At 47.7% G+C, this 233071-nt stretch overlaps 7 protein-coding genes, 1 long non-coding RNA gene and 6 other non-coding genes across 23 annotated transcripts; 10 read left to right on the forward strand and 4 right to left on the reverse strand.

Annotated features, from left to right (window-relative positions):
• Positions 1-34009: 34009 nt before the first annotated feature.
• On the reverse strand, positions 34010-83288 carry LOC135904222 (thyrotropin-releasing hormone-degrading ectoenzyme-like). Its single transcript, XM_065434859.2, has 13 exons — positions 83158-83288; positions 81483-81671; positions 76891-77006; positions 72713-72855; positions 70215-70313; positions 67675-67839; positions 66602-66694; positions 62734-63003; positions 58104-58310; positions 56451-56646; positions 41141-41277; positions 35445-35676; positions 34010-34331 (listed from the first exon to the last, which is right to left on the reverse strand). The coding sequence occupies exons 1-13, from the start codon at positions 83195-83197 to the stop codon at positions 34104-34106; spliced, it is 2115 nt and encodes a 704-aa protein (XP_065290931.1). The 5' UTR covers positions 83198-83288; the 3' UTR covers positions 34010-34103.
• A 5283-nt stretch (positions 83289-88571) lies between these two features.
• On the reverse strand, positions 88572-151241 carry LOC135904182 (telomerase reverse transcriptase-like). Of its 3 annotated transcripts, none has more exons than XM_065434812.1 (4): positions 151086-151241; positions 105543-107070; positions 103104-103424; positions 88572-90598 (listed from the first exon to the last, which is right to left on the reverse strand). In XM_065434812.1, the coding sequence occupies exons 1-4, from the start codon at positions 151157-151159 to the stop codon at positions 89435-89437; spliced, it is 3087 nt and encodes a 1028-aa protein (XP_065290884.1). In that variant the 5' UTR covers positions 151160-151241; the 3' UTR covers positions 88572-89434. The 3 variants fall into 3 exon arrangements, with proteins under 3 accessions (XP_065290884.1, XP_065290882.1, XP_065290883.1); XM_065434810.1 differs by lacking the exon at positions 151086-151241 and adding an exon at positions 122111-122309; XM_065434811.2 differs by lacking the exon at positions 151086-151241 and adding an exon at positions 109933-110263.
• On the forward strand, positions 99737-99809 carry TRNAR-CCU (transfer RNA arginine (anticodon CCU)). The gene has a single exon. It is a non-coding gene; the product is annotated as a tRNA-Arg (tRNA).
• On the forward strand, positions 110398-110470 carry TRNAR-CCU (transfer RNA arginine (anticodon CCU)). Its single transcript has one exon. It is a non-coding gene; the product is annotated as a tRNA-Arg (tRNA).
• On the forward strand, positions 115111-117805 carry LOC139051038 (neprilysin-2-like). Its single transcript, XM_070528070.1, has one exon. It carries the CDS (start codon positions 115192-115194, stop codon positions 117661-117663), a length of 2472 nt encoding a protein of 823 aa, XP_070384171.1. The 5' UTR covers positions 115111-115191; the 3' UTR covers positions 117664-117805.
• On the forward strand, positions 122576-122648 carry TRNAR-CCU (transfer RNA arginine (anticodon CCU)). Its single transcript has one exon. It is a non-coding gene; the product is annotated as a tRNA-Arg (tRNA).
• On the reverse strand, positions 131564-135267 carry LOC135904221 (uncharacterized). Its single transcript, XR_010565043.1, has 2 exons — positions 134746-135267; positions 131564-131734 (listed from the first exon to the last, which is right to left on the reverse strand). It is a non-coding gene; the product is annotated as an uncharacterized lncRNA (long non-coding RNA).
• TRNAR-CCU (transfer RNA arginine (anticodon CCU)) lies at positions 139803-139875 on the forward strand. Its single transcript has one exon. It is a non-coding gene; the product is annotated as a tRNA-Arg (tRNA).
• Positions 151242-151550: 309 nt separating the features above from the next.
• TRNAR-CCU (transfer RNA arginine (anticodon CCU)) lies at positions 151551-151623 on the forward strand. Its single transcript has one exon. It is a non-coding gene; the product is annotated as a tRNA-Arg (tRNA).
• A 1778-nt stretch (positions 151624-153401) lies between these two features.
• Positions 153402-155873, forward strand: LOC135904207 (neprilysin-2-like). The gene has a single exon (XM_065434847.1). It carries the CDS (start codon positions 153402-153404, stop codon positions 155871-155873), a length of 2472 nt encoding a protein of 823 aa, XP_065290919.1.
• A 3875-nt stretch (positions 155874-159748) lies between these two features.
• On the forward strand, positions 159749-173766 carry LOC135904181 (peroxynitrite isomerase THAP4-like). Of its 7 annotated transcripts, none has more exons than XM_065434805.2 (7): positions 159749-160268; positions 160435-160470; positions 168695-168817; positions 169525-169602; positions 169747-169810; positions 169956-170133; positions 173449-173766. In XM_065434805.2, the coding sequence occupies exons 1-7, from the start codon at positions 159936-159938 to the stop codon at positions 173495-173497; spliced, it is 861 nt and encodes a 286-aa protein (XP_065290877.1). In that variant the 5' UTR covers positions 159749-159935; the 3' UTR covers positions 173498-173766. The 7 variants fall into 7 exon arrangements, with proteins under 7 accessions (XP_065290877.1, XP_065290875.1, XP_065290876.1 ...); XM_065434803.2 differs by having other exon boundaries at positions 168695-168811; positions 169917-170133; XM_065434802.2 differs by having other exon boundaries at positions 159753-160268; positions 169917-170133.
• A 2960-nt stretch (positions 173767-176726) lies between these two features.
• Positions 176727-183586, reverse strand: LOC135904180 (NADH-cytochrome b5 reductase 3). The gene is made up of 2 exons (XM_065434801.2): positions 182541-183586; positions 176727-180971 (listed from the first exon to the last, which is right to left on the reverse strand). Exons 1-2 carry the CDS (start codon positions 183120-183122, stop codon positions 180633-180635), a joined length of 921 nt encoding a protein of 306 aa, XP_065290873.1. The 5' UTR covers positions 183123-183586; the 3' UTR covers positions 176727-180632.
• Positions 183587-184147: 561 nt separating this feature from the next.
• Positions 184148-212021, forward strand: LOC135904179 (F-box only protein 3-like). 2 transcript variants are annotated; one of them, XM_065434798.2, is made up of 11 exons: positions 184148-184318; positions 191357-191446; positions 196899-197059; positions 197562-197676; positions 199626-199707; positions 201147-201318; positions 205973-206057; positions 206886-207008; positions 208141-208256; positions 209203-209316; positions 211619-212021. In XM_065434798.2, the coding sequence occupies exons 1-11, from the start codon at positions 184209-184211 to the stop codon at positions 211732-211734; spliced, it is 1284 nt and encodes a 427-aa protein (XP_065290870.1). In that variant the 5' UTR covers positions 184148-184208; the 3' UTR covers positions 211735-212021. The 2 variants fall into 2 exon arrangements, with proteins under 2 accessions (XP_065290870.1, XP_065290872.1); XM_065434800.2 differs by having other exon boundaries at positions 184149-184318; positions 196899-197053.
• A 9912-nt stretch (positions 212022-221933) lies between these two features.
• On the forward strand, positions 221934-222017 carry TRNAL-CAG (transfer RNA leucine (anticodon CAG)). Its single transcript has one exon. It is a non-coding gene; the product is annotated as a tRNA-Leu (tRNA).
• The last annotated feature ends 11054 nt before the right edge of the window (positions 222018-233071 follow it).

A 233071-nucleotide genomic window follows, 5' to 3' on the forward strand; every position in this document is an offset into this window, starting at 1 on the left:
ATTCTGCTGCCCTAATATACTGGCCTAAATATCCTGAACCAAGTCAACCACTTCGACATTCTCGTGTCTACAAGTATCTTTAGGCCAAGCCTTGTCGAAATCCTGTAGTTTGAGTCAGATGACTGGTCACTACACCTATACATTGAACATATCTTTCCCGTACTTACGATGGGAAAGTTCTTATTTTCCTAACATTCTGTATCTAGCTTTCTCGTACTTCTGAACCCATGTCATTCCACTATTAAAAATGTGCCCACTGTCAAGACTTTATTGTGGCCGTCCAGCTATAAAGGCTTTCCTTTCCCTTCGTTCGGAAGCACTGGTAGCAGAAACAGATATGCCAGTTCTAGAAAATACCTTATTGGCTCCCGGTTGTCTTCCAGGAACGGTATAAAACCTAGCGCGACATTAATTTCGTAAACATATCAAAACGTGCAGCTGAGACACATGTACGCACACATTTCTTTGAGTTGTAATTGTAATACTCGTGTATGGAATGTTCCACAGATGGTTCCAAGTCTCTCGCTTGTGTGGCTTAAGCAGCACAAAGGCCCCACTGCTTTGGTGGGCTAAAGAAATCTTCTGTTTTATGCTCAACTAAAGCAAGAAAGAGAAATAAATAAAGAAAGAAAAACAAGGAAGCAAGCAAATTATCATAACTGTCATGATAAACCCACTATGGTGGCCCACCGGCTATGGTGTTCTGCTGATGAGCAAGGCCAGATGACACACCTACTTTGTAGATATGGTCTGAACGCGATGATACATAGACGGAACCTAAAAAAAATAAGAACGCCTTTTACAATCGGATTATAACGATAGATATTGTTTCAGTATATGTCCATAATTTTTAACCCTTTCCATCAAACTTACTATCTTTTTTTCTCTCACCTTCCTTTTGATGACTCCTCATTGTGTATTTAAACCTTCAATTACCCTATACTTGGCTTCCAACGTTCTCGGCGTCTTCCTCTACGTCGTTTCACGGCACCACCTGCGGAGCACCAGGATAAACGATGAGCTGTCTTAGTGGTTAGGAATGTCGCAGTCCTTACAGGCTTTCCGAGGCTCTTCATAATCTATCGCTAATATTTACCAAATCCTAGGCACTCTTTTGCTGCCCTACAAGTGACTCATTAATGGAATACGAGTACAAGAGACGAGTCGGAGTGCCGTTGCTTATGATCGAAAGTCAGCTGCACGTTACTTTGAGCTTTGTGCCGTTATTTCGTAGATTGTACAAAACTCAGTTACTGTCTCCATTTTCACCCTCTGTTAGAATTATAGTGTCAAAAAGGCGAGCACTAGTGGTAACCGCAAGATAGAACACCTCAGAATTTGACACATTGTCCTTCCTATATATACGCGCGTTCTGCAAAAAGAAACTTTAAGGTAGAGGTGCGCGAATATAAACTTTTTCCAATACGCATCGAATACGAATAGTAAGTATCTAATATGTAGTAGTGAATTACAGTCATGTATAGTTAAAGAATCAGTATTTACTTCCCTAAAAGTAGCTCTCGCGCTTGTACTCTTATATAAGGGACAAAGGCTTAGTTTTAAACACATGACTCATTTCCATTAAAAACTGCACAAATAGCCTCTCCAAATCTTTACAGCCTGGTTGCAAACAAGATTTCTAAGAAAAACTGTCTCCTATACAGAACTGAGCTTCACAAAAACATTAAATAAATGGTTGCCAAAAGAAGGTAAGACGTAGTGGAAAAAAAAAATGACTGTCATTCGACTCTGTGAAGATGGAATTGCAGCGAAAGCTGACGACAATCAGACCTCTCAAACGAAAGGCAACAGTGTTTTCGCTGCCATTCTATCTTCACAGAGTGGAATGGCTGTCATTTTTTGCGTTGCGAGTCTGGTGTCGTTGCTCGTTCGGAGGTGCCCGAGCTTGCGATTGTCGTTTTCGTTCAGCATCGCGGGAACGTTCTTCGTCGGTGGTCCTTTCGCACAGGCACCGTTTACATTCTCGTTGCTGTTCCCTACGGCGCTCCTCCTACGTATGTTGTTCTTCGAGTGTACGACCTATACGTGTCCGCCCCATCGATAAAGCAGCTGTTTCTAGCGCCGATACCTCTCCTGCTTATATACTGTGATAACGTTGACGTCACGCTATTGTTTACGGCGAGCGTTCTAATTTGTTCCGCATTTTGACACCTGCGCCGCAGCATCGCACCCGTATGGGTTTCTTCAAAATGACTAAGTCCGTTTCTGTTGCCGGACGCCGAAAAAACTACGGAAGGTTCGTCATAGACAGCTTTCGCTGTAAAAAAAAGTTGCTGGATGACTTTAGTGCCATGAACAAATACAAAAATGCCCGTTCTAAGAAAAACATCACTGGCTGCAAGATAAATGGTAGAAATGTTACGCCACTACGTTGCCAAAAACTCTCAATTACAAAATTCAACCAAATACAGATGTTGTCATGTTGGCTCCTGCCACGAAACCAAACTGGAAACGTGTATAATCTGTTTTGTTTCTGCATTGCTCCGAAAACATTTGGCAATGTTTTGTTTGCAGTGCTCTGTTCAGCAGACAGAGAATAGTGATACCAGCGTCATTCAATGCTCTTCATGAAAAGTATTGAATGACCCTGGTAATGCTTTAGCTGTCAGTTGTTGCGTGATATTTGGTTAGTTTCAATATTCTAAAATACCGAATAGTTCATTTTTAAAAACCAAATACGAATACTTAGTGCGTAATATTCGATTCCTAGTCGAAACATAATATTCGCCCAGCCCTATTTCAAAGCGAAAACAACGTAACATTAAAGCAAGCAAGTGGAGCACTGACTTTCGACGAGGAAATCTAGAAAAGCATGCCAATGTCAAAGCATTTAATTATGTTATTGTTTTATTTTTCTTGTATCTGTGTCTTGTATACAAAACACCATCATTTCCTGCTTTTCATGGTGCTGCTCGTAAAGGAAGTTTTTACATATTAATCTGCGGCGAGACGAGCGAAGCGTAGCCAATGGTTTGGATTAGAACGGGCACAACTTTCCGCGAAAGAAAAAAAGTAACACTCAAAGCTCAATGATGGATGCGCGGAAAGTAGTGCTTCCTCTGGATCTGATCTACGGATGAAGGCATCGGTTCGTCAGATTGGAACGCTCGTACATTGCAGCGCAATCTCGGGCCTTCAAATGGGATCGACAATGCACGCCAGTATTCGCTTCACGCGCGCAATATGATTAGATAATGCTCTTTTGCTATTCAACTCATGACAACGTTCTGGATATGAGAAATACATTCAGGCGCATCTTGAGCTAACTGATAACTATGGAACAGCGGTTAGATGCTAAGAAATCTCAATCAAAAAAGAAAAATTTTGTATAGTTGCTTTAACTATTAGCTGAAACACGGTACTCCTCGTAGAAAGGGCGCCCAAGACTGCACAGCGGCACCGACGTACCAAAAATTAAAAAGTTAGAACACTTTCCGTTCACTGGCATTTATCAAACCAGCAATTTTTGCGTCAATGTAGCCGTGTAGTCCAGCGGCCATTTCCACCACGGGCACTGTGTCATAGCTCATATCTCACGTGACTCTACGTATGTCAACATTAACTGTCACAAATCCCAGTATTTTCTTCTTTAGATCTTAACATTAGACAGCCAAAACATCTGCCGCAAATCACTCATCCTAATGCTTCAGTAGTTTTAGTTCTAACACAAATGTCCGCCCTGCTCAATATGTTATCACGTACTGAAAATGTATCCAGTGATTTCCCCCAGGCGCCTGTTTTTATTCTTAATGACGCCAGGAAACCGAGCCTGATGCCAGCAACGCTCAGAAATCTAATCGCGAGCGCAGACAATGTTCTCGCACACCTTGTACGATGTACCTAGCACTGAGGTACTTCTTGTATGCTGCAGGAAATTCGGCGGCAAAGGCAGAAGTGCACGATCGGGCGCATGCGTTTAAGTTCCTGAACTTGATTTGTGCCAAAAATACCTGTCCAAGCTTTCACACTTGTTTTAGGAGAAGCTTGTTGCACCATCAATATGCCGGCTGCTTTTATCTGCGCTAAATAAAACTATTAAACCAATACGAATCATGGTGACATCATCTTATCATTCGATTCTTCACATTGATAACCTCTAGATACGATGTTTAGAATTTTTGTGCACAATTAGCGGAGCTACGTTAATTAACTTGTCAATAAGTGATCTTGGGCGGCTAAAGCAAATGAGTACTTTGCAGCCCGTCCTCGAAATTATCATGCCTAGCCAACAAATTTTGATTAAACATGCTTCTGTAAGCGCTATGCGAAGAAATATTTTGCATTTAAACACTCTCTAAAAGCGTAACTGACGCACAAAAAAAACGTCTGTAAAGTCAACCTGACCGCACTTAGCCTTTTGTGATATTGCCATAAATAGTGCGGCTCCGTGAGCATGTAGTCTGCTTTTCGTTTTTATTCACGTTGTTTTTTGTGAAGGCAAGCAGTTCAAAAATTTAATGTCAACATAGCAGTGAACTTGTGCCGCCGAAAGCTTGCTCTGTCCCAGAAGCGATAAATGACGCAATGACGGTGCATATTTAGCGCGTCTCTCGCATTAAGAATATACACCGCCACCGAGACAAAGAAGATAACGAAGGTCACCAGCTATGTAGTTGCTCTTCGAGCCGTGCCAATGGCAACGGTGCCATCGTGAAGAAATTTGGGGCGGCCATATAGACGGCTCAGGCGCTTGTTTATTTGGCGAATTCGCTTTCAGAAGGAGATTATGCTGTAAATGGAGTGTCATTCGTTCTTTTCTCGTACACTTAAATTTCGGTTTAAATAAACTCTATATCCTATTCGTTCCCGAGAGTAGGTGTAAGCAGGGAAATTCTCGCCCGCTCGCTCGCTCCCTCACAGACACATACGCACACACAAACACACAGCGAGATACGACACATGATCGCCCCCGCATACACATTCACATGCGCCCCCGCATGCGCACAAGAACGAAAATGTAGGCGTGCACGCACACATAAATGCGCGTACGCTTGCACACTATACACGCAGTCACGCGTACGCAGATTCAAATACGGAGACACAAACACGCGCGAATGCGCAAATTCAAGTACACACGCACGCACGTACACTGCCTCTCCTCCCATGCTGCCTCGTAAAAGTATGCGCGTGCAAACAGACTGGACGACACTCACTCTGCAATTACCGTTCATGCTCGAGCTGTAATAAATTGCTTTACGGTTTAAATTTGGCGCTTCTTCAAGTCAATATGCCCTCTGGCGAGAGGGTACAAGACCGCTCCAGTCATGTGGCGTAACCGCAGATCCCTGACCAAACACTGCTTTAACGTGCCACCAATGTTTCGCATAAGTGCCATAAATGCATATGCTGTTAGAAGGGACTACCCTCTAGGTGCAGTCAGATGAAACTTGTTAAACATGGCCGACATATTGGCATAAAATTTTCTAAAATTTCGCCCATTCAGTTACGCACGTGCATTGCACGAAGTTCCACATAATGGTGAAAGCGCAATCTTCAGATTTCGTGAGTATGTCTATGCTACAAGGCTGGATAATTTTTTCAAGCGAAGCATGTATTGCCGCAATCGTGTCGGCGTCGGTGTTGCCGAACGAAGGCACTTAAGCCGCAAAAGAATATAAATTTCTTGTGGAGCTGCGGATTTGAACCACTCCCCTCCAGGTTGCGAGACCACCACTCTAACCGATTACGCCACACCTGCACGCCACACCTGCCCTTTAAGGTGGGCTTTTATATGCACGATAAAGGTAGACGCAGTGCAAGGCGCAAGCCAATCACAGGCGTCCCTTCCTTCCGGAGGAGCGAAGGGGTGTGATTGCGCGTTCTCTTGCCTCGCGCCCGCCGTTTCCCGCCAGTTCAGGCCCGGCAGTCTGATCGGGAGGCTGCGTTTGGTTCGTGCTGCCGAAGAGCAGGCTGCGTTGAAGGAACGGCAGCGGGAGCGGTCCGCGCGCCGTGCGTTCAGCAGGAAGAGTAGGCGATGTTTCGTGAACGCCACCGGGAACTCGCTCGACATAGGACTCGTCGTCGACGTGCCTACCTCCATTTGAGGGTGCGCGAAGCCGAGGCATTACGACAACGAAGAGCCGCGGATATCGAGCTTCGCTTACACCTCTCTTTACAGTAGTGGAAGGACGGTCAATTTTTTTTATTTTTTTAACATAGCACAAAGACATGCGCATGCTTGTTGTTATGTTGTCCAAGGAATAAGGCCTGATTTTAAAAGAGATGTCTTCACAAATGAGCAACGCAAGGTCACCTGTTCAGAAGGAAAATTTTGAAATATAGTACTTGAAGAGCACCACTGAAAAACCAAAACCAAAACCAAATCTTGAGTTTTGTAAAAGGATAGAAAGTTGGGTGTGTTGGTACGGTAACATGATCTTTGATTGTAGCGCGAAGTGACACGGACAGAGGCTGTCTGCTTCTAGTCTCTTTCCGTGTCACTTCGCACTACAATCTCAGATCTTGAGTTTTGTGTTGCTGCCATCAAGTGGGAGAATGTATAACTAAGTCCTATGTGCCTCTGGAAAAAATATCACCGAACACGGTACTGAACCACTGCCAGCATGACGCGGGACAACAGATGCGTTCGATTAAACCACTCGGCCATGGCTTCCAATGTTTCTGAAATGATACCCTTGGGTTTGGCAAGATGCCACGTAAATTTTTATCACAGCTACCATTTGCCTCTGAAAAATTGAGTACAAATTTTCGTTTACATAGGCTTCCAATGCTGAATATTTAACCACTCTGGGAACGAAATTAAAGCTTTCCCCAGCATGAGCACTGCACTTGTCTTTTCTGCCACATTTCCGTCACCTGCCTTTTTCAATAATCGACCTGCACTTTCAATTATACGCGGAAAACACGCTCGTTCCATCGACCCCGCAGGGGCGTCTGTGTCAGCAGGCGTTTGGTGTGTTGCGACACCACGGACCCGAGCACACGAGGGTTGGACCCTCCCGCGTGTAGTCGTGCGCGGCTTAGCCGTGTCCGGGGAAAGGGGGATCCTGGAGGTTGAGCCGATGCTGGGTGATCGGACCTTTAAGGCCCCCCGGCGGAGGCAACACACCTCTTTGGCCTCTGCTTCACGTAGACGGCACCCCCGGACTGACCCACCCGGGGGAAATCGACAGTCGCCTCTTCCTGTCTCTCTCTACTCAAATCTTCGTCTTTGTCTCTCACTTTTTACCTTTCCTGTCTCCTATTTTCTTCATCTCATTTCCAAGATTCCGGGCGGCGAGGGTTAACCATGTGGGCGTGGCCTTCCTTGGTCATGGTTATATGGTTATAGCAGTTATGTATGGCTAGTGGTTTTAATACACTCCCATGTTGGGCTCCATGGTGGGCGGCCAGCCTAGCTGCCGAAAGTATGTACAATTCCATGGATAGAACCCCCTCTTCTTCAAAACCTGATCGGAGGCCGAAAAGGCACCGGACCGAGGTAATGAACTTAAGTAAACCTACTGATAGCTTCACAAAATTTTTTGTCATTACGTCTGAAACTGAACGAAAAATTCAAGACATGTCCCCTTTTCTAATCGCCAAGGCACTTAACGAGTGTATTGGTGAGACCTACAAAGCAAAGAAAATGAATTCTGGAGACCTCTTGCTCGAAGTTATGACGGCTGAGCATAGCAGACAGATCAAGAAACTTGAGAAGATCGGTGAGAACAGTGTGTCTGTCTCCCCACATCGTACACTGAACTACGCGAAGGGCGTGATTTCAGATGCAGAACTCCTAAAGTGCACAGACGAGGAAATCGAAGAAGCCTTGAGAGATCAGGGTGTTCTATGTGCAAAACGAATTAAATTTAGAAAAAATAACATTGAAAATCCGACAAAACACATTGTGCTGACCTTCAACTCCTTAACGCTTCCGAGTGCCGTTAAGGCCGCTTACTTGTACCTTAGAGTAAGACCATATTTGCCCAATCCCCGCCGGTGCTTTCGGTGTCAGAAATATGGCCACGGATCCCAGTCATGTCGCGGAAGAGCAACCTGTGCTAAATGCGGTCAACCAGACCATGGTGATGAAACGTGCACAAGCGAGCTGTACTGTGCAAACTGCGCGGGTCAGCACGCGGCGTTTTCCAGATCTTGTCCTGAGTGGAAAAAAGAAAAAGAAGTGATTGCTTTGAAAGTACGGGAGAACATATCATACATTGAAGCCAAAAAGAGAGTCGCGTTTGCCGATAGAGGTACTTACGCGCAGGCTGTGCATAGAGGGCGTGCGCCGCCGATGGTGTCAGTTGGAACACAAGTGGAGCTGCAGGACAAAGTGTCAGCACTCCGGCCCTCCCCACCCAGTGAAAATACAGACGCTCGTAGCAAGCCTCTCCCAAGAGGCCCAGAGGCTTCTGCTGGGGCTGACGTCAGCCAGCACGCGGTAGAGGTCACGAAGGTCTCACCATTGGTGCCGAAGGACCGCTTTCTTTCGAAGAAGTCGGCACCTTCCTCAAGCACCATCAACGATGAACGCCCAAAGGGCGATGATATCATGGAAGTGTGTCCGCCGGACACGAATCAAACAAAAGAGCCTACATCTGGTAGGCAAACCAAAAAGTCGGGTATTCCCCCTGGAAAGCACAAAGGGGGTAGACTTCCGGTCATTCCCCCTGCCAAGGAGACGTGACCTAAAAAGCATTTTAGCAAGTTTCTTGCTCATTTACATATGTCATCTTTGTGACCTTTTACATAGAATCTCTTCGCTAAGTACTTGATAGTCCACATCATCAAATATGGCTACTATTGTGCAGTGGAACTGCCGTGGTTTGAGAACTAACATAGATGACATTTACGATCTTTTCGAGGACGCTGAGGCTTCTATTGTGTGTTTGCAAGGAACTCATTTGAAAGGTTGCCATAAACAACCTCTGCGTCGATATGGCATCTTTCGAAAAGATAGGGAACAGTCTTCAGTCGCATCCGGAGGAGTCGCTATAGTGGTTGCTCAAGGAGTCCCAGTACGAGAAGTGAAGCTTAACACCAACCTAGAAGCTGTTGCAGTAAAGGTTCAGATAGAAAAAACAATAACAGTATGCTCCCTGTACTTACCACCAGGTAAGAATATCACAAGAAAAGAACTAGAAAATCTCGTGGACGAACTTCCAGAACCTTTCCTTTTATTGGGTGATTTTAATGCTCATAATAACATCTGGGGCAGTAGCCACACTGACGCAAGGGGCAAAATGGTAGAAGAATTTTTAGACAACTGCAATTTCTACCTTTTTAATGATGGAAAGCCAACATATTTTATTGCTAAATCACAATCTACTTCAAGCATTGACCTCTCCTGTGGCACGCCGTCACTTGCTGGGTTTTTTACTTGGGACGTGAGGGAAAACCCACGTGGCAGCGACCACTACCCTATTATACTCAAGCCGATCGACGCACCTCCAACAATGCCAGCACGAAGACAGAGATGGAAGCTGGGTAAAGCAGATTGGTCTCTTTTTTTGGAAAGCTCCGAAATAAGGATCGATGATGTCATCGCACTCAATATTGATGACATATGTGATGCGATAACGAAGCAAATTTTAGATGCAGCTGAAAACTCCATACCACTTTCACAAGGGAAGCTTCCACGTAGACCAAAACCGTGGTGGAATGATGCGTGTGATAAAGCTCGTAGGAAACAAAACTGTGCATGGTCTCGGCTAAACAGGTACCCAACGTTCGAAAATTTATTGTTTTTTAAACAAAAGCGCAGTGAAGCTAGAAGGGAAAGACGGATAGCGAAAAGAACATCATGGGTGAAGTATGTGAGCTCTATAAACAGTAACACAACAAGTAAATTAGTCTGGGAGAAAGTGAGAAAAATTGACGGTATTCATACAGAATACACGCTCCCTATATTTGACGAGGAAACGGATCTTAAAGGTCAAGCAAATGTACTTGGCGAGCACTTTGCTGCGATTTCGAGTGACGCTCACTACACACCCGAGTTTCTTAAGATAAAGGCCACTGCAGAAAAGAAAGATCTTCGGATATCACTGAATAGTACTGAGCCATATAACTGTCCTTTCACAAAAACTGAACTCTTCGATGCGATATATTTAGGGAAGAGCCATTCAGCAGGTCCGGACAACATACACTACGAAATGCTGCGACACCTACACATGAACACGTACGACACAATCCTTCACCTCTTCAACAGGTTGTGGGCGGAAGGCTATTTTCCAAAAGCATGGAAGAAGGCTTTTGTTCTACCATTTCTAAAACCTGGAAAGCCACGTTCTGACCCTAACAGTTATCGCCCCATTGCCTTAACCAGTTGTTTACGAAAAACTTTCGAAAGAATGGTTAACAAGCGGCTTGTGCACCTTTTGGAAAGTAACGGGTTACTTGATCAGTACCAGTGTGGCTTTAGAGTCAATCGCAGTACAATCGACCAATTAATCCGTTTAGAAACAAAAATTCGTGAATCTTTCGTCCAAGGGCAACATTGCGTCTCCGTTTTCTTTGACTTATCAAAAGCATATGATACGACGTGGAGACATGGGATTTTATTTGACTTGAACAGATACGGTATAAAAGGGCACATGCTTGGTATAATCAAAAGCTATCTGGAGGACAGAACTTTTCAGGTGATGTTTGGCCCAACTTTCTCCAACTGTTTTGTACAGAAGAATGGAGTGCCGCAAGGTGGAGTATTGAGCGTTACACTATTTTTAGTGAAGCTCAATTCGATAAGTACAGTTATTCCTTCTTCCCTAATGTATTCTTTGTATGTCGATGACATTCAACTTTGTTTCTCCTCTTGTAGTATGGCTACTTGCGAACGCCAACTGCAGTTAGGTGTAAACTCTATAGTGCGATGGGCAAACGAAAATGGTTTTAAATTTTGCGCAGAAAAAACAATATGCGTACCTTTCAGTCAATACCGAAGGCTCACACCGGACCCAACATTACATATTAAAGGACAGCAAATCACAGTAAAGAATGAATACAAATTTCTTGGTATAATCTTTGACAAGAAACTCAACTTCAAAGCACACATCGCTTATGCAAAACAGAAATCTCTGAAATCTATAAATTTACTAAAGCTCCTATCCCATCGATCATAGGGTTCAGATAGAATATGTCTGCTTCGCATATACAATGCAGTTGTCCGGACACAATTAGACTATGGATGTTTTGTGTACGGCTCCGCTCGAAAGTCCGCATTAGAGGTTCTTGATCCCGTGCATCATCTTGGACTACGTCTGTGTTCCGGTGCGTTTCGTACGTCTCCCATACAAAGCTTGTATGCAGAAACCAACCAGTTGTCTTTGGAACACAGAAGACTATTTCTTGGAAACATATACATAATGAGAGTACTGTCCTGTTCAACGCATCCTTGTAGACTACTATTTACAAGGCCGCGCTTTGAAATGCATTTTAGCAACAAACCAGCAATCATTCCTTCCTTTTTTATCAGGTACCAAAAGCTGAATGCGGACCTATGTTACAACGTAAGAAATACATTCTTGCAAGATGAACCTTCTTTTGCTCCTTGGGAGATGAAACATGCGAAATGCGACTTTCGGTTAACAAAAAACAGAAAACAATTTTCACCAAGAGAGGCGTTACTAAGCGAATATTTAGAAATCGAATCAGAGTATAATTTTTGCATGAAATACTTTACAGATGGATCAAAAAGTAATGGCAATGTGGGCGCTGCAGTGACATCAAATCAATTTGAAAAACAAATCAGACTTCCAAGTCAGGCTACGGTCTTTACTGCAGAACTTCATGCCATTTCGTTAGCTCTTGAAGACATCCTGAAAAGAGAAAATAATCAATCTGTTATATTTAGCGACTCCTTAAGCTCTCTTCAAGCTCTCGCATCTAAGTTACCATGTAGAAATAATCTGCTGAAGAAAATACAAAATCAATACACAAAATGCCACATGAGAGCTTTAAATGTCGCTTTCTGCTGGATTCCTAGTCATGTAGGAATTCCCGGGAATGAACGAGCAGATATTATGGCAGTCCGCACCAAAGATTTGGAGCTACATAATGTTGGCCTACCTTGGCAAGATTATAAAGCTACTTTAAGAATAGCAGTTGCGAAACAATGGCAGAAAGTGTGGGATAAAGAAAAACTTAACAAGCTTCACTGCATTAAACCTATTTTACGAGAATGGCGCAGTTGTCGCCACAGACAAAGATTTTATGAGGTTATATTAGGTCGCTTGAGAATTAGTCACTCAAGGCTGACACATAGTTACTTAATGAATAACAAACAACAACCAACATGCCAACATTGCGGTGAAATTTTAACCGTGCTACACTTTTTAATAACATGTCCTGGCTTAGAAAAATGGAGGCAAATATATTTTAAGATCTTTTACGAGAAAAGAATCCCTATGCATCCCATGTTTTTATTGAGTGATGAACCACTCGTGCCATATGAAGATACTTTTAACTTTTTAAAAGCCACGGGAATTCTACAAGAACTATAGCACATTTCAGGTTTTATATTTTTACTTGGCCATTTACGCAATTTTGCAGCATTTGAAGAAATAAGCTAATCCGAAAAACATGTGTTTGGCGCATTATAGTCTGCACGGCTGCTGCGCCATAAAAATCCCAAATCATCATCATCATCATCATCGTTCCATCGAAAACGCGCTAGCTTCGTGCCGCGGCCGCTCGGAGCGCTAGTTGGTGCGCGTACAGAAAAGTTAGATATGCCGCTTAAGGCCGAACTTCACGTACGCTTGCCGGCACGCGATGGCATGCGCCCTACCGTCGTGCTTTTGCCGTGCCTCGCGAGGAATGGCAGCTTGAACCCACAAGGCGCGCGTCAGCGTGCGCGTCTTGGCTCATTATTTTTGACTTGGTAGACATCGTTCCGAATCTTTTTTAGGCAGCCAGAGCACCGATATTTCTGTGGAGATGTCTAAGCTCGTGCCGGACCCTCACGCTTAGATTTGCCCTGCACCACCTGCGCATGCCTGAGACGCGCGGGTTGCGAGCTGTCGCGCGCCAGCAAGCGTGCGTGTAGTTTGGCCTTTCCGCAGAAGTAACCAATTTATTCGATATTACAACGAACGGCAAGCATCCGAACATCTCGCAAATCGACGCATATCCTAACAGCCGAAGTCAAAAGCACATTTTCGAGTCTTCTTTGACGACGAAGAAAAAATTGTAGCCGAATTGGTGGTGCGAAATTGCGCGTAAGTTCGACTTGCATTCACTTTTACATTAAATAGTAAGCCATTCAAAATAGGACGTCGAGTACTACAGAATTTGTATTGCCTTAGTCGAGATTCAGGACACTGCATTTGTAGTGGCGAATCGCGCCGATCAAGGAGAAATACCACCTCCTGTGGTGTTCGTGGTGCGCCTTTCGAGTCTTACCCCGGCAGCTGCTTTTTACCAAATAATCATTAGTTCAGAAACAGTGCACATCATACCTTCTCTTATGTGGTCGACGGGGTGGAACACGGGGCGGCGGAGTAAATGGTGGCCTTATGGTGGCGACGGGACGTCTAAAAGGATTATGCGAAGGGTTTCCCGCAAATGCGCATGTAGTATTCTCATTTACACTGAGCAGGAGCAAAAGAAAAGCCAAAGCAAGCAAGATGTTCAAACACGAAAAGCTGCTCATACTCCGCAGCCACACGAGTCTGAAAATACCAGCTTGCATGTCTACCCTCTTATTATTCATTCCTGAACAACGCATTGAGAAAATAACATATTTTGCTTTAGTTTTTCGTAACTCCGTCGCCCTTTCTCATTTCGTGTCTTGCGCCTATTTCTCGTGAAAAAATTCAATGCATCGTATCTTCAGTATGAGACACACGTTGCACATCTAAGACTACGTAGGGTCCCGTTATTCTGCTGCATACAAGTAAGATCGGGAAAGTGATTTTTCGACGGAACAATTGTCATAGCGCTAAGCTTGTGATCTTGAATCACGGCGATTTAAACGCACAGTTTAACTTACAAGCATCCATTTTGAGCCACTGCATTGTTCGTTGGCCATCTGCAGCCAGCGTTCCATACGTACGGGGCACTTCAGCTAACACTAACAAACATTTTCAAGATTTGCCCGTGGCATATAGCACAGTTCTAGTCCACAAGTTTCTTTGCTCTAAGAGGCGGACATTACATGCACAAAAACTTCAAAAGTATAATCCAGTAATTACAAAAAATTTACTAGTATATTTTAGCTAATCGTGTTATGGTACTTATTGCGATGTACTAATTCTAGAGAGTGAGACTGCACTGCATATAACACGTGAGTATAACTGCGGATGACACCATTTACTAGTTATGAGCGTCAAACTTGCGGTAAAAATGCACTTACTTTCTAAACAAATCGTCGTTTGTTGCACTGAAGCACAAAAGTAGCTTAAACGCCAGTGGATTTCTCCGCAAAGTTCGGGGAATTATCTCAGAACTGGTGTCATCCAGAGAATTCGTTCTAAGGTGATCCGCCTTGCGAGATCCCCGGCTAGAATTTGTCAATTGCAACATGTGCCATAATGTAATTAGTAAAAAAACCCAATTATTAATTTTTATTAGCCGACTCTGCATTCTAATTTTTTTATGCAAGTAATGTCAGTTTCTGCGAGCAGACCAGCTCACGTCCTAGAATTGTGCTATTGGCAACAGGCAAATTTTTTTTAATTTTTGAGACTGTTCGCTGAAACACCACGTATATCTGTAAGCCAACGCAAGGTGCGAGATATGGGTCCAGCAGTTTCACAATTATCTTTGTTCCAGTGGCACCTGCGCGCGATTGATACTCACAGCAGCAGCACAATTTGAATACCCCTACACTGTATTACGTCAGTTTCTATAAACGCTGCGCAACGCAATGCATATATTCTGCCATGAAAAGTCACGAAAGCCTTCCATTGTAATCTGTGCCTTCTTTTGTACCCACAGTGCTTCATATTGTTAGGCTCTTAGGTGTGTAGTGGATTCACGAATGTGACGCTCTTAGGAGCATAGTGGGTTCACGCCTCAACAAACAGTATGCGGGGCCACCGGAGGGTGGTGAACGAAGAAGACGACGTGTGTCCAATTTTTTGGAGTCAGATGGCCACGGTTTCACACGCCACAAGTCATTGTATCGCAATCATTATTGAATCCGTTAGACGTAAATATAAATGATATAATCACGGAAAACAGCATCTCAAATTCACTAGTTATTACTTATGATGACCTATACCCAAATAATGCAAAGCAGCTTCCCTCGCATATTCTTAACGGCTTACTCCAGGATCACTTGAATCAACTCCACACTAACGTAATTATAGCAACGGATGCTTCGCAGATTGATGAAAAGGCAGGAGTTGGAATCTTCTCATCATCATTGGACTGGTCTTTTTCTATTCGGCTTCCCGACTTCACTCCAATATACCTAGCGGAATTCCTAGCTGTTGTTCTAGCTTTACGAAAGCTACAGTCTTCCAGGTCAACGGCGGTAATAATCACAGATTCTTTGTCGCTGTGCACCTCACTTACTGCTCCCGGCGAGACACACATATTGAAAACTTTGAACTCACTGGCTCCAAGTCATTTGACAAGTTTACGATTAATATGGGTACCTGGCCACAAAGGCATATTTATGAATGAGGTGGCAGACAGCTTGGCCAAGGCTTCTATCAGCGGCCCAGTGCTTCCCCTTCTTCCAACAACGGGCTTTATCACGTCCGCCAGGTTCAGAAGATACATCCTTTTAACATCTCAATCGAACCTCAAATCATCATTGGAACTACGCCACTTACAATTCCCTTGGAGCAGGAAGTTTTGCAAAACAAGACAAACGGAGGTTACATTAACGAGACTACGTTGTCGAGTCCCATCTCTAAATTTTTACATGCACCGATCTGGTCTGGCAATATCCCCATTGTGCCATTTTTGCAAAGCATTAGAGACGATTGAGCACTACCTACTGGAATGCCGGCGTTTCTCCTCCATGAGGAAAATGACATTAGAAATTACAGTGCGACAGCTTGGTCTGCCATTGAACACTCCGGTACTGCTGTCTTTCGGAGCGTCTGTGCTTGGGCACTCACACAGGAATGTGTGCTTCGCCTTAGAAAAATTTCTTATTGAATCAAACCGATTTCATTGATGACCATATTATTCTATTCATTCCTCCTCTATTGCCTCATTGATATATTAAAGATAATTATTTTTTTACTCCTCTACGTAGCATGACAATCTACTGAACCGTTTTGATTTTCCCTCGCCTAAATCCATGTAACAAAATTTTAGATTTTTACCTCCTTTTCTGAACACATAAAGTCTGCCCGACTCTTGGCCAATCCCCGCGAGTGGGTAAGCGCCAAACTCATCCAGGACATCATCATCATCATCATCGCCAGGCGCTCAGCTGATCCAGGCCATCGCTGCTAACTCTACCCGGCTTCAAAGTAACGCCTTTTGTGGGTGCAACAGAGTGGTGGAGGTGCTGGGTACGACAGGACGTACCACGGAGTCGCAACATCCAGAACTTCGCCGGAGCCGTCGTCTTGCCGGTCTCTTGCCAACGACCTTCCCTATGGCTCAGGACGGTGATGGACAAATGTCAGCTCTCGTTTCACCTTCTCAAAGGTCAACGCAAGTTGGACCTTTGCGGCACTACATGGAGCCACGCTCGTTCGCGGGAAAAGTGGGCGAGGACGTCGACGAGTGGCTGATGCACTACGCAAGGGTGAGCCGCTACAACCGTTGGGATTCTGTCACTCAGCTTGAATATGTCGCGCTCTTTCTGAGTGAGACAGCGCTGATGTGGTATGAAAACCACGAAGACTCCCTAACAACATGGGAGCACTTTGTCGAGGAAATAAAGAAGTGTTTTGGCGACACCCACGCCAAACAGAAACGCGCCGAGAGAACACTTGCTCAAAGAGCTCAAGCTCCTGGAGAAACATGCACTATATACATCGAGGAAATCCTCAAGCTGTGCAAAATCGTAAATCCGCAGATGTCCGAGGAAGACCGAGTCGGACATCTCCTCAAAGGAATTGCAGAAGATGTATACAATTTCCTCATAAGTCGGGAACACGTTGATTCCGTCTCAGATGTCGTGCGTCATTGCCGTACGTTTGAGACGTTGAAAACACGTCGCATTGTGCCAAAGTTTGGACGCCTGGCGAATGTGACAACCATTGCCAGCGTCGATAAGAGCCCGTCTGCCGATCTTTCGTCTACTATACGGCAGATCGTGCGTGAGGAACTGCTGCGGCACCAGGAACTTGCGCGCGACGTCATACGACAACCTGACGGTTATTACCCGCAACACATGGCGCCTGCCGCACCCTGCGCTTCCTGGCAACCGGCGGTATGTGTCACAGACGTCAACCGCAGAGATGCTCCATGGCCACGTGAGGACACATTTACGACCGAACACCGACCTGCAGAACACCCTCGCTCCAGCAGGTTTGCACGCAGACCGACCGTTCCTCCTGTGCAGCAGGCTCAGCCGCTTCGCTCTGCTACACGACCCCCCACGGCTGAGCGCTTCGAAGGGCAGTTCATCGATCGTCGTTTGCCTGGGTGTTATAGCTGTGGCGACTTGGGTCACATTGCCAGGTACTGCAATCGCCGCCAACCACCGAGGTTCGACCGATCGACGATGTCTAGGCGGTACCGCGCTCCTCTGGGCGAAACATACTCGCCTTCGCACACATACTTAGGACGCTTGCCTCACCAGCACCCGGAGCCGCTGCGGAACCGTTCTCCAGCATCCGATCGCAGCTTGACACCACCACCCGCTCCTCGTGTAAGCCGATCGCCCTCTCCGCGGCGTCGATACCCGTCGGCATGGTGTTAGAATAGGTTAGGTTAACCTATTCTAACACCATGCCCGTCGCCACCTCCGGAAAACTAGCCAGCGCGGCCGTTGGAGGTGAGGTCGCTGGACAATCTTCGCTGTCGACAGAGATACCTCCAACCATTTGTATGTTTAAGAATACGGTGTTTGTATTAATTGACGGGGTTTCATCCATGGCCTTAGTGGACACGGGAGCAACCGTTTCAGTGATGAGTCTGGCGTTTAAAAGCCTCCTAGGACGAAAGGTGATGTTTCGCTGGGACCGTGCCGATACGTTTCGCGGAGTGAGTGGGGAGTTGTTGTATCCTGTGGGCGTGTGTAATGTAGACGTAACCTTGGGTGGCCAAATATTTAACGCGGAGTTCGCTGTTCTACCGCATTCTACGCATGACGTAATCCTGGGCCTTGATTTTTTGAAACTGTGTGGTGCCACTGTCGACTGCAAAACGGGTGAAATCAGTGTAGGTACGAGCTTTTCTGCTGCGTTTATGGAAGGCCCACCGAATCGTGAAAGTGTGCTTTGTGTATCCCGAGACACCGTTGTGCCTCCGTTATCCGCAATGTACGTTTCGGTCGCCTGTTTTCCAACCACCGACGGAACGTTTGACGCTACCGTGGAGCCCGTTCACCTGAGTTGCATCAAGAGGAATGTACTGATACCATATTGCACGCTGTCAGTTGTTCAGGGACGCACCAACTTATGGGCCGTAAACTGTTCCAGTGAACCTGCAATACTACCACAGGGTCTGAAACTTGCCGCCTACCATGAAGATCACGTGCTATCGCTCGCCATTCTTACAGAGGCCCTTGATTCTGCGGATGAGCGCCATTTCGCTAATGTCTGCCCTGCGGCGCACTCCTCATTTCTGACTATGGTAAACAAGTCGCTCAGCACTAAGCAGCGTCACGAAGTGGCGATTATTCTGCTAAAGCATGCCCGACTGTTTGACTTCTCCCAGCAAGAGGGGCCACCATTGTTTCCTCCTTCTCGTATACACCATCGCATAGATACGGGATCTGCCCAACCACTGCGACAGAAACCATACAGAGTCTCACCATCAGAAAGCAAGGTGATCAATGACCAAGTCCACGAAATGCTAAATAAGAATGTAATCCAAGAATCCTGTAGTCCGTGGGCAGCGCAAGTGATCCTGGTTAGAAAGAAAGATGGTTCATGGCGATTTTGTGTTGACTACCGCCGCCTCAACACCATCACTAAAAAGGACGTATATCCTCTTCCGCGTATTGATGATGCTATCGACTGCCTCTCATCAGCGTCTTATTTTTCGTCTGTTGACTTGAGGTCGGGGTACTGGCAGATTCCGATGCACGAGGCAGACAAGGAGAAAACGGCATTTGTAACACCAGATGGACTTTTTGAATTTAATGTGATGCCGTTCGGGCTCTGTAATGCGCCTGCAACTTTCGAGCGCTTCATGGACAACATCCTGCGTGGTTTGAAGTGGGAAGTATGCATGTGCTATCTAGATGATGTAGTGATTTTCGGGCGCACGTTCAGTGAGCACAACGCACGTCTCGATCTTGTGCTAGACTGCTTGGACAAAGCGGGTTTGGTCCTCAACTCGAAGAAGTGCCATTTTGGAGAGCGCCAAACACTCGTTCTGGGACACCTAGTGGATAAGGACGGTATACGACCTGATCCAGCGAAGACTGCTACGGTGGAAGCCTTCAAGCAACCTCGCCATGTAAAAGAGCTACGCAGTTTCCTAGGGCTTTGCTCGTACTTCCGCCGGTTTATTCGTGGATTTGCCAACATCGCGTATCCGCTGACATGCCTCCTCCAGAAGGGCGTTCCCTTTGAATGGACTCCTGAATGTGAAGCTAGTTTTCGTGAGCTTAAGTCTCGTCTGACGTATCACCCCATTCTCCGACACTTCGACCATGCGGCTCCCACAGAAGTTCATACGGACGCTAGCGGTATTGGCATCGGCGCTGTCCTTATCCAACGCGTCGACACCAAAGAACACGTCGTCGCCTATGCGAGTCGTTCTTTAAGTAAGTCCGAGCGTAACTACACCGTTACAGAGCAAGAATGTCTTGCAGTTATTTTCGCAGTACAGCGCTTCCGGTCGTACCTGTACGGGCGCCCCTTCACTGTCGTGACAGACCATCATTCTCTCTGCTGGCTGGTTAATCTCCGTGATCCGTCGGGCCGGCTTGCGCGTTGGACACTCCGTTTACAGGAATATAACTTTACCGTTTCTTATAAAAGGGGCCGCCGACACGCCGACGCTGACTGCCTCTCGCGCATGCCGCTTCCAACGACGGACTGCGACGCGGACAACTTCGACTGCTATATTGCATCATTGGAGCCGGGATTTCCTGATATAAATACCTTCAAGGTCGAGCAACAAAAAGACAGAACTTTAGAACCACTGTTCATTACGGCAAGGCAATCAGCACCATCAACTCGTTTCTGTGTTCGTGATGGGGTTCTTTACAAAAAGAACTATTCTACTACAGGCCCACGATATCTTCTGGTGGTCCCGGAGAGTCTCCGTGTCTCCGTCTTGCGCGCTATGCATGACGATCCAACATCTGGACATTTGGGTTCTGCGCGAACTCTCTACCGCCTTCAAGAAAGGTTCTACTGGCCCAAAATGCGCCAGACGACCGCCCAGTATGTGTCCAGCTGCAACGAGTGTCAACGTTATAAGCGTCCGACGAGTGCTCCTCCTGGTCAACTCCATCCAGTGCCACCCCCCAGCACTCCCTTTGAGCAAGTTGGCATCGACCTCCTCGGTCCTTTCCCGCGTTCATCCGATGGGAACCGCTGGATTATCGTGTGTGCCGATCACTTGACACGCTACTGTGAGACAGCTGCAATACCATCGGCTACTGCAACCGAAGTGTGTATTTTTCTGCTGCGTTTTGTCATTCTCCGACATGGACCTCCCAGAGTCATCATCAGCGATCGTGGGCGGCAGTTCACTGCAGACGTGGTCGAAGAGATGCTTCGTCTATGTGCTTCAAGGTTTCGACATTCCACCCCGTATCATCCTCAAACAAATGGCCTTACGGAACGCACGAACAGAACTCTCACTAACATGCTGTCCATGTATGTCGAGTCAGATCATAAGAACTGGGACAGCGTGCTACCTTTCATTACGTACGCATTTAACACCTCAAAGCATGAAGTTACGGGTTACAGTCCCTTCTTTCTTCTTTACGCTCGTCCGCCTCGTTATACACTAGACACTATCTTCCCGTTCTCCAGCCACGATAATCTTTGTATATCAGAGACAGTCTGTCTTGCTGAAGAAGCCCGACGACTTGCTTCTTTACGCACTCTTCTTTCACAAGACCGCTCGAAGGCACGCTACGACCGCCGACGCCGACACGTGATATATGACCCTGGTGTTTTAGTGTTGCTCTGGAAACCAACCAGGAAACGTGGACTATGTGAAAAACTGCTGGCCCACTATGTTGGCCCCTATGTTATTACGGAGCGCATCAGCGAATTAACCTACCGCATAGCACGTCTCACATCAAATGGCCGACGGTCAGCAAAGACTGAACTTTCGCATGTCGCCCGTTTAAAGCCCTTTATTTCTCGATAGCCTGTTAGACTTGCCCGGCGGGCTTCGTCTGCGCGGAGGGAAATGTTAGGCTCTTAGGTGTGTAGTGGATTCACGAATGTGACGCTCTTAGGAGCATAGTGGGTTCACGCCTCAACAAACAGTATGCGGGGCCACCGGAGGGTGGTGAACGAAGAAGACGACGTGTGGCTGGCTGGCTGAATCTCGCCAGGCGCTCAGCTGATCCAGGCCATCGCTGCTAACTCTACCCGGCTTCAAAGTAACGCCTTTTGTGGGCGCAACAATATGTGCAACTGCGAAGATACGGAGCTGAATAATTAGTTAACGTAGAGGGCACCGTATTTTTGGGGTGTAACACTTATGCCTTTAGTATCGTTACTGTTGCAGTATTTTCTTGTTGCGCTGCAAACCATGCCGTTTTATAGTATAGAAAAGCGATGAAAATAGCTATTTGGGAAATATTGTAAGAAATTTTAATGCAGACATCTCCGTCTTTGTCGTTCGTATTGCACACATATCTCGAAATTAACTGCTAGGAAACTTGTCAGCTCGATGCGATGGAAGCTCTCCCACCACCTATAACACGAAGTCCTTATGTTTACCTGGGAATTATCAGGGCTAATTTTTATGACGACAGAAAGCTGAGCTGGTTGGTAAGGATTCATTATGCAAAAAAGAGGTGAGACGTGCAGACAGGACACAAGAGTAGAGAAGTGGACAATACGTGTTGTCCACTTCTCTACTCTTGTGTCCTGTCTGCTCGCCTCACCTCTTTTTTTTTGCGCTATGACTCATTTTTATCAACTCATTTTTCAAATCAGTTTTCTGAGGCACGGTTGCTGCATTTCACTCTTTAGTAGCGTTCACTGAACCTATTTAACACAATTTTCAGCATATCTCAATGATTGGCTTCGAAAAAGCTCCACCTTAGGAACTTTTCCGCCCTTCTTTGCTTGTACATCCTATCTTATGGTGGAAACTGAGCTCCGGTAGAACAGAGCTCATATCTGATACCAAGATACGGCTAAAGAGGCGATCTCTTATCAGGAGATGCCACACTGCCGTATTGTTTTGATTATTAAATAATATTTCTTTCTCGATGAACGTTCAGGCAACTGGTGCTGACCTGACCGAAAAATTTTTATTTTCGGGAAATTCAGTGTTCACCATATTCTTGGAGGTTTTTTACTTCCGTGGAAACGTTTGTGGGTCTGATCTTCTAGCATTACTTTTATTTCACGTATTTGACTAATCAAATTTACTTTCCTGATCATTATTCTTCCGAGCCAGGCCTTACTTCTTGCTTTGTCCCATTTTCTTGATCCTGCCCTGTTATCACATGTGGCACAGTGACCACTGAGCTATAATTTCTAAGCCTGTGGGACTGTTCATTTCAACAGATATGCATTTTCTCACTTCTGTTCCTCAGAGCGATTTCCGTCGTTTCTGGTAATCAGCTATAGCTAGCCGAGTGAAGAGCTAATCCCATGATTGTTCGTGCCTCTTGAAGAAGGCTACTGATTCGTGATCCCATTACGCTGAACGTGATAATTTTTATTTAAAGTCAAGGTGAAAAGCTGCCCTTCTGAGGCTGGAGTGTTGAATATTGCTTCCTAGTCAAAGAAAACTTGCATCTCATATTAGCCCTAAACTTATTGTCCCACTCAGCATGTGTTCAACTGCCTGCTCTTCCAAGTCGCTCTCGAATTCTGAGAGCGCAAATACTTTTAAATACGTATGCAATCAGAAGATATGTTTTTTTTTAATATTTGTATATCTCCATAGAGGATGTGGCAACATGTGTTCCTTCTCCAGCCGACCGCATTTTCGAACCAACGGCGACCTCGGTAGCGCTTCCCTTAAGTTGCTTTCGTACAGGAGCTTTAGGTCTTTTTACAGATCCACCTACGCAAGGCGTCGTTATCGGTTTATTGAGTCAAGATAACGTCAAACATTCGTTTTGATTATATCTTTGCGAACAATACCAAGTACCTTTCAGGGGCCACTTGTGATGTAGACACTGCTTTTTAAAAGCGCTTGTTACGCCTAAGCCGCCATGTCGGTCTGTAAAAAAGAATGTGCATAAAGATAAAGGTGAATCACCGCCCTCGTTTCCAACGGCCCGACACCCCGGGATACTCCTTGCTTATGTTCTCTTGTTGCGCCCAGCCGCTTTGCTAAATCAGCCTGTTCGTTACCGGAGGTGACCCATCGAATGAAATGCTCCGGCGTCCGAGTCGAGTTAGTGAGCACTGTCGAAAAAGCATAGGCACACGACCTTTTATTCCTGCGAATAGCATTCCTCGGATACTCCGCGCACTTTCCAACGCCTATCTTTCTGTCTGCCCCTATAAGCCTCGAACCGTGTTCCCGCCAACTTGGCTCGCTGGGTAGAACATGCTATAATGAATTGTTGTGCAGAGGGAACCCTGTTCGAAACCAACCGTAGGGAAAACTTGGGTCACTGGGAATGTGACGCTGGATATGCGCCACCGAGTACGTGCCACTCCTTAAATTGCAAGAAAAAAAAATCGTTTCACATTTCTCGTGTGCTGAGCGCAATGGAACCCTGCGTCGTATGTGTTCAGATAATGAGCGCGTTAAGTTCAGGAAGCCAGGGCACGCTCCAAATGAGCTTAACGGCCGAAAGCAACTTCCGGTGCGCGATGAGGGAGCTCACTGTACGTGCTCGAGCCTGAGGGATGGTGCGCTGTAGCATGTGCCTGCTACGACTTCCGGCAAGGTCACGTGCTTCCGCCCTCCTTGCACTTTTACCCGTTCAGGTTGCAGTTGGCCCGTTGCACGCACTGTTTGGCTTTGCATTCGTACTCTGGGTTTCGCGGAAAACTGCTGCATTTCTGCTGGTGAGACGCACTGGTACGCAGACATTCGTTGGTTGGCCACATAATTAGTTGACCACAAAATGCTGAATTCCTCGAATCATGAGGCTCTCCATCCTCCTGCTATCTGCAATGGATCACTACAGTCGGCATACTGCGGAGCGGAAGCCATTGCTGTGGTGCGGTGCCTCTGATAGGCCGCGCGAACAACTTGCCTCACAGACGTAAACCGCCACTGCTGCCTGCGTCGCCGGGAGTAGATTTTCTCGAGCTCGACATCGTAGATTGGGAACTGCAGCGTCTTGTCAACGGTACCACGTTCACAAAGCGTGCGATGTGTGACGGCAGATTTGGAACCGCCATGACGTGTTGGTGTTACCGGGCACAGTCGCTTAATTGGAGCGTATAAGGTATACGCTCTAATGGCGTACAAAGCCACTCGCTCGTGCACACTCGATTGAGTGGCTTTTGAGTTCGCGGAGCGCGGTAACTTTCATTTCATTTTATTTCACCATTCCTTTTTTAGAACAGAAGAAGAACACTAGGGCAAGAACGAGAAGCTTGCAAAACAGCAGCTTGACTACGTCCTTGCCCATTTTCTTGGCGACAGGCACAGGTTCATACATACATTCAGATACATACATAATATACACACACACATACCAGAATATTTCCTGCTATAGGTTGTCAATGAGAGAAAAAATTACAAGTACGCACATACACACTGATGGAAAGAAAAAGATTGGTGCATATATAGCATTTTCTTGAAACATTGCTTCTGAAACATTCTTACAACATTCAGATTTCTGAAACTTGCCATTCTAACTCATACAGTCACTCACACAAGGGTATAATTTAGTACAATAACACTCTTTCGTACAAAGCATTTTCATGGAGATATATAAGCAAAATACTGTCATACAGAAAGCATATCAATCAAATTGCACAACCATTAATGTCACCTGTTCCACGCAAATGCACCGTATTCTGAAAGTTGTGCTGTCAAGCTTCGCTTAGAAATATGATTTAGGGTTGCATCAACATTCTGTAAGGAGTTTAGTAACTGCGGTACAAGATATTCTAATCTACTGAATCCGTAATTTCTAATTGAAAATGGCAGTAGCCAAGCATACTTTTGCCTCATATTGCACGGACATGTATGGGAAAAAGCATAAATCGAAGAAAACTATGTTGTTGTACAGAAGACTGTTCTTGCACTTTAAAACAAGGTTTGTTTCGTACGCGTGTTGTACGAAAATCACATTAAGGGAGCGAAATGATGCAGTTATGTTGGCATCATAAGAGACATTCGTAATATTGCGATCGGCTTTTTTTCTGCAGGACTAGTAGTTTATGAACATTCGTTTGGGAAGTGGTTCCCCATACGAGGTTGCAATATGTAGCGTCGTTGGACGGAAATACGGGCGGGAAGAAACGGAGTGACTTGTTGCGAGTAGCATCAAAAGAAATGAAGGTGACGATGCTATACCGAGTGAATAAAGGGCAACCAAATCGGAGGAAGCTTACGACGTTTGCACGGTCGAAGCCTACATTGACCCTTCAATCAATAGTCCTCCATAACTGCTACTGCATGGACTAATAAACACGCGCCTGACTTTTAACACCTCGTGCACGAATATACACGGGCTTAAATAAATGCTATTAGTTATATCATATTATAGGAGGGGAAAGAGTTTCGAACAAAGGATCAAACAAAAGTGCACATTCCGATCAATTCGGCCATAATGGTGCGAACGAATAGCACGAAGCCTGTCAAGTTCCCGCTGATGAAGAGAGGCTTTGTTCTTTCACCGCCCGTAGCAGCAGCTCTCAACTGAACATCGGCTCTCCTGTTATGTCTTCAAACAATGTGATTCTCTTAGCCGCAGGCAAGCCACAGCGACAATGCCATGCACACTGTGTCATTGAGAGGCGCAGCTTGGCCTTAGTCCAGTTACAATGCGTGAGTCTCAAAAGAAAGGCTGCACCACTCACCTCCTTTATCGCACCTGCTTCCACATTTAACATTAGCCATGCAAGTAAAACGAGTTAACCTTTGAAAAATTTGAAACATTACCCGTATCTTCTGACGCAACTTCACTCGGCGTTTTCACTCGGAGTTTTGCGCAAAATCATGTGTTTCGCGTGGATCAATGATCCCAGCAAATAACAATGGTGTTCCATGTCTCGAGCCGAATCAGCACCAGAAATATACCGCGAGTTGCAGCTGACGTTAGCCAAGCCCTTCAACGAAAAAACAAATATTTTATGAGGACGGTGCAAGATATAGCTATAAGACCTATACGACATTCAGTCATGAAATCTCGGAACACCAAACACTGCAGGTCGTAAAACCGTACCTTGCACCATGTTTTTTTTTTCTTTGAAAGGCTTGGTTAATGTTACCTTGGATACCCTATACAGGGTAGACGCCGCGTTCTATGCCAGGAGTCTTGTAGCCTTGTAAATGCCACATAGATGAATCCCACATGTAGCGTGAGTCCCATTTATACCTAAAAACCACGTGTTTCTAGTAAATCCTCCTTCAACTCGTAACTGCTGCTGTTGTGGGCAATACGGAAAAAAAAGGCCATAGTAAACACTTTAAGTTTTCAATCTTTCTTTACGCTTTTCCTGTGCCACTGTGCCTGTGTTTTGTTAGTGTGAGGTGTTCTATTCCATGTACATGCATGCGTCACTACACGTTGTAGCGTGAGAAGTCACGAAATCCTGCATGAATTCTCTTTATTTTCTTTACCTCTGTTATTGCCTCGTTGTTTCTTGTTGTTTGAACACACCGACCGCTTACTCTGTTGTGTGAATATGCAATAGTCTGAGACTGAACATCATCACTAGCATAACCTACAGCGGACGTTCTCACTCTGTTGTCCGCCTGCCTTGAAGCAAGGCCTACAATAGCCAATTGGCAACGAACCTATGGACTAACCTACCTTACTGACGGGTTTCGAACGCCCCTGCGGGCTTGAATCGCTTCAGTATGACTTTTTGTCATGTACTTAAGTATACGTAGCGTCTCCCGTAGAGGTAAAAACGTTATGCTAGCGATGATGTTCAGTCCCAGACTATTGCCTCTTCCCACAACAAAGCATAGGCCATGAAGCGGTCCGTACGTTAAAAATACAAGAAACAAAGAGGAAATGACAAAGGTAAAGAAAATAAAGCGAATTCATGCAGAATTTCATGACTTCGCATTTCATTATTTCGTGACTCACGCTACAATAGTGACAGATGCACCACTGAGCAATGAGAAGGCAGGTGCAGAACTTCTTTGTCGTTCTTTAGATCGCTTCTGTGCAGTTGGGCTTCCTGATTTTATTGCTCTCTATTTATATTGATTGTAGCTTTAGCACTATTGAACCTCTCTTTTTTATCATTGGCTTTTATTCCTGACTCTCATAGCGTGAAGGGACTCGAAAATTTCCGCCCCGTTTGTATTATCTCCGTTTAATGCGGGTGCCTGGGCACAAACGTTCCCCAATGAATGAGTCTGCCAACTAACTGGCAAAGGCTTCTGTAGGTGGGCGAGTATTTCCTGTCCTTCCTTGGCCACCTAAATGATGTCTGCTAGGTTTCGGAGATTAACAGTGTTGAACGAACAATATCTGAATCTAGCCTGGCCTCGCTTTCTGACTATCCCCGCTTAGTGCCCAAATTCTGCCCAACAAGCTCCTTAGAGAATCCGTTACGCAGACTGCGTTGCCGCGTCCTGGCAATAAATTTCAATCTTAGGAGTTTTCGTTTGCAGCTATCTCTTTCGTGCAAAAAGCGCGGTCAACCAGGAACGATTTGCTGCTTTCCCCTAGCGTGTCGGATATTTTTCTCAGCAAACAAGCTTTCTCTGTGTCCCTGTAAACAAGCTTGGTCCAAGCATAAATGTATGCCGCCTGCTCTCCTCACGAGCGTTCACGCTGGGGTTGCAGCCCCCGGAATGTTTGGAATGTGAAAAAAAACGCTTTATTCTTGATTCTTCTCGAATGTCGTCCCAAATAAGTAATTTAATTATTATTCTTTTCTTACTAGTGATTGACTCGAATATGATGAGCCTTCCGCTATGAGCAACGCAATATAATGCGTCTTTCCCCAGCAACAACTTTATTGCGTAAGCATTAGGAATGACAAAGTGGAAAAGGTGCGTATATACATTCGACAGTGGTCTGCTTCGGGCCACCGTGAGCAGCACTTCACTTCTCTAAGAAGCAGGACGTGTGTCGAGTGAGCTTCTGTAAACTTGCAAGTTTACACGTGCAGTTCAATGCATTGAATTGTGCGCTCTCACGTACACCTCACCGCCTTAGCTGTTAACGACGCACTACTTGCACAGCGGTGCGCAGCTCTAAGTCGGCACGTCGAATTTCAGTAAAGGAACGCCGGCGAATAGAACACAAAACCTAAATGCAGATGGTGGAGCAAGCACCCACCCGTTATAAGCAGCCCTTGCCTATGCCCCACAATGGATTTCGCAAACCAGCTTCACCTGGATAAAGCACAGGGTTGTCGGCCTTACGCAGGTCTCCAATTTGTTTCCACGGGCTTTGTCCTAGACAGTAGACATGACGTTCTGCAACACGTTTTACTGAGCTGCTTGCACTCATTCCACCGCGAGTGTCATTTTTGTCTGGTGACATTAAACGTGCCCTTGTAGCAGCAAAATAACGGCGATAAATGCAAATATCATTCGACACAATTGAATATGTTCGCGCGACAGATGTGGTGGTCATTACAATTTTCTGTGCAACTTCAAGATATTTGCGTACATGCACACATGCTGCGAGGTTTTAGCTGTCGTGTACTTTTGCGTGACACGAGTTTATATATGTCTGTTTTGCTCGGGCCGCCATAGCATTCGGTACCTCTATTGCTCACGATGCACAAAGAGCCGGTGCTCTCACGCGTGAAACCAAATTCCAAGCGGTAACACCTCAGCGCAGCCTGTTTCGCTGTGACGTACAGTCGCGGACAGAATAAAATGGACCACGGTATCTCCAAAAACGTTCAATGCCCGAGCAGCCTGTAGCAGTAACCAGTAAAACTGCACACGACAACGTTGTTAGCATATTCTAGTCGAGGTCCAAAACGCAAATACCAGATTGCGTTGTGAGGTTGCGGAGATATTCAGCTTTTTCTTAGATTTCATGGTCCATATTATTCTGTCCGCGACTGTACCTGTACTGTGATTGTGCAGTGTTTTCACGTTCGCAACATTTTTTGTGGTCTGTACACGCCATGCCGGCGCAGCGGGCATAGTTCATCAGCGACGTTGCGAAGCAATTGTGCCGACTAGTTGTCTTGCAACAACATTTTGCTGATCCGGTGGGCTGACATTGTAGATGCCGTATTTTAGCGGAGCATTTTTGGCCAGTTTAGGTTTGCGTCAGATCTTGGCTTCCATAGCGTGGAAAACCCCGATGCAGACAGCAGGCTCCTGTAAATATTTTTTTTTATTTCATGCTCACAGCCTCTATTGGCATTACAGTGGCGGCAGGAAGAGGGGGTGGATTAGAGACGTACACGACATGGGTTGGGGATACATAACTATTCAGGGGCCAACACAGAGCAACCCGCCAAAAATATGAACGCAAACAGATTTACTCGTTCAGCCCATTTTGCGTGAGATCAAATAATAAACAACAACGACGTAAGCACGCTGTAAACATAGCCTAAAAGAGAAAGTTTCGCGGTTACAACTTGTGGCGTAAAAATGGCAGTCGTGTGTTATCACGAGAATAGAAAAAAAAATGAAAGTGCAGCAAAAGAATACAAAATGGCACAGGTGTGAAGCACCTGAAAAAATTTCGCGTGCCTAGTATCGTGTCACGGGGGAACATGGAGGGCATTTGAAGAAGTAAAATACGATTCTTGAGAAGTGACCATAACCACGTCTCAAGGTAATTTATTCCTCTGCCATATTGTTCGCAGGGAAAATGTGCCAGCAGAGGCAGTTGTCCTACATTTCAATTTTCCCATTTTATGTTGGCGATGAAGTAGCTCAGAAATATAACAAGGACGGAAAAAGTATTGTGCGTTTTGGATGCCAGTTTGTGAGGTATAAATAGAATACATATATTTTAGACGCTACTTAGCCCTTCTATGTTCGAGTGGTTCCCACTTTAATAATTCCTTTAGATATGGCGTGCTCAGTTTCTTTCCACTGGTTGTATTACCTAGCACATACCAGACAGACACGTTTTCAACTTTTTCGAGTTTATTTTTATTGAAGGCAAGTGCACGGTCCCATACTGTGGATGCATATTCAATATTCAATATTCAATATGGCTGGCCGTACGATTTGTACATGAGTTCACGAGCCTGCTACGTATGGTTACGTGTGTTTCAGCACAAGAATCCTTGCAATCTGGAAGCCCTTGAGACAGTATAATGAACATGCCTTGCCAAAGACAATGAAGGTGTAAAATAAACTCCCAGGTATTTGTACTCAGTAGCTGTTTGTGATATTGCACTAGATACTGCATCAGATGAATTAGTTCGTAATAATTTCCTACAAAACTTCATACATGCTCCTTTTTTAAGATTTAATTTTATACCCCATATTATGCACCATGAGTATATGGCATTCAGGTAATCTTGAAGAATACGGCAGTCATGATCATTGGTTGGTTGAATGAAAGTAGGGGAACGACAGAAAACGGAGACGTACAAAAACAAACTTCGTAATAGGTGGTCAGAAAGTTTGGTTGTTGGAGTTCATATTGGTTTTTCCTTCATCCCTTTTTTAACCTAGGTAGGACATTAGGCAGTAAATAGCAAGACCTTGGTGGCGCAACCGACCACCCCGTTCCAAAGGGCACGCTCAAAGCATCCATCCGTCCATCCATCGCAGCCCCTGCAAGAGGCCGCGGTTCGACTAGAAAGCCCGCCGCAAGCGTTTCCCGCTTTACATTACCGTTACATAAGCTGCACTTGCAGGGAAGCGTGAGAAGCAGGCAGGGATCTTTCAATGCTATCGCGTTCCACTCATATTTCTATCCCTTCTATAATAGATAAAGCCGTCGGAAAAGACTCATTTGCAACCTAATAATCTAACCATGAATCTATACCAATAACAAGTTATAAATGCATGTAGTGCCGTTGGTTGCTAGTATATTTCCTTGCAAGTAACATCATAGACTCAACATGATGAACGTACACGTACTGCTAGTACGGCGGATTTCTAATCTAACTAGTTTCGGTACCGATGCTACGCCAGACCTTCCCATAGCCTGTTCCAGACTTTCGCCACGTTTCTTATGGTAACTTCGACTAGTGTCTTTAGTAGCTTCAGCAGATTGGTAGTTGCAATAAAGATGACGTAAGAAACGTAATCTAAAATACAGGATAAGTATTGCTGCGACAGCAGGTTGCGTTCAATGGTGATAACGGTGCTTTATTATAGCTGTTAAATTCACTTTCTGTTATCATAAGATAACAATATAGGTGCGTTACATGACAACTGTAACACTGCAGCTACAACCTAAATCAACCACTTGAAGCTTCCATTATTGTTACATTGAAAACTGTTCTTACCAGAGCCCTGTCAGCACCAGACGCCAGGCCTTCTCTGCCTGTAGGAATCTCGAGTAGTCATACACCACCTCAATACCGCAGCGAATGATATCAACGACAGCTTGTCGTTCGACTGTATTCGCGATGTCGCTGTGGCTTAACGAGCTCCGCATCAAGATTGGGGTGTGAAAGCAGAAAATTCATTGCCGACATGTTCACCGATGATGATGAAGCAACATTTACTGGGCCCGAAATAAATCTGTGGTGCACGCAGGCACCAGACGGGGTGGTTCCCTAGTTACGGGACCCATATGTTCCCAGCAGCTCCTTGCCCCTGTCCGTCAGTGCGAGCTGAATCGGGAGGGCGGGGCTGGATAACAAGGTCTCCCATCGCTCAAAGGGTTGGGGATCGGGGGTGTTGGTGGGAAGGGGAGGAGGGGATTCACCAAAGTGAAGCCAAATTTCATAATCGTGACCCCGCGAGCAGTCCAGACTTTCACGGAGCGAAATTTCGTGCATTGGCAGCTACAAACAAGTAAGCGCGAGTCAAGGCCAGAGCACAAGTGATTTCTCTTCTTGGTTGGTTAGGGGGCAGACAAGGAACATAAGATTACGGGTTTCAAGAAGCTAGTATTATTGAGCTGCGTGTCGTATGCGCTAACATACCACCGAAGAAAGTGTGGCATAAAGGTTATAAACAGGGATAAGGTGCCTCAGAAAGGCTAGCCAACGTTTCGATAGGAGGACTTCATTACTGTTTATAACCATTGTGCCACAGTGTCTCTATTCCCTCTGTCAGCCCCTTTCTTGATTTTCGATCCCCGGAGAAAATGCAATTTACGTGATGATGCTACAAGCCTGCATCGTAATTGCCGTTAACTGCTAGGTAGCCAGCCGGAGTCAGAGTCAAGTACAAGCCATTACACTGCAAGCTCAGCTCACTTCGGATCGAGGCATGCGCCATAGTGTGCGCGGGCGCCAGAAGCCTAATAATGGGCATTAAATAATGGCTGCCTTTTTTTTACCTCAGCTTCAACCTTATACAGTTGTATTATGCGGTAAGGTATACTTAAGAGTGGAATGGGGTCACTGTGACAGGACAAGTACATGTTCCTCAAATAAAGATGCACCGTTTCCCGTCACACTGTGAGCGCCGAGACGTCTATAGGGGCTCTACTGTCAGCCATATTAATAGCTGCTCCCGACATGGTTTTGTCGGTTTCAAACATTCATTTCGGTCACCTCGCGTTCCCCCTATATGAAGTCTAGTAGGCGTTCCTTATTCTACGCCAACAACTAGAGGCGCGCAGGTGGCACCTGCAATCTCAGTTCGAGTACCGAGACGTCTGATAACTGTACCGGCAGCCATTCACAGTTGTTTTTGAGGTTGCTGTCACCCACAAGAACATGAGGTGTTTTTTTTTTCCATCGCCCTCTTCGGCGAATTTCCAGATTTGCGAGGTCCCCAAATCGGTAGGTACGTTGCTAATGTTTAACCATGGCTGAAATGTAATTTTTCCCAAATTCATAATTATTTTTTACAGCCACTGTGGAATATCGAGGTAATAATAAACATTTCAGCAGACATTGCGCGTTAGGAACATTTCTATAGAAGGAGTGTCAACGTTGTCTTATACAGGAAAAAAACGGGGGAATGCGGGAGATGGAATTTCAAGGTGATGAGGAAACGTTGAGAACCCTTAAAAACCTTAAGAAAGAGAAGTTCACTTAACGAAACGTTGGCCCCCGCTTTTTCTGTGTTCTCGTTTTGCTCGCTGTGTTACGCAAACAATCGGGAATAATTTCTCGAAACAGTTACAAATTCATAATAGTTAACTTCGCAGTTAAGAAAGAAAAATGAACACAGTATTCTTCGAATTCGCTTTCAATCAGTGTTGTCCAATTTACAAAAAACTCGCGAGAAATGTGCGAAACTCACAAATTGCTTCAATGTCTTTGTCATGCATGGTATCGCGCCACTTAGCGGAGCGCAAATGCCTTCACATGTCAAACAACTAAACGGCCCCTCCGATGTTAGCTAAACCCGAGTTGCTTAAACCATCTAAGATTCTCCTGCGCGGACTCAAGGCGGGCTATACCAAAGCGTTCGCATACTGCTTCCGTTAGAATGCCGCATAACATATCAAAAATTCATTCACCTGCCAATCTATTAATTTCATATCACCAGAACCACAAAAAGAAACACACAAGTGCACTTAATCACAAGGAGAAACGTCAGGAACTGCAGATTAGTTCGAAAGAACTCCAAAACAGCTGGAAACAAAAAATTTGAAAATCGCGTTATAATTTCAGCTTACGCAGTTGACATACATCGCATTTGAAAAAAGAAAAAAAAATAGAAAAGTAACAATCTAGCGCCTATTTAGGCGCAGTGGTGTGGGGCGTAGTGCACGAGATGAAATTGCAGCACGTCTTCCGACGCATCACTTCAAGGCACCCGCCGATGGCGGGCTCCAGCTGCAAGAGGATGCAGACTTCCTGGTTCCTCAGGTAGAAGGGCCTGTACTCGGTTCTACCGGAGAAGTGCTCCAAGGCCTTCAGGGCAGTCTTAGAGTACAACTGCCACACCGCGCAGCTCTCCTCCTTCTGCAACCAAATCCAGAGTAACTTTTTTAAACAAACCTTGAAAACATGCCTCATCAAAGCAGCCAGGTGTTATGTCCACGCAGTTCACCGCACGGCTTCGAAGTTTCATTTGTGAGTGCATCGAGCGCAGCGTTGATATTTTTTTCCCCTAGTTGCTCAAGTACAAGCTGTCCAGTTCAACAAGTTCAACAAGTTGCTCAAGTACGAGTTGTCCAGTTCAACAAGTTTCTAAACTTGCCTGCCCTCGCTGAGGGAAAAGTTTGTTTAAAGGAATTCTGGGGTTTACCTTACAGTCCTAAGGCACGATCTTATTAAGAGGCATGCCGTAGAAAGTGACTGCGGGTTAATTTTGAACACCTCGGGTATTTTTACCTACATCTACTACGTACACGGACATTTTTTTTTCCGTTTGGCCCCTATCCAAGTGGGCTGCCGTGACCGGGGGTCGGACCTGCGACCTCGAGCTCGGCATTGCGACGCCATGGCTATACTAAAACCGCGCAGGTGCGCCGAGTGAAATAAAGCAAGTGTTTTAGCACCTAAGTTCTCTATATGTAGAAGAGTTTCATCACTCAAAGCAGGATGCACATGTGAGCTAGTTAAATAGCAGGGATGACGAGGGTAAAACGAAAATGGGATAGCGCTACAGCATGCTTTCTTATCCGGTTTTCAAGTTTCAAGCTGTGTGGAGGATTCAACGAAGGTGAGAGTGTGTGTGTGTGTGTGTGTGTGTGTGTGTGTGTGTGTGTGTGTGTGTGTGTGTGCGTGCGTGCGTGTGTGCGTGCGTGCGTGCGTGTGTTTGTGTGTGCGTGTGTTTGTGTGTGCGTGTGCGTGTGCGTGTGCGTGTGCGTGTGTGTGTGTGTGTGTGTGTGTGTGTGTGTGTGTGTGTGTGCGCGCGCGCGCGCGCGCGCGTTCGTGCATGCGTGTTTCAAGTATGTCCTTTGTATATATAGCTCTGTTTCCGCGATATATTATTCCTGAAATGGCCAATATCGGCACTTTCTGATCCTGCTTGATTCTGTTCAGAATTCCTCTTTTTTTTTTCGTTCACCTCTAAGGTGTACACCAGAAGTGCCTAAAGTTGACACTACAGCTGCGGAGAACACGACGCACCTGCAGATACGTGAGCAGTCCCACGAGGGCATCGACTGACACCATCCGCCTGACGGTCAGCGCGACCATGTCATCGAGGAAGAGGGCCCTGGCGGTGTCGGTCAGGACCGTGTGATCTGTCAGCAGCTGGCGCGTCAGGAGGGCCACGTTGTTCGCGTCGTACTGGACGCGGAAGTAGGACACCGTGGCGGTGTTCACGAGGAACCACGACGAGCTCAGGTCCCGCGCCACGCTGGAATGCGCAAATCCACGGCCAGCTTAATGTAACCGTTGAATTTACAGCCTGCCGTCGAACGACGGGACGTAGCAGGCCGTCTGTTTATCAGTGTTTCGACATACACTTGGGGAAGTGACACGGGATTGTTGGCACGTCGTCTTGCGAGGCTATCGTAGCGCAAACAAAACAAAAAACGCAGACAGGGACACAGGAGAATGGAATGAGGATGGTTGTGCAACTGTGTTCGCTTCCTCTCTGAACAAAAACAACGACTAGCATCAAAGGGTTGCCTACTGTACCGCCAAGTACAGAGCTGAAGGCCATAATTGCCGCAAATGGGAGACGCACGCAAAGCACACGCATCCGGCTATTTTAAGATAACGGCCCCCAAAGACCCCTTCCTATTAGCGCCTTGCCGCAGCGCGTGCGCCAATCCCAAACGATCTCTTTGGGTTTGCGCACGCCCCTAGCGCTACATTCGAAAAAACTCGGTGCCATTCCACTCTGTGAAGAAGGATGACCAGCGAAGCTGTGCATGTGGGCCCCTTAATGGCGAATCGCACCTCCGCCGTGCGGTGGCCCGGCATTGCACTATCTTCGGTATTTACCCACGTATGGGGGGTGCTTAACGCCTGCTTCACCTCCGCCGCGGGTCGGGCCGGTATTGCACTACCTTCGGGATCGGCCCATGTATGGGGAGTGATTAACGCGTGCTTTACCTCCGCCGCGGGTCGGGCCGGTATTACACTATCTTCGGGATCGGCCCACGTATGGGGAGTGATTAACACCTGCTTCACCTCCGTCGCCGGTCTGGCTGGTATTGCACTATCTTCGGCACTATCGTTGGGATCGGCCATTGTACAGGGAGTTCTTATTTAGCTTGCCACGCCAACGACACGAAAATTTGCTTGGATGGTAGCGGTATACAGCTTCGCTGTATACCGCTACCTAAGAAGCCTTAATATAACAGCCTGCGGCCTACTTAATTTAGGATGTGGCAGCGGGAATGCCCTGCGCCCTAATTAATAGTGCTTGGTGATTTCGTTGTAGGTTAACAGTTGGTCCCTGTACTCAGGAGCGGGAGATCCAGCCTACATTCTTTTTTTCGCCTGTCTGATTTGCGCCAATTACGTCTTCCAGCAAATGCCAAATAGGCCAAGAAGCGGTTCTGTTGAAGTACAGAGTGCGCTGATCACGTGATATGTCTTTCTGCGAGCAGGGTCCGCACGCACCGATCGATGTAGTGAAAGCCCCCAAGAAATATTTGAAGCGTAGTGGTGTGTAGCTGTATTTTCATTTTCATGAGTAGATGATGGTTCCTTCTTCTTTAGTGTGCTCTGTAGACTGTAAACGTATGCAAAATCTGTCCACTACACTGAGGCCTCATGATCTACCCTGCTCAGTGCAACACGTTAATTTTTCATTGTCTGTAACAAAAGCACACAGCAGGAGAGGAAATGCTAACTGCGTTCTCAAACCGTTGCTGCCTTCTGGCTGCATAATGAACTGCATTATGTGGCCATGAGCGCAGCTGTTGAAATCCACACTAAGGAATGTCCAATATATTTTAATAACACACTTGAGAGCTGCACCTGTTTTATCCCCACTTTCTCAAGGGCAACTGGAAATAGTACCCAGAATTTGTTTAATCCGCAAGCATTCTTTGGCGAGCTCCCCAGCCGTGTCACGCAAAAAGTGTAAGGCCTTGTATTTGCACAAAAAGGCGTCATTTGCAAAGTACAGACATTTAATCGTTATGATAGTGTAAATGTAGATGATTGGAAGCTTTTAAGAGACAATGAACAATTTAAAGCTAAACAATAAAGTACATATACGAAGTCTGTTAGAAAAGTATCCGACCTTGGGCCGAAGAAAAAAAAACTTGCATAACTGAAGCGTTGGAAACCTAATCCCCCTCAAGGTAATGGCCTTGGGACTCCACACACTTCTCCCAGCGGTGCTGTCATTGTTGGAAGCATTCCGAGAAGGCCTCTTTCGGAATGGAGTTTAGCTCAGCTGTCGTTGCAGCGATAATGTCCACTCTTGTCTGAAATCGCGCTCCTCTCAGTGGCCTCTTGATTTTGCGAAACAGCCAGATGTCGCAGGGGGCCATATCAGGAGAGTAAGGAGCCTGTTGAACTACAGAAGTCTGGTTTTTCGCCAAAAAAGTCTGAATCAAGTGTGAGGAATGCGCAGGAGCATTGTCGTGATGGATGCGCCAATTTCCTGTTGACCACAACTCTGGCCTCGTGCGCCGCACAGCATACCGTAGGCAACGGAGGACATCCCTGTAGTACTCTTTGGTGATTGCTTGACCCTGTGGTGCGTACTCGTGGTGTACCACACCGCGGGAGTCAAAGAAAGCAGTCAGCATCACTTTTACGTTGTTGCGCACTTGGCGGGCCTTCTTTAGTCTTGGTGACTTGGAATGCTTCCACTGTGACGACTAGGATTTGCTTTCCGGGTCGTACTCGTACACTCGAAACTCGTCACCAGTGATTATGGTGTTCATGAAGTTGGGCTCACTGTTTGTGGAATCCAGCATCGTCCTGAGAGACTTCAACACGAAGTTGCTTTTGCTCCACCGTGAGCAGCTTCGGCACGAATTTCGCCGGAGGTCTCTTCATGGCCAAACCTTTGGTCATATTGGATTGTGCAGAAAAAGTGCTGATGCCCATCTCTTCCGCAATTTCCCGGATAGTCACATGACGGTCCCGCATCACCACCGCATTCGCTTCGGCAACGACCTGGTTATTTCGGCATGTTGATGGCCGACCGTAGCGTGGCTCGCTCTCTGCCGGTGTGCGGCCGTATTTAAACCGGTTGTACCACTCCTTAATCTGTGTGCTGCTCATAGCATCGTCACCGAAAGCCGTCTGAATCTTCGAAATGGTTTCCACTTGGCTGTCGCCCAGTTTATGACAAAATTAGATGCAGTAGCGCTGCTCCAGTCGCTCCGCCATTTTTCTTGCAATGAAAAACCGACGAGAGCACTGCGCACTACATTACTCAAATGCTGCGTCCCAGATACTGACGCTATCGGCAGGCGGGAAAAAATTCGCGCATGCGCACGAACGTTCATGTTCGACTGATGCAAGCGGGCTTGTTTCACATCCATCATCATCATCATCAGCCTGGTTACGCCCACTGCAGGGCAAAAACCTCTTCCATACTTCTCCAATTACCCCGGTCATGTGCTAATTGTGGCCGTGTTGTCCCTGCAAACTTCTTAATCTCATTTGTCCAACTAACTTTCTGCCATCCCCCGCTACGCTTCCATTCTCTTTGAATCCAGTGCGTAACCCTTACATACCACCGGTTATTTTCCCTCCTCATTACATGTCCTGCCCATGCCCATTTCTTTTTCTTGATTTCAACTGAGATGCCATTAACTCGCGTTTGTTCCCTCCCCAATCGGCTCTCTTCTTATCCCTTAACGTTACACCCATCATTCTTCTTTCCATAGCTCGTTGCATCGTGATCCAATTTACGTAGAACCCTTTTCGTAAGCCTCCACGTTTCCGCCCCGTAGGTGAGTACTGGTACGACACAGCTGTTATACACTTTCCTTTTAGGTGATAATGGCAACCTGCTTTTAATGATCTGAGAATACCTGCCAAACGTACCCCAGCCCATTCTTATTCTTCTGATAATTTCATCCTCATGATTCAGATCCGCGGTCACTACCTCCCCTAAGTAGATACATTCCCTTACCACTTCCGGTGCCTCGCTAACTATCGTAAACTGCTGTTCTTTTCGAGACTGTTAAACGTTACTATAGTTTTCTGCAGATTAATTTTTAGACCCACCCTTCTGCTTTGCCTCTCCAGGTCAGTGAGCATGCATTGCAATTGATCCCCTGAGTTACTAAGCAAGGCAATATCTTCAGCGAATCGCAATTTACTAAGGTATTCTCCATAAACTCGTATCCCCAATTCTTCCCATTACAGGTCTCTGAATACCTCCTGCAAACACGCTGTAAATAACATTGGAGAGATCGTATCTCCCTGCCTCACGCCCTTCTTTATTGGGATTTTGTTGCTTTCTTGATGGAGGACTACGGTGGCTCTTGAGCCGCTATAGATATCTTTCACTATATTTACATACGGCTGGTCTACACCCCGATACTGTAATGCCTGTATGACTGCTGAGGTTTCGACTGAATCAAACGTTTTCTCGTAATCAATGAGAGCTATATATAAGGGTTGCTTATATTCCGCACATTTCTCTATCACCTGATTGATAGTGTGAATATGCTCTATTGTTGAGCGCCTTTACGAAATCCTACCCGGTCCTTTGGTTGACAGAAGTCTAAGGTGTTCCTTATTCTATTTGCGATTACCTTAGTAAATACTTTGCAGGCAATGGGCAGTAAGCTGATCGGTCTCTAATTTTTCAAGTATTGAGCGTCCCCTTTTTTAGGATTGAGATTATGTTGGCGTTATTCCAAGATTCCGGTACGCTCGAGGTCCTGAGGCATTGCGTATACAGGGTGGCCAGCTTCCCCTATAACTATCTGCCCACCATCCTTCAACAAATCTGCTGTCCTCTGATCCTCCCCAGCTGCCTTCCCCCTTCGCATAGCTCCCAAGGCTTCCTTTACTTTTTCCGGCGTTACTTGTGGGATGTCAAATTCCTTTAGACTATTCCCTCTTCCATTATCTTCGTGGGTGCCGCTGGTACTGTATAAATCTCTATGGAACTCCTCAGCCACTTGAACTGAGGAGTTCCATACCCATCAGATGTTCGCAAAAATATAAGGTCGGATACTTTTCTAACAGACCTCGTCAATACCCGCAGAGATACATAAGGCTCCTTAGAATATGCATGAGGTATCCTGTAGTAGTCGTGGGCCAACTCGAATTTGGGTGTGGGTCAACTTGAAATTTGGAGGTGGGCCAACTCAAATTTCGGTGTGGGCCATCATGAAATTTCGGGGTGGGACAACCTCGAATTTGGCTCTGGCCCAACTTGAAATTCGCAGGTGGGCAAACTGAAATTTCAGTGTGGCCCATCATAAAATTTGGGAGTACGCAAACTTAAATTTGGGGGCGGGCCAACTCAAGTTTGAGGGTGGACCAACTTGAAGTTTGGTAGCGGGTCAGTTTAATTTGCGGTCAGGCCCACTAAAATTTGGTGGTATGCCTAGGCATGCTTGACAACTCCAGTGGACTTTCCGCATCCTTGTTATTCTTCAGGGAGAGTTCGCTGCTAGGTTAGTTGATGCGTGATAATCTAAAACGAAAACAGTGCACTGTCTTCGTCGAACTTATCCTTCGCCTTAGTTAGGACCTGCGTTAGGCCTTTTCCGCACAGCTAGAACTTTTGAGGCTTCCTGTGACAGTCATAAAACCTGATGTTCAGCGTTGCTTACTTGTACAGCATTGAGACCTCGACACTCTGCCGACACTGTGCTATTGAACCCAGTCAGACATGTAATCAAAAGCATGACACCGTGTGATGCTCCTGCCATGCTCACTTGTAGCGCTGGATGTTTCCTCTGAACCAGAGGGCGCCCTTTTCTGGCACTCGGACGCCTCCCTGCACGTCCAGCACGAACGGCACCGCCCACACGAGCGTCTCGTTGCATTTCAAGTCGTCGAAGCAGTGCCAACCCTGCAGGCGCCATTTTTGCATCTCAGCGTAGCCTCAGCACTAATTCCTCCTTCTTGGCACTAATCTCTAAGTAGGAAATGCACATCTCTATACTAAACGTTTGCCTACACAATGACATCACCGACCACGTTTGAAATGAAGACGAAGTGCTGAGGTGCTCAACGAAAGAAAGTGCTCACATGGAGAGGAAGCCGACAAAAATAATTTGCGGGCGTCACGCACTCAGCAGTTTGGAGCTTATCGCAACCCCCGCCCCTCCCCCAGTCTTCTGTTTCTTCTTCTTTTTTTTTTCTTCCGTTACTCATTCATTCCTAGTTGCGCTACTGTGAAGGATATGAAGTGCCAGCTGCACATGCTGATGCTCGTCTCTTACGCATGACTTTATCACGAGAGTAACGTGAACATTTTGCGTGTTGTCAGATAAACATACTTGTGCACGCTGACTGCCGCGACGTCTGTGCCGCCATTATAGCTTCCCGTGCGGCAAATTGCCGCACGGGAAGGTTAGCGTGCGAATTATTAAAGAAAGGTGGTTACACGCCAGATCGTCGGTGGGAAAGCTAGTAAGAGAATTATGGTACACAAGAGCTTTCGCGATCTGACCCCTTTCAAAGCCGAAGGCGGCAATCGAACCCTCAACCTCGTGCTCGAAAGAGGAACGCTATTGCTGGAGAGCTATCATGGCGGCTCGGACATATAGATTTTATCATTCGGTTTTCTTTTTGTTTTGTTTTTTCTATATTCTACGCAAAACGCGCAGTTATACAGCGAGCTTCCTATTTTACAAGCCGCAGCTTCTCTACGGAATCATGACGCTATTACGACGTGTCTGCACGGGCGTAACCAATCACACTCGCAACCCTGGGCTCTTCACAGTAAGAAGTCGGGGGCCAGACAGTCATCTGAACCGATTTTACTGCGCCGCTCTTAAGCGCCCCGTTCCTGCAGCGAGCGTAGGCGTCTTACTCGTGACCAAGCGAACGAGCACGGCGAAAGATGAGAGTGAACGCGGATCGCAGTGGGATATGAAAGACCGCGAGAGCGAGGGTGGAGGAGCGAGCGGAGGTGGAGGATGCAGCGGAACCATGTGGCGGAAAGCGGAGGAGGGTTTAGCGAAAGGGTGAAGAGGAAAGCGGAGTCCTGCAAGACGGGCTATGCCGACAATGGCTACGAGATGGCGCCATAGTAGAGAATGTCGTTGCGCTCGAGATCGATGCGCTCGCCCGCCTCCACTGCGTTCTCGGGGGCGTGCGCATCGAGGCACTCTACGCGTCGTCTGCTCACTAAAGCGCAGCATGAGCGGAGGTCTGTCTGCGGCGGCTGCTGCGAATCGCGACTACGCGTAAGCCACGCGCTGCCTCTCGCGAAATGCCAATTAGCGAGGCTGTCACGTCACACTTCACTCTGTTTCGGACGTGCTGCACGAGACAGGTTGTCCGCACCAGTCAATATATCGCGAAATGAAAACACGTATAGAGCTGCGCTCAAGTTTTGCCTTAGGCAGTATCGTAATCTTCCGTGAATTTTTGCACCTTTACACAGGTAGTGTCCCGCATGAATACTTCAAGATTTTGTATGCGCGTCTGAGTGCGTCGTCTTAGCCACATATGCAACCAATAAAAACAGCTCCCCAAAGCATGGCACATCAGCTTCTATCGAATCTGGTCCATCAGCTGTGCTACAGAGACATTTCCGCGTAGAAAGAGCACTTAACAACAAAACGCTCAATCGGGCTAGTTGGTTGATTTGCATCTTGAACACTTTTTTTAATGTAATGATAAACAGTACACGAATTAAAAACAGAAGGTGCTTACTCACATCTGAAAAATTTAATAAAAGGGAGCAGAGCTATATAAGCACAAAAACGACGTGACAGCACATGCGCAACAATCCAGGGGTGCAAAAAAGTTTCCAAGACCATTCAACGCTCATGGTGACCAGAGGCCGATCTCACAAAGCGATTTCTTCATGACTGTCTTTTGGCACAGGCCCGCTGCTTTCGCCAATATTGTCACGTAGTAGTGACCATGAGGAAGGCAGCAAAACTGTGATTAACGAAACTAGCATTTTATTGGGTGAACTTGTGACATAGAGAAAAAAAATTCTACAAGAGGGGGCACTCGACAAAGAACTTGACATTTTTGCCTTCTGAGCGACTGAAAACAGGCTTTGAACCCACGAATCGGTCTTGAGTGCGACTAGAAGGCATTCTGCGATCGTGTAACATGGTCTGGCTGAGAGCCTGTGTTGTAGCCACCTCTGTGTACTTGGCGTACCATCCCGTCGACTGAGGCCAAGTTGTTTTGGAAACGCACAGTCACCCGTGTATTTGTGCTCTCAAAGTGCAGGAATTAATGCCCGGGAAGATAGGCATGCTTAAATATCGGACGTTTTCTTCAGATTTTATGGCGTTGTTTGGGAGGAGTCTATTTGTTACGAAATGTACGAAAAAGTGAATTTATCTGTAATGCCGCTCATTCACCAATTACGCACGTTTCGCGTCTACACTCAATATTCCTGTTAGGTGAATATACCAAAATGATACATGCTTGTAATTTACTTTTTTTTTTCAGCTGATGTCGTCCGGTGGAGCTTCGTACGGCAACGACAGCCCCTTACTTGGTGCCACAACTTTGGATTAATGCACAAGAAACCCGGAACGAGGAAAATAAACATTTCATCATTTCAGAAGACGTCTGGCGTTTTCTTTATAAAATTGCACGTGACCCAGATTCGGTGGAGGCTTGTAGAGATCGTTCGTAATCATTTTTACTAAATAATAAAACGATTCCGCGCCAAGGCCGCGTGTGGCTCAGCAGCAGAAGCGAAAAAAAAAAATGCCGCGCCGATCAGCGGAGCCGGCGTGGCGTGTACCAACTGGAGTTCAAAACGCGCGCGCCCGGAACCGAAACCGGAAGGTGCTGATACCATCCGCTTGGTCCGCTACAGTAAATTCGGCCGCTGGTCTGTATGGGAGTTTCTGCTCCTGTTGAAATTTCGTTATCTATGCGTGTGCCCTCAGAAGCAGGCTACACTCAAAGAACAACCATAGCGGCGAACACACTCGGTGATCGTCGAAAATCTGATCAGCGGGTCAAGGGCTTCGGCTTTTATCCATCAGTCGTCGAATCTTCCAGAGTAACCACTGGGACCCGCGTGTTTTCCACAAAGTTCTACATTATTCGCGTCGCGCACACATGCAATCAGATTGCACAAGGTTCGGTGACAGACAGCGGATGGAACCATCCATAACATTCCAAAAACTTCCGATACATGCAGGTGCGTCCTGCGCTGTGCGATAACACTTGTTAGGCGGTGACAAGCGGTCACCCGGAAAGGATAAACAAGTACACGTGTCAATATTGCGTCCAGCATTAGCATTGGCTGGCGTTCACTCTTACGAACAATTATGTCGTAACATGCTTTTAAGGTGATTGGAGTCATTTGGGAACATTACCCGCTCAGTCCTAATCTATTGGGTAGAGCATTAGGGCTGCTGCGCTGAGGGAGCCTAGTTCAAAAGCAACCGTCAGGCCATCATGTGTCGCTGGGTACGCGCCGTCCCTCAATGAAACCGCTTTCACGTTAACATGGGTTGCTGGGTATGCGCCCTTCTTGGAAGTTTCTTTCGCGCTAATTTGTTTCAACAAACAAGCACGTGCAACTGGGCATGTGGCACCACTTCAATAGCAACAATATCTCCATTAAAATTAATCCGCTTCAGAGCAGAATTGAACATGCGTATGCGTGTGTATATATATATATTGTAAGGAAGAAGAAGTGCGCCGTGCAGAGCTCCGCAGCCGGATCGCCAATGCCTCTGAAGTGGGGCTTGGGCTAGACGCTGTTCCTGGTTTTGTACCGGCTAAGCCTACGCTGTTGCGTCTTCTTGTCCACGCCCTTCGTGTCGTCCACAGCCGTGTCGGACTTCTTTGCCATAATTGGTGGAGGTTTGCTGGGTCTCCTGCAATCCTGGAATTGCGCAGCCGGACTCTCCCTGCCATCATGACCACCGAAAGCGCCACGAGCTTACCACCACCTGCTCCCCAGTCTACCGTGTGCCCCGGCACGTTCCGCCAGCGGGACCCTCCTGTCTTTAGCGGCACTGACGACCATGACGTTGATGACTGGCTCTCATCATACGAACGCGTCAGTCGGAACAACAAATGGGATGACATCACGAAATTGACCACCGTCCCTTTCTACCACACCGGAATTGCCCACTTGTGGTTTCGGAACCACGAAAGCGAAGTTCCAAGCTGGACGGTGTTCAAGAGAAAGTTCAGCGAGGTCTTCGGCTGCCCTGCTGTTCAAAAGCTTCGTGCCGAACAGCGCCTGCAGTCGCGCTCTCAGCAGCCTGGTGAGAACTTTACCAGCTACATCGAAGATGTCATCGATCTCTGTAAACGCGTCGATGCATGCATGACTGAGGGCAATAAAATCAAGCATATCATGAAGGGTATCGACGAGGACGCGTTTCAGATGCTCATTTCAAAGAGCCCATCTACTGTTGCACAAGTTATTGAACTGTGCCAAAGCTATGACGAGCTCCGCCGTCAACGCCTCCTCACTCGCCGTCCTGTTCCCCATCAGGAATCGTTGTCCGGCTTGACCTCTCCTTTTCCAGATGCCACCCTCCTCTCGCAAATCAAGGCTTTCGTCCGGGAAGAAGTTGCTCGCCAGCTCTCCCTGATCTCCAACCCACCCGAGTCAAGTTCGTCCCTTAGCCCAACCCTACGACACGTTATAGAAGAACAAGTGTCCGAGGTCTTTCCTCTGGAACGGGCGCCTCAACTCACCGCCCCATTGACTTACGCCGACGCCGTCGCACGACCACGACCACGACCACCGACCTTCTGGGCTTCGCCTCCGATGCCTAGCCCTGTTTTTACGCCCACGCCGCCACGACCTCCAGCCCATCGAGTGATTAATCCCTGGCGCACACCGGACAATCGGCCCATCTGCTATTCGTGTGGTATTCCCGGGCACGTCGCACGCCTGTGCCGCCGCCGTCCACTTCATCCACGTGATGACCCACGCACAGCCGCGTACGACTATCCGTCGTCTTACGCTCCAGACCGCGATTTACCCCTTCCCCGCCCAAGCCTTCGCCCAGTTTCCGACCGCCGTTCTTCTTCTCCTCGTCGTCGCTCGCTCTCCCCGATGCGTCGACGTCCCTCTACCGCTGACACGGAAAACTAAGTGGCGCAGTTCCCGAGGCAAGAACTGCGTCATCGTCACAACGCTCAAGCCCTCTTCTTTCGCCGCCCAACGTTATTGATGTCGCTGTTGAAGGAGTCTCTGTGCTTGCCCTCATTGACACAGGTGCCGCCATATCTGTAATTGCCGAAAAACTATGCCGCTCAATACGAAAAGTCACCACGCCTTTCTTCGGTCCTTTACTCCGCACAGCCACAGCAGAGCACGTCCAGCCGGTGGCTGCGTGCACCGCCAGACTTGAACTTCAAGGAGTGGTCTACACAGTCGAGTTCGTCGTTCTTCCCCACTGTTCCCACGATATTATTTTAGGTTGGGACTTTCTCTCCCGTCACCAAGCTGTTATTGACTGCTCCCGTGCAGAAGTCGCCTTCTCTTCGCTTGGCAATGCCATATCTGATGCCGTTTCGCTTTCCTGCACCAAGTTGTCCCTCACTGACGACATCCATATACCTCCGCACGCATTCGTTCTGGCACCTGTATCCTGTTCCGTTGCCTCCGACTCTACCGTACTCTTCACGCCTTCGACTGCTTTGGTTCACCGCCACCTCTCACCACTCCCAACTGCGCTGCTTAGCCTTCAAGCTGGTGCTACTCACCTTCCTATACGCAACCACTTCCCATTCTCGATTGCGTTGCTTCGTGGTGAATCTCTCGGCACTGTGGAGCCTTATGAAACCATTACCACGTCGGAACTTCCTGATGGATCGTCAGAGGTCACCACCCTCTACTGTAGTCCCGCACCTGCCGCATCGCCTGAAGACGTTTTCAGCCATGTCATCGACAACGGCTTAAGCCCCACGCAACGCCATGACCTTCTCCGTCTCCTCGAGAAATTCCGCCCTGCTTTTGACAGTCATAGCACTTCTCTGGGCCGAACGACGACTGTATGTCACCGTATTGACACCGGTTCTCACTCACCGCTACGGCAGCGACCCTACCGCGTCTCGTCGACAGAACGACGCGTCATTGATGAGCAAGTAGGCGACATGCTAAAGCGTGGTGTCATTGAACCGTCCGACAGCCCATGGGCATCGCCAGTTGTTTTAGTTAAAAAGAAGGATGGCTCGATCCGCTTCTGCGTGGATTACCGCCGCTTTAACAAAATAACCCGAAAGGATGTTTATCCATTGCCGCGGATCGACGACGCCCTCGACAGCTTACAAGCTGCAGAGTTCTTTTCCTCCCTCGATCTACGCTCTGGTTATTGGCAGGTGCCTATGGCTGCAGAAGATAAGCCTAAAACTGCTTTCATCACACCAGATGGCTTATACGAATTTCGTGTAATGCCATTCGGACTTTGCAACGCGCCCGCGACTTTTGAGCGGATGATGGACACTATTCTTCGAGGCCTCAAATGGAACACCTGCTTGTGTTACTTGGATGATGTAGTAGTGTTCGCACCAGACTTTCCTACTCACCTTCATCGCTTGGAGCAGGTTTTACGCTGTCTCAGTGACGCTGGCCTCCAACTAAATCTGAAAAAATGTCACTTTGGGGCACGCAAGCTGACGATTCTCGGACATGTCGTGTCGAAGGACGGCGTTCTCCCTGATGCCGCTAAGCTCCGTGCTGTTAAAGAATTCCCGAGGCCAACGTCTCTAAAAGACTTGCGCAGTTTCATTGGTCTCTGCTCGTACTTCCGCCGCTTTATTCGAAATTTCGCTTCGATTATGGCACCTCTGACAGAGCTTCTTCGGGGAGACCCCCATCTTTCCGCGTGGTCCCCGACTTGCGATGATGCCTTCGCAACGCTACGTCGCCTGCTCACAACACCACCGATACTGCGCCATTTCGATCCAACTGCTCCCACGGAAATCCATACGGATGCTAGCGGTGTTGGTCTTGGCGCTGTGCTCGCCCAGCGAAAGCCCGGCTGCCAAGAATATGTTGTTGCTTACGCAAGCCGTACTCTGACGAAAGCTGAAGCGAACTATTCCGTCACGGAAAAAGAATGTCTCGCGATCATCTGGGCCGTCACAAAATTTCGCCCATACCTGTACGGCCGGTCCTTCGATGTCGTCACCGATCACCACGCACTTTGCTGGTTGTCGTCTCTCAAGGATCCCTGCGGCCGCCTAGCCCGGTGGGCACTGAGGCTCCAAGAGTACGATATCCGGGTTGTCTACCGCTCAGGCGAGAAGCACGCCGATGCCGATGCTCTTTCGCGCTCGCCTGTCCACGCCGACATTGTCAGTGTGTCTGTCCTAGACGACCCACTTCTCCCATTCGCTTCTGTCGACATGGCTTTGGAGCAGCGCAAGGACTCCTGGATTTCGTCTTTGATAGATTACATCTCTAATTCACCTGCACGCCCACCATCCCGAGCGTTACGCCGACAAGCTTCGCACTTCACCATCCGCGACGGAATTGTCTATCGCCGTAACTACAGTTCCGACGGCCGCAAATGGCTGCTTGTAATACCTCGGCAGCTCCGCACTGATGTATGCGCCGCTTTCCACGCCGACCCTCAGTGCGCGCACGCTGGTCTCTTCAAGACCTACACCAGACTACGTCATAGGTTTTATTGGCGTGGTATGTACACATTTGTGCACAAGTACATTCGCTCTTGCACAGAATGTCAACGCCGCAAGCCTGATCCTTGCCGCCCTTCTGGACCTATGCAACCTTTGCCATGCCCTTCGCGGCCCTTTGACCGGGTTGGGATAGACCTCTACGGGCCTCTGCCATACACAGCTGCTGGCAATCGCTGGGTCATTGTAGCTGTAGACCACCTCACGAGGTATGCAGAAACGGCCGCTCTACCAGCCGCGACGGCTCGTGACGTTGCTTCCTTCCTGCTTCACCGCTTCGTTCTACGTCACGGCGCTCCCCGCGAACTCCTGAGTGACCGAGGTCGCGTCTTTCTCGCCGACGTCATTCAAGAACTTCTCGCTGAATGCCGCATCATTCATCGCTGTACCAGTGCATATCACCCGCAATCAAACGGATTGACAGAGCGCTTTAACCGAACTCTTAGCGACATGCTTTCAATGTATGTCGCCTCCAACCACACCAACTGGGACCTCATCCTTCCCTATGTCACGTACGCCTACAACACGGCACCCCAGTCAACGACGGGCTTTTCTCCCTTCTTTCTTCTATATGGCCGGGAACCATCCTTTCCCATTGATACTATTCTCCCTTACCGTCCCGACTTATCAGAGGGTACACCGGCTTCCGAAGCCGCCCGGTATGCAGAAGAATGTCGGCAACTAGCTCGCTCCCTTACAACGCAAGAACAAGCGCTACAGAAATTTCGTCATGACGACGGGCGCCCCCACCACCAGTTTTCGCCTGACGCTCTTGTTTGGTTGTGGTTGCCTCCTACTTCGACACAAGGTGTCTCCTCCAAGTTCGTATCCCGATACCATGGACCTTACCGGGTTCTACGCCAAACTTCTCCTGTGAACTACGCTATCGAACCTCTGACGCCCCCTACGGACCTGCGACGCCGAGGCCGCGAAATTGTGCACGTAGATCGGCTCAGGCCGTATCACGAGCCCTTCGTCCTCACCACGCCTTAGGCCTCCTGTGCGGCTCCGTCTTCAGCGAGGGGGGAAGTTGTAAGGAAGAAGAAGTGCGCCGTGCAGAGCTCCGCAGCCGGATCGCCAATGCCTCTGAAGTGGGGCTTGGGCTAGACGCTGTTCCTGGTTTTGTACCGGCTAAGCCTACGCTGTTGCGTCTTCTTGTCCACGCCCTTCGTGTCGTCCACAGCCGTGGCGGACTTCTTTGCCATAATATATATATATATATACTGAAAACTGTGTCTGGGTATATTTGGTCATGCGCCACTCGCGCACTTTGCTGCGGTGGCGCACGGTGGCGGAGCGTGCCCAGAGGGACGCACGAGAGAGGAGCCTGGCTCCTTAAACGCCCGTACTTGACTCCTTCATGCGTTGACACAACGCTATGTCACTACGTTGTTTCAATGCTAATCGCATTAACGACGACACTCATCATACTCTCCCGAGTAGTAGTAGTAGTAGAAAACTTTTAATGAGATCGTTTAAGAGATTCGCGGATTCGAAGCCTCCGTCGTCTTTCTTGGCGCCGGCGACTTGAGGCTTCTCTTCAGCAAGGTTGGGCCCCTAGTCCAGGGCTCCACTGAGTCGCGCTGCATCAGCAGCGTGCCGCACTAAGGCCCTTTGGGCCGCGAGCTCGCTGCTGGTGAGCCGGCTCTCCCATTGCTCCGCACTCGGGAATTCGTGTTGGTGGAATGCTTTATTTCGTTCGCACTCCCATGTGATGTGGTATAGTGTGGGTGTGTCGCCGCACCAGGGGCAGGTTGCTCTGTATTGTGTTGGTGACATCTTGTTATAGATGTACAAGTTGGGGAAGGAGTTTGTTTGTAGCCTACGCCAGCCGACTGCTTCCTCCCTCGTGAGGGCTTTGTGTGGCGGTGGGTACTTGAATCTAGTCCCCCTGTATAGTTGTAATGTCTCTGTGTATCCCCCCTCGCATGCTAGTAGCTGAAGCTCCAGAACATCTGACATGCCTGCTCGGTATGTAAGCCCTCGAGCTAGGCTGTCTGCTCTTTCGTTCCCCGCTACGCCTGCGTGGCCTGGGACCCAGATTATGTGTTGTATGGGTGTCTGCTCAGCAGAGGCTGCTGCCCCACTGATTATCCTGAGGGCCATGCCGCTAATTCTGCCCTTCGTATAGTTTTTACACGTGTCTTTCGAGTCTGTTAAGATGTTTAGGGATCGGCCTTTCCTATAGCCTTCTGCTACCGCCAGCGCGACGGCAATTTCCTCGGCCTCCGTTATGCCCACGACCTCCACTGAGGCGCATGTGGCCATGTCTCCTGTGCTATTAGCTACCACCGTAGCGGCTAAGCGCTTCCCTGCATGTACGTACATGGAGGCGTCCGTATAGACTGTGTTCTCTGACCGGCCTAGCCTCCTTTCTAGCTGCTCGGCCCTTGCTGTTCGTCTGTCCTCGTGTAGGTTAGGGTCCATGTTTTTAGGCAGGGGTCCTACATTAAAGGTCTTTCTAAGGTCGTCCGGTACGTCCGCGTATCTGTCTACCAGTCCGCACGTGTTCCGACCTAACCTTCTCAGGAGCGCCCTTCCCGTAGAGGAGCCTCTGAGTCTGATGAGTTGTGCCCCCAATTGAGCCTCGGCAAGCTCATCGAAGGTATTGCTGATTCCGAGTTGGAGTAGCTTCTCGTTTGATGCGTTTCTGGGCAGGTGTAGAGCAATCTTGTACGCCTTCCTGAGAATACAGTCGGCTTGCTCTCGCTCCGCCTTTGTTGTTGCGTGGTAGGGCAAGGAGTACATAACTCTGCTAACGATTAGGCTGTTGACGAGTTTGAGGGTATCTTCTTCTTTCATCCCGTACCTTCTCTGAGAGACTCTACTGATCATTCTGCCAACCTGCTCCGCGGCTCTTCTCAGCAGGCTGATGGTATGGCTGCATTTTCGGCTGCTCTGCAGCCACATGCCTAGGATTCGTACCATGTTCTGCTCTGGGATCAATTGCCCCTCTAGAACTACTTCCAGCGAGGCTTTGGTAGGATTTCTTCCGATCCTGATGATTTCCGACTTCTCCGTCGAACATCTGAGGCCTCTCTCCCTGACGTAGGTCTCAACGCAGGTCGCAGCTTCTTGTAGTCTGTCCTGCTTCTCCCCTAACGATCCTTGGGTGACCCACACCGTGATGTCGTCGGCATACATCGCGTGTTGGATGCCCGGGATTTCCTTGAGGCGTCTTGCTAGCCCGATCATCGCCATATTGAACAGGACGGGCGATATCACGGAGCCTTGGGGTGTTCCTTTGCAAGGCGTGGTGAAGACGTCGCTTCTCAGCTCGCCTAGTCCCACGGTCGCTGTTCTGTCGCTCAGGAAGGCCCTGATGTAGTCGTGGGTTCTTCCCCCGCAGTTGGTGTTGTTGATGCCTTCCATGATGGCGGCGTGGCTCACGTTGTCGAAGGCTCCCTTTATGTCGAGGGCCATGACAACGTTTTCGCCACTTCTCGGCATTTTCTCGAGTACTTCCTCCTTGAGTTGTAGTAGTACGTCCTGCGTAGACAGGTGGGCTCTGAACCCGTACATGCTGTCTGGGTACAGTTGGTTCCTCTCTAGGTGCGACTGGATCCTTTTTGTGATTACTTTCTCGTACATCTTGCCCAGGCACGACGTGAGGGAGATCGGCCTGAGGTTCTCGACCTGGAGTTTCTTGCCTGGCTTCGGGATCATTACCACTACCGCGTGTTTCCACTCGGCCGGCACTTTTCCTTCGTGCCAGAGCTTGTTGAAGTAGGCTGTGAGCTGATCTATGGCGCCATCGCTGAGGTTTCTTATGAGCGAGTTCTTGATTCTGTCCGCCCCCGCTGCTGTGTTTTTTGTTGCCGACCTGATCGCCTCGACGACTTCCTCTCTCGTTATGGGCCGATCCATGGTGGGATTCTCTTCGCCCTGGTACTCTTCTTGGTAGCTTTCGACCTGGTCTCTGCCGTAGCATTTGACCCGGACTTCCTCGAGTAGCTGTTCGTCCGTGCCCGTGTACTGGTGCACCAGCCTCTGAATCGATTTGCCGCTTTCTGATTTGTTCTTGCTCGGGTCCATGAGGGACTTGAGGATCTGCCACGTCCTGGCCGTGCTGAGGGTGCCGTTCAGCGCGTTGCTGAATTGCTGCCATCCTTGCCTAGCCAGCTGCGTTGCATACTCCTCCGCTTGTTTAGTTATTTCGGCTATTTTAATCTTTAGCTTCCTATTGAACTTCTGTCTTTTCCAATGCTTGGTGAGGCCGCGTCTCGCCTCCCATAGCTTGAGGAGCCGCTTGTCCACCTCCGGAGTTTGTTCGGTTCTATCCACCTCTTTAGTATAGAGTTCTTGGATCTGTCTGAGTTGCTGGCTCCACTCCTCCGCAGATACAATGTCGCCCTTGATCTGCTTGCAGTGTGCTCTGAAGGCGTCCCAGTCCGTTAGGCGGACCTTGCCTATTTTCCGCTTGATATTGTTTGCGGTTGTGCTGATCCTTATTATGTGGTGGTCGCTTCCAAGGTTCTCGAGCAGGTTCTCCCATTCTGCTTGTCTGGCGCCCCTTACGAAGGTTAAGTCAGGGCACGTGTCTGAACTGACGCTGTTCCCCTGTCTAGTTGGGTGGTGTTCGTCGGTTAGCAATTCGCACTCTGCCTGTTCTGCTGCAGCGCAAATGCCACGTCCCTTCTTGTCGTCTTTATTGTAGCCCCACCTCGGGCTCTTGGCGTTGAAATCACCTGCTATTACTAGGGTGTTGTTCCCCGCGAACTTTTTCGCCTCCGTAAAGAGCCTAATAAAGTCCCCATCTTTCTGTCTGGGCGGGCTGTATAGGTTTATAATATAAGTGCTTTTAGATCGTGCTTTATTTTTGGGGATTATCTCCGTGATCACGTGTTCGATCCGGGTGTCCTTTATTTCGTTATGTGCTATGGCTACTACTTGTTTGCTAATGAGAGTTGCCGTACGGCCATTTTCCTGACACGTGTAGCCCCTAAGCGTAGGGGTGCAGTTTGTTTCCTGTAGCATAATTACGTCTGGTGGGGTTCCTCTGGCATAGATGAATTGCTGCAGGAGGCCTTGTTTTTGCCTGTACCCCCTGCAGTTCCACTGCCACATCTCTAATTGTTGGAGGCGTTCTGCCATGATGGGTTACCATTATTTGCGTTGGGGGTTTCTGTGCCGAACCTGCGTTCGTTAAGTAATCTGTCTCTAGCATCATTGGTTATTCTCTGTGTGTTTTGGCTCTTGATGTGCGTCCTGACATTCTGTTCTAACAGGGCAAACTTTTGTTGTCCCTGCTGCATTTCGCTTTTTAACTGCTGCATCTGCTCTTGCATCTGCCTCTGCATGTTCATCATGAAGGTTTTAAGGTCATCGTTGGAGGTCCCTCCCTCGTGGTGTTGTTGCCCCGTCTCCATCGCCCTAGGCGGTGGGGTCAGAGTCCTAGGCGGGGTATAGCCTGTCCTCGATTCACGTAGTTCTCTGATAACCTCGCTTAGCTGCTTCCTAAGCTGCTCAAGTTCACGTTTAAGTGTCGTATTTTCCTCCGCTAGCTGTTTCTCGCGTGCGGTTTGTGTGTTGTTTGTGTTCGAGTGCGGAGCAAAGAGTGATTTGGGAGGGCCGTCTCCCCAGCTCACCTTAACGCCGCCGCTCTTCTTCTTTTGCTGTCTCTGCCCTTGCGTCTGCTTCTGCTGTTGCTTGCCGTTGCCGCCCAGGGGTGGGAAGGACTCGTCCCTTTCGGATCCCCGGCTCTGGCTCCGGTTCCGGCTGCCCCCGCGGCTGCTCCGGCCCGACTCCTGACTCTCGTCACGGAACCATCTTGGTGTTCTTCCCCGGCTGCGGCCCCGGCTACGGCGTTGCTGCTGCAGGGGGCCCCACCGCAGCTCGCTCGCCGACTTGAGTCGCTGTTTGCAGTCTCTCGTGCCCGCCACGTGGTCGCCGCCACACAGCAGGCATTTGGGTGTGCATGGGTGGTCTGCCGCCGGGTTCTGGAGACCGCACTGTCTGCAGGCCCTAGTCTCCGGATTCGGGCAGACGTCCATTCGGTGCCCCTGTTGGCCGCAGGTGTAGCATACCTGCCTCGTGGGCCGGTACGGGTAGCACCAAAATTCTCCGCTGTGGTAGAGAACTTGCTTCGGGAGGGTGGGGCCGTCGAAGGTGATGATGGCCGTGCTGGATCTCCCGAGCATTCTGGCTGTTAGGATCTTCACGCCTTGCGTGCGAACTCTGAGGCTTGCCTTGAGTTCCTCGGGCGAAGTCTCCGGATCCACTCCGTGGATCACCCCGCGTAGCGTGCCGTCCGGCGCCGCCACGTGTGCGTTTACGGCGTAGTTCTTGCCTCCGAAGCTCAGCTGCTTGATGCGCATAATCTTCTTGGCCGCTTCTTCGTTGCTGGTGCTCACAATTATGATGTTCGATCCAGTGCGCAGCCGGATGATCAAGTCTTCTTCCTTACATCCCCGCTCGGTAGCCGCGACTACCGCCCGCGCCACGTGGTGTTGGTGCAAGTCTCTGACTGCGAGTCCTCTCGGCCGGAGGACGATTTTAAAGTCGTCTCTGGGGAGCGGAGGCAGGCGTCGCCTCGGCGCTCCCTCCCTCTCCTTCTTCTCCGCCGCGGCTGGCGCGCCAGCTGCGTTCTTCGTCGCCCCTGAAAAAGGCGCGCAATCTAGGCCGTTTCCCGCCAAGACTTGCTGCTTGCCGCCGCCGTCTTGGCGTTTCCGTTGTTTCTTCGACATGGCGACTATCCAGTCGTCTTCTTTTTCTCTGTCGATTCCGCTTACTTGTGAGCGTTGGATCGTTGAGGTGCTGCTTCCCGGGGCTTGGATCCCTGCTGCAGCGAGGCCGTCTCGGTCTTGCTGCATGTGGGCCACTTCGGTGGTGTCGTGGAAGTCTTCTTCCATGTTTTCCTGGGATTCAGCCGAAAATCTTGTCGGTCTTAAGGTCACGGGTTGGTCGTAGCTCGGATTGCTCGTTCGGGACATCGCTCCGATGCGTCTTCACCGCGGGCCGAAGCCGGGAAGGCCGCGGAGCCCCGTACGTAACGCCCTGCCGACCACGTGGGAACTTCAAATGCCGATAAAATCCGAAAAAAGGGACCCACCGGCTTGAAATTGGTATCCTCGTGGTCCTCTTCACTTCCGACGTCGATTCCGACCAAAATTTCGGTAGTCCGATGGGATTAACCGGGTCAAAGGACCCCAAAATCACGGAGCGCATGTGAGGCACGTCCGCACTCTTCGGCGAACGCAGCGTTCCCCTACTCTCCCGAAATATTGTGGCGAATATGGGCTCAAGTCTGCTTATTACATGCACGTATCACACGGAGGCTTCTATAAAGCGTACTGAATCTCTTGTCAAGGTTTTGCAAGCTTGTGGAAAGCTTGTGGAATAATACATCAAACTCTATACACATACAGTCGCACCCATCGGGCCTATCACGTAATGTAAACCACCACTTAGCCCTATACTGGCCTGCTTCAGGATAAGCCCGGGTCCGCGGGCGTCGTCTACCCGGAGCACGCTAAGCACGGGGTAACCTCCGTAGTCGGTCCACGTGTCCATGTGGCGAGACAGCAGTCCCGACAGGTCCAGAGTCCGCCAGAGGATCGCGCCGTCGGCCACTCCGTACTCGTTCTCCTTCATGTAGCGCTTGATGCCAGAGTCTATCCTGCACAACCACCAAGGATTTGTGTGTGCGCCGATGTCAAACTTTTGACGCTTTGACGTTTGAGATCATTGACTTCCGGGGGAGCAGAAACGCCCACCCCCACCCCCCTCACCTGCTCGTCATCCAGGCTCCTTACACGAAAACAGGAACCTACAGTGCCACGTCAACCGGCTGACCCACGGCGCTTTGTCACATTTCTCCATCGATCTTCAATGGCACACCATTCTTTTCAATTCTACACCCTCGCCGCTAATAAATCCTCGGTCATTGCCTCGCCCGCCCCCTTACCCTCTCCCCCCGTTAGAAGAACCGAACCTATATATATTGCGCCGATGAGAGCACATGACGCCTTGAAAAAGACAAGTCCACTTGCCCAAACGGTGGCTCATGCTCTCACCTTGTTCCCGTTTTGTTCAGAATTGCTTTTGCGGGCACAGGTTCACCCAATAAAAAGTTGGGTTCGGTATTCACAGTGTTGCCACTGTGTTCCTCGCCGTCACTACAACAGGACAGTAAGATATTTTTGAAAATGTTTCTTTGGCCGAACAATGCACTTTAAGAGCAATCCACATTGTCCATCGGGTTAGAAAATGAGAACACTAAATTCCCGCTCCAAATGTGTGATATAATTCATTGTTATAAGAAAAACTAAATCAGTACAGTCAGACACCGTTTGTTACCTCTTGGACGATGTTTTTTTTCTGCAGTTGTCTTTACATATTGCGTCATTTTGGTCAAACAGCCCTTTATTATTGTCACACTAAAATGGCGTAGTGCTGCTTCTTGCTTTCGTTATGAAAATATTCGGAGGTGTTTGAGTCGATATTAGAAGCAAAGCTGTATAGAGTAATCGCAGAACTTCTACCTAATATCTATTTAACCCAACAAATGCCAACATATTTTTGCTACACCGAGTGTCATATCTGAAAGTTCTAATTTAAACGCGAGAAGCTTATCGCCAGCCGCATAATAGTGTTTTTAATACGATAAGGCGAGTTCTCACATGTTGATAGTATACTGCCAAACAAATACTAATTTAGTTTTTTTCAGTAATTATGGGGTTTTAGGTGAGAAAAGCACGATCTGATCACGCCATAGTGGAGGATTCCGGATTAATTTCGATCACCTGCAATTCTTTTATGTGCCCCTAAATTTAAGCAAACGAATCAGCCTTGCATTAAGCGCCTAGGTTACCTACGTTAAGCCCCATCCGAATGCGGATGCCATGGCTGGGATTAAATCAGCGGCCTCGAGCGCAAGTGCGCGACGCCTTAGCAACAGTATTGTAGCGGCGGGTCAAACCAGTTACTAGTTACTTGTTATTCTAATTAGCTTGGGTACGAATGCCCTCGCGAGGACCAGAAATAAATGTGATCAAAGTGTTCTCGTTTCTCTGACTGCGTAGTGGCGTTTGGTCTTTGCGGGACTAATTGATCATTTCTACAGTAGCAACATACGTCACGGGGCACAGGTCGGCAAGCATCGAGAAGATCAGCATGGTGCGCTTAGAGCTGCAATTCAGGCCGTTGTCTTCGTTGTGCATGGCCCGGCTGCGTTCCAGAAGCCGCCACTGGTCCAGGTACTCGCCGAGGCCCACGTGTTGAAGAATCTGGCGCTGGAACGGGTACGCCAGGGACGCGGCAACCCATATGTCCTTCAGGACACTGCAATTCATGGTTGCGACTCCGCTGAATGGTGTTAATTCTGGGCTAATTCCTACAATATTATGACAGTACATGTTTCCTCCGGAAGGCGAATCATTCATAAAGATAGCAAAGTACAGCACGACTACGCGAAGTAAGCTTCGTAGCTTACTCTGCCGCATAAAGTGGGGTAAGTACTCGCTTCTAAATTAAATTCGCAAGCATGGCACCACGCGTGCGCCGACAAACGTGGACAGATCTCACTAGATGAACGTGAACACTTGCCATCACAACGCTGGCGTGGTAGAAAGGACGGACCTGGCGAAGCGAACATCTCTGGCTACGTACTGCTTCAAAGTGTCTACGAAACTTGAGATTATGCGACCTGCGATACTGGCAATGCGTTAAAAAAGCGCACGTGAAGCAGCCAGCCATCCCGGCTCGCCCAGACTTTGCACTCGCCGAAGATTACCTCCGAGATAAAACGGGAGGGCTGCGTATGCATTCAGCCCTCGTTGACAGCCATGCACAACCATGGCTTGGATAAAAGAGGAGACCCAGGCGCACTCACCTGCCCCGTTGCATGCACATGATTAATTTCAATACTGCCGGCCTATCACACAAGGCATTATGCAGGAGTGGATTATAGATTAAAAAAATGCAGATATGGTAATACAACAGTAAAACTTGTGCAAGGCAAGTCCGCAAATGCACGTGTTACAAAGAACTTGAATCATCACCGAATACAGTGCATCAAACTTAACATTTTGTATATTTAGAACTAAAACGCTAGTACCTATACGTTTCATAATCATTTCTCGCATTCACACAGAATAAAAAGAAAAGAAAGTGAACATAGATAACAAACATCTCTTACAGGAGCAAGATGAGTAACCTTTCAAAATACAAAGCCTTGTATATACGCGATAATGCTGAGAGACGCCAATGAAATCTTTGAAGCGTACAGAAAAGCACAAGAAAGTGAAACATATTGGAACGTAGTACGCGTGTGTTGTATGAGCTGAAATGATGAAAGGAAAATAATAAAAGACAGAGGGAAATTAAGTGCATTTTTGCTGTCGCAGTTTTGTCATGAACGATTGAACAGTTGTACTGTTTACCAGTTCCGCAGACAGAGAATTCCAATCAGTGACGGTACGCGGAAAAAAAATATATTTTTAAAAGTTTCTGTCTTGCAGGAATACTCCCTCAGTTTCTTTTTTTTCCAGCGGTAAAATAATTCTAGGCACGCGTTCTTATTTATGCGGAGCTTCTCATAGTACAGCAAGAACATAAATTTCATCGATTGAGCTGTCCTCTTGTCTGCAATGTATCCAAGTCAACATTTTTTTCTAGATAATCACTGGTTGATGTAAGGAAACTGTAGCGATTATAAACAAATCGTATTGCGTTTAGTTGAATCATTTTGAGTTTCTTATCGTTTGCTTGGCTGTGGAGATCCCATACCACCGATGAGTACTCGAGGATTGGACGGATGAAAGTTTTGTACGCCTCAACTTCAATATTGGGGTTGATCTACGTAAGGACCTTAAGAATCCTTATTTCTGCATAGCTCTCTTTTCAATGTAGGCAACATGATCCTTCCCCTTAAAATCTGCGCCGAGCACAGCACCGAAGTATTTATAGATATCACCAAACGATAGTTTTTTGGCCCCTGATTGAGTATTCATACCGTAAAGGGAGTCGGTTAAGTGTTGTAGTCATAGCCACCTTTTTTTTTTCGTTATTACCCGCCATGTTTGGCTATGGTGATGGACTGCTAAGCACGATGTCGCGGGATCGAATCCAGGCCATGGCGGCCGCATTTTGATGGGGGCAAAATGGGAAAACACCCGTGTACTTAGATTTAGGTGCACGTTAAAGAACCCCACGTGGCCGAAATTTCTGGAGTCCTCCACTACGGCGTGCCTCATAATCAGAAAGTTTTGGCACGCGAAACCCCATAATTTAATTTTTTCAGACCGGGCCTCTCCACACAGGCCGTAATGTTACTACTCAAAAAGCATATAATCAACGTCATGACCAGACACACCAGGAACATTCTGGCCTTGAACCTAACGAAAGCTTTCGACACGGTTAAACACAAATTTCTAATGGAAACGATCTCGGTGATGGGGCTGGGCCAGAAATTACACTCTTACATAGGCTCCTTCCTCAAAGACAGGAAAGCCACAATCAAAATAGGACAGGCCACGTCCGATTGGTACGCGCTGAGCGCGAGGGGCGCCCCACAAGGGGCGGTTCTCTCCCCACTATTATTCAATCTAGCAATGAAAGGGCTCTCAGACCAGCTGACGAGAGTAACCAAAGTCAATCATGCCCTGTACGCAGACTACATTACGGTGTGGTGCCCGGGAGGGTCCGACGCAGAAGTCGAGCGGGCTCTTCAAGAGGCGCTGGACATAACGGAAGAGTACCTGAAGGAAACGGGACTCCGTCTGTCACCCAGCAAATCGGAAATGTTGCTGTACAGGCCCTCGAAACAAGGCATGCGGAATTTGACGCCGATCGATCAAATACCTGTCTAATTAAACACGAGTGCCGGCCAGCCGGTCCGCAGAGTGGACACTATAACAATCCTGGGGCTGCTAATTGAGGCTAAATGCTGTAACATCCAAACGATCATGAAACTCACGTCCAAAACGGAAAACATGCTCCGGCTGATCCTCTGGGTGACGAACCACTGGGGAGGGCTCAGCGAGAGCAACCTCATCAGACTTTACCACGCCTTCCTCATGAGTCACGTAAATTGCGCAGCCTCGGTGCTAAAATGGACCAAGAGAAACACGGCTAAGATAGAGACACTGATGCGCAAGAGCATCAAAAGGGTGCTAGGTCTTCCGATCACTGCAAGCACGGAGCGGCTCGATCGGTTGGGGGTCCACAATTCACTAGCAGAAACCATCGAAGCATACACCAAGGCACAGTTCGTGCGGCTGTCGACCACCAGGGCCGGCAGACGCATCCTAGAAGGAGCAGGGATAAATGCAGACGCAGAGTGCAGCGCATGCAACGTCGCACTCAGGGCGGCGGTCAGGGGCACTTTCAAGGTAGAACCACTTTTCAGAAACGTCCACCCGCAATTCAACGAGGGGCGCCGAAAGGCGAGGGCCCTAGCACTGCTGAAATCGACGGCCAGCTGCCCGGGACAGGCGGCATTTGTAGACGCGGCCCAGTACGGGCGCAGCGACTGGTACGCGGCCGTCTGGATACGCTGGGATGGTACGATCATTAACGCAGCATCGGGCAAGGGGGTAACGTCAGAGATGGCCGAACAGGTGGCAAAAGCCATGGCAATGAGGGACCCCGAACGTCCTTACGTGTATACAGATTCGCAATCGGCGTCCAGAGCATTCGCCTCGGGCTCGATATCGCGGGAAGCGGCGGCCGTCCTCGGCAGCGAGGGAGCCGCAGGTCATCACATCGTCAAATGGTTTCCAGCTCACATGGGGGCCGACGTGCACCCCGAATTTCCCAACGCCAACGAGCTGGCGCACGGACGCGCGCGAGGCCTCGCGATCCGCGGCGATCGTGGTGAGCGAAGTGGCCGGGAGGGAGGGGAGCACCGATACCCGCTGCTTACCTTCAACGAAATAACAACGCACTATCAGCTGTCGCGGAGGACCCTCCCGCTCCCCCACGCTAAACTCACTAGACCACAGCAATCTATGTTCAGAATGCTTCAGACAGGGTCGTTCCCCTCGAGAGGCAAACTGAGCCTTTATTCACCAGAAGTAGAGCCGCAATGTCCGAATTGTGGCGAATCGTACTTCTCGCTAGCACACATGCTCTGGAAATGCTCCGCGTTAAGCGGCACCGTGTTCAGTAAAGAAGACTGGGTGGACGCCCTGCGAAGCGACGACCACCAGACCCAGCTCCGGGACGTCCAGAGGGCTCACGAAAGGGCGGAGGCTTACGGGCTTCCCGTCCAAACGTGGGTGCGGCCCGCGACCCCTGCCGACCACTAAACCAAGAGTGGGTGAGGAGGGGTTCCTGAGGACGCAATAAAGTTATTTCCTCCTCCTCAGGTTTTACATACCCAAACCACGATCCGATTACCAGGCATGCCGTTACGGGTGTTTGCAGATTGACCTTGAGCACCTGGAGTTCGCTCTAAAGAACTGTTCCACGATGCCAAGCTGATGAAATCAGTGACGACCTAAGAGCGCAGTTGTAAATGCGCTGCTGTCTAACAAGAAAAGAAAATGCGGCAGCCAATGACCTTCACTCAATTATATAAAGGGGACGGAAATAATTCAATATCGGCGTCTCTCAGAAACTATATTTTGCCGTGTGGAGGCACCGACGGGAGTTGCTGTGTGACTCCGTGGCCGGAGCTGGTACTGGACTCGCAGCTTGTCCCCGACTACTGCGTTTCCCTCTAGTGGGGCTTGCAACGGCGGTGACCATAAAGACCGCTCACCGAGGCGTGGCATACGAGACGAAAAACTGAAGGACGATGTGTAGGATGACCGGTACGACCCACTTGCTGCGCTGATAGACGGGCAAGCGGGAGAGCTCTCCTTGCCGGATGCCGATGAAACCGGCTCCGGACAGGGCCGCTTTTGGCAAGTTGGGCACCACCACCAGGTCGAGCACCTGCGACGTGTTGCTCCACGCGCCCACAAGCTCCTCGAGCAGGTCCATTGCCTGCCCGATGATCCTCAGCATGGTGGACCGGTAAGGCACCAAGCTGGAAGAGAAAGCGGTTTACTTCGATGTGCATGTTCCACTTTTGGCATGGTGGTGTCCTTCGGAGCCTGCATGGATCCCTGTAGGTCCAGTTGCGCACACTTGCCAAACTTACGAATTTCGGGCGTTGCCCGTTAAGCCATCTGACAAACTTCATCGTAATACATCAACGTACTTCTCTTGGCAGCATTTTAGAAAAAAAGAAATATTTCAACAGATTGGCCGAGTTTCAACAATTTCATTTACCACCGTCGAAACGCTACTTCCTTGCAATAACATGCGAATTTTCAGCATTAGTCGTAACCTCCCTACTATTTATGGTAGTGTCTTGGTCAGGATTAAAAAATCCTATAACACAGGAGAAAGTTACAACAAATTGCCGGAAATGCCTATGTTAATCGGTCTGAATCAGACGGCTGTCATCCACCCGTCATGTCACCGGCACGGCTTACCTCATGAGACAGCGCTTCCTCGTCATGTTTCTCCTCAAAACGGGACACCAGCGACCTTGGTGGGTGCTGCTAACATCCCCATCATCCCGTTTTCTAGAGGTAACGCCCTTTGCAGACGGATGCCGTTGCCATGGTGGCGACGCCAAGGGCCGAATATGGCGGCCGCGTGAATTAGTCTTGCAAAGGCAGTATTTTCTCGATGCCACTAACTGAAAGCTGTTGAAATTCGGCCATCCTTTTCAAATACAATTTCCTTTTTGTATGCTGGCCATCGGCTGACGCTGGGGTATTGCGGGTGAAGGTCGATAAATGGCCGAAAGGCCTATGCCCAAATTTATGGGTATAGTACTCCACTTTTCTTTTTGTTGGTTCTGTCCGGTGAAGGCAAGTAAAGAAGCCACGGACATTATGCTGCGGTTCAATTTAACCTTCTGCTTAGCGAATTTGGCTTCGCTGCACTTCATTTTGCATTGCATCGCTATGCATGGCAACATCACCGAAGCCAATCCCACGTTTCACAGAATTTTCTGTTGGCAGTGATTGAAAAATGGTCTTTTTCTTTGTCGTAATGCATGAAATCAGAAACTGAGCTATGCATGTTCTTTGAGCCGAATTGTGAAGGCAAGTAAAAAAGCCACGGGCATTATGCTGCGGTTCAATGTAAATTTGCACATTTTTGCAGATGAAAAAATTTGCAATGAACATGCACGTGCAAACGCTAAAAATATTCCATGAAAGAACGATACAAGTAAACGATAAAAACATTGCAATCCATGTGCACATAAAGAGATTGCCCCAGGTATTTAAGCCTGCTGTTACCGTTTGCATCTTCTAAAGGATGTGATACACAATAAAATGACTCACCCTTCTGACTATCTGGTGCTTAGTAGTCTTCCCAACAATTATGATTGTGATTCATGTTGTGCGCATTTTCCTATCCGACACCTTCTTGTATGCTAGATGCCTATCATGTTCAAGACAAGATCGCTCTGGATGACCAATGTGCATACGTGAAATTCACGGAAAAGTGATAAGGAACCTAGCTTTGAGAAAAAGAAATACCGCGCCACTGTGCGGGTTCGCTGACAATCTTAACAAGAACACTGAAAACCATGCCAGAATACACATGTAGATCGCATCAAAACCATATGGCATTCATTTCGAATCCAAAATTGTTGATATCCTCCATCAAACTGAATAGGATGGGACGCAATGCGCTGTAAAAGCCTCATTCCACAGTTTATGGTTCCACATACCGAATCTGCGTTCAGAAATGTGAACGGGGCGCTGAACCGAAAGAAAATCCAAATTTTTACGCCATGTGCGTCCGAGCGACAAATACACGTCGGCATGCCACCAACTCTGACTCGAAAAGCAATGCTCTCCACATGGAGTTTTCAGCGAGAGTGAACACCCTGTAAGAAAGTCAGGGAGCTGCGCCCATTCACAGTCATTCTTGCAATATTGACTGTTTTGCAGGCTGCCATAAGATGCAAAGCGGTTAGCCTGCCAATTCAGTTTGCACAGCGCGGAAATGTGTGGATATAACGATATTATCTCGTGCGTGACGCCCATTTCAGTTCTTTCCAAATAAGCCCGAGCACAAATTTCTTCCAGAGGTAGAAAATGCCGTGAATGTAATATATCCCGTTTTAGCTCCGCCTGCCTAAAATTATTTCGAACTGCAATTGAAATGTTTTTCTTCATCTAACATTTCTTTCCAACATGCTGTTAACGGCCAACGACTTCTGTACACATCGTAGTGCTGCGTTGGTTAGTGCTTACTGTTGTTCCCCGCTATGTAATTCCTGCCCAGGCCTTTGGAGTATTTCAATAAATTAAATAAATAAATATGCAAGAGATTAACAAGCATCGGTGATAGCAAGTACCTGCGGGCTGCGCCGTAGGTCACCTGCGTCACGAACCACTCTCCTTAAGAGGAAGCTCTAGCTCAGGTGCTCCTATATTTAAATGCATGTAAAAGGAGAATTGTTTCTTCTCGGCAACCATTGCAGTAAGTTTGACGAGCTTTGTTGCATTTAAAGGAAGAACTTAAAATCTAGTGACTGTTGGTTTCTAATTTTTGATTTAGGTCGTCAATTTCTTACCAATAATTGGCAAAAATCGCGATTTTTCAGAACACGATAAACTCAGTAATTCAGCAATGAAAAACGATATCGCAATTCTCTGAATTGCATCTCATATTACATCTAAAGCGGACAAAATTTATTTGTTACAGGTGAATTTTGAAAATTTAGTAATGTCAAAATACAGCTTTTGCAGAACCCTTGTACGCAACGTAACAAATTCACGTAATATATAAATTGACATGTCACATTTGTCCACTTTGAATAATATAATGTATGCCGCTTACAGAACCGTGAGATCTGTTTGTGATGCAGAGCTATGAATTTGTAGACTTCGTGCTTCTACATTTTTCAAACTTTCGAATTTTTAAGAATGTTTTCAACGAAATTCAGGCCCTAACTTGAAGTTCCGCTTCCTACAGTCACTAGAATTTAACTTTCCCTCTCAAATACAAGCAATTTCATTAAAATTGGTCTAGGGGTTATCTCAGAGAAACGTTTTTGCGTTTTACAAGTATTTGAATAGGCGCCATCGGAATTCGGCCCCAGTTCAAGCTTCCTCTTAAGCATTGATATTTAGGAGCAGTATATTTGTGCTCTGCGACGAACACTGCCAAACACGGATTTCCGATGGGCGTGTTAGTAGAGACATTTAGCGTGTCCGGTATTCGGGCAAGCGCAGGCGGTTTTCCGGTTTAGCGGGGGCGTCAACGTGAGCGGCCAGATTGGTGGCGCCAGCTGGTGGCGCAAAGCTCAACCACACAATCACAGAGCTAATTACTGTATTCTGCTTAGCTGCTGGCGTAAATTTTCGACAGTGGCGTAATCGTGTTCACAATAACGCCGCTGCCAAAAATTTGCACGAGTGGCGAAGCAGGATATGGTGAGTTACTGCAGTTTTTAGCTATGCGTTTGTCTGGTTGAGCTCTACAACACCAGGCGGCTCCGGCCGCTCACGTTTACGCCCCGACCATCCGGTAATCCGCCCAAACCGCTCCCGTTTACCGGAATAGCGTAAGCTAAAAAAGCGAAAAGCTAAAGGTCTCTAATATATACTCACGCAGCGGTCGTCCAAAAGTTGAACCTCTCGTGGGAGACCATGGTGAAATTCGTGAAGATGGCGGTCAGCTGGTAAGCCGACATGGGCTCCGTTCTGCGATTTGCCAAGCGCGGCGTTTCACAAAGGCAGTCATGCTCGCACCTATATAGCGGCCGAGTGAAACGACAACACCCCCACACCCGCACACACACAAGGTCAAATAACAGCTAACCAAAACTAAAGAGAGGTGAGGATGCCACCATTCAGCAAGACCGCCACAGAAGGAAACGTTAGCGATAATACAACAGCGTAAGGCTAGCGCATAAAGGCTACGCGAAACAACCTTTGCAGTAGTTACAAAGAAAAATCAGCAAAATTATTTACAAAAAAATTCTGCCGTTTTGTAAGCACACCCACGATGTGAGGCTCGCCGTAGTGGGTGACTCGGAAATAATTTCGGCAGCCTGCGTTTCCTTAAGGCGCGCCTAAATCTAAGTGCGCTAGCGCTTTGTCGTTCCGCCCTCGAAATGCGGCTGGGGGATCGAACCTACGACATCGGAGCTCGGCAGCGCAACGCCATAGCCACTGGGCTACCCCGATGCGTGAAGTCAATAGCTACACACACAAAATGCACGCCGTTTTTTTTTACAACGTCAAAAAAGGGGAGAGGGGGATTCTAAGCGAAAGAACAAAAATGGCCAGGCTTAGCATGGTTAAGCCAAGAATGCGTTGCATATTGCGCGGCCGCGCCAGTTGGGGCCCAGCTTTTCCTCCGTGACGTCACGCGCCGGCGCATGGCCCCTAGCGGGAGGAGCGGGAGTCAGGTGGTGGCTGCGGCCGCGCGCGACCGCGCGAGTTGGGGCCCAGCTTTTCCTCCGGCTGTCGTCACGTCACGTCACGTGGTTGCGCTCAAGGTCAATGGTGGCTGCCCGGCCGCGCCCAAGGGCTGAACTGAGTGATTGCAATATGCAACGCATAAAAATAATGAAGCTCGCCTGTACTCTAGGCACAGTCGCGACACGAGATCCCAGCTAATCATAATACTCGACCTAAGTTAGACGGCCCACCGTCCCGTCCTGTCGCCCCTGGTGTACCTGTGGAAGACGTGCACTACGGTGCCGTTGCTTTGCGTCGAGACGTTCATTACGCGGGCCGTTGAGGAGGTGCGTAAGTGTTCGTCCGTTAGGAGGCGCACGTCGAAGGTCGTCTTCCATCCGGGATCTTTGAAGCACGGGAAGCTCACGTGAGCGTCCAGCTTCCTGCAGAGTCATGGGAGATGCATGGGGCAGGGGATTGGCTATGATTCAGATACACTGCAGAATATCGCTGTAACGGCGGCTAATTCCTTTGTACGCGATTCCGAAATTGGAAAATTCATTTCTCGAGAATGACGGGGCGCTTGAAGAATCGGCTGTTTCACAAATCGAGGAACGTTCATTTTTTGTTTTCCTTGGTGCTTGATTATACTTCACCTTAAGGTGCGTTGAATTGGAAAGACGTTATTTTTCTGGTTGCAGGCACATGATTTCTTTCGCGTTATTACAAGCGAACGCTGAAATCATTTCTGTTGCATTTGTTTCTGATGTGATAGTCGGCTAATTTTATTCGAGTTTACACAGTCCACTGTTACTGTGTGCCGCCCTGTGTTTGTTAAAATTGTTCTATTACTGTACCTACTATGCCTAACCACATGCTTTTGCGAAGACTTTTAGAATTTTTTTTTATCGCCTGTGACAGATTGCGCAATTCCAATCGTTAAGCTACATTGATCGCACAGGCGTACATTATTTGCACGCGAGCATATTCGACTAAGTAAAAAAAATCACTCGTTACGTTTTTAATTAGTTACCTTACGAAACATACTGCAATGTAAAACTCTTGCCGGGAAATTCGCAAAGCGGATCCACTTGGAACGAATTCTCAGGCTGACACCAGTTTCCAAATATTATTTCGTAAATCTTGCGATGAAATGCTTTGGCGGTCAAGTTGTTTCGCAAATCTTGCGATGATATGCTTTGGCGGTCAAGTTACTTTAGCGCTTCAATGCGTGAATCGGCGTTTGGTTTTAAAAGATCGCCGCCCAAGCACTCCGTACAGATGGTTAACCAGCGAAGCCCAAACGTGTGGCCCCGGTGTTTATCACTGGGTTAATCCCGACGGTTCATTAAACGACGGCTTGGTAAGCTGCCGGATCCTCGGTACGCAGTTGCGGCTTGCGCTCGGCTGCGCGAGACGTTTCTTGTGCCCGGGCTGCAGCATCGGCACGGCGTTGAGGAGTTCGTTCCTGGTTCTGCTCGCGGCGTTGCTGATCGAAAGCTGCGTGCTCCTCAGGAGTACGTATGACGCGTGGCCTACCTATGAAATGCTTTGGCGGTCAAGTTGTTTCGCAAATCTTGCGATGAAATGCTTTGGCGGTCAAGTTACTTTAGCGCTTCAATGCGTGAATCGGCGTTTGGTTTTAAAAAATCGGCATCCAAGCACTCCGTACAGATGGTTAACCAGCGAAGCCCAAACGTGTGGCCCCGGTGTTTATCACTGGGTTAATCCCGACGGTTCATTAAACGACGGCACGGCTTGGTAAGCTGCCGGATCCCCGGTACGCAGTTGCTGCTTGCGCTCGGCAGCACGAGACGTTTCTTGTGCCCGGGCTGCAGCATCGGCACGGCATTGACGAGCTCGTTCCTGGTTCTCCTCGCGGCGTTGCTGATCGAAAGCTGCGTGCTCCTCAGGAGTACGTATGACGCGTGGCCCACCCATTTCGGAGCCGGAGAGCAACTGCTGCACGCCCGCTCAGCTGTTCCAGAGAGCAACGATGTCACTACTGGCAGCTGCTAATCGCGCGGCTCTTTCTCTCTTTTGGGGGGGGGAGGGCATACGCACGCGGTTTCGACGGAGGAGTTTTCGGCGCACAGGCGACCGATAGACAGACGGAGGAATCGACTAGCCACATATATATAGCTTCGCTGTAGAAAGTAAGTGGAACGACAGTGAATTTTCACCCTCAAATTTGATGGCCTGGAATCCTCTATATTTCAATAAAGAGATTTCTCTCAATCTCTCTCGAGGCCTCATAACGTGCAATGTAATGACAGAAACTTGCTAACGCTATGAATGCTTGCATGTGAACAACACTTTCAAATGATTGTGAAAACAGCCTGTTCATTATTCCAAAGTTATTCCGTGTTGAATTCGATTCGATTCTGGCACTGTCCGTTTCGTATTCGATTCGGCATCAAAAATTACAATTCCCACACCCCTATTGAAATGCGACCACTACACAACGTACGTATCAGCTGTGCCACTGTAAGTAGATTCATTTATGCAAAGACGTCACTGCCGTTTGGTGCTAGCTTTAAATGAAATTGAATATTTTCGACATTATCAAGACAATAAACTCCTGTCACTTAATAATAATATAACAATTAATTTACCAATATGGACAATTGAGACAGTGAAACGAAAATCCCCGCGAACTGTCTGATTGGTTGGCCCCTCCGCTAACTTCAAACTATTATAGCCGAAAGCTTGTGGGAAAAAGAACTAGCTACGAGTACATAGCGAATTCTCGTGGACCTTTTCTTCACTCATGAAACTAACCCTTCCTCGGGGATGAGATACCTAGCGACAAACTCACCAGGGTAACATGAGCAAAACAACTTCATTGCCATCTCGCTTCATGACCAGACCGGATTCCCGGCCGAATCGGCCCTGGAACTGCACGGTGAGGTTGTACCTGCATTGAGAATGTGAACACATTGAGAATGTTGAGAAAATTGAGACAACACATTGAATGAGAAACACATTGAGAATGCATTGAGAATGTAAATATGACATGTAAACTTCTTGAGGTACATCTTATGTCAATCGTACACGCGCGCTCACTTCCCCTTGACAGGGCTCTTCCCAAATTTCACTTGTGGTGCCGCGGTTTTCTGCTACGAACTCTTCTTGAAGAAAAAAAAGGACACTAAGGACAAACAAGCGCGCATATAAGGCCCCACTAAGCACTTTCCTCGCAAATTGTACTTGGGCATTGATTTTTTTTTCTCAACTGCGTCACGGTCCGCCGGTTGAGAGGAGCGCTGCCACCTGCTGCTGCTCTTTCTGCCTTACCCCCCCCCCTTTCCCTGACATGGCGTCTCCATACGCGCTTAGTAATTATGTGTGTGGCTGCGTCGTTGCTGAAGATGCATGTGTCCGTATGTGCGCGGCATCTTAAAGTGCAGTATTTTAATGTGCAGTATTATAATGCGTCGAATTGCAAACATTGGTGGGCCCAGATGTGCCGGGCCTATTATACGACGGAGGGAAAGAGGTGCAAGCGCTTTATTTTCCCAAGGAATGAATCATACAGCACAAGTAGATACACGCGGTCCCAAGGAGCGATTTTACGCCAAGTACACGAAGGTGTGGCATGTGCTACGGCTATTTCTATTCATTCTTCACTGCCACGTGTGAGCTTTGCTTTTATAACATGGAACCAGAGGTTCACGAGAATGCTCCTAGCACCACTTGTTAGTCGCGACCGTGTCACACCTGGGCGGCAGGCACATGCTTCCTTTCTCAAGGAGCAAAGCACGCGCTTCACCGGCATCGCATCGCGAAAGCTATGTGGGATTTATCTTGCATTGGGCAAAGTCTTAGCCGAGCGTACGGCGTCATTTGCACGATGCAATGAACACCATTGCATTGGATGGGCGCGCTGCTCCTTCGTCCAGCCAGGAACTCAGAAGTCCGACGCTACGCTCCATCATGCCCGGCGGCGCCGGACAGACCGTACCAGCTTCGACCACGTTTCTTGTTACCAGTGCGCCACCCCCTTCAAAAGGACCCCACCATCTTCAGTGGCACGGGTCACAACGATCTGGAGACTGGCTGTCGTACTACGAACGCTTGGGCGTGAGCAATAAATGGCCCGATGCCACGAAACTTAACGCCATCTTTTAGCCCACCCACGTGGTTAACATATCCTACCGCAACCACGAGGCAGACCTTGACAGCAAGTCGGCCGCGAGTCTTGACAAAACTGCCGCGAGTCTTCGGGCGCCCGGCTAGGGGGTTGTGCGGGCACAAATAATTTTAGTGGCCGCCACCATGGCTATGACGTCACACCAAGAGCCGCCATCTTGAATTTGGGAAACCGCAACTATGGCGCCATTTCGTCCCATGACGTCATAATCACGTGGGTTCACGTCTATCCGCCATATTGGGCCATTACGTCGTAGTTGGCACCCGAATTTGGCTAGAGTTTAGATTCCGAAACGATGCCACCATTTTTATTATGACGTCATAATCACGTGGGTTCACTTCTATCCGCTATAATGGATTACGATGCCATCATTGGCACCATAATTTGGCCGTCATCGTGGATTATGACGTCAGTCACGTGACGTCATCAATCACTAATTGGGTTGCTATTGATTAACTATGAAGGCCGCCATCTTGGATTTATTGGTGGCGTCTTCAATTGGCGTCTATATTGGATATATCAGTGACATCACCAATTCTATATACTAATGACGTCACCAATCAATCACCAATTCGATTGCTATATCAATTTACTATGGGGGCCGCCATCTTGAATTCCTCTGACTGAAAATTTCACGCCGAAGGGAGGTGGTAGCAGACCCCAAGAAATCGAGAAACGTGATGAGTAAGACCTAAAGAACTTAAAACAGCGAAGCTGTGGTTCTCACGCACTTCGGATATTTTTGGGGGTCTGTTTTGTTACTGCCCGGAATGTATTCAACCAAGCCGCTTTAAGTACTTCGCTATACCCGGGCATAGTGCTTCTACACTCTCCTTTACGACCGCGGCCCATTCGTGCACATTCTACCAGCTCTACAGACGCCGACGTCTAGCACCGCGTTCACATGGCCCAGACTTCGCTGCTAGCAGTTCTCAGTGATGATTCGCGGCCGACGACGGCATCCGGGTGCGCGTTCTGGCTCGTGCCCTGGTCATACGGCCGCTTCGGGACTTCGACGCAAGCCGAGTTGCTGTCTCGTCTCTGGCTGACATTTGACAAAGACACCGCGCGGGCGCACACCCCAGTAGCCTTCCAGCTTCGCACACACGAAAACCGTTGTGGAACACCGCTTTCGACAGCATCGATGCAAACGATCTGCTTACGTGCGACCCTTCCTGAGAAGGTGAGTCGTGTCGATGACGATCTTGCTGCCGTCACGGAGAACGCGTGTGACGCGCACGGGAAACGACTGCCAGCGGAGCACTGTCGTCATGATTTCCAGCTTCCGGCTGCAGTCGAGCACGATCTGAGCAGTAGTAGAAAACGTGAAGTGAGTGACGTCGAGTGAAAGAGAATGAAGACGCTGTAAAACACACACACACACACACACACACACACACACACACACACACACACACACACACACACACACATATATATATATATATATATATATATATATAGTCCATATCATAAGATATGCTAACATTCTTATGATATGACTAATACAAATCGGGCCCCTCGGTCAACCCCCTTTCTTCTCGTATATATATATATATATGTATATATATATATATATATATATATATATATATATATATATATATATATATATATATATATATATATATATATATATATATATATATATATATATATATATATATATGTTGTTATTTCGACTATGGCTAATTCGATCTTTCGGTTAAATCAATACTGACCGAAGGTTCCGGCCTGCGCTCGTGCATTTCTGTACGACCACGGGAATAATTTCACTTGGCTGGCCCTCACGTGCGCGCCCGACTCAAATGGCGACGGCAATAGTGACTCTAACGGCGGTAAAATCCGTCTCGGAGGCGCTTTGGGTGCAGCGAATGCGTCGAACACTCGTCATCTCCCGTCAAAAACGCCTACTTTAGGCCGGCCGTAGGGACGTATTCAATCGACAGCAGTAGCTAACAATGAACTATTAAAGTACTTAGACACACACAGACACTTGCGTACGTGCGTGCTTGCGTGCAAGCGTGTGAAAGGGGAGAGTGGGTGCACGGAACAAAACATAAACATTTGATACTTGTTCCTGTGAGCTAAACTACTCTGCGTGTTGGTGCTGCGTTATGCCCTACTGCTAGTCTCTTGAGCGTCTCTTGAAAAATGTCTTGAACACGTACACCAATGTTTGGTTACTTACAATGCATAGCTCACCCACCATGCACACAACTTGCGTATTCAAAGAATGTATCACAAGTAAACCGTAGATATCAGCCAGTATGTGGAAAAAGGCGCAAAACTCGTGCAAATATATCTCTTTTAACTTTTACAAATCTATAATGTCTCCCACATAACAGAGACAGTGATCGTTCATGTATTCCACCAGAATTTTCTTTTTTTTCGTTTTGAAATATCGCAGCAACTCTCTTCTTTATCACTCTTTTTATTCGCCTCGGCTTTCGCGCGCAACAAGCATGCTTTCACTGTTGCGCAATACGTTGAATTGAATTATGGGCTTTTACGTGCCAAAACCACTTTCTTATTATGAGGCACGCAGTAGTGGAGGACTCCAGAAATTTCGACCACCCGGGCTTCTTTAACGTGCACATAAATCTGAGAACACGGGTGTTTTCGCATTTCTCCCTCATCGAAATGCGGCCGCCGTGGCCGGGATTTGATCCCGCGACCTCGTGCTCAGCAGCCTAACACCATAGCCACTGAGCAACCGCGGCGGATGATTGCGCAATACGTTGATCACAAGTATGCACACAGTGCCACAGTGTGTACACCATATTCTCTTTCTTTTTCTTGACAATACGTCTTTTCTCTTCGTTTGCAAAAAAAAATAAGATAAGAACAGCTCATTTGTGAAACCGAGTTCCATTGAAAAAAAGTGTTATTCTTCACGAAAGTAGACTGTTATTTGGGGTGCATCCGTGCATATTTACTACAACCGAAACAAGTCTGAACAGGGTAAAACTTACTGCGTGTAATTTTGCGCCAGAAATCGACTTCACTACTTCGCATCACGGGCAAACTTCAACTTTTTGCATAAGTACTCCACGAATTCGCCCTGTAGCATGTCACTATCTTTCCATATTCAAAATGAAGGTTTGTTGAAATAACCACTGGGGCGTTAAACTACATCGTTCGTGTCTTCCGCATCAGACCATATATATCAAACCTCTATGTATTATCCACACTCGCACATTTCAAAGAAGAGAGAAAAAAAACTGATGTCTCTGCACAGTGCAACATGGCTTCCTTGAAAAATCCGGGAACACCTAAGCTCTTCTTATAAGTGGCGAATCCGAAAGCATTAGTGTCCAATTGGACGCCGCTGAGCAGTCTTTCGAGTTTTGCGCTACGAGGCAATGTACCATGGTGGTACGTGCTGCCCAAGCCAACAAGCAATACCATCTTGAAGGGGCAGCGCAATATCACGAAGACAGAGGGAAGGAACACACACCGCTGTCCCGTGTCTTCCTGCCTTCTGTCTTCGTCACATTGCGCTGCCCCTTCAAAATGTTCATCATCATCATCAGCAGCAGCAGCAGCAGCAGCAGCAGCCTGGTTACACCCACTGCAGGGCAAAGGCCTCTCCCATACTTCTCCAACAACCCCGGTCATGTACTAATTGTGACCATGCCGTCCCTGCAAACGTCTTAATTTCATCCGCCCACCTAACTTTCTGCCGCCCCCTGCTACGCTTCCCTTCCCTTGGAATCCAGTCCGTACCCTTAATGACCATCGCTTATCTTCCCTCCTCATTACATGTCCTGCTCAAGCCCATTTCTTTTTCTTGATTTCAACTAAGATGTCATTAACTCGCGTTTGTTCCCTCACCCAATGTGCTCTTTTCTTATCCCTTAACGTTACACCTATCATTCTTCTTTCCACAGCTCGTTGCGTCGTCCTCAATTTGAGTAGAACCCTTTTTGTAAGCCTCCAGGTTTCTGCCCCGTAGGCGAGTACTGGTAAGACACAGCTATTATATACTTTTCTCTTGAGGTTTCAAGATGTTCAACCAGTACCAACTCGCCAACCAAATGTCAATCCTTCTAAAGCAGCAGCAGCCTGCGGTGCCAACGCCGCGTGGCACCGACATCCTGCGCGACGAGAGACCGAGGCAGCAGCAGCGGCCACCAAGTCCGGCAGGCGCGCTTTGCAGATAAGCCCAGTGTGGGTGAGACATGCGAGATACGGACCGCGCGCCGGCTTCCAACAGGGAGAGCGAGAGTGGCGTGGCGTCGTCGCAGCCAATGGGAATTTAGATACCTTTTCGCTGCTACAGACTACAACCACCGGCTTTTTCGCTCAATGGGCCATTCGGTGCCTTCGGATCAGAACTGTTGTTACTTTATTTTTTTAAGTTGGAACTTCTTATGACTTCGTACTATGCGAAAACGAAAGCACAGGAATGAGCCTGGTCTTAAATCAGACATGACTTTTCTGTTGACTGGCTTCATTTTTTTCGTGTAGGGAAAGACTTAGGCATTTCTTATAGGCTTACGTAGAGACAGCTAAGAAATTTTGCGAGACATTCTTTATGAGGCCGGGGCTCGACCCCTATGAAAATGAACGATGAGTTTTTGATAAGAACGTTATGCATTCCTAATGTGACATCAGACAGGCATCAGAAATACATTGTCTAATGCTGTTTAGAATCACAAGTACAAGATACTCAAAGGGCAATGGATCGTAATATCTCTGATGAGAGGAGTAGATAGCTTTTTTGTTGTTGTTGCAAATGGCAAAGCACATCATATGATAATGTGTATGACGCCAAGTCGTGAAAAATTTTTTTTATACGAAAGCATTAATTGGCTCATGAGGCGGAAAACGCGGCATTGTCGACATGACCACACGATGGTATAAAAAAGCTACGAAGCCTCAACCTTTGGCGTTAAGACTACAAACGAACGACCTTTGGTGTTAATGAAGGCAATGTTAATTAAGGCACAATCAATTACTATGTGATTAATGAAAGCACTCGGACCGACGACCTTTGGTGAGAGTCGAATCCACGACTTTTGGTGTTAGTGAAGGCGGGCTTGATTAAGGCACAGTTAATTATGATATAGTTAATTATAGCACTCGAACCCAGGACCTCGGGTGCGAGTGCAACCCAAGACCTTTGGGGTTAATGAAGGCGATGTTAATTGCTGCAAGGGCACAACAAACGATATATGGAACTGCTTTTGTGAACGCGTGTTTCTATTTCAGTGACCGCAAATTACCGTCACATTACCACGCGAAGCATGACATATCGTGAAAAAGTCAAATGGCTGTAATGTCACAACTAATGAGCCTTTCATGTGAAACTCTTGTCATATTTTCTTAAGATCACCTTTCGTGCGTTGTGCTGGATCTCGAAGACGGCGTGGACGTACCCGTCGTACGTCCGGTTCTCCATTCGCGGGTGCAGCAGCAGGTCGTAGTGGATTGGTCGCCATGGAGACGCAGCTGCAATTAGCAAGACCCGATAGGTCTCCGATTACCACTAGTAACGCATAACAATAGCGCTCACGAGGCGTGTCAACCGGAAAAGGCTTAACAAGTTCTTCAGGCACAACCACAGCCTCCACTTCTGGGAAGATAGCTTCGCAGGAACAGAGCAGGTAAAAGCACCCGTTAGCTGTTATCACCTATTTACAACATATGTGCATGTACGACCTATATTATAAATTTTTTATTTAGTTCAAGTCAAGGAAAAACAAACGGAGCGAAGGTAACCTAAAGAGGAACGACTAAATCGGTCTATGTAAAGGTGCAGTTTTATTGCAAAGCTACTTTTCATTGTTATGACGCTTCAATGACGCAGAAATGTTGATCGCTAGAGGAGAAAGAGAAGGCCAAACCTCACTTTCTTGAATTTAGCACAGGAACGCGCCAGTATACGTCAGTGTGACGTGACAAATTTTACTTTTTTTGTGCTTGGGGGCCGTTCTAGAGCGTAAACGTTTTGTTAAATTTCTACCTTAAACAAACGGGTAATGTCTGCAACATGGGGGCCGTGACTTGTTTCCAGCTTCGAATCACTGCCGGTGCATGCAGCCCGCAAAAGCATAGCCTTCGAGACGCGTTTCATTTGATCGGAGGCGACCTCTACTGAAGCGTGGATTTGGACACAGCCTCTTGTTCCTTTGTGATGCACCTGGTCCACTTTTGCCGAAAGCGATTCACAAAACCCTAGGAGCCGTTGTAAAAATCTGTGACGTTACGGAAGCTGGAGCTGGAACTGCGAGAGGGCGCGCCCACTCTTGTTTTTCTTCGTTTTCATTTTTTGCGTATTTGCCGGTTTGTCCACCCTCCTCTCGCCATAAGGCTGAGCTTTTGAGCATTTTAGATCGGTAGTTTATTAACACAGATTAAGTTATTATTATTCTTCAGCATCCCTTAATCTTCTGAATCTATTGAAAAACAAAGAAAGCACACGTTATTGTGCCACAGAGCAGTTCCCCGAAGCATCGCAAAAAAAAATGGAATGTTGGCGTTGAAGAGACTGCTGCCGTTTCAGCTGAAACAATTGCCCTAAGAATGGTCACGGAAGACCGCCCCAGCTTTCTCTCTCTCTCTCTCTCTCTCTCTCTCTCTCTCTCTCTCTCTCTCTGGCTGCGGCGTCGCGTCCTCCAAACGTACGTGGTTCGGAGCGAGTGCTGTTCACTGGAAGAAAGTCGGGATCTGTTCAATGAGTCCGTTCAAAACGGATCCCTGTTCACTCGAACAGGAATTCGTTCTGGGCCCCCTTTTCTTTTTGTTATACATAAAGGATATTGTCACTAAACTGTCTGTTAAAATCAGGCTGTATACGCTGACGACTGCGTTCTTTACCATGAAGTAACAACGGAAGAAGACCAACTCAGCTTAAACAGGGAATTTAATAAAGTAGTTCAGTGGTGTAAACAATGGATGTGCAATAATTTTGAAAAGACAGTATATATACGGATAACTTTAAAAAAGAAGCCACCGCTATATCACTATGGCACAGAAAACGCTTTTTTGTCAGAGGTAACACAATATAATTGCCTTGGCTTGTAAATAACAAAGGATCTTTCCTGGTCAAAGCATGTTGACACAGTAATAGCAAACTGTCGCTGCAAGTTGTTTTTTCTAAGGCACGTATTAAAATTCTTCACACCAACAGTACGTCTATTGGCATAAAAAAACACTCCTCCGTCCCGTTTTCGAATATTCTGTAGTTATATGGAACCCGTTCACTAAAAGCGATATTGGAAAGCTAGAAAGCTTACAGCAAAATGCATTCTACAATACACATGGGCGTAGTTCTATTACTAACCCTTTATCTAGGAGCCTTCTATAAGTGATAGAAATCGTGTATGTCGATTAAAATTCTTTTTCAAAGTAATAAATAGTCACTAGAAAATCGACACGTCTCACATTATCACCTATACAACAGGTTACGCTACCAGACAGTGACACTGACTAACTGTAGCCCCATTTACAACACGTGTCAACTGCTTCAAATATTCCTTTCTTCCTAGAACTATAGAAAACTGGAATAAGCTGGCCACTAAAACTGTAGCAGAGAACTCATTATCATTTTTGCACTTGCTGAGATTGTTAGTGATAGTACAGTTTGACTGTATGATTGGAAAAATCGCTGAAGTAACGTTGAAGTGCTTGTTTTGCGCCTGTTTTTTGCGATTGTGTGAAGCGCTTGTGTGCAGAATTTTTTAGAGCGCAGCTCTTTGGCGTCCGTTCCTGGGTTTCGCGTCGTCGTCGGCGTTGTCGGCCTCGTAACCAGCTCCGCCCCCCTTCGCTGGAGTGGGAGACGAAGGACGCGAGCCGCGAATGGCGGAGACCAATGAGAGCGGCCCCTTCAGTGACGTGCGCGCGCGATGCTGGTGTCATGCGGACCCTCCTTACGGCTCGATGCGCACTCGTGTCTGGTCTCAGCCGATCCGCTCGTTTCGTACTATCGTCTGCTCGCGCCACAGCTCTCGCCCGCGCCTGTTTGGTTCTGTTGGGTCGGTCTCGTTCGCGCTTGTTTTGGTTGTTATTTCGACAACAAACGGTTATAAATATCCCTCGAGGCCAGGGCACCTTCCACAACTTAATGCGGTGAGTGTAAGACTCGTACCAAGTCGAACATATATCAGTCTATTTCTCCGACCACAAAGCTTCCTTCATGACTGTCAAGAACTGTTAGTGGAGTCTTTGTTAAAGGAATACGTGTGAAAAATAAAAAAAAAAGTCTGTGATAACGCATACATGTGTTGCTCGATTTCTTTGCCTCAATCTATCGAAAAGGTGAAACAGCTTATTTGCTGCGCTCAAATTTCGCATTAGGAAGTAACGTAATCGTCGGTAATTTTTTAGTGCAGTTCCCCATTTTTATATTTATTTTGTTCTGTAAGCTTACTCGTGTACCACGCGGCTAAGATCTTGTTTAAGATCGCCAGTATTTATAAATAAATAAATACAGCGCTTTGTGGGCACAGGTTACTGATTGTTTTGCGTCTACGTACCATGCATATTTAGCATCAGCATACCGGAGCCAATGAAAGAACTCGTGCAGCAACATGCCATTTCAATGCTCCGAGCCTGCAACTATTTTTTTAAAGGCTACACAAACCTAAGTGATAAGATGCGAGGCTCAAGGGGACTAATTATTAGCTTGCACAAATTCAAGACGTAAAATTAGCTTCGGGAAGGTTGACCTAAAATCCAAGGAGGTCGTTCAGAGACAAAGAGAAAAAACTCAGTGCCCTTCCATCTGTGAAAAATGATGACCAGCAAAGCTGTGTATGTGATCCCCTTAATGGTTACCTTGCCCTCCGACAAGGTTCGGCCCGGCATTGCACTATCTTTGGGAGCGGACCACGTATGGGGAGTGCTTAACGCCTGCTTCACCTCCGCCACGTATCGGCCCAGTATTAGTAGTACTATCTTTTGGGTCGCCCACGTATGGGGAGTTCTTAACGCCTGAGTGACTTCTGCCACGGGTCGACCCAGCATTGGACACTATCTTCGGGATTTTTTCTACATGCGGTCACGAAAGCGGGAAAAGCAGCCCTTATCAGCTTCGCTGTAAAAAGCGACATTAATTCTGGAGCTTCATGTGCCGAAATCGCGGTCTTGTTATGATGTACACCATAGTGGCGCGCCTGGCAATTAAGTCTGACCACCTATGGGTTTTTAACGTACACCCAGCGAACGGTACATGAGCGTTCTTGCATTCCGCCTCCATCAGAATGGCCGAGTTCAAGCCAGAAGGGCGAAATTTCGCCGAATTCATTTACTTTCCCAACATTCCCGCACCGTTTCAACATCCATACTAACTGGGGTACGCGGACCGTAGCGCCAAATTTCCCTCTATCAATTCTTGTACGCGTCTTGAAGGCCTAGCACGGCCTAGCACTTTGCATTGGAGCAGCAATTGTTGCTCCAGAAATACACATCCGGATCGGCAACAGCTATTCGCTGCATTCTTTTTATCTGACTACTCGCGACTAGTAGGTGTGATTTCAAATCTTGATTCCAGTCCAATGTTGATGCGCCAAACCTGTCACATAGCATAAGGCTTTGCCGTCTCTCTCTCTATTTCATAAAATTCATCATTACAACATTAGGCGACACTTCTTTGTTACCACCATCGTACATTTCTTCCAGCAACGATCGTCAGTTTGAGGCTGACGTGCCATGCTGGCGCACTGACCTTCATTTCAATTCTTCGATTCCCACGACAAGTGCCGACTCGAACCACCTTCCCCTTTCCATTGTTTCGATTGGTCAATACCAAAGAAATCAAGAAAGCCCTCGTTAACGACTTGTACTAACGCTACTGCGCTGTTCAATACGTTGTTGTTGTTTTTTCACACCGGCCACTCGTCTCCGTAATGCCAGACCCTACGAGGAAAATAAACCAAATAAAAATAAGCCGCGTCAACATTAAGTGAAAGATGGCCTCGAACTTACCAGCCGCCACGCTCCAGTCGGACGCGTCCGCGGTGTCATTCGCCTCCAGCGGCAGCGTGTGACCACCCGGCCGCCGCACTTCGAGCTTCAGCAGCTGCGCCACTCCCATCACGGTGGCGCTGATCAGAGACACGGCCGTGAACAGGGCCACGAACAAGATCAGCCGCTCCTGGAATACGTCTATGGGCTCTGGACGCATTGCCGGGCGAGAACAGACCCGTTTAGTGGCATCGCTGCAAAGGCACCTCGCATTTTGTCGAGGAGAGGGGAGCTGGGGGCTTGTTTAGCTAATTGGCCGCACGCTTAGAACTCTAGCTTAAGTCCATTAGAATATGTCACCATTAGAACACCTGTGTAAATTTCTACTCCAACCATAGGCCAGGAAGCCCACTCCTTTCACCTCTTGACCAGACTTGCGCAAGCGTCATGCGAACAAGTCATTGGCGTAGTGTAGCTGTGTCGACCAAGAAAGGACAGGATTAAATTTACCGTGCCGAACCAGTTCGAGAAAACGTTATAAAATTTTAATTCTCCGAACTGAAACTGGACCGGAACGAAATCAGAGTGCGTTGAACCCAAAACCCGAAACGAAGCGGTATTTTCTTTCCGTTCGACACAGCTGGCCCGAAGGTCAGGTGTACCGGTCGACATCTTCCATCTTCTTCGAGGCAGACGCATGATGCCACTGAAGGTAGACTGATGCTATGGCTGCGAAGGCGACGTCATTAGGGAAAGAGGGAAATTTTTTTTAAATAAGATATGCGCAGCTAGACATAAGTGTAAGCCAGCGTCGCTTGCTGTTTAGATCCTGGAAACACACTTTTTTCTACGCTACGTGCATACAGTATCCCGAGTGTATTCCATTGTTCGTTTTCATTCGCTAGTTTATGGGTGTGTGTGTGTGTATGTGTGTACAGTGTATATGTATCTCATAAAATCATCACTACGTGGCTTTACCATACGAACAATTTGTTACCTTCTTGGGGAGTAACCGCGCGATTCGCAAACGTAGCATTTGTGCCCTCGTTCTGCGTACCACCAGCGGGGAAAAGTTTCAGCAGTATCCAGTTCAGCGTCCACTTTAAAAAAAAGCTCACAACCCCCTATTTCTTGACCCGGGGAGGAAAATAAATTCTCTCACGTAGGGCCCGCTCGTGGCAATTCACAAAACCCTTTATTCGTGGACGGATATAGGAAAAAGCATAACTTCCCGCGCGACTACGCGACACTTATCACCGTTGTTAAAAATCACTGACACGCCTGCTCTTCGGCCATTCCAGAAACGGTACTACTATGAAGCGCCATTCGGCGGCTCCCTCACTTCTCAACTGCTGGAACTGCTCATCGGGACGGAGGAGGATGAAAAGGAAGGAAGGAAAGGTAGGGGAGGTCAACCAAACGCACGACCGGTTCGCTACCTTAAACAGGGGAAGGGGTTTAAGGGAACAAAGGAGAGGGAGGGAAGAAGGCACTATCGGTGTGAGTACATGCGGATGTCCAGAACTTCACGCCTATAATCGGTCACTAAGGCCAGTCGCTAATCGGGATAACCGCTATCCTTCTATACAGATGTGCCGGCAATCAGCTTTCGCAACAACACTAAGCTGCAGATTCACAGCTCGCCCCCCAGATACGTCGTCTCTGACGAAACAGGTTCTTTTTTTTTTCCACGTACCTTCCTCAGTGGTCTCCTCTTCTATTTCTGCGTGCACCATGACGGATCTCGATCCTCTGTGGGTTCAGAAACGAGGCCTCCGACCTGCGCTCTTCTTTTCCTTCTTCTTCTTCTTCTTCTTCTTCTTCTTCTTCTTATACTTCTGTCACAACACATAGCCGCGGTGGTTGATTTGTCAAGAGAGAACGCTGACGTCAGCGTCAGTTTTAGCTCCTTCTGTTGTCCCTCGTGCACGTGGAGCACGCTATTTTAACGCACCCGTCGCCATCAACCGAGGAGGTTGCAGTAGCGCTCGCTTGTGCGGGAACAAAAGCGGGAGTAATATTATGCGATAACAAATTAGCTATCCGAAATTTTAACAAAGGGAGAATCTCGGAAGAAGCCCTCCACATTCCACTCAAAAACCCTCCCAGGAGGGACATAACATTTATTTGGGTACCAGCCCATGAAGAAGTCCCAGGCAACGAAGCCGCTCATGAGCTCGCCCGAGCACTCTACCACCGGGCAACTCTAGAGCAGCCAGTTCCAGGGATAAAAGATAGCATGATCACGTACAGGGAAATTGTCGATCACTACAAAGCCGAAAGAAGAATCTTTCCGCCTCCGCATCGGTCTCTCTCTCTGGAGGACGCTCGCATTTGGCGACGCCTCCAGGGAAACAATTACACATCACCACATTGGATCTACTTAACACAGACGAGGGACTATAACGACGCCCTCTGCAAAATTTGTAAGCAAAAAGGTACGCTAGACCATATAATATGGGAGTGTGCTGGCTCCCCAGGGGCCAAGGAAAACATTGTCAGTAGAGAAGCCTGGGAGGCCTTGCTCCAGAGCGAGGCTGAAGACGACCAGCGTCGAGCAATCCGCCTGGCCGTTGAGGCCGTGAAGACTCACCGTCCTCAACGCGCGGGGACTGCTTCGTCCTCCTCCCCTACCTACGTGTAGGTTAAGAGGCGGGCACCCCAGCTCGGTGGAACAATAAAGTTTTCAATCAATCAATCAATCAATCAATAGCTCCTTCTGACAAATGGACGGCATCATGCCATACTCCAGGGGAACAGAAGTCAGAATAAATCATTCAAAAACGATCGAATTTCCCCAAAAAAGTGGCACCTTCACCCGAAGGACGACGAGATCCAAGCGAAACATCCCGTTAAATTGTATCTTTTCCTCGTTATATGTGCTTTTTTAAATCAAACGATTGCTGATTCTTCATAGTATTCTTGCTTTTACACTTAACATGCAATTTCACCTTTTCAACAGCCATTACTCCAAGCAGTCCCGAAAGGTTATCTCTGCCTACAACCTGGAATAATCCACCCGTTCCGTGGCCGATCCCCCCATAGTGGGTGTGAACCACGAGTACGATGAGCAGCAACAACTCAGACGGTGCTCAGAAGTATACGCGGGTGCGACATTAATACGACGCAGCACGGATGGCGACTCTTGTTTATATATATATATAGCGAGTCCCACTCCTCCTTGATGAACTTGGGGTATATCGACCCGCACTCCCAAAGCGTGTGAGCTAGAGTGAAGGTCTGGCCGCAGGACAGGCAGGCGTCGTCGCGATACACGATGTTGATGCGCCATAATGGGGACGAGTTCAGAAAGAAATGACTGGTTGTAGGCACAGTTTATTGACTTCAGAAAAAAGTACTGCGAATAAGTGAGTAGCGTTATAATTGAGCAGCACGAACAGGCGACGGTGGTGATTATATTTCAAGAGAAATACCTCTCAACGATTTCTAAAGGAAGGAATGAAGATAATTTACACACGGAATTACTAAGGAAAGTGAAAATGCAAGTCTTTCTTTTCTTTTTTTGTTTGAATTAAACCATATCCAGGGTCAGACACGCCACCGTGGCTAAGGCCCGGTTCCGAAGTCCCAAAATAATCTAATACTCCCGCATTTAATTCAAGCCCTGTTTAGGAAGCGGCGCTTCAAGATACCTTTTTTATTATTCGTTGCATTATAAACAGGCAACAGGTCAAAGTGTTAGTGTGCCCCATTTCTTTTATTTCATTGCCGTATCCTATCACGTACACGAATACATCGAATTACATGAGTGAGTGAGTGAGTGAGTGAGTGAGTGAGTGAGTGAGTGAGTGAGTGAGTGAGTGAGTGAGTGAGTGAGTGAGTGAGTGAGTGAGTGAGTGAGTGAGTGAGTGAGTGAGTGAGTGAGTGAGTGAGTGAGTGAGTGAGTGAGTGAGTGAGTGAGTGAGTGAGTGAGTGAGTGAGTGAGTGAGTGAGTGAGTGAGTGAGTGAGTGAGTGAGTGAGTGAGTGAGTGAGTGAGTGAGTGAGTGAGTGAGTGAGTGAGTGAGTGAGTGAGTGAGTGAGTGAGTGAGTGAGTGAGTGAGTGAGTGAGTGAGTGAGTGAGTGAGTGAGTGAGTGAGTGAGTGAGTGAGTGAGTGAGTGAGTGAGTGAGTGAGTGAGTGAGTGAGTGAGTGAGTGAGTGAGTGAGTGAGTGAGTGAGTGAGTGAGTGAGTGAGTGAGTGAGTGAGTGAGTGAGTGAGTGAGTGAGTGAGTGAGTGAGTGAGAACTTTTATTGGGTCCAGTAAAACGCGATAAAACCCTCACCTGGCTAAACCCACGACGGGACTGACAGATCTAGTCTGCCGGCCCGATCGCGGGCGCGCTGGACTGCCAAGATTTGGTCCTCAAAGACAGGACTTCGCAGGAGCACGTCCCACTCTTCCTTGGTGTACTTCGGGCCCAGCGATCCGCACTCCCAGGGTATCTGAGGCAACGTTTCAACCTCACCACAGGGCACGCAAGAACGATTCGGATAAAACTCGGGTATATGCTGTTAAGGGACGAAGGATTTGGGTAGGAGTTCGTTTGCAAGAGTCTGAGCGTGACCACCTGCGGCCTGCTTAGCTTGGAGCGAGGCGGCGAGAAAACTCTTCTCTCTAAGTAAAAGAATTTACTAAGTTCATTGTGTACTAAGTTCATTGTGCGTGATAAGAGCGTCTCTGTGTCCTGCGAGAGAGTCGCCTGATCTGAGGGCAGCGCGGTCGGTAAAACTACTAGCATCCTCGTGGGCAGATTCGTTGAGGTTCAGAGGAACCCCCTCAATCGCCTCGACGTGGACAGGGAACCAAACGATGGAGCGTATGGAGGTGACGCCATGCTTGGCACCTTTCAGGATGTGAATTGCCTGCCGCGCTACCCAGCCTTTCTGGAATGCCCTGACGGCCACTTTCGAATCCCCACACACCCTTTCCCTCCCACCGGCCACTTGCTCGGCCACCTCGGGGTTCGTCGTCCGGACGGAAGCACAGTGGATGGCTTTGCCCAGCTTGTCCACGACGGAAACCGCAAAAGCCTTGCCGTCTCGGTACGCAGCTGCGTCCACGAAGCTTGCTTCGATCTTGTCCTTGTTTATTTGCCTCAGTATATTCAATGATCTTGCCTTGCGACGGCCTGCGTTGTGAACGGGATGGACGTTACATGAACCTTTTAAAGAATACCCACCGCATGTACGTGCCTCCGCCATCGGGAGTGTGCGCGCCACCTCACCGTGACGTCAGATTTTGAGAGCGTCTGCTCGGGGATCTTCAATTTTTTTATAGGTAAGCAAGTCCTGTGCTACTTTCTAAAGGAACCAAATACTGGACTTAGCAAGCTTCCAGATAACTTTCCCGTGCCAAAACTTGTCAAGCAGGCGAAAAGTTTTTTGGAATTCGTCGCTTCACAAGCGAGTACGAGCCCGAGGTTTCGACCCTACATTCCTCTTTCCGCAGTACTAATCAGTCTTCTACTGCCGAGTGGGAACAGACTTTTGAAAGTGTACTTTAACAGGTTCAGCTGACATAATGTTGGTCTTCGGCGTCCTTTTAAGCGCAAGTCTGAATACTCACTCCCGAGTATAGACGACTCATTTTCGCTCCCCACTGATTTCACAGACGAGGAATGGAGCGTGAGTGAGTGAATAACGGCGTGGGTGGACCTGAGAGTGAACGAGGGTGAGTGCAGGTTAAGGTGAGTACGAATGGGAGGGAGTCAGTGACGGTGGTTTTTAGTGCACCCGAATACGAACGTTACAGTCGGTGAGTGGACGAGTTTCGGGGAGTGGTCGAGTGAGTACCAGTGTTAGTGGGTGCCAGTACGTGTGAATAAAAAGTGAATATGAACGCGAGTGAGTGTTGGCGAGTAGAGCACAACCTTCAGCCCCACTCGTGAATGCCGACGACTGTGAATGCACGCGAATGTGAGTAGACAGTCTGCGAAAGTATTTCTGGGTCAGTATTAGTGAGCAGAGGCAGGTTCTGTCGGCTTTCATTTGTCAGCATGTATTGTCGGCGTTCATGCTAGGTCAAAGCCTTGCAGGACAGAGGCCTGGCAGATGCAGGAATAGCGCCGATTCCCAGATGCTTTATTCTACAGCTTGTGTAGCCAACCCATCACAGGTTCACGTCATTCGAAAAACAAAAAACACCTCGGCAAAGATAAATTGTACTTTTGCTTCCGACATGACGCTGACGCCGGCATTCTTAACGTGGCCACTCCTCACCAATGACAGCACAAACGAGACAGAAGTTCATAGGAGAATGGAAGTGACCAACACTGGTTGAAGTAGTGCCTCAGGCCGGACCCAACGTTTTGACACAGACACCGTGGCGCAGAAAAGTCCCCTTGCAAACGTCGACTACATTATAAGACATCCCTTGTTCGAGCACAGCTGATCCCAAAGACTAACTCAAATAAAAGAGACGCCTGCCTCCTTCCCTGCGCATGCACAGAAATTTTGAACATTGCTCCTTTGGCAATCTGTTAATTAAACCTCATCGCAATGCACCAACGTAATTATTATGCAGCATTTTCAAAACTAAAAAGATCAGTGAAAGATCAGCCGAGTTTCAACAAGTTCCAAAAATACCGTTGAGAGCGTACTTATAATAGCATGCGCATTTATGGCATTAAGTAGGAACTTAGTACTGGGTTACAGGAGTGTCCTCGTCCTGACCGAAACACTGCTATAACGCAGTGCCAAGTGTCGACGAAGAGCATGTGGAAATGTAATAGGAGCTGCCCTCTCGACATTTCTAACAAATACCTGCGGAAACTCAGCATATGTTCTGAGATATAATTTTTGAAAGAGCTGCCCGCTGATTTAGAGTGGTGATTCGCTGTTAAGTTCAACAAATTGTGTAGGGGGCAATGTCCAAAATTTTTGAACAAACCCAAGCAACCTACCGTGAGGAGTTTGTAATTGTCCGGATCCGGCTTGTCCACAGGCCAAATATGCTCATTCACAGACCCTACGGGTCAACCAATGACCCTACTATCCTTGGAACACAGCGGCATGAGCTAATCCTACGGTTACTGCTGTGCCCCCAGCTCAGCGACAAATCTGCACAACCAGCAAACAATATGCGCTCACACAAACACAGCTGGACAACAAAAAAGAAAGAAAACAATTTATTGAATTATTAAATGTAAGAAATGCACCTGAGAACGAAGTCACGGTGAGACAGTTCGCGGTCAAGCACTGGTGAGCCCGCGTCAGTAATTCGAATTGCTGATTCTGAACAAGGCTAGAAAATGTCAACGCGCAACGAAGCGCCAAAGCAAACTCGACGGGAAAATATTGAGTGGTTACAATTTAAAAGAAAACATGAACAGCAAAACCTGAACAAGAAAGCTAGGGCTAAGCGGGGTAAAAAAAGACGAATGTACAACGGCCAAAAGTTCCCATTGTGTCTGTCAGTAGAACTCGCTAGTTCTTGGCGAAAGCCCAGCCGGTAAACGTACCACCACCCAGAAATTGCCGCGACACAAACCCTACATACCGAAGGTGGCATGGCATAAAGTCATGCGCCGTCATACGCCCCCCATCCCGCGGTCGCAGAAAAAACACTGAATTAAGCATTGTGCGGTTTCTGTTTTGGTCTATGATGCTGATAGGTCTGCTGCCTGTACGCAGTCACATATCAATTTTCAAATGCGGTAGCGCCCCGCTACGACTGTGCGCGAAACAGTGAAGCACTTGGCGTTTCAGATTACGGTATTCCGAGTAGTTCGTCTCAGCCGCTGTGAGTCTGACACCACAATATATATTGCCAAAGCAGCATTTGTTTGAGCACCGATAGTTAACGTTCGCAGAAGTATGCCAGCGAAGTATTTAGTGCTAACTTTACGTAGCTTATCCACAACCTAAAATCTTTATCTATGCCTTACATCACTTCGTGCAAGTTTGCCCATAAACTGGACATGTATAAGCCATGAAATTGTATAATTGACGTACATCTTAAGAAATCAAGTGTGATCAAGACAAAGCCAATTCAACGCATGCAGTCAAGTGTTCCAGATCGCAGATCGGCGCCAGTTCCTTGCCAACACGGCGAACCACTTCTGCGAGACGCTTCCCCACTGAACTGGCTTTGCGGTCAGCCTTCCTTGCGAACACCAACAGGAAGAGGTACCGCAACTCTTCGTCGCGAAGCGAGAGCTCCATGCCCTCGCCAGACGCCCACCGAAGAGCTCTGACCAAAAAGTTGTCCAGGATTCCAAGAACCACCTCGGTCACGTAGCCTTCGTCAACGTAGCGCATCGCGTTGACCGACCAGAAGAAGCGATTGGCCAGCGCGACGAACGAGTCCAGGACGCCAGCTATCACGCATTCCCGCGAGTTGATCACGGGATCCATCGCCAGGGGAGAGACGGGGAGGTGCCAGGGCTGCAGGTACTTCTTTAGAGCTTCTCCCGCTCGACGCTCTGGTTTCTCTACCACCCACTCCACCGGAAACGAAGACATGGGTTCCCGGAACACTTCCAGCGTAGTCATGTCGAATACGTAGCCACAGAAATCAGCTCTTTGTCTAATAGGAGCCGGCGTGCGGACGTCGTATTCGTCGCCATCCACCGCATCCTCGATATTCGTTTGCACCTTGGAAGCGTTGGAGAAGAGCCCGAAGTCCGGAAAACCGCGCGAGAACGTATCTCGAAAGCGGCGGGCGCGTTCCTCGTCGGAAGTGACGTAGAGGAAGTCGTCGGTGGCGCGTACGAGGAGCTCTCCGCTCGCGCCGCCGAACTCTTGCAGGTGTCGCCTCTGCATCGCCGTTATGTAGACGTCTGCAAGGTCTGCGGATAGGTGGCCGCCCTGTAGCACGCCTTTCCTCAGGCTGTAGGTCTTGCCGTGCAACCGGAAATGGAACTTCGTCAGGTAGTCCCGCAGCAGCTGTTTCAGCTCTTTCGTGTTCGGCAGGAGACACGTCTTCGCCACGAGAATTTTCGCCTTGGTAGCGAAGCGGCGGCGATGAGGGGACGAGTTCTCCCGATCGTACGTCATGGTTGTGACGTCATTGGCGAACAGCTGCCTCCAGCGCTTGACCACCCGACCATAGGCGTTCAGCGTGACCACAGTGCAGGCCACAACCCTGGCCTCGCGCTCAGTGCGCTCAAACGCTCGGCCCACCACTTCTAGCGCCACCTGGTGGGAGAGGTACAAGAATATGGGGTGTTATCACTCACTTGGGAAAACTGCAAATGTTGCATTCACTACAGTCTACCCTTCGCCCTCATTCACCACTATATTTGCCCTTTCCTTCTCTGCTTATTAGTGCAGAGTAGCAGACTAGAACAACCGCTCAGGTTGACCTTTCTGCCTTTCTTTATCTATCTATCTATCTATCTATCTATCTATCTATCTATCTATCTATCTATCTATCTATCTATCTATCTATCTATCTATCTATCTGACTGTCCATTTTAATCTCAAAATGCATGCAGTGTGTTTGAGAAAAGTCCACGCTTAACAGCGCGTTTATTTTGTCCGTGAATACTGCGGTTAACAGTCTATGACACCATTTTCATTTTTGTGGAAGTCTGGATAGTAGGTCTGTGCCTAATTTTTGTAAAGGCAATCTTAGCAGTCGTCTGAACAATCCAGTGCAAATTTCAAGCCAGGAAGGCCATCGTATACCATTCTTGTCACGGTAGCAGTACAATGGCTTGTTCTGTGCCTCCGATGCAACTTTCCACATGGTCCCGCCCTGACACTTTGTATTCCATCCCTCTCTGATGAGACAAAAGTCCCGACTAGACACGTCTATTGAAAAGAATAACAAATGCCCCAACTAACAAAATATTATTGTTGATCACTACTTCAAGAACACTGTGTACGTGTCATGAAACACCAAGTATTGCAATCAAATGCGCTTTGTGAATAGTATCATTGACACAGTCACCTACCTTGCCATAATCGCGTGCAATCTAATCGCAAGAACTGCGGTGGCATACAGAGAGAGATAAAAAGAGAGAGGCTACCCTGTGTAGACCGGCTGGCTACCCTGCGCTGGTGTAAGGGAGTAGCATGTTACACTGCTAACCACGTCAATTCAGTAGTTAACAACTGACATGGAAAACTTGCCCCTTTCCAAACTACAGAAACTTACGGACGTGTCCATCTGAGCATCCACGGTAAGCAACTAGTATAGTATAACAGGCGCAACCACTACTCGTCCACTTAGAGCAAGATGTCTACGCTCCAATAGAACGTGCATTAAAGCAATGGTAAAAAATATTATACGCATCCCACACACTGTTGGACTCGATGTAAGCGAAGTTCTCCGTGCATTTTGCTTTGATTTGTGATAATTAGCGGTGATGTTCACAGCTAATGTTTAATTTTTTCAGCGTTTAGTCCAACACAAGAGTGGTGGGTTGCCACTGTCAATGACACACGTTACCTTGCATGCACCACGGCTGTTTGTCTGCGCATTACACAGAACACAATCAGCGAGATGTGTTGGCTTGAGGCGTCGTTGTGCGCCACTGTTCATGGCGCAAGAGAATGTTAGCATTGTCATTGTCTCGCACGCCACATCGCATCGTGGCAGAAGTGTTAAACTGTAATTGAATTATGGGGCTGTACGTGCCAAGAATCACAATCGGATCATGAGGCACGCCGTAATAGCGGACTCCGGATTAATTTTCTTCGCCTGGGATTCTTTAACGTGCACCTAAATCTAAGAATAACGAGTGTTTTTTTTTTCTTATTTCGCCCCTGCCAAATGCGGCTGCCGCGGTCAGAATCGAATCCGCGACCTCGAGCAATGTAACACCCGCAAATCTACCGCAGCCTGCACATGATTGATTGATTGATTGATTGATTGATTGATTGATTGATTGATTGATTGATTGATTGATTGATTGATTGATTGATTGATTGATTGATTGATTGATTGATTGAAAATTTTATTATTCCACCGAGCTCGGGTGCCTGCCTCTTAACCTACACGCAGGTAGGGGGGGGGGGGACGAAGCAGTCTCCGCGCATTGAGGACGGTGAGTCTTCATGGCCTCAACGGCCAGGCAGATTGCGCGACACTGGTTTTCTTCAGCCTCGCTCTGGAGCAAGGCCTCCCAGGCTTCTCTACTGTCAATGTTTTCCTTGGCCCCTGGGGAGCCAGCACACTCCCATATTAAATGGTCTAGCATACCGTTCTCCTCACAAATTTTGCAGCAGGCGTCGTTATAGTCCCTCGTCTGAGTTAAATAGATCCAATATGGTGATGTGTAACCGTTTCCCTGGAAGCGCCGCGAAATGCGAGCGTCCTCCAGAGAGAGAGACCGATGCGGAGGCGGAAAGATATTTCTTTCGGCATTGTAATGATCTACAATTTCCCTGTACGTGATGATGCTATCTTTGATCCTTGGAACCGGCTGCTCTAGAGTTGCCCGGTGGTAGAGTGCTCGGGCGAGCTCGTGAGCGGCTTCGTTACCTGGGACTTCTTCATGGGCTGGAACCCAAATAAAAGTTGTGTCCCTCCTAGGAGGGTTTTTGAGTAGAATTTGGACTTCTCCCTTTTCTAAAATTTCGGACAGCTAATCTGCTATCGCCTAATATGACTCCCGCTTTCGTACCCGCACAAGCGAGCGCTACTGCAACCTCCTCGGCTGTACAGGCGCCCCTCGTGCACGTGGAGCACGCTATCTTAACGCACCCGTCGTCATCAACCACCCTCGATACCGCAGCCCTGTCTCTGCCGCAAGCCGCGTCTACGCACGCTACTTTATGCGCCGGTGTGTTTTTATGTTTATTTACTAGAGCCTTAGCTCTTTGAGCTCTCCTCTCTTTGTTGTAGATATGATGCATATTTTTAGGTAGGAGGCAATTCTGAAGCGTTTACACAGGTTCAACGGAATGTCCTTCTTGCCAGTCGGGGCACCCGTCACATTCGATTCCTACACATCCCATGATTTTTCTTCCTGTTTTGGACTGGCCTAATCTTTCCAACTGAGACACTCGTACTGCCTCAGTGAGCTCAACCAGCGTGTTGTGAACCCCTATCTTGAGAAGGAGGTCTGTCGAGGTCGAGTCTGAGAGCCCTAGGGCTCTCTTAACGCTCTTCCTAACGATCGCATCTATTTTCTATTTTTCTTCTTGTTTAAACAGAAGATACGGTGTGGCATACGCTGTTCAGCTGGTAATAAAGGCTTGCATGAGTCGGAGGAGGCCATTCTCTTTGAGGCCCCTGCCTTTGAGTGCAGCTCTCCTAAAGATCCCCATGACCTGCGCCGCGTATCCTTCTTACGTTTTGATTGTCGTGAGGTTGTATCCATTTCTCTGGATATACATGCCCAGAATTTTGATTTACTCCACCTTGGGAATCTCCTTTCCATTTACGAAAACATTGATGGGTCTGCTGCTCCCAGCGTGTCCCTTTGATGTTTTGGCTCAATGATTAATAGCTCCGATTTCTGTGGCGAGCACGCCAGGCCTCTGCTGGCTGCATACTCTTCCACCTTATTCGCCGCCATCTGTAGTTTAAGTCCGATGGCTGTGTCACTCCCACTGTTAACCTAGATGTATGTATATGTCATCCGCGTACATGCTAAATTCTATCGATTTAATCTTATTGAGTTCCGCCGGGAGACCCTTCATCGACATGTTGAATAGGAAGGGTGATAGCACCGACCCTTGCTAGGTCCCTTTGCCCTCAAGTGTGATGGGAGGGAACTTTACACCCAGAAATATTATATTCGCATCCCTCTGTGACAAAGTCTTTGACGTATGCATATGCCTTATGTCCCACACCCACCTCTTAAAGGCCTGCCAAGACAGCCTTGTGGCTAACGTTGTCAAATGCCTCGGTGAGGTCGAGGCCTAGGATCGCCCTGGTGTCACTTGAGTCGTATCGGTCTAGGATATCATGCTTAAGTCTGAGCATGGCATATGTACTGAGCCCTGGCCGGAATCCAACCATTTCATGCGGCCAGAGATCATTCTCCTCCGCGTACCTGGTCAGTCTCATTTGAACATGCTCCATCAATTTCCCTACACACGAGGTGAAGGAGATTGGAACGACAGAAAGCTCAGCTAGTTGGTAAGGATTCATTATGCAAAAAAGAGAGGTGAGGCGCACAGACAGGACACAAGAGTAGAGAAGTAGACAACACGAACACGAAGGGAGATTCGTCGCATGTTGTTCAAGCGGGTACTTTGCCTGGCTTTGGAATAAAGGCTACGTCCGCCTGTTTCCATGTCTTTCGGAGTTTTCCTTTTTTCCACACCTGGTTTCATGCATTTGGTTAGTGCGATCATGGACTCATCGTCTAAATTCCTGAGAGCTGTGTTCGTTATCCCGTCCAGACCGGGGGCCAATCTCTTTCTGAAGTTATTAAGCTCTGCTCTAACCTCTGTTGTGGTGATGGGGACATCGAGATCTGGGTTGGTAGGTCCCTCGTAGTCCTTAAACATCTCGCTCTCTGCTTTTCCAAGATATGTCTCTTAGAGCTCGCCACCCGCCGTGGTTGCTCAGTGGCTATGGTGTTAGGCTGCTGAGCACGAGGTCGCGGGATCGAATCCCGGCCATGGCGGCTGCATTTCGATGGGGGCGAAATGCGAAAACACCCGTGTACTTAGATTTAGGTGCACGTTAAAGAACCCCAGGTGGTCGGAATGTCCGGAGTCCCCCACTACGGCGTGCCTCATAATCAGAAAGTGGTTTTGGCACGTAAAACCCCATAATTATTATTTGGAGCTCGCTAATGAGCTCGTATTCCTCGCTCTCACCTGGTTTGTACTAGCTTTCATTTTTGATTTACTAGGGTCCATGAGATTTCTGAGAAGGCTCCAGGTTTTGGAGAGACATATTGGCTTCCATCTCATCACACTTGCCCTACCAATTCTGCTCGTTGAGCTTAATCGAATATGTTTCGATTTCTTCGTTGAGTCTGGCTAGTTCTCGTCTAATATTCCTGTTCCATCTTTGTGTCTTGAGCCTTTTCTCCAGGATACTCTTTCTGCTCCACATGTTCAGCAGTTTGCTGTCTAGCGCTGGGAGTGCGTCCTCATCCTCTACAGTTGCAGTCACTTGCCCTATGTACGTTTTAAGGAGGTGTGCCCATTTGTCGATATTGTAGATATCATCCAGCAGTGAGGCCTCCTTCCTTATCTCTCTGAATTTATCCCACTCCATTAATTTCGGCTGTTTGATGAGGCGTGCCCTGACGCCTATTCCTAGCATGAGCGAAATAATAAAGTGGTCGCTGCCTAATTTTGTCCTGTGCTTCTCCACGTTACTGTTCCCGCCATATGACTTATCGTTAGGTCGGGTTCAGTGTCCCTGGTTATACTACTGCCTATGCGCGTAGGGACGCATGGGTCAGTATGTAGAGCAAACCCCAGCGTGTGTATATCCTCCCGAATTCGTCTACCTTTGGGGTCTCTGCATGTATATCCCCATTCCTCGTGGGCCACGTTGAAGTCTCCCATAATGATGAGTGGTCTCCCATCTGTGGCTTTGAGGAATAAAGTAATGAGTTTAATTTTCTTTTTCCTGGGTTGGCTGTACACATTCAGGAGAAATATGCTATCTCTATTTCTCTTTCCTGTGGTAATCTCAACGAGAACAGCCTCTGCCTCGCTTTGGGAGACATCATGGACTATGGTTGCAATATGTTTCGCTTTACGAAGGTGGCGACTAGGCATTTATCCCCCTTGGCGCTGTCAAAGCTCTGGTAACCCGATAATCTAACAGGGGCCTTACACGTTTCCTGCATTACCGTGCCTACGGGTGCTTCCTGTTGTAGCTCGAGGTGTTGTTGCAGCAACGCTCCACTGCCAGAATGTGGAGCCATTTTTCTTACCCGAACGTTTATCCATTTCTATTAATAATCGCTTCTATTGCTCCAATTTTCTCGCACAGCCCAGCTATTGTCGTGCCTAAGGTATCCATCGGCGTGCTTAGGGCGTCTATTTTGCAACACTGTTGGTTCACTTGTGCCTGTAATAGCGCAATTGCTCCTCCATTCTGTAGCTGTCCTGCTTTCATGGTTCCGTTCTCCTTGTCCATTTTCATCAGCCACGTTTCAATTTTCTTTTGCCAGCTCGCCAGCGGGTCGGTCTCCCCAGCCTTGCGTTTGGAAGGGGGTTGTCTCGTAAAATCAACATTGACATCCTCTTCCTCCTGTCGTAGCTGTAGCTGGCACAGGAGCAGGAGGAGTGATGTGGGTGTTGCATATTTCGGGAGCCTCGACGGGGCCCTTCTGTTTTTAGTGCGATCAACTGATTTTGGGTTTCCCTCAGCAATCGTTCTAACCTCATGTTTGCCTTCTTCTGCTCCTCTATTTCTTTCTTAAGTAAGCTAATCTCATCTCTCTCAGCCTCGGAGCCCTTGCTACCAAAGCTTACCAAGCGCGTATTTTCTTCCCCACGGGTCCTTGGGGTCCCTGGGCGGCAGGCCGGGTCCCTGGCCCTGGTCACCAGGCCCCTTGGCTGGGGTCTGCTGGCGGCCCCCTCCGGACCACAAACTGGACCTCCTTCCGGGTGTCAAACTAGACCTCGCTCTCGACTGCTGCCCCACCTGGTCTCTGGTAGCATCACTTGCTCTGACTCGATGCTCCTCTCTAGGTGCCGGGGTGGTGGCCTGGGGCTTGCCTTGAGTCGAGGCTTGCGCCTGGAGCTTCTCTTGTTCCATCTTCTTCTCCCATATCTTTTTCTTGATGATGTACGGCATGCGATATATCTCCCGGCATTTGTTGTCGCCTAGGAGGTGGGCTTTCTTGCATAGCAAGCATCGAGGCTCGCAGCTCTGATTTGGTTCCGGGTTCTCGGTTCCTCAGCCCCGACATCTGACGTCGTCGGGGTTCGGGCAAACGTCCGCCCGGTGTCCAAGTTTTCCGCTGGTGACGCGCACTTCATATTTTTTCTTGCATAGGTAGGAGCGTGTGGGGAAGCATCGGAGGTAAACTTCCACCGGCACTTTGCAGTCTTCAAACAGGATCAATACATATTTGGATTTCGCCCAAATCTTCCGACTCCAATGATCGACGGGTTTTTCTTATTTCTTCTAAGTGCATCGAGGATTTCCTCGTGAGTTGCATCCAGCGGGACGTCGTAGATCACTCCTTTCCCTCCGTTTTCCGGCATGGCAATATACGCCTTCGTCTCGACCATAGATCCACTGACCCGAAGAGCCCTGATCGCAGCGTACTTGCTTACTCGTGCCGCGTCTAGCGTAGCTATCATGATCGGCTGCTGCGTCAGGTTTGATGATGCTACGTCTTCGTCTGCAGCCTCCGGGTCGACCCCGGCTGCCTGGGCCAGGTACACGTGAATGCGCAGTCTTCCAACTTCCTCCAGGGTGCGATTAATACCTCCTTTCGGGCGAACAATAATTTTCTCAGCACCTTCTGGAACCTCCGCGAGCTGCTTCTCGACCGATCTTGCAGCCAGCTTATTCGCCAGCCAGGCGGGGTTAGGATTCCCCATCGGCTCGCGCACGGCGGATGCCTCGCCGTGCGCGCGCGTGAAACGGCCTTTTCTCCGAATAAACCCCGTTGCCCCGCTTGACAGCTCGTCCGGGGGAGTGGCATCGTCCACGGTCTCCATTTCCAGGCTCATGTTAGCTTGCGAGCGCCGCACGGCCGCCTCGCCTAGGCCTCGGCTCGGCCCCTTCAGGTGTGGAGCTCGGTTAGGCCTAGCGCTCAGCTGGCCCAGCTCGAACTTCAAAAATGGAAAAAATGGGCCCACCGCCAGAAATTCGGTATCCCCATGCTTCTTGTAGGTTCCATCGATCGCTGGTAAGAAGAATTTCCGCGAAAAGTTCGACAATCCGCCAAAGCATAGGAAAGTAGCGCAGCCGATAGGAAGCACGTCCGCACTTGCGACAGTTACCGCAGTGTCGCCTAGAAGCTGCGGTGCTTTAATGCGGCTTTGCGTCTGCACGCCGTACGTCATTTGTCCGCTTGACAAATTTGTACGGTGTTTATTTTTCAGAAACAGCAGAAACGTGCCGTATTGCACCTTGAACTTCAATTTATCCACTTTGTACGCAACCACTGTTGTGTCCAGTGGCAGCGTTTCCTCGTTTTCTCGCGTCACCTTTTCCCTCTCCCGCCCTTCACCCATGAATAGGAACTGCGATCGAAAAGTGGCAAGGCTGTCCTTCACATCCGCTCGTTTAGCGACTGCGCCGGTCCTACCCATTCTCTGCCTCCTCTCCCTTTCGCCACTCTACCATTCTGCCTACCTCCCCTCTTGCTGTTGCGCGTTAGTGGTACGGAAGCGCTACATTTCCTGGGATGCTTTTTCGGGGAGTGAGAAGGGGGGGCCGTGTAGTCACGGATAAGTACAGCTGTCAGTAGGGTATTGTGGCGACAACCCAGGCAGCTCCGGAGATTGTGGGCACGCGATGAAAAGGTCCAAATGAGTTCATGAAGTAAACATGACCTCTCTCTCGCTCTTGCAAACTCTCTGGATGTCAGATTTCTGTGCCGACAATCCAGCTTACCCAAAACAAGAAAATTTTCTGAAGGAAAGGAAGGAGTGCATAAAAGACAAGTTAAACGTCGTATGTACACAAAAAAATCCGTGAATAATTTTGGCGCCGCTGACGTCACGGAGATATGGCGACGCTGTGCTCACATTCCGTGCTGAGAAAAAAGAAATAAGAAATAATTTATTTTCTCATAATAAATAGGTCATTACCAGCCACTGACAAGCCCGCTCCGTCCGATTCAAACTGTCCGCAAAACTCAAAAAATTAGATCACGAGCCACTTACACTCCCGCTCAGTCCGAATCAAACTGCCCGCCAGGCTCATTTTGGCGCGAAACTCGTGATACTTCGGCCACGCCTGTTGCAGTCAGTACCCACCTTCGAACCGGTACAGACGTCGCAGGCGCACTTTTGTCGGTGCTGTATCGACAAGCATTCTTGTCCACTTGCATCTGCGCCGAATTATCGTCACAATGAGGGAGTAGAAACAATGATGATTCTGAGTCTGGCGGTTGCAAGGAGCACGGTGGACAGGCCAGCAGCAGGGTAACAGCAACGTCATAAACCGGCAACGTGCCAAGCGGTCGCGTATCATGGCGGAGTTACTAAATGAATTCATAGATGGCGCTACCTGTCCTGTTGCTGGTGCGGTTGGGTGACTTGCGCTGTTTGCGATGTCTTCGGGAGCGGCGGCCGCGACAGTCCAGGGCTTTTCTGCATTCGATTGAAAACTTTTGCCATCGAATTCGCCCGGGAATCCACCAGTTCACAATCCTACAGAGGTTATGCGTTATGGAATTTTTTTGTCTGTCTTGTCGGCGCGTAGTGATTGCCAAAACGTTCGCCCTCGTGGCCTAACGGATAAGGCATCGGTCTCCTAAACCGGGCATTGTGGGTTCGAATCCCGCCGAGGGTACTGTCACCTAGACTGACTTGTTTTGTAGCAACAAGCTACAGAAACTTTCATTACTAAGACATTTCACAGGTCTTGAATCATTTTCTCCTGGGTGTTGGGATGTGGGGGTTGCTTGGAATCTGTCTTTACAAGGTTTAGTATCAGTTTAACCCAGACCCTGAAGAAATGTTCACATGTTTTGTTGACTATCTCGTCCTTATAATAGTCTTTTGAGCTGGTATGTTTGAAAAGTGAAATTTTTGGTCCGAATCAAGTAAAAATATTCTTGAAAAATGACCTCTAAATGTCGAACGGAACCGAAAGAATATTTTATGGTTTCTCAACCAAGTGAATTATGAAGTTTGAGCAGAGCCTGTTTGATTAAAAAAATGACGCTTACACAAATATCATTTCGCAGATGTATGATATCATGAGAAGCCAACAAAGACACAAAGAAACCACAGGGAAAATTACTTGTACTTACTAATTGAATTAAAGAAATGATAAATTAATGGCAGTGAAAGTGGATGAAAAGACAATTTGCTGCAGGTGGGTAACGATCCCACAACCTGCGAAGGTTGTGGGATCGTTCCCCACCTGCGGCAAGTCGTTTTTTCATCCACTTTCATCTCCATTAATTTATCGTTTCTTTATTTCCTTTATTAAGCACAAGTAATTTCCCCCATGTTGTCCTTGGTGTCAGTGTTTGTTGGCTTATGATATGACTAATAAAAATCGGGCTCCTCGGTTAACGCCCGTTCTTCTCGTTTATTACATAACAAGGGTCTCGAATCCGGCAACATTGATGCCTTCAGGTAGCATGTGTGGGTTTATTGACCGGTTGCCTTCACGCAATGCGGCTTTGCGCCTGCACGCCGTGCGTCATTTGTCCGCTTGACAAATTTGTATGGTCTTTGTTTTTCAGAAACAGCAGAAACGTGCCGTATTGCACCTTGAACTTCAATTTATCCACTTTGTACGCAACCACTGTTGTGTCCAGTGGTAGCGTTTCCTCGTTTTCTCGCGTCACGTTTTCCCTCTCCCGCCCTTCACCCATGAATAGGAACTGCGATCGAAAAGTGGCAAGGCTGTCATTCACATAGCGCTCTGTGGTGTGTGTTTCTCTTCTGTGTGTCTCGTCAAAATGCTGCGCAAACCAACCTCTAATATGCTATACCAACACGCCCAGTTGTCAACCTTGGCATTCACATCTGCTCGTTTAGCGACTGCACCGGTCCCACCCATTCTCTGCCTCCTCTCCCTACCACCTCTCTACCATTCTGTCTACCTCCCCTCTGGCTGTTGCGCGTTAGTGGAACGGTGAGCGCTACATTTTCTGGGATGCTTTTTCGGGGAAAGGGGGGGGGGTAGTCACGGATAATTAGAGCTGTCAATAGGGTATTGTGGCGACACATGTAGCTCCGGAGATTGTGGGCACGCGATGGAAAGGTCCAAACGAGTTTCTCCCGTCTACTTTACTCTCTGCCACGCTCCTGTCACTCTGCACAATGTGAACCACCTTCCGAGGCGACATGCAAGACAGCGACAGCAGCAGCAGCAATAGTAGAAAAATCGAAGTAAGAGGTAAAGAAACCTTCGATTTGAAAAGCAATGACTAACCACGCTAACTACGCAACTCAACTCCCTCAGCTTTCTTAAGCTATCTCGTCAGTTCATTGAAATAAAAAGCACGAAATATTTTACGTAGCTATCGCGTAGGGAAGCCACAGCCCCAGAACTGTGTGCCTGACTGGATATGACGTCCGCCGTGCAGGTGAACACGAAGCCACGGTTTCATTACTGGTCCCACCAGCCACGGCGGCGCAGCGGTCATGGCGTCCTGCTGCTCAGCACGAGGTCGCGGGTTCGATAACCGACCGCCGCGTCCGCATTCCGACGGAGGCAAAATGCAAACACGTTCTTGTACCCAGAGTTTGGTGCACGTTAAATAACGCCACGAGCTAAATATTAATCCGGAATCCTCTAGTACGGCGTCCCTCAAAGCCACAGTGTTGCTTTGGGACGTTAAACTTCATCAATCAATCAATTACTGGTCACTGGAGCAGAATACCGAGTGAGGCGGAATGCTAAAACGCTTAATCACAGATTTAGACGTACCTGAAAGGCACGCAGAACGAATCAGTAAATCCGTTGCGGAAGCATTGTTTCAGAACTCATTTTCGCTAGTTTTGCGGTAATATGCTGATCATTAAAAAAGAAAAATGTCCAAGGTTCATTATTTGATTGGCGCGCCGAAACCCCAGTGCCGGTAGGTAAGTGTGACGACACTGATTTCGGAGTATTTTGTCATATTTGGTTCGGAGGGCTTTGGCTGAGTAAGGCTTATGCAATCTTGCTTTATTCTATGGCTCTCTTAGAATACAATGTAGCCCATACCATCACTGTCATATACTTAACTAGTCCCGAGCAGACGACATCATAATCCGCGACGTCATGGAGAACTGTTGCAGTAACTTCAAGGTGGCGTCGCCACCGGTCTTTCATGTCTTACTTTTGTTTTCCTGGTTTTCTTTTCTTTTATGGCTTTACCAAGCTTTCTAGGCAGAGAGGGTTTATTTTTACCATAAAAGGAAAATCTGCTAATACATCTCAGCTTATTCTTCTCTTTAGTGTCTGAAGAACTTTGAGCGGTCAGAATTTACTTTTCAATCATAGCCTAAAGCACGTACCGTTGGAATGTAACAGCCAATCGGCTCAAATTGTTACATAGAGTGTCTACTTATCACAGTCGACACAGTGGTCCCTGTCACACCAATCTGTATCCCCAGTGTCATACTTGATCGTGATGTACAGTTGGTATAGAAAAGTTACACAGCACAGAATCTGAACAAGAGTTAAATTTCCGAACCGTTTGTGACCGCCGCCAGTAAAACCGAACTACACACTATGCTTTTCAAATATACTAGTAATTCTATGGGAGGGAAATGCGAATGCAAGTTCATATTTTATTGGTAAAGATGGGTTGCACTGTATTCTAAGGGAGCCCAACACAAAGCTTCGCTAGTTTCAAGAGCTCTTACGACGGTCTAAATGCGAGAATGTGCTTCGAAGTCCGTGACGTCACACAGACGTACCTGCGTTGGGATTTCGGCACGAAATCCCGAAATTGGAAGTCTAGCCTTCATTTGCCCTTCTAACAACCAAACTCTTACTGCCAAATAGCGCAAAGAGTTTTCAATGAGAACTTCATCAGTCTATGATGCGTCAGTCTTTCTATTGAATGCCCCTTAAGGCACTGCAACCGGCTATTGGTCGAACGAAAATGGTAGCAAAATACAGGTATTCTTCTCTCACCCCGTGATCGACGCTGTGGAAACAGTTCTCGATGTCTGCCTTGACGAAAAAGACCTTGGGCTTGTCCCGTTCCTTCCATTCGGCGACGAACGACTTCCATCGGTGGTAAAGGTTGTCAGCACCACCGTTGACCTTGAGAGAGTCGAGGAACACCTTCAGGGTGCGAAACCTCACCTCCAAGGTGTTGGCGATGGGCGCGGTGACCAGAAGCCGGACGCCTCCGGCTTCGTCCTTGGGAAGCAGACGGCCGACGCCCTTCATCCTGGGAGGCCCGCTGGAAGCGTCGGCATGCTGCAGGATGTCTTCGCCAGACGCCCAGACCTGACATTTTTGCGGCGAGGTGCCGAATTATTGCACTGACACGCGTCAACACAGAACACGTAATATAAAAGAACAAGAGTGCATGTGAATTACTACACATTCAGAGCTCAGGGCAGGCTTAGAACTACGAAGTTTGCAACATGGAACGTTCATGAAAGCGGAGTCAAAGGGACAAACACACCACTGCTGGCAAAGGTGCCATAGTTATGCGTCGCCTCACTCAAAAGTGTCTGTCATTACGCGCCAATCAAGGAGGTCTTTTGCACATGTCCGTCTACACTCCGTTTTAGACATCAGGTGAAACACTGCGGAAGCTACGCAAGTAGTTCGGTCGCGAAAATCTATCACTCCGCGCGTTCTGTCACAGCGTCCATCTGCTGCAACAGCGTTGCACCTGATGAATGAAACGGGGTATACTTAACATGTCCATTTTATTTGCTGCTAAAGTGCTCAATGGCTGGAAGCCAATCCGGAAGCCGTGTGACGTCATGCCACGCGATCCGCTGCGGAAAGGCGTCGCAGCTGCGCTCGCTCAGAGCCTCGCTTCTGCGGTCACATGACTAGGCGAGAGTTTAAAGGCTGCTTCGCGGCGCTTGGTCACTCAATATCACTCAGTCTCGCCACGCATGGCGCGCCGGCTGGGCCAGCAAGCGAAAGGATGTATCAAATGATCCAGTAGATATAGCAAGACGGCAGGCTGCCAACTCTCAAGCAAAGGCAAAGTTGCCTGCTGAAACACGGAAGCAATGAGAGGCCAAATTAGCACGTTATAGAGAAGCTTACCAAGCGCGGAAGCATCCCAAGATGGAAGCTACTGCAATAGTCACCGTCGTTCAGCAACACGAACAAAGAGAGTGGAGACGAATCCGTGGACACAAGCAACGGTACCCACAACAAACGTTTGATGAACCACACCTCTCGGCTGGCGGCAATCTCGACTGCGACGGCCAGGTTCCACCGCAATTTCAGACAGCCCATTCGACAGCGTGTGTAACGTGTGAAAGACTGTGGCCTAACTTTGATGAAACATTGTGCGCATAGCCTTTGCAAAACCAAGCCAAACAAACATTTCGCTCCTGATAACTAGGTTTACTAGAGTTAAACCTTAGCCAATTTTTTTTCAATTACACTAGATGATATTGTGTCTAAAACGAATCATCTGTCACTGATAGCTGTCTCTTTTTTGCGTTATTCAGTACTGGCAGTTTGCCTAATTATACAGCAAAAATAAATATTCCTGCTCTAAATATAGGCGTCTGCGTTTGAGTGTTCGATTCGATATCTCCTATGTGTATTCGGTGAACCCTGCTCATCCTGTTATCTTTCACTGCGCTAGCACTCGGTCCCACCGAATCCCTGTGGACTTCTGCGTGTTCCACGCCTCATGCCAGCCAATTAGATAAGGAAAACCTGTCAAAGTAGGCAATGCTATTCGTTTTGAAAGCAAACAACTGTAACCTCCCATAAACGAAGACAACGTTTTATTGGGCTGTTCAAACAACGCTGCTGGTCACCGTTCGACGCTTAAGTAAATATGAGGGCAGGAAATTGAAATAAAAACAGATTAGAATATTAACGTTATACGGCCTTTGTTCATCTATCATAATCCTATCCACAACCGCAACGGACAACATACGGTATACCAGCTACAACTGCGGACAAAGGGTTTTCTGCGTAGGCTCTCAGTGCGCGAAATATGCTACCGATATGTACACTTTCATTTCAAGCATAACCACAGCAGAGACGCGATCCAAATTTGAACATCCCAGCAAAGCGTAAAAGCGCTTTTTTGTAGGCACTGTCTTGCTGGGCGAGTTACCCCAACTTTTTCTTATCGGGTATGTCTGTTTCTAGACTCTTTCGTGTGCAGAACCCATGGGTGTGCGCAGTCTGAAGACGTGGGCCGATCCATCACGAAGATAGCGCAGTCAGAAATTTTAAGCAGTCCGAGGCTCCTCCTACTCCTCTCGAGCGAGAGGCGACGCGATTGAGTGTCGCGCGCATTCACTCCGCACCTTTCTCATCCGCAATTCGCTCAGGAAGACATTGTCTTTCATCGATGTCAACTGGGGGTTAAATCGCCTTCCAACTTTTTTACCCCTTCAAGCGGTACATTACCTGGATGATGGCGTTCCACACATGCCTCCTGTAGAAGAGAAGCTGCCGCTTGCCCTTGCGCGAATCCGTGACGTAGAAGCAGACGGAGACGATGGCCGCCGCTAGCTTCGTGCACCACGTGACCATGGCGCGCAGCCACGGAAGTTTCTTGTTGCCCTTGGTGCTCGCCATTCCCTGCAGCCACGGGACCTGGTCGGCTCGGAGCTCAGCAGGGAACGCGGCTGTGTTGAGCACCTCGCCCTTCTTCATCCGAGCCACTGAAGCAGCCCGGCTGATGACTTTCCTCGAGTTCGTCTTCGAACCAAACAGTTCCACCGGGATCAACTTCCGCAGGACCGCATGCGTGAACCCGGAGACGGCACTCACCGGCACGTGGTCTTTCACGAGATCGGACAGAGAAGCCAGCAGCAAGAGATCCCCGTCGTCGACGTCGTCGTTGCATTTGTCCTCACCGGCTTCGCCACCGTATTGCGACGGACAGTGCTCCGTCAGAAGTCTGCCGTACCTGCAGGACCTGTGGTTCTTCAAGAGTTGCCTCAGGGCGCGCAGCAGGCAGGCGTGGTGGCGGACTTCGACGGGGCAGTCTGGCCACGTGGCGAATATCTTGTCCGCCAGCTTCTTGGCGCTGTCCAGGTTCGAGGGGCTCCCGAGCATGAAGCGGCTCTCCACCCTCCTGCGGTCCGATACGTACAGCATGGTCCACGCGTGAAACCTGTAGGCGTCTTCTCTCGCCTGGCTGCGCGGGACGGCTTTCGGCTCGTGACGTCGCACCCTCTTCGCCTTGAGCGCCCTCAGGCGGGAGAACGACACTCCGGCAGGTCGCTTCCGACCGCCAGTTTCATTTTCGGCCGCGTGGCGGTCGGTGGCTGACGAAGTCGAAGAAACGGGATTCACGCCGTTTGAACATTGGCCGTCGCCGTCCTTCGTCGTCCCGAGGCCAACGGTGCCGCCACCAGACATCGGGGCTTGACCTGTTAAGTGCAGCGCCTTGTTTTCCACTCGCGGTGCCGAGGAAGACGCTGCTGCGTCAGACCGCTCAGTGCTTGGCAAAGTGTTGACCTTGACTCCAGACGCCGGCGGCCCGATCCACTGGACAAAAGTATCCCTGTCGGCGCGTTCGAAAATGTAGTAACCCAGTAGCAGTGCGGCGGTGCAGTGAGGACCTAGCGCGGCGAAGAGTTCACGAAACGCTGCTCTTTCGAACAGAATGCTTCCGAAGCAGCCGTGCCGGTACCACGAGAAGGAGAACACGTCGCCCCGGCACTTCCGCTGAATGAAGGACGTAAAGGCGCGGCGGAAGTTGTCGTAAGTGACGACCGACTCGCCGCTTAACTTGGACAGTTCGTCGGATGCCTCTATGGGGAAGCTTCTGGGCACGACAACGAACAGGTCGGTGAGATCGTGCAGCAGGGCGCAGGCGTCAACTTGCACGCGCGACAAGCCTAGCCGCCCGAGGGCGTCCGTGAGCGTCGACGCTCTGTCGCCGTACAGCAAGGTGAAGACCTTGGGAACCTTGCATGTGTCACTCCTGCATAACGGAGAACAGATGAAGCAAAGGGAGTTACCCTACGAAGAGGATCAAAGCATTACTATAACAGGGGCTCGCAGCAAAAGCAGCGCTATCTATCTATCTACCTATCTATCTATCTATCTATCTATCTATCTATCTATCTATCTATCTATCTATCTATCCATTTGTCTGTCTGTCTGTCTGTCTGTCTGTCTGTCTGTCTGTCTGTCTGTCTGTCTGTCTGTCTGTCTGTCTGTCTGTCTATCTATCTATCTATCTATCTATCTATCTATCTATCTATCTATCTATCTATCTATCTATCTATCTATCTGTCTGTCTGTCTATCTATCTATTATTTATTTATTTATTTATTTATTTATTTATTTATTTATTTATTTATTTATTTATTGCGATAGCCGGTTGCACCCTAAATGCGGTCCTCGTTGACAATGTATTTCACCATACATACCACGCGTTGTTAAAATAGGTTTAGACGAAGCTTTCGTGTTCGGATAAAAATGGTATTATCGTTTGGCGAACATCTGCACGTATACACCACATGTCAAAATGTGACACGCTTTTACTGAGAAACACCTCATTCATCGCAGATTTGTGGTGCTCCAGCACCGCCGCCACGGCCGAGAAACCAGAGTGTCGCACACACTACAAAACTTATGTCTTTGACATCTTGCTTATTTACGGTATTTACTCACGTAAGGCCCGCTCACTAGCAGAACCCACACGCCAACCTTGCGCGGTGCGAAAATTTGGAGAGGAAAAAAAGTTTCACGAAATTTCACGCGCGTACCCGCACGCTATAGTTAACTTCTGCATGCCACTGCTAGACGGCACTGGTTGTCCTGCATGCCGGCGATCGCATTATCGTGGATGTCATCGCCGTATCGCGCACTCGGAATCAAACCGCAACTTTTGACGGTTTGCGGTTAGGCCAACTAGGCCTAACCACGACGCGCCTGCTAGGCCATCTGGCGGGTGCAGCGTGTGGCAAAACGTTGCGTCTAGTTCGCCCTTAAGATCCTCCCCTTAGCGATAAATGGGAGCATACACAGGTGCTCTAGATATCATGTACCAGCGGACCGCATCGGCGATTGGCGTGAGATTACGTGCAACGGCAGGACCGACCGCCGCGTCAGTGTTCCCAACCGTAGGGCAATTACCCTACGGTAGGGCGTTTTCAGCATTTTTCGCTGCTTGGTAGGGCCACTGTGCCGTCATAACGGTCATAACGATGATGGCAAAATTTGCCTCGAGTGTCCGTATAGTTATAACCACATTTGCTGACATTTTTTGCTGAAGAACGCGGACAAGAGAAGTGCCGACCAACTAGAGGATAACGGCTTCCCTGTAAAACTGCCTCATGCTGGAACACATGAGGATCGGGGCTAAGACGAATATATGAAGTAATCATGACCTTTCTCTCTCCCTCTTGCAAACTCTCTGGATGCCACATACCTCTGCCGACAATCCAGTTTATCCAAAACAAGAAAACTTTCCGAAGGAAAGGAAGTAATGCACAAAAGACAAGTTAAACGTCGTATGCACATAGAAAAAAACCTATGAACAATTTTGGCGCCGCTGACGTCACAGAGATACGGCGACGCTTTGCTCACATTCCGTGCTGAGAAAAAAAGAAAAAAAATCTATTTACTAATAACAACTAGGTCATCACGAGCCACTTACACGCCCGCTCAGTCCGATTCAAACCGGCCGCCAAACTCAAAAATTAGATCATCACGAGCCACTTACATGGTCGCTCAAGGGCAAGATATAGTCCGGCGTAACGCGCGCGCGCGGCCACGCGCGGCGCGGTTAAGTGACGTCGGTGAAAAGCGCCCACTCTACAGTCCGGCGTCACGGCGTAGCCGGCGTGCTTAGGCGCGCTTGGCGAGCACAACGCCGCCGGCGCGGACATAGAGCGTGTTCTATTTCACGCGGCTGCCGCTAGACCAGAATGCACTGCGCGCTGCAGCGGCAGCGAGCAGAAGGCAGAATGGCGGCCTGCGGTGCGCGTACTGACAGTGCGGCTGTGGTGTTTTGAACATCCGTGTGGGATGACAGCGCGAGTGAGGACGCCTGCTTGAAGCGATTTGCAACCTTCCATGTGTATACGATGTGAAACGCATGGACCACCGCGACACAGAGCGCAAGAACAACGCGTGGGAAGCTATACGAAAGCAGTGTGGTCTCGCCACAGGTAAGCTGCATTTCGCAGCTCCTGTACTAGCTGGTGGTAGTCGCCGAGTTGAGGGCGCTTGTCGAATAGCTTTCGCATGTACATACATGGTCCGCTTCTGTTTTTGACGTAGCCGAAGTACTAGCAATATGAGTGCGATGTTCTGGCTATCAGGCACGGCGGCCGCATTTCGATGGGGGCGAAATGCGAAAAACACCCGAGTGCTTAGATTTAGGTACACGTTGAAGAAGCCCAGGTCAGAAAGAAAGTGGTTTTCGCACGTAAAACCTTATGTTTTTTTTTCTGGCTGTCAGGACAAGTTAACGCCATCCCGCAAAAGTTTTCATTTCAGCGCACAAACAGCGCGCGGAACGAGAAGCGCGCGCGCTACCCGAACGACGCGCATGCGCCATGTAAACAGCTGTTCGCCGCGGCGAAGTTGCGCTCCCGGACGCACAGATGGCGCCAGGCTCGAGCTGCGCGCGCACGCCGAACTCTAGAGGAAGCAAATTTCTTGCACCCCTGGCGTCGCTAGCGCAGCGTATCCGACTTCGCCTGCCGCGGCCTGGCGCGCCGAGAACGCCGGACTATAACTTGGCCTTCAGTCCGATTCAAACTGCGCACCAAGCTCATTTTGGCGCGAAACTCGCGATACTTCGGCCAGGCCTGTTGCAGTCAGTACCCACCTTCGAACCGGTACAGACGTCCTAGGTGCACTTTTCTCGATGCTGTCTCGACAAGCATTCTTGTCCGCTTGCATCTGCGCCGAATTATCGCCACAATGAGGCAGTAGAAACAATGATGATTCTCAGTACGGCGGTTGCAAGGAGCACGGTGGACAGGCCAGCAGCAGGGTAACAGCAACGTCTCAAATCGGCAACGGGCCATGCGGTCGCGTAGCATGGCGGAGTTTCGAAATGAATTCATAGATGGCGGTACCTGTCCTGTCGCTGGTCCGGCTGGGCGGCTTGCGCTGTTTGCGATCCATTCGGGAGCGGCGGCAGCGACGGTCGAGGGCTTTTCTGAATTCGGTGCAAACTCTTTGCCATCAAATTTGCCCGGGAATCCACCTGTTCAACATTTTACAGCGGTTATGCATTATGTGATTTTTTTGTCTGTCTTGCCGGCCCGTAGTGACCTCCGAAACGATCGCCCTCGTGGCCTAACGGATAAGGCATCGGTCTCCTACACCGGGGATTGCGGGTTCGAATCCCGCCGAGGGTATAGTCACCTAGGCTGAATTGTTTTGTAAAAACAAGCTAGGGAACTTGCATTTCGAAGATATCTTACAGCTCTTGAAACCTCTCCGAGGTGTGGGATGTGGGGTTGCTTGGAAATCTGTATTTGTAAGTTGTAATGTCCCTTCAATCCACATCCAAAACAAATGTTCACATGTTCTGTTGACTATCTCGTCCTTATAATCTTTTGAGCAGGTATGTTTGAAAAGTGAAATTTTCAGTCCGCATCCAGTAAGAATATTCTAGAAAATAGACCTCTAGATGTCGAACCGAAAGAATATTTTGTGATTTCACAACAAAGTTAATTATGATGTTTGAGCAGGGCCTGTTTGATTTTTTTTAAATGACACTTACATAAATATCATTCGGAAGGTGTATCGTATCCTGAGAAGCCAACAAACAAAGACACAAAGGAAAATACAGGGGAAATTACTTGTACATACTAATTGAAATGAAGAAACGATAAATTAATGGCAGCGAAAGTTGATGGAAAAACAATTTGCCACAGGTGGGGAACGATCCCACGTCTTGAATGTATAGGTGAGTTTAAATGGGTGAGTAGATGAGTTTGAGCGACCTCTCTTCTAGGGGTCGCTCAAACTCACCAATTCATTTGTACTCAATTTTTCCTTATCCATTGTGTCCACCCCCCTCTGTAACGCCCTGTTGGGTCCTGCGAATAGTGAAATAAATAAATAATAAATAAATAAATTTAGGGGTGGGACACGACATCGTGGTCTCGTCAATGTGACATCCATGTTTCTTGTTTTACGATATTTTTCTGCTCCGAGGGAATATGGTAACTAGTGATGCAATTCAGTGGGAGATGTTAGATTTGATTTAGACGTCACAAAAGGGTGTACCTTAGGAACTTGACCGAAGTGACGAAGCCCACGCGCATATTTGGAAGGTGTGTAAACACAAAGCCTGCCAGGGAAGCCTTAGCCAAACCTGTCTGCCCATTTCTGTCAGAAATGTACCTTTGTGTCTCGGTATGCTCCCACTAATTGGTGTGGACTAGAGTGCAAACGGACGCAACCAATATTGTATAGCCGAAAGTTTAACAAAGGGCAAGCATGTCCACACCATAAGCCGAACCAAGGCGCAGCCAAGGGTATTGCTTTCGCAATCTTCCAGGCTTAACCAAGCTAAGCCTTCAGCCAATTTTTTGTCTCGGTACGCTGCTACTAATTGGTCTGGATTAGAGTGCAAACGGACGCAACCAATATCATAGCTGGCATTAAGAAGAAAAAAACGTAGCTGCACGGGCGGTTCATGTAATACTTAGGGCAGATGGCCTACGGTCTGTCAGCGTTACAGAATAGGTGCCAACGGAAGATAAGCGCAGTGGAGGACGGCAAAGAATTAGGTGTTGCGACGAAATTAGCAGACATAACTTGGAATCAGATAGTGCAAGACAGGGATAATTGGAGATCGCTGGGAGAGGCCTTCGTGTTGCAGTGGACATAAATAAAATATTTGGCTGTGGCAGGCGATAAAATCATAGAAATGTAAAAACTCGATATTATCATCAGAAGAGCAATAAAAAAATTATGGGGTTTTACGTGCCAAAACCACTTTCTAATTATGAGGCACGCCGCAGTGGAGGACTCCTGAAATTTTGACCCCCTGGGGTTCTTTAACGTGCACCTAAATCTAAGTACACGGGTGTTTTCGCATTTCGCCCCATTCGAAATGCGACCGCCGTGGCCGGGATTCGATCCCGCGACCTCGTGCTCAGCAGCCTAACACCATTGCCATTGAGAAACCACGGCGGGTAGAAGAGCAATCAGGAGCGCATTAGTACTTCTCACTATGACCTCGACCAGGACACTCCTCAAGCTTGACATCCATAGCACCTCGGCAGAAATGAGTGAAGCGCACAGGCCCGGCCAGCATGGGAGAGGGAATCGCCCATGCGGGCGATTCCCTCTCCCATGCTCTGAACATTGCGACCCTACTCATGGCGCGTCTCTACATCATAGCGGATCATGTTAACCGTAACTGCTGAGGGGGCGATCAGCGCTTAAAATTCGACACACAGAGAAAGATGGGACGAGCGCGTGCATAAAACTTGGGGGCATTGTTGCTCTCTGCCAGGCCTTCGTGTCGTCGAAGAGCTTCTCATTTCTGGTAAAAAATTTCTCGACGCATTTATGCGTCAAGAAGAGATCTCGTTACCAGACGGCCGTGGCTAGTCGCTTGGCTGAAGCTCACCTATCCCGTTGAAACACGTGATGTTTGATGTGAAGAGCCTATTCTAATACCCCTGTCAAGCGGGCAACTTATAAGTGCACTTACGGAGAGGGTACTCGGTTTTAAGTGCGCTTTCCCAAATCTAAACGTTGCAAGCTGAGTGTACTCGCAGAATAGTGCACTCCGCTCGGAGTGCGTTCACTGAACGCACTTTGCGGGTCGAGTGGTGCGTAGCCTCGCCGCCAGCGGTTTCAGCCGTACAAAATATAATGCATAGAAAAAGGACAGAGAAGTTAATTCTAGATTAGAACCGCTTTTAGCAAAATAATGAGAGCATAACTCGCTGATATTCTGTTCTAGCAGGATCAAATGCCGCCTCGTCGCACGCCACCATCTTGGATTGACTAGGAATTCGTCTTGGCCGGCCTTGACTTGCAACACTCTTATGATAAAAATACTTGCGTTCTTTGTTGAGCAAATATAGATTACGATTGTATTTTTTTTATTTATGATACAACTAAAGCAATCGCTTTCTATATGTTTTTTGTATTGTAATCCACCTCTTCAAAAAACATGGTTTTAGTCTGTCGCCATCTTGTTTTAGTGCGAGTGCACTCTGTTTTCCCGTTTAGCACCGCGTAGCCGAAAGTGTCACTCAAAGTCCCGAACTGCACTCCCCATAAGTGCACTTGACTTGTCCGCTTGAAAGGGTTTAACTAAACGTCTCCAGAATCGATGGCTGTCAGAAGACACGTCACTTTCAAATGTCTCAGAGCTACTGGCCCTAATTTTACTGCCGTAATTTTCACAACGTCCTCTAAACGGGAAGCAGCCCTGCTTCGGACTGTCTGCCTCATCGATTCCCGAGTGTGTTCACATAACAATATGAGTCGCGTGTGACTACAATAACATGATCGCAAGTTACTTGCAAAGATCTCTTCAAATAATGCCGACAACAGGTCACTGAAGGTGACTGAAACTTGCATCATATACGGTGCCATCGAAGTATTATATCACAAAGCTTCGTTCCTGTATATTTAAGTGTAGAAAAATATACCATGCCTACAACGCCGAAAGCGCTATTGGGTGATAGGCGACTTGCAAAATAGCATCCGCCCTCTTCCGTACGTAGCCGTGGCCGTACTACTCACTAGAAAATCTGGCTGGAAAACAACGGATACCTGCACTGTTTCCTGGACTGTAAACAAGACACGCAATAGGGAGCTGTCTTGTTTTCGTTTGGCCTCATTTTTAGCGCTCTTCGTTTTTCCAAGTCATGTACCAGTTAGGTCATCGACATACAATATGTAGATGCATCAAGTCTTAATAAAAATATTCTTTTTTTTAATCATTTTCGAAAAAAGCAAAGGATAATAACATAATTAGACGCGAAGTAGTTGCACGCCTTAGCAATGAAAAACTCGTGTCAGAAGTTAAGCAAACGGTTGTTCGGCAATACAAAAAACGCGCATTCTCGTTGTCAAACCATTCTTAAAGGGGAGTGCTAGGTGTTTGGTGTTTGCGAAGCCAATACCCACTACCACAACCAAAATTAAGCAAGGAAGAAGCCGCAGAGGAGCCCCCCGCAGACTGCGAATGAATACACACGTCCATGGAATTATCACGCACCGGATGCACCCCACACAATTATCATATATATGCGGATTCTGTGTTGTGCAGGACACCGTAAAACACGGGGTGTTGGTGCGACCACGCCGCGAGGAGAGCATTCAAGATGAAGCTTCAGAATTGCTACAAGGTATCGACGAAACTTTGGAGGCAATGTTAACGCCACCGAGCCTGGAGGATCAGCGAATCCTGGAGAACTGAGCACGGGCCGCCGCATTGGCCAAAGGCTTCCTGTGCTGAGAGAGCCGCCCGCCTATAGGGCGAAGAAAGAACGCTTTCTCGCTGTTTCGCGCAATAAACGTTTATTCCTCCTCCTCTTCCTCGGTTGAATTCCGTTTCAGTACCCTGATTACAGCTACCAAATATACTACAAACGCTTTATCTGAGAGATTGTCCGCCTCTCAAAATCAAGAATATCAGGGAAATTTTTAGCTTCATCTGTAAAATCACTTCTCGAACGTTGTTGCACTTTAATATATTTTGTACGATCACCACCTTACCCTCGTTTACCTTCTCTCGCAAGTTTTATCTCCCCTCCTGCGTCTAATTCCACCCACTTATTGGTCTATCCCCCGCCATGGTGCAAATACCAAGCAATACTTAACGTCAAGCTTCGCCATACGTAATGAAAACAACGACAGCAGCAAGAGAGAGAAGCCACCTTTATTTAGCCAAAAGCAAGAAAATTTTTGTCATCATCCTAATAAATACACATGTGAAACCGCCTATACTTCTTGGTCAGTGCCCCGTATAGTGGGTGTCCGCCTGTGTTCGAACGCAAGAACAAGAACACATCGCGCGCCATCTGCGCGCGGCGGTCGCGCGAGCCACAGAAGAAGAATCGCCGGTGCCACGGTCAGCCAGCCAAGGTACCGTGCCGTCATGTCCGTTGTTGCCGCCAGTCTGCGCCACGGCGACGACTTCCAGGGGTACGACGGCGGGGAGGCCAGCGTCGCGGACTCCTCGCGGTCGGAGGAGCTGTCGGGCTCGGCGTCGCCGCCGCCAGAGCCCAGATGCTCGACTGCCCGGGCACGGTCGCCGCCGCAGGTCCCGGCGGCCCGCTCCCCTAGCCGGCTGCCGTACGTGGTCGTGTGCAGCGTGGGTCTCCTCATGGTCATCGTGGGCGTCGCCGTCACCTCCTACAAGCTGCAAGCGGGAGGGGCCATCATGGCGCTGTTTAAGAACTCCATGGCGATGATGTGGCGCGGCGGCAACGGCTCGGAGACCGGCGACGGCAGCATCCTAATCGGCGCGGACAGCCGGCACCTCGGCAGGCACGAGATCAAGCTGCTGCTGACCGAATCCAGCTGCCGGAGCGACGTGTGCGTCTGGGCAGAGAACTACCTTCGAGGCAGGCTGAACTCGAGCGTCAACCCGTGCTCCGACTTCTACGCGTACGTGTGCTCTAGGCACTGGATGTCGCGGGACTTGGAGGTGCAGTCGAGGGCCTACCGTGAGCGAACGGCCGGCATGATGATGATGGACGTCGAGAAGTTCTTCCGACAGTACCTCAAGGAGAACGAAGAACGCTACCATAAGTACCCGGGCGTGTTCCTGCATCAAGCCATCTCACTGCTGCCAAAGTGCCAGTCCGAAGAGAAGAACGACAAGAACCTCACGTCGCTCCGCAGTCTTCTGCAGGAGTATAACCTCGGCACCTGGCCGTACAAGAAGGCTCCGCGCGGTGCCAACATCGTCGCCATATCGGCGTTCGTTGATCGCGACCTCGGCGTCTTCGCTTTCGCCAGAGTTTTCCTGCGTAAATCTTTCGAGGACGATCGCGGCTACACGGTTCACATGGACGCGCCGAGCCTCACTCTCAAAAGATACAACCTGGCGCACCTCGACGAATCGCCGGAGAACTTCACTGAGAAGGTAGCTCTCGCGTTGTCGCTCCTCGACAAGAAGCAAGACGTATCGGAACAGGCGGAAGCGATAGCCTTTCTCGAGAAGAAACTCCAAAGCGTAATCGGTGCACCACATTTCGTCGATTTCCCGGACAGGCTCAAGCGCGTCGGACAACTTGATCGCAAGGGAAAGTGGGACTGGAAGGAGTACCTTACGATCCTTTTTCAAGACATCGAGACGTTTGACAACGACAAACAAGTGGCCGTCATGAACAATGAGTACATCAGTAAGCTGGCCGCCATCCTTAATGAGACAGATACATTGACTCTTCTGAACTACCTGGGCTACCGCCTCGTTGTGCACATGTCCCCGCTTCTGGCCAAAGTTGCCAGCCCGTTGCTGCGCCTGAGTCATGACGACTACTTGGAGTTCGTTCCGGACCGGCTCCAGGCTTGCATGCACTTACTAGAACGACTCTACAAGCACGGCATGCGTTTTTTCGGCCGGATGACTTTCAGCAAGAACAACTCCACACTGCTTTTGAAGCACTATGACTACAGCATGAACAGCCTCGAAGTCCAGCTCAAGAGTAGCATGACGGATCGCCTCCTTTCCTCTTCTTCGTGGCTGGACCGTTCAGCGATCGGAATTGGCGTCGACAAGATCGAAAACATGCGTTTCATCTTCCTGGGCAGCTCAGACGACATCAACACCGTCGCGAGCTACTACAACTTCAACGCTCAGCCGTTGGACCCAAGTCACCTCGTCGAGAGCTTTCGTGACCTTCAGGCTAGCACTATGAACGTCTACTGGGAGACCAAGCCTCCCAAAGACGACCTCGACGCGAGATACGACCACACAGCCCTTACACCAGGACAAGAGTACTTCTTTGGCCGCAACGTGCTCTTCATTCCACACGCAAACATTGCCTTCCTCAACGACATCAGCAAGAGCATCGACCCGATACTATTCCCACTTGTCCTAGCTGAAGTCTTACGAGGCATGTTCGGGGCCGTGGATCGGCGCGGCGCCTCCGTGGACCACAACCTCGCAGTGGCCACTTGGTGGAACTCTGACGAGATTAGCAAGTTCTCGCAGCTGGAGCTTTGCTTCCAGGACCAGTACTACGTCGAGATACGAGATCTCATTGGGGACAACTTTGAAGCCAAGATGAGGCTGGAAGAGAACATCGCAGACAACGCCGTCATCGGTCCGCTTCACGACATGTACATGAAGGTACTCATGTCGAAAGACGGGGCCCACAGGCTCAAGATCTCCGTGGACGAGAACCAGTTCGACATGGAACAGCTGTTCTTCATCCTCTACGCCGTGGGACTGTGCGACAATCCGAACCGCGATGTCTGGATACGTAAACTCAAGTTTGGCGAGATGCCTGGCAGGCTTCGGATCAACATCCCGCTAATGAACTTCGCCAAGTTCACGACTGCCTTCGGCTGCGCTCCAGGCATGGCCATGAGCCCCGCTCGCAAGTGCGCTGTCTGGTGAACTCGTGTCGCTCCAGGCATTTAACCGGTCACTAAGCCAGGACTGTTTTGGCTTGTGATACTGGATCATCGGGGCCAAAAGAAAAGTGTCAGAAGTGATTGATTTTCTTTTTTCATTGAATAAAAGGGTGCTCTCAAACGGATTTTACCGTAGATTGAGTAAACATGCACACCATTGGCTAGTTTGGGAGAAACTTAGTCGTAGGCAGGAATTGATTTCAGGGGTTAATTTCGGGAGAGGTTCTGCGGAGGCAACGGCGGCCGTCTTGAAAGATGTCTGTTTACTCAATTTCGCATGTGAATCGAGCAACTCACTGATGTGAGATAGTGCAGCATCTGGTAGCAGCTGCGAACTCGCCGCGCAGCAGACGACGCGCTGGCCGCCGACAACTAGGACGAGGTCTTCGAGGTCGAACACCTCGGAAGACCTCGTCGACGCAGTGCAAACCACTGCAACTAAACGTTGGCTATTTATTGGTGGCCTGCCTCCTTCATTTCTCGGCTAACGCCACAATACTAATGCATAAAACATCCCAGTTTCGCCTGAAAGGCAGCTATATTAAAATTAGTAGAGAGTTATACGAAGAAAGGATAGTAGTTTTATTGGTCCTGTAAACTTGGAAACATTCACTAACTGAATTAACAAGCATGGTGTCAGCGCGCACAGGCAAACACGAACACATCAAACTCGATGACTGCGAACATTCGCTGTTAAAACGCTTGCGTGAGCAAGCTCGCCAGTAGCAGCGTGCGAAGTGACCTTTGCGCTGTCTATGGGCTTCAACGCAAACAGCGGCGAGAAAAATTGGAGGACGCTTAAGCTTCGCCTTCAAGAGTGGGACGCGACAGCGTTCCCGTCGACCCGCCAAGGGGTATAAGAGAATGCGCTACGGCACAGCGATCACTTACGATGCGCCCCGCATCGGACTTAGCGCCCACCTATCACGCGGTGAGCGTCGAGCAACGCAGCGTTCGGCGCGGCAACGAAACGTGCGCCTGAGCGAACGGAACGAACCAAAGAACTCGGTGTCTCGGAGGGGAAACGATCTACGCCAGCCAAACGTCGCGATCGGCACGGGCAGAGATAGTAGGGGCTTTTAGCGCGTCCGGTATCCGGGAAATCGCGGGCGGTTTTCCGGTTTAGCGGGGGCGTAAAGGTGAGCGGCCCGATCGGTGGCGCCAGCTGGTGGCGCAAAGCTCAACCACACAACCACAGAGCTAATTACTGTATTCTGCTTACCTGCTGGGGTAAATATTCGACAGTGGCGTAATCGTGTTCACAATTACGCCGCTACCAAAAATTTGCACGAGTGGCGAAGCAGGATATGGTGAGTTACTGCAGTTTTAGCTATGCGTTTGTCTGGTTGAGCTCTACAGCACCAGGCGGCTTCACCACTCACGTTTACGCCACGACCATCCGGTAACCCGCCCAAACCGCTCCCGTTTACCGGATTAGCGTACAAGCTAAACGTCTCTAGTAATCTAAAGAAAGGACCGGGAGCACGGCGAAGCGTCGTCAGGGGAGAGGGAGTCCCGCGACGCGCCTGGCAGCGGTCCCAATGCGCGCGCGGCGCGCCTCCTGTCGGGGCAGCGCCGTACATTGAGAGGAGGGGGTCTTCTGTGTTTGCCGCAAGATGGCTCTGCGTGTGCGGAAAGCGCAGAAGAAATGCAGCGGAAACGCATTTCGCAACTCGTGGAATTGTGACTTCTGTACGTTACATGTTCATAATTACCGATATACAACGCTGTATAACTTTCCACGGCTCGTTTCGAAGGCAACACCGCATTCACTAGAGGCGCGTTTGCACCGCTTGGAAGCATCGAACTCGTGGCTGAGTGGTAGCGTCTCCGTCTCACACTCCGGAGACCCTGGTTCGATTCCCACCGGGCCAATCTTGGAAGTTGCTTTTTATTTATGAAGCGCCTGCCGTGATTTATCGCTCACGGTCAACGCCGCAAACGCCGACACCGACGCCGACGACACCGGCTTTTCTGCGACACGAGCTCCTTAACGCTATCGCGTTAAAACAGCGCGCACCAAGGTATGAGCCGTCTTCAGACCTCTTTCGAGATACGGCGCGCAGCGGTCGCGCGCGCCGTAATATCTATGGCTGTAGCTTGAAGGCGCGCGAAGAAAGCCGACAATCGCGGCTCAATCTCGCCCGCGCGAGGGAAGAAAGCGGAGAGCAAACGCGCCGTCCTCCGTCGCGCGAATGGCCGTGCATGGGGGGATGGGAGGGGCGGCGTTGTGCTCCGGCAGCAACTGCGCATTTCGCGACCGCGCGCAAGGGGAGCTGGCGATCGCGGCTCAATCTCGCGCGCCATATATGGAGGAAAGCGGGGAGGCAGCACGGAAGGGAGGGGGCCGGCTTCGACTCGACTAATAAGTGCAATAGGAACGATAGAGTGTCCTCTCGTAGGGGATTTTGACGTCTCCGCACTGTCGTACTACTACGATTTCGCGTATTTTCACTCATATTCGCTCGTAATCACTTATTTTTCTCCACTTCTTTCTTTCGTTCTTTCTTTCTTTCTTTCTTTCTATCCGTCCGTCCGTCCGTACGCCCGCCCACCCGTCCGCCGTCTGTCTGTCTGTTAAACGCCCGTAGGCACTACAGAAAAGAGGGGTAGAACAGAACACGATATGCACTACAATAACAGGAAAAGTTTAACAGTTGGCACGACTGTGAAGACCACTGCGTTTACGTGCGCGTAATCGCAGTGGATTGTACATAGAACAATGATAATAAACTCAGAACGAACAATAATAAACTCAGAAGAACAATGATAATAAACTCAGAAAATTTTCCTGTGTTGTGGCAAGTGCGCGAATTAAAACGGTAACGCTGCGAATTGTATCATGAGCGCGTAAAGCCAAAAAAAAGAAAAAGAGCTGTTCTTGACCGACTGGAGTTTCATAGAAATGCAAAACACCCGAGTCACGTTGGGCTCAATACCTTGAGGCAGCGGAAACAAGAAGTACACATTTAATGGCACAGAAAACCGTATATCCCACATGCTCCTCGCACATAGCCACCGTCGTGACGGTTTACATAGTTCTGAAGGGGTAAGAGACACCAGATCTTACCAAGGAAAACAAAGGAGACATAGAAGGAAAGCAGCGGCAAGGCGAGATATGGAAATTCAAGGCGTGAGCAAAATGGGAACAAGGTGAAAGCGTGAGCCAACGTTTCGACAAGTGGACTTGTCTTTTTCAAGGAGATATATGATAGACATATCTCAAGCTGCTACTTAGCAGCTTTTCGTTTTTGTCCTCACGCTCGTTATGTGCAGGTGATGTAATGAATGTAAAAAAGAATTGATTGATTGATATATTTATTCATTTATTTATTTATTGAGCGAGCGAGCGAGTGAGTGAGTGAGTGAGTGAGTGAGTGAGTGAGTGAGTGAGTGAGTGAGTGAGTGAGTGAGTGAGTGAGTGAGTGAGTGAGTGAGTGAGTGAGCGAGCGAGCGAGCGAGTGAGTGAGTGAGTGAGTGAGTGAGTGAGTGAGTGAGTGAGTGAGTGAGTGAGTGAGCGAGCGAGCGAGTGAGTGAGTGAGTGAGTGAGTGAGTGAGTGAGTGAGGCTCGCGCAATCTCGTATCGCTTTCTCAGAAAACGCACGCGCGCCGACTTCAATTATCCGCTCACCTCCATCAGGCTAAGGTGAGATCATGTGTAAATTATCATATTGAACTAATGTTCCGTTCGCGCTTTCAGTTGAAAGTTTTGCATTACTGGCGCATAATAATTCCCCCAGAAAGCGAAAACGGCACTTTTCTGCGTTGCACAGAACGTCGTCCGCTTCGGGAAGCCAAGGAGGCACTTAATGGCGGCGCGGTCAAGTGTTCAAACATGGCAGCGTCCATGCCACGGCGCTATAAACCGTCTGTACGGAACATGACGCTGATGGCAAAAATTTGCCTCGAGTGACCGTACAATTATAATCACATTTGCTGACATTTTTGCTGACGAATGCTGACAAGAAAAGTGTCCACCAACTAGAGCCTAACAGCTTCGCTGTAAAACTGCCTCAAGTAAGAACAGATGAGGATCTAGGTAAAGACGAACCTATGAAGTAAACATGACCTCTCTCTCTCTCCCTCTCGCTGGATGTCATATTTCTGTGCCGACAATCTAGCTTATCCAAAACAAGAAAATTATCTGAAGGAAAGGAAGGAGTGCATAAACGGAGAGTTCTTAAACGTCGTATGCACATGGAACAATCTATGAACAATTTTGGCGTCGCTGACGTTACGAAGATACGGCGACGCTGTGCTCACATTCCGTGCTGACAAAAAAAGAAAGAAAATATTTACTCAAGAACTAGGTCATCACTAGCCACCTACACGCCCGCTCAGTCCGATTCAAACTGCCCATCAAACTTCCCGCCAAACTCATTTTGGCGCGAAACTCTCGATACTTCGGCTACGCCTGTTGCAGTACCCACCTTGGAACCGGTACAGACGTCGTAGGTGCACTTTTCTCGGTGCTGTCTGGACAAGCATTCTTCACCCCTTGCATCTGCGCCGAATTATCGCCACGATGAGGCAGTAGAAACAGTGATAATTCTCAGTACGGCAGTTGCAAGGAGCACGGTGGACAGGCCAGCAGCAGGGTAACAGCAACGTCAAAAATCGGCAACGTGCCAAGCGGGCGCATATCATGGCGGAGTTTCGAAATGGATTCATAGATGGCGCTACTTGTCTGGTCGCTGGTGCGGTTGGGTGACTTTCGCTGCTTGCGATGCATTCGGGAGCGGCGGCCGCGGCGGTCGAGGGCTTTTCTGAATTCGGTTGAAAATTTTTGCCATAAAATTTGCACGGCAATCCACCTGTTCACAATCGTACAAAAGTTATGCGTTATGGGATTTTTTTGTCTGTCTTGGCGGTCCGTAGCGGTTGCTAGAACGTTCGCCCTCGTGGCCTAACGGATAAGGCATCGGTCTCCTAAACCGGGGATTGCGGGTTCGAATCCCGCCGAGGGTACAGTACACTAGGCTTACTTGTTTAGTAAATACAAGCTACACAAACTTGCATTCCCAATATGTTTTACAGCTCTTGAATCCCTTTCGCCTAGGTGTGGGATGTCGGGTTGCTTGGAAATCTGTCAATGCAAGGTTTAGTACCAGCTCAACCCCACACCCTAAACAAACGTTTACATGTTCTGTTGACGATGTTGTCCTTATAAGTATCTTTTGAGCAGGTATGTTTGAAAAGTGAAATTTTCAGTCCGAATCAATTAAGAATATTCTAGAAAATAGACCTCTAGATGTTGAACCGAAAGAATATATTGTGGTTTCTCACTAAAGTCAATGATGATGTTTGAGCAGGGCCTGTTTGATTTTTTAAAAATGACGCTTACGTAAATGTCATGCGGAAGGTGTTTCATATCGTGAGAAGCCAACTAACAAAGACACAGAGGAAAACACAGGGGAAAATATTTGTACTTACTGATTGAATTGAAGAAATGATAAATTAATGGCAGTGAAAGTGGATGAAAAAAATTTGCCGCAGGTGGGGAACGATCCCACGTCTTCGCATTACGCGTGCTATGCTCTAACCAAGTGAGCTACCGCGGCTTTTTTTTTATTATTATTACTCCGCGCCTTCCTTACTTTTTTTTTAACATAGCAGGTACCAGCGTTATTTTTCTTTGCAGCTTTTCTAACACACACACAGAGGGAATCGCACATCATTTAAGTACCCGTCTTTGCTGCAGACGCTTTTGCCACACCTGCCATCTCTAGCTAAAGCCTTCTTCGCCACCCAACAGCGCACATGCAAAAGCATCGCAAAAGTGCGTCCACGCAGGTTTCGCGTTTTCTTAAAGCTAGGACGTAGTCAGTTCGTAATCTCCGAATTGCATACAAACCGAGTAATATCAGGCTTTCAACAATGCTGTTATCTTTGTCATCTTCCAGTGTCAGAAATTTGACGTTATCCCAATTTCGGCGCGGTTTCTCCACCCACTCTCTTGAGTATTTATGTAATCACTACTAGAACTAACCTTGGGAGTGTTAGCCAGCGCCACTACTCACAAGCCTTGGCGGCGGATGTGGAACATCCTTTCTGCCACTCACTTCGCGAGTACGTCATCTTTCGGGTCTTTCTGACCAGTTGTCTTCACCCAGAAAGATCACGTACTCGTGACGCCTGCTGCAAAGGGATGTTCCACTTCCGCCGCCAATGTTTGTGATTGGTGGCGCTGGCTAACACTCCCAAGGTTAGTTCTTCTAGTAACACATATATAGCCAAGAAAGTGGATGGCACCGCGGTAGTCCAATTGGTTAGAGCATAGCACGCGTAATGCGAAGGCGTGGGATCATTCCCCATCCGCGGAAAGTTGTTTTTTCATCCACTTTCACTGCCATTAATTTATCATTTATTATATTCAGTTAGTGAGTACAAGTAATTTCCCTTATATTTTCCTTGGTGTCTTTCTTAGTTGGCGTCTCATGATCTGATTAATGAAAATCGGGCCCCATGGTTAACCCCCTTTCTTCTCGTTCTTAGTTGGTGTATGTAATACCGTTCACAGTCCGGGAAAGTGAGGATCTATTTACAAACTGCTTTCAGAAGCACGTACGTAGTGCGGTGCTGAGCTCTTTCAAGGAGGCAAGTGTGATACCCCAACATCGCCGATTTTGTTGAAGAAATGCAAACATAGTGAGACTCAGCCGCACTGGCTTTCGGGATATAAATTTAGAAATATTAAATTATGACGTATAGGTGAAAGCGAGTGAAATATATGGAGATAGTTGTATTATCATTTATTCTGGTAGCATTAAAGGGAATAATATCACGATATATGAAACACGGCGAGCGAGGAATCAAATTGGCGATGCAATTAACAATAAAATCGATTGGAAATTCAAATCTCTTTCTCTATCTCAGTTCTCCATAACGAGGCGTCCATCCCTGCGTGAGTGTACCAGCACAGTAGAGCCCAAAGCAGTCGCGCAGGAGGGCTCAAGGGCAGGATGAGCTGTCGCACTGCAATTTGCGAGGACATTTCCCTCAGGTAAGAGAATGAACATCCGCAGCCCAGTAAGCAGTGTTCAATCGCTTCTAATTTGACCCAAAACTTACTAAGGAGAAATGACACATAGACCAGATCGGTGGACGTCTCATTATTTGCTGCTTCTTGAAATTAGCACTCTTAATGCATACTGAACCTAATTTATGTTCTGAAAGGGATCGAATGCTTCCTAACCAACCACACCCAGACTGTAATAGCCAATGATTCTGCATCCCCGCCCTGTAGTGTGATGCCAGGTGTTCCTCATGGCTCTTGGGCCCGTTACTATTCCTGATATATATCAACGACTCGCTACTGTAATTAAAAGTTCTATTAACCTATTTACTCTTATTCTACAGTCGGGTTTAGATAATGTTTTTAAAACCAACTCAGTGCTAAACTTTGTCTTCAACGGGTCGCTCAATCTCACCTATTCATTTGTACTCATATTCATCTTATTCATTGTGCCCATACCCTCTGTAACGCCCTTTTGGGGCCTGTGAATAGTGAAATAAATAAATAGTAAATAAATAAATTTAGGGGTGGGACACGAAATCGTAGTCTCGTCAATGTGACATCCATGTTTCTTCATTTGCAATTTTTTTCTGCTCCGAGGGAATATAGTAACTAGTGTTGCAATTCAGCGGGAGATGTTAGATTTCATTTAGACGTCACAAAATGGTGCACCTTATGAACTTGACCGAAGTGACGAAGCCCACGCGCGTAGTTGGAAGGTGTGTAAACACAAGGCCTGCCAGGGAAGCCTTGGCCAAACCTGTCTGCCCACTGCTTTCAGAACCGCTAACTATCCTCGACCCTTCTTTCTTGGGTGTCCCCGTGCCTGCGCCCACATCAGCGTGTGAGCAGTTCATTTCGCGCGTTGCCCGGTGTCGCCAACGTGACCGCCTCAACACCGACGCCAGTCAACAAGACCGCCAAATTCGCTATGATGCATCTCACCGTGTCGTTTCCATCCACAATGGAGACGAAGTGTTACTGCGGATCTCAGCCCGCGCTCCTGGATTGTGCGAGAAATTTCAGTCCCGTTTTAACGGGCCCCACATTGTTCGAGAACAGACTTCTCCAGTTAACTATCGTGTCACTCCAGTTGTTCCGACTTTGGACGGCCGCTGCCGTTCCACAAAGATTGTGCATGTTTCGCGTTTAAACCTTTCATACGGTGTTTCCCGCCATAACCAGCGGCCAGGTTGGCTCATTTCACGCGCGTGCGAAACTGTGTGAGTATTATATTACCCCTTCATCTTCTTCATCTGTATATATTCATCATCATGGCCAGCGTCATCGTCTTCAGCGCGCGACCGGCGCAATAAACCGTTGAGGCTTAACAGCTGTCTCGGACGACAGTCGGACGAGAGCACGGGCAAGCTACTAACCTATTTCATGCCCGATCCCAACTCTTACAGCGCCATATGTAAACGAAAACAGCAGCAAGAGGGAGAAGGAACCTTTCCTTAGTCACAGAAAGAAAATTTTCATCATCATAATAAATACACATGTAATAAATACACATACGCCTATACTTCCTCGTCAGCTAGTCCCTAGGATAGTGGGTGTCCGCCTTTGTTTGGACGCAAGAACAAGTCAAATCGCACGCCCTCTGCGCGCGGTGGTGGCGCGAGCCACAGAAGAAGAATCGCCGGCGCCGCGGTCAGCCACCCAAGGCACCGCGCCGCCATGTCCGTTGTTGCCGCCAGTCTCCGTCGCGGCGACGACTTCGAGGGGTACGACGGCGGGGAGGCCAGCGTCGCGGACTCCTCGCGGTCGGAGGAGCTGTCGGGCTCGGCGTCGCCGCCGCCAGAGCCCAGATGCTCGACTGCCCGGGCCCGGTCGCCGCCGCAGGTCCCGGCGGCCCGCTCCCCCAGCCGGCTGCCGTACGTGGTCGTGTGCAGCGCGGGTCTCCTCATAGTCATCGTGGGCGTCGCCGTCACCTCCTACAAGCTGCAAGCGGGAGGGGCCATCATGGCGCTGTTTAACAACTCCATGGCGATGATGTGGCGCGGCGGCAACGGCTCGGAGACCGGCGACGGCAGCATCCTAATCGGCGCCGACAGCCGGCACCTCGGCAGGCACGAGATCAAGCTGCTGCTGACCGAATCCAGCTGCCGGAGCGACGTGTGCGTCTGGGCAGAGAACTACCTTCGAGGCAGGCTAAACTCGAGCGTCAACCCGTGCTCTGACTTCTACGCGTACGTGTGCTCTAGGCACTGGATGTCGCGGGACTTGGAGGTGCAGTCGAGGGCCTACCGTGAGCGAACGGCCGGCATGATGATGATGGACGTCGAGAAGTTCTTCCGACAGTACCTCAAAGAGAACGAAGAACGCTACCATAAGTACCCGGGCGTGTTCCTACATCAAGCCATCTCGCTGCTGCCAAAGTGCCAGTCCGAAGAGAAGAACGACAAGAACCTCACGTCGCTCCGCAGCCTTCTGCAGGAGTATAACCTCGGCAGCTGGCCGTACAAGAAGGCTCCGCGCGGTGCCAACATCGTCACCATCTCCGCGTTCGTTGATCGCGACCTCGGCGTCTTCGCTTTCGCCAGAGTTTTCCTGCGTAAATCTTTCGAGGACGATCGCGGCTACACGGTTCACATGGACGCGCCGAGCCTCACTCTCAAAAGATACAACCTGGCGCACCTCGACGAATCGCCGGAGAACTTCACTGAGAAGGTAGCTCTCGCGTTGTCGCTCCTCGACAAGAAGCAAGACGTATCGGAACAGGCGGAAGCGATAGCCTTTCTCGAGAAGAAACTCCAAAGCGTAATCGGTGCACCACATTTCGTCGATTTCCCGGACAGGCTCAAGCGCGTCGGACAACTTGACCGCAAGGGAAAGTGGGACTGGAAGGAGTACCTTACGATCCTTTTTCAAGACATCGAGACGTTTGACAACGACAAACAAGTGGCCGTCATGAACAATGAGTACATCAGTAAGCTGGCCGCCATCCTTAATGAGACAGATACATTGACTCTTCTGAACTACCTGGGCTACCGCCTCGTTGTGCACATGTCCCCGCTTCTGGCCAAAGTTGCCAGCCCGTTGCTGCGCCTGAGTCATGACGACTACTTGGAGTTCGTTCCGGACCGGCTCCAGGCTTGCATGCACTTACTAGAACGACTCTACAAGCACGGCATGCGTTTTTTCGGCCGGATGACTTTCAGCAAGAACAACTCCACACTGCTTTTGAAGCACTATGACTACAGCATGAACAGCCTCGAAGTCCAGCTCAAGAGTAGCATGACGGATCGCCTCCTTTCCTCTTCTTCGTGGCTGGACCGTTCAGCGATCGGAATTGGCGTCGACAAGATCGAAAACATGCGTTTCATCTTCCTGGGCAGCTCAGACGACATCAACACCATCGCGAGCTACTACAACTTCAACGCTCAGCCGTTGGACCCAAGTCACCTCGTCGAGAGCTTTCGTGACCTTCAGGCTAGCACTATGAACGTCTACTGGGAGACCAAGCCTCCCAAAGACGACCTCGACGCGAGATACGACCACACAGCCCTTACACCAGGACAAGAGTACTTCTTTGGCCGCAACGTGCTCTTCATTCCACACGCAAACATTGCCTTCCTCAACGACATCAGCAAGAGCATCGACCCGATACTATTCCCACTTGTCCTAGCTGAAGTCTTACGAGGCATGTTCGGGGCCGTGGATCGGCGCGGTGCCTCCGTGGACCACAACCTCGCAGTGGCCACTTGGTGGAACTCTGACGAGATTAGCAAGTTCTCGCAGCTGGAGCTGTGCTTCCAGGACCAGTACTACGTCGAGATACGAGATCTCATTGGGGACAACTTTGAAGCCAAGATGAGGCTGGAAGAGAACATCGCAGACAACGCCGTCATCGGTCCGCTTCACGACATGTACATGAAGGTACTCATGTCGAAAGACGGGGCCCACAGGCTCAAGATCTCCGTGGACGAGAACCAGTTCGACATGGAACAGCTGTTCTTCATCCTCTACGCCGTGGGACTGTGCGACAATCCGAACCGCGATGTCTGGATACGTAAACTCAAGTTTGGCGAGATGCCTGCCAGGCTTCGGATCAACATCCCGCTAATGAACTTCGCCAAGTTCACGACTGCCTTCGGCTGCGCGCCAGGCATGGCCATGAGTTCCGCTCGCAAGTGCGCTGTATGGTGAACGCATGTCGCGCCAGGTGTCTAGCCGGTCACAAAGGCCAGGACTGTTTGGCTTGTGAGATTCGATCATCGGGGTCAAAAGAACAGTGTCAGAAGTGAATGTTTTTCTTCATTTCAATAAAAGGGTGCTGTCAAACGTATTTTACCGTAGATTGAGTAAACATGCACACCATTGGCTAGTTTGGGAGAAACTTAGTCGTAGGCAGGAATTGGTTTCAGGGGTTAATTTCGGGAGAGGTTCTGCGGAGGCAACGGCGGCCGTCTTGAAAGATGTCTGTTTACTCAATTTCGCATGTGAATCGAGCAACTCACTGATGTGAGATAGTGCAGCATCTGGTAGCAGCTGCGAACTCGCCGCGCAGCAGACGACGCGCTGGCCGCCGACAACTAGGACGAGGTCTTCGAGGTCGAACACCTCGGAAGACCTCGTCGACGCAGTGCAAACCACTGCAACTAAACGTTGGCTATTTATTGGTGGCCTGCCTCCTTCATTTCTCGGCTAACGCCACAATACTAACGCATAAAACATCCCAGTTTCGCCTGAAAGGCAGCTATATTAAAATTAGTAGAGAGTTATACGAAGAAAGGATAGTAGTTTTATTGGTCCTGTAAACTTGGAAACATTCACTAACTGAATTAACAAGCATGGTGTCAGCGCGCACAGGCAAACACGAACACATCAAACTCGATGACTGCGAACACTCGCTGTTAAAACGCTTGCGTGAGCAAGCTCGGCAGTAGCAGCGTGCGAAGTGACCTTTGAGCGTTCTATGGGCTTCAACGCAAACAGCGGCGAGAAAAATTGGAGGACGCTTAAGCTTCGCCTTCAAGAGTGGGACGCGACAGCGTTCCCGTCGACCCGCCAAGGGGTATAAGAGAATGCGCTACGGCACAGCGATCACTTACGATGCGCCCCGCATCGGACTTAGCGCCCACCTATCACGCGGTGAGCGTCGAGCAACGCAGCGTTCGGCGCGGCAACGAAACGTGCGCCTGAGCGAACGGAACGAACCAAAGAACTCGGTGTCTCGGAGGGGAAACGATCTACGCCAGCCAAACGTCGCGATCGGCGCGGGCAGAGAGATAGATAGTAATCTAAAGAAAGGACCGGGAGCACGGCGAAGCGTCGTCAGGGGAGAGGGAGTCCCGCGACGCGCCTGGCAGCGGTCCCAATGCGCGCGCGGCGCGCCTCCTGTCGGGGCAGCGCCGTACATTGAGAGGAGGGGGTCTTCTGTGTTTGCCGCAAGATGGCTCTGCGTGTGCGGAAAGCGCAGAAGAAATGCAGCGGAAACGCTTTTCGCAACTCGTGGAATTGTGACTTCTGTACGTTACATGTTCATAATTACCGATATACAACGCAGTATAACTTTCCACGGCTCGTTTCGAAGGCAACACCGCATTCACTAGAGGCGCGTTTGCACCGCTTGGAAGCATCGAACTCGTGGCTGAGTGGTAGCGTCTCCGTCTCACACTCCGGAGACCCTGGTTCGATTCCCACCGGGCCAATCTTGGAAGTTGCTTTTTATTTATGAAGCGCCTGCCGTGATTTATCGCTCACGGTCAACGCCGCAAACACCGACGCCGACGACACCGGCTTTTCTGCGACACGAGCTCCTTAACGCTATCGCGTTAAAACAGCGCGCACCAAGGTATGAGCCGTCTTCAGACCTCTTTCGAGATACGGCGCGCAGCGGAGCTGGCGATCGCGGCTCAATCTCGCGCGCCATATATGGAGGAAAGCGGGGAGGCAGCGCGGGAGGGAGGGGGCCGGCTTCGACTCGACTAATAAGTGCAATAGGAACGATAGAGTGTCCTCTCGTAGGGGATTTTGACGTCTCCGCACTGTCGTACTACTACGATTTCGCGTATTTTCACTCATATTCGCTCGTAATCACTTATTTTATGCGAAGCATATTACGAGGGCTCAACCCAGCTCCTCAGACGCGGCGGTGTCGCCATGAAACCACGTGACACCGTGACGTCACGACAGAGGAGAAGTGGCTTTGGCTCAACTCTTGCAAGACGGGCTGGGTGGGAATCGAACCAGGGTCTCCGGAGTGTGGGACGGAGACGCTACCACTGAGCCACGAGTACGATGCTTCAAAGCGGTACAAAAGCGCCTCTAGTGAGTGCGGTGTTGCCTTAGAAACGAGCTGTTTCTAAGGCGTGCGTCTCTTGCTCAGGCGCACATTCCGTTGCCGCGCCGAACGCTGCTTTGCTCGACGCTCACCGCGTCCAATGCGGGGCGCGTAGTCGCTGCCCTGTAGCCCATTGTCTTACACCCCTTGGCGGGTCGACGGGAACGCTATCGCGTTCCACTCTTGAAGGCGAAGCAGTAATGCATGAGTTGTTTCTTCGTCTAGCCGAACCAAATATAGCCAAGCAACAGCAGTTCACCAGGCTAAACAGTGGTTCAACAACTAAAATAAAGGCTAGTATGCTTCGCATCCTGGGCTTAACCTTATCTAAGCCACAGCCATTTTTTCATTACATGCGGTAGCAAAACGTTTTGAATGTATTTCATTTCATTTTATAGATATGAAATGCATGGAATGCAGATATGCATGTGCACCTGTTCCTTTTCATCTGCACTTATGCATTACCAATAGTAGATTAATAAAGCTCCTGAACCAGCTGTACTTTCATATATGTTGCATAAACAGAAAGAATTTATATAGTGCTGAATCATGCAGTGCAAAAAATAAAACAAATGCACCGGCAATACATTAACCGTTTTTATTGCTCGATATAATACATGAATTCCTTAAATTCTTGTCTTATGCTATTATGGAAACAGATTAAATATTTACACTACTCCTTGGCAAGCATGGTCGCCAGGCTGGCCTTGACCTTTGTGTCATTAGTCCCAAAGGTGCTGCAGGTGTATGCTGCAAATAAGTACATGCAGCAATATGAGGCAAAAATAACAGATGTGTATTCTTTGTGTGTTCATTAAGCAGCTGAATATATTTACTCAAACCATCTAAGTCAATACTTAATGCGGTTTAACTATGACTAATGGCTGCTTGTCAATACAAATCAGTACCTTTATGCAATGTTCTATTGCATGGTATGGTGAACAATTAAACAGTCACAACTGCTGCTCGTGTCAGCAACAGTATGTTCCCTTTTATGACAAGTTCATATATGATGCATTAATGTACTTATCCCAAATGGTCCCTATATTTATTGCGGAAACGTTACCCAGTTGGGCTGTCTGTACAGTTTTTTTGGCTGGTAGTTAAGTATGCCCGTGCAGAGGGATGTTTTCAGGAGATGTGACTGGAATATTCCCAGTATCATGCCTAAGATTGTAATTTATTTTGCTTAGTACACATTGAAATGTATTTCTCATACTTTTAAATGAATGGGTCATTGGCCATAACTTCAACAGATGGCGGATGGGTTGATTGTATTGATATGGTACCTTAATTTCTTACAGGTAATGAGGCCTCTTGGGCATGCTAACAGGTTTCCAAGTTAGGTATACCACATGAGCACCCGGAATACCACACGAGCACTTCGTGTCATGGCACGACAGATATGCACCTCCTAGGAAACAGAACTGATAGTATAGTTCGAATGAATTCTATTACAGTAAATTATTTAAGGTGCTTTGAAAGATGAAAATTTTTTCTAGGCTATCGAGGTTCAGGACGTTTAGTTAACGCAAAAAAAAACGTATTGAGTAAGAAATGCCTTGTCAGTCTGCTTGACTTTCTTTTTTTTTTTTCAATAAATAGAACCAATTCCCTTCAATTTTTATGAAGTGAAACGTTTTAAAAATATATTTAACACAGAGACTTTCTGGAAACTTTGACATGTAACAAGACAGCATACCTATGTGGCCAATTTAAAGTTTCCCGATCTTTTTCCAAGCCTTTCCTGGCTGTTTTCATGAAAATTTTCTGGCAATCTATGACGCCTGCAGCTTAAGTGCAATAAAAAATACTATGGTTTAATGCTTGCCAAGTAGTGCCAGTCCATAATATTTAGATAAAACGAATAACACGTCAGTCACTTAACATGTAGTATTAGATGCAACTGACTTGAATCCCTTATTTAATAAAGCTGACAAGGGCTTCGGCAAGTTCGTAATTGATGGCCACACGAGTACAGCACGGAAGACACAGAGACACGCGTAAAACAAATGCAACAATGTGAGGGAAAACTATACAATGAGTTATTTTTACGGTTCAATAGTAGTTTTCTATATAATTTGCTCTCACCACTTATGCCTCTAGTTGACTTTGTTTACCTGTGACTAAAGACTACATGGCAATGATGTTTCGTTATATTATAGTATGATAACCAGTTAGACAACCATAATGGTAGCCGGTGTTAGCAACGGTACGTTTCGTTTCAAGACAGGTTCATGTGACACACAGTGTACTCATAAAAATGAAAGAAATGTGAGAATCCCAAACGATTCCTATAATAATTGTTGAAACAAAGATACCCTGCTGGACTGTGCACATTTTTCAGGTGTTAATGCAATGTGCCCGTGCCGATCGAACATGCTCAGCATACTGACTGCAGTTTTGAACAATCACGTTAACATTTGCAATTTATTTCCGCTTAGAACAGTCTGCATTGTCTCTTTTCTCATACTTCGAGATGAATACATTTGCCACACTTTCAGTAGAATGCGCATGAATGGGGGCGTACTGATCAGGTCACTTATCAACTAAAACATGTTCGATCTCTTAGGTGTGTTAATAAGGGTAGAACAAATGCAATGTCCACTGAATTATTTGAATAATCTGTGCGTTATCTACTAAGAAAAGACCACCAAACTGATAATCTGGCTCTTTTTTCTTTTGTACAGCGCATATAGTATGCAGTCTGTCCAAGACGACGGCACTACATGCAACAGTAATGAAAACCGGAACACTTATTGCGCACGACAAGGGCTTCATACCGTGCACGACTGGCACAATGCGAATCTACGCCAGCAGCTGCCTAGAGATTAAGAGCACGTAAACTGCATAACCCCAAAGCATCGAAAGGCGCTTAACGCTTTTCATATAGCTCGAAAGATAACTTCTGCTGCTAAACTGTTTAAAAAAGAGACAAAAAACAAATCTTCCAACTACCGTCAAACGCAATGCCTTCAGTCTGAAACGTGTAAAGGTGCTTCCCGGAGCGACTAATTTATTGTGCTCCAATTTTTTCGGCTAAGTTGCGAAGCTGCGAGTGACTGAGCTTATCGCAGGTTTCATGCTCCAAAAGCGTTTGTGGTTGCATATAAATAGATTGGGTGAATCTAGAGATTTTCGCTTGACATTTCTTCAAGTCTCGTGTTTTGCTTGCGGTAACTTCCCAAAATTATTTAGATTGGTTGCCAGAAACCTTAAAAATACTGCTACCTTAAAAACAATGCGAAAACGGCAGTGCACACACTGCTGATGCATGCCCCGCAAACACGGCCTTTCATCCGAGTACGTTAGCAGTTATTTAACTATACGTGTCTGTCAGAACATTCTTGATGCTAACACAATTTCGAGATATATACGTAAAGCGTGTCACGAGAATTTCACTACACATGCGGCGCAGCATTCATCGCGGCCGGATCAAGCGCCACGAAATGAGATCTACCACACTGGCTGCCCAACATACACAATCCGCTTAGTGGTAGCTCAATATCAAGTTAAAACATGGTGTAGCTTCCTTCTTTACGCACCTAAACTATTATGCGAAAATCAACAAGCCCGAGCGATCGCTCGCCGTAAAACATTCCGTATAGTAGAAGCGAGAACAAGAGCGCGTTATGAAACCATGTCAACGACAAACCGACACTATACCCGAGTCGCCTGCGCTACATGCAGCCGCTTCGCGCTACGAAATGCGCTCACATAATCATGAGCTATTGACGCAAAACATCTTTGCTAAAGCTTACCGTTCAGTGTAGTTGACGTGTGATGCCACAAAGATGACACGCATACACAGACACCAACGTTCAGGCGGACACCGCACACCGGTACAACCGTATACGTGCCTGGCGCACTCGTTGAGATGGCGCACCGCCGCGCATGCGCAAGATCTCCGCGCATGCGCAGGAGCTCCGCGCGCAAGAGCGCGCGCGCTCGGAGGAGTGTGAGCGCCTTTTCCTCCTTCATTTTTTTTTTCGCTCTCTCTCTGCGCGCCATGCGCGCCGGAACGGGTGGCTTATTCATCTTTATCACCATTATTCATCTTTTTTCGTGGACGAAGGAAATGCGCTGGCAGGTTGTATGACAAACGCTGTGGGCTATCGTATGAGACTGGAACGCTAACTTGAATGCGCTGTTTGTAAAAGCCATTACAGGGCCCTTCAAAGGTTTCAGACGCATTATTGCCAGCGTCGATTAGTAATACAGCGTACTTGTAGCATATCTTCCAGCGTACCACCAAATGTGATGCCCGCACGTATGTTAGTGCTAATTTTCTGTTCCGGTGATAGGTCAAAGCAACCAGTACAGCATTGAGGTACTCATATGCGTGGCTGCCCAGGCATACCGCCGGCGAAATACTGGGTGGGCTCTGATAATTTGGCACCTATTTTAAGTGAATGAGAAACTTTGATGGGTTTATAGTGCAGGATATCAGTCAACAAAAAACCGCCCTATGTTAGTGACGCAGCCGAGGTATGAAGAAAATGTGAAAAGTATCCGAGAATCGGACGACACACAACGCGAACACCACATGCGCGACATCGGTTCATCGCACATTCACAAAGTCCGCGTTGTCAGCTACAAACATTACGAGTGTCCTTGCTGTTAGCTCGATGCCTGTTTGGAATCCACTTGTAGCTGAAGCTGGCGTTCATAACAACTATTATAACAATTGGATCGGCGTTTTGCTTTCTTTATTCTACTGCCGCAAAAGTGATGCGACAACTGTGAAGACTGTCTTGGGATTGCCGAGACCGACTACGTAGATCATATCATGTGGTCAACAAATGCGGAGGTATACACTATGTGTATACTAATGTCTACAAATAGGCTCTACAGCAATCTCAGCAGTATACAACTTCAGTGCCTTATATCAAACGCAGCTACGTATTATCCTCCGGTACCTGCGCTTGGTTACAGCGTACACGGGTTGGGCCCAGATTAACGATGTTTGTCTATTGTTAATCTATAGACACGCAATACCACGACAACTCAGAGGCAGACCAGGTGGTGAATTCACCACCTGGTCTGCCGGCTTTCGCGACTTATTCACCACCTTTGCCACATCATCACCATCTGACCTTCACCAGCTGGTCTCGCGAAGTGTACGTCCGGGAAGCAGCCAGGATTAGGGCCTTCGGGTGCCTGGAAGACCTTTGTGACTCGGACGTTGCCTGTTCCGCCGCGATCCTCGTTCGGTGCAGCTGCACCGAATGACGACTAGCAGTCTGCACGGTTTGCCCGCCGCGCCGGGGTTGCACGCGGTGCCGGTCGCGCATGAACCAGTGCCATATCATCGCCTTCGCAGAGGGCGGGGAGTATGGGAACTCGGCATTACATATTATCGGCTTTCTTATATAGACATTCAATACACCAGGAGAGAAAAAGAAATAGAAACCTTAGCCGACTATTATTATTAACTGTCTAATATAGAGAGTCTATAGACAGAGTATGGACAAAAATAAATAGAGACTGTATCGGCTTTCGTCTATAGGTAGTCTATATGGAGGGGAAGCAGACAAAAAAGAAAGAAACACCTTATCGACTTTTTTCTATAGACCGTCCATAATCTACGAGTAGACGAAAACAAATAGAAACCTTATCGACTTTCGTCTTTAGAAAGTCTGTAGACAAAGTATGGACAAAAATAGATAGAGACCGTATCCACTTTCGTCTATAGGTAGTCCATAGAGGGGAAGGATAAAAAAAAACACCTTATCGACTTTTTTCTGTAGACTGTCTATAGACTGCGAGTAGACAAAAAGAAATAGAAACCTTATCGACTTTCGTCTATAGAAAGTCTATAGACAAAGTATAGCCGCCGTGGTTGCTCAGTGGCTATGGCGTTAGGCTGCTGAGCACGAGGTCGCGGGATCGAATCCCGGCCACGGCGGACGCATTTCGATGGGGGCGAAATGCGAAAACACCGGTGTACTTAGATTTAGGTGCACGTTAAAGAACCCCAGGTGGTCGAAATTTCCGCAATCCTCCACTACGGCGTGCCTCATAATCAGAAAGTGGTTTTGGCACGTAAAACCCCATACTTTAATTTAAGTTTATAGACAAAGTATGGACAAAAATAGATAGAGACCGTAATCCACTTTTGTCTATAGGTAGACCATAGAGGGGAAGGATACAATAAAGAAACTAACTCCTTATCGACTTTTTTCTATAAACTGTCTATAGACTGCGAGTAGACAAAAGAAATAGAAACCTTATCGACTTTCGTCTATAGAAAGTCTATAGACAAAGTATGGACAAAAATAGATAGAAGCTGTATCGACTTTCGTCTATAAGTAGTCCATAGAGGGGAAGTAGGCAAAAAAGAGCAAACACCTTATCGACTTTTTTCTATAGACCGTCTATAGACTGCGTATAGACAAAAAGAAATAGAAACTTTATCGACTTTCGTCTATAGACAGTCTACAGACTTTGTATCAACAAAAGGCCAAATCTATAGAAAGGAAAGGTCGTCTATAAGAAGTCTATAGACTTTCTATAGACAGTCTAAAGTCATTTTTGTAAGGGGTAGGCACTACAGAAAAGAGGGGTAGAACAGAACACGATATGCACTACAATAACAAGAAAAGTTTAACAGTTGGCACGACTGTGAAGACCACTGCGTTTACGTGCGCGTAATCGCAGTGGATTGTACATAGAACAATGATAATAAACTCAGAACGAACAATAATAAACTCAGAAGAACAATGATAATAAACTCAGAAAATTTTCCTGTGTTGTGGCAAGTGCGCGAATTAAAACGGTAACGCTGCGAATTGTATCATGAGCGCGTAAAGCCAAAAAAAGAAAAAGAGCTGTTCTTGACCGACTGGAGTTTCATAGAAATGCAAAACACCCGAGTCACGTTGGGCTCAATACCTTGAGGCAGCGGAAACAAGAAGTACACATTTAATGGCACAGAAAACCGTATATCCCACATGCTCCTCGCACATAGCCACCGTCGTGACGGTTTACATAGTTCTGAAGGGGTAAGAGACACCAGATCTTACCAAGGAAAACAAAGGAGACATAGAAGGAAAGCAGCGGCAATGCGAGATATGGAAATTCAAGGCGTGAGCAAAATGGGAACAAGGTGAAAGCGTGAGCCAACGTTTCGACAAGTGGACTTGTCTTTTTCAAGGAGATATATGATAGACATATGTCAAGCTGCTACTTAGCAGCTTTTCGTTTTTGTCCTCACGCTCGTTATGTGCAGGTGATGTAATGAATGTAAAAAAGAATTGATTGATTGATATATTTATTTATTTATTTATTTATTTATTTATTTATTGAGCGAGCGAGCGAGTGGGTGAGTGAGTGAGTGAGTGAGTGAGTGAGTGAGTGAGTGAGTGAGTGAGTGAGTGAGTGAGTGAGTGAGTGAGCGAGTGAGTGAGTGAGTGAGTGAGTGAGTGAGTGAGTGAGTGAGTGAGTGAGTGAGTGAGTGAGTGAGTGAGTGAGTGAGTGAGTGAGTGAGGCTCGCGCAATCTCGTATCGCTTTCTCAGAAAACGCACGCGCGCCGACTTCAATTATCCGCTCACCTCCATCAGGCTAAGGTGAGATCATGTGTAAATTATCATATTGAACTAATGTTCCGTTCGCGCTTTCAGTAGAAAGTTTTGCATTACTGGCGCATAATAATTCCCCCAGAAAGCGAAAACGGCACTTTTCTGCGTTGCACAGAACGTCGTCCGCTTCGGGAAGCCAAGGAGGCACTTAATGGCGGCGCGGTCAAGTGTTCAAACATGGCAGCGTCCATGCCACGGCGCTATAAACCGTCTGTACGGAACATGACGCTGATGGCAAAAATTTGCCTCGAGTGACCGTACAATTATAATCACATTTGCTGACATTTTTGCTGACGAATGCTGACAAGAAAAGTGTCCACCAACTAGAGCCTAACAGCTTCGCTGTAAAACTGCCTCAAGTAAGAACAGATGAGGATCTAGGTAAAGACGAACCTATGAAGTAAACATGACCTCTCTCTCTCTCCCTCTCGCTGGATGTCATATTTCTGTGCCGACAATCTAGCTTATCCAAAACAAGAAAATTATCTGAAGGAAAGGAAGGAGTGCATAAACGGAGAGTTCTTAAACGTCGTATGCACATGGAACAATCTATGAACAATTTTGGCGTCGCTGACGTTACGAAGATACGGCGACGCTGTGCTCACATTCCGTGCTGACAAAAAAAGAAAGAAAATCTTTACTCAAGAACTAGGTCATCACTAGCCACCTACACGCCCGCTCAGTCCGATTCAAACTGCCCGCCAAACTTCCCGCCAAACTCATTTTGGCGCGAAACTCTCGATACTTCGGCTACGCCTGTTGCAGTACCCACCTTGGAACCGGTACAGACGTCGTAGGTGCACTTTTCTCGGTGCTGTCTGGACAAGCATTCTTCACCCCTTGCATCTGCGCCGAATTATCGCCACGATGAGGCAGTAGAAACAGTGATGATTCTCAGTACGGCAGTTGCAAGGAGCACGGTGGACAGGCCAGCAGCAGGGTGACAGCAACGTCAAAAATCGGCAACGTGCCAAGCAGGCGCGTATCATGGCGGAGTTTCGAAATGGATTCATAGATGGCGCTACCTGTCTGGTCGCTGGTGCGGTTGGGTGACTTTCGCTGCTTGCGATGCATTCGGGAGCGGCGGCCGCGGCGGTCGAGGGCTTTTCTGAATTCGGTTGAAAATTTTTGCCATAAAATTTGCACGGCAATCCACCTGTTCACAATCCTACAAAGGTTATGCGTTATGAGATTTTTTTGTCTGTCTTGGCGGTCCGTAGCGGTTGCTAGAACGTTCGCCCTCGTGGCCTAACAGATAAGGCATCGGTCTCCTAAACCGGGGATTGCGGGTTCGAATCCCGCCGAGGGTACAGTACACTAGGCTGACTTGTTTTGTAAATACAAGCTACACAAACTTGCATTCCCAATATGTTTTACAGCTCTTGAATCCCTTTCGCCTAGGTGTGGGATGTCGGGTTCCCTTGGAAATCTGTCAATGCAAGATTTAGTACCAGTTCAACCCCACACCCTAAACAAACGTTTACATGTTCTGTTGACGATGTTGTCCTTATAATTATCTTTTGAGCAGGTATGTTTGAAAAGTGAAATTTTCAGTCCGAATCAATTAAGAATATTCTAGAAAATAGACCTCTAGATGTTGAACCGAAAGAATATATTGTGGTTTCTCACTAAAGTCAATGATGATGTTTGAGCAGGGCCTGTTTGATTTTTTAAAAATGACGCTTACGTAAATGTCATGCGGAAGGTGTTTCATATCGTGAGAAGCCAACTAACAAAGACACAGAGGAAAACACAGGGGAAAATATTTGTACTTACTGATTGAATTGAAGAAATGATAAATTAATGGCAGTGAAAGTGGATGAAAAAAATTTGCCGCAGGTGGGGAACGATCCCACGTCTTCGCATTACGCGTGCTATGCTCTAACCAAGTGAGCTACCGCGGCTTTTTTTTTATTATTATTACTCCGCGCCTTCCTTACTTTTTTTTTAACATAGCAGGTACCAGCGTTATTTTTTTTTTGCAGCTTTTCTAACACACACACAGAGGGAATCGCACATCATTTAAGTACCCGTCTTTGCTGCAGACGCTTTTGCCACACCTGCCATCTCTAGCTAAAGCCTTCTTCGCCACCCAACAGCGCACATGCAAAAGCATCGCAAAAGTGCGTCCACGCAGGTTTCGCGTTTTCTTAAAGCTATAGGACGTAGTCAGTTCGTAATCTCCGAATTGCATACAAACCGAGTAATATCAGGCTTTCAACAATGCTGTTATCTTTGTCATCTTCCAGTGTCAGAAATTTGACGTTATCCCAATTTCGGCGCGGTTTCTCCACCCACTCTCTTGAGTATTTATGTAATCACTACTAGAACTAACCTTGGGAGTGTTAGCCAGCGCCACTACTCACAAGCCTTGGCGGCGGATGTGGAACATCCTTTCTGCCACTCACTTCGCGAGTACGTCATCTTTCGGGTCTTTCTGACCAGTTGTCTTCACCCAGAAAGATCACGTACTCGTGACGCCTGCTGCAAAGGGATGTTCCACTTCCGCCGCCAATGTTTGTGATTGGTGGCGCTGGCTAACACTCCCAAGGTTAGTTCTTCTAGTAACAGGGGATGGCACCGCGGTAGTCCAATTGGTTAGAGCATAGCACGCGTAATGCGAAGGCGTGGGATCATTCCCCATCCGCGGAAAGTTGTTTTTTCATCCACTTTCACTGCCATTAATTTATCATTTATTATATTCAGTTAGTGAGTACAAGTAATTTCCCTTATATTTTCCTCGGTGTCTTTCTTAGTTGGCGTCTCATGATCTGATTAATGAAAATCGGGCCCCATGGTTAACCCCCTTTCTTCTCGTTCTTAGTTGGTGTATGTAATACCTTTCACAGTCCGGGAAAGTGAGGATCTATTTACAAACTGCTTTCAGAAGCACGTACGTAGTGCGGTGCTGAGCTCTTTCAAGGAGGCAAGTGTGATACCCCAACATCGCCGATTTTGTTGAAGAAATGCAAACATGGTGAGACTCAGCCGCACTGGCTTTCGGGATATAAATTTAGAAATATTAAATTATGACGTATAGGTGAAAGCGAGTGAAATATATGGAGATAGTTGTATTATCATTTATTCTGGTAGCATTAAAGGGAATAATATCACGATATATGAAACACGGCGAGCGAGGAATCAAATTGGTGATGCAATTAACAATAAAATCGATTGGAAATTCAAATCTCTTTCTCTATCTCAGTTCTCCATAACGAGGCGTCCATCCCTGCGTGAGTGTACCAGCACAGTAGAGCCCAAAGCAGTCGCGCAGGAGGGCTCAAAGGCAGGCCGAGCTGTCGCACTGCAATTTGCGAGGACATTTCCCTCAGGTAAGAGAATGAACATCCGCAGCCCAGTAAGCAGTGTTCAATCGCTTCTAATTTGACCCAAAACTTACTAAGGAGAAATGACACATAGACCAGATCGGTGGACGTCTCATTATTTGCTGCTTCTTAAAATTAGCATTCTTAATGTATACTGAACCTAATTTATGTTCTGAAAGGGATCGAATGCTTCCTAACCAACCACACCCAGACTGTAATAGCCAATGATTCTGCATCCCCGCCCTGTAGTGTGATGCCAGGTGTTCCTCATGGCTCTTGGGCCCGTTACTATTCCTGATATATATCAACGACTCGCTACTGTAATTAAAAGTTCGATTAACCTATTTACTCTTATTCTACAGTCGGGTTTAGATAATGTTTTATGCGAAGCATATTACGAGGGCTCAACCCAGCTCCTCAGGCGCGGCGGTGACCATGAAATCACGTGACACCGTGACGTCACGACAGAGGAGAACCGGCGCTCCAACTCCCGCCGTCGCTCGCGGCGTCGCGCCCCGCATCGGACGCGGTGCGCGTCGAGCAACGCAGCGTTCGGCGCGACAACGAAATGTGCGCCTGAGCAAGCGCCGCACGCCTGAGCCGACGCCGACGACACCGGCTTTTCTGCGACACGAGCTCCTTAACGCTGTCGCGTTAAAATAAAGGCTAGTATGCTTCGCATCCTGGGCTTAACCTTAGCTAAGCCACAGCCATTTTTTTTTAAAACCAACTCAGTGCTAAACTTTGTCTTCTACGGGTCGCTCAATCTCACCTATTCATTTGTACTCATATTCATCTTATTCATTGTGCCCATACCCTCTGTAACGCCCTTTTGGGGCCTGTGAATAGTGAAATAAATAAATAGTAAATAAATAAATTTAGGGGTGGGACACGAAATCGTAGTCTCGTCAATGTGACATCCATGTTTCTTGATTTGCAATTTTTTTCTGCTCCGAGGGAATATAGTAACTAGTGTTGCAATTCAGCGGGAGATGTTCACGGGAGTTCAGCGGGAGATGTTCGGTCAAGTTCACCTTATGAACTTGACCGAAGTGACGAAGCCCACGCGCGTAGTTGGAAGGTGTGTAAACACAAGGCCTGCCAGGGAAGCCTTGGCCAAACCTGTCTGCCCACTGCTTTCAGAACCGCTATCCTCGACCCTTCTTTCTTGGGTGTCCCCCTGCCTGCGCCCACATCAGCGTGTGAGCAGTTCGTTTCGCGCGTTGCTCGGTGTCGCCAACGTGACCGCCTCAACACCGACGCCAGTCAACAAGACCGCCAAATTCGCTATGATGCATCTCACCGTGTCGTTTCCATCCACAATGGAGACGAAGTGTTACTTTGGATCTCATCCCGCGCTCCTGGATTGTGCGAGAAATTTCAGTCCCGTTTTAACGGGCCCCACATTGTTCGAGAACAGACTTCTCCAGTTAACTATCGTGTCACTCCAGTTGTTCCGACTTTGGACGGCCGCTGCCGTTCCACAAAGATTGTGCATGTTTCGCGTTTAAACCTTTCATACGGTGTTTCCCGCCATAACCAGCGGCCAGGTTGGCTCATTTCACGCGCGTGCGAAACTGTGTGAGCATTATATTACCCCTTCATCTTCTTCATCTGTATATATTCATCATCATGGCCAGCGTCATCGTCTTCAGCGCTCTACCGGCGCAATAAACCGTTGAGGCTTAACAGCTGTCTCGGACGACTGTCGGACGAGAGCACGGGCCAGCTACTAACCTATTTCATGCCCGATCCCAACTCTTACAGCGCCATATGTAAACGAAAACAGCAGCAAGAGGGAGAAGGAACCTTTCCTTAGTCACAGAAAGAAAATTTTCATCATCATAATAAATACACATGTAATAAATACACATGCGCCTATACTTTCTCGTCAGCTAGTCCCTAGGATAGTGGGTGTCCGCCTTTGTTTGGACGCAAGAACAAGATCAAATCGCACGCCATCTGCGCGCGGCGGTGGCGCGAGCCACAGAAGAAGAATCGCCGGCGCCGCGGTCAGCCACCCAAGGCACCGCGCCGCCATGTCCGTTGTTGCCGCCAGTCTCCGTCGCTGCGACGACTTCGAGGGGTACGACGGCGGGGAGGCCAGCGTCGCGGACTCCTCGCGGTCGGAGGAGCTGTCGGGCTCGGCGTCGCCGCCGCCAGAGCCCAGATGCTCGACTGCCCGGGCACGGTCGCCGCCGCAGGTCCCGGCGGCCCGCTCCCCCAGCCGGCTGCCGTACGTGGTCGTGTGCAGCGTGGGTCTCCTCATCGTCATCGTGGGCGTCGCCGTCACCTCCTACAAGCTGCAAGCGGGAGGGGCCATCATGGCGCTGTTTAACAACTCCATGGCGATGATGTGGCGCGGCGGCAACGGCTCGGAGACCGGCGACGGCAGCATCCTAATCGGCGCGGACAGCCGGCACCTCGGCAGGCACGAGATCAAGCTGCTGCTGACCGAATCCAGCTGCCGGAGCGACGTGTGCGTCTGGGCAGAGAACTACCTTCGAGGCAGGCTGAACTCGAGCGTCAACCCGTGCTCCGACTTCTACGCGTACGTGTGCTCTAGGCACTGGATGTCGCGGGACTTGGAGGTGCAGTCGAGGGCCTACCGTGAGCGAACGGCCGGCATGATGATGATGGACGTCGAGAAGTTCTTCCGACAGTACCTCAAGGAGAACGAAGAACGCTACCATAAGTACCCGGGCGTGTTCCTACATCAAGCCATCTCGCTGCTGCCAAAGTGCCAGTCCGAAGAGAAGAACGACAAGAACCTCACGTCGCTCCGCAGCCTTCTGCAGGAGTATAACCTCGGCACCTGGCCGTACAAGAAGGCTCCGCGCGGTGCCAACATCGTCACCATCTCGGCGTTCGTTGATCGCGACCTCGGCGTCTTCGCTTTCGCCAGAGTTTTCCTGCGTAAATCCTTCGAGGACGATCGCGGCTACACGGTTCACATGGACGCGCCGAGCCTCACTCTCAAAAGATACAACCTGGCGCACCTCGACGAATCGCCGGAGAACTTCACTGAGAAGGTAGCTCTCGCGTTGTCGCTCCTCGACAAGAAGCAAGACGTATCGGAACAGGCGGAAGCGATAGCCTTTCTCGAGAAGAAACTCCAAAGCGTAATCGGTGCACCACATTTCGTCGATTTCCAGGACAGGCTCAAGCGCGTCGGACAACTTGACCGCAAGGGAAAGTGGGACTGGAAGGAGTACCTTACGATCCTTTTTCAAGACATCGAGACGTTTGACAACGACAAACAAGTGGCCGTCATGAACAATGAGTACATCAGTAAGCTGGCCGCCATCCTGAATGAGACAGATACATTGACTCTTCTGAACTACCTGGGCTACCGCCTCGTTGTGCACATGTCCCCACTTCTGGCCAAAGTTGCCAGCCCGTTGCTGCGCCTGAGTCATGACGACTACTTGGAGTTCGTTCCGGACCGGCTTCAGGCTTGCATGCACTTACTAGAACGACTCTACAAGCACGGCATGCGTTTTTTCGGCCGGATGACTTTCAGCAAGAACAACTCCACACTGCTTCTGAAGCACTATGACTACAGCATGAACAGCCTCGAAGTCCAGCTCAAGAGTAGCATGACGGATCGCCTCCTTTCCTCTTCTTCGTGGCTGGACCGTTCAGCGATCGGAATTGGCGTCGACAAGATCGAAAACATGCGTTTTATCTTCCTGGGCAGCTCAGACGACATCAACACCGTCGCGAGCTACTATAACTTCAACGCTCAGCCGTTGGACCCAAGTCACCTCGTCGAGAGCTTTCGTGACCTTCAGGCTAGCACTATGAACGTCTACTGGGAGACCAAGCCTCCCAAGGACGACCTCGACGCGAGATACGACCACACAGCCCTTACACCAGGACAAGAGTACTTCTTTGGCCGCAACGTGCTCTTCATTCCACACGCAAACATTGCCTTCCTCAACGACATCAGCAAGAGCATCGAACCGATACTATTCCCACTTGTCCTAGCTGAAGTCTTACGAGGCATGTTCGGGGCCATGGACCGGCGCGGCGCCTCCGTGGACCACAACCTCGCAGTGGCCACTTGGTGGAACTCTGATGAGATTAGCAAGTTCTCGCAGCTGGAGCTTTGCTTCCAGGACCAGTACTACGTCGAGATACGAGATCTCATTGGGGACAACTTTGAAGCCAAGATGAGGCTGGAAGAGAACATCGCCGACAACTCCGTCATCGGTCCGCTTCACGACATGTACATGAAGGTACTCATGTCGAAAGACGGGGCCCACAGGCTCAAGATCTCCGTGGACGAGAACCAGTTCGACATGGAACAGCTGTTCTTCATCCTCTACGCCGTGGGACTGTGCGACAATCCGAACCGCGATGTCTGGATACGTAAACTCAAGTTTGGCGAGATGCCTGCCAGGCTTCGGGTCAACATCCCGCTAATGAACTTCGCCAAGTTCACGACTGCCTTCGGCTGCGCGCCAGGCATGGCCATGAGCCCCGCTCGCAAGTGCGCTGTCTGGTGAACACGTGTCGCGCCAGGCGTCCAGTCGGCCAGAGAGGCCAGGACTGCTTTGGCATGTGAGACTAGATCACCGGGGTCAAAAGAACAGTGTCAGAAGTGATTTTTCTTTTTTCATTTGAATAAAATGGTGCTCTCAAACGGATTTTGCCGTAGATTGAGTAAACATGCACACCATTGGCTAGTTGGGGAGAAACTTAGTCGTAGGCAGGAATTGTTTTCAGGGGTCAATTTCGGGAGAGGTTCTGCAGAGGCAACAGCGGCCGTCTTGACAGACGTCTGTTTACTTAACTTCGCATGTGAATCGAGCAATTCGCTGATGTGTGATAGTGCAGCATCTGGTAGCAGGTGCGAACTCGCCGCGCAGCAGACGACGCGCCGGCCGCCGACAACTACGACGAGGTCTTCGAGGTCGAACACCTCGAAGGCCTCGTCGACGCAGTGCAAACCACTGCAACTAAACGTTGGCTATTTATTGGTGGCCTGCCTCCTTCATTTCTCGGCTAACGCCACAATACTAACGCATAAAACATCGCAGTTTCGCCTGAAATGCAGCTATATTAAAATTAGTAGACCATTATACGAAGTAAGTATAGTAGTTTTATTGGTCCTATAAACTTGGAAACATTCACTAACTGAATTAACAAGCATGGTGTCAGCGCGCACAGGCAAACACGAACACATCAAACTCGATGACTGCGAACACTCGCTGTTAAAACGCTTGCGTGAGCAATCTCGGCAGCAGCAGCGTGCGAAGTGACCTTCGTGCTGTCTATCGGCTTCAACGCAAACAGCGGCGAGAAAACAGCGCGCACCAAGGTATGTGCCGTCTACAGACCTCTTTCAAGATACGGCGCGCGGGGTCGCGCGCGCTGTAATATCTATGGCTGTACCTTGAAGGCACGCGAAGAGAGCCGACAATGAGGCTCTTGCATTGCCCAGGGGGCGCTGCGAAAATGGTGCTAAAAAGCGCCCTCTGTCCTCAACTGGGTAGTACCAAGCTCGGTCGTCTGCCTCGGAAAGCACGTTTACAATATGGACCCGCCACTTTCGTTTTTTTTTTTTGTACCGCAGCTTGCAGCGAATAGCGGGCGCCGAAGATGTTTTTCAGGGATGGCACGCTGCGTAAAGGCAATAACTTATGCAACGCCGAATACGTGTACGCCGTTCAAGAAATAAGCGGCGAAGTTTTAGCGCGGTGTCAATCGCAAGTGAAGCGAGTCGCGTACGAAGTTGAACTTCAGGTAAGGTTTGCACGCTCCTAGATTCAGGCGCACAAACGCGAGGAAATGCTTGCTATAAATGAATTCAAAGCAGCGATAAGCCGGCATCATATGTACGGAACTGCTCGAGCGCACGATCGTACGCGCCCCGACGGCAGCGGTCTTTCGACATGCCGCGAAACGGCGGGCCTCCTGCATTATTTGTTGACTGCATGCCGCTAGACAAGTAGTTATGCCTGCTGCACTGTAGTAGCGGCCATCTGTCCCTTTAGCAATTGATAAATAACTGATACAATGCTATGAGCTCGCAGTAACGTACGTACGAATCGCGCGAGCGCGTGCGCTGCTCGCTTGATGTAGCTTCTATTGACAGCGCTCGAACACCGATGTGCTGCAATCTACCTTGCTACGGTGCAACTACCTTACTGCGCTGCCTCAACGTACTGGCTTGAAGTCAAGGATAAGCACATTTAACTCTCTAACCTGTGCTCCTCGTAGTGGAGTAGTGAATTGTCACCGAATCAGAACGACCATTTGTGCTCATTTGCACGCACCGTTTCGCACGGGTAGAATTGTTAATTGTCGCTGTGGCCGGGTCTCGAATCGTGAATCACCAGCCATGCCTGCTGTTATGTCGGTCTGCCGTCAGGACTGTAGGAGCACAAGACCGAATTTTAAAACGCAGATAAGCAGGGTTCAAGACAGGCGAAGCAGTCAGCATGGCGCGAAGTTTCGCTTACCCAGCACGACAAACTGCAGATAACCTGCGCGCCCGACGCTCCGCTTCGTGAGGCCTTGAAGGAAAACGGTAGAATCTGATATTGGGATTCAGGCCTTCTTGTTCATGGCAGCCGACGACGCAGAAGTAACGACGGTAACGCTTTTTCGAGGCTGAGCTACGTCTCTCCGGATCGGCGTCGCCGATTCCTTCTGCTTCCAGCATTACGTCTCAGGGAGAATCCGTTTTCGTTAAATCATAGGGTGCGACGAGCTCGCAGCGTGGTCGGCGTGGTCTGTGAGAAGTGACGAGCCTTTTCGTACTCGCAACAGAGCAGAAAAAAAGTGCGAATCGACGCAAACCTCGGCCTAGAAACGTGCTTCGCCACAGCCAGGGCTGAGTACGACCCAAGCTGGTACGACTCAGAATTCGTTTCCCGAGCCGCCAGCAGGTGCCGCTACTATACCTCAAACTCCAGCGCAAGACGCCCATCGCGGCTCAATCTCGCGCGCGCGAAGGAAGAAAGCGGAGAGCAAACGCGCCGTCCTCCGTCGCGCGAAAGGCCGTGCATGCGGGGGATGGGAGAGACGGAGTGGGGGAGGGGCGGCGTTGTGCTCCGGCAGCAACTGCGCATTTCGCGACCGCGCGCAAGGGGAGCTGGCGATCGCGGCTGAATCTCGCGCGCCATATATGGAGGAAAGCGGGGAGGCAGCACGGGAGGGAGGGGGTCGGCTTCGACTCGGCTCATAAGTGCAATAGGAACGATTGAGTGTCCTCTCGTAGGTGATTTTGACGTCTCCGCACTCTCGTACTACAAAGTTTTCGCGTATTTTCACTCATATATTCGCTCGTATTCACTTATTTTCATTTCCTTCTTTCTTCCTTTCTTTCTTTTTTTTCTTTCTTTCTATCCGTCCGTCCGTCCGTGCGTCCGTACGCCCGCCCACCCGTCTGTCTGTCTGTCTGTCTGTCTGTCTGTCTGTCTGTCTGTCTGTCTGTCTGTCTGTCTGTCTGTTCAAGGCCCGTAGGCACTACAGAAAAGAGTGGTAGAACAGAACACGATATGCACTACAGTAACAGGAAAAGTTTAACAGTTGGCACGACTGTGAAGACCACTGCGTTTACGTGCGCGTAATCGCAGTGAATCGAAGCAAATTTTCCTGTGTTGTGGCAAGTGCGCCAATTAAAACGGTAACGCTGCGAATTGTATCATGAGCGCGCGTAAAGCCAAAAAAAAGAACTGTTCTTGACCGACTGGAGTTTCATAGAAATGCAAAACACCCGAGGCACGTTGGGCTCAGTGCCTTGAGGCAGCGGAAACAAGAGGTACACATTAAATGGCACAGAAAACCGTATACCCGACATGCTCCTCGCACATAGCCACCGTCGTGACGGTTTACATAGTTCTGAAGGGGTAAGAGACACCAGATCTTACCAAGAAAAACAAAGGAGACATACAGGGAATGCAGCGGCAAGGCGAGATATGGAAATTCAAGGCGTGAGCAAAATGGGAACAAGGTGAAAGCGTGAGCCAACGTTTCGACAAGTGGACTTGTCTTTTTCAAGGAGACATATCATAGACATATGTCAAGCTGCTACTTAGCAGCTTTTCGTTTTTGTCCTCGCGCTCGTTATGTGCAGATGATGTAATGGATGTAAAAAAGAATTTATTTGTTTATTTATTTATTTATTTATTTATTTATTTATTTATTTATTTATTTATTTATTTATTTATTGAGCGAGCGAGCGAGCGAGCGAGCGAGTGAGTGAGTGAGTGAGTGAGTGAGTGAGTGAGTGAGTGAGTGAGTGAGTGAGTGAGTGAGTGAGTGAGTGAGTGAGTGAGTGAGTGAGTGAGTGAGTGAGTGAGTGAGTGAGTGACTGAGGCTCGCGCAATCTTGTATCGCTTCGTCAGACGCACACGCGCAGACTTCAATTATCCGCTCACCTCCATCAGGCTAAAGTGAGATCATGTGTAAATTATCATGTTCAACTAATCTTCCGTTCGCGCTTTCAGTTGAAAGTTTTGCATTACTGGCGCATAATAATTCCCCCAGAAATTGAAAACGGCGCTTTTCTGCGTTGCACAGCACGTCGTCCGCTTTCGGGAACGGGAAGCCAAGGAGACACTTAATGGCGGCGCGGTCACGTGTTCAAACATGGCAGCGTCCATGCCACGGCGCTATAAACGGTCTGTACGGAACATGACGGTGAAGGTAACAATTCGCCTCGGGTGACCGTATAATTATAATCACATTTGCTGACATTTTTGCTGACGAATGCGGACAAGAAAAGTGCCCACCAACTAGAGGCTAACAGCTTCGCTGTAAAACTGGCTCATGTATGAACAGATGAGGATCCAGGTAAAGACGAACATATCATGTAAACATGACCTCTCTCTCTCCCTCTTGAAATGTCTCTGGATGTCATATTTCTGTGCCAACAATCTAGCTTATCCAAATCAAGAACATTTTCTCAAGGAAAGGAAGGAGTGCATAAACGGAGAGTAATTAAACGTTGTATGTACATGGAACAATCTATGAACAATTTTGGCGTCGCTGACGTTACGGAGATACGGCGACGCTGTGCTCACATTCCGTGCTGACAAAAAAAGAAAAAAAAATATTTACTCAAGAACTAGGTCATCACGAGCCACTTACACGCCCGCTCAGTCCGATTCAAACTGCCCGCCAAACTCATTTTGGCGCGAAACTCTCGATACTTCGGCTACGCCTGTTGCAGTACCCACCTTGGAACCGGTACAGACGTCGTAGGTGCATTTTTCTCGGTGCTGTCTGGATAAGCATTCTTCTCCCCTTGCATCTGCGCCGAATTATCGGCACACTGAGGCAGTAGAACCAATGATGATTCTCAGTACGGCAGTTGCAAGGAGCACGGTGGACAGGCCAGCAGCAGGGTAACAGCAACGTCAAAAATCGGCAACGTGCCAAGCGGGCGCGAATCATGACGGGGTTTCGAAAGCGATTCATAGATGGCGCTACCTGTCCGGTCGCTGGCCCGGCTGGGTGGAATTCCTGTTTTCGATGCATTCGAGAGCGGCGGCTGCGGCGGTCGAGGGCTTTTCTGAATTCGGTTGAAACATTTTTGCCATTATATTTGCACGGCAATCCACCTGTTAACAATTCTACAGAGGTTATGCTTTATGGGATTTTTTTGTCTGTCTTGCCGGTCCGTAGTGATTGACGGACCGTTCGCCCTCGTGGCCTAACGGATAAGGCATCGGTCTCCTAAACCGGGGATTGCGGGTTCGAATCCCGCCGAGGGTACTGTCACCTAGGCTGACTTGTTTTGTAAAAACAAGCTAGAGAAACTTGCATTTCCAAGGTGTTTCACAGCTCTTGAATCCTTCTCTCCGGGGTGTGGGGTTGCTTAGAATCTGTATATGCAAGGTTTAATGTCACTTCGACCCACATGCCAAACAAATGTTCACGTGTTTTGTTGACTATCTCGTCCTTATAATTATCTTTTGAGCAGGTATGTTTCCAAAGCGAAATTTTCGGTCCAAATCAAGAATGTTCAGGAAAAATGACCTCTAAATGTCGAATCTAAATAACATTTTGTGGTTTCTCAACAAAGAGAATTATGAAGTTGGAGCAGAGCCTGTCTGATAAAAAAAAAACATGACGCTTACATAAATATTTCGCAGGTGTATCATATCTTGAGAAGCCAACAAGCAAAGACACCAAGGAAAGCACAGGGAAAATTAGTTGTACTTACTAATTGAATTAAAGAGATGCTAAATTAATGGCAACGAAAGTGGGCGAAAGAACAATTTGGCACAGGTGGGGAATGATCCCACGTCTTCGCATTACGTTATTTCACTATTCACAGGGCCCTTTTGGGCCCTGTGAATAGTGAAATAAATAAAAAATAAATTAATTTAGGGGTGGGACACGAAATCGTACTCTCGTCAATGTGACATCCATGTTTCTTGTTTTACCTTTTTTTTTCTGCTCCGAGGGAATATAATACTAGCGTTGCAATTCAGTGGGAGATGTTAGATTTGATTTAGACGTCACAAAAGGGTGTTCCTTAGGAACTTGGAAGAAGTGGCGAAGCCCATGCGCGTAGTGGGAAGGTGTGCAAACACAAGGCCTGCCAGGGAAGCCTTGGCCAAACCTGTCTGCCCACTTCTTTCAGAACCGCTAACTATCCTCGACCCTTCTTTCTTGGGTGTCCCCGTGCCTTCATCCACATCAGCGTGTGAGCAGTTCGTTTCGCGCATTGCCCGGTGTCGCCAACGTGACCGCCTCAACACCGACGCGCCAGTCAACAAGACCGCCAAATTCGCTATGATGCATCTCACCGTGTCGTTTCCTTCCACAATGGAGACGAAGTGTTACTGTGGATCTCAGCCCGCACTCCTGGATTGTGCGAGAAATTTCAGTCCCGTTTTAACGGGCCCCACATTGTTCGGGAACAGACTTCTCCAGTTAACTATCGTGTCACTCCAGTTGTTACGACTTTGGACGGCCGCTGTCCTTCCACAGAGATTGTGCATGTTTCGCGTTTAAACCTTTCATACGGTGTTTCCCGCCATAATCAGCGGCCAGGTTGGCTCATTTCACGCGCGTGCGAAACTGTGTGAGCATTATATTACCCCTTCATCTTCTTCATCTGTATATATTCATCATCATGGCCAGCGTCATCGTCTTCAGCGCGCGACCGGCGCAATAAACCATTGAGGCTTAACAGCTGTCTCGGACGACAGTCGGACGAGAGCACGGGCCAGCTACTAACCTATTTCATGCCCGATCCCAACTCTTACAGCGCCATATGTAAACGAAAACAGCAGCAAGAGAGAGAAGGAACCTTTCCTTAGTCACAGAAAAAAAATTTTCATCATCATAATAAATACACATGTAATAAATACACATACGCCTATACTTCCTCGTCAGCTAGTCCCTAGAATAGTGGGTGTCCGCCTTTGTTTTTGGACGCAAGAACAAGATCAAATCGCGCGCCCTCTGCGCGCGGTGGTGGCGCGAGCCACAGAAGAAGAATCGCCGGCGCCGCGATCAGCCACCCAAGGCACCGCGCCGCCATGTCCGTTGTTGCCGCCAGTCTCCGTCGCTGCGACGACTTCGAGGGATACGACGGCGGGGAGGCCAGCGTCGCGGACTCCTCGCGGTCGGAGGAGCTGTCGGGCTCGGCGTCGCCGCCGCCAGAGCCCAGATGCTCGACTGCCCGGGCACGGTCGCCGCCGCAGGTCCCGGCGGCCTGCTCCCCCAGCCGGCTGCCGTACGTGGTCGTGTGCAGCGTGGGTCTCCTCATCGTCATCGTGGGCGTCAACGTCATCTCCTACAAGCTGCAAGCGGGAGAGGCCATCATGGCGCTGTTTAACAACTCCATGGCGATGATGTGGCGCGGCGGCAACGGCTCGGAGACCGGCGACGGCAGCATCCTAATCGGCGCCGACAGCCGGCACCTCGGCAGGCACGAGATCAAGCTGCTGCTGACCGAATCCAGCTGCCGGAGCGACGTGTGCGTCTGGGCAGAGAACTACCTTCGAGGCAGGCTGAACTCGAGCGTCAACCCGTGCTCCGACTTCTACGCGTACGTGTGCTCTAAGCACTGGATGTCGCGGGACTTGGAGGTGCAGTCGAGGGCCTACCGTGAGCGAACGGCCGGCATGATGATGATGGACGTCGAGAAGTTCTTCCGACAGTACCTCAAGGAGAACGAAGAACGCTACCATAAGTACCCGGGCGTGTTCCTACATCAAGCCATCTCGCTGCTGCCAAAGTGCCAGTCCGAAGAGAAGAACGACAAGAACCTCACGTCGCTCCGCAGCCTTCTGCAGGAGTATAACCTCGGCACCTGGCCGTACAAGAAGGCTCCGCGCGGTGCCAACATCGTCACCATCTCGGCGTTCGTTGATCGCGACCTCGGCGTCTTCGCTTTCGCCAGAGTTTTCCTGCGCAAATCTTTCGAGGACGATCGCGGCTACACGGTTCACATAGACGCGCCGAGCCTCACTCTCAAAAGATACAACCTGGCGCACCTCGACGAATCGCCGGAGAACTTCACTGAGAAGGTAGCTCTGGCGTTGTCGCTCCTCGACTTGAAGCAAGACGTATCGGAACAGGCGGAAGCGATAGCCTTTCTCGAGAAGAAACTCCAAAGCGTAATCGGTGCACCACATTTCGTCGATTTCCAGGACAGGCTCAAGCGCGTCGGACAACTTGACCGCAAGGGAAAGTGGGACTGGAAGGAGTACCTTACGATCCTTTTTCAAGACATCGAGACGTTTGACAACGACAAACAAGTGGCCGTCATGAACAATGAGTACATCAGTAAGCTGGCCGCCATCCTGAATGAGACAGATACATTGACTCTTCTGAACTACCTGGGCTACCGCCTCGTTGTGCACATGTCCCCACTTCTGGCCAAAGTTGCCAGCCCGTTGCTGCGCCTGAGTCATGACGACTACTTGGAGTTCGTTCCGGACCGGCTTCAAGCTTGCATGCACTTACTAGAACGACTCTACAAGCACGGCATGCGTTTTTTCGGCCGGATGACTTTCAGCAAGAACAACTCCACACTGCTTTTGAAGCACTATGACTACAGCATGAACAGCCTCGAAGTCCAGCTCAAGAGTAGCATGACGGATCGCCTCCTTTCCTCTTCTTCGTGGCTGGACCGTTCAGCGATCGGAATTGGCGTCGACAAGATCGAAAACATGCGTTTCATCTTCCTGGGCAGCTCAGACGACATCAACACCGTCGCGAGCTACTACAACTTCAACGCTCAACCCTTGGACCCAAGTCACCTCGTCGAGAGCTTTCGTGACCTTCAGGCCAGTACTATGAACGTCTACTGGGAGACCAAGCCTCCCAAAGACGACCTCGACGCGAGATACGACCACACAGCCCTTACACCAGGACAAGAGTACTTCTTTGGCCGCAACGTGCTCTTCATTCCACACGCAAACATTGCCTTCCTCAACGACATCAGCAAGAGCATCGACCCGATACTATTCCCACTTGTCCTAGCTGAAGTCTTACGAGGCATGTTCGGGGCCGTGGATCGGCGCGGCGCCTCCGTGGACCACAACCTCGCAGTGGCCACTTGGTGGAACTCTGATGAGATTAGCAAGTTCTCGCAGCTGGAGCTTTGCTTCCAGGACCAGTACTACGTCGAGATACGAGATCTCATTGGGGACAACTTTGAAGCCAAGATGAGGCTGGAAGAGAACATCGCAGACAACGCCGTCATCGGTCCGCTTCACGACATGTACATGAAGGCTCTCATGTCGAAAGACGGGGCCAACAGGCTCAAGATCTCCGTGGACGAGAACCAGTTCGACATGGAACAGCTGTTCTTCATCCTCTACGCCGTGGGACTGTGCGACAATCCGAACCGCGATGTCTGGATACGTAAGCTCAAGTTTGGCGAGATGCCTGCCAGGCTTCGGGTCAACATCCCGCTAATGAACTTCGCCAAGTTCACGACTGCCTTCGGCTGCGCTCCAGGCATGGCCATGAGCCCCGCTCGCAAGTGCGCTGTCTGGTGAACTCGTGTCGCTCCAGGCATTTAGCCGGTCACTAAGGCTAGGACTGCTTTGCCTTGTGAGACTGGATCACCGGGTTCAAAAGAACAGTGTCAGAAGTGATTGTTTTTCTTTTTTCATTTCAATAAAAGGGTGCTCTCAAACGGATTTTACCGTAGATTGAGTAAACATGCACACCATTGGCTAGTTTAGGAGAAACTTAGTCGTAGGCAGGAATTGATCTCAGGGGTTAATTTCGGGAGAGGTTCTGCGGAGGCAACAGCGGCCGTCTTGTCAGACGTCTGTTCACTCAATTTCGCATGAGAATCGAGCAACTCGCTGATGTGTGATAGCGCAGCATCTGGTAGCAGCTGCGAACTCGCCGCGCAGCAGGCGACGCGCCGGCCGCCGACAACTACGACGAGGTCTTCGATGTCGAAGACGAAGTCTAGAACTCAGAACGAAGTCTTCCAGGCGACCGCGCTGCATGAACAGCGTATCCCAGCGAAGTACAGGACGATCGACTTCGAGAGGGAGGTGGCACCTGGGAATCCTTGCTCACCTCTTGCGACGCAGTGCAAACCACTGAAACTATACGTTGGCTGTTTGTGTCCTGCCTCCTTCATTTCTCGGCTAACGCCACAATACTATAAACATGTAGTGCATATATTGATATGTACGCATAAAACATCGCAGTTTCGCCCGAAAGGCAGCTACATTAATATTAGTAGACAGTTATACGAAGTAAGGATAGTAGTTTTATTGGTCCTATAAACTTGGGAAACATTCACTAGCTAACTGAATTAACAAGCATGGTGTCAGCGCGCAAGAGCAAACACGGACACATAAAGCTCGATTTGACGCGCGCCGGAGTCGTGCGCGTCGTATCATGTATGGCTGTATCTTGAAGGTACGCGAGGAAAGCCGACAATCGCGGCTCAATCTGGCACGCGGCATGGAGGAAAGCGGAGAGCAAACGCGCCGTCTTCCGCCGCGCGAAAGGCCGTGAAGGGATGGGAGGGACGGAGAGAGGGGGCGGCGTTGTGCTCCGGCAGCAACTGCGCATTTCGCGACCGCGCGCAAGGGGAGCCTGGCGATCGCGGTTCAGTCTGGGAGGCAGCACGGGAGCGAGGGGGTCGGCTTCGACTCCGCTAACTACTGCACACTTCGCGCGTCCGCGCGCGCCACATCTTCATAGGGGCGTGCTAACGACCCATGTGTGCGCTGTGTTCTCGCCACTCTTGCGTTGAAGCACTATAGACCGCGCCATGGTCACTTCGCTCACTTCTGCGGACGTAATAGTTCTACGGAAGCCCGCAAGGTGGAGAGAATTAATAAAGGTAAAATTAAACATCCACTCAAACGTAGGAAATTGCTACAGAGGAAACCGATACGGTTTCCTCGAAATAAAAGTTTCGCAGATGAAGAAAAATTTGCCCGGACCAGGACGAATTTTAAAGCGAAAGCTTTACTGCCCGCGAACTTGCGAATTCGCCGTGGCCGTGCTCTGAGGAGGCACATAACGTCACACCGCGTTCGATCGTCACAACACGTTCCTCATCGTTGCGTTCGCCTCCGCTCGCTTCGCCAGCTGCATCGCCAGCTGCATCGCACGCCTGATAACATGTCGGAGGATTGAAAAGGAGAGTTCGTGTGCGCCGCAACGACAGTTGAGGCGGCAGTATGGACGGCGACAATTCTGATAAGCAGGAGGAGGCCTGGAATCGACATCGGAACGAGATGAAGAGGAAACGAATCGCCCGGGAAACAGACGAACAACGCGCCGAACGACTGGCTAAACGCCGCAACATAGCTAGACAACCAGGCTATCCTGGACTTGCAATCAAGCTAACCATGCTATGCCTTAGCTTTCGCTACGTATATCCTGGCATAAATGAGCTAAGCCACTGCCAGTTTTTCTTCAACTGCGAGGCTTTTCTTTCGAGGAACCCGCATGGGTTTCCTTTGTAGCAATTTCCTTCGTTTGGGTAACGTTAGATACGGGACTGTTTCCTGAGCCTACTTCGAGTTCCCAAGACCACATCGAATCGCACCACAGCTAATTAAGGAGCGCAGAAGCACGGATACCACATTCCTGAGGCGCGGAACGTGCAAACAAGTGGCGGCCCCCACTTCGTGTGCCGCCGGTGGAGCTATTCACTGCTTGACTCTTCCCGAAAGTGAAGCGAGAGCCTGGCACTGTTGCGGGTAAAGTGGGTCCCGAAGCAAGACGGCTGTCATGCGCCGTGAAAACCTGGCGGCGTCGCCCCCCTCCATCTATTGTGACGGCGCATTGCAAGTCAGCAAGGCAAGACCGCAGGGGGACCAAGCAGCGACTCTCTTCGCCGGGTGTGACTCTATCGCGCGGGCTCTCCCATTGGCCGAACGTGACGTGTCTTCGAGACACCGAAGGGCCTAAAAGACACAGACCGAGAAGCATTCCTAGAGCATTCCTTGATTCACCTCTTTCGAGCTTCTTGCCACGGGCCGCAACGTCCGAGTTGCTGCCGGCCCGTAATGACCTTTAAGACTGTTAATTGACTCTCAGTGTAAATAATGTAAATAAACCTCCCAAGCTTTCATTCCGACGTCCTCCTCAACTCCTACAGTGGATGTCTCATTCTCCCTTTATTAATCATTGCTGCTGGCGCGCTTGCTCACACCAGCGTTTTGATAGCGAGCGCAGGGTAGCCAAGCGGGATCCCCTACCTACCTTTCCCTCTTCGTTTCTCTCTCCGTCTCTTGACAGGGAGTGTCCGCGCTCATCGAGTGTGATGTGTTCATGCTTCCCCGGGCGCGTTGACACCATGCTTGTAAATACAATCAGTAAGCAAATGTTTCCAAGTTTATATGGCCGATAAAGCTACTATCCTTACTTCGTATAGCTGTCTACTAATTTGGTATCGCAATCGATACTTCGCCTTTCGGGCGAAACTGCGACTTTTTTTGCAGTGCACCTGGCCTGTTTTCCATCAGCAAGACCGGCTTTTCCTTCACAGTTCCGGCTGCAGGATCCACCCCACACCGGCATGCCATTTGCCAGTTTTTCGCTAAGTGCCCTGCCGGGCGTACTTGCACAACACCACTGAACTGTCGCAAAACGAAGTCATTCTTAATTCACAAGATGTTCTTTAACTCCGTAAAGCGTAGCTGATTTCGTTGTCATCTTTTACTTCGTAAATTACAGGCTAAAATAATGTTTATGGAAAGAAACTATACGTGCAACAAGAACGGTATGAAGATTTTCAACGTACAGGAAATTTTCAATAGATTTTAGTCACGCGAAGTTTGTGCGCAGCATATCGCCAAGTAATTTTGTTATTGCTTTGTGTGCACTAATGCATAAAGTATGTTTCGTAAAACTCACAGAGAGTCCGCCCAGCAGCATTCACATCTAGCACATGCATGCAGTGTCCATGACTTACTGAATTTAATTATTTAATCGCCAGCTGAACAGCGCTCTTCAGCATTTCGGTCCGCCGGGTTTAGCCAGGAAGTGTGGATTGGAGTTCTGTACATGTATACGCATAGCCCGCCCGCTGGCGCGGCGATCACGTGAACGGCTGCGTTTTCCACATCCGTGGCATTGCGCACTGGTGGTGTACACGGATCTGGACGTTTGTCCAGTTGTCTTTTATTTTCTTTGATCTTTTTTTTTTCTCGTGTCGTTGGCCACAGCAACTTAAAGGGATACGGACACAAAAGTTGGCGGGTGATTTTATGCGTGAGAAGAAAAGTTTATCTCTTGAAAATGACGATTACAACAAGCTGCTTTGAAAAAAAGAACGAGAAACATCTTTCTTTTGCAATTTTCTGTTGCGCCTTGCCTCCAAGCGGCCGCCGGCAGAAGCTTAAATTTGACGTCATGAAACCCTCGCGCGCGCGCGCGCGGCCAGGGCCAGCCAAAGCCGTCGCAGTCTTTCCGGAGTGTCGGTCGCTTGCCGCGTTTGTTTACCGCTATCGGCGATCTTCGCACGTGGTCCGTCGGAAACGTTATCCCCGTCGGCGCTCCACGCATGTAGTGCGTTACACGTGTGTTCCCACGGTCGTCGATTGGTATCGACGCATTCGTCGCGGTGGAAGGAAATGCCCAGACACTGCTGCGCCCAAGGCTGTTATAACAGCATCGTCGGTCGTGACTCGCCGTCACACACGTTTCCCAGAGACGAGAAGGTGCGTAAACTTTGGATACGTGCCTGTCAGCCATCACGCCCAGCCTGGAAACCTCTAAAAAATGACTTCATTTGCGCGGACCACTTCGTCGACGATGATTATGCGACAAGCCCGGCTGTGCTGAAAAGCCTCGGCATGCCGCTCAAAGGGCAGCGCCTAAAGCCTGACGCTGTGCCCTCGGTCTTCTCACGAAAACGCAAGGCAGGAAGGATCAGCGGCGCGTTTGAAAAGAGGAGACGAAAAGAGGTTGGTACCGTTTTCGTTGATTTGCCGCCTTCCTGTGTAGTTGCTCACGACGACGGCATAAATAACTATGCGTGCATGACTGAATACACAATTTCGTCACCTGTACATTCTACCTACGTGTTTTGTGCCCCGTTTTCATGTGCACTCTCGTATTCCTATATTGCAGATCATTAGCTCGGCCACCGCTTCGTACGAGTCCAAGGTATACAACAGCACACTCTTTGGCACACTCTGCTCCACAAAGTCTCCCGTACAATAGGAATGATGTTGATCGCTCCCAACATGGCTAACGATTCTACGTGTAAGGTTGCAACACCGGGAAACTGATGTGTGCGATATGCTGATAGCCTATTTTTTGGGGTGCAGATGTACTAACCCAGACCATGCCAACTCTTCGGTTTCTGATTGCAGAGTCTGACTGCAATTTCTGATTGTACAAGTCAAATGGCGTTTTGTGGTCTCCGCAGTTCCAATCACTATTGAAAGTTTTCTAGCTTTTGTGTTCTGTCTGCCGAGCGGGGCGTTGTTGCCTCCGTATGCCCAGCGGTGCTTCCCATGCACGGAGTAATTATGGTCGCTTCCGCACGCTCCGACCTCGCATGGACTAGGAAATTCCACATGTCGTGGTCTGCTTTCCCTGTGCCATGTTTTCCAACCAATACTACATTCGAATTCATGCTTCATAGACTGTGTCCCGTATTAGTGATATTGTTACCAGCATGAACTCCTGGTTCAGCGTGCGCTTCTGTTGCCCAATTAACTTGTAGTCTGTCGTTGTACCTCACTTTTCGATGTCACCGAGGTCTCGATCGTAGAACTCGTACACGAATTCGCCGAAAAATATTCCTTCAAACCACGACCGACGTTGCAATTGTTTGGCACGCTGCCACGCTTCCCCATGCTTGTTTGATGTCAGAACATATATGCAACGTATTGGGCTCCATTTTTCGTATCAGGACGCGAATTCATTGCTGAGTGCTGTTGGAGCCACCAATTTGTGCTCCAAGGATCCTGATTTCTCCGTTGTAGACGTAATGTCGCTTTGGGCGATGTACAACCTGATCTGCTGGTTTGCTTGTATTAATTGCTTTCTTTCCGTCTACGCTGATAAGTTCTGTCTCCTCTGGCGACAGTTGCAGTCCGAGGTTATGTAAGATATCGGTGAGGCTGAGCATCGCTGCTTGCAGTGAAGTTTGCACGTCATATTTCGCAGGATCATTCAATCGAATTCTGGGATTTTACGTGCCAAAACCATCATGTGCTTATGGGACACGCCATTGTGGAGGGACTCCGGATTAATTTTGACTACGGAATAATTTTGACCTTTAACGTGCATAAAATGCACGGTACACCGGTGTTCTTGCACTTCGCCCCATGCATCGAACTGCGGCCGCCGCGGTCCAAATTTCATCCCGGGACCTCGGGCTTAGCAGCACAGCACCAAAGCCCTTACGCCACCACGGCGGATTGTTTTTCGGGATAATCCACAGTTTATGTCCATATCCGTGACGTCGTCCACGTAAATAGTCAAACGGACCAAAGTGTCTCGCTCAAGCCTTTATGCAATCCGCCTCGTGGCCGGATTGAGTAGCATATGTGCCCGGGAATGGCCTACTTAAAGGAGGCGATTCATAAACAGTAAGGAATTTTAAATTTTGTGTACCCAAAGCTAAGGGACATCGCCGACCTTACAAAAAAAAAAGACGCGAGAAGGTATACGAAAGATCGAACCCAAGAGTACAGAAGAACGCAAGCCGAGCGTGGCACTTAGCGTATTGCAAATGTCTCTTTGGGTACCCAAGCCCATTGCGTACGCAAAATGTAAAACTCCCTGTAGCTTAAAACGCCTGATAAGCATTCACCATGCAATCTTCGCACTTGTCAAGTGCCTTTGTTTTTCTTGTCACAAGCGTGTGACAGTAATGTTTAACCACTTGTACTGGTGCAATTATAGGCTTTATATAGCATGCTGACACCAAATCCTTGTGAGAACGCGTTCCTTGAGATATATACCCTCTGTGTATGTACTCTGTTTCAATAGTTCCGCGCAGCAGAGCCAAGACTACGCGACCCGCGAGCGCTCATTCTTGAGCAGCGAGATGTAGTGTCAGTGTTCGGTACCCGTTGCTTGTCTCAATGGCCTTAACAAATGGGCTTGTCGGAACATGTTTACTTGAAGGCCTCTCTGAATTTTGCAGCTGCGATTTTTTTTTTTTGCGTGATCGTACTTCGCTTTTTAATAAAACCTTTATTGAGGCTTTTTCATACTGACAATATAGTCCTCGCTTGTTCGTGTCAAAACTTGCCAAGGACAAAATATTTCGATGCAGCTTTGCCATGCAGACATTAACTTTCATTTAAAGGTACAAATAATTGATTTCAGATTCCCTAGATTTTTATGCGTATTCGGCACAGTCACAACACCGCGGATGAGTCCCTCCTGGGTAGTGCTTGACCCTTCGCAAATATTGCTCCTGCAGACTAGCCTGTGCAGTATCGTATAGTATCGTGTGGTATAGGCCAACGTCTATAAACGTTGGTATATGCTAGAGTGTCTAGCAGTGCTGCTAGCCTCCGAAACCAGTTTTCCCCTAAAGCAAATAAAGAAATCTCCGAGATCTTCTTGGTTTTTTGTCAGATACACTTGTTCAGTTTGTCAATATGTTTGTTGGAAATATATACCTTTTGTTATTCAAATATATTGAAAAGTTATACTTTCAATTTACCCCAAAGCTCCCTTTATAAATTTGAATAGTGCAGTCAAATTATATTGCAGTGCAAGCCGTGCTAACCACAGTTCGTGCTAGCAACACAGTCTCCTGCTTGAAGTTACATTCACAGAGCAAGACGTCAGCTTGTTTATACTTGCTCCACATGCAAAACAAACTTGTCCAGATTGGCACGGCACCTTATTTGAATTGTATGGAAACTGGCAGCCGACTACACCGAATTGCAGGATATATAGCAATGGCAAACACAGTGTGTCCTATCACGACACTAATATTAAGTATGTGCAATAAATTTTCCTTGCATGCTGTGATGCATGGATGTAAAAGCACCACGTTCGCGTGCTTACAAGTCATTTGCAGCGAAGCACATAGATAGACGTCCAATTTTTTTTTTTCTTTCCGCTATGCCAACCCGCCCAAACACGTGACAACTGGGACTCTACAATGCGAGTCTGTTGCTCTGCCTGCGGAGGGAAATTTTAGTGCATAGTCAGCTACGCAGCGCTCTGACCGCCTAGTCATACTCACCACTAGGCAGTGCTAGTCAGGGGAGATCCAAGGAGACGCCCCCCCCCCCCCCCCCTCCATTCTTTAAGGAGATATTCGGACCTCCCTCAGCAGGTCAACTGTAGCACTGCGGCACGCATTCAACAAGCCCTATTGGTGATTTTCTCGCCAGTGGTGCCTTGTGCATGTCAATTTTAACTCTCCAATTTTTCGATTAATGATGTAATCGCGATTAATCAGGTGATGTGGCATATGAGCAAAACAGGAACGTGGGTATTGTCGTAGTGCTGCATGCATTTCTCCGATGCACTGCACATCACGGTAACCACCCTTCATCGACTAAGATTCTTGGCACAGCATGCCACACTGAGTGCAAAGCTACGTACCTGCTCGTGAATTAGTGAAGGTTCGCGTTAGTTTCTTTAGGTTACCAGTTCATTTTCATTCGTTTATATCTGCACGACGAGTGCTGTGTTGTAGCAAAGCGCATGCATTTTGTCAACTTTTGTGGGTAAGTAGATGCGAAATCATAAAATATATTGTTGTAGTGCCTAAAGTTGTCAATGAAGTAAGGCAACTAATGTTTTATTACAGCTAGACTTATTTGCTTTGAGTTCATATATCTTAAAGGGACAGTAAAGGCAAATGCTGACTCCGACGTGGACTGTTTAAATACCATTCCATAAACCTTGCAGCGCTTGTTTCGCGCCAAGAAAAGACTTAGTTTACGAGAAAACTAAATCCGAAGGGTCCGAATAGCTCTATCGCAATTCAAATCTACCGCCATCCAACCCGGGCGTAATGACGTATCATACGCACGGTGATGGCATATCCTCTTTAGCAGCAACGTTAGCATCCTAGGAAGCCTACTTTAGCATACGCTAAAGAGGACGAACATCTCCAGGCTTGCAGTGGCTCGTGACACCGGCAAAAGTGCCGAGAGCCAGTGGGGCTATACTAATTCAATTAGGAAGACCCACTAAGCTTCAACAAAACCCTCCCTCACCAGAACAGGAATTCGCCACCCTGGTGCAGTATTCGGCCACTCCCAAATGACTCATACGATCAACCAATGGCCCTCAGTCCCCAGCAGCTGCGGAACACCTGAGCAAGGCAGCGTTCAAACCTGTGACGAAACAGAGGGGGCTAAGAATCTCTGGACCAAGACAGGCCGCCATTGGAAATTGACCCTGGCAACATTTAACACCCAAACTCCCCCGGGCGAAGCTAGCTCAGCAGGCCTCTTTGAGGAACTGTCAGGCATTGTTTGGGACATCAGTGGCCTTAGTGAGGTTAGAACTGGTGAGGCTTATATAGTGCTGACTAATGGTCATGTCCTCTTCTATAGAGGACTTCCAGATAATCAGACGGAGTAGGATTCATAATCCATTAGAACATAGCGGGTAACATTTACGAATTCTACAGCATTAGTGAGAGAGAAGCAGTAGTCGTAATAAAACTTAATAAGAAGTATAGATTAAAGGTAGTACAAGCCTATGCTCCAACCCCCAGTCATGATGATGATGAAGTAGATCAGTTTTATATGTTGAATTAGCAATGAGAAAAGTGTAAACTCAGTATACTGTAGTAATGGGCGATGTCAATGCAAAAGTGGGGGGAAAGTAGGCTGGTGAACAAGCAATTGGCAACAGAACTGCTTGTTGGCCTAGTTGGTGCTTGCTAAAAGACATGTTTTTTTGCCGCAATTTAACACTCACAAAAGGAAGACGCATAAAGAAGTTGGAAGTGCCACCCGTGTTGTCTTTGTGTGTCTTCCTTTTGTGAGTGTTCAATTGTGGCAGAAAACATGTCTTTTAGCAATAGGCAACTACGGCATCGATTCTAGAAACACTAGAGGAGAGATGTTGGTAGAATTCGCGGGAAGGAATAAGCTGCGAATGGCTGCGAATAATGAACACCTTCTTCAGGAAGCGTAGCAAGAAAAAGCGGACCTGAAAAAGCCCTAAAGGTGAAACAAGAAATGAAATTGATTTGAAACTTTTTGCCAATCCCAGCATAGTAAAGGATGTAGAAGTGTTAGGTAGAGTAAAGTGCAGTGACCATACGTTAGCGAGGTCTAGAATTCCCGTCAATTTGAAGAAAGAAGAAGTAAATTTGATGAAGAATAAACAGGCCAACCTAGACGCAGCAATGGTAAAAGCAGCGAGGTGAAGATGGCATAGAGGTAATGAATAAAACCGTAACTAGGCTGGCTTCATAAGCAGCAACCGAAGTGGGAGGTAAAGCACCAAGACAACCAATAGGAAAGCTCTCCCGAGCAATCATGGACTTAATAAAGAAACGATAAAGAATGAAAGTGTACAACTCAAGAGATCAGATAGAATTTGTAAAACTGTGAAAACTGATTGACAATGAGAAAATAAGGGTTATTCGAAATTATAACATAAGAAAGACTGAGGAAGCAGTATAAAATAGGCACAGCATGAAATCTGTAAGCAAACTTGGCATAGGACAAATCAAGATGTATGCACTGAAAGATAAGCAGGGTAATATCATCAGCAATTTCGAAGATATAGTAAAAGCAGCGGTATAATTCTATACTGACCTGTATAATACTCAGAGCAGCCATGATACCTCCATCTGAATTAGTCTCGAACAGGTTACAGAGGCTCCTTCTATAGCCAGCGATGAAATTATAAGGACCTTGCAAGACATGAAACGAGGAAAAGCGGCAGGAGAAGATGGAATAACAGTCGATTTAATGGAGGATGAGGCCATTTAATGGATGGAGGAGGCCATTTACACGAAATGTCTCGCAACTTCCAGAGAACTGGAAGAATGCCAACGTTATAATGATCTACAAAAAGGGAGACTGAAGAATTTGAAAATTAAAGGCTCATCAGCTTACTTCCAGTATTGTATAAAATATTCACCAGGATAATTTCTAATAGTATAAGGGCAACACTTCACTCAATTAAAAGGACAGGCTGGCTTCAGGAAAGGATACTGTACAATGGATCACATCCATGTCATCAATCAGGTAATCGAGAAATTTGCAGAGTACAATCAGCCTTTCTACATGTCTTTCGTAGATTACGAAGAGGCATTTGATTCAGTAGAGATAACAGCAGCAATAAAGGAATTATGCAATGAAGGAGTACAGGAAGCTTACGTAAATATCTTGGAATATGTCTGCAAAGATTCCACAGCTACTTTAATTCTACGCAAGAAAACTAGAAAAAACGCCTATAAACAAAGAGGTCAGACAAGGAGACAGAATCTCTCCAATGGTATTCACTGCATGCTTGGAAGAAGTATTCAAGCTATTAAATTGGGAAGACTTAGGAGTAAGTGCCAACGGCAAATATCTCAGTAACCTTCGTTTTGCAGGTGACATTGTCTTGTTCAGCAACATCTGGCACGAGTTACAACAAATGACTGAGGGCCTTAAAAGGGTGTAAGAGTGGGGTTGAAGATTAATATGCAGAAAACAAAGATAATGATCAATAGCCTCGCAAGGGAACAAAAGTTCAGGATCGTCAGTGAGCCTTTAGAGCCTGCGAAGGAATACGTTTACCTAGGTCAGTTACTCACAGAAGACCCTCATCATGAGAAGGAAATTTACAGAAGAATAAAAATGGGTTGGAGCGCATACGGCAGACACAGTCAGATCCTGACTGGAAGCTTACCGTTATCATTAAAAAGAAAGGTGTACGATGAGCGCCTTCTACCAGTGCTAACATATGAGGCAGAAACATGGAGACTGACAAAGAAGCTCGGGAACGAGTTAAGGACCCCGCAAAGAGCGATGGAACAAAGAATGTTAGGCGTAACGATAAGAGGCAGGAAGAGAGCAGCGTGGATCAAAGAGCAAACGCGGATAGCCGCTATTCTAATTGACATATTAAGAGAAAGAAGTGGAGCTGGGCAGGTCATGTAATGCGTAGGTTAGATAAGCGGTGGACCATTATGGTTACAGAATGGGGGCCAAGAGATGAGAAGCCCAGTCAAGGATGGCTTCCCATCCAGGTGAGGCGATGAAATTATGAAATTCGCAAGTGCTAGTTGGAATCTGAGCAGGGCAGGGGTAATTGGAGATCGCTGGGAGAGGCCTTCGTCCAGTAGTGGACACGAAATATTATTATGATTATGATGATGAAAAAGCATGAAGGCGAAAGCCTGCGTGCCAACAAGACATTCGTTAAATTACTTGACATTCTCATTCGTATGCGTCGTTACTTCCTATTGTTTTCTCCCACCAAAGTTCGTGGGTTCGAGTGCCTTAATTAACTGTACCTTAATTACTGTGCCTTATTTAACTTCGCTTTAATTAATACCAAAGCTCATAGGTTCGCGTCCCTTAACCAACTTAGCCTTATTTAACACTAAAGGTTGTGGGTTCGAGTATCACCAATGGTCGTGGGTACAGTGTACTAGAATTCTTCTAGTACACTGTAGTCGTGGGTGGCACCATCAATTTTGGTGCCATAACGCCGGACGCTCAATTTTTCGATAACGCTGGATAACGGATCTTTAGACCCATGATGCACTTATGGTCTTCTCCTTAATAAAATGATCCGAAAGACAGCGGTCCTAATAGTTCCCAAAGTCGTTATTTTTGCTTGTCGTGTGGAGGTAAGCTAAAGGCTGGCGATCGAACACCCTAGTTCGAATAGTCACACCTAGCACCATATTTATATTATTTGACCTGTTTTTCCTTGTTTTTTTTTGGGGGGGGGGGGGCAATGAACTGGCTACTTTTCGAGGTTTCCTGGCTACTTTTCACTTTTTGTACCTGGCCAACCTGGTACAGTGCGCACGTGCGCATGGTGGCGCTCTTAAGTATACATGTGCGCTTTTCAGAGTGCCAATCCCAAGTTTCCTGCTATCCCTGCCAGTAAGAAAATGCCGTCCATTTCTTGTACCATACGTGGGTGCCGCAACTGCGTTACTAGGACTACTGACATATCCTACCACTTGATACCTGTCGACGCGAACAGAAAAAGGCGATGGGAAGAGGCCGTTGGTCGCCCCCTGTCACGTTTTGCTCGCGTCTGCTCTGCGCACTTTAGGGAGTCGGACTACCAACAGTACCGAAGCATCATAACGGAAACCGAAGACTCCTCAGACGCACAGCTGTGCCGTCTATCTTCACGCGTGCCCGCACAAGAACGTCCAACGTATGAAGTATCTTTTGAAATGTTTTATGCCTTATTTTATTTTCATTAGCTTGGTGAAACCGTGCAGCTTCGACATGACATGCCTGTGGACAGCGATGCCACAGCTGAAGTGGGTGCATATGTGGAGATCAACGCGCCGGTCTGGGCTGCTGAAGCTTCTGAGCTGGTAAGAGTAAGCATTTTGGAACAGTTCTGGCACATATATCTTCTCATTAGTACCATGGTCGTTAAAGGCGATCTGCAACGAAATTTTGGGCCGCGTGAAGATGCCTCGTTTCAGATAGTATGTGTACTTGCAAATTTTATGCTTGAAATATACATGTGGAAGCTTCACAAAAAGGTAACACAATATAGGAAAGTCAAAAGTTTCCGTCATTGCCCTTCACTGCATGTGACGCATGACCCCTAACGTCGAAAACCAGCGCGGCTTTTTGGCATAACCTCCGACATTAAGCAGCACCCACGGCGCGCTGTAACATCTCGGAGGCAACCGCACAAACCTGCTGGGAATGACGTCATATCCGCCAACCACCAGCTGCACGCGTCGTCTGCTTAGGTGCTGTTTAAAAGCTACTAACAAAGAATCTGATTAGAACTGGGCACTATCTTTAATTGGACACTAATTGAACTCAACTGCAGTTTTGCCAAGATTGCTTCATGGTATATATCGTTTATAACCAATTAAGCCAAAATAAAATTTTGTAGAAAATGGCCGTTATCTCGCTTTCACATATCTTCATATAAGCATTGTAAATAGCAGTCAGATGAGTTATTCATGTTTATTTTAAAGTGAAGTAGTTGCCTTTTCATGTCCGCCAATTCTAGCTGTGGCTTTACTGAATGACATTGTTTGTAACACATAAGTTCCATGCCATGCAGGCTCCATACAATGGCCCATCGGGGTACCGAATCGGTACCAGTGAAGTGATGACACAAACGGAGGATAGCAGAATGCAGGTGAGTCAAGGAACAATTCAGAAAGAACACATATATGAAGTAAACCTGGCATTGTGTATGTCTGATCCCTGGAGTGGTTCGTATATTGCAGCACGTATCACCAACTGGCACTTCGACATACCTGTATTTCTTCTTTCGTTTTAGAGGGAGCCACAGGACGAGCATGCATATGCATCCAGGTGGCATGCTCCAACATACGCTTCTACGGGTAAATTACAATGTGAAATACGTCTGTTTAATGTTCTTTTCTTGGCTGGTATCTGTAGGTCATTTTTCTTTCTGTTCTTTTCTTTTCCTCACTTCTTCATTCACAGCAACTGCAAAACATTTCGAGGAAGTGTTTTTCATTTCAGGCACCCAGGTCAACTTGTTTCTATTCAAATCTGAAAAGAGGCATCGTGGAACGCAAGTGGACCTTGACATGGATCAGGACTACATGAACATGAATGTGACTACGGGTAGAGGCATTCTAAGAAAAATCATTCCAATACGTTTTCCGGGTTACAACTGCAGGATTGGACAATCTAGCCGGTAAGCTTTCTGTCACGCTAACAGAAATGGCAGGTGAATGAGTGAGTGAGTGACAAAACTTCGTTGTGAACGCCTGCAGAACGGTTAGCCTTCCCCTGTTAGGGAGGCGTTACCGTGACGCGGCCATAACGTCTTCGCGGCGTGTGGCGCCTCTACTTCGGCCGCGGCCACACTATTCCCTTTGGTCGACCGCGCCTGCCCCTCTTTTGGGGTGGCAGCCTCCCTCCGGTTTCGCTCGGTCGTTGCCTTTCAAGGGCCGCCGAGATCTGCTGGGCGGCCTGGGTTTGGACATCTTGGTCATAGCATCTCTTTGCGGCCTCGAGCCGTGGCGGGATCGTTGTTATTGTTGCAGCTTCATGTGGATTCTGGCACAGTCCCAAAGGATGTGAGCTGCAGTGGCTCTTTCCTTTTGGCACACACAACACAGATCACTTTCATAAACACTTGGACACACGTGCCTCATCAGCACCGGGGTGAATAACGACCCCGTTTGAAGTTGTCGGTATAAAACCGCCTCCTTACGTGTCAAGCCCGGATGAAGTGGCAGCATAGTCCTTCGTTCTAGTCGGTACCATTTCACAATTTACCATAAAAACTTATCCTCAGTCCCTTTAAAGTAACAGTAATGAGTAAAATTATTTGGGCTGGTCTAAGACAACTTTGATTGTGAGGAAAGGCCTGGTAAGCTGGAAAAAGCGCAAAACCCCAAAACAGGTGGTGAGGCCCCCTTGGAAGTTCCTTCAGCAGTTCATCGTGTCGCCGTGCACATTTTGATCATTCATGCTCGGGTATAGTTGATTTTTATTGGTAGACATAGATTACATTGCATTCTAAAAGAGCCAGGGACGGAGCTTAGCAAGGTTCACAAAGTATTACCAACCCCAAAATGGCCCAGATCAAGAAAAGAAAAAAAGCCTTCAAATCCGTGATGTCACACTGATGTACTGGTGCAATAATTCCAAATATGAAACTTCTGCCTTCATTTTCTCTTGTAGTAATCAGCACCCTACCGCAAAATTAACAAAAATAGAATGTTGAAAGAATACTTGTCAGTATAAAGCGATTTAGCATTTCTCTTTAGTGTCTTAATATACCTGGCTTAAACTAGAGCTGCCTTACAGTTACCAATAAGAAGCAGGCGCAAGCCAGAGTGTTACAAGGCATCTGTGACAGTCATTTACTGAGAGATTTTTTTTTTCTTCTAATAATCAGCTTGTCACTGGGCAATTCACAAAAATAAAGTTTCGAAAGAGTGCTCTATCAGTTCATACTGAATTAGCGTCCCTTCGTTTGTGCCCGCATTCAGGAACTGAGAAAGCTGGTCAATCTCACAGCCAGTTCTTCGGACACCTGATAACAGCAGAAGCATAAGAGTCAGCTAATTGACGATAGAGAAGAATGCCCCGTTCCTTGCGCTACTCGAAAGTTGTCCCTGCGAGAAGCCTTGCACCAGAAAAGAAATCCACGTTGCATAGTTTGGGTAGCTCAGGCGCTTTGCCGTTACCTGTGTGCAGAAAAGTTCACATTCAAAACCGATCACTGCCTGCAGGCATGGCTTTGCCAGATGTCTAAAAAAAATGGACGTTTCCTCCGATGGTCTGAAACAACTACTATATTGCAATGCAAATGAGAAGTTATGGTGATAGAATTCACTGACAAGCTGTTCTCTTAGATCTAGGTAAACAGCGATGTTGTTGCACTCTGCCTTCACGTTTAAATAGCTCTGAGTGTAGAATTTTGCACTTATTTACTTGTACTTGTCGAGAACTGCGCATCACGTGTACAAAGAATGAAATCATTCTATCCATGGATTTCTTCTGTTCTGCAGGCCGTTGGTACAGTGTATGTTTCTGTTTATTAATGTTCATCAATGCTTTTATAATTGTTTGCCATGATTGCAAGTGGCATGAGGTGTTTACAGTGATTTCTTTGCAAATATTTTCGTATCCACCTTTCTGGAATGCTCGAAGGCCTGGGAACTTGTCACTCTGTCTAGGCAGCTTATATCTTTTTTTTCACAGACTCCCATGTCAGTATTTCTGTACGACAGAAAATATTGATCGATTTTTAAGCTCCAATCTCTTTTGCTTTGGCTGTCACGACAATTAATACTCTCTGCTGGCAACTGATGAGACAAGGCTACTCTCATTTTGCCTTGGTCAGACCTCTCTGATGTCGAAGTCCCAAAATTTTGTTTTATGAAACCTTTTATGCACACTGTGCGAGCAGTGGGTTCGTGACCCCAGAAACGTCTCATCGCATGGTTTTGGCACCCAAGTTTACCAAAGAAAGTTACATATTTTGTCCCGCAGTTTACTGTACGTACGTGTCCTTAACATGTTCGTACATAAGAAATGCAGACTGTACATTCAGCTCGTGTATGTAGCTTGCTTGTGCACTTAATAGTAAAATTTATCGTACAACATTTTAACTCTGCAGCAAAACTGATATAAGCTGGAGGCTCCTATATACAGGGTGTCCCATGTAGCTTGAGCCAGACTTTAAAAATATGCAAATGCCACGTAGCTGGACAGAACAAAGGTAATGTTGGTTGTCGTCGCTTGGACATACTCGGAGTATTTCTGCATTCTGCCTAGTTGCATTATTAGCATTATGTAATTAATAAATTTTTCAACTGTTATAATTAGATGAAAAGTGCCAATGAGAAAGTTGTATCAGGTTTTTTTTTTCATGATGCTCTACAACTTTCCGTTGCACAATATGTGCTACACAAAAGCGTTTTTACGAGCGTGAAAGAAGCCCGCGAATGCACGCGAAAATGCTGCACGACTGGCCACTCGAAGCACTTTGTGTGTATTCGCGGGCTTCTTTTCACGCTCGGAAAAACACATTTATGTAACACACCTCGAGCAACAGAAAGCTGTATAGGAAGTTTTTCAAATTGCTCTAGTTTTCTCATTGACACTTCTTATCTAATATTTGATAAGTTGATTAATAAATTAAGACTAATTGTCTAATTAGGCAGAATAAAAAAAAATCTGAGTATCTCCAAGTGACGGCAAGCAACATTACCTTGGTTCTCTCCAGCTACGTGGCATTTGCATATCTTTAATGTGGCTCAAGTTAGGCGGGATGCCCTGTATATTGGCAGACTATTACAACTTGTCTTTGTTACCCACTAAATTTGCCATGCTGTTCCAGAAGGCAACACTGAAACTCTTTTGGGAGCTGTGTGTGTGTAGGCATGGAAAGGTCTGTGGCACTGTGTTCAGGAAGTTTTGGCTGGTGTTCACTGTGTGCGAGATGCGTGCGGGTTCCATGTGTGTTTGCTAACCCAGTTGTAAACAATTTCAGCTCTTTCTCTTCATATGGCCGGCGGAGTGGGTCCACCAATTTGAGGTAATCTTCGCCACGGAGGAGCTTTTGCGATTGACAAAAGGCTGCAGGCCATGTGATGTTCATGCCGTCCGAATGGAGAACACCACGGGATGTGTGTCGAACAGTGAACGGCACCTATGTGATGCGCGTGCTGCGTACAGTTGCAGCAGACGACAGGGTGCGTGTCGAACAGCAGATATGATGGCAGTACAGTGAGTGTTTAGAATGAAAGAATGCCATCTGCCCTTGGTCAGGGCAGTACATTAAAGAACGAGACCTCGTTTTTGTTTGCTGCGCTGTGCACGTCCGACACCACTGACGATGGAGAACATGTGATCAGAGCGGAGACAGGCGATTCTTTTCATCCGCTTGGTGGACTTGACGACCGGGCCTAGGACAAACGCAGGTATGTAAGGTTGCACCCTGGTTCCCTTTGTGCCAGGTTCTTATTGGCCGGACATGTTATGTGGCAGCTCCACAGGTGGAGATGACGACAGCAATAAAAATTGTGCAATGGGTACATAGCAAAGGTTGCCCTTTGCTATGTACCATGCTAGTAGAGTTCCAGACAGGAACTCTACTTGCTTAACAAGTTTTTTTTTTTCATTAACTGCGACAGCAGTTAGGTCACAATCAGGCTTGCCTGGTCCATCCCTCCATTCCGTTACACTGATGATGGCCATCGCCAGCAATGTTACCCGTGTCATTGTCAGGCCACCTCCTCATTCTTAGGTTCACCATAGCTGTGAGAGACCAAAGAAAACATTAGACAGTTATGTAGTTGCGTGTCCGCAACCACCCACGTACGCAGCGCATGCCCTTGAAACGCCAATATTTGACGGACGCAAAGGTCCAGAGATGGATTGCTCACTGGTGCATGTGGGAGCCACTAGTGTGCTGCGCAGCACCGCCATTCGCCAGCTTCAGAAACTGGTGTAGCCAACTCGCGTGACATCATTCGTTCGTAGCCATCTTGGAAAATGTGCTTTCTTGAGCGTGCGAGAATATCAGGCTGCGGCAGCTGCTGCAAGACGCCGGGCGTGCTTCTGCCTACCGCACACGCATGCTGCCACTTCCTAGGGCTCCCTGCATATGCAGCGCTGTCGCAGTCACCCAACTATAACCGTCTGTTGTCGCAACTGACACCGGTGGTATTTGAACTCTTGTTACTGCAGCAATGTGCACTTGGGAGCCAGACGCACTAGCTGCTGCACCATCGTGCAAGAGCACTTGGCAATCAGCTCAAGGTGCGACACTCTGGACAGACTCAAAGAACAGAGCTATTCGTGCCTGTATTTAAGTAAATGCATTACTCTGCCACAGCATACTCCTTTCCCTCGGCCAACCACTCCTGGCTTTTTCGAATGCGTCCTGCGACTGCAACAATCTTCTGTCTCCTTCCCCTAAGTGCCGGGCCGCGCTCCCTGAAGGGTTGCAGAAAGTAGCACTTCTTCCTCTGCACAATCGCCCTCACTCTCCGTCGTAGTGGCTGAGCACAAGTACTTAAGGATTACAAGGCAAAACAAGATGGCGGTCTCCACTGTGGGAGAATACTGCCATCGGAGTGAATGAATTCAACTTTATGGCTAGATGCAGCATACCTAGCCATATGAAGCCCTTGTTACAGCATTACTAGAGTTCAATGTCAAAGTAATTGCTTGCTGCTTTTTTTTTCCTTTAAGGTGAAAAAAAACTTATAAGCAAGTTTATCAACAAAAGCAGGATCCAGGTGTCCTGCATCATCGAAACCCTATGAGCCTCTTCACATGAATTTTACTTCCTTTCCATCAGAACAGCTTAACAGAACTCGTTGTAGACCCGCCGTGGTTGCTCAGTGGCTATGGTGTTGGGCTACTGAGCACAAGGTCGCGGGATCGAATCCCGGCCACGGCGGCCGCATTTCGATGGGGGCGAAATGCGAAAACACCCGCGTACTTAGATTTAGGTGCACGTTAAAGAACCCCAGGTGGTCGAAATTTCCGGAGTCCTCCACTACGGCGTGCCTCATAATCAGAAAGTGGTTTTCGCACGTAAAACCCCATAATTTAATTTAGAACTCGTAGGGCTAGTTCGTTCACACTTAACCCTTTAGGTCCTGAGTTTCCACCTGCTGAAGCTTCTCCCATTGAGCAACAAATTAAATTTTAGTCTAATAGTTTAGCATGCTTCAAATGAAATGATACTTTTTGGCAGCGTGTTTCTGATCATTTTAAGTTTTTTTTTCTCATTATTCAAACAAAAATGAGGATATGCTATTTAATGACATTAATTAATATTATTGCTGTTCCAGAGACCATGTTACATGGTCTCTGTCTTTTGAAGACGCCTCGTAATCGACACTGGAGTCTTCCGAACAAGCGTCCGTAAGTTCTTGATTTTCTTCGTTTGTCGAAGAAAAAAATGTGCATGCTTTTTAAGCTGGTATGGCAGGTCAGAAAACGAGATGTAGGCGACACCAACGCACAAGCTTTGCCTTGTCGTGTTGCATACAAAAGTCCCGACATACAATTTTAGTTAAGCAGGGATGTTCCACATTTCTGTATTAGCTCCGAAAAGGCAGGGAGCGTGCGGAAAATGTGGCATGACCAAGATTGTGCATCAGCACCCAGACAAGTATACTTGGCCACTGTGCTTCAGAGGGTTAAAGTAATAATCTTAACACGGCAGACACGAGAGAGACGTCGGGATGAACACTACTTGACTGTGAGCAGAACTTGGCTTTCATCACCTAGACTCCAATCCGTGACCTCGCAGAGAATGGACGATTAGTCACTCACCAATGTTTCCACAAGCTATGCACTCACTCATGCCTTTGCACACTAAACAATTTTATTCGCATCAGCACTTGCTCGCATTTATAGTCGCTTCTGTTCAGCCTTACCGGCAGCCACGCATGTTTATATATACTCCCATCCACTCACATTCCACAGACACTCGGCAATACTCGCTCACGTTCGTACTCACCATCGCTGACGTTTCCTTCGTACTAACATTAACCAGCACTCATTCGCACTCACGTATGTGTCGCTGATTGACATTCTGTCTCACGCTTATGAAATGAGTACAAGGCAGAGTGCTCGTGAGTTAGTATGCTGACCTATGGCCACTGCAGTGGAACTCTACAGCCACTGTGCCACCTCAGCGAGTCAACGATGGCGTTGCACGCCACACTGTGGGCTCTATGTCATTGCTGTGGTCGTGTAGCTGCTTAAGCGCAACGTTTTCCAGGCAAGAAAAACTGGCACACCCTAGAATGAAGCAATCGTCTTTTTTATTTATTTATTTACTACAACAACTACGAAAACCTTCACACTTGAAAAGATATCGAGGTGCAAAATGTTTTGGTCTACGGCAGGCTACACATTTCCTTCTCTCGAAAATAAGTTAAGGCTGCAGTTAGCCGTGACGAGCTTTCATGGCAGTCAGGATAGCTGCAGTCCACTCGCTTGCATATGCGTCAACAAACAATCCACAAAAATATGTCTCTATACAGCTTGCGCACTCATGTACATCTAGTTTGCAGTACACCTACCCTCTGTATAATAACAAGCAAATCAAAGAATGGGCAACTTCGTACATGTCGAAACATCGACAAACCAAGGACACCGAAATAATATAAACAAATTGCAACATTACATAGTGTATGTATACAAAAGGCAATGGCAATCGATGGAACCAAATACAGTTGGTTCTACGAAAAAGTCGCTATTCGTCACAAAATTTGGGAGCTTACAGAAAAATTTTAACCTTTACGGGTAGTTTTTAACTACCTGTAAACTAACTACCCGGTTAAAATATTTGCTCGTGTCAATTTATTGAAATAATATGGCCAATACGGTAAGGATGAAATATACGCAGACCTAAATCTACTGAAACATTGCAGCCAGAAAAACTTAGAAGATGGACAGCATGCTTGGTTAAGATTAAACATTTTGATCACATCTGCAATGGCCCCATCGGCCTCTGGCAAGAGAAAAATGCTCAGGCAGGTATGTGCACCTAGTCAGGCGTCACTATGTCTAAAACCACAGGTACGAGACAATTGGCAAGTCTGTGCCCTGAAACTGTTTCAGGATACGGACAGCTGATTAACGATCAGAGTCTGGCTTTCTTGTGCACGCACCCATAAGAGAAGGCTTAAGCAGTAGAAATGAACACTAAATGAGCGCATAGAAGGTACAGCTATTTCAGAAACAAGTAGAAAAAAATGCCACCCACACAGGAAGCACAGCACATTCAACAAACTTGCAAAAAAAAAAATTTAGCACATGTAAACTGTGCACACACCTTGTGCTAGCGAACCCCTCTGCCATCTTGACTAACAAGAATATTGTTTGCCCGTGCTATTAAGCTGCAGAACAGCACTCGTGATAAGACTTCTATGTTGCACAAAAGTGCATTCATATTTAGTTCCTGCTCAGGTTTTCAATGTCCCTGACCCACTGTCTCATGTTTCGCTTGCGCACTATATTGCAAGTCGAACAAATCCTATTTTGTAGTCTGCGTTCCATCCCTCATGTTATGTGTTGTTTATTCGTTGGTAGAAATGGCCCCTGACCAGTGTAAATAAAAACAATAATTTGCATTTTAAAATTTGCAGAGATCTCGACACATCCTTTTTTTATATCGCCGAGTCATCAGTTCTACAAGCGGTGCTTTTACCCAACCAGATGGCATTCCATCGTTCTCCCGATTACATAACCGGGCTACCGTACCAGCCCACTCAGTTTCAGGCAAAACGTTCCGTCAAGCACAGAAGGCTAACTGAAACTCTACCTGCACAAAGACATTCTACGTGATAGCATTTTATGTGCAGTGAATACACGCTCAGCGTCACTGTCCACTGCCTCTTGAAATAGCAGCCTTTACTTGAAAGCCACGCCCTGACATCATGTCAAGGAATAAAACAGGAGTGAAGAGTGAAAAGATACACTCATTGTGGGCACTCCTGAATTGTGCCTTGATGCACAAACCACTGTGGGTAGACGTAAGTACCTCAGTAAGATGAAGGCGATATGTAAGTTACAACAGCACTTCAGAACATCAAATACACAAAAAAGACATTGTAAGCTGAGCAAAATGAACGTAGACGAGCTGCTTCAGTGTGGGCAGTTACAGCAGAAAATAAAGACAAAAATATTACATGCAATGAAACAAAAGATGCCAATGAGCAGAAAAGAGGCCAGCGTTACGAGAATGGCTGACAAAAAGGCAGCAATTTATCACAGCCTGTTTCAAAAGCAATGGTTAATCACATGGCAACAATTGTCGAGCAGACAAGCCTGAGAAGAATGGCAGTCTCTCGTTGGTTTTCAACACATATCCAGAATTGCTCATTCCAGGTTTTCTAAATCAAAAAGGAGGGAAAAAAAACGCTTCCATCAGTGCTGTGCAAATCTGTTCAGGCCATCGGCACACCTGAGAGCAATTAGAGAATTAATATGCAATGTGTCCCTTCAAGACATCGCAGGTACCCACTTGAAGAAAATACGAATTTATAAGCCTACAGCAAGCTTCCGGCACTTAAACAACATGTAGCCCATAAGTAAACTACAGCTGCATTAGCCTGTAGCCCAACAAATAGGCTTCAGTAAACGACGCTATGGTAGCAGTACACAAAAATGCAATCGAGAACGTCGGCCTTGTTTTTCTGCTTTGGCCAAATGGCCTATGAAGAATACAAGCACCAAACTGCCAAGTACCAGGATAATAAAACAGAGACGGTGATCAGTGTTGAGCAACAAATCCATGCGATAAACGTGATAAATATGTGATAAATACCATGCACTAAAGTTTGCAAAAACAAAACTCGCAACAAGACTCCGTGCAAGCTGAACGCACCATGTTGTTTTTCACGCAACATTCTAACCCAAGAAAAGTCTTCTGAAGAGAACATAACGATGCTGACTGGCCTAAAAACTGTTCTAACAATACATACCAATCACACATACGTTTCAACTACCTTAACAGCCTTCGTAAATTGCTCGGTTGAAACTAAAGAACTACATTACAGTTACCAGTAAGAAGCAGGTACATTACCAAATGATAGTATATGTGGGAGGCACAAGTAACATTCAGATGAAGGATCTGTGACTGCCTTACTGTAAGACTTGGTAGCCAATAAACAGCACGATCGCAAGACTGCTAAGGCCACCACCAGGGGTCTTGTGTGTACGGTGGCGCCACCTGCACTCGCCTGAAATCGTCTGCCATTATTTTTTTTTTCTCTCTCTCACTGTGTGTGTGTTTGCATGCAATTGCATGGTGGAGCCACCTGCGTCCACCACAGTTCCTGTGTATGACTGTCTGATGACATCGTCTGAGTAACAGAATCTCAGTACTAGTCAATACCAGTCAATAAATCTTTGCTCTGCACCCGGGGTTGCCCTGTTTTCTCTCTCCCAGTGATATCCTCACACGCTGCTTATCACCAAACACTGTATCACTCCAAGAACCTGTTGTACAGGAGCTAAAAATGCAACCGCTTCTTTGACGAATGACAGTTCTGAAAGGTTCAGGATGCTAAGCAATTTCAGCAGGAATACCTGAAGCCTGTGTTTGGAATGTCTTCTGCTTTTGAGGAATATAACGTATATGTGTATATTTTTTAATATTCAGGCTACAGGGAAACGTACATAGAAGGCCATATAGAATTTCTTGCAAGCGAGAGGCAGCAAAGAGAGCTCGCTTCAAGTTTGCAAAACCCACAGGTCTTATACGTACACAGAAAAACAAAGCTCAATAGACATCAAGGTTAGTATGCAGTTCTAGCAGACTGGCCAGCAACCCACGCGAAGTGGGTGCAGAGAAACCAGGACTGTCAAACGAGTCACTGAGAAAAAATAATACCATTCATTGTAAAAAGCACATTTTAAAATATCTCGGGTAATTGCTAGCAATACAGTCATTATAATTCAAACGAACTGTTCTGAAAATTTCTCTTCTTTACACAAGTGTGGTAAGACAAAGTACCCTTCCTTGTCAACATAGTAGAGCCTTTAGATCTTGCACGTCCTATGCTAAGTGGAGGTCTTTTGTCTTTTATCGAACGCCGGGTACAAACCCATGATCTATGGCAGACGGAACAAGGTGCAAGAACAGGGTCCGATATTTTAAACAAGAAACATGCCCCCTTCTCCCCATCTCGTCATAATCGGTGTTTAGTAGGCAAAGCACCGCTTGGGGCTGTAGCCGAGTTTCTCCAGGTTAGGCTTGCAGGCAAAGTTGATCATGGGTGGCGGACCACACATGAGGATGACTGAGTTATCGGACGGGGCTGGCAGGTTCCGCTCAATCATGTCGGCACTGACAAAGCCGACGCCCTGTGTCCAGCCTTCCTTGGGCCGATCCACCGTCAGGTAGAGACGGAAGCGGTCGGGGTTCTGCCGGAGCACCTCTTCCAGCTCGGGCCGCAGCAGGATGTCATCCTCCGTCTGGTTGGCAAAGATAAGCGAGCAGTTGGTCTTGTCCGCAGGATCGCTGAACACCTGCCGGATGATCTGCAAAAGAAAAAGAAAAAGCAGGTCAGCCTACTTACACTTCACATTTATTCACAACACTGTACTACAGTCGATCCTCGATATAACAAGGATATAACGAATTATGGTATGTAGACCCTTTTTACGGAGGAGTTTGCTATAGAAGAACAAGATGGAGCTTTTGGCAGCGCATCACATGTAGCCTCAGGCGAAAGCTAACGCATGTGAAAGCATTAACGCTTCTTCCCTGCTACTGTGTGATCAGCTGTCGGAAATGGAACTGCGTGATCGCTAATGCACTGCGTTCCATTCATGCTTCAAAATGTGGAACAGCAGAGAGAGGACGTGTGCAGCAGCTAGCTGCAAAACAGTGGCTGGCATATTAAAGGATTACAAGTGCTACAAAAGGATTGGCCATGTGGCCAGCCCTTCACACCAGGGCTGTAGTGCTATGCTCCAAACACTGCACGATTAGACACTTTGAATGGTAGGCTTTCTATTGTGCTACAACGTTTCTTAGAAAGTCCTTGAAAAATTGTAGACAGTACATTTAAAGTGAAGAACTGTCAACAGATATATATGCGGTCAGGCGCAAGATTCCAAACATGGTGGGTAACGCTATGAAGTTCTGAACATTTCTGCACAATACAGCTCTGCACAAACCTGTAAGTACTTGAGCCAAAACGTAACAAGTTAGCGATGCACACTCCGATTCTACCACAGCAACCAAGGTGAACAAATACAGGTTTATAAATTCGAGTTTGCCAATTGGGTACATCACACATGAGCAAATGTCGTTCACCTCCGTCGTAAAACTAGGCCGTCCTTCCAATTTCCGGTTAAAAATATTATTTCCGGCCCTCCTTTCCGTTCCCGCAGCAACTCCACAAATTTCGTCCGCTTCGTCGCATTCCGGCAAAAACGGCACGTGACCAACCTTCCTCCGGTACCGACGAGGAAAAAGTCAAAGTTTGCCGGCACTGGTTCAGTAAAGGAAATCCACCAAACAGGGACGTCGCGCGAATTATCCTACTGCAAAAGTCGGACGATCAAAACAAGCGCTGTATTAACGATATCACTCGACAAGTTCAGTGGCCGCGCTGTTATTCCTATCCCTCCGGCAAAGATAACTGGACGAGATGCTGAGAAAAGAGCCGATCTGACACTATACGAGCGCCCCTCGAACGACCCTTGCTGTGTTCGACACAGTTCGATTTTGGCGGCTTCTCTTTCGTTTGTTTATGCGCCGCACAACGAAAAACATGCCCGACGTGGACCCATATCGCTTGCCACAGGTGTATTTCGAACACCGAAACACGGTGTCATGGAAACATGCGAATCGTTTCTCGCGGTGAGTCCAATCTACGCATTCCTGCGTCGAATTCCGTGGAAACTGCATCAACGACTACAATTCTATCAGAAGCACCTGCGCACGCAGACACGTATAGTCGCAGAACCTGGCAGTTAAACACAACCTTCCGCAACAAACAACAAATCAAAGCATGGTTTACCACGGATCGTTTTACAGCAGTTTATACCGCTACTTTTGATTGGACCGAGCAAACAGCGTCAGCGCTTAGCGCGTAGTACCTGAAGCATGGGGGTGATGCCCGTCCCACCGGCGATCATGCCGATCTCCGACGCCTGATATGGGTGGGGCGGTGACTTCTTGTCGGGCTTAATGGCGAACTTGCCTCTGCCTTCGTACCGTATCAGCCCCGAAGGACCACGAACTTGAATGGTGTCGCCGACGCTCATACTCTCGAGGTGCTGCGACATTTTGCCTCCTTCGGGGAACTTTGGGTGCACGTTGCGGAAATAGACCTTGACGACCAGGTCGAAGTAGCCGTGGTGCTTGTCGCTCGTCACGGGCGTGTACGGCCGAGGCACCAGCTGACCGTTAACGGTGGCCACCAAGTAGATGTGCTGGCCGGTGGGCAGTCCCAGGACGTGCTCGGCCGAAGGCAGAGCGAAGCGGAACCGCCGAGTGTCGTGGCTGATCTCCTCCCGCTCGATCATAGCGACCGTGTACTTGGTCTCGGGGTCTTCCAGAAGCACGGGCGGTCGGTACCGGCGGCTCAGGTACCGGTACAGCAGCGCGGCGGCGACGGCCGCGCCGATACCGCTTAGCACAATGAGAAGCGACATGTCTCTGATGCGCGACGCGCTCATGGATCAGCCAGATGTGCCCGAGTCCCTCTCCCCCACTGTGTTTTTTTTTTTTTTTTTTTTACGCGCTCTCACTCGAAACGAAGGGAGAGCGTCGAGCTTGTGCTTCCTTTATCGGCACCTGTTTGAATGAGTTTAGCGGAGAGAGGGAACGCAGGCGCCGGCTTCCTCGAACGACAGAGATTTTGGTCGGCTCGACACCCAGCAACCTCGCGGCGAACGCAGCGCCGTGTTCTCGACGGGAATGACCACAGACGCTTGCAGAGAGAAAAGCAGCTCTCGACGGTGCAAGACGCTTAAAACTTGCAGCCTTGACTCCAAAAAGCTTGGCGTTTAGAACACCCGCCGGCTGCGTGATTACGTACGGCCACGCATGGTTCCACAAGAGTCGTGCGCTTTCACCATTGCTTTTACGGCGCCTCGTCGGACCTCGTTACTTGGGTTTCGTTTTCCAGCACGACCGAGGCGACCTCCCTGTAGCCTTGCGGAGAGTTTCGCAAGCTCGCCAACGCGCGAAAAAGTGTCCTTGAGACCGTCGCTTGCGGGCTGTCTACTTCGCATTCCCACTTGTGTGCATTTGTGCCTGTCTTTTCATCAGTCCGCTCCGCCATATGGCATACTTGGCCGGTCTCCAATTACGCGTGCACGGGAATTACGCGAATGTAGTACAGGCGAAACAAGTACACAAGAGAGTCGAGAAGTAGGGATCGTGCGCTCAGTGGATCTTGCTTGCAAACAACCTCCCTTCTAACCGTGTTATCACTGTCAACTAGTTGAAGCAAAACACATTACGGCTACAAAAACAGGGAAACGAGAATGCGTGTTTTGCATATAAACAGCGTGATACTGTCTCCCTACCTTTACCACCACTTGGTTATCGGTGCTGACTTTATGACTAATTCTTAGAGCGAACGGTTCTCCATTAAAACCGAAAGCAAGCGCAATGTTTGCGAAGCAGCATGCTGTTTCTGTACAAAAGTATTTAATCTTGTTGTTGCATGAGGTTGTTGTGGCCCTGCGCTCACGCCGCAAGGGGGATCACTGTCGCCCCGTTGGAGCGAGTGGAAGCTCTGTGGAACTGCTGTAATCATGGAGGTCGTGGGTCTCCGGAGAACTCCAAATCGGATCAGCCTGGACGATATGCCGTGCGAAATCCTCATAAACATATGTTCCTATCTGGACTACCAAGACCTGCTCCGGTACGAATGTTCGCATTATCCCCTGGCGACCCGCGCTGCGTCCAGCGAAATCAAACGTCCACGAGGCGTCTGCTACTGTGCGATGTCCCCGTCACTGCCCGCCGAACCGACTTTCGTGCTTTTCGCTCTTCCTAACGCTTCTAATTTATCTCGATTAGTGGTTTCGTTTCGGGACCTCATTTAGCAATCGTCGGCCAACAACGCCTCAGCGGACGTCTGGCGTACTCGTGCGTGACGTTCCCACAGTAGTTGTAATTTTATGGCTGCAACAAAGTGTCGACACATCGACATGTTTTCACAGACGTCTGAAGGCATTGCTCTTTTTTCATTTAAATTGGTTTTGGCGTTGGGCAGTAATAGCTGCTAAACGACAACGTTGCTGCGGTTCCTGTAGCTACCTTCATGCACATATTTCCCTGCGAATTCGGGTTGTCTTTATGGCGGCAATTCCGATGTGTGCGAACACCTCTACGGTGTTGGTAAACACGCGACAAAGTACCTCTATCGCGTTTCGGACTTGTCTGCGTTCTCTGAGAGTCTCGCTACCAGAAATTTTCTCTGCAGGCAACCAGCCTGTACCACATCTAAACGAACATGTGTTATGACCGCGATAATTGCTATAACTTTTTAAGAGCTTCGTAAAAATCAATGCGGTGAAACAGCAAGAATCTTGAAGCTGGTGTCACTGGTGGTGACACTAGCCTCTGAATTTCTTACTAAGTGATCATGCGTTCAGCACCGACCGGCTACAATTATGCGATTGCCAATGTGCCTTGATATAAATAATTACAAAGTTAATGAATGAACATTGACGGGTAACCTTACGGGCCGTATAGCGTAAGCTCTCATGAACGCCGCTGCCGTGAGCCTTGGACGGTCAAAATTGTGGTTTCGTCTTTTTTTCATCGTCAGTAATTGGAGGAACCTGTCGAAAAACCGGGTATATTGTCAATGAGGCCATATGCAGATTCGTAGGTGTTGAACTTTTTGTCGATAAACTGGTGGCCATGCAGCTTGTCGTCTAGATGAAGAAAAAAGCCCACTGGCCTCGTGAATATGGCGCTAAGTTGAAGGATAAAAAAATGGGGGTGTTACGTAATGCACGTAGTCAAAACGTAGACGATAGTTGCAATCTCGAAGCACAGTGATGCCTTTCCGAGCTCGAGGAACCCAAAGCTATCATAACTACACTTGTGCAGGGCCCCCCACGAGACTGTGCGAATCTCTGAAGAGCCTTCCGTCTCCTGTTTCCTAACCAAGCTCCACCTTTCTCAATCAGACGACGAACAAACCTTTCCCAAATCAATCGAAATGCCTCGTCTATTCTTTCATTCTACTTGGAAATCTTTTTGTACTAAGAAAAGAAAATTTGTCCATATCCAACGTACATGTTGGAGCCTATGTGGAGGATTATTTACGAGTATGGATGACTGGTGTTTACTGTCATCCTATGAAATGTGTAATCTCATGGAATATGTATTTTTGTGCATCACAATGGTTGCAACTCTTGAGTCACATCGGCACATACCTAACAACCTGGAGGTTGTTGGGTATGCCCATTGCAGAAGAATTGGCCAATGATGAACACGCACCCAGTGGCAGATGCCACATGGCTGAATAATAACATTGAGTAAATCAACGAAGCTACCCAATCTAACACGCTGTTCCATTAAGAGGTGGGTGTGCTTTAAAGGACCGAGGTGGCACTTACTAGCACTACTTTGACAGTCAACTTGCAGAGTTTACGGAAGCCCATTCTCTGGCACTTGCATTCAGAGCACATATAAGCTTTGGATGTATATCCACGAGTATATCTGGCAAGGAAATGCCAGACCCCTGTGAACAGGCAAAAAGAAAAAGAAAGGTTTGCTTCAAAACTGTAGACCATTTTCCTGTTGACGTGATGCACACTCTAAAAGGCGGTCACCTACAAAATTTTCTGGAAGTGGCTCTGCTTTCAGAGTTGTCACGGAAGCTGCAGGTGCGAAACCTCAGCCAGCGTGGGAATGATGTGAGGTGCATTGGATTTGGCTAAACTTTGACCTTCTGGCTTCAAAAGACATTGCACCCGCTGCGGTGACAGTGTATATGGCGCTCTGCTGCTTAGCAGGAGGCCGCGGTTTCGATCCCTGACCACAGGGGCCGCATTTCAATGAGGGCAGAATGCAGAATTGTTTGTGTGCTTGTCGAAGCTGAATACAGTAACTGTGCTCGGGAGAGGATGAACAGAAGAAAACAGATGAAGTGCTTCGTCCACATCTTGTTGTTCGCTCTGTCCCTTGCATTGTTACTCTATTTAGCTGCAACGTGCACCAACTGACAGAAGTTGGCACTCCTTTGAAGTTTATGTTTGCGGTAAAGAATCGCAAACGGTCAATATTAGTCTGGTGCACTTCACCACGGTGTCCCTCATAACTCGGGACATTTTTTAAGGACGTCAAACCCCACAATTTTAATGCCATAGCATTAAGGCCGCCGTGTTCGCAGAAAATGTAGTGTCGGCATCAGCGGAGTTGTCTGTGAGCGAAAATTTCCGTATATGTTTAGGTAGTACATGCCTATCATATCTGTATGACCTGCGGTATATACAGGCTATACTGCCACACCATATTATCACTAAAGTTGCTCATACCTTGTCTTGCATCCTTCATAAAGTCATTCCTCGGAATATTGAGAATGAGGGCCCCCAAACAAATGTCATGAAACAAAACACCAACAGCGCACGGCTTGTATGTTAAATCTTCTCAGACTTAAATATTAGAAGTGCGAAAAAATAACAGAAACCTGAAAATGATGTAATTCTGGGGGGCACCCGGGATCGGCTCATGCAAGAGGCCATTTTTTATGCCAGAAAGCTTGCTATCACGCATAGCATTCGCTGCCAACGTTCCCCGTAGACATTACGGTTACATAGGCTGCAGCTGCCAGTAAGCATGAGAAGCAGTTGGGAATCTTCTAACGCTATTGTGTTCCACTCTTAAAGGCAAAGCTTAAGCGTCGCCCAATTTTTAATTCTTATAGTGACTTTGTCACTTTGTGAAGGGGTCATGGTGAACTAATGGCGGCATTATAAATGCATTGATTTTATATTATTTTGTGTGTGCTTGGAGGCCTATTCATTTTGTGCATTTAGAAAAATATGACGTTTTGGGAATTTACAATGGTAAAGCCTGATAAAATGGTGCCATAAGAACCATGATGACCATAAGAACCATAAGAACCATAAGAACCAAAATGATGCCATAAGTCTTAAGTCATAAGCACAGAATTCCACCTAATACCCAGCCGCTGTATATGCAGCTGGCTATGGCTAGGGAGAAGACACGGACCATGCAACAACAGTCTAATGAAATGTGTCAGCATTGAAATAGAAAGGTTAAAGGAAAGACTCAAAGTAAATGTGACGGAAGATGCTAAAATGTGAAGAAATGACCTTAACATATGCTAGATGCAAATACAGTTGTGTGATGCAGATGGCAAAGATGTGTACAGTGCTTGCATGTGAAAAAATATATATATAAATGCATAAGTCATTTCGTTCGTTAGGACAGACATTAAGAAAGGTTAAGCACATCATAAAGTTTATCGAAGAAGGGAGAGATCAAATTTGGACAAGCTCTTGTCTGTGTAGATCGCTATTCGCTATGCAAGTTATGCAGTTTCTGTAGATTTATGCTTGAGTGCTGATTCTTTTTATTTTTTTTATACATTTAGTACACATTTTCTGACTTGGAAAGGAAGCAGCAGCTGTTTACCCAGCGTTTATATCCGTGCCGTGAACATTTACATTCGTGCAACCTTGATATTTTAAACCAGTGCAACTTTCTTTTTCCCCCTCTTTCTTTTCTGTCTGTTCAATTTCCTATTGCTGGCCATTTTTACATGCTGTCTGTGCTCTTTCGCAGCTCCAAATGCGCTAGTAGTGCCACAGAGGAATCATTTATGGCTTAGCAGCGTGAAGTACCTGTACATGAAACACACAGACAAGCACTCCATTTTTCGATGTTAACTGCTGTGTGTTCAAAGCTTGAATGTTTACTTGTCTTACTGGATATTAAAAATGCTTGATTGCGATGTAAACAGTTATGCTACTATGTGTTATGCACAGTGCAAATGAACAGCATGCCACCTGTGCTTTTTTTTTCTTCTTTTTTCTTCTTCTTCTTCAAAGATGTTACTAGCACATCAGTGACTGAGATACAGAGGATTATGGGCACACACCAGAAACACTGGGCTATAATTGGTATTTACTTGACCCTGGGCTACACCAGGCAGAAGCTATGCCTAACACAATTCTTACTGTCGTATGCATGCTACTTTGACAACTTCACTGCGGCGTAGGTGACGGTGGGTCAGGACAGTTATTCTGCAACGTGCGCCTTGCTAGGAATTACTAGAATCTGCTTAGTAGGAATGTTGACACTTGCGACTGCCTCTGAATATCTGCCTCCAAATTTGCTGCGATGTGTGTTGGCTTTCCGCTTGTGGTTTTCTCTGGAAATGTTTATTATGCTCCGCGGAACGAAACTTCATGGATTGCTCATGTATAATATTGCGCAATTTAGGGATCAGTGTAATTGAAACCGATGCTAATGCCCAGCTGCCAGCCAAAAGGATATGCCTTGACCATCAACTGACCTTATTATCGCAACAGCAACACTTTCAATGATGTAATTTCTTAAAGGTTGATTAGTGGTACCCCTTCTTTCAATTTCACATTTTGATTTGTTGTTGTGCGTGTGGTGTCTGCCTCTTGGAGATGCAGAATCCCACTCTCTACAAGCCATAAGCAGTATCTCTTTAATGTCTTCGAAGAAAAAGAAAGTTATCTAACAGAGAAACTAAGGTAACCCATTTTGCCTTAGTCTTAGCTTTTCACGTTCCTTCTCTAATTTCCTCGGGGTGCTCTGTTTTATTTTTCTGTGAAATCATTGCACAAATGTGTGTATTAACTCCCTTCCTGATTTGTAAGTGTGCTTTCCCACACTGCACCTATCACCAGCCAGTGACGACACAGGTTGCGACTCGCGAATCGCCAACTTGCTTGACCAACGTCAGAAATTTTCTGGAAGTGCACGAATGCAAAACACGCTGATCAATAATATTGATTTCAAACCAAGGGAAGCAAACAGTAATTGAACGATATTAATTCAGAGAGAGCGAGGAGCAAGTGCGTGGCTTAGGAACTGAAGTGCGGTGTAGCTATGTGAACTACTTGAGATTAGTGCAAAAAGTATGAATGACATATTCACTTTAACGTCAATATTAGTTTCCCTGTTGAATTATATTCAAGGAAGCATTTTGATCACTATTTCTCAGCCCTCTAATTTCTGAGTGTCGACCTATGCTCGTCTAAGTACATTAGCACTTTGACAACAGATTTTTTTAAAAAAGACGGCTCTGTTAACACGATTCCTTCCTTTCAGAGGCCTATATCGACTGCAATATCTCGCTGCTGATAACAGCAATGCGGAAGCCTGTGTTGTCTCTTAGTTTGTGAGCGACGCACAACGAAAGGGTGCTATCGCAGTGGAAGCAGTTCAGTCGTGCAAGCTGCCACTGATAACTCCTGACACCTTTCACTTTTACATGGATCCAGTTCAAACCATATCTTGAGAAGTGCGGCGTTATCTTTCTGCGAAAGGAGATTCTGGGTTCTCGACACACTGGCTGCTATGTAATGCGCTGTCGGCCACAGTCGATCAAGGCGCTTGAGCTACGCATCAAGTCAAGTTTTGACATTACGTTACATCAACTTTTGTCAGTGGAACTGCAAAGAGAGAAAACCAGTGTTTAGTGCAAAAATAACATCCCTGTACGGGCAGAAAAGGAATGCAGACTCCTTAGCGCCAACTTTCAACAACTTGATTTAATGAATGCCAAATCACAGATACAAATAGGCTAAGTGTTATAAATTATACATCATGGAAAGGTGTGACTCTCGCAGAAATTCAGAGAAAATAACAGTGCCATTTTGGTGCATGGAAATGGAACCTTCTTGTCGTTCATCTGGCCTTCCAGGCAAGCGATGTGATGAGATTATTAGTTTTACAGTATCGTGCTAATAGTTTAAAAGAGTTGAACGTTGGGCTAGTTGGTATTTTGGCATGAGGACCATCTTGATACAGCGTGCAACGGGACGGCACAACAGAAGGGAAGACAAACACACGTGCTATGTTAATAGGGTTTGCGCAAAATAAGTAGCAGTATTTCGTGTGCTTTGACTGCGAAATGAATGAGAAGGAGACCCAAGGGGCCCGAATTTCATTAGTCACAAGCGTATGAAGCCAAACAGATAACAACGCCAAGGAGAGGATAGGGGAATTCATCTGTAGCTTTTAACTAATGTGTAGCAATCATAAGGTAAAGGGAAATAAAAGTGGACAAAACAAAGACCTTGTCACTGGTGGGAGCGTAACCCGGAACCTCGACGTTACACGTGTGTTGCATTACCAATTGTACCACGGTGATGGCTGTTCCCAAATTCTTGGGTTCTTACGAATGTGTACAACATGTAACTCGGGGAGTGTTAGCCAGCGCCCCTCAGAACCATGGTGGATCATCTTTTTTGACCAATGCCATTTATTAATTGAAAAAATAATAATAATGCGGCAAAAGCACACAATTGAAAGGCATATTTTGGTGAAGTTCGGCGTGCTCGTGTGTCTGTACATTTTCTCATGGCTGGGAAATGTGCTGCCTAATAAAAAATTTGCCAAAATGTCTTAAATGTACTTACGTGTGAAAGATGGTATTGTGCAAGAAGACACTGAAACTCAGTGGGACATTTTTGCTGTTTTTATTTTTAACATATTAGCTGGGAAATCGTACTAACCAGGAATGTATCAGCGAGGTTCCACTGTGTGCATGCATTCAACTGCCACAAAGTGTCCCGTCATGCAATCATTTTAGTTGGTTAGGTAAATGAACAGATTTATTAAATTCCTTTGGCAGATTCTCACATCTGAATTGGACTTGTGTTTTAACTTCCTTCCCTTTGTTCTTAATTTTAAACATTTTCTACGACTGAATCTGCAGGTGTAGCCGCCTGAGCCGTCGGCTTCGGGATGTCTGTGCCCACGACCCCCACTGGCGCGGCCTGTGCTGGAAGTACTGGCTGGAGACAGAGTAAGGTCGCTTTGGTTATTAAACTTGTACAACTGAAAGTTGAAGCAGTGATAATGTCATGTGATAGTGACAGGTACTGGTTGGCACGCAGGCAAGCAGACATGAACATCGGAGAAAGAAATTTCCTGAGTCAAACATTGCAAAGAAATGTTCACACTGCTTGCCGCAAGAATGGAAGACCAGCTCAGCCTGTTAACCATCTTTACGAAAAATAAATTGTTTATTGGGTGATCTTGTACGGCACAAAACAAGCTACTACAATTTGGCAGCAATAATGGCAGTATTTGGAGCTCACTCAGCTATCTATATATGCGTCATTGTAAGTTCCAGAGCCGTGAATTGTCCTCGTGTCATTTCGAGAATCTACTACTGCAGCGTTTGCAGCAGGCATGCAATCTGATTAGACAGGCCCCCATGTCTGCAGTTACAGCGCCCTTGGCATAGTACAGATGATTTGATTTGATACAGTGAGCCTCACAGTGAAATTAAGTAGTGGAAACAGTGATGATTTGATGGTTGTGGTCACCAGCGAAAATTCAAACAGAATATTGGCCCTGTCTTCTGTAGCGTTCCTAGTTAAAGGACACAGTAGACGTGAAGCATTGCTGTCGAACTGGCGCCCATCTCTTCTACATTTTTATTCTCACTTCCTTCTTCTCTTCTCCTGTCCCCTGGTTCGCGCGCTTCTTCATCTTCTATTCGAAGTCTCATACCGCTTCACCCTTCCAGGTTTGTTTTGCTAACCCCTCCTGGGGTAATACTTGAAAACGTTTCCAATCGAAGCATTCAACTGAGCCCCGTTCACCAACGTACCACACAGTCTTCAATATTCCTTTCTGAGTGGCTGTCTTTGTCACAGAGTAAGGACCATAAAATTTTGCACTGGATTCTCTTACTCCTTTCCAATTAGAATGAGGTCGGTGACTTGAATGTCTGGGATATCTGAGCAATGTCTCTTGTCAAAATTTTTTTTTATTCGTTTACAGTACCTCTCCTCTTGCGATTTTTGTTTCCTCTCCTCGACGATCTTGAGATTTTCTAACAGCCCCACGGTCCGCCTGAAGAATAGGGGTCTCTCCTGAAGAAGTGGGCTGCATCCCAAGCCACTGGTGTAGGTGCGACTGTGATGTCTTACAGCTGCTTCTAAAGAGCATTTCCATCCACCAGGGAAACTATCGTACATCCTCATGTATTGTTTCACATCTCGTATAGCACGCTCTGCAAGCCCATTCGCCACGGGATGGTATGGCGCACAGAATTTGATTGATATATTGTGGTCTCGCGCCCATCTTGCTAGTTTTTCACTCTTGAACGCTGGACCGTTGTCACATACGATCGTCCTGGTTGTCCTAACCATATCCCATTGGAGGAGGGCGGTGACACTATTCGCATCTTCTTTTCCTGCCCGTGCCGCGACCATCCTAGTGCACTCATCTATGACCAGAAGAAAAGCTTGCGTTTTTTGGACTCCCCATTTCTTACTTAGCTCGGCCAAATCCAGGTGTGTAACTTTAAAAGGCACGTTCAAGTGGCAAGGTATTATCATGGCGTCCGTAGGCTGCTTATATTTCACTTTGTTGACTTGACAAATGTGGCATGAACGAACGTATTGATTGACGCCTTCTTTCATGTGACGCCACGTAAATCTCTTGACTAGCTTGTTGTAGGTGCGCCAAAATCCGTCGTGTCCTCCACATTCTGGGCTATCGTGGTACAAATAAAGCACCCTGGAAACTAGTGTTGGTGGGACTTGATAGCGACCTTCCATAAAAATCAATTGTTCAGTGCCTTCCCACAATTTTACTTCATTGATTTCTTGCGATTGTTCTTTGTTGGCCTGTATAATCAGTCTAGACAATTCATCTGCATCAGTCAAAAGGGGTCCTGGTCTGTGGGAGATAGTGAAATCAAACTGCTGCAAGTAGTTCACCCATCTGGCAATACGTCCCTTAGGTTGGGTCATATTCAAGAGATGAGTGAGTGCCTGGTGATCCGTGAACAAAGTAAACTTCGCACCTTCTAGGTACGTACGGAAGTACCCAGAGTTGCCAGCATCTTCAATAATGTGCAGATCGTACCACTTCCGTGCAACACCTCTTAAATAACTACGCATGTTAGTAATCTTGTCCTCATTAGAGTGCCATTTGTTCTTCCCAGCGGCATATTCATAGAATTCAAGCCAACTTTTTGGGTTTGAAGACATGCCGTCGAGCGCATCGGGTTCTACAAAATTAGTCGCCGGCTTCTCAGCGTTTAGAGAGCTTATAAGCGATGTCACCAGTTGGTTTTTTTGCGCAATCTGTTTTTGTTGTAGCCGAAGAGCTTTCAAAACGAGGCTCACCTCTTCTGTCGAAGACCGTGACCCAGAGTCCTTTCGACGCATCGGTTGAAGAACTAATTCGTTGAAGATCGCCAGACACAAGTTCACTTTCACCGCACCCTTCCGATGTAGTTCAGCAATGTCCATGGAAGCCTTCTCTAAAACCAGGTTCACGAGTTCTGCTGAGTTGAGTTCGCGAGGTAGTTATACCGCTGGTTTGTCTTGAGCTTGGTACCTTGAAAAGATTATCTTCTCTGCGGAGGTCTCCTCGAGGAAAAATGTCACCCACATGTTGGAGTCAGTTGTCGACTGCGCCAAAATAATGTAGCGTTCCTAGTTAAAGGACACACTAGATGTAAAGCATGGCTGTGGAACTGGCGTCCATCTCGTCTACACTTTTATTCTCGCTTCCTTCTTCTCTTCTCTTGTCCCCCGGTTCCCATTCTTCATCTTCTATTCGAAGGCTCATACCGCTTCATCTTTGTCGTCACTTTCTCACTTCATTTGTTTTGCAGTGTGTTTTTACTGTGAACCATCGAATCTAGCATACCACATGCTCATGCATCTCATTCCACATTTACATTACTATCAGACTAATATCGATGTATTATGACGCAGTCTACATTTGGCAACACACTTATATTTGCATGCTTTCTCTATTACGTTATATCACCAAAGTGTATAAAAGCAGACCGCGTACAACATGCAATTACACTAAGGCCTCGTTTTATAACTTGGCAACATCATTGATTAGGTGAGTTGGCTCTGCATGATTCAAAATGTAACAGTGTGGCTTGGGACAAAGATTCATTTTGAATCTCGTTATAGGGATAGCTGAAATTACTTCATTACCATCCTCTCAGCCAGCACTCCAAAGTGCCACCCTGAGCAATCACCAAGAATATAAGAACAGAACATGGTACTTTTAATCCCTTTAGGCTGGATTTCAAGTGGGGGCAAAGTCTGGCTAGCTCTGCAGTCCCAGAAGTCACACAATCACTCTACACAGGTGTGCCGCTGGGCAACATCGCATTCACACAGCAGGATCATGTTCGCAGAATCTGCATGCGTACTCTCGACTCCAATGCTCACCTGCATTGCCGAAACACCAGAGGCGTGAACGTTATGTTCTGCGCCTCGCTCATGGTGCTAGTTCATATAGGCCACGCAATCCGACTATCACAGTTGTGTTTATTGCCAACAAAGCAACAAAGTTGAAACTCGCCTTTGTGATCACAAGTGTACTTCTGTACCAGATAGCTCGCCGAGCAAGCAAAGCAAGTTCAGGCCATCTTGACTTACTTGACGTTGATTAAGCTAGACAGACGACAGATGAACGCCAAATTTGGATGGAAATACCGGCCTGCATTTTCCGTCTAACCTGCAAATGAAGAAAGCCGGACTTGGCAAGGGCAGCAAGCTGTGATGATGCACGCGTCACGTGACGCATGTCCGCTGCAGAAATTCCTGTTCCTCATCATTGTGTGAATGCCCTCTAACTGGATGTGTCCAGCAGTTTGTCCTGGTCCCTATTTCGGTGCATTCACACTGCGACACTTTCTGCCGCACGAGGAGCCACGCGATAGTCTGAGACAAAACGGCCACGTTGACACCACATATCTTGTAACACACAACAAAATGCGTGTTGCTGCCCACAAACTCTCACAAGATGCGCTTTGACTTGCCAGGTTAAATCTCGTAAGTTTGTTCTGAATTCATGGTTGATGCAGTGGTATTTTGTACCTGTCTGTCCAATAAAAAAAAAACACTGCGCACATAACAAACGTAGACATTATATTAGGTGGGTAAATATGGTGAAGAGCTTCTATAAAAAACACAGATTGCACCAACGTCTCGTTTGGTTTTGTGCTGCTTTAGCATCGCATACATTCGCACTTTATAGCCATGACGATGGCACGATAGCGAACACCATGTTGATTGTGCTCACAGCTTTACAGCGCACGTATGACTGTACTGCCAGTCTCAACTAACGTGTGTTGTCTCGACTGCACGCTACGTGCGCAAGATGTCGTTCACTCTCACCAGTTGCATTGCACCGTACCTACATATACACAGTGCTGAATAAATCACTTTCTTATTTATAGACCAGTGAATTCTGCAACGGGCTGGAATGATCACTTTAATTTCAGAATAAATGCTGCATGCCCATGGTGAAAGCTCAATGCGGCTCACAACAAACATGGGATACACATACACAGGATTACTCCACAGCTATTTTAATGCACATAACATCCATGTGCCACACAGTACACTTGTCCTGCAGGCTTCTCTTCACACGAACCACGGCACAAATTCACGAAGCGCTAGCAAATATGCTTGCAAACAATGACGCGACTGGCCATGCCTGTGCCATTTGCAAAATGGCTAACCGAATATTTACAATCGCAAGCAGCTTCTGCCCCTATCCGCTCTGTTCACTCGTAATCCCACGTCTGATTGGCTTGCGACTAGCGATCCTTTTATCTGGCGATAAGAATCTGCCTTGGACCGATCAGCATGACAAGGGCTGTCTTGTGGCGTAGGTTTTTCGGTTGCCGACCGTAAATCTTCTGGTGCGAATAGGGCGGTTGGTTTTGAAGGTCCAGTATGTGCTGCAAACCACAATGCCTTTAGGCATTTTGTGTTTCAATCCAGAATCCAGCTTGATAGTAACTCAGCCAAGGCACACAGAGCATATCCTGTGCAGAGCACATCAAAGTCATCACCGGTTGTAGAGTGCAGTGGTAGAGCATGGGAGTTTTTAATTGCCATATTGGGCAAGTTCCAAGTGGCATCACAAGCCGGTCTAGCCGAATTGGCATGTAATAAGCATCAATAAATCATCGTTCAGAACTGGGAAAGGGGTCATTTGTTAACTTATGGTCAATATTCATGACGTTAAAATGAGATATAAAATTAATGGAAAAAACGAAGGGAATTCCTTCATTACATCCGTTAGTTCATTATAAGCTTACAGCAATAAAAGTTCTTTTTTTTTTCTCTGTCATTGTGTGTCACACAGTACTTCCTTGCTCGGCAAAGTAGGTTGCGAAGCAGATCCAGACATGATGTTTGCTTGCCATAGCCAGCCGTCGTGCCTCTAATGCTTGCACCTCATTGCTGCCGCCGCAGGTTACCAGAGGGCGCCACGTGGCGATCACACTTCCAGGAGCTGTACCGCGACCTACGGCGGTACGTGCACTGTTATGCAGCCATGAAGGCCGCCTGGCAGAAGATCAAGACCTTCATGCAGCAGCACTGTCCGGTCATCGCACAATCCATCAAGGGTAACGGTGTGCACCTGACTGTTTTATTTGCTCAAAATTTCCATAGAGCCACGTTTTTTATTTTAGACTACTGCGACCACCAAGGTAGCCTAGTGGCTGTGATGTCTGGCTACTTAGTACGAGGTCACGGGTTTGGCTCCTGGCCAGGACGGTCACATTTCGAAGGGGGCGAAATGCAAATACACTCGAATACTTGGACTTAGCTGCACGTTGCAAAGCCTGAAATGGTCAGCTTGGAATTCATTCCGAGGCCCTTTACTAGGGCATCCCTCATTACCTCTGTGCAGTCACGGGACGTTAGGCCCGCAATTTAGTTTCTTTCCTAACATGGCAGCCAGCAAACGCCCGCACTGTTCACCAATCACTGCGCTCAGGTTTTTGAAACCTGCAGCCCATGGGGAGCTTTTTTTTTTTTCCAACGTAATGTGTTTTGAAGAGCTCTTTGTGGTGCTGCATCACTTGTGTCAAGCAGCCCTGAGAAAATGAGTATCTTGCCATTCGTGCCCAGCCGGGACAACAGAGGAGCAGCTCGACGCAGCGGAGCGCAAGCTGGGCGTGCGCTTTCCAGACGACCTGCGGTGCTGCTACCGGATCCACAATGGGCAGCGGCTAGCTTCACCAGGGTGAGCCACCCGGTCCTTTCACTAAAATCCTTGAGACTCTGGTGACTTCTTCGTTACTTGATTACTGCAAGGCACGGTTGTGAGCCCCCAGTTTAGAGACTCCCACGACACCTTGAGATGAACCCTTCTGTAGCTTTTGAAAACGTTTGAGAGGACTTACCCACAATCTGAAGAAGCAGGCAGCTTGCACGTGGCAATGGACAAATGCACACCATGTTTACTCAACTCTAACGTCCCTTTGGATGTAACATGCACCTGACTTTCGTGACCAGAAATGAAAAATGCAACAGCTTTGACTGTTCACTTACCAGATTTTTTCATTGTAAGAAATTGATAGCTATTTGTTCTCGTTTAGAAAAAAAAATTTATTGTGTCCACACAACAGTGGCACGGACATCACCCACTGTCACTGTTGGATGGCCTCCTCCTCACTCTATCAACATCCATGCAATCTCATCATCGGTGTTGGCGATGCCATTTGAGATACTACACATTTCTTAAATGCCTCGCATAATATTTAATGAACTTGCAAAGTGGGCACAATGTTACAGCTCCCATAGCTGCAGCCAATGTGTGGATAAGTTTGGATGACAGTACTTGATATTGGCTTCTAGCGCGAAGTGAAACACGGACACAGAAAGGAGCAGACAGGACGAGCGCTAACTCTCAACTAAATTTTTATTGAAACGAAGAACATATATATAGGTGATTGCAAAAACCGTAGCATCAGAACATGACAATGTAAAAGCATCAGTTAAACATGTCAGTGGGTAAGGAAGTCAAAGAACAAAAAAAAATTATTTCAGATTAGTACACGTATTGCGAAGGTACTGGAATTCGCAATCTAACAGAGACAACGAAGCATGACTGACACAAGTGTCTCCTAATCTTTTTATGTGGAAAGCCTCGATAATTTCCCTCGTGGTTTGGCATCTGTGTCTAGAAAGAATTTTTGTGTCTTTAAAGAAAGGCTTGCATCCACAATCGAAACAATGTGCGGCTAAATGTGATGCGTTAGGGTTGTTTAGTGAGTTTAGTTAGTGTTTAGTTGTTTAGTCTGCTCCTTTCTGTGTCCGTGTTTCACTTCGCGCTAGAAGCCAATATCATGTTACCGTACCAACTCGCCCAGCTGTCTATCCTTTTGCATGACAGTACTTATTAGAAGCTGGCAACTATACTTATCACTATTGCAGTTTTGGTTTCATACTCTTTTCAAACTCTCGTGCCATCTTTTTAATTAATTCTTCTTGAATGACAGGGTGTATTAGAATCAAGTAAGTACAGTATCACCCTAAAGTTAGCATTGTTTCTCTTTAGCGCCCATTTAAAAGGTGTAGGCGATGCAGTAAACTTTGGTATCAAAGCTGGAAGCACTGGTTCGATCAGCTGGGCACCATTGCTTGAGTACTGTGTTCATTGAACCCAGACTGTATCTAAGTGTGCATCACCCTTTTGGAAGTGGATTGGGGACTTGGATTCTGGAACTCAATCCCTTAGTAAGCATTGAATAGGGCACTGTGGGAAATCATTCCTTAAAGTCCCAAATTGATTCCATGCCCTTTCCACCAATCTTTTTCTTTGCCGAGTTTTTGAAGAGTGTGGAGAACAGCCACACTTATTATGGCTTACTACAATCTGAGCAAGATAGTTGCCCCTTAAGGGAGCCCTGAAACACTTTTTTTACTATTGCAGCAGCCCCTGCTTCATATTATCGGCAAAGCTGCAACTCCTTTAGCTTGCCCCTCCCTTTAACAGAAGTGACGTTTGGCCGAGTTGATGTAGCTTCATCTTAAGCAGCGGCGTAGGACAAACAGGGACAAGAACGAAAGAAGCAACTTCTTTTTGTCCTTGTCCACGTTCGTTTTGCGCTATTACTTAAGACGTTACTGCTCCCTAGCTGACGTTGCAGACGGCTCCTCCTGCATTACTGAACGTGGTTCCCCTTGCAGGTTGATGGGCAGCATGAGCATTCCGACGCACTACCGCTCGGAATCTCTTTTGGACCTGGAGACAGCCATCGCAGGATTTCAGGTCGGGGGATTCCAGGTCTCTATGCACAAAGTGGGCATGCACAAAGTAGCATGGGAGCCTGCGTGTGAAACCTTACTGGAAAGGACACGTCCTTATAGCAGACGACATTCTTTGCCCAAAGCGAACAAGTGTGTAGAAAGAAGTAATGTGAGCAGTATTAACTAGCGGAAAGTTTGAACTTTTATTCAAAGAAGCCGGACCTAGTTTATTTTTCGCATTATCACCCTGATTGTGTGCCTCATGTTTACGAGGTTTGCTGAGAAACAAAAGCAAAATAAAAAAGCACATAATGGTAAGAGTGAAAGGCAGGCTAGATAGCTGAATCCTAAGGATGACAAGAATGTTGGAAGTGTAGGACACGAAGTCCTATCAAAAGACAGTACAAGCGTTTCCTCACAACTGATCTTTTTCTTTGAAAAAAAAAGTGTTTGATATATGCACACCTTAGCAGAAAAAGAAACAAGTGCTCAAGTGAAAGAATGCTTGCAGAGCAAGGCGTGAGCATGGAGCTCTGCCTTATCAACTGTTAACAGGATCAGCTTTTTCCTTTGTCTTCATTTCCTTGAGATGCAGTTTCCCAAATATACTTTTCTGTTTGTAGACTGCTCATAATCTTTTTGTGTGTGATAGCCCTAGTATCTGTTCATGCATGAATTTTTTTCGGTGCTTTTTTCTTGCATTTTCTGCACGCATATATATATAACGAATGTCTCTTCACCAACAATTTTGTCATATCCTTTTTCATTTTGTGCATGTGTGTCCCATGTTCACTTTTAAAGCAATACTGGCGTGACATTTTCACCGCGTCTCTCTTTTTTTCTTTTAGTAATTGAAATTGTTAGCCTTCTAAATCCTAGACTTAAAATTCTGGCAAGCATCAGAGCACCCTATATAAATGATCATACACGATGCACTGGCTTGCTTCGTTTTTGCAGTTGCTTTGGAAGCCAAGATAAATGTGCACAGCACTCTTGTTTGGTTGCTAACAACATCATCATAACTGGCCTCACTGCTGCATGATTTTAACTAATTTCGCTCTGTGTCATGCCATCAAGATGCAGTTGAACGTCATTAAAACGAAGTGGAATCTGACAGGAAAATATGTTTGTTAAATACGATATTCCATGTAAGCATATATTTGCTACACACTAATATTGGCAAGAAATATTTTATATTTACTACGTTGTTATACTACTGCGTTATATCGTAGACGGCACCAAGTCCGGTGTCTCGGGACCAGCTTTAGCGTCGTCTTAAAATACCGTACAACTGTTAGCGAACTTTCACGATTGCTGTGTCTGATCATTTTAAGTGTGAGAAGCATACGCTAGAGTTTCTACAAATTCAGAAGATGTTTCCAAGCGCTCCTTTAATTTAATTATCTTGAGAATGAACAGTGGGGTCTCCTTATCCCTCCCTCTCTCTCCACACGAGTGCAGAGCAGGGACGGCCTACAGGGCTGCATGCCGCTGACCTTCTGCCTACACTCGGGCCTCACCCAGTTCATTGCGCTACACGACATGGACGGCCACGCACCAGGGTGCGTCTTCTACCCATCGCAGGACCTCACCCAGGGCGTGCGGGGGCACCCACTTGACGCCTTCATCACCGGTGAGTGTTATGCCTTCTTCTTCTTCTTCTTCTTCTTCTTCTTCTTCTTCTTCTTCTTCATCATCATCATCATCATCATCATCATTATTATTATTATTATTATTATTATTATTATTATTATCGTTATTGTTATAAGAATGGATGTTTGTTCTCTCAGCTCAAAACAGTGTACTATGCCACAATCTTGTAGCAATTCCTTTTGCTCTTGTTTTTGTGCCACTCTTATCATTGATCTTTAATGGCTGGCTGAATCCGGCTGATGATGTGGGCGGAGCATCGCTCTGACCATTGAGAACGAAAAGCGCAAGAAGGAATAGCAGCATCGAGAATGCATCACCTGGAAAATCACGGCCCTGGGCACCGTCTGGAACCGAATTCGGCCAACGGGGCCCCGAGGCATGTGAGCTTTTTAATCGTCAGCCATTGCGGAATGAAGGCCTCTTGCAGGGATTTGTGATTCCTCACCCGAACCCAGCCTGTCTCTGCGAATTTCTTATTCACACTGACTGATTACCTGACTCTTTCCGTCGTTTTCATCCCTCGCTAGTCCTCAAAAATTATTCCTTTATATCCAAAATCACTGTATTTTTTTTTTAGAAGTTCTTAGAAGGGTGTCATCTTATGCACCAACTCCAAGTTAGTATTACTATTTTCATACTCTACTTTAAGCCATATGTTTTTCCACATCATAACCCCAACCACTTTTGTCCCTTCCCCAGTAGCCCTGTGGTTATGGCATTGATCTTCTGAGCTCAAGGCCGCGAGGACGATCTTCTCTGCAGCAGCCACATTTCAATGGGCGTGAAATGGAAGAACGCTTGTGTACTTAGATTTAGGTGCACGTTGAGAAAGCCCAGGGGATTAATCTGGAGTCCCCGATGTGCCTCATAATCGGATCGCGGCTGTGGCACATAAAACTTGTGGGGACCCCTTTTGGGACCCCTGTCTCCCGTTCACGCGCGACTTGGGCCATTCGGCCGCGCGATCGCTGGGGACACGCAGTTCCAAGCCTTATTTTGGATAGCGTTCATTCCCCGCGGCCGCGGGCGCCGGCGCGACGCGGAGCCTGCTGCTTGCGCGCGCGGCTCACGTTACGCCGTGCGCCGCGCGTAAGAACAGTGCCTGAGGAGCGGGCCCCTCTCGCCCTCTCTTCGGTTTCTCTCTCCTTCAGCATCGGAGGTGCGCGGGCGCTTTCGCCCGGACAGATTGACTTTCGGTGCTCTTGGCTGTCGGACGTGCGGACCCTCTTGGTCCCGCGCCCCTCTGAGCAAGGCGGCCCCCTTTTTTGTGGCGAACCTGCTCGGAAGAGCCAGCGTGGCGGAGCAGACTTCCCGGGAGCTTTCACCCGTAGTCTGCGACTGCCACCCCAGTGCCGTATTCCTGTATTGTACTCGCATATTGTACATAGCAGGGAATAAACCCCCATTCGTTGGTGCCACGGCTGGAGTCGTCTCTACGCCTTGCCGGTGAGTCAGCGAACCCGCCGCGGCGCCCCTTTGCGTGCGCTGCGGAGTGGGGACGAGCTACGTGTCTCCTTAGACCTTAGCTAGCCGGGTCCGGGCACGTTAGCCCGAAGCCCCACAAACTCGAGCCTGTAAATTTTTGTTAGTTACTTTTGTGCCCTAGAAACCTGCATTGCTGACAGGCAAACAGGCCAACAAGGCTCAAGTTGCTGCGCAGAGGCGCAGTGGTGTTACCAGGATCACTCATATCAATCGCAGGCTAGTCGCGAGTCTACAGCAAAATACACTGTTTCCGAGCCAGGTATAAAGGACGATTCCGGAAAATCTGACAGCTCATTTTCTGTTGACTTTCACACGGATGTGGAATATTATTGTGGATCTGGTTTTGTGCCTTACTTAGGTGCTGTAATTCTGTCCTTTGTCACATCCATTTATGTATGTCTGTGGCAGTAACGAACGGAAAATGTAACTGCATCAGTGGAAAGTACAGTGGTGCCACCTGTCATCATTATAGCATAGGTTCGCCAGATGTTTCCCCATAAGGGAAAGAGTTTCTTGCACATGGCTGTCTGTCTGCAGCCCTGCTTTGCATAGAGCTGTCTCTTTTTTCAAGCCCTTGTGACTACAGTCAACGGCCGAATTTTTGGACTCTCTAGTCTAGGAACTGCAAAAATTGGGCAGTTGGGCGCTGTTCTGCACACAAGAACGTTAAATTTGGACGAAACATGCACCAAAAAGGGCGCGACATTGAAGGCATTGCTCACAGAACAATGACGCCGTCTGGTGCGAGGTCTTCCCTTCTCGCGCTCATTGGGAGCTGTGGAAAAGTGCAAACGTCATTGAGGCATATGTCACTGCATCAACGGTATCAACACAAGAGCAGGTTAACGAATCCAAGGGTCACAATCCTCCCTACGGAGAGTGCATGAACACTATAAATGCCAGCATGCCCTGCGCAACGAAGGTGAAGTGTCCCGTCAATGGTGCACTGCAGTGGTATGGAAAAAATTCAGAAGCATAGAGAGAGGGAGTTTGAGAAGGCAGCGAGGGCATTGCAAAGGAGGGGAGTGGTTGTTGCGCATTGTTAATCGGTGGCGCTAGTTATACGCTGCAAAAGCGCCCGTGTGCGTGGCCCTGGCTTAACTGAGATCTCGTTGGCGCCTTGGGCGCTTTGGCGAAGTAACATCTGCACTATGCTCCGCTAGGCATATTTTCGGCACTGGGTGTAGCTGAGCGGTGGCACCACCATACCAGCTAACGAGGCGGGTAGGCAGGTCAACGGCACGCCACCTGGCGGCTCTGCAGATGCAGCACCTGCTACGTTCACAACACTGTGCTTTGATGCCATCAGCAAGGATGATGAAAGCGGAGTCAGCGCCATTGCTGACAGCAGCAAATCCTTCACATGGAAAACATTACATGGAAAACACCACACCAAACAGCAGGTAACTTGATCACAAATCAGCTAGGCCTAACAAAGGCGTATAGCAAAGCAGCTAGGCCTAACAGCATAAAACGAATACTGCGGTTGCCAGCGGATTAGCGTGCAGGAGCCGGAGACACTGTCTTGGATAAATGCACTGTTTTGCCCACAACTCTATGGTGTATATGTATGCGTGTGTGTATATCACTGTATACATATACCATAATCATCACCCATCACCTGGAGTATCATGTCAGCCAAACAGCCAGGCTAACATCTCCAGCATGTCATTGAAGCTTCTAGCTGTGTCTCAAAATGGCAGAGGTTGCAGCATCAATCAATGCCGTTTCAGACCTGCAGCCACAGCAAAAGGCCTGAAAAATCAGACGGCGAAGGGTTTCAGCGTGAAACACTTAAGATGTGGTCGTACATTGGCTCTATGGAACACATGGCGGTGCCACGAAGGCATCCAAATTATCAGGCATGTGCGAAAAATCATTCGTTTAATGTACCTAGGAATTCATGCACTTGTTCAAACACAAGGGTGATTTGTATCTATCTTGGAGGCTAAATGGCCATGACCTTCTGCTGCTGTGCAAGAGGTCACGGGTTTAATTTTCGTTTGAAGCGGCTGCCTTTCAATGGTGATGGAATGCAAAAGTGCTTGTGTACCTTTAGATGTGTTCTTAAAGGGCCCCTCACCAGGCCCCACAGCAAATTTCAGTTACACGCTGGAAGTTGTTATTTGTCCTCTACTGAGCGTTCTGCAGCAAAAATTTTTCAAGTCAGCTCATTAATAACTGAGATAGAAATATTTCAGTGCTGCGAACCCATGATTTCAGCAGGCGGGCTCTACTGCCGAGTGAGACGCTCTCTCCACTCGCCCCGTCTAGCCTTCGCAAGCGAAATTCCTTCCCTGCGTTCTCCCATACCAGCCCTCAAGGATCGCGTGACACATACGTCACAGGCCCCGCCTTCTTTTCTTTTTTCCCCTGCGCTATGCATTTCCGCTGACCGCGCCGCTCGCAAGCTGTTGTCTCGTTTGCGCAGCGCACGATTTTGCGCACTGTGCACAAGGAAACATGACTAGCGGTGTAATTCAGTGCTACACGAATACTGAGGCAGAACAAGCGGATCGCAGAGTGTGATCACGTGCTGCAACACGGTAGAAAATGGCATAGTTTCAGTACCTGCGCACGTGACCCCACGACCGTGGGAACAAGCAGACGAAGCGGAAGTACAGTTTCTTGCTTCTCTTGTTTCTCTTGCTTCTGTGCGAAGTAAAACAAAAAACACAGACATTGCATTTGTGTGTTTTATTATTTCTGTAAACTAATTCATCAGTTCAAGCAACAGATCGCACAGATAACAGATGTCTTGAATAATTCTTGAAGTCACATGTCACCATGAGCGACGTCATACTGCGGATCCGATTACGTAGGCACAGGAGCCTGACTATGTCACCGTCCCTCTCCGGGTGGATTTGTCGCAGGTGAAGAGGGAAACGGCGTTCGGATTGAACTTTCAGGCCTTTCCATGGCGCTTAGCGATGTAATTCTTTGCAAATACGATTGGCACGTTGTGCGCTCTGCGCTTGTCAACTCAAAGTGGCCAGACCTAGTGAGGGCACCATTTAAAGAACCCCAGGTGGTCTATATTGCAGAACCTCTTAACTACGGCATCTCTGATAGTCCATGTGTTTGTTTGGGACGTCAAACCCCATAACTATATAAATATCTATCCTTCCTTCTACATTTACATTTTTCAGCTCGGTCCTTCGAAGAATGGTTCACCGGTTATGCTGACATGCTGGAAAACAACGAGTTTGTGGTAGTCGACAACCAACCCTACAGGTACCGTTTCTTTCCTCACTGACTCACTCGCTGCATCTTCGTGCGAGATGTTTATGGTGTGGCGTAGTTAAGTTTGAGCAGTTAAATGCAAAATGAGGTGAAGGAAATCTGTGATTGCTGGTGTAGAGGATTTCAAAAACGTTAATGTTTCTAGTTCTTGTCTGCTTTTCTAATTCCCCAGCAAGTAGGCAGGGCAATGTCTCAGTGCCTTCTTTTATACTCTCCCATAGGTATAGCCAATAACTCATCTAATTAGGGTTGCAGAGAAACCGAACTAGTTTGTTAACAAACATGTCAATGCCAAATAAGTGCGTCGTGTTGGCAGCCAGTCATTGTTTTCTTCAATAACATATCAGTCTCCTAAGGGGCTTTCGCTCTAGCAGGTTGACACAGGTCATGTGATTGACCCCTTCCTGGCCAAAAGGAACAGCTTGCGAGTTGAGGCCAATACTTTAAAAATAAACCTTGTTCTGAAAAAGCACTTCTTTGTCTTGATAAGATACCTTGGTTTATTTAGTATGTTTTGCAACTAACACCTCCTACTGAACTTTTTTTTTAATGAAGCATTACGTGTAGTCCACTGTGTGATGGCTTTAAACTTTTCTGGGGTGCAATATCTTATAATGGTTTGGAAAGCGAACAGTTCGCTTGCTAGCCTTCAGATTATCGGTAACTGCATGCGTTTTTGTAATCAAAGAGCGATCTGTAAGCACTGCGGAGGCCTTTTTTTCTTTGTCTCTCCCTTTGTGTGACACACACATTTCATCACATTGGGCATCGTTTTCTGCATGGCAGCTTTGAGGCATATTGCCTATCCTTTGCCAACAGGTTCTACCATGTGCCAGGCTGCGAGCTGACGACGGACAACATCACCGTCTCCGTGGCAACGTGCTTCATGCCAGAGCTGAGCAGCGTGAATCCCCCGCACTTCTTCCACACCTACCGGATCACGTGAGTGCAGCCCAGCCGACTAATATTAAAGTCCAGTGAGGCTTTTGGCTTAGTTCTGTCTAGAAATTATACATGTTCTCTTTAGAAATCACGGCTGAGGTGAAGGTCCCAGCTCATCAATGTGTCCAATGTGGCTGTTGACTGTGCACGCCCGTGCATGCCTGTGTGGTATCTTTTGGAATAAATGCCCTTAAGGGGCTCCTCAATGGTATTTGGCATAGCAAGCAAGCAAGTACAGTGTGTAGAACACACCGTGATGTTATGGATTAGCTAGAAAACCTGCACTGCGAAATTTTATGCGCAAACGCAGCGCAGCCCATCCTCGCTGCACACATTAGGTTCAACGTAGCACTTGCTGGCGCATGCTTGGCTTCTGGAGGCGCCTGCAAATCGTGGCTCGATCCCTGCGTGACCCCTCCGTTGACGCTCTCGTGCCCTTTGAATTTTAGATTTTTCTCTCGAATAGCCCTGTCACAAGCGGTGTCTGGTCATGCAGCACATTCGTCCAAAGAAGCCGAGCAGGTGGCACACTACGTTGTGCCCTACAATTGCAGAGAGGACAGGCCGCGCCGCCATTGTGCATGAAATTTTGCACTGCAGGAAAGCTACCTTATAGGTTTTGCAAATCATTTATTATCTCTGCCTTGCGTCAGCCGAGTTCACCCCTACGCCTGCAAATTTCCTTATTTCATCGCGCAACTTAAATCTCTGCCACCCCCGACTGCTCGTCCCTTCTCTTGAGACCTATTGCAAAACACCTGGCACGTATTTCAAACATGTTTTGTACTGGATTTGTTCTTACACAATATGTATCCACTCCACACAATAACGCCTCTCTGGCTACAGAATAGCTTAACCAAGCAAAATACTAAATAAGAATAGTTGATGAGCAGTTTAAGAAACTTCAAGCTAGCTCGTGTGCTCTACCTCTAGCACCTTATATCACAAACTTTAAACAGTTTCTCAAACAGTAACTTTAGCATCAACTTCGTCATTTTGTCTGGCGTTAGCATTTATTAAGCCCGCACTTGGAGCTCCCGCTGACAATTTCAAGTAAGCTTGAACACAGGGCTCCCAGTGATTTGACATGCGGTCACGTAACCCAACCCAGCCACTCACTTCTCAAACCCAGCATGTCCATGTCGGAAGAGGCGTCGGACCACGAGAGCTGTCAACTGGAGACCCGCCACTGGATCATCACCGACGAGAATGGGCTTGAGGAACGTGTGGATGGCCGAGGCGTGGTGGGTGAGTAACAGTTGCGGTGCGACCTTTCGTTTTAGTGGGAAGCGCTCTTTGCCTCGTGCCTGGCACTTCGCAGTGGATAGTTTTCTGCCTCGCCTCATTTTTTGGGGTTCAGTAGTAATGAAGAAATGCGTACCAACTCATTCTTTTTTTGACTAGACAGAATTTTTAAGAGGTGACCTGTGGCAGGTAGCGCAATTCTATTCGTAGAACTGGATTGCCGAAAAAAGGGGGGGGGCGTTGCCAGGCGCCTCACAATGCTAGAGCGCTGAGTGCTGCCAGTGGTGGAGGAGCCATGGCGTCTCGATAGTGTCCAAGATTATACCAACGGGAAACGATCAGCATGGTTCAGCAACCGGTGCAATGTTGCATAATGTTAGCTCAACATTTACCTCTCAGACCAGAGCGCACGCACATTCTAGCTCCGCAGGGACACTAGCGTGTTTATACATTGCTGGCATCCGCACAATGCTACTGCTAGCTGCGACATGCAGGACGCTGCCCTTGAGCATTCGTGTAATTGCTATTTCAATAGAAAAAGAGTAATTCTTCCCTAGAGGCAACTGTCTACCGAACTACCCATGAGTGCGAGGAGTTGGAACACTCCAGTAGGTCTTGCCATCTCAGCTTGTCGCCGGCTGCTGCGCCACATATCACAGTTTTGCCGCCTCGATCGCCGGTCACTTCCGCTGCTCTTGCTTGCATTGCTGCGTACATTTCTTTCAGCGTTAGTGACTCTAACGCACTGCTTCCAGACACTGTGTACCTGCTGCTGCTTTTAAGAAGAAACAGATGTTCGAACAGCTGTAGCTTCACGAAGCTGTCCCAGGTGGCTTTATGTTCTGCAGTGCCTCTATTTGCAGTTTAGGATGGAAATAAATATTGATTTGTCTCAGTCGGTGATGGGCACCATCGTCACGTGTGTGCGTGTCGCGTCCGTGCCACGCAGGTGAGTACCCTGTGATGAGCCCTGGCGCCTACTTCTCGTGGGTGAGCTGCACCAGCCTGAGCACCACCTTCGGCAACATGAAGGGGCACTTCGTCATGCGCAACCTGCACACTGGTGAGCGAAGCCCATGTGACTGTGCTTCTGAGAAATGGTGCCCCGCAGTCTCTTTCAGATTTGTTCAAGCTGGGGAATGGGAACCATAAGCGTTGCTTGTGTTGAAATTAGGCATAATATGCGACAGTCGAGCACCTCTGCAACAAACGCCTCTGCACCAAAGCGACCTGTATATCGAAGGAATCAGTCTGCCCCGGTTCCATTGGGAACTGTGTGGGGCAAGATCTTTACGACGAAGTCACCTGTATAACGGATGATTTCGAAGGCCCCGAGTACTTCGTCATAAAGGCATTCTGCTGTGCTCGGTCTTTCATTTGCATTTTACTTTTTTTGCTTTGCTCTTTCGTGTATTAGCACGTGCAAAGCCGCCACATCTACTATCTCATCACTCGGATACTCAGATTTAGTATATTTTTGAAGAAATCAATAAAACTGCTGTCAAATGCTGCCACACTACTTGGCACAGTCAGGCATCTGCAGAAGCTCTGCCCCTGTAGCTCCGCCTTCGTTGGCACAGAAAATTATCTACAATCATACCAGCTGTAGCTGCCATAGCTGCACAACAGACAATGTGAAAGACCAGGCCGCTACCACATTCTGGTGGGGGTGGAATGCAAAAACGCATGGACACTTAGATTTAGGCACATGTTTAAAACAGCCCGGTTGGTTGAAATCGATCTAGCGCACCAGCCCAACTGCGGCCTCCCTTATAGGCCACGTGTTGCTTTAGTGTGTTGAAATGCCATCAGTCGTCGTCATTTTGCATGTGCAATGTTATGACTCTTTCTCAACGAACTAGAGTTGGAAGATGCTTTACAAACACGTGTGGGAGCCATTCACATAAGCTAAGTTGTTGCGTAGCAATGACAAGGAACTGTCAAAATATGAAAGAACACAGTCAGCGATGCCGTTATAGTATACGCAAGTCATGTTTTATACATGCCCATGATTAAACGGGGGGGATATCCTGTAATTACCCACCTAGTGGACATGTCCATTTCGTCTGCTGCTGAACTTCTGGTTGACCGGGCTGGGGTATGCGTCAGAAGGAGGCAGGCACTCCAGCCAATCAGCATTTCAGCAGCAGACGAAATGGACATTCCATTAGGTGGACACTTACAGAATATGCCCCCCCCCCCAAGTCCTTTCTTGCGGTTCTTGAAGTATGCCCATTTGGCCACCCGTGTGGCGCACTGTTTTCGAAGTCGCATGTGCATACCCGTAGAGGGGGTTTGAAGTGGCAGCGTGAGGGTCGACATGTTGTGGTCGGAGTTGCTGAGATACAGAAGCTCGTACTTTTGGAAAAGAGGGCTTCGTGCAAAGTACGCGCACTACCAGTGTCAAAAGCGTATACAGGATCTGTGAAAAGGCTGAACTTCCACTAAGCCTTAGCACATAGCGTGGAATTAGGAGTTTCAGCCTGCAGTAATGTTCGTAGCCAACCCATGGTTGCATTAACTTGGGGGCTGCATGCCCGAACTGAGTGGAATTTCAGCTTCTTCGTACAGCTTGTGCCTCGTGAACTTTTGGCAGTGACTGTACATGTGGGTTTCTGGCTCGCCGATCTTTACCCTCGCTTGCCGTTACTACATCCAATCAAAGAAGGGTGGTTCGCAATCCGTGGCAAATTTGGCCACATGGATCACGTTACTTTCTCATAAGAATGAGACGGTAAAGAGTAGATCCAGCCGGTGTCGCACTCCCTCGGCAAAGGAGTAATCGGCATCAGTTGGTTAATGTTGCCACATAAAATGCAGGGAAAAGGACAGACAGTTTGGTATAGGTTCAATTCCCTGAACAAACACAGGGAAGTGATCATCTCTCCTGACAGCACAGTCAGATGTCACAGGAGGCAATGCTCCAGCACTACAGAGCATTCACCCATTTCTCCCATTCTATGCTTTCTTCTTTCTTGGTAAAGGTAATCCATCTGCTATATTTAACGTCTGTAATGTGCTGTTCTAGCTTGATTTAGTGGTATGCTTTATTCTAGTGTTTTCTCGAACATTCTTCTCTCTCATGCAACGTATATCACAGCAACATTTTGCAGTGCCCTCCTACCCAAGCTTGCGTTAATCTGAAGCCGGGTTTCTTTTCGCATTATTTTTGTTCAAAACAAGTGGCCAACACCAGCGATAACAAAGGCCATAACATTATGCCAGCCAATGACAATGGAAAATGACAGAAACAGTGGAAATGTAAAAGAATCATTACATATTATGGCCCTTGATCACTTGTTACAACTCGAGAGCAACCAGTCCGTTAACACCTCCATGGTCATCAACTTTTTGCTTTGTTCCAGGCGATATGACCGAGGTTCACTGTCCCGTTTTCAACATGAAATGTCTACCGTACGTCACGTCGGCCGAGCGAGAAGCCATCAAGCGGCAACGGGATGCCGTCAAGAAGGCGCAGTGATGCCCGCGGCCTCTCTTGTTGCCGTCATTGAGTCAACGTCGCGGATGCTGTCTGCTCTTCCGCGTCACCAGCGGCATGGCCTGCAACGTTTCCTTAACACCAAGCTGCTCCTGCCTCAACAACCGCTGTGCTCTGGTTCAGTCAGGGAGCCAGCAAACTGATTGTCGTGACCGTGGGTTTAACACTGGCTGCCTGGAGTATAAAGACCGGGTGTTTCAGGCCGCCTGGTGCATTGTGGCCGTGATGTCAGCTTGGTGATGCAATACCAATAGGATTTTTTCCTTTTCTTTGTGTGTGTGTTTGCTTGGTTATCTGCTTGCTGGGCCCATGTGATAGGTGCATTGGCATAAATTTTTTTTCCCCTAATTTGTGGGGTCTCAAGCGCTGTTGGGCGGCTGAGCCTGACACACTTGGTGCGACAGGCTTCTGCAGCAGCAACGATGTTGAAGCGGTCGTCAAGTGCCGTGTTGATAAGAAGTGGTGACATTTACGAACAGTTGTGGGCCGCTGCCAAGCTGGTGTCATGCACAATGTTTTTCTTAAGCCGGTCTCTAGGAGATAGAAAGGACTTCCTGAGCAATCAGTCTAGGCTTCTCGCTCTATCTCCTTCTTTTTTTTTATTTCTGGAAGAGGCTTTTTGCCCCGTGAGGTTGGTCTGCTAAAATCCCGAGTTCACGTCTTGCAGTAGAGACGTAAAGACATTATCGTTGCTTGCTACAGGTTTCATTTTAGGTGAGATGCGGTATTGCAACTACAGCCTCGTAGTCTTTTGGTGGACAGTGTTACCTGGGTAGATTTATTACTATTTATTGCGAATTTCGTCCGTAGACTTGCGAGATATAATGGTGCAAGTTTTTTTTGTTGTTGTTTTCTTGCCTCCTCCATTGCTGTCAGTAGCGGATGTTTTGTTTTATCTTAAAAAGCTTTAGAGAGGTTGGCGCGTTTCATTCTGGTCCTTTGTAAAGCAACCTAGGAATATGTGCAAATGATTGAACATGTTTGATATATGCTGACATCATGAATTCAAGTGCGAACGAGAGGAGAACGGCTCTAATGCCTTCTTGAATTTTTCAGCTTTGCCTGCACTTATAACACCGGCTTTATTCAAGTTCTAAACGTGGGTTTCGGCCTGCATCGTGGTTTGGAACTGACCATGGAGCAGTCGCATGTCGCACTTTCACGTAATCATGCATAATAGGTGCTTTGATCGGTTTTTCGCTGTTAGCTATTCGTTGACGGTACAGGCGTGGTCACTGCTAGTGGGAACACAGGGGCCCGTAATAGCACTGTGCGGAGATCTACCACGTATCACTTTCCGCAATCAAAGCTATACGCAGAGCGCCCGGTGCATCGTCTGCTGCGGTCCCTCCCAGATTTTCTGTGCGTGCATGGAGTGTTGATTACTCATAGCCGTCAGTGCATGTAATCGAGATACCAACGCACACGGCGAAGGGGAGGAACCATAGCAGACGACGCAACTGGCCGGTCGCTGTGATTGCAGCTGCCCCGCAAGACTTCGTGAGGCGCCAGCGGTGGTGCTCTGTCGAGCGGTGCAACAGGTTCCCGCGTTACCACTAGCAGTGGCTGCGCCTGTACTTGCCGAGATTCACAGTTTTGTGCAGCGTCAGGAGACGGGCTGTGGCGACAAGGATCGTTTCCTAGCTCGCATTTCAAGTCGTGCATTATTTTGCCTCCGAATTTATTGCGTTAATTAGTTTAATGTTCTCATTTCCTTAACCTTGAGTGCATCCTGTGGGTGGTTGTCACTGACCGTAAGGTATGGGATGCGCACGAAATGTGTACATAACTAGGAAGAACTAAGTCGGCTGTTTGATTGACGTGCAAGATGCGAAATGTGCGCCGGCAATGATTTCGCGTGTGCAATGATTGCCCGTGTTCTCGGCGTTCCACTTTTTGCCGAAGTAATGGAAGCTCCGGCTGTCCTCTCAACAGCAACACCATACAGGCAGTGTTTTCTGAGTGTTGATGTGAACAACGCAGACACTCTTTTTTTTATGTATCCGTTCATCAAGGGAAGCAAATGTTGTAAATACATAAAAGTAAATAAAGACATCTGCAATTACGTGTTGTGCGTGTGTGTGGGGAGGGAGGGGGAGTGTCTAAGTTGGTGTGGCCAAGAAAGTTACTTTACACAGAGCCAAGGCATGTGCGAAATTTCATTCAAATGCAGGATTGTACAAATATTTCAAACTTTCGAATAAAGAATCTAATAGTGTCTTATTCGATTCGGTCTTCGAATTGTGAAGTCGTACTTTACGATTCTTCTGGCGCATTTTACTTTGAGAAATTCAATTAGTTCAGTAACTTCACTGCGCTACATGAAGGGCCTGCATGGTTAGGTATGCGTGGTTCGAAATTATTCTGCCATAATAACGGACGACGCGGGACGCCGACGCCAGATCTTCTGCGACACAGGGCATTTAACACCGTCACGTTAAAGGAAGCCAGTCGTGACTGAGAAATTTGATCCAAATTTCTCAACTCCTGTCACGTGTCCACAATGCAGATTTAAAGTCTGATACATGTGCCGTGTTTCATGCAACATTTAACCCTTACCACATGATGTATCATATATGGTAGACACTGAATAACTTCTAGCATAACAGAATCAAAAAGAAGAAAAATCCTATATATTTACTCAGAATCTATGGTCTTTCTAGCAATGAAATACATAGCATTGGAAATAACTTTCGAGTTATTTTTTTCCTTAAAGCAGCACAGAATCGCGTCACAGAACATGCAGCAAGTTTATAAGTAAACAGGTTATTTTCACAATTTATGCACTTGAAATCAGTGCACAAGGAACATACCATGGTGTTTGTTTATGCTTTATGAGCCTACTGTGAAGATTTTATAGAGAAAGACGTTTGGGTGGTTGCGTGAGGCAAGCATTCATTGCTGCACAACACCTATAACTAGCGAAGAGGTAAGAAGGGCCTTGCAAGACATGAAACGAGGAAGAGCGGCAGGAGAAAATGGAATAACAGTCGATTTAATCAAAGATGGAGGAGACATAATGCTTGGAAAACTGGCGGCTCTCCACACAAAGTGTCCATTGGCTGCAAGCGCCCTAGAAAACTGGAAAAATGCAAACATTATCCTAATCCACAAAAAGGGAGACGTTAAAGAATAAAAAAATTATAGGCCCATTAGCTTACTCCCAGTATTATATAAAATATTTACCAAAATAACCTCCAATAAAATAAGGGCAACACTGGACTTTAGGCAACCAAGGGAAGAGGCTGGCTTCAGGAAAGAATAATCCATAATGGATCGCATCCATGTCATTAATCATGTTATCGAGAAATCCACAGAGTATAATAAGCCTCTCTATATGGCTTTCATAGGTTACGAAAAGGCACTTGATTCAGTAGATACCAGCAGTCATAGAGGCATTATGTAATCGAGGAGTACAGAACGCTTACGTAAATACCCTGGAAAATATCTGCAGAGGTTCTACAGCTACCTTAATTCTACACAAGAAAAGCAGGAAGATACCTACAAATAACGGTGTCAGACAGGGAGGCACAATCTCTCCAATGCTACTCACTGCGTGCTTGGAAGAAGTATTCAAGCTATTAAACTGGGGAGGCTTAGGAGTAAAGATCGACGGCGAATATATCTGCAACCTTCGGTTTGCAGATGACATTGTCCTGTTCAGAAACATTTGGCACGAGTTACAACAAATGACTGAGGGCCTTAAAAGGGTGTAAGAGTGAGGTTGAAGATTAATACGCAGAAAACAGATAATGATAAATAGCCTCGCAAGGGAACAAGAGTTCAGGATCGTCAATGAGCCTTTAGAGTCTGCGAAGGAATACGTTTACCTAGGTCAATTACTCACAGGGGACACTAATCATGAGAAGAAAATTTTCAGAAGAATAAAAATGGGTTGGAGCACATAAGGCGGACACCGTCAGATCCTGACTGGAAGCTTACCATTCTCATTGAAAAGGAAGGTGTACAATCAGTGCATTTTACCAGTGCTGACATATGAAGCAGAGACTTGGAGACTGACAAAGAAGCTTGAGAACAAGTTAAGGATCGCGCAAAGAGCGATGGAACGAAGATTGCTAGGCATAACGTTAAGAGACGGAGAGTGGTTTGGATCAGAGAGCAAGCGGGATAGACGATATTCTAATTGACATCGAGAGGAAAAAATGGAGCGGGGCGGGTCATGCAGTACGCCGGTTAGATAACTGTTGGACCATTAGGATTACAGAATAGGTACCTAGAGAAGGAAAATGCAATTGAGGACGACAAAAGACAAGGTGGAGCGATGAAACTAGGAAATTCACGGGCGCTAGTCGGAATCAGTTGGCACAGGAGAGGGGTAATTGAAGATCGCAGGGAGAGGCCTTCGTCCTGCAGTGGACATAAAACAGGCTGATGATGATGACGATGCAGTTTTTGATCGTTTTCAGGATAGCGGAGACTTGCTTTCTCGCAAAAGAAACAATTTCATTGCAAAATATATTTCTGCAGGTTATACTGCTCTTTAGCATCATTATTAGTGATGAATATGTCAGAAAATGAAAATTCTGGTACTATTTATAGGCAGTGCTCGAAGTTTTTCAACAATTCCAATGCTTTTGCAGGTTTTCAAACGTCTTTCTGCATAGTCATAAAATGTACCCACGGCTGCATAGTATATCAAATATGATATGCTACAACTTTGACTCGTAAAGCCATAACTATACCTATCTTTAGAAAACTGAGATTAGTTTAGGCATATCTGGCCTGAAGAAAGGACTGCTTCCACAAGGAAATAGAAATTCGTGCAGTAAGGGCATAACATGCAAGTACAGCTCCTACATGTTACAAGATGTGGCATTTAAAAGGAAACTTTATCTCAAGGACTCCTCTCTAAATACATGGGAAAGGAGAAATCGTTTTTCTTGGCAGCCACTGTACCAAAATTGATGAGGTTTGTTCCAATTTAAAAGGAAAAATTAACATCTAGTGACTGTTAGGAGCAGATCTTTCATTTAGGCCGCCAAACTTTTAAGAAAAGTTCTGTAATAAAAATTTTGCAGAAAACGAAACTATGAAGTTTACAGCTCGAACTAATGAATGAAAAATGATATCACAATATTGTAAACTGCACCTAGTAGTACAGCTAAGCGAACAAAATTGATAGGTTATAAATAACTCTCAAATACATCAATATACAAGTATGACTTTGCAAAACCCTCCACAATGTTTGAACAAACTTACGTAATATGTAAATTAACTCATCCATTAATCTCGCCTGCTTAGATTATTTAACGGGTGCAGTTTACAGAACTGTGATATCCGTTTTTGGTGGAGAGTTGGGGATTTGTACATTTCGTGCTTCCATTTATTTTTTTTTGCCGATTTTTGGCAATTTCTGTAAAAATGTAATGAAGAGCCTAAACCAAAGTCCGACATTAAAATTCTGCTCGCTGCAGTCACCTGAAATAAACTTTCTCGCTTAAGTGCAACAAATTTAATACAGATCGATCCAGAGGTTGCCTCAAAAGCATTTCAGTAGACGTCTCATTCCTGCCTCAAAAAAATTTTCTGGATCCTACAAGTACTACAAGGGGAGTTAATGCTAGTTATTGCTCCAATGCATGGCTTTCCCTTCGCGTTTTGTCTCCACTCGCTAGCGCAAGTGACACAGGGTGGATGGCAAGAGGCAAGTAAGATGAAAGGTGGGCAAGGAAAAAACAGCAAAGAGCTGTTTTTCTTTTTCTTTACGACTAACACGCTGCTACAATCCTTCCGGTTCAGGCGTGTGGGGTGCTGTGTCATTGCGAGATTGGTGCTCGGTTGCCCGTGGCTGTATCACTTCCAGCGTCCAATCGGGGCACGCCATTGTCTAATCGTCCCGCCAATCAGAAGGCTCGTCGTAGCACCCTGTGGCCACCGTGTTATGTATGCTGCACAGCACGCCAGTGCAATTCCGAAGCCATGCTTGGCAGACGCAGCTACGCGCAACTGCCATTTGTGTAGACCGATAGCGCAGCAATGTATTAACGTTTTTCTGGTATTTTTGAGATCGCAGACATGTGCATCTTTTCATTTATTTAACTGAAAATTAGCAATTATAACATTACTGAGAATGCAAAAGGACAGAAAGTTGGTCGAGTTGGTACAATCCAAGACCATGTTACCGAGAACGTCCTTGTGGTCACGAAATCAGCCAATAACTATTGGTGGGCTTGGCTGCTTGCAATGCAGCTGCGTGACGACGTTGCCAAAGAGAGCGCAGATTTTTTTTTTTACATGAAACTGTAAATTCCTTGCAGCTTCTGTGCAGTATTTGGCTCGCATGTTTCACAGGAGCCTCGTCTGGAGGTCGGCAATATTTTCTTCATGTTCAAGAAGTATTTCAAGGTCCTTTAAGAAAGCGCTTCACGTAGCTTCCACAACCACATGTGTTGGACCTGCACAATTTTTTTTGAAGTTTTGCGAGTGGCTCTTTTAATTATGTATGCTATGGCAATACAGAGCTGCAGACATTTTAGTCACTCATTACAATAGCACCAATGTTCGTGATGTTATGTACTTGGCTTTGTCTCTACAACATTAATTAATTGTACAACATGCAAAAAAAAACCTACCAAAGAAACAAAGCAGACAGGCAGAGAGGACAACACACAGCACCAACTTCCACGGGTGTACTCGGCAAAGCGTGCTAAATGGTTACTATGCTACCACTGAAACATCGTGAACAATGAACAATTGCACCAAAGATTGCATGCTCACAAGATGTCTGCCTTTTGATTGCTCCATCGGAGAAGGAGTTTCTAGGCATGGATGTAGGTAGCCCTTTCTTGGAATTTGGTGTGCAACTGTTTTCTGAACACGACGATTCAATGGTGGCAATAATAGGTTCTTGTATGCACCAGGTGTCCTCTTTTTTTCCAGACCGTACAGAATATTTTGGTAATTGCCTCTGGCAAATAGCACAATTACGTTACTTGAAATAAACTGCTCAAAGAAGCAGACTATATTTGCATGCGCAGTCGAAATGCACGCCTCGGGGTACAACTTGGCACCCATTCTATTGCGGAGCACCAGTCATTTGTTCTCTACATTACAAGCCTTATCATACTCTACTTCATCTCGACTTTGAATGTCAGCCAACCATGTTCATTCTCGTATCCATGCTTCCATCCTCCTGCCTCATAATGGTATGCCCATCACTTTCAATTGCATTACTCCTTGCCCGATATCCTTCACTTCTTTAACTAGCTTTTGTCATTCTATAAAGCTCAGCCCCATACTCATGGTACTTAAGCAACCTGAACAACAGTTGCGGGAGCGTGTTCTCACGGTAACAAAACTCAAAGAAGTGACATACAAGAGTTTGTAAGGCATTATCCGACTCGGTGTTATTATAGCGAACCACAGAGCGGTTCTGCATAGCGTCCGAGATCAATTTGAAAAGTTGGATGTGTCCCATTTCTAGCCAAAGAGAAAACTAAGCAAGGTGCCATATGTGCAGGTTGATTTATTATTGATCTCTGTTGACGGTGCAACAATAAGGCTTTGGTCGAAGTCTCCAGCGACCTGCTCACACTTGCTGCTGCCAGGCCACACACACTGAAATTCGGTTCAACAACAACGCCACCCAGCAGTTTGTGCAACTTGCATAGCAAGGCATGTGCTACCGACATTTCCCGAAAAATGTGCACACACAGTCTTATCACCAAGCAGCATTTCACAGGACCCAGAGAGGTCGTGTGGGCCGTAGGGTTTCCAAAGCCCGCAGGTACTTGTAACAGAGGGGCCATCGACGCCAGAGCTTAGAAAAAACGAAGTTATCCTTTGCACAGCTAATAGGCAAACGTTCTTGGCACTTCTGATTCGGACCACACACATTCAGAGTTTCCTATGGAGAACATGTTGCGTGTCTTCAGAAATCTTCGGACTTGAGATCCAGACCAACAGGCTTGTCAAATGCGTGCACACGTATTGTTGTATACGAATGTGACACTCACTGCTTCTCCAGCAAGGTCCTCTTACAAACTAAGGCATTTTGCATATGCACGGAACAAAGGTGACACTGATGGCAGCTTCAGCGTTTACCACAAGATAACAAGCTTCTATATCCTTCAAGATATAAGAAACAAAGGACGAGCCGCACTGGCTCTTAGATATTGTGCGCTTGCTGCACACTTATTTTCACGAGAGTGCTGAACAACACATACTTTCAGAGTAGGAGGCATAGTTTATACTAATGGACCATCGAACCAATTGGCAAGATACTCTCCAATACGGAGGCCGCACGAGTACCGGTGAAGAGTTTTAACCCGGACAGATCTATATTGGTACCATTGCACCAGAATACCAGGATGGAGTTGCAGCAAACTGAATTACTGGTGGTGACAGTGCATTTAAACAAACTGTGCTAGTCTCATTTTTTTTGTGTGTGTGTAGCTGTGGCCCCTGTCGGCATAATAGTTCTTGCAGCAGCATAAAACATCCTAAACCTACACTTTTTCACACCAACAAGAGTCGTGCAACTAAACAATATAACGTGCCAGCACATTCATGTGGAATGTGGCTTCACAAGATGTTGCCACCTGTGGTAAATAATCAATCAACTTGCAACTCTGTCACAGTATTTTGGCAAAACAGTAACACTAGTCCACGTACGTCCAAAGGTGATCCTCCATTCTGGACACGCTTTAGAGAAAATGCCCCCTGTGGCGCTCAAGCAAAACATGACAGGGCATCGGGAATCGTGCAGCCTCCTTTTACATAAACTGAGAACGGAGGTTGATTTTGCAAAGTTTGCTAAGCTGCCCCGCGAGAAAGCGGCACTTGTATAACCATAGTACCAGGGCTGTGTCATCTTCAGAATGCGAGACCCGCTGTAGTGCATTTTTTTTTCTTCTTTTGTTACAATTAGGCACTGCAAAAGATGCACACACGCTAACAAGACGCCAGATAATGAAGACGCATTTTTATATCAAGCTCACTGATGCTATTTTCCAGCAGGCTGGCGAAGGTACGAACCACAACGCAAGCTTCGACGTAAACGCAGGTCGGAAGTCTTCTGCCGGTGTTCGGCGTCGCACCCACCTAGACCGTGCTACACTTTGCGTTCTCCGCACATCGCCAATTCCAGCCGCTGGCCGCGCTCGCGCACACACCAACACACACACCGCGTTCGAGAGACTACCTCTCGTGTCGGATGACCATCCCAGGCAGTATCATAATGGTCGTCGTCTCCGGGGTGGCCGTGGCCCGAGACGTCGACACCGCTTCGCTCGCGGCCGCCGCCGCCGCGTCTTCTTCGTCCACCTCTTCCACGCCCTTGACGGAGTGCACGTTGTAGTAGTAGTAGGGCTCCGCGGTCCGACGTCGCCGTCGCTTCCGCGACGGCGGTTCCAGGGCCAAGGCGGTGCTCTTGTCGGGAAAGATGGAAGGCACGGCGGTGGCCACGAGGACGCGACGCTTCATGCCGACCTTGAAGTCGGTCGGCTTGAAGTGCAGCGAGCACACGACGGACCGGGCGTTACTTAGAAGTCGCGCCCGCTCATCGGCGTCGCCGCCAGCGATCGCGTCCACCCAGGCGTCTCGACAGCGGTCGTCCGACGGCACCTCGTGGAAGGAGACCGCGTTGCCGCAGCGGCGTTCGGTCGAAGGGCAGCACGGCACGCAGCATCCCTTCGGCATGTTTCGAGAACTGCGGGCCGCGTGGGTTTGCGCCGAGGGTTTTGCAGGACAACGACGTCGTTGAAATGCTGCTTGCGTTCTAATAGTTGAGGGCCGGCACCACTATTTCCTGGCCTGTTGCGGTAACGCAAGCGAATTTCGTGGAAAGCATTCTCTGTCCAGAGGCAAAAGTGCGCGTCGTTAAAGCGCTCCTGGCAAATGATTTAGGTCAGGGTTGAAATAAGAGGAGTCCTTGGTAGCTCGTTCGTTAAATGCGGCAGCGCGAGCTTTTCAGATTCGATTCACATGCATTTGTTTTCCCGTCCCGACCATACTACGAGAGGCCGCCACAATCGCTATTTGGGTGCTGCAGTGTGCGCCACGGAGCAATAAGAATTGCTGTTATTTTATTTCTGCATAAATCGCGTAGCACATAACCACAACTGCAAACGATTGCTTTTAAAAACACCATAAAGCCACAAATGTATTGAACTGAGCAATTTTCGGTTAAGTAGCTCTCTGTAATTCCACCTAACCGTATTGTCAGGATGGCCGAGCGGTCCAAGGCGCTGCGTTCAGGTCGCAGTCCGGTCTTCCGGGCGTGGGTTCGAATCCCACTTCTGACAAATACTTTTTTTGTTTTAAACTTTTTTTTTTTTTTTCATATTGCGCGTTGCATTGCAAGATGACAAATCAGCCACGCATCCATAACATATTCGTCTCGTCCACAGCCGCCCCAGCACCCTTCGGCTTTGCTTGCATTCCTTGCCTTTTTTTTTCTTTTTTTTTTTCCCCAAGCCCCTCACAGGAAGAGACGAAGGGGGGGGGGGGGGGGTACTGGGAGGAGACTGGCCACGCGGCGCGCCGCCGCCACAAGATGGCCGACGTGACCAGCCGCTTCGAGATCTGCCGCATGAGCACAGCGCCCATGGAGGCTGCGCGCCATCCTCTCCGCGCTAACCCTAACCTCGCTACGAAAGCGGCGCCGGCTTCAAAGGCACTTATCATTGCGAGACTTGCTGCGGTTAGATCGCCTAGGAATTGGAGTGTCAAACCTCATCGCTGCTATCGACTAGCCAGCGCAGCGCACCCGAAATCACTTCCCCCCCCTCCATTTTTTTTCTTTTTCTTTTTTTTCCGTCGCTTTGCCTTCCCACCCACGCGACCTGCAATATGTGACGTCGGCTAAAAAAAAAGTGATCACGTGGCCATGACGTCACAACTCGATCGATACGCGCGGGCGCCGTTGTCATGGGAACGGTGGAGCAGCCCCGGATGGGAGGCTAGGCGCCGCCGCGACGACGAGCCTTTCGCGAGGCTACATCCGGGCACTGCGTCGTCTGCTACGCCCAAGATGGCTGCTCGGCACAAATAAATCGCGTTTTCTCGTAAGTCTGTCGCGTACTCGCGATTCAAACTGAAAATTCGTTGTTTTAGTGCCGGCGAAAATTACGAATACCATTATCCCGAGTGCAAAAAATGCGCCACGTGACCCTTGGGATACAAGCAAACATACAAAAAACAACGCCGCCGACATCGTGGACGAAGGGCGGAACGCCATATTGGAATGGCCGCCGATGGGGATCGGAGCTTGCGTCGTAGAATTAGTGCCGGCACCAAAGAAAACGTCAAACCCTTCGCGAATGTAGCTTAGTCGGATCCAGACACACAACTGCCGACTTCGGAGCCGTTTTAAAACTGGCCGCACACGAAGCTCCGCTGGATAAGAAGCCATTGGCTGGACGCGAATGCGGTGAAGTTGCACGTTTTTTTTTCTCAAGAGTATTGATTTGTTATGCAATAAGCGCGCCTTGTTGTCTGAAAGACGTTTGCCCGCAGCTCCCGCCGGGCCAGGTTGCCGTTATGAACCGCTGAGCAACGCTTACGTGTACTACCTAGGGAACGCACGGGAAATGATTGGCAAGCTGAAGGGTAGTTGATAGATACTCTTTTTATCGTAGACGTGAATCTGTGACGAAATCAATGAGAGTATATCGTGTGACTGCTACTTGTTTGAGTTTTAAGATCGAGTTCTTACGCTGCTCAGAAGCCGGGCAATTTCGACTGCAAGCATTTTAGAGCGCGCAACGTTTATTTTACTTTTTTTAAAATTATACATTCATTTCCTCCCTGCAGACATTAAAAACGCGTTCATCGGCTAACGAGTACTTCTTTTTTTTCTCGGAAGCTTTCGCTTGTGAATCCGCTATAAGATTCTTTAATATGCACATGTATGTATGATAAACGAGAGACACAGATACGCCATCTTATAGTCAAAGGAGTTCCTCCGAAGGCAGGAAGGAAGTAAAGCTAATTATGGAACAAACGAAAGAAACAATTTGATGATCTACAGTATCTCCAAACGCGTATATATATACCTTGAAAGTAACGAAAGGTCACGAACTTGCAGCTTCGGCCTGCGTAATGCAATGCCCGATAAGTGATAACCCTCTAGAAATGCACGGCTTCGTCAAGACCTTTCGTGAAAAAGAGTACCGAGAAAATGTGCGGGGAGCGTCCCTGCAGAACATAGGGCAGGCGCTCTAGCGTCACGACGTCAGTGCCTGTTGTGGCCTCGCCATTCTAACGCATACCCACTTTTTTTTTCCCTAGCTTACAGAACAGCTTGAGTGATCGCCTTATTAGGTAATAGTTCCCTTACCAACACAGCTGGCGAAGGCTGCCAAGTGCGAGCAACCCATTAGGGGCCTATGTCTAACGTAACGCTGCGATCCAAGCATGTGCGATTATTCAGCCTTGTCACTTTAAGTATGCTTGTTGTTTTCCCGTCTTGTGATTAAGGTCATATTTTGCCGCCAAAAAAAGGACACATTGGCGAAGACGTGCGTGTGTATGTGTGCGTTTAGCGACAGATATATTATGCCCTTCAGCAAATGCCAACTGTATGTCAAGGAAAAGTCTTTATGAATTTTATTTCTCGCTAGAGCAATAGTATAATCATACACATATACACATGTTCAAGCTCGTTAACCTTTCCACACCGTTTATGTATTTTAATATAATTTTCTTTTTTTCAGGGGAATTATTTGCCGCGAGGAACTCCCCTGCGGTAACGACGTCGGCACCAGCGGATGTTGTGCAGCAAGGATTGAACGGCGTATCAAATTGCTAGTATTATTTACATATCGTGTGCGTGTTCGGGAAAAAAAAAAAAAAAAGACTTGCACGAGCGGCAATACACGAAGCGGCAACCACAAGCTGCGTATTTCCGGCGTATTTTAGGCGTCGCCCGTCTCCGTTCATTCGACCTGGCTGGCGCGTTAGCTAGCGTTCCAGCGCCAGCCGTAACGCTTTTCATATCGTTACTGCCTGAACGTTTTGAAAACCCCACGGTATAGTATGTATTTCGCATATAAGAATAGGGAGCTTTAGTATACCGCAGATGCCGGAGACGTGGACGGCGGCAGCAGTAGTACTGGTAACGACATCTGGCGGTTTGTTCGACACACAAAGCGTCAGCAAAATATATATTTATTTCAGTGCTGTTTTCGCCAAAGAAAAATAAAGCCTCCCTGTATACATTTGTGATTACACTTTCTGCCGAAGCAGATAAGCAAGCAGCAACTTAGTAACACGTAGCCCGTCATCGCAATAATAGTTTTGTACGTTCCGTCTGAACTCTCCGTCAGGAGATGGAGCCACCAGTGTTGCTGACTACGCCTACGTCTCCGCTATTGCGACAAGCAAAAAGCTCGCTAAAACTCACGAATCGCGCTGCGTGAAACAGACGCGATAAGGATACGCGACGCATCGCCGAAAGTACAGGGCAAATGCGCTGCTTTTGGTTGCTTTGGGTGTTTTTAGGCTTAGAATTTCTGCTATGACTTTAGGTATCGATCCCAGCGCGCTCACAGGCAGCAGCTTTCTTTCTTTAAGCACAGATGAAACGCTGGCGTAATCACGTTGCGCCAGAAATTAGCACGCCTAATAAATTTATCTCTCTAGCTCGTGTTATAACGTAAATAGGCAATGAAATAGAGTCACTGTGCTTTGAGAAGAGAGCGGAACCTGGCTATCGATTAGCGGAATAATGCTGATACAAGAAACCACCGTTGTATCTTTATCACTTCCCAAATACGATTGATTGATTGATTGAAAACTTTATTGTTCCACCGAGCTGGGGTGCCCGTCTCTTAACCTACACGTAGGTAGGGGAGGAGGACGAAGCAGTCCCCGCGCGTTGAGGACGGTGAGTCTTCACGGCCTCAACGGCCAGGCGGATTGCGCGACGCTGGTCGTCTTCAGCCTCGCTCTGGAGCAAGGCCTCCCAGGCTTCTCTACTGACAATGTTTTCCTTGGCCCCTGGGGAGCCAGCGCACTCCCATATTATATGGTCTAGCGTACCTTTTTGCTTACAAATTTTGCAGAGGGCGTCGTTATAGTCCCTCGTCTGTGTTAGGTAGATCCAATGTGGTGATGTGTAATTGTTTCCCTGGAGGCGTCGCCAAATCTTTCCACCTCCGCATCGGTCTCTCTCTCTGGAGGACGCTCGCATTTGGCGACGTCCCAAATACGAAAAAGATATGTCGAAATCCGTGACCTCACAGTGACGTAGCGGCGCTGAGATTTGAGCGCCAAATTCAAAACACCAAACGTTGACCTCCATCCTGTAGTAATGAACCTGTTGCCGAGAATTTAAGTGGATTACTGGCGGAATACTTTATCATGTCTAAACAGGTGTCCCACCAAAGGGACACTGAACAACCACGCTGAATCAACTAATAAAGCAGTATTCAAAAATTCGCATTTTTATTCATTTGCGTTAAAGTCTACCTGTTAATGGGGATAAAAATGAAGCCCAAACTTCTAAGTTTGCACCGAAGCCATAGCACTGGTACGTCAGTGTGACGTCACGCGTGTCGAAATGCTTTTTTTTTTTCTTCCTGAATTTTAAAAATTGTTTGAACGCCGATGAAGTTATCGAAACTGCAGGGTACTTTGGAAGTGCCCATCAGATAAACACCGGATGTTTTACGCGTGCGTTTCATTAGCGAAAGAAGGTAAGGAGAACAGCCATTGCTTGAACACCGTAACATATTTGTTTGTTTCAAGACCAAGTCGCCTGACACGTGTAGCGCTTAATAAGCACACTGCTCCTTGTGTGAATTGTAATCCTTGTATATTATTAGCTCGGTGTTCATAGATACTCGTCTATACTCCTGACCTTGTACGTCGTGCACTCTCGAATTATGCTAGTTCTGCAGCGAAAAAAGAATGCTTACGCATTACAGAATTCTCTTATTTCGATCGAATCGAGCGTACAGAGTCACTGTATCACGCTGCACGTAAAGGCGTTATTCTACCGCATATGCATGAGAAAAAAAAACGCAGGCGCTAAAAATAATTTCAGTACAGCCATTGTATGTGACACGTAATTTGTTTACGACATTCTGTGTACTTTCCCATTCCGATACGTTTATTTACCCGACTATATTCAACTCGTATTTCGTTTAAGTGCATCTGTAGTGTCCTGAATTTGTCCTGCCCGAGCATCGTCAATACACCATAGTGGTTATTGCCACGTCACACGAACGCTTCTCGCTGCGTTACACGACACTACGTGGCACATGTGTGAGATGTGCGTGCTTGAGCGAGCTAGCCCCTACATGCATATAATTGTGGTTACTAGAAGCAACACATCGCACAAATCTTGCATAACTGAGTAAATCGCACCGGCCATCGTCGTCTACAGGCTAGCCAGTATGGAAAAGGTAAGTCCTCGTCTCGTTCAACGCACGCGTGGCAGGCCTGTGCAGAAACCGCGAGGTATTATTATTAATTATTAGTTTTAAAGCGAAGTTTTTTAAAGTTAAGCTTCTATATGCTAGCCTGCGATGTAACGTTAAAAAGATAGCTGCTCTCAGAGCTGCATACGCGTACGGATTCCTGTAAGAAAAAAAAAAGCAATAGACACGTGTAACGGAGAATCCTGCTGCACCGCCGTGTTATAACGTCATTCTATCCGCCAATAGGAGTCGTGTGTCTAGGTAACGTGAGAGGAGCGTGATTTTCTCGCGTCAGAACGCTTATCGGAGCTGCGATGGGTCGGTCGTGCGTTCGGCTGAAGAACAGGCGGCGCTTGATGAAAGCCGCCGGGAACTCGCTCGAGAAAGGGCTCGAGCCCGTCTCGCCGTGAGGGAGTGCGAAGCCGAGGCGTTACGACAACGAAGAGTCGCAGATCCCCTGCTTCGCAGTTGTGTGCAGTCAATTTTTTATAAGTATGCTACATATGTATTGCCTCTGCCATTCGTGCAAGGTAAATTATATGCTGTTCAGCCGCCAAAAGCTTATCATGCCAGATCCGTCTCCTTGACCGAGTTATCCCTGATAATTTTCGAAAAATTCCAGCGGGCAAGCACAATTCATGCAACGTTTCGTCAAAGCACGTACCTTTTATTCTAAATCTTCTATTAAAAAGTGCAAACAGAAAATGATTTAGTTTTCATTGGCGTCGCTCTTTACGGGCAGCCCAGGGGTGCCTGCACGTAGTCATTACGGGACCTACGTACACGGCGTGTTGGAGCAAGGCTAAACCCCATGAGCGCGATTTTGTGCGCTACAGCGACGGATCGGGCCGTCGCGCGAACAGATCGCTCGGTTCTGCAAATCCAGAATTCGTCGCTCGTCAGCCGGAACTGGATGTACATAACTCAAGTACTTCCAATTGTCGCAGGGAACGAGCAAACGATTGGATTTTTATACGTGCAAAGATAAGAACCCACTGCAAGACTTCCAGAAATATTTTATGCTGCTTTTTACAGTAAAACACATCAGCTTAAGTTAATGAAGCACGCGTCACGTTAGTTTCGGTGCTTATATTGCTGCCCTGAAACCGCTAACACTGGACAGACGTCGCTCGAAGTCATCGCTCGCATTGGGTACGACTTGTAGGCGACGAGTGAACGCGACAGCCATCTACATAGCGTCACTTGTCGCTGTCGCGTGCAAGATCGCTTGCATGGGGTTTATTCTTTAAAAGTGCCAGAAAATTTCGCGCACCCGCTTGTGTCGTGCACATTAGTATCCGCTAATAGAACACTGTCCGGAGAGTTAAAAGCGCAACGCTATAAATCTTGACACCGATTTTGAACACCGTCAGGTTCCGCCATGTTGTTGAGTGCGCCATTTTTCTTTATTTGTCGGCGCTCACTGTCCCACAAAATGGACGAAGGAAAAAAAAAAGAGACCGGGTCGGGAACATGACGTCATGCTTGCGTTATGCGGATAGCGTGTCTCCTTGTGCTTTTACTTTGCGCTTGCACAATCAACTACCCCTCCGATTTCGCCGGTTTCATTGCGCTTACTTTGTACGGTTGTGGATAACACAAAAGTCTAACCCCTCGGGTTCTCGCGCTCTACCGATATAAGACATTTAGGAGATGTCGACGCCTCTAGATCGTGCTGCGACTCATTTTTTTTTACATAGAATTACATTCATTGTACATCTATGTAAGCAGTGTGTATACATATATATATATATATATACACCACACGAGTGGGAATATCACAAAATACTTCATTGAGTGAGAAACAAAACCGAGAGGCTTGCCCCTTGTATATATATCATGCATCAGACGCACAGCACAGTGCTTCTCGTTTTGTATTTTCAGATTCTTTTTGTATTTTCAAACAACCCCGAGGGGAAAAGCCGCCACGCCTATTATAATTCTGATGCACGAAAGGACTTTATCATTCTGATTTTCATAATCAACGCTTTCGCGCCATGATTAGCGGTAAATAAGCTCTTAGAGATTCGATTCACGTCTCAGCGTAAAGGCACTGTACGAGGATCGCTGTGAACCATAATGTATGCGGCGGACGTAGCGGTTCGATAGCCTTTGCGACGGCCACGGACCATTCGAGCTGTGAAAATGACTATAGTAGGATACAACTTTTAAAAAGCAGGAGTTGGCAACCAAGGCATACGGACCGCGCGGAGTTGTTACTCCGCCAGCCAATCGCGGAAGCAAACAAAACCGTCATGTGACCATTTCAAAATGGTGTCGTACTTGATACCTCCGGATTGTCTGCTGTTCTTGAAGAGTCTTTTCATCGGCGGAAGCGATGAGATGTGCAACAGACATGTACAAAGTGTATGGAGTCTGAGCATTTCACTCTTCAAAAGTCCGCGGTGCAGTTAATTTCACTGCTGACCCCGTTTTACTCGTGAAACTTCACTGCCAAATGAAATGAAACTTGACAATAAACAGTTGTAGCAATCCAAGCATGCGTTTTATCTCAGTACAATAAAGAATTTGGCTTTCACTGTTCCACTACAATAGCCGAGTGAAAACGTAGAAAATTACGCGCTTGTTTTACTAATTAATTAATTTTACTTTTGTGGTTACCACCTTATTTAGGTAACAGGGAAAGTTTAAAGCACGAACCATTTGCAGCCTCGCGGAGGAACAGTGGCTGGCGGTTATGAGGGCGTGGGCGGGGCTTCACTGCAGGCTTGAGTTGTATCCGACTATAGCACAAAGAATTGGGGTTTCCAGCTTCTCTCAAGTACATCCGCCCGGTAATGATACGACGTGCTGATAAGATGCGCCTAACCGAATTTCGTGGGATTTATATACGCAGTGTACATGTAAAGAAATGTGCCATCAGAAAGTAAAATCCGATCATATCGGCAGATAATTTTTTTTAATCAATACTCTTGTTACACCCGGCTACAAAAACACTTATACGAGAGCCTGCAGTGACTCCTTCAAAACTAGAGTAAAAATCGTGGTAGTAAGAGGCGCCGCAGTATACACGGACTCTTGCTGTGCGAAATCGACAAATGACATAACATAAAGGTACGAGTCGTGTATTCGTATGAACTATCTGCTTCCTGCATGGTTGGTCCCGTGACCCGGATGTAGCGAGGCCACACGGGTCTGCGTAGCGCTGCTCATTCTGTGCAGACGAGAAATGAACACTGCCGTATCGAAAGCGGGACGCTGTGTATTTGTAGGTGCAAGTCAAGTTTGTTTCCAGGAAGACATTTTTCTAGGGTTCGTGAGCCATACGGTCAGTACGTTTTACAGCGAAGCTGTGTATGGTTAGCCGACTCAACCATCCGTCTGTCGCCTGTATGCCGAAAACTCCGGCGCAACCCCAGGCGCATGCGCTAAAGAGAGGGGCGCGATTGGCTGAGCCAGTAGTGACGTCGTTGCTCTCCGTCGCAGCCGGGCGCGCGCGCAGGACTTTCTCTCCGGCTTCGAATTGGGCAGGTCACGCGTCATACGTACCCCTTGGGAACAGGCAGCTTTCGATCAGCAACGCCCCGAGCAAGACCGGGAACGAGCTCGTCTACGCCGCGCCGATGCTGCAGCCCGGGCACAAGAACAGGCTCGTGCATCCGAGCGCACGCAGCAACTGCGTACCAAGGATCCGGCAGCCTACCAAGCCGTCGTTTATTGAACCGTTGGGATTAACCCAGTGATAAACAACGGAGCCCCACGTTTGAGCTTCGCTGTTTAATCATCTGTGCGGAGTGTTTGGGTGGTGATTATCTTATCTGGCGCGCGAAACGGCCCGAATCAAATACACCGAAAGAACACGAGTTATTGATCAACACTTGTACAGGGTTTTATGTCGCCAAAGCATTTGAGGTAGTAAGGCACCAACCACACGGAAAGATTTTATGGTTGCGTATGAATCTCAAATTTGTTTTGTACACGTGCATTTATCCTATATTAGTCTTTGTTCTGCGCCGTTTACGTATCCATGACAGCAATGAAACAATTAGCCCAGCTGCCCAGACTAAAAAGCAAGCTTTAATTGATCGCAGAGGCCAGCTGTAGTGAGGTATTTCAGGATGAGATCGCAAGGATTCCTTAATAAAGAACTATGCACAAAGAATCAAAGGCAGAAATATATAGCTTCCAAGGTTTCAGTGATTCCGTATGTGCACGGCCTTTCACACAGACTTAAAAAGGTGGCTGGGAGTTACGAAGTAAAGGTGGTGTTTTTGGCCAAAAACAAAATAGGCAGTGTGTGTTCTAGGGTAAAAAAGTAAGTTCGAAAGTAAGGATCATGCAAAGAAACAATGTAGTATTAAGCATCCGAGTAAGAACCAATTTGTCGATTGCGCGAAAAACGTTGTGTATCAGATTCGTATGACGTGTAGTCATGCGTACGTAGGGAAGACTGCGAAATGCATTAACACGAGAACGAGGGAACAATTATAGTCTGAAAGGTCGCCCTAGTACGCATATGCCAATGCATTGTGAAGAACATGCTTGCTAACCTTGCCTTATAAACACCGACATATTGTTTAGGCATAGAAATCAAACCGCGAGACAAATTGTAGAAAATTGTAGAAGCTCACTGTATTGCAAAACTGAAGGAAAAATGCATCCGTCATCCTTCTGTTTCATTGTTAGATAAAGAGAATTCGCTCCTGTCATCATATCTCTAACGCACTTTCATCTTAAGTGCTCGTGTTATGCGCTTTGCTGTTTTTATGTTGACCGGGTAGCGCTGGTGCGAGGCATTTTATCACAAGTGTTGTTACATGCTCTATTGGCGTGTTCTGTTGACTAGGATCGCGCAGATCTGTGGGTATTTAAGCAGGTGGTTATTCGAAAATAAAACCAGTTGTTAGAAAGCGCTCGTCCTTGGGCTGCTCCATTTCTTTGTCCCTGTTTGTTTCGCGCTCAAAAAGTTTGTTTATATATGTATAATACAGTTGTCAATGTCTTCTGGCTTCATCTGTTTGCGACTTACGAAAACCGGGTCTCTCGGTTCCCCCTACTTCTCGTTCACACACAAGCCGTCTCAACTATCATGCACCAATGTTTTAAAATGTGCAAATGCCACGTAGCTGGGCAGAACCAAGGTATTGTTGGTTGCCGTCGCTTAACGATACTCGGAGTATTTCTTGCACTCCGCCTAACTACATAATTAGTCTTAATTAATTACACAGCTTCTCAAATGTTATAATTAGATGAATGGTGTCACTGAGAGAATTGTAGAGCAACATTAAAAACTCCCGATGCAGCTTTTTTGTCGCTCAATAGGTGCTACATAAAAGTGTTTTTCCGGGCATGAAAGAAGCCCGCGAACACACGCAAGATTGCCGCGCGACTGGCCGCTCGAGGCACTTTGAGTGTATTCGCGGACTTCTTTCACGTTCGGAAAAACGAATTCACGTAGCACGTACTCAGCGACAAAAAGCTGCGTCGGGAGTTTTTTTCATGTTGGTCTACAATTTCTTCACCGATACTTTTCACCTAAATATAATATTTCAGAAGTGCATTAATTAATGAAGACGAATTGTGTAGTTCGGCGGAATGCAAATGAAGCTCCGAGTATCTCCAGGCGACGGCAAGCAACATTACCTTGGTCCTGTCCAGCTACGTGGCGTTTGCATATTTTTAAATATTGGTATATGATAGTTCGGACACCCTGTGTGTATGTATATATATATATATATATATATATATATATATATATATATATATATATATATATATATATATATATGTATGTGTGTGTGTGTGTGTGTGTGTGTGTGTGTGTGTGTGTGTGTGTGAGCGAGAAGAAGGAGAACCGAGGGGCCCTGTTGTTGTTGATCATATCTTAAGAAGCCAACAAAGACACCGAGGACAGAATAGGGGAAATTGCTTGTAGTTACTAATTAAAGAAATAGTAAACAACTGGCCGCAGG

The sequence above is a fragment of the Dermacentor albipictus genome, chromosome 10 (assembly GCF_038994185.2).
Source record: "Dermacentor albipictus isolate Rhodes 1998 colony chromosome 10, USDA_Dalb.pri_finalv2, whole genome shotgun sequence".
Taxonomy (NCBI): domain Eukaryota; kingdom Metazoa; phylum Arthropoda; class Arachnida; order Ixodida; family Ixodidae; genus Dermacentor; species Dermacentor albipictus.

Excerpts from the sequence above, each read along its gene's own strand:
- LOC135904222 (XM_065434859.2), bottom strand. The coding sequence starts at position 83,197 with ATGGTGCACGCAGAAATAGAAGAGGAGACCACTGAGGAAG. Across the intron at positions 66,695-67,674 it reads GTAGTGCACGTCTTCCACAG|AACGGAGCCCATGTCGGCTT; the intron begins GTACACCAGGGG and ends GGCAAATCGCAG. Across the intron at positions 34,332-35,444 it reads GACTGCTCACGTATCTGCAG|AAGGAGGAGAGCTGCGCGGT; the intron begins GTGCGTCGTGTT and ends ATTTGGTTGCAG.
- LOC139051038 (XM_070528070.1), top strand. The coding sequence starts at position 115,192 with ATGTCCGTTGTTGCCGCCAGTCTGCGCCACGGCGACGACTTCCAGGGG.
- LOC135904182 (XM_065434812.1), bottom strand. The coding sequence starts at position 151,159 with ATGCAAGGGGAGAAGAATGCTTATCCAGACAGCACCGAGAAAAATGCA. Across the intron at positions 107,071-151,085 it reads ACGTCTGTACCGGTTCCAAG|GAGTGACACATGCAAGGTTC; the intron begins GTGGGTACTGCA and ends TCCGTTATGCAG. Across the intron at positions 90,599-103,103 it reads TCCACAGCGTCGATCACGGG|GTGGCGCTAGAAGTGGTGGG; the intron begins GTGAGAGAAGAA and ends CTCTCCCACCAG.
- LOC135904207 (XM_065434847.1), top strand. The coding sequence starts at position 153,402 with ATGTCCGTTGTTGCCGCCAGTCTCCGTCGCTGCGACGACTTCGAGGGA.
- LOC135904181 (XM_065434802.2), top strand. The coding sequence starts at position 159,936 with ATGCCCAGACACTGCTGCGCCCAAGGCTGTTATAACAGCATCGTCGGT. Across the intron at positions 160,269-160,434 it reads AAAAGAGGAGACGAAAAGAG|ATCATTAGCTCGGCCACCGC; the intron begins GTTGGTACCGTT and ends CCTATATTGCAG. Across the intron at positions 169,811-169,916 it reads TCCAACATACGCTTCTACGG|CAACTGCAAAACATTTCGAG; the intron begins GTAAATTACAAT and ends CTTCATTCACAG.
- LOC135904180 (XM_065434801.2), bottom strand. The coding sequence starts at position 183,122 with ATGAGCGCGTCGCGCATCAGAGACATGTCGCTTCTCATTGTGCTAAGC. Across the intron at positions 180,972-182,540 it reads GCATCACCCCCATGCTTCAG|ATCATCCGGCAGGTGTTCAG; the intron begins GTACTACGCGCT and ends TTTCTTTTGCAG.
- LOC135904179 (XM_065434798.2), top strand. The coding sequence starts at position 184,209 with ATGGAGGTCGTGGGTCTCCGGAGAACTCCAAATCGGATCAGCCTGGAC. Across the intron at positions 199,708-201,146 it reads CAGCCATCGCAGGATTTCAG|AGCAGGGACGGCCTACAGGG; the intron begins GTCGGGGGATTC and ends ACACGAGTGCAG. Across the intron at positions 209,317-211,618 it reads CATGCGCAACCTGCACACTG|GCGATATGACCGAGGTTCAC; the intron begins GTGAGCGAAGCC and ends GCTTTGTTCCAG.